At 31.0% G+C, this 243,793-nt stretch overlaps 1 protein-coding gene and 1 long non-coding RNA gene across 2 annotated transcripts; one reads left to right on the top strand and one right to left on the bottom strand.

The window, feature by feature from the left end:
- Positions 1–2,608: 2,608 nt before the first annotated feature.
- Positions 2,609–70,382, bottom strand: LOC142325437 (uncharacterized). Its single transcript, XM_075367211.1, has 10 exons — positions 69,426–70,382; positions 65,707–65,843; positions 52,365–52,653; positions 47,339–47,593; positions 40,257–40,526; positions 34,984–35,123; positions 26,561–26,753; positions 20,909–21,207; positions 18,339–18,538; positions 2,609–15,757 (listed from the first exon to the last, which is right to left on the bottom strand). The coding sequence occupies exons 1-10, from the start codon at positions 69,603–69,605 to the stop codon at positions 15,642–15,644; spliced, it is 2,079 nt and encodes a 692-aa protein (XP_075223326.1). The 5' UTR covers positions 69,606–70,382; the 3' UTR covers positions 2,609–15,641.
- A 181-nt stretch (positions 70,383–70,563) lies between these two features.
- LOC142318218 (uncharacterized) lies at positions 70,564–185,313 on the top strand. The gene is made up of 3 exons (XR_012754852.1): positions 70,564–70,836; positions 92,713–93,025; positions 185,238–185,313. It is a non-coding gene; the product is annotated as an uncharacterized LOC142318218 (long non-coding RNA).
- The last annotated feature ends 58,480 nt before the right edge of the window (positions 185,314–243,793 follow it).

The following is a 243,793-nucleotide window of genomic DNA, read 5'->3' as shown; positions in this document are numbered from 1 at the left end:
ACGGGAGGTAGCCCTCCTGCCTAGGCCCCTGCAAGCAAGAGCAGTGAGTCGGGGTGTGTCCAAACACACCCCGATGGATGGCATAGGGTCCCCTATGTCATCATTGGTGATGGCATAGGGGACCCTCAAGGGTGGACTCAGGGCGCGATGCTATGGGTAAGCGCAATGCATGCCTGTAGCCAAGTAGGTGAGGACCGGGAAGGGCAGCCTCCCCGCTGAGGGGCTTTTTGGCCGTCCTGAACAAGTGGTCAGATTGCTCTTATGATGCTGGGAGGACCCCAACGGGTTACGTTCTATGGGACTGTTTATCGGGGTGAGTCAACTGCCATGGCATCCTGGGGTGACTGATATGCTAGGTTCTGGTCACCCCGAGGGTGCTTAAATAAATAAATAAATGAGACAGGTAGAAGGAGATAATTGTATTGTAAAGACATATATTTTCCATTTATGTTCTTTGGGATATTATCTCAAATTTTAAGATTGGGGTCCTTTACACCTCATAAGTGTTGTTTGTTTATTTTTGTGGTTTACTGTTTTTGTCTACTCTGTCCTATTAAATAAAAATGTAAGGCCCCTTTATACCCTTACATATGACGACCCTGATGGTGATAGGTACTATGCTCTTTTTAAGAATGTGATGAGGGGGTAATGACCTTAGCAGTCGATGCCCGTAAAACAAAAAAATTAAAATAATAATAATATAGAGAATACAACTTTAGGAAGGTATAAGATGGAGAATTTACATAATTGTAAATTAATATAAATAAATAGGGGTATTAAACCTCTTTCTTTTTCTGTTTAGCCTTTGGAACCACTGGAAGGTACCACTTCAGAGGATGATATGTATGAATGTAAATGAAGTGTAGTCTTATACAGTCTCAGGTCAACTGTTCCTGAGATTTATGGTTAATTGAAACCCAACTACCAAAGAAAACCGGTATTCAAAATCTAGTATTCAAATCCACATAAAAGCCTTTACAAGTATTTGAACCATGGAACTTTCAACTTTGAAATTAGCTGATTTGCAATGACAAGTTAACCACTAGACCAGCCGGTGGGCTAAAACCATTCACCTTAGACAGGCTTAAGTGTAAAAAAAATTTCATATTCAATGTACAATAAATATTAAGCTATCTACTATAATTATCTAATTATAAAAAAAAAATCAAAAAAGATTCTTGACATTCAGAAAATTATTTTACAGCTTTGGAAATCAGGAATCTAGCATCGTAACTGAATGAATAGGTAAACAATAAAAATATATTAACCTAGATTATTTATATTACTCTGAAAAAAATTTAAACTGTCATTAACTAAGAGTTCTTTTTAAAGGACAGAGGATAAGTAGTTAATTAATCCTTTTAATTTATGGGCAGATTTTTGGCTTTTTTAACAATTTCTATTCAATGTACTTCAATTCAATTTTGGAATTGGAAAACTATCAGTCCAAAATTGCTCAAACTGGATAAGATCAGTTAAAAATAAATTAGTTATTAGCTGAGTAATAGTGAATAATTCTACAATCTTTTTTGTAGGTATAAAATCAAGATTAAAAAGTAATAAAAAAGGGTAATTTTTTACTTTTATTTCTTTAATGGCTTTAGTTTGACAATAGTCATAGATATCCACCTTATATAAAAGAGGCAACAGTCACAATTGCATTTTCCAAAAATAATGAAGTTAGATTATATAGTTGGTCTGTGGTGAATGAATGAAGGTGCCACTTGTTGATGTGAATATCACCAGGATTTCAATGGGCTTTGCAAGCTGATTGTAACTGTACATTTGGCCCAATGAAGAACTCTTATGTGACAATTTCCCAAGTAATCCTGGTTCAGGAAATGTGTTATTTTTAAGAATAGCTATGTGATTTTTTTGGAGTGACTTGTGACTCATGACAGGTCGTCTATGAACAATTAAAATTATTGGCACTTAACAAATGGTACATACATATATTTTGAAAAATAATTTCTCAACTTATTTTTGCAAATAGATTCAGTTATGTGAAGTATTTAAAATTACTATCCCTTTAAAAGAATAGTTGGCTAATCTGGTTTGAAACTAAACAAGAAACAAAAGAAGTAAATCGATAAACAAGTATTTTTTAAGGTGAATCAGAAACTAAATAAATGAAAGTAAATGTGTATATTTAATTAAATACAAATAAATCTAAATATCATATAAAAGTATAAAACATAATAAATAAAATTCATTTATTTTATATAAATTAAAATGAGTATCAAATATAACATTACGTTAAAAATGTACATTTTCAAATAATTTATGATTGTAAAAAAGACAGATTACATTATAAGGCACTGATTTAAATAATAATATAAAACTACTGCACCATTTAAATTATCATTATAAACATTTGATTTAATTTTGGATTGATTTTTTTTTTTTATAAGGGCAACTTATTTTCCTTCTTCAGTGTTACATCTTAAATAAAATAAATTACATTATCACATACAGTCAGAAAAACAATGTTCTGTATTACATAATGATAAAAAATTTATAAAAATAATATTATTTGAAAAGAAAGACAAATCATGTTTTAATGAACTTACTTTAAATTTTTATTGTTATAATTTACTTTTATCTAGGAGAAATTATCACTAATGAAATTAGTGTACAATTAACATATGTAGAGTACACACACTATATATATATATATATATATATATATATATGTGTGTGTGTGTATGTGTGTGAACTACAAGTTATATTAATGTAGATATGTTTAGAATGTGGACAAATTAAATTTACTTTAAATAGGTATTATTATTTAAAATATATATTAATAATAAACCTGTAATAGCTTTAACTTTATTAATAGACAGTGACAAAGTAATAACATGATATTACACCATAAAAAGTTTGTAACTAGGTAATAGGTGACTGCACTAAAGTAAATTAGTAGCATTTTCCACAACCAAATATTTTTGGAATTAACAGTATTGTTTATTTAAACTTAGGGTTGAACCATTTCTGTCAAATTAAATATCAGCAGATTGGATTTTTTTAACTTGAGCTTTTTTCTGTATCAGCAAAAAAATTAAATTACACAACAAGATCTTTTCTTTCTCTTAAAAAATGATTATATTATACACAATAGCACAGAATGATTTTATCACAAATGAATAAATTTACATATTTAATCAATTAAATTAGCTTTAAAAACTTAGCCAAGATGAGATTTATCAGTTAATCTAAGCCCATGTTGTGTTTTTTAATGTGCTTCAAAAAGGAGGAGGTTCTCAGTTGGACCTATAGTTTTTTTTGTGTTCAAGCTTTATTCTTTACAAAAAGAACAATTTTGAGTTAAAATTTAAAATTCCCCTAATATTTTATAAACGAAGTTCCTCAGTTGGTCTCATTGTGTTTTTTTATTTATAATTTAGATTCAGCTTTAAAAAAAACTTTTAAATAAAAAAAGTTTTTTTATTTATTTAATGATTAAGACTTTTTTCTAAGCCAATAAATCACTTTAAATAAATTTACTTGAACAATATATAAAACAATCAAAATTACATTAAAACGAAAAATTTTAATAGCAATGGGTTTTATTATAGTCCAGACATTCTTGAACATAACAATTATCCATTTCAAATTTTAATAAAGCAAAAGCAATGTTAATAGCATAAACATATATTTTCTCTAGAACTAATGGAAATTACAAGAATATGATGGAAAAGTTGGGAATTAAATAAGATTGATGATTTAAAAATTCTGGTTTTTATAAATTTCAAAACAGACATTCATTACAAGTTAAGCTAAGGTAAAAAAGAACTTTAACTTAAAGTTTTACAGAGTAAACTTGAATAAAAATAGTTCAATTCTTTAACTTCAACTTTTAGATGTCAATGCCAAATTATAAAAATAACCAACAATTTACTAACTCTTACTGTAGATTTCTGCAGATAAGACGACCTTCAGATAAGAGGAGGTATAAATTTTCATCATAGTTTTATAGTTTTAGCATATAACCCCAAGTTTTATAGTTTTAGCATAAGATAATCCCAAGTTTTATAGTTTTAGCATAAGATAATCCCAACCTATCAACAGCCTATGAATTTAGATTGGCGTTAATCATCTGGATAATAATACTGTATAGCGTAAACGGAATTACATCCTTTTTGCTGTGATTTGGGCATTTGGGTAATGACCTTTTCACAAAAGCATCATATGGGCTATTCTATTTTGTGGACATACCCTACTCTGTACTAGTAAATAATTATGATTTGTCCATTTTTTCCTCAGTAGCTCAATAAACATAACTTTTAATATTTATTTTGTTTTAGTATTGTTTTACTATTACAATGTATTATCATATAGCGTATTTAAATAATATGATAGATTTTTCGATAAGTTGTAATAACTTCAAGATCAGCCGCAGTCTGTGATTGCAGGCATAAAGAAAAAGCCTCCTTTAACATTGTAGTTTTGTTGTGTGTTCAAACAATTTATACTATCAGTGTAACATTTATAAAGTGTGGGCCTAATCATAGAACAAATGAAATGAAGTAAATATGAAGCAAGCTTCAAGTTAAAAGTCATAAAACAGACTAAAGAATTGAACAACTGTGCTGCAGTAATGGCTTTTGATATAACAGAGAAGATGGTAAAGACGGGAGAAAGAATGAAAATGCTATTAAAAAAATGCTGATGAAAGTGATCAAATTCTTCAAAAAGTGTGGGATTTTTAATGCTATGGATGGCATTGAGAATGATTTGTTATGGGATATTGATGACGAAGCGGAAATCGACTCACTAGGTACAAAATGGAACCCATATGACAAGCTTCTCAACAATGAAAGTGAGGATCTACTTGAGGAGCTATTTACCTTAGATGATGAATAAGAGGATTTTGCAGGATTTTAAATACATAGGTGAGTGATTTGTTTTATTTTATAATGGTTTCAATTTATATAAATTTCAATCTAATTTTTTTTTATATTTGTTCTATAACAACCCTGGATTTTGGGGGCATTTTTTTATGATTCAACTATCATCTTATCTGCAAAAATATATGGTAATTTGATGCTTACTAAAAAGTCTAAATTTTAACAAAGAAAATAAGTATTATTTTTTATTACTAAGTTATTTTTGTTTACTTTCAGTTTCATTAATTCTGTAAGAATCTAATTTTATTATGCATTTTTTAGTTTTTAAAATAATCTTTAAATCATCTATGTAGTCAATGTAAGTTTTCATACCAAAACAATCTTACAATAAAGTTTCCGGAAAAAACATGTAACGAGACCAACAGAACTTCCTCTATAAAATACAGGGTCTGGCAGAAATAAATCCCTGATTTCTCACAGCTGCTGGTGTAGTGCTAATAGTACAGGGCTTTGTGTTGGTATACCATTTTGTAGTGGATATCTTGTGATTTCAGTTACAACCATGGCATGGTGTGGTGACCATCATGCTCCCGTTACTGCTGAGCATTGTGCTTTCATACTGAAATGTGTTTTAAAAATGGTGATTCTGTTTTCAACACGCAACGATTATTTTGTTCACACTTTTGACTAAGGTCAACATGCCATGATGGTACCTGATAAGAAGACAATTCAGTTACCGGTGTCCAATTTTAGAGCTACTGGTTAAGCTTTGAAGAAGAAACGACCAGGTAAGCCACAAAGCATTCAAACACCTGAAAATATTGAAGCACTGAGACAAGCAGTTACACAATCTCCACATTGCTCAGCTCTTAAACATGCTGCTCCATTATAAATCTCTGATCAGACTGTAAGGAAAATTTTACATGCCGACTTACAGTTTCATCCTTACAAAATGATAATCGTGCAGCAGCTAAATGAACATGACTGGATTAGCAGTAACTTGATTGTGCTGTCAAGTGATGAAGCCCGTCTTCATCAGGTTGTATTAACAAAAAAAAACTTTTGCTATTGGGCAGAAAATAATCCCCCTAAAACATCATGAGCGTCCTCTGTACTCTGAGAATGTTACAGTTTGGTGCATGATTACTGAATTTGGAATAATAGAGCCATAATGTTTCGAGGAAGAAAGGCAATCAGTTCAGTAATTTCTGAACATTATGCAAAAATGTTATGCGACTTCTTGCTACCAAGACATAATGAACTCAGAAATCAGCTGAAAATTTATGGTTTCAACAAGATGAAACCACTGCTCACACAGCAAGACAATTAATGAATTTCCTCATAGAAATGTTTCCCAAACATCTTATTTCACAATAAGGAGACATCCTATGGCCAACATATCACCCGATCTTGCAGCATGTGATTTTTCTTCTGGGAACATCTAAAAGCTGAAAATTTTAAACAGAAGCCAAGAACCCTAGGTCATTTAAAAGCTGCTATCCATCAACAAATTACTGCAATACCATTGGAAATGACAAGAAAGTAATGCGGAATTCCTGGAAGAGGTTAAGATCTGTATAGATAGTGGAGTCAGCATATTAGCAACATAACTTTTAAAAATTAATAAAAGGTATGTGAAAATAAATGGCAAACACTATTCTTTCAGAATATATTTAACATTTTTATAATTTTATTTAAATGTCCATTTTATTTACATTTCAAATCGAGGAGTTATTTCTACTGGATCCTGTACAAGGGAAATTTTCTATATTAACTCAAAATGGTTCTTCATATAAAGAGTAAAGCTTGAACACAAAAAATCTATACTTCTAACTGAAAACCTCCTTCTTTTTGAAGCATGTTAAAAAACACATTACAATATGGAATACACTGCAACTGCTACAATATTTCAGATTACACTATCATTTCAAGTAATTAGTAAGTCAGCTATAGTAATCTTACGAACCTTTGTCAAATATAGGATGTATAAAATTTTACAAGTAATCTGAAAAACTAATTGCATAAACTGAATTTACCAAATTCCAGAGAAGTTTAAAAAATGTCTTAATCGATTAATTCTTTTAGGTTTAGGAACAGAGAAATAGTACATGAACAACTAAGTTTGAAGCTTGACTCATGGTCAAGTAGTGTACTTGATTGTGATGAAAAATTAGTTTTTTTACTAACATAAATAACCAAATAATTTCTATTATCACGCAAAATATCTAGTCTCTGTAATTTCTAATCTAGAGTAAAAAATTAGACACTATATTATGCAGTTCTTAACCAAAATAAAAGATTTAAGTGATTCTTTTGTTAAAAGGGGATTCACATATTTATATACATAAGATATCATTTTTGTAGATGGTTGTGATAAAAGAAATACTGAATATACAAGTATAAAGGCACTTATCAGTGATAAGAAAAAAAAACTATTTATAAAGTAAAATAAATAAACAGGCACTAGGAAAGTTTGTAATATGATGGAATATATACAACAGAATCATAGGTGGTTACAAGTTAGTGAGTGTTTAGACAGGTCCCAAACTGCCCTGTAGCTGCTTTAGTCACTGCATCAGCATCATTTGCTTTTTAACTGTGTTAGTGAAAACAGGTAGTGAAGTCATCATGGTCAAAAACTGAATACCAGGCAATTTTGCATGTGGATTAAGTGTTGATCAGCATTTAGAGGACGTGACTCCTGTGATTTCTCTCTTCTTGAAGAGAGGATTATCCTCATCTTATAACAAAATTTAGATGGAAAACTGAGAGTTTGAAAGAGGAAAGTTTGGCCTTGAGGATGCTACAAGGTCAGGTCAATCGTCTTTTGTTTGTAGTCGAGGGAAACATTGTTGCAGTATGAAAAATGCTTGAGACAGACAGGCTTATGACCTACAATCAAATAGAGGCGTCCTTGGAAATTAATGCATCAGTAGTTTGTGCTGTTTGGTGAGGTCACCTTTACGTTAGAAAGTTTTGTATCTTTTGGATGATGAAACTTGGTTGTACTATTATGATGTTCATCCAGATCGGAACAAAGTGTGGGTGTTTGAAAATGAGGAGACACCATGTTTATTTGAAAATCCAGATCAGTGAAGAAGAGAATGGTGGCCGGATTTTTTAGTGTGACAGCAGTTTAAGTGCAAGTTGTACTGGAATCTCAGAAGACAGTTACAGGGAAGTGGTATACTGAGGAATACCTACTTAGAGTTATCAAAGCTCTCAAGAAGCTGCGCCCAAACCGTCCTTGCACCCAAGGATGGACACATGGTTTCTTCTCCATGATACTGCTCCAAAATTTGCTCTGAGTATTTGACCAGCTCTGGAATAAAACTATTACAGCATCCTCCCTATAGTCCTGACCTTGCTCCATGTGACTTTGCACTGTTCCTCCAGGTGAAGAATAAACTGAAAGGGAGGCATTTTATGAGTAACGATGACCTTCTAAGAGGTTGGAATGATGATTGTGCCTAACTAGATCTTTGATGAAAGATGGCAGTGTTTCTTTGTAGACTAGTTTTGATGGATAGAGGAGTGTGTAACATGTGGTGGAGATTATTTTGAAAAATTGTAAAAAAATAAAGTCGTATTGGAAAACTTTCTTAGTGCCCTTTGTAAAGAAATAGAGAGTTGAGTCTCATGAAGTATTACATCATGAATAGAACAAATACTGAAAGTTTAATGGGGATAAAATCAATAATATTAGACAAATTTATAAGTAATAACAATTTTAAATATATATATATAACGCATTTTAAACTACAAGAGATTAATCATATTAGTAAATTAATAAAAGTTAATAAGATAAAATTGGAATGATAATTACAATTCTACGACTGTCTAAATTTAACAAATAATTAATTATACTAAGTGATAGGTACCACAAAATAATTTTTGCAAATTAACTAGGCTTACTAAACTAGTATCACAAGAGATCACAACTGACTCTTTGAGTAATGTTCACAATGATATAAATGATAATTTTAGGAAATGCAAATAGAATTATTAAAAATGTTATTTATGTAAAAAATTTACAAATTATTCACAATTTTACATAAAATATTTCTAAAATAATTAACTTAACCAATTAAAATTATGAAATTTCAAATAATTCACAATGTTTTAAATATTTGAATAAAAAAAAAATTATTAACATTATACAATACAATTAAATAATTAACTGCCTAATGAGTAACAATTAGAAAATAAATAATTTTTATTCAAAATAATACATACTATAACCAATAATGTAATATTAATATTACAGAATACAGTGAAATTCCTGTTGGATGGCCCTCTTATTCAGCATCACTCTACCTTCATGTTTTTGGTGTTTCTGGATATTGTTAGAAGATGACAGCACTGACCAACAAATGATATGGGAGGTGTTAAAAAAGAAAGAGAGATAAATACAGGAGTTATAAAAATGATTAAAGCTATGTCAGAAAGGAGTGAATGTAGCACAAATACTGAGTTAGGAAGATCGGAGTGGTTTAGGCTAGAGTGGAGTTTGACAAGGTAGTGTAACATCACCCTTGCTCTTTATAACTGCGTTAGATGCAATCATGAAAAAGATGAAACATGTTATATTTCATATTCAAGAAAAAGAAACGAAGGGAAAAAATTAAATCAACAACTAGACTAAGATAACAGTTGTAATGTTTGTTACTGTTATCAGAATTACTCATTTATGGATTAGGTTACGTAAGTACTTGTATTTTAATGTACATTTAATGAAATATTTTTCAGTTTAAAATGGGTAAACATTTATTCTAATCAAGTGAAAAAAACGACCACAATCTACCCTGAACATTTTTTCCAGCAATATCTTTTCATTTCTTTGATCTCTTCATTATTAGTTATGTAGTGTAGGTCTGATCAATAGGTTCTCCAAGCTGAGAATGTAGAATCAGAGTAACGAATGTATCCTTGTTAATGGTAAGGAGGCTGCCTATGAACCAATTTGTGAATTGCTTCCTGTTCAATGGCTACAAAATAAGCCTAAAAGGTAATTCCCGGTCTTCTAATAAGCCTCCTGCCCAATAACCAATAGGCTATTTATAATACTTGTAAATATGACGCAATGTATTAAATCATCTACAATGTAATACCCAAACTGTACAGTTAAGACTGGGTTTTCAGTTCTTAATATCAAACTCATTTTTAAACTGTAATTCAAATCATATGATGTCCAGAGGTCATTTCACAATTTTTTGGCACAAGTCATATGACAACCTCAGGTCGCAATACTGCAGTGCTCCATATACATGCATATATTTGTTTGCAGCTCATAGATGGCATTGTAATGTACTCTGAAGTGAAGTGCTGACTATGATTTCATAAATCCTCCTTTTTAGCCTTGCTCACCCTTCTTATTGAAATAAAATAATCTCTTTGTTAATAACCTCAGTAGCCATCATGGCAGAGAAAAGGTTTTGTGGTGATGATGGGGAAGAATTGACAGTGTTTAGAAAGCGTTCTAAACAGTGATAATGAATGTAGAGATTTTTCTGATGATGAATCAAAGTCTGAAGAAAGTTGTAGTGATAGTTCTAGTGAATCTAGCGATGAAATTAGTGAGGAAAGCAATGATAATGATGATGCACCAGGCCTTTCTAAGCGTGTGAACTGCAACGCAGAAAAAACAAAGTGATTGGAATTGGACAAAAACTCAAAATAACCCCATTATATATTCTTTTACCGAACATAAGGCATTTGTAAAGATATAATGAATTAGTATGAGTCACATCCACCTTCAGAACTTCAAATTTTTTCAGAATATAAGGAACCTTTGATAAAATTTGTGACGAAAATAACGCATACTCCACGAAGCAACTGAACAATCCCATTAGGAAAAAGTTGAAAGATAAGACTGCAGGCAAAAATATGGGTCCATTTTCCAGTTTATATTTCCTCTACAGAAAAGAAAAAAGTGACAAAACGGTGTGTTGTATGCAATGCTAGAGGAAAAAGAAGTGAAATTATATGGCAGTGCAAAGAGTGTGGTGTTGCTCTTCATATAGAAGAATGTTTTGAGATGTTCAACACTCAACAAACATACTAAGGCATCATTAGTGGTGAGTTTATTGTTTCAGTAATGTCCATGCAAATTTTCAGTGAAAAATCTTTATTGATTGATTTTATGGGATTTTCTATATATTACTGTATTTCCCAATATACTGCCAGGGAATTTAAATAAGATATCTGTCAGCTGTGTAGAGATTTAAATATGACATTATTGGGTTAAATTATTAATCATAGTCAGCTCTTATTATAATAATAGGTTTATTTATTAAAAAATGTTATGCTAACATCACTTCATCATGTAAAACAGCATGATCTAAGGCAATATTATTGTTACTAGGATTTATCTGCCAGGACAATTTGTTACTTAATTTAATTTGTGAAAATAACATACAACCTATAACCTACTGTATAGTTGTGTACCTACAGATCAGTCACCAGCTGATCTTAGTTTTGGCAGTCCAGTGATGGCTGTTAGACATATAAGATAGCAGAAAATGAGAACCTTGCGACAGACTAAAGAGAGATCCAGGAAAGATAGCTAACTGAAACTGTAGTCGCAAAAAGTGAATATAATGTATGCATTGTCAACAACTAACAAGAATAAATTTTTCAGATGCAGACGTCTATAAAAAATTATTGCTAAAATCTGAGAACATAACCTAATTGGCCATACTTTTACTAGGAAGGATAAGAGATCTTTTTGCATAATACTAAAGAATTTAGATTGTTCAATTCCTGTGGAAATAATTAAGGATGAAATTGAGTCACGGCCATAAAATTTGTAGTATTGTTAATGCATGCTATTGAATAACAAAACAACCATTACCAACAATTTTCATTAGTTTAGAGTCCCAAGGAAATAATCAATTTACAATACATAGCCAACTGTGGTGTTAAATTTGACACTCCTAGATCTTCTGGGATTGAACAGTGGATGCACTGTCATATATGGACATATTAAATATTGTATGTGGCTACACAATAAAGAATCCCAGTTATTTGAAGTGCGCAGATGCCCATAAGACTGTAGAATGTCCCGAAAAGGAGAGGAATACACCAGCAAATTGTGCTCTATGTCATTTGAGCCATCCTACAAAGGACATCTTACAAAGGATGTAGAGTTTACAAAGAGTTTCTTAAAAGGAAATATAAACAAAGGATACATTCCACTGCACAATATAACCTTCCTTGTGAGTCACAGATCAAACTGAATATATCTGTTGATTCAAATATTAATAAGGTCCCTTCATTGAGTCAAGCAAGTTTTAAAAATTCTGAGATCCATTTCGGTAATTTTGTCTTATGCAGCTGCAGGACACAAAAATTATAACATCTTTGAAAATTATGAAAAATTAAACAAACTCTCAACAAGTATTGAACTTGTTCAACAAATTAGCAATGTCATAGGCATGCTAACCAAAGTAATAGCTAAACTCTGTTAATGGCAAAAGTTTTGCAAATAGCAACTTGAAATATCAAGATCTTGTAAGTTGGTAAAACTGCAACAACAATTGGAAACTATAATCATTTCTAACTTATTATATGTAATTTTAATTTGAGAAACCCACTCTACAGACCCCGATTATTTTAGACTTCAGGGTTATTCTGTGTTCAGGACCAATCATCCAAATAGCAGAGCCCATGGGAGAACTGCAGTTTTTGTAAAAAATATAAGACATCATCATTTACTGACATACAGCACTGATCACACACAAGTGACTTCTGTTTGACATTTAGGATTGGCATAGGCCTCTCAAGTTATCCACAATTTACTGTCCTCATCACACCATTCCAGATGATTTATTTTCTCAATTTTTTAAAATGCTTGATTTTCAATTTACTGTAAGAGGGAACTGTAATAATAAGCACTTGCACTGTAGTTATTAACTGATAACAGCTCTAGGGAAAGAATTGTGTAAAAGGATGCATCTAAATGCAATTTCTGCGATGGAAATGACACATTAGCCAACAGCTACAAGAAAAATTCTGGACTTATTGGATTTATTTTTCAGAAGTGTTTTCTTTTTACACCAATGTTAAAAGCAACTATGATTCTGTATCTGATCTTTCAGCTGTTCTCTTAACAGTTAGCGCGATGTTGACAAACAAAAGAAAATCGTCAGACCTTCACACAACTGCCTGGGAATCATATCAAGGCTAAACAGCAAATGAACTGAATATATATATTTTTCTTAGATGACCCTATGATTACGATGGTGCAACCTGCTGTTTAACATCTGTCTTGAAGGAAGTGGCATGGTGTTCAACATCTGAGGAAAGATGTAAGGGAAGGAAGGCATGATGAACTACTCAAGGAAAGATTTTTTTTATATATTTTTTTTAAACTCTCCCAAGACGACCAGCCCACGCTAAAAAGCTTAACACAGTCGCCTCAGGGTTTCATGGCAGCGCAGTCTGCCCTCCCTAGCTCGTCCGAACTCGGACATCCCATCGGGGTTTCTCCTGCCTCCTCGAAAACATACTAATCACCTCTTCCGGTGATCAGAATTTTTCTACGCAGGAGAGCACCCTTCCAGTCCCTATTGTACCTGATCAAGACACACAAAGATGCTCAAGGAAAGTTATGAATATAATACTTCCTAAAAGATGGCTTAGGAGGATTTGAAAGTGTTATACAAATCCTGCAGACAAAATAGCTTTAAACAGAACTGCTTGTAGGTGGAAGAACTGTTACAGATAATTAAAAATGAAATGTTCAAAAGTTATCTTGAAAATCTTTCTCCTTCAAGTAAGGACAATTATTCACTGTGGAAAGTTACAAAAATATTTTAAAGGCCATCACCACTTTTATTTCCACCTTTGAGGGCCCCACATGGAGTGTGGGATAGAAATGATGATCAAAAGGCTGATTTATTTGCCGAACATCTAAGTAATGTCTTTCAACCACACAACATAAGAGGGGATAATGAAGAAAAGATACTTGAATATTTAGATCGCTCAAATCTGATGTCTTTGCCTATAAAACCCGCTTCATCACTAGAAAGTTTACATTAAATCAAAAACCTAAATTTTTATTTACGTTAGGCAACAGGTTTTGATTTTGTTACATCTAAAAGCTAATTATGTTACCATTTAGGCAATCTTGTATGTACCTAAAAAGTGACCTGGTGGTGAATTTTTCCAGGTTGAACATAATCAAGCGTTATCTTGAGTTTTTGACATCCAATCTGGTGTTCCCAAGGCTCAGTTCTAAGACTGATTTTATACTCAATCCACACAGCTGATCATCTTCCTCTTCTGTAGTTGATACTGTTGCCTCCTTTGCTGATGACATGGCAATCTTGGCAGCCAATGATGACCCAACACTAGCTTCAGATAAATTACAATCTGAATTGAATGAAATCAATAGATGGTTAGATAAGTGCAAAATTAAAGTTAATTAGTGAAGTCTAGTCATGTAACATTTACAATGAGGAAGGAAAACTGTCCACCAGACCACCTGCATAACATTTCTATTCCCTATACTGATACATAAAGTATCTAGAGATTTATATCTTCATCATTGTTTGACATGGAAACATCATATAAAGAAAAACAAACAACTGAACATTAAATTGAAACAAATGTATTGGTTATTAGAAAGAGGGTCTCATCGTTATCAAACAAGCTGCTATTTTACAAAAAAAATTCTAAAGCTGGTATGGACCTACGGTATCCACCTCTGGCGGACCAGAAGTAAAAGCAATGTTGGAATTATCCAGCGTTTCAGAATAAAATATTTAAGAGTATAGCATTAGCACCATGGTTTGTTAACAACGGTGAGGTCCATGAACATCTGTGGGATGCCTTACATTCATGAAGAAATTCAACGCTTTAGTTCAAGAAATAAACTATGACTGAACAGCCAAGAAAATTCTTGCTGTGAATTTTCTGAATAATGACTTATCTCCACATCTTGGATTTAGGGGACAATGTGTAATCCCTATTGTAATAGTTTCTTTCCATAATTATTAATGTCTATGCTTTCATAACTATTGTTTTAATAGTTTTATTATTTGTTTATATTATGTTATGTTATTTTTACAGAGTACTACGTTTCATGTTTTCTCACTGTAAAATATATTTTACATGCTTGTCAACATATCTTTAGATACAGAAATCTATTTCTGAGAAAATTCGCTGAAACTATGTCAATCAAAGCCATTCTGTTATCATCTAATTTATTTATAGTTTTTCTGTTCTGTACAAGACTGATTGTAAATAAAACTTTGCACAAAAAAAATTATTAACTGAAATTTACTCTTCCGAGTAAATTTTATATAATTATAGCTTATCAATATCAATAAGTAAAGTCTAAATAAATCCAAGTTTTTGGTATCCAAATTGATTAAACTATCAATTACTTCTATCTGTCCTAACTATCACTGATATGTAAAATCTCTTGTGATTAAAGAAGCCTGATAAGTTCTAAAAATGTTTCACTTTATATAATAAAATTTACTCTAAGTCCTTTTAAAATGATAATCCCCGTCAAGCAACCATTTCTTATGATGGAGAGTTATACACAGATCACGTTAACAAGAGAAATTTCACTGCATTTTTTTTTACAATGTGAAGACTAAGTCATGTAACTTTATTTATCCAATAAGTATACACTAATATTAATAATATAAAAAATTATGTTATCTTTACTGAATATAATATTAATGACTTCTATTATATTGTTATAGCTAAATAGTGTATATTAGATAATAAATTATAAAAATAGTAATAATTATTACACAACCTAATGAAAATGACAATCAGTCACAATTTTGTCTCATGTTTTACTCTATACAAAGGCTGAGCCATTCTGAGGGGTCTTGGTTGTGAAGCAGTATGAGATGATTCTGATTCATTGTCATCTGCTGAATCAACATCACCTGAAAATAATAATATTTAGTTGAATCAGTGATTTTTTTGACTAATGTAAGTATTGCACTCAAATTATCATATATTCTACTTAAGCTAACAGGATTTATAATTTTATTTTTTTAGATTATACTGATTGTATAACAGCCTATAGTCTTGATTACAGCTCATCTATATTTGGTGTATTTATAACTACAATAGATCTTGTTTATAAAATTAACTAATTTAACTAAATGAAATGAATGGTAACACAAGCATTTAAAATCTTAGTAGAAATAACTCAATACAATGAAGTGAATTTCAAATAAAAAATAAAATTAATAATAACGATATGAAACAAAAATAGTATTAATAAATAATTAGGAATTTTTTGAGATAAACAATTTTAAATAAGAAATGAAAATGTAAACAGAAAAATCCATGTTTTAAAAATTAAATTTTGATTTAAGAATTGACTTTATATTAAAAAATAATTTTCAAGAATAGGGTTTCAAGCTCTTCTCTTATATCCTGTTAATGACAATGAGTTATGCTAATTGGTAAAAAAAATCTTCAACTTTCTAAATATTAGAAATATTTGTGATGCACCTAAAGCCTTTTCTCAATACGAAGTCTCAATATCAGAAATCACACAATTTTCTTTTCCCTCATCTGCTTTCAAAATCAAAGAATTTTATTTATTGTTTCACAAAAAAAATGACATAAAATAGTAAAGATCAACTGTATTGTGAGATATTCTCATAATTGGGGTTTCTGCTCATTTTTAATAAACTGCTGGTAGTCATGAAAAGATATACAACTCAGAACTTTCTTTTTATTTCAGTATATTCATTATGCATTGCCCAAATACCATTTGAATACCAAAAGACAAACTATTTAAATTTTCAAGTCAAGTATATACAGTAAACAGACAAAATGCAAGTATGGTCACTGATACTCTGTTGTTCTTCATATAAGCGTTGAAGGCCTTAATTTATAATTAAAGGCCATATAATAATTAATAATAATAATAATTTAAATAATAACAATAATTTAAGGACTAACCTTATTTATGTGAATAAGATCAGAACCATTACCGTTCAGCAAATTAAAATTTGCTGAAGTTTTATTTCTCACTGATCACTAAGCAATTAAAAACCCTACAATACTTTAAGCATACTGACTGTAAACTGGAAAAAAGGTAGAATGCTATTGTTGCAGAACAGAAATTCTGATAATAAGAACTTTCTCATCTACATATATGACAGTGGAGTGTAACATGACTAAGAACAAGAAGGAAGTAAATGTAAAAAAAAAAAATAAAAATAAACACTTTTAATAAATAAATATAAGGAAACTTTTATCATTTGTATGGAGCATGTAGTGGCATACTGAACATATGAGAATAAATAAGTTATAAACTCTTGTTTATAATTTTAATAATGCTTGTTTTAATAACATTAAAAAGTAAAACAGGAAAATAAAATTATTTCTATAAAAATCACAACATTTTTTGGTCCTATAAGTTCAAGTTAAAAAAATGACTGTAATCTGAAACAGGACTAATTTTAGTGTTCCTTAAACTTTCCAGATTTATCACATGGAAAAAGTGAATTGTAAGGGAGACAAAAATTGGTTTTTAATTTAAACTAAATTTAAACACAGATTTAAAAGAATTAAAATTTTTGCTCAAAAAAGTAGGTTATAGTTAACTTTGTATGTTTTGCAGTTCCAAGTACTTAGGTTAGAATAAAGTTGTGCACTTGAAAATAACAATTTTTCAAACCTTAAGTCTCCATCCAGTTACAGAAAATTAGTCCAAAAAGTTTATGGAATACTGAAATTGAATCTCTTTTCATGGTCAAATAAATTAAAAGCTATAAATAAAGAAATAACTTTTTAAGTAGGAAACAGAAGAGAAACATATTCTTTTTTGTTGGGATAGTTTTTACTGTAAAAAAAAATATACTCTTAGAAATCAATGGTGATTTAACAGTTCTAGGATTTTGTAAAATTCAGGTGGCTTATTTTCCAATCCCATCCAAAAATTTTTATTAAAAGAATTTTTCTTGTATACTTTACCAACTTACTTCCTACTCAATCCTGAATAATAATTCAATGTATAATTCATTTGGTAAAATCTTACACATCAGTGTCAATTCACTTGTATTGTAATCATTTTTATCCTCTGGGCAATATTAAAAGATTGTTTGGAAACACACAAATTAATAACTGCAACTTGAAAGAGGAGAAAACAACCTTAAGGGATTGTTGCCCTTATATTATCATATAATTACCAGACATAATTAGTTACCATAAATATATAACCCATATATTACCAGACAATTAGATATTTTTCTCAAATTTCTTTTTTTGGATGTTAGCATTCAATTTAACTTCAAACACGTCAAAGGTGTTCAAACTAAAATAGAAATTTGTTGAATAAAATACATTTTTTATATAAATCTTTTTCCAAATTCATGAGGAATGGCAATCTTAGTAAATTTACTGACTTACCTTGTTTTTTAGTATATGAATAAACAAATAATTCTAATAAATACAGTATCTTAATTATTTCATACTATTAGAAAAAAAAATTAAATTAACATTTACCATCACTGGAGTTAGTAGATGCTATGAAATGCTCTGATCGAATTGCTTTACGTGGCCTAGTTCGTCTGTAGTACTTAAACTCTCTTGGCAATGTGTATGATCTTGGTAAGGAAACTTGAGAATCTAAGTCAGATGGTACACGATATGATTTATACATTAAAAGCAACATTTGTTGATGTCGACTTGTTTCATCACACAGCCTACAAAGTATAACAAAATTTATTTATTTCAATGAAAAAAATTCCTAAAATAATATAAAAGTAAGAAAAGAAACTAAAATGATTTTTTTTTAAAGATAAAAAAATTATTGAAAAATTCTGTTTAAATGAACAATTAGCAATAACCTACAGTATCTACATGACTATCATATCCTTTATCCAAGGATCTGTCAATAGCAGAAACAAAAACCACTCTATACAGCTATCTCATCCAACTGAGTACTTTAAACATATTTTCATTAATTTGTGTTCAAAAATGGCTTCTAAGGAGGATTGTAACCTTTCATGCATTAGTAAAGTGACTATGTAATTTCAGTGTTATGTGTAAAATGTTTGAAAAATGATATCTGAAAATGGTTTTTAAAGTTTATGATAAACTAGATATATTTAATATTGTGATTTATTTTAATAGAGAAAATTCTAGATTTTTCTAACTGGTTTATACAACAGAAAGACCAGATCATGGGATACAAAATTCAATGACGAAATCATAAATGAACTGCATAAACATGAAAATGAAAAAAATGAAAGAAAATCACAAAAAATTTGGAAAAATAAATTTAAAAGAATAAATCACAAAAATATCTGTAACTTATGTGATGATTTTCAAGTACTGTGTTCAATAAAATGGACCAGAAGCAATTACAAACATAAAAAAATTTATAAAACAGAAAGGAACATTTATCAGGGATAAACTAAACACATTTAAAAAAAGGTTAAACTTGTTTCATATGAAATTAGAACAGAAAATTGAAAAGAAAAACATATATTAAATTTTATTAATATTAATGTTTTAAAAAACCAAAAATATTCCAGTGTGTGATATCATTAAAAAAAGAACTGCAAAAATCTGAATAAGAAAACTGCAGAAACTAAACACTGACCCCTTTAAAAAAAAATTCTCCCGGTGAGGGAGAAGAACACCTGCCTTGTGACATGTCTGGTTGCCACACCACCTCCTACATTCCAAGCCATTATTGGCTTAATTGGAGGACATTCTCCAGCCCTCAAACTGATCATATCCACAGTCATCAGCTAGTCTTGGTGAGATGCCACTGATGTGAATGCCTTGAAAGACATTTCCATTAGTAAATTCCACCTGTCCTAGCGTTCTCCGAAGGCATCGGACACCTGATAATGTCATTGACATTTATGATGCAATTGCTGAGTTAGATAATCGCAACACAGAGGTAGGTTTTTGCTGGATCCCTAGCCACGAAGGGATTCTAGGTTACAAAAGAGCAGATTATGCTGCCAAAGAAGCGTGTATTCAACCTCCTTTCACCACCCGAGTTACTACATTTGATTTTATCAATTGTATCAAACAATCACTGAGAGCAAGGTGGCAAAGTGACTGGGCAACTACTGTCGATAATAACATAAAGGACATAGTCCACAGTGTCACTGACCCTACAGCCCGGGCACAAGCCCAAATTAGTCAAACCAAAACTAGACAAACTATCCCTAAATGCACCATGTCCCAAAAGGAACTGAGTTGAATACCAATTGAGAGAAACCCACCTAATTGCTAGGTTATAACATCACCCACCTAATTCTTTTCCTAAAAAAAAAAAAAAACATTGCAATAATGTTAGCAATTTAAGCCCTTCGAAAACAGATGTTATTAAGAAAATTTTCCACTCATCTACAGAATTGAGTGTCACATGCAAGTGTCCAATTGGACTGCAAACCATTCAATAAATCACATTTGGAGAGTGAGTTGATAATATCCAATGTATTCAATGCCTTAATTGCATATAAAATAAAAATTAACAAATAATTATGCAATTTGACAAGTTATGTATAAAACTAGTTATAATTGCAAGGATCAGAAGTAAATTTCCGACTACTGACACTATAGCAAAGCCAAAAGATGTTTATGGCTGTTGGGACTAAACTAACAAGTATTACATCAATAATTTTGTATTTTGTCAAATTCCTGTTATGTTATAAGAGGATTCATATAGCTCTGATCACAAGTACTCAAAAGAACATAGCTACAGAGGCATACTGGTTTGCAGAGAATCTTGAACAAAACCAATGTGAAGTATCTCAATATCTACTATTATATAGAACATACATCACCTGATAACACCAATGTTCCCGACCAAAAAAAAATCTGAGAAATGTATAACATAAACCAGATGTTTGGTGAGGGTTTGATAAAGGGTTACACAAAGACAACAACAAAAGTAGGTGTCCTGGCAGTTCTAAAGTAAGGGCTCTTGTAAGTCAATCAATAAGCTTTTTTTTTAGGGCTTAATTGAAACATTTATTAATAAAAAAAACTTATGAGCTGAAATCTAATTATACAAAACAACAATTTTAATTAATAAATTTAGCATTAAATACCTGTAAACAGAGTCATGATCAGATGGAGTCTGCCACTCAGGCAAGTAGTGTGGTGCCAGAAGTATCTCTGGTGTATTAGGACGTGGTGTTGGCTGTGGTTGTGGAGGTTGTTTACCTCTTGGTGGAGGTGGAGGTGGTGGCACAGCACTGGCAGGACTAGGGTGTAATTTACCCTGTTTTATTTCCTCTTCGATGACACGTAATTCAGCTAATTGTTTCTGCTTTTTCTCTTGTAATTTTTGTTGAATATTAACTCTAGAACCTACACTGCTACTACCTTCATTTTCACTTGATCCACCCTAAAAAAAAAAAAATTCATATGTAGCTTCTAAATTTAAATTTCTGTGTAATGAATACTTATTAATGAATTCAATTTGTAACATGGAAGAATGTTACAATTTCTTTTTCTTTTGTTACGAAATTCCTCAGTATTATTGTAAATGGATAGCAGAAAATAGCTTACTAAATGTGTGAACAACTACTTAGATGCAAACAGATTCTGAAATACATAAAATAAATAAATCTTTAGACTATTTTTTTGTATTCCTATAGTACAATATTACAACTACATACTGTAAGCAGAAAGATTTCAGAATGTTGGGTCAAACTTTTGATAGTTTATCACTCAATTAAATATCATTGTTACCAAAATACTAATATTTGATGAGCTAATATTTGTACATCAACTTTCCTTAAACTCATGTATCCCTGTTTTAGAATTAAAAAAATGTTTGAGAAATTTCTCAATGAATATCTAAATGCATGTTTTTTAACCACTTCTTGATCAAAGTAAAAGAGATGTTTAATGATGTAAACTGTTAGTGTTACTGTCCTGTCTGGAAAGATTTCACAACAAATTTACTTTAAATTATGAAAATAATATATAAAATTAAAAAAAATTAAAAATAGTTTTATTACATTAAGTATACTTTCACTGACAGGGTAAAGTAAGGCTGTGGTAACTTAGTCGACTGTATGTGTATCGCGTGAATCAGTTTTGTGTTCTTGTATTTTTTTTGTTTGTTATTTTTTTTTTGTTTTCGCTTTTGTTGCAGTTATCGCAAAATACATTTTTTAATTTTTATGAAATTTTGTAATAAGACTATTATGTAACATTTTTTTATAAAATTTTCCATTTCATGTGGCAGCTAGTAAAGCTGTTGGAAGAAGAGGTTGTTAGCTTTCACTCACCTCACTTTAAAGCAATATACAAAGAGCATGCTATATCCGCCATGCTGTATCTCTGGATATATATGCTGTATATTTATTCTTCTTTTATACTGTAATTTTAAACATTTGAAACTTAAAAAAAAAATAACATTAGTTAATGATGTATTGTAAGTAACCCCTGGATAATCATCAGTCAGTGAAGTCTAGTATTCCTGGAAACAGTGCTTACAATATTACGGAAGCAGTAAGTTTACTTATGACACTAGCTTACTAGCTAAACTTTCCATAATCGGTGACAACTGATGATTCCATTCTGTACTTATTTTAATTTTTACTTGTTTTATTTCAACTGAAAATGATTCTATTTCCAAAATAGAACTCATTTTCAAAGACTGTTCAATTAATTAATCCCATAAATGATGAAACATATTGACAGACATTTCCTTCTTCATTGACTTCCTGATAAGAATGAAGTCATATTGAACAATACCCTGCGAATAAAAAAAAAAAACTTTTAATATAACTTTTCTTTTGCTTTGTCAAAATGAAATTCCTGTGGCTGTGATAATGATGTTGATTCCACTCTTAAAACTGTCATTTTCTCTACGAATCATACAAAAAACACCTTGTCTCATCTCCTGCTATGACATTACTCAGAAAATTTTTATTTTGATCAGCCACACTGATGAGGTCTCCTACCAGTGGCTTTCTTCATTTGTCAAAGTAGAGGCACACAATGTGAACATCATCTTCAATACTAACCATGACTACTAACAACATATTTAGATAATACTAACATGAACATCACTAAAACACTTATGGCAATCATAAATAACTGTTTTCTTCACTGCTGATTTATCCAAATGCTTGTTCAACCAGTGTGACTGTCTCTGAAGATGATTTTTTAAAGAAAAACACAAACTTTGATATATGTGTGCTCTTCAATTACTGACTCCTCTATAAATCATGAGACCTTGCCATTGGTGAGGGGGCTTGAGTGCTCAGGGATACAGAGTAGCTGGACCGAAGGTGCAACCATATCGGAGAGGTATCTGTTGAGAGCCAGACTAAGGAATGATTCCTGAAAGAGGGCAGCAGCTCTTTCAGTAGTTGTTAGGGGCGTGAGTCAGAATGACTTAAACGGCCATATCAACATCACTCAGTCCTCTGAGTACTGCGCAGCTGAAAGCAATGGAAAACTATAGCTGCTTTTTTCCAAGAAAATGTGACTCTCTACATTTTCATATAGTAATGATGGAGGCACCTTCCTTGGTAAAATATTCCAGAGGTAAACTAGTCCCCCGTTCGGATCTCCGGGTGGGAACTACTAAGGAAGGAGTCACCAGAAAATTAAAAAATAACATTCATCTACGAGTCAGAGCGTGGAATGTTAGAAGTTTAAAAAAGGTTGGTAAGCTAGAAAATATAAAAAGGGAAATGGATAGGATAAATGTGGATGTAGTAGGAATTAGTGAGGTTCGGTGGGAAGAGGAAGGCGACTTTTGGTCAGGTGATTTTAGAATAATTAACTCAGCTTCAAATAATGGGCAGGCAGGAGCAGGTTTCATAATGAACAAGAAGATAGGGAAGAGAGTAGAGTATTTCAAAACGCATAGCGATAGATCATTGTAATAAAGATAAAATCAAAACCTAAACCAACAACAATTTTTAACGTCTATATGCCTACAAGCGCCCATGATGATGATGAGGTAGAGTGTGTATATGAAGAGATTGATGAAGCAATTAAACACGTAAAAGGAGATGAAAATTTAATAATAGTTGGAGATTGGAATGCAAGCATTGGAAAAGGCAAGGAAGGAAATATAGTGGGTGAATACGGGCTGGGCAAAAGAAATGAAAGAGGGGACCGAATTATAGAGTTTTGCACGAAGTATAATTTAGTAATTGCCAACACCCACTTTAAAAATCATAATAGAAGAATATACACTTGGAAAAAGCCAGGCGATACTGCAAGGTATCAGATAGATTATATCATGGTTAAGCAAAGATTTAGAAATCAACTCGTGGACTGCAAAACTTACCCTGGAGCAGACATTGATAGCGACCATAATTTGGTGATAATGAAATGTAGATTGGGGTTTAAAAACCTGAAGAAAAGTTGTCAGATGAATCGGTGGAATTTAGAGAAGCTTGAGGAAGAGGAGGTAAAGAAGATTTTTGAGGAGGACATCGCAAGAGGTCTGAGCAAAAAAGATAAGGTAGAAAATGTAGAAGAAGAATGGGAGAATGTTAAAAAGGAAATTCTTAAATCAGCAGAAGCAAACTTAGGTGGAATAAAGAGAACTGGTAGAAAACCTTGGATTTCAGACGATATATTGCAGCTGATGGATGAACGTAGAAAATATAAGAATGCTAGTGATGAAGAAAGTAAAAGGAACTATCGGCAATTAAGAAATGCTATAAACAGGAAGTGCAAACTGGCGAAAGAAGAGTGGATTAAAGAAAAGTGTTCAGAAGTGGAAACAGAAATGAACAGTGGTAAAATAGACGGAGCATTCAGGAAAGTTAAGGAAAATTTTGGGGTACATAAATTAAAATCTAATAATGTGTTAAACAAAGATGGTACACCAATATATAATACGAAAGGTAAAGTCGATAGATGGGTGGAATATATTGAAGAGTTATATGGAGGAAATGAATTAGAAAATGGTGTTATAGAGGAAGAAGAGGAAGTTGAGGAGAATGAAATGCGAGAAACAATATTGAGATCAGAATTTAAGAGAGGATTAAAAGATTTAAATGGCAGAAAGGTTCCTGGAATAGACGGAATACCTGTAGAATTACTGCGCAGTGCAGGTGAGGAACCGATTGATAGATTATACAAACTGGTGTGTAATATTTATGAAAAAGGGGAATTTCTGTCAGACTTCAAAAAAAGTATTATAGTCATGATACCAAAGAAAGCAGGGGCAGATAAATGTGAAGAATACAGAACAATTAGTTTAACTAGTCATGCATCAAAAATCTTAACTAGAATTTTATACAGAAGAATTGAGAGGAGAGTGGAAGAAGTGTTAGGAGAAGACCAATTTGGTTTCAGGAAAAGTATAGGGACAAGGGAAGCAATTTTAGGCCTCAGATTAATAGTAGAAGGAAGATTAAAGAAAAACAAACCAACATACTTGGCGTTTATAGACCTAGAAAAGGCATTCGATAACGTAGACTGGAATAAAATGTTCAGCATTTTAAAAAAGTTAGGGTTCTAATACAGAGATAGAAGAACAATTGCTAACATGTACAGGAACCAAACAGCAACAGTAATAATTGAAGAACATAAGAAAGAAGCCGTAATAAGAAAGGAAGTCCGACAAGGATGTTCCCTATCTCCGTTACCTTTTAATCTTTACATGGAACTAGCAGTTAATGATGTTAAAGAACAATTTAGATTCGGAATAACAGTACAAGGTGAAAAGATAAAGATGCTACGATTTGCTAGTAATACGATTTATAGTAATTCTAGCCGAGAGTAAAAAAGATTTAGAAGAAACAATGAACGGCATAGATGAAGTCCTACGCAAGAACTATCGCATGAAAATAAACAAGAACAAAACAAAAGTAATGAAATGTAGTAGAAATAAAAAAAAAGACCAACGGATTTAAAAAAAAAAGGAGAAAAAAGATTATGGAGGTAGAAGAATTTTGTTATTTGGGAAGTAGAATTACTAAAGATGGACGAAGCAGGAGCGATATAAAATGCCAAATAGCACAAGTGAAATGAGCCTTCAGTAAGAAATATAATTTGTTTATATCAAAAATTAATTTAAATGTCTGGAAAAGATTTTTGAAAGTATATGTTTGGAGTGTCGCTTTATATGGAAGTGAAACTTGGACAATCGGAGTATCTGAGAATACTATCTGAGATAGAATAGTATCTGAGATTAGAAGCTTTTGAAATGTGGTGCTATAGGAGAATGTTAAAAATCAGATGGGTGGATAAAGTGACAAATGAAGAGGTATTGCGGCAAATAGATGAAGAAAGAAGCATTTGGATAGTTAAAAGAAGAGACAGACTTATAGGCCACATACTAAGGCATCCTGGAATAGTCGCTTTAATATTGGAAGGGCAGGTAGAAGGAAAAAATTGTGTAGGCAGGCCACGTTTAGAATATGTAAAACAAATTGTTAGGGATGTAGGATGTAGAGGGTATACTGAAATGAAACGACTAGCACTAGATAGGGAATCTTGGAGAGCTGCATCAAACCAGTCAAATGGCTGAAGATAAAAAAAAAAAAACAATTACTGACATTTTCACTGCGACATAACATGAGACAGTTTTAGTACTGTTATAAGCAAAATGAGATAAATGTGATGCAGCTACTTTGTGATATCATGAGTGCATCAACATAAAAAACAAAGATTTCCTTATTACAATTACTATTATTTTAAACTGTATAAGACAATTAATTCTACGTAGGAACGTTACAAATTTACCTAATATAAACAGAAGTTCAATACTTTACCTGATGATTATGTCGTGAAGGTAAAGGTCGACACCAAAATGGAATTGGATTTTCACCCACAGAGGGCGGTGGTACAAAAGAAGTAGGTTTTTTCTTTTTTCTTTTTGTCATTGCTGCTGTATAAGGATTTGTAAACCTGCAATTGAATACTCCAGGTATTCCACCATGATGGTGGCCTCCAACACATGGATACCTACAAAAATCAAGTATCACACACAATATAAATCAAGTGACTAATCTAAATGTAAATTGCATCTTTACAATATGATGATTTTGTATATAATAAACAATTCTTTATTACATGAATCACAACAGATTAATTAAAAAAGTGCATCATTCCATAAAATGATTCCATAATTTTCAATTAAACTGGTTGTGATAAGAGTACATTTCTTTTATTAGGCCATCATGTTAAAGAAAAAATCAAAATGACTATTTTTGACAAGCAAAATTGAGTCCTTTTTTTTTTAATTTTCAAAACCATTACAAATATCAGTTTTCATGTAATCACTATTAGCTAAACCACAGTTTTTTGGTATAAAATGAATTACCTTTACATTTTTTGTTATATTAAAAAAAAACTGACCTGCAATTTTACCAGAAAATCAAATTTCTGACTAACTTCAAAAATTTGTGAGTATGAAGAAGTTACATATATATATATATATTTAAAAAAATATGTATATTCATTAACTAAATTTTTATAATTACATAAAGGGATGTGGTTAAATAAATTACAATTGAAGAATGTTAAAACACCACATTTATAGTAGAAAAAAAAAAATTTTACACGTTTAGGCTGTATTTTTTGCCACATCCAAAGTGGAATGAAAGCAAAAATTTTACAATTTTACAAAATATATTCCTAGTAGAAGTGTTTACACTGTTTAAGACTCATATTGAGTTTATTTGTAAGACTTTTATAGAATTCTGAATAACATAAAAAATGAAAATCTCAAACGTCAATTTTAAACAACTCAATGATTTATTTTGAATATTTATTCTACTTTTTATATCTGTAATTATTATATAATTTCAAAGATTGGAGAAGAATGTAATGTAAGGTGCAAATTATTTTGAAACATTGTAAAAGTTGCATGTATTGCAATCATATTATTTGGCAAACATAAAGTTAATCTTTTCAGTAACAAAAAAAAGAATACATGCTTAGAATATGTAACTGATATAATAAACTAGTAAATTTTCCAGATTTTACATGTTGAACAGAGTACACATGCTGAATATATTCCACCAGTAGAACATCTGAAGTATTTAGGTTTAGTATGCACAATTTTAAGTCTGTGCAAAGAATTCAATACTTAAGAATTCTTGCAGAGGCTTCAGAAACACATTTTGTATAAGTAGTTAGATATCATTCACTAGATCTAAGTTGATGGACCAAGCTCTAATTCAAAAATTAGGCTGTACATAAGAAATTATTTAAAATGATGAATAGCAAACAATACTGGAAGACTCAATTTTGTTTGTCTTTTTATATGAAACTTAACACAAGGATCATACACAATGCATGGCTGCCATCTGCATTCAGGTTCTTCAGCAATTTTAGAATTGCTTGATATGAACAAAATTATTTTATGAATGATGAAATGACATCTAATGATAAATTTTGACTGATAAATATGACTTGGCTATGAACTAAACCATGAATTGATAAATATGACAATGAACTATTTGTGACCAATTTTCAAACTTCAAAACAAAATTTACAGGAAAGATAGATTCAGTCTATATAAATTTTTAAGAGATTTAAAATTCCAAATATTATAGATAGAAGCCAGTTACTGGTGATCTCTCTGAAAATTATTCTGCAGCATGGATTTCAATCATTTCACTGGGTGAATTGCTGGATCCTTTCAATATTAGTTATGTATTTAAAAAATGAGAAGAATGAAGCAACAACCAACAGTTTTTGAGAGTTAGTAATTATTTAGACCATAGTACATCATTTTACTGATTCCAAACAGAATTTATTTTAGACATAAAAAAGTTTGATCATAACAGGAAATATATTATTTTTTATACAGATTGGTTAAAATAAGTCGCAAAAATTTTTTGAATTTGAGTTATTATGGAGAAAACTTTGAAATACCTGCTAAATGAAACATTTTTACTGCTGCATGGAAAAGTGCCATGTGACGAGATTAGAAGTAGTGTCAAATAGTCAAAAAAGTAATTCTCCCAAACCCATTTTAAAATTAAATTTTAATTCTTAATTTTTTTTTTGGTTAGTTTTTTCTGGGGAAAAAATGCTTCTGCATTATCATCGCCCAGACATGATTTATTTGTTGTAATAAAAAAGGATAAATCGTTTAATACATATCAATTAAAAAATTTTAATTTCCAACTGCTATATAGCAATTGGCATTAATAGCTGAAAAACACTACAGTAATTTAAATATTTGAGTATAAATGGATGGCCCTAAAAAACCATAACATAAGATAAAAATATTTCGTTATTGGCTAGAATAGTTTGCATGTTAGCCCCTATGTTAAACTTGCAATGCAAATTCGCAACAGATACATTCCACAAGGTTGTGGTGCACTGTATTGTTTGTGGTGAGCACAAACTGGTGAATCTTTTTGAGTCTCAGATATTCATGACTGAGGAGTGAGCCTAGTGTGCCCTACTCACAAACAGCAGACAACAATCTTCTCCTGACGGTTATTTCTGCATGAGGAGCTCCACGGTGAAACAGTGTTCCTAACAATAGCATCCTACTCAGTTTGCCACTCACCATGAACTACCCTATTCTGGAAACAGATAAGATCATTAGAAGCAACACAACTGGTAAAGGGAGGATAAAAACAAGCCTCTTTTGCCGCACTGTCTGCACGCTCATTGCCTGAAATTCCTATAAGACTGAACTTAGCACTATAACAGTGAACATAAGTTCACTGTTATATTATGTCAAGTTATTTTCAAAATAACACACTGAATCTCACAAACAACAAGGTATCTGGAATATATGTCACTAATTGACTGTAATGCACTCATGGAATCTGAGCAAACAAGAAGATGTGGAAATTTTGAGTTAACCATATGTAAAGTCTTATTAATTACATACAGTCCTGCAAAAAAAAAATACTGGTGCTGCTGAGAAGGCCAAACATGTATGTTCTGTTGCCAACCACAAAACCACAACCAACAAAATTAACGTTTCTAGAGCCTTCTGTATAATCAGCCACCTGTAACATCAGGATTTGTGTTATTCATAATACTATAAAATTCCTTTTGCAAGATAACTGATCTTTTTATTATAATGACAAAGATCAAAGCAGTAATTAATGAGAGAAGGCTGCCAAAGATGTGTATAATTAGTGTAATGAAAATATTACTAGAATAATATTCAAATTTGTATAAACTACAAACATTGTTCAAACAGAAATTATTTTATAAGGTAAAAATAAAAAAAATCTAAAATCACAAGAAAATATACTTTTTATCCTCAAAAAAGAAAATTAATGCCATGTATGGGCATTATTTCAACAAGAGATAAATTTTCGGATGTAATGTTTGAAAAATTACTTAAAGTGATACGAAAATGAATGATTTTAAGTTTTCTGTTTACGATAATAAATGCAACAGCAAAAATAATTTTTCATTCATTTGTCATTTGTAGATCCTAATGTCCAAACAATTCATTCCAGTTGCAATAGTTGTTAAGGTCTGAGTGACACTTTATAATAAATCATATTTATGTGATTAAAGATAACTGTGACAGAAATTACTTTTTCATACATTCTTTTCATCATGGTGTCAAGCACTTCTATATCTAATTGTAAAAAATTATAAGAGAATAAAACTTGAAAATATACTGAGGAAAATTCTCCCAGTGGGACTGAGTTCAGCAACTGGACAGATCCAATTTACTGGATCAGTATAAAATTAGTTCTGAACCAAACTTTGTTGTCTTCACTGCTACAGAAAAGATATTTTTATTTAAAACAGTTTGGGTTTTATTTAAAAACTGTTTAATGTATTCTAATTATAGGTATTTTAATGTATTTACTAGATATTCTAATATGGTTAATAGCAATAAATTCAGTTTTTTTAAATCATTTTCAAAATAGTGCACTATCAACTGGTTTTTAATTAAAATGTATATAACCAAGTGTGTTACAAGAACTAAATAGATTTTTATAACATCCATAAATATAAACATAACATCAAGATTATTTTATTGAAAAGTGTTCTGCATTGAAAACACTTTTATTTATGAATTAACAGTAAGTAACAAGCACTGATTTGAAAGTCTGACTGGTGGTATTTTTTTACAATTTCTATATTCTGTTAAATCATGCAAATTAAAAACACAACATGAGATTTTACAGCAGTGCAAACATTTCAGATAGGAATGCATTTCGTTAAATTTTTTAATCTGTGTTCGTTCACTTTATTTTAATATGTAGCTCATTAAATTAAGATGAAATGTGTAAAATAGTTTTTTTAAATAACTTTTTTTAACAATAAAGAAGGATTTATAACTCTCTAACTACATGCCATTTATTTAATTACAGTATTTCATTTTGTGGATACAATTCCTTCAAATATTATAAACTCGTAAAATCTCGTAATCTCGTAAAATTTGATTTTGTGATAAAATTACAATTCTTACACTTAATAAAACGAAAAATATAAAGTTAATACTTCATTCTAAACCTCAAATTATACTTAAGTTTGCAGTTATTATCTGAAATGAGATCAGAAATGATTTGGAGAATATACCAATGACTGCAGAACTCAATTTTGCTCCGTGAAGATGACAATTTTAAATTTTTCTTGAACATGGTGGCCTAATGAAAAATATTAAAACATTTTTTAAAGGCTATTAAAGATATATTTAAAACATATATAACAGTAACCAATCGGTATCATGTGATATTCCATAATATAATTGGAACCTAACATAAAACAAATACATGCCTTAAGTGACTGTTACAACACAGATGAAAGTAAAATAAAAACAAACAAAAATTTGAACTTGAAAATATGAACATATTTTGAAGATTACCAAAAAAATAATAAATAATATGAACTTAAAAAATATTGATAAAATACACAGGAGACAGCTATTTGAATATAAAATTGTGAGTAAACAAAAAAATGGTACAAAATTAAATGATTAATAAGGATAATGATTAATATGAGGACAAAATAAAACCTTTTTTTCACACAAGGAACAAAATATATGATGCTAACAAAACTTTTCATGCTGAATTCAAATATATAAATACATTTTCTCAATCACCCACTGTTTTTTTTTTTTTTTTGTAATATATAGATAAACTTTGAAAGAATGTAAGAATTTACATGCATGCAGGGCAGCAATATTAATTTTTTTACATAAAATGTGATCGCTGTTTTCCATAACTGAGAATTGCTGGTGGAAGCATTCCCCATGCTTACTGCTAAAGGTGCTGAGACTACAGGGGAAAGAAATCCAGGTGTGATTCCAAGAAACATATTTTTAGGAATATATTACACCCAACATGTTTGTATGACTGTAATAGTTCACCTACAATGTCACAGTAGTTGGAAGATTAAGAGTTACAAAAAGGTTTTACACAAAACTTTTAAATTACTCCCATGCATACTTTTTGACTTGGGTTAACAGTTCTTTGAATTGTCCATCTCTAATTAATGTTCTTATTTGGTCATTATTTGGGCAAAATTCCTTCCTTGATTTTAGCATCACTAACAAGAAGAAATTTCTCTTTTAAATAATTAAATCTGGCACCACTTTTATCCCTTGCCTTAAGAAAGTATTTTGAGAATTTCTAATTTTATATAGTGATGGTGGATTCATTTCTGAGTTAACTAGTGGGGGATGTAAAATATTTTTTTTTGTAGAGACATAAGTTGTTCACACTTTCATCATTCCTTCCTGATGTAATAACTTGTCTTGTACCTGCTTCCCATCACACAAAAAGGAACAAAATCTAGTGCAGCCAATCTGTAAACCCTTTAATAATATAATAACTTTTGAACTGTGATATATTCAATGGTACTTGGACTGACTTTTCCTAACAGGATTTTTATATTGTCACATGTTTCTTTCAGGTTAGGTGCATAAACTAATGGCACAGAAGGAGATTTGTTGCCATTGCATAAAAGGACAGACTAACTAGTTTTTGAAGAAACAATGAATAGTCCCCATTCTAGAGTTATGTTCATGATGAAATGCTTCTATGTCAGCACAAATATTTTTACAGTACAGTGAATTATTATTTTTTTCGCAATATTAATTTTGAAACTCTTTCCAACAATTATGAAAGAAATAGATTTTAGTGTCAGAAGAAAATTTAGCCTTTCAGCCAAGATCTCAAAAGCTCAATTTGTTTCTTTGACAAATTCAAATCCTGAACAAGATAAATTAACCTTGATGTTTAACATTTAATTTACCTTGAGTTATAAGATGAGGTTCAAGGAAAGAAGATTCTACTTCAAAAGTAGGTTCACCTTGCTCCTCACATTGAACTTCAGAGGCTATTTCATATTCTGAATCACCTTTAACAGTTGGATATGTTGGAGAATGCAGTAGAGGTAAGTTCTCACCATGCGGCATTGACCTTACAGCAGACAATAAATTCGGGTACTTCCCTATGTGTTTGGATTTACTACTTATTCCTTTTATCTGGGAAATACAGAAATAACAGTCTGACAAACGATCTTGTGGTTCATGCCACACTATAGCAAAACTCATGTGCCAATTACTCCTAGCCCAGGTGTCAGACATTTTTACACAAGTTGAATAACACAGCAGATATAAGGGGCTCAGTTTTTATCTTGATCGCAACTTTTTAGCCAAAATATAGTTCATAACATTTTTTAACAAATGGAGTCAAACTTTGTTTTCATTCTTTAAATGTAAAACCCCCACATACATAAGTTACCTGGATCATTTATGCAATTCCAAGGCATATTTATTCATTACTAACACAACACACTTGACACAGCAAACATTTAAACAATACTGATGTGTTAATTGAATGACAGAAGACTGTGCTGACATGTCAGAACCTACAGTACACATGAATCATCATGCATATATAGTCTGCATGTTATTTGTACCACATGCTTTATTAGAAATCATTTTTTTGACTTGATTACACCACATAAGCTTGAAGCTTGTGTGTAAGATATGGAAATGGAATTCTGTAGCGTATGAAAAATGCCATGCCTGACCAGGATTTGAACCCAGGACCTCCGGATGAAAGCCAGAGATGCTGCTACTCCGCCATGATTTAAAACATTTTTTTAAGTGCATAAGTTATCCCTAGAAAATATGTAAAATTCGGCAAAAATAATGCTTCAAAAATGTTATCATAAAACCTATGGGTGATGGAAAAATTCCAACTAAATTTTTTAATTCAGCATAAAACGTTACATCATAATAAATATACACAAACATAATGAACACAATAACATTTTTATGGGATAAAAACTTTGTTTATTAATAAAATTTTAAATTGGATCACTGCAGAAACATAAAAAAAAAAATATTTTTTAGACACAATAAATCATAAATCTCTAACAATGAGGATCTTGTTAAATTTTCATTTAACAATTTATAAAAAATGAGTTTCTTTTCAGAAACTCATTTTTTATAAATTGAAGGAACTGTAAGAAAAGAAATTAATATAACAGATAAATATGAAAAATTATTCATTATAAAAATGAAATAATATAACCACATGAACTAAAATTTGAAAATGACAATTGGCTTAGAAAAATATGAAACTACAAAAGATCTCAAGTCAAAAAGAAATTAAAATTAAAATTAAAAATAAATAATATTTAAATATTTACCAAATACTAAATTTTAGGAATTCAAAATAACTTAAATGAAAGTTTCTCTAAGTGGAAATCCAAACTGAAGAGTAGATTTACATTTAGGTGTTTAAAATTCATGAAATAGATTTTATTTCATAAATTTGGATTTGTGATAATAAATTAAAATTTGGTTGGATTAATAGGAAATAATATTTAACAGGCAAAAATTAAATGTAATGTAGTGTTAATCAGAATTAACATTAAAAGATTACTCATAATTGAATATAATATAATAATCTTGTTTATCAGAACTTACAACTAAGAATAAAATTTATTCATGTTCCACAGATAATAAAAGAATCCCTGGCTAGAAATGAATGTTAATATAAAATTTGTGAATTTGAGTTTTATGCAGAGATACAATATTTTGTCTACATTAAATGAAAGGTTCATCAACTTTTTATTCTGAATTTCTTAAAGTTTAGTCCAAAACCATATGTTAAACAAGTATTCTTTAGTCTTTAAAATTTAGCAGTTTAATAAAATGAATGGGCAATTTACTAACATCAACAATCAAGGTGATTTATAACTAAAGTTTGATTTATAACTAGTATTATACGTAACTTACCTATATTTAACTGACTGCTGAACAGATGGCTCCTCTCCATTGTGCTGTGTTAGTAATCTAGAATCATTACTGTTCGACACACTTATTAACGTGCCATTATTCTTACTAGTACCACTGAAACTATGCCGCCTAACTAAATCCTGAAAATAAAGGTAAGAAAATGAGAATTTATCAATAACTAAAAAACATCAATGAATAAATAAGTAAAAAAATACTTTCAAATTAAATTTAAAAAAATCTAAAAAAGATATTTATAGAAGTTGCGCATTTTTTAATGAAATCTCTATGTATTAATATTACAAGTATGTTAAGACTTCTTTAAATTTGTAAATGGAAGTATGTCATGGAAATTTTATAAAATATGAAAACTGTTTTCTATTAATTGCAGGGAATAATTGATTGTTAAATAATAAACAAAATATAATTTACAACCATCAGATGTTACCTTACTTTTTAATATTTCAATCAATGTGATAATTCTCAATGGGATCTAAACTTTTAATAGTAATTTTTTTTGTCAGCATAACATAATTATGATGTGATTAAAAACCCTATTAGATTTATTCTTAACATATTGATACCTTATTATTTATTTAAATTTGATCATATATAAAAAAATTATGGCAAAAGTCTTGAAATGAGTGATTCTAGATAAAAAGCCAGTTTTCATTTCTTCTCAAATAAAATTAAATAACTCAATATGACCTCAACTGGAATAATTTTATAAATGTCATCATATAATAAATTATAATAATTTAATAATACCGAAAATATTAAAATAAAATAAAATATTATTGAAATCATGGAAATATTATAATATTAATATTGAAAAATAATTTGCATTATACATTTTCATTCAATGAACAGACACTGATTATTATTAAATAAATGGTTTTTTTTTCAATTAAAGTTTACACAAATAAATTATCGTACCAGATAATAAGACATTCATAAAAGATTATATAGTAGCTGTTCAAAATGGCAAACCTCATTTAAAATACTGTACATCCATCCAAACATTTATCATTGACTGCTGAACTCTTTCCAAGATGCCAAGTGTCTGATGAATCCTCTCAATCCCATTTAGAATTCTTGTGTGCAATTCTTCTGTGGTATCCATTGGGGTGTTGCATAAAAAGGTCTTTAAATGGTGCCATAGGAAAGTCAAAAGGATTATTATCAGGAGATCTTACAGGCAAAGCTACTGGCTCTCCTCAACCAATTCTGTTAGTCAACCTTCTCGACCAAAATCTGTTTGGATATGTTAATTTAGATGATCTCAAACTTGTAATCTATAATGAGTCGGAGCCCCACCCAGTATGAAACACATTTTGTTGCATGTGTTTTGTGGTAAATCATTGAGTAAGATCAAGAAATGTAAATAATTTTTTCATCATTGGCCATTTCAGGTAAAAAACAGGCAAATAAATGATCATCCATAATACCAGCCCATACGTTTTAAAGAAAACTGATATTGGTGACAGTTCTCAGAAATGACATGAGAATCTTCAATTGACCATGTATGTGTTTTGTGAATCTTAAGAATGGCCGATCTTGTAAATCTGGCTTTATTAGTAAAGAAAATATCATTAAAAAAATTTGGATTAGTAAATTTTTGAATAAGCCATTGACATAGCCAAAAAAAGAAAGTATAATTTCGAGGTAAAGAAGCTTATTCTTGCTAATACTGATAAGCATGGAGTTGCTACTCATAAAAACCTTTCACACTGTTGCATTACTATCACTGAACTCCAAGGCCAGCTCTTTAGTACTTTTTTCGGCATGGTTACATATTTCATCTAACACCTCCTTCATAAATTTGGGTGTATATATTGAACATGATCATCCTGACTTACCACATTTTTCAGGTTTTAAGCTTCCTGTGTCTCTAAACCATCTATGAATAGATGAAAACTTTGTATGAGAAGGAAATACACAATGGGGAAACTATTACTTATATAATCGTCTCGCCTCAAGAATGTTACATGTGAGATCGTACATTATTACCAAGAGGTGGATCAAGAAATATGTTACAACTTTGCCACGTTCTTGAACTGAAAGGGATATATTAATGTCTTTTAGTGGCAACACTGGTTGTGTTGTTTTCATGTTCCCCCAGCAGCAATTCTGTATGACATTCAGGATGTGTGTAGTGTCGTTGCCAATATGGTGTATCCTCTAGAGGTTTTGTACAGCATAGTAGTACCATAATAGTCTACAGCATAGTAGTCTGATTTTTGTGGGCAAAAAATTACAATTGTGAAATTCATCCAACAAATTGTTGAGGTATATGGTGAGAATGCAATGTAACGCCCCATAATCATAAAATGGTGCCAGATGTTCAGAAACGTTAGAACAGATGTGACTGCCAAACTGTGTGCTGGACGTCCTGCAACTGCAAACACGATGGGTAACACGAAATGAAATGTCTTGAATAACCGGCGTATTAAAATGAGAGAGACTGCAAGTAAACATAACATCAGTTATGATTCTGTGTTTGCGATTATTCATGATAGTTTGGTTAACGTAAGATGTGTGCACGATGGGTGCTACATCTGCTGACCAACAACCACAAAAATCAACGTTTTGTGTCTGCTCTTTCTTTTCTTCAATGTTATTCCAAAACTGTTCCACAGTTTGGAATAACATTACACTCCTGAGACTAAACGAGCATCACATGAATGGAGACACAAAAATTTGCCATTGCCAAAAAAATGAAAACATCCCACATGTTCAAAAGGTTATGCTGACAGTCTTTTTCGATTATGAGTTGTTTACAATGAATTTATGCCCCGATGAACAACAACCAATGCCGAATTTTACTGTGAGACTTTAAAAAAATTACATAAAGCCATTAAAGATCAAAGACCTGGAAAATTGAGTGATGGGGTTGTTTTTCTTTACGACAATGTTACTCCTCATTCAACTCATGTGACAAAGGAGTTACTGCAAAAATTCAAGTGGAAAGTGTGGTCTTATCCGTCTTATAGTCCTGATCTAGCACCCTGCGACTACCACCTCTTTGGTCCCCTCAAGTGAGACCTGGGAGGTAAGCATTTCACTAATGATGATAGCTCATCATCTTCCTTCAGCTCGAAGGAAGCAGTCATTAAATGGTTGAAGAAAATTGGACAAAATTTTTATAAGAGTAGAATTGAAAAACCAGTATTTAGAAAAAATTGGTGAATATGTTGAAAAATCAATAAAAATATGTAGTTTTTTGTTCAACAGAAAAAAAAATTGTCATAAATATGTGTGTGTTTCATAGAGGGGATGTAACTTACTTTCTGATCGTCCTTCATAAATTCATATCACCATTTCTAAGTTAGAATATATGTGTGTGTGTGTGTGTATGTGTGTATATATTTATGACTTAATATTTACTTTCACTATATTTAATATCCTACCTACTTATAATATCTAATCTACTTTTAATATTTAATTTTTACTTAATATTTTTTTTGGAAAAAATTGACATAAATAAACCAGCAGTTGCAAAGATATTAACAAAACATTTATATGGCCATAATTTTGAAAAGAATTAAGAAATTATGCTCATTATTTTTATACATGTAAACCTCTAGGTACCCTAGCAGTATACACAATTTTATCTCTATACAATTAATAACCATTCCTGAGAAATAAATTTTTATGTTAAAAAAACAACAAAATGGCAGATAACCAATAAACTAAGCATTTCTGGACATATATTGATAATATAATTTTTTCTTTATTTCAATCTGGGGGACTATCCCCTGAATTCTAGAAACTGTTTTTATAAACACCCTATTTATATATACAGAATGTATCACTAAGTACTTCCAGGATTTTCGTAACCTATTGTACTCAAATGTAAATAATGGAAAAAACTCATATAAACAAATGTTCTAAAATGCTTCAGCAGCGAATTACAGCTAGTGAAAAATTTCACTCGGATTTCAGCAACCCCAGTGAAATGAGGCCATACTGAAATTTTTAGGGTTAATTAAGGGGCAAAAGTAGTGATATTTTTATGGTTTTTCACCTGAAAAATAGAATAAAATAGTTCCCAGAAGTGTGTCTGCAGTACTCTTTGTTAAATCTGGGTTGAAAACCACTAAAATGGGGTAAAAAATTCTGTTTTTTATGTTTGATGTACAGTAACTTTATTAAATGGGTAATAAACAAATAAAACTTTCAAACAAAACTTGCAGAGAATTTAATTCTTAAAAAAATGGCGTAAAGTAAGTTAAATAAAATAAAATAACTTAGAAGAATTAGAATTTTATTTAGAAATGTTATAAGTTTATAATAAATGTTCTAGAATGAGCCCGCCATTTTCAACACATTTCTTGCCACCGCTGGTATCTACTGTCTAGTAATCAAAGCCTTGTTAAAGCAACTAACTTTTAATAGGATTTGGACCTCAGAACCTTTAACTTTGAAAATCAGCTGTTTAACATGATTTGAGATGAGTTAACCACTAGACCAGCCCAATGGGCTAATAATGAATATAAGTTTTGAAGAATGTAACTTACCTTTGTTTAATTGTTGATCAGCTCTTGACATTGCCAACTTATGAAATAAGAATTACATTCTTAAAAATTGCTAATTAATTAAAATTTTAATGTTTTAAAAAATGTAACTTAATTATTATTTAATTAATTTTAAATTCAAGTAAGTTTAATTAATGTAATGACATTTATGGTCACAATTTTGGTTTAAATACTCAGAATTAAATTTTTTTAATACTGTTTTGCTTGTCTCGACCTTTAAAATAAGGTTCACAAGCTGTATAAAAACAATTAACTTTTACTAGGATTTAAACCTCAGAACCTGTGAGTTTGAAGATCAGATGTTAAACATGATTTGTGACAATGAATTCACTAGACGATTTAAAATACACATACATTTCATCTAAAATTTTTGAACTGCTCCAATTTTACTTTGTACTATGTACAATTTCTTTAATTTAAGTACATGAAAGACTAATTTTATTTCTATTAGTAAATAAGATCCCTTCTTTAACTTAAGCATTTGTATTACTGAATTAAAACTCCATAATACAAACACTAATATTTATAGATAAAGAAATTCTCTGAATAATCTCTAGATAAAGATTGACAAACAATCAGAAACAAAACATAAATAAATAAAGTGAAGATTTATAATCAAAGAATGATCCAAAACCTTTTATAAGGCTATGATATAAGAAAATCTTTCATTAAAAACAAGCAACTTAAAAGTACTTAAAGGATCATAAATCATAAACAGATAAAGGCAAAAACACTTACTTTATTATTACTATTTGTATCTTTTCGACCATTAGGATGAAGTCTAGCAGTACTATTGTTGCTGCTTAATCTCCCACCTGCTTCATAATTTAATCTACGAACATGAAAATATCTATAGTACAATGCTTGAAACACCATACCAGCTGCAAAGAGTGCACCGACAAGCAATGGCAATGACTCACTGTACCAAGGTGGGTTACGCGACACTCCGATACGCCATGCAACTATTAATAATGCATTTTCTAGCCCCATCACAACATAAAATGTTAACTGAAAAAAAAAAAAAAAACATAATTAATGATAACTAAGAAAAATTATTTAAATCCATTAAATATTATATGATATTAAAGTTTCCTTACAATCCATTATAAACTAATGTTTTTGTTGCATTAAAATCCCTCGTCAAGTAGAGGCAATGTCATTTTGTTTAAAAAAAGAAAGTAATAAAATAATTTATTGCTTTATATTATCTGTTACTGTCTTTATGACTATAATGTGTATAAAACACTTGAGGCACAAGAGATGCCAGTCAAATTTGCTTCTTTGAAAGTAATGATATTTAACTAGACAGCCAATCTCTGTGGTGAACAGAGTAAAGTGGACGTCACTTGCAAGGTTGAATATTACTTATAAGTGACAACATTGGTAAGCTTGGTGTGACGATCATATTATGTTGATGTGCAACACCATTACTGACTCACTGAAGGAAATGGGAAACCATCCTTCATTTCTCTATTAAACCAGGCATGAAGTGCTGGTTATACTTGAATGGTTATGACATTTGCAAGAATGACTAATGATTCATGTCAGGAGGTTGCTTAAACATTATGATTATGACACGCACACAAACTCGTTCAGCATTTTAAAAAAATTAGGGTTCAAATACAGAGATAGAAGAACGATTGCTAACATTTACAGGAACCGAAAAGCAACAATAATAATTGAAGAACATAAGAAAAAAGTCGTAATAAGAAAGGGAGTCCGACAAGAGTGCTCCCTATTCCCGTTACTTTTTAATCTTTACATAGAACTAGCAGTTAATGATGTTAAAGAACAATTTAGATCCAGAGTAACAGTACAAGGTGAGAAGATAAAGATGCTACGATTTGCTAATGATATAGTAATTCCAGCTGAGAGTAAAAAGGATTTAGAAAGAACAATGAATGGCATGGATGAAGTCCTACGCACGACATGAAAATAAATAAGAACAAAACAAAAGTAATGAAATGTAGTAGAAATAACAAAGATGGACCACTGAATATGAAAGTAGGAAGAGAAAAGTTTATGGAGGTAGAAGAATTTTGTTATTTGGAAAGTAGATGGATGAAGCAGGAACGATATAAAATGCCGAACAGCACAGGCGAAACAAGCCTTCAGTGAGAAATATAATTTGTTTATATCAAAAATTAATTTAAACGTCAGGAAAAGATTTTTAAAGTATATGTTTGGAGCGTCGCTTTATATGGAAGTGAAACTTGGACAATCGGACTACTTGATAAGAAAAGATTAGAAGCTTTTGAAATGTGGTGCTATAGAATTTTAAAAATCAGATGGGTGGATAAAGTGACAAATGAACAGGTGTTGGGGCAAATCGATGAAGAAAGAAGCATTTGGAAAAATATAGTTAAAAGAAGAGACAGACTTATAGGCCACATATTAAGGCATCCTGGAATACTCGCTGTAATATTGGAGAGGCAGGTAGAAGGAAAAAATTATGCAGACAAGCAACATTTGGAATATGTAAAACAAATTGTTAGGGATGTAGGATGTAGGGGGTATATCGAAATGAAATGACTAGCACTAGATAGGGAATCCTGGAGAGCTGCATCAATCCAGTCAAATGATTGAAGATAAAAAAAAAATAGTAATAAATGTTATTGAAGGTGATTTTTCTATAAATTTCATTCAGAAGGAAAGAACTATTATTATAAAATAATATGAAATTAATTAAAATAATAAGCTGACAATAGTAGTCATATATAAATTAATAATTTAATTTATATTTCCATATGTATAACTGAAACTCAGTTTCATATAAAAATGCTGCAATGCACCACTGGTTTTTTCAATTCCACTCTTATAAAAATTTCATCCAATTTCCTTCAATCATTTAAGAACCACTTCCGTCAGTTCATCATCATTAGTGAAACACTCCCTTCCCAGGTCTCGCTTGAGAGAACGAAATAGGCAGTAGTCGCAGGATGCTAGATCAGGTCTGTAAGGTGAATGAGACTACACTTCTCAACTGAATTTTTGCTGTAACACCTTGTGTCACATGAGTTGAATTAGAAGTAGCATTGTTGTGAAGAAAAACGACCCCCATCGCTCAATCTTTTGAGTCTTTGATCTTTAATGGTTTTACGCAATTCTTTTAAAGTTTCACAGTAAGATTCTGCATTGATTGCTGTTCCTCAGGGCATAAATTCATTGTAAACAACTCTCTCAGAATCAATATAGACTGTCAGCATAACCTTTTGAACATGTGAGGATGTTTTCATTTTTTTTTGGCAATTGCAAATTTTTATGTCTCCATTCATGTGATGCTCATTTAGTCTAAGAAGTTTAATGAAATACCCAGCTCTCATCCCCTGTGATGATTTGTTTCAAAAACTGTGGACTAGTCCTGGAATAATGTTGAAGAAAAGAGCAGATGCAAAACGTTGATGTTTGTGGTTGTCGGTCAACAGATGTGGCACCCATCGTGCATACATCTTGCAGTAACCAAGCTGATTGTGAATAATTGCAACACACTACCATAATTTATGTTAAGTTCACTTCCAATTTCTCTAATTTTAATGCGCCGGTTACTCAAGATCATTTCATTTGCAGGTTCCACATTACCCGTCATGTTTGCAGTTGAAGGATGCCCAGCATGCAGTTCTTCAGTCACATTTGTTCTTCCGTTTCTCAACATTTGGTGCCATTTTGTGATCATGGGGCATGACATTGCATTCTCACCATATAGCTCAACAATATGCCAATGAATTTCACAATAATTGTAATTTTTTTCCCATAAAAATCAGACGACTGAACATCTAGAGGACATGCCATCTTGACAATGACACTACACATGTACTGAATGTCATACAGAATTGCTGCTGCGGGAGTGTGAAGACAAACACAACCAGTGCTGCCACCACAAGACATTAATATATCCCTTTCAGTTCAAGAACACAACCAGGGTGTAACTTATTTTTTGATTCACCTCTCGTACATCCTAGCAGTAAAAGAATAACAGCACTCATACTGTCAACTGCAAACACCACACTTAGTACTGACCATAATTGTGATACTAGTACTAAAATGTTTTCATACTTGAAAACACAATATTAGCAAAATTCACCAGTTACATAAACCAGATAATTGTCAAAAAACCAAATATCAGTCAGCATCAGAGATATAATATTACGAGAAAGGGCTGTAATGAAAATGTTACATAGTTTTGTAATTACATATAGTTTATATAGTATACAACTATAATCCATTTAGAAAAATGGGGCATATGAGGCTTGATAAAAAAATACAGGGAATTTTTTAATTTTCTGGGCTAAGCAAGTCTAACTGTCATTTTTTTTTGTTGTGATGGTACACTTATCCATAATGTATATTTGGATTGGTAGCCATATTGGATGCTTAGTTTATTGTTGGCTTTCAAAAAGGCTTCACAAGTTTTACATGGTTGGTGATTTTTACTTATGGAAAAAATGGAACGAAGAATTTGCATTAAATTTTACTTTAAGAATGGAATAAAGTACAGCACCACATTGAATGTTGCTTTTAGCAATTCTTCTATAAATAAAACAAGTGTTTACAAGTAGTAGAAACGTTTCCAAGAGGGCAACGAAGTTGAAAATTACATATGATCTGGATGTTCTAGCACATCAACAATCTCTGACAACATCAAAACTGTGAAGAAAATGATTATGGACAATCACCAAATCACTATCAAGGAGGTTGTTGATGAAGTTGGCATATCATTTTGCACAAGCCAAGCAATTTTTTCAAACGTTTTGAACATGAAATATGTGGCAGCAAAATTTGTTCCAAAATTTTTGAATTTCAACCAAAAGCAGTGGTGAATGAACATTGCCTAAGTTGCTGAATGAAGTGAACGATCCAGAACTGTTCAAATGGGTTGGAGATGAAACATGGATGTGTAAGTATTACAAAAATAAAGCCCAATCATCCCAATGGAAGCTTCCTGAAGAGCCAAGACTTAAAAAAACTTGTCAAGTTTGATAGAATATGAAGGATCTGATCGCCACTGTGCTCTTCAGTTACAACGGCTTAGTTTATCATGGGTTCTTTCCACAGGTCGTATGGTCAATAAAGAGTACTACCTGGAAGTTCTATGCCATTTTTGTGAAGTAATCCGAAGAAAATGCCTGGATTTGTGGAGAAACAATTCATGAAAATTACACCACAATAATGCATCTGCTCACACTTCACTGCTTGTTCGTGAATTTTTGGTCAAAATCAACATCGTTTTTATGCCTCAGCCTCTGTATTTGCTGGACACAGCCTCCTGCGACTTCTTCCTATTCCCCAAGCTAATAAGAAACATGAAAGGACAAAGTTTTGCCAACATTGGAGAGATAGAGACAGAATTGTTAAAGGAGCTTAACACCACACCAAAAATTGTGTTCCAGAGAAGCTTTAAAAATTGGAAAAAATGCTGGCACAAATGTATTATATTTAAAGGGGAATACTTTGAAGGTGAAAAAATCAATATTGATAAATAAATATACATTTTTGAGAAAAAGTGAAATTCCATGTATTTTTTTTATCAAACCTTGTAAGTTCACTTATCCTCTACCCAAGTTGTTTTTTCTGCACAAAATGTTTATTGACTCAAACTAAAGAAGTTTTCAAGAATAATCTTTGCCATGCCAGTAAAAGTATAGACAAGTGATAATATGAAATTCAAGCATAACTGCTTATTTTGAAAACATATAAACTGTAAAACACTTTTTTTTGTTAATAGTTTGAACAATTTTCCAGATAACATTTTGTTACAAAAGCACATAACAGAATTCCAAAAATATTATTTTTCACATTTCATTTTTTTTTTCTAGAAAAATGTCAACATTTAATTTTCAATATCTCTGCATAACAATGTTAAATTTTCTATTTCTTGGAAAAATAAGTAAGCAATAAAAGGGTAAAATAATAAACTACACTCAGACTGTGAAGTTATGATACATTTAACATTTAAAAATTAGTAATAGTAGTAATGATTGTTGTAAAACTTGGCTTAAATCATAGTAATAACAAAGTTGTAATAACAAAAAAACATTGTAATAACGTTTTTTTCTTTACTATTATTAAATGTTAATTAGTATGTTGGTCTAATAAATCTTGATAATCATCATGGAAGGAACACCTGAAATAGGCAATTCTTATTATTATTTAATTCAGTATCATTATTTACATATTATTCATTTAATATGTACACATATATACAGATATTAATAGTTATATTTTTGTGGTAAGAAAAATTCAAGTAAAAACACCTTAGTTGCAATATTACTTCATGATTTCTGTACTTGTAACTCTAGCATGCAATTAAGACTATGAGTGCAGCTTATAAAACAAAAATGTTCCATCAAATGGCATAATATAGCCACTTTAAACATAGTAGCAAATGTAAAGCATGCAGTATACAAAGCTGTACAGCAGTAGGTTAATTGGTTTTTTGTAATATAAGTAATATAGTTTTAATTTTTGTAAAGTAAATGTTTTATATACTGCTCTTTGACAGACAAAAATGGTTACTCTCTTATTTTAAGTGTTATTCTAGATTTGAACAAATAGCACATCAATCAGAATGAGGATTTTTACTGGTCCAACAAACTCTGACATTATGGGTTGCTCTAGATATAAAAAAGGTACAAGCAAGAAAAACATCAGTTTACACTTAACTGAAGTCTACAAATGGCAAACTGGGTATATTTTGGTTTGTAATTCATTGGTACTGCACTTGCGAAAAACTGTTAACAAGGGAAATCTACTGTCAATATATTAATTACTTTATTACATCAAAAATCAAATTATACTATATCTTATAATTAATGTTTTATAAAATTAGCAATGACAATTTTTTTTATTACAGGATGAATTGCTAAATTAACTAAGTTATTTTGGTGCTTTAGTATTGTTTCTTTGTTGTTATGTTACAGATTTTATAATTTCTAGGAAAAATCTGTGCTTGATATAAATAACAAAGATCTAGTAGAAAGTTGAGAAAAGATAATTAATATTTTCTTAACTTAAGTTGTTCTGCTGTAAGGTAAATTAAAAAAAAAAGTCAAATGATACCATACTGTTGCTGTAGATTATTACTCACAGCCAAATGAGCATTTTTGCATTGAGAAAAATTGATTTTTTGGTTTCAAATCCAAAATCATTTATTGTCTTTTAATCATAAGGTTCATGCGTTCTAGTGAAAAAAATATTATAAACTATGTTTATTAAAGGCAATTCATGAGAATAATTCATAAAAGACAGAAAAAAAATAATAAAATAAACATATATATAAATACATTAACATTTTAATTTTTTTATGATCAATTAATAACAAAAGACAGAGTAATTACAGATAAGTGAAAATAATATGTTGCAAATGAATGTCATTTAAACTATAAAGAAAAGAGATAATAATGAGACAATAATGAAGAAATATTCTGGGAAAATAATTTTCTCCTAGAATATTAGGAAAGTGTAAAATAATAGTAAGATTAGATTTTGCTGTTGAATTAATTAACACTTATTTTTACATTTGACATTTTCAACATCTTCTCATCTGTAATGCTGATTCTTGCAAAAAAGTTATACTTTTAGTGTATTTAGAATTAATTTAAATACAAGATTTAAGATTTTAGTTCAGATATCTAACAAAAATGTTTATGCGTAGCAGGCTAAATGAAGACATAGTGGATAACACACAAAAACCAGAATAAAATTAACATTTGATCAGTTTATCTAGATCTTAACAAATGTTTTGGACAGTTTAGGTAATTCTTGTAGACATAAGGCTGGAAATGCAAATAAAGATCATAAAACAAAAATAACTAGTGACTTACCATTTTTTGTCGATGATTGACTTCTTGGAGATTAATGTACGCAAAAACATATACAAATGCAATTAGAGCTGAGAATGCAGCTTTTCGTCTTCGTGATATTCTCTCACCATGAAAAACATTTTTAGGAGAGACAAGCCAAAGGAACATGGACACCCAGTGAAGAAATATAACAAGGAAGAGCCATCGGCCATAAAGTGTAGCGTATACTGTCAGTGAGATCACTCGGCAACAGACAGTACCAAGTCTCCAGAAGAACTATTAACACAAAGAAAAATAATATAGTTAAGTGTCAACATGCAATGCTACAAAATAAATTGCAATGTTAATTACAATCAGTTTAACAGATTACAGCCTGGCAAGATACAGATCTGCTGATTACTATCAGCAGATCAGAAAAAAGTAGCATGTCTAAGAAAAAAGAAAACTACACTTTCCATGAATATAAAATATTGGGTAACAATTTTTTTTTTAAGTGAAACAAACCGAACAATCTATTAACAATGAAACTACAAAATGGGTAAATGAGAACACTGTTGTGCGTGTAATGTGAGTTAATATGTATGTCATATAATGTAATATCCAGTAATACGAGGACAAAGGATGTGAAAGAGAAAAACATTATAATATAATGTTAAATATATATATATATATATATTATATATTATAACTATAATAATGCTAGTAAATTATATCAACAGAAAATAATGCTGTACAAGTGCGTGCATGTGTGTACAGGATACTTCTGTACTAACTGAGAAACAAGGCTATCTCTTGAAGGAAAATAAACTTATAACTTCTTACTGAAAATATATTTTAGAAGAAATTACTCATTGGCAAAAGTTGAAGCCCTTAAAACATAAGGAAAGTGTCATAACTATAAAAGTTATAGGGGGGCTGATATAAAACACTCATCATTTCCAAAAATAATATCTCATGATAAGCTTGTTAGGTGACAAGTCTAAAAAGTGAGGAGTGGTTTTCTATTGCTTTCTCTACTGAGAAAATTATTTTTAATTCTTTAGATATAGTACATTATAACAAGTATTAGATAATTCGAGTTGTAACAACGTTTCAATCGATATTATTTATCTTATTATGAGATTTCAAATGTAGAGAAAAAAAATATAGAGGCATATCATCTAATATAAACAAATACCAAATTAAAATAAATAAAAAGTTAAATTTTACAAAATTTAAATAATTACAAACATACTGAAGAAAATAAAACTTTTTCACTAAAATTAAAAAAATTACATAAAAGCAATATAATATATCTGGGAACTTTTCTGAATGTTATAGTGCATCAGGGATCCAAAATGTATTCAAAACTCAATCAAATTCAACAAAATTGAAGGAATGAGAAACAACCAAGATAAAGTTTTGTGGCGGTAGCATATAGCAAGGCTCCAAATGGCTTGCAGAACTCTAGACATGGCAGCAAACAAGTTCATCTCATTAGAATAAAATGTGAATTCCATAATTTTTTACTAGTGTATTTTTTACATTTACTTAGTGGATGGTGAAATAATAGGTGAAAAAGTGCCACATTCTCATTAATGTAATGCAGTCTTACTAAGAGAAAAATAAGAGATAAAAAATAAAATTTTAAAAAGAAGTTAAATACATATACCGTTTCAAAATAAATATCAGTTATGTAACTTTTATTAAATTTTACTTACACTGATAAATTAAACATGAAATGAAAGAACAATTTAAACAGTTTTCCCTATAAGTGTTCAATGTCCTAAAAGTGTTCAAATATTCCTATAAGCGTTTGACCATTTGTCAAACGGCACACATCCAGCCAATATCAATAGCAGAGTTCATTCCATACGTTAATCAGCAAGTCTGCTTCAATTCTATGTCTCAAGTTGGGTAGGTTAGCTGGTAACAGTGGCATATACACTTGATTTTTTATATATCCTACAAAAAATCAGATTAATGATTTTTTGAACATCTATTAAATTACATATATACACATTTTTTGCTGCACTTTATTTAAACTTATTTCATTTAAAAATGAGATAAAATCTTTCAATTCTTTAATAAAGTGGATAGTTACACAATTGCTGAAATATTAGTTTTTATTAACTTCAAATATTTACACAATTATTAATTCAACAATCTTACATGAAATATTAGGATAGAGTAAAAGTCCCTTTATTACTCGTATTACTAGATCAGTATTAGTCGTGTATTTGTGAGTTGCTGTTTAAAAAAGGTTTTAGATTTCTGGTGTGTCATAAAAACAAAAGATAATAATAGTTAAATTATTCTGTTTAATGAAGTTATACTGCTGGTTATAAATGTTAATTTTGACCTAACAGTGTAAAATATTCACTTTTTATTGTTGGATTATTTGTTGAATAATCAAAAATTAAAAAAAAAAACATACAGGAAAAAGAAAGATAACATGAAGAAATATGTCTCAAAAAACAACAAGAAGATGAATGAATATAAATGGGAAGAAAATGTTAAGAACAAGGGAAGAATAAAAAGATTAAGAGGATGATGAATATAAAGAGAGAGAAAATTTGAAAACTAGAGAACGTGTACATAAATGAAGATCAGAAGAATTATATCAAACCAAAGAGCGATTAAATGATTGATAACAAATAAACAAAATGATGATCAACTTTGACTTAGGGAGAATATATTGTCCAACAATATCAGAGGAGTAATGAAATAAAAGATAAGAATTTTTTGAAATTTATTAAAGATCGGGCCCAGTGTATATGTTGTTCTTGTGAGGGTCTATTTTTCAGTCACTATGTAGTTAACTTTAATGTAGATAAAATTAAACAAGAAAATCCAAAAATAATACGATTCTAAATTATAATTTTCAATTAATATTAAATAATCAGATGTTTCACCAAATTTATTACCTATTAAATATGTAATGCCTATTAAATTACATTTACACTTACAAAAGTACATAAGATTTTATTTCACTAATCATTTTTTTAATTTTTTATTATTATCATAGAATTATTATTTATTGTAAAACTTTTTTTACAATCACAGGTTATTAATTATTATTAAATCAATATATTTAAATTTTAAAAAAAGTTAAAAAATAAACAAAAAATAAAGTTAAAAAAAACAAAAGGAGATGAAGTCTGATTTGAGCCAATGTGACTTCCCTTTAAGATCAAAATATTTCATTAATTAAAATTTTAGTTTTAATTTTGATTGCAATCAAAAAGGGAGGTACCAAACTAGATATAACAACAGCGTTAAATCCAAAATTTCAACATCCTACGGCTAATCGTTTTTGAGTGGTGCGAGATACATATCCACATAGTACATACATACATACTTACATAGACATCACAACGGAACTAGTCAAAATAGATTCACTGATTCAATGTTTCATAATCACAATACTTCCTTTACTTTGTACAAGGAAGTAAAAATGAATAGTTATACAGAGCTAAAAAGAGTAAATGCTATTATGTAAGAATATGAAATATTAAAATAACTTATGCAAACGCCTCCTAAAAAAAAAACAATTTATAATACTTGTGACAATCATTAATTTTTTGGTTTAATGGTTTACAAAAAATAATCAATTTAATCTGAGTACTGTCATAACAAATAAGTGGAATGTTTCTAAGATCTCTTTACAAGTGCTTTTTTGATAGATGAAACATTACTGCTCGATCAGATAGAATTCCCATTAATGATAATGATAGTATTTGTGTTGCCTACAAGTGAAATTTCTGGATGTTTTATTATATTTATTTATTATGTCAAGTTCTTGTGCGATGTTCAAATTAATTTCATTTGTAACAAATTCAAGCCATAATGTTTTGCTCTAAAGCGGCTACATAAAATTCTACACTTGTCATCTCTTGGGGGGGCTCTACAAAAAATCAGAACAAATTTTTAAGACACAAAAATGGTCTGTCAGATCACTATCTGACACCCATAAGCATGAATTACATTGACCTATATTTAGAAAATTAAATAGGAGGGGTACCAAAAAAAAAAACCAAGAATATTTTCTGTATGCAAATGGTGCTGCTCTCTCCCACTAAGTACGATTACCAGACACCGCTCTCCTCAGTTGGCCAGGTAGCGTTCATGAGAAACCATTGCAGCAGACAGAGTGGTGATTGTTTTCTTAAGCTCCTCCCAACGCTCTTGGGAATTTTTAAGGAGCAATGCACTAACATCAAATTCTGTTTCCTGTTAAAGAAAATAACAGTAGAAGCTTTCAGATGACCAGAGGAAGAACCATCATAGAGTGTGCTAGGAATTGAAAGAACAGGCACAAACTGACATGATTTTTGTCAGAAGTCATAACAGGGGATGAAACTTGACGTTATAGCTACAACTGTGAAATAAAATAGCATTAGACCATTATAAAAGTCTACCCATGAATGTAAATAACGGTTATAAGATTTTCTTTTATGGAAACAATACTAATTACTGATGAATTTTCAAATATTACATACGAAGTAAAAAAAAAAAAAAAAAGAATAAAAATTTATTGAAATCCCATTCAATGAGTGCATAAATATGTATTCAAAATAATTTTCAATAGCGGTTTCTCATTTGTGAATCATTTTGAATTTTTTAAATATTTAGTATACTTACCTTAACATTATTATCTCATGTGTTTATCATTTAAATGATAAACTTATTATTTCATTTAAATAATTATATGGATTTTAAACGCATCTATTTTTATCTTACAGACTGTCTTAATATTTATAATTTATCTTATACTTATGTGATCTATAAAATCCATTTCTATATTCTGATCAGAATAAAGATTATTTATTTTGATAAAATTAGGTATATTGTTATTTTTTAACATAAGTAAAGGACATCAAATAGAATGAAGAACATTTTTAAAAAATCTTATGCTGTCTGTTAACTCACCATTTACTGAATTTCACCATTAATGATTATAGAGTACAAACAATTATATACAAGAAAAAATTAATAATCTTCAATATATATATATATATATAAATGCTGTTTAAAATTTTTACATATAATATTATGAAACTGTTACCTGGAATATAACACCAAGCCAAGTAAGCACAAGTCTATGCACATTCTGCATGCGAACATTCTTGCTAAATGAAGCTAAGGCCCAACAAACACTATAAAGAGACAGAAGCATAGAGACTAGGTTTAAATCAGTGAACTGACGTGTAGCAGTATCATGCCAAAGTAAATACAACTGAACCAAGAGCATTGGTGCAGCCTCTATAAATGCATGAAGTAGCCTCAACATACACAAATCTCGAACCTCATATTTAACAAATCTCAAGTCAACAGGTATAAACAACTTGAAATATCTGCGAACATTCAAATAATAAAAAAATTAAATTAATATAAAAATTATTTCTACTGTAATACAAAAATATTCCAAACTATTATAAACTGGAAGCACTAAAATGACTAGTTAGTTACTTTCATAATTCAGAATCAATGAACTATACAAAGCCCATTTCACACAGACTGAACATTCTGCTTACACACATCTATCTGATCCACATCAATGCATTATGAAACAGGAAGGTCATGTTAGAATTGCAGATTATAGAATTACATGTAGCTGATAAATTCAGTTAGTTAATTTAATATACTCATCTGTAATCAATCAGCGTCCAATAAATAGTGAAATTTACAATTAAAATAAATATAATATTCTAAAAATATTTTGGAATATGGCCCAGCATCTAGGCCATGGAGGATTTATTTCTTGGTGATGTGGTAACACTATCACAATTATTAACCGATGCTAATTCATTTTTTTTCTTTTTTTTTAACATCAGATTCACTGTTACACATTCTTCAGAGGATGAGATGAATGATTTGTACCATGTGTGAAAATGCCATGCTGACTGGAATTCGAACCTGGACCTCTGGATGAAAGGCCGAGACGCTAATGCATAATGATAAAAATGTAAACTAGCAAACACAAGAAATAATGGATGGTTACTGCTCATGTTTCTTGCAAATTATGTAGAGAAAGGAGATGAGTTTCTTGACTTCATAGTGAGAAGATACTCATAAACTGAAACAAAAATCATTACAATGAAGACTTTATTGCAATAACATCTTTCCAGAATCAACAAATTCAAGGCACTGACTTCAACCAAAAAATTATGGCTTCATTAATTTGGGTTATGGCATAAGTTGAAGATTTATTATATATATTTTAATACTATTCTAAGGCCATTAGTATCTTTACTTTCCCAACTCATCCTGGCTACCACAAAAAAATTTTGTAGTAGTTTAAAAATACTAATTCCACTAAAGCCAGTCCCAAGTCTGTGTTAAAAAAGAGGGTGAGTGGCTGTTTTTTTGAGACTTGGGAAGATGCACTGTTTTCAAGTAGGTGCACTCCTTAATAATTAATAAATGCTCAAACTTAAGATTCTACCTCTATGTACCCAGCAACTCATAATGCAGTACGGGAAGGATGAGGGTAAATTTCCAGCTCCTTAAAACTAGAACCTCTCCGATAAGAAAAACCCTGGCCCTCTTTTGGGGGGTTGATGCATTGGGCCAACAACCCACCATCAGAAAAGATCTCATTGTTAAAAAATACTTAGTGGCCTCAGAAATTGGGCTATATAAACAAGGTACAAAAATATGGAATTAAAATTTATGATTTGGATCTTGGAATATCAGAATGTCAAATTCTCCAAAACCAGATCACTATTCTACAGCAGAAATGTTGGAATTGTAGACTGGATGTGGTGGGACTACAGGAGATCAGGTGGGAGGGAGGAAGAGGGCATACATAAGGAACATTCTTCATAATGAAACAGGTTCAAGAAGAGGAGAGTTTAGAACAGGAATAGCAGTTAAAACAGCTTAACTAAGAATATTAACAAATGTTTGTCAATTAATGAAAGATTATACTACACCATGATAGAAGGCAGTGTTCATTCAAACTCCATAGGGGAAGACACCTGCCTTGTGATGCTTTCAGTCGTCACACCAACCACCCCGGTTCCTAGCCCTGATGGGCTTTAACGAGAGTCGTCTTTCACCCTATAACTTTTTACATCTCATAGCAATAAGCCAGGCCTCATTGGGATGCCACCAGTGTAAATGCCTCAGTAAACATTTGCATCGCTGATTCATAACTCAGCCTTTGCCTTCACTGCAGGCCTCTTCTGGACTTCTTGAATGTCCTACATCGTTTCCCTCTGAACTAGCTAACCAAGTTCGTGGAAGCACAAACCCCATCCTACACTTTACAGAGCCAATTTGTGTGTAAATGTCTGATAATAATCGAGGCAATTGAATAAATAACATACCACCAAAAATGTTATACATAACAAAATTTATTCCTAGTTCCCTTAGTGAACTCAACTTTCAGTTCATACCCCTGGCTTGGTGTCATTTATGGATGTCGGTCTGGTCTACCAGGGAGAGGCAGACAGTCCTCCTACTCCCACTCAGCTCCATTGCAGAGTCCAGCGTGAAATTTACTTTCACTTACAATCATCATCGAGATGTCACTACACCTCACGGCTGCATGAGAATCCATGCACTCAGCAGTGCAGTCGCCATCCTGCCGACAGTGATGCTTGCTCATTCAAAACTGCCCTCATCAAAATGTCACAACACCTCATCACTGTATGGTTACTCACACCGTAACTGTATGGTGACTCGCACTGCAGTCGTCATTCCACTACAGTTCGGACGAAGTCCAAATCAGTCAAACCAAACCTAGCCAAACTATTCCTAGAAGCACCATGTCCTAAAAGGAATTGAGTTATGTACTGACTGGGGGAGACCAACCTAACAGCTCACAGCACCCTAACATTTGGAAACATACCATGCATGTATCAACCAGTAGAATCGTTCCACCTAACTTGCCAAGAGTCAAAACCTTGGTCTTCAATTTCTCACATATGCCCAGAAGTAAGAAGGCTCCCCTTTTTAGAAAAATACTGCTTGCTATGTTCCATAACTAAAATGTCAATGGGTTTTATGCCGGTGATCACACAGACTGCCTCTCTTGAGGCAGTTCTGTAGCCTCCGGCAATCACTAACAACAGAAGACGACGCTGGGCTCACAATATAATGTCCCTATAACATTGGAATTGTAAGGGGAGTGTTCAGGAATATATAAATATTATTTCAACACATGCCCCAACTGAAGACAGGGAGAAGGATGATAAGGACATTTTCTATGAGATGCTGGGCAAGCCTACAGTGAGATACCAAATTATGATATGACGATGGTTATAGGTGAGGCAAACATAAAAATAGGTAGAAACCAGACTAGTGAAGAAAGTGGGAAGTACAACCTCTGCATGAGAACACAAACAACCATGGCCTAAGGTTGATGATTTATAATAGATAATTTGATAATACTCTGAAGCCGTTAGTAATTTTACTTTCTCAACTCATCCTGGCTACCATAAACAAAATTTTGAAGTATTTGAAAATAATAAATCCACCAAAGCCAGTCCCAAGCTCATGTAGAAAAAGGAGAGTGAGTGGCTGGTTTTTTTGAGACTTGGAGGACACACTGTTTTCGAGTAGGTGCACTCTGTAATGATCAAACCTAAAAGAGGGTGGGGGACTATTGGAGTAGTCCCCCACCTCTCTTGGGTTTTGTGAAGGGAATTATTATGTCGATAATAAGCACTATCTTCATCTTCAAGTATTCATTTAGAGATCTGGAAGGCCCCTGAGGAGAGTTATGTAAATCAAATTGATCATGTATTAGTGGTCATGCATGTGGAATAGAGGGTATAGAAGTAATAAGATGGGTGGAGGTGGGTAGTGACCATTACCTGGTATTGATTAAAGTGAGACAGAGAATAAGCACGTAACTTTACTAAAAGAAATGGGACAAAAGAGTGCAATGCAGATATTAAACTACTGGGAAGTGAGGAGAGGAGGAGGGATTATCAACTACAGCTAAAAAACAACTTACAAACACTGAATGATTGACAGGTGGAAATGGATGTGAAGAGACATCGGAAAAGTTCAGTGGGTGGTATATTGGAAGTTGCTGATGCCATTTAAAAATAGATGGAAGTCAGAAACAGAACAAGTTGTGGTTCAATGAGAAATGTGGGGAAGCTGTTAAGAAAAGGAAGGAATTCAAGCAGATAATGCAGGCAAGTAACGGGTCTGGAAGATGAAAAGGAATATAAAAGGATTTGTAGAGAGACAAAGTAGAGAGAAGTATAAATTTATAAATGAACAACTAGTTAAGGCAGTAAAGGACAGGAGCAAGAACAACTGTTGTGACTTTTATAGAGCTATAAGATTCTTTAGAAAAGGTTATTTACCATATGTAGGGATGATGGTGAACAAGAGGGGTGAGCTGGTGACTAAGGAGGAGGAGGGACTCAACTTATGGAGAAACTACTTCCAGGACCTGTCAATAATCCTGTGTAAGAAGAAGAAGAAGGAGAAGAAGAAGAGAGAAAGAGGGAGAGTGTAGAAAAGTGATATTTAAGGGACTCAACCTGTGGTATATGAACTAATGAGAAAAGATGTAGTGAATACCTTAAAAGGGTCCAATATAACAAAGCACCAGGAACTGATAACATAAGGGCAGAGTTACTAAAATATGGTGGTAAGACATGTACAGATGCTATATATACATATATAGGATGATTATCAAGGAATGAAGGGAGGGGAAAGTACCCCAAGAGTAGAGAGAGTCCGTAATATGCCCAATATACAAGAAAGGAAGTAAGTCAGAATGCAGAAATTACAAAGGGAAATCACTCCTATGCAATACATACAAGGTCTTCTCTAAACTGCTGTTGCTGAAAATGCTTCCTTACACCTAGGAAAACATCATGTGGGTTTCTGTGCAAACAGGTCTACAGTGGATCAGATATTCTTGCTCAGATTTAGAAGATCTGGGAACAATATAAAAAGGTCTGCTGTGCATCTGTGGATTTCATGGAAGCATACAACAATGTAGATAGGGGGAAGTTTTTTGAGATTATGGAGGAAACAGAAATACTGGATGAGTTAGTTAAACTTGTCTGAGAATTCAATGTGCAAAGTAAGGGTGGATGGGAAGGAAACAAGCTGTTTTGAGGTAAGAACTGGAGTAGTCAAGCAAGGAGATTGTATTTCCCCCACTCTCTTTAATCTGGCAATGGAAAAGACAATGAAGAAGTTTGCAGCAATGAGTAGAAGAGTGTGCATTGGTGCAACAGTGAGAATTCTGGCACATGCAAATGATCTGGTGATGGTGGGAGAGGATAAAGAGGAGAATGTTAAGTTGGTTGGAATCCTGGTGGGGAGGCACAAAATATTGGACTGCGCTTAATTTGGAGAAGATGAAGTATATAATGATGGCAAGGGAATGCGTTTAATCCGGAGAAGATGAAGTATATGAAGAAGCAAGGGGAGAGAGAGGTACTAATGGTTTTGTTACGATTGGGTACAGGACAATAAAGAAGATAGAACTTTCAAATATTTGGGAAGTATAGTGAATTGGAATAATAACTTTAAGGAGGAAATACGAGTGCGTATTAAGAGTGCTGAAATATGTTTTATGCATTGGATAAAGTCTAGAGCTCTAGTTTCCTACCCAGGACTAATAAACTTAGGGTGTACAAAATAATTTTCCATCAGTTTTAGTGTATGGGGCAGAGACGTGGACTGAAGAAGAAAATGCAGAAGAAACTGATATCTTCAAAAATAGTCCTAAGGAAGATCTATGGAGGAATGCAAGAATGTGGTAACATCAGGAGAAGAATGAATTTAGAGATAAGGAATCTGTATAGTGAAGCAGATGTTGTGGTGGTCATATAGGCAGAAGGATACAATAGGTTGAACATGTACTTCAACATAGAGGAGATATCATTAGGGAAGTTTATGAAGAGAAAGTCTACGTTACACGCCCTTTGAGAAGACCTAAATTTGGGTGGAGAGATGGAATTCGAAGAGATGTTAGATTGTTGAGTGCAGATATTAATATGGCTGATGACAGACAAGGACTGAGGAAGCTCAAAGGATGAGGCAATGAACTGACTTTGGTTTAAATGGTTAACTAGGTAAGTTAAGATAGGACTAGGTAGTTAAGATACGTTTCTTTTACTTCCATATGAGTCTGGGTCTCTGTGGTTATAAAAGGTAAACCACTCCTCAGATACCTCATTTATTGATAAGAAAATGCAAAATGAAAGCTGGTAGCATACAAGAGTTTGGCAGTTGGGATGCGAGGGACAGCATTTTTAGCTGTAAACACTCACCTAGAAGAAGAAAAAGAAAAATGATTCCTAGATTACCTGCTGTTGAGATCTTTATAAGTACTTCTAAATAAAGACTATGAAAAGTTGGTTGGAGCGCATTTCAATCAATAAAAAAGCAAATGGTTACTGCAATAATGGGGAAGAAACTTCTACAATAGGCTAAAACCTATAAAGAGTATGCAGCAGAACAATGGAAAAAGTTCTCTTTTCTGATGAATCACATTTTGATGTCCAGGGAAATTAAGTAAAGTTTGTATGCAAAAGCCCAAATCAGATTACATCATCTTCTCACATTCTCTGCAAATACCAAAACATCCTCCAAAGAAAATGTTTTGGAGCTGTATGACCTTACATGGATCAAGACCAATGATTCCAGTACAAGGAAGGATAAATTCTGATAAATCCACTCTTACAAAAATTCTTTCCAGCCAACACAGGATTTTCCAGCAAGATACCTTGCCATACATCTAAAAACAAATGTACAATCTTTTTCACTGAAAATGGTGTAGATGTTCTTCCATGCCCTAGCAACTCATCAGATTTAAACCCAAACAAGGAATCTGTGGCCAATTTTTAAACAGAAGCATATGATTTCATGAAAGTGAGTTGAAAAAATTTGAAACGATAATCTCTCATGAAACAGTGCAAGAGGTATAAAAATGAATTCAACATATATAAGTAATATCTCAGTAGTTATGGCTGAATCATTCTCTCACACCTATGTGCAAGTGCAATTATTGCTTTATGTATATAATAAAGTACTGTAAGCTATCACTTGTCTGGTTCCAGAACATGCCAATGACAAGCAATTAAAATTTTTGTTGAATCTTTGTTTGATGTTTAATAATTATAACATTATTTGTAATGTTTACAAAATTATTCAGTTCAGTGAAAGTATTTCAATCTATGTTATGGTGTCAGTCTATGGTACAATACAGTTTTATACTTCAATTTTATAACAGTTTTATTCCGTGTTATTTTCATTAATTATAATTTACCCTGTGTTTCTGTGCTAATTGGGTTTTAAAAATGAGTGATTTTTGAAACATAAACTAGGAAAATTCCCTTAAGTAGCTTCGAAAAAATAACCCTGAAACTGTAGTCAGAGACACTGCTTGGAAAACAAGTAGTGCACCAGTCGTTGGTGAAAGAACAATTCTTAATATAAAAAAGAAATATAAAATTGATGGTAAACATGTTAGCCCTAAAAAGACTTAAAAGCGTATGAAAATTAATGAAAAGTAGGACGATTTTACTAAAATCGCTATCAGAAAAAAGTTCATTTGTTTTATTTTAAAAACAAGCTTCCCAACTTGAGTAAAATATTAAATTAATACTGATTCTGAACTAACAAATTTTTCTATAAGTGCATAACACCGTACTTTAAAATTAATGAATTTTCATTTCATGTCCAGAAAAAATAATTCTTTATTGATTGAAAACAAACTTATTATTTCATGAGGAAGGGAATATTAAAGAGGTATTAGGCGATTTCGTGAAGAGAATAAGATAATTTATTATCTGGATAAATCTTGGGATAATGTGGGACATTTACAGGAAAATTCCAAGGGGTGTCCCTCCAACTCTAACAGGCCTCCCTGCCTACCGGCTGTAAGTTTGGCATGACAGGTCGGCCTGCTGGTTCCAGATCTTTTCTTTCTCACCCTTTGTCTCAAACCCTCTGTGATGGAACTGAGCCCCAGGAACCACCATCAGGAGACGGGACTATCTTTTGGGGTCGATTTCCAAGGAAAAAATCCGTACTGCGACGGGGAGAGGCCCCCGTCGCCTGCAATTCCCTCCACAGGCGATCTGCCAGCATACGTTCAAATATTTTCGCCAACGATGATGAGACAAATAGGTCGATAAAACACACACTACCCACCCGTCACGGGTTTCGGAATGAGCAATAATGTGACTTGTTTCCAGCGGCGAGGAAACCTTCCTTCAGCTATCACACGATTAAAAGCTTCCAAAAGTAGGTGTGGGTGGGACCTACCTAATTTCAGCAGGAGGATCCCCGGAACGCCATCCGGTCCAAGGCTTTTTTACTATTTACCTTCTGCAGCGCCCATTTGAGCTCCTCCTCCGAAAACCCCAAGCCAACGGTAATCACAACCGATTCACTGTCGTCATCCTCTTCCTCATACAGAACTTGAATAGCTCCCTCAGTAAGTGCTTTAGAGAGAAGGGGGAGGGGTGTTCCAAACAGTTTCGTCATGATTCAATACGCCCTCCCCCATGAATCGTCATTCAGCTCCAGAACACTTCGTCACCATGCTTCCCTTTTTGAGTGCTTAATCTTGCCAGAAAGAAAACAATCGTTTAACCGACCTATATCCTTCCGTACACACACTCGGGCCGATTCCGTCTTGCCCGTTTTAGGCGTCTCCTAGCTGCTTTAGCGGTCACACAAAGGCTGTCAATTTCACGTGTCCACCAATAGACCTTTTTAAGACCAGTTTTCCACGGATCGCAACTTGTCACTTTCTTTAGAGAGTATTGATAATAAATCTCGTCGGTCCCCTGTGCTGATCTTACTCTATTCAACACTGCAGTCATAAAAGCCCCAATCTGTTGTTCCGATGGGGACTACCTTCCCCCACGCCAAGAACGTCTCCCCGCTGGAGATATACAAAACGAGATTGCTTTCTGATCACTCAAGACCTCCCGATCCATTACCTGCCAAGTCTCTCTCCGTATCAAACTGCTGGACACTGCCGTGATAGCCAACGCCGAGACCGAGCCCCTCCCGATGAACGTGTGGGACCCGAGGATGTTCAAGGGAATCAGGTCGCATGATCCCAATAACGCAGCCAAATGATAATCCCGACTAATTGAGAGCAAGCAGCCCAGTTCGTAGTTCTCACCGTTCAAAACACCAGACAACACTACTGGCCTATCAGCCCTACGAAGGAAAGTCTCTAAATCCGACAGGAAGTCTTGATAGGCATCACTACCACAATTCGGAGATATATATAACACGATAGTAATATACAAGCTGTCAAAGTCACCGCAACCGAATGATTGCGGTGACTTCTCTCGTTACGGATATGATCGCAAACTGGTTGGAGGAATTCCGTATTGCAACTCACTCTTCTCATCTATATACCAGCCATTCGCCTCAACTGCCTAAACATTGGGTTCTGATAACAAGATGAAGTCCACACCAAGTTTCAAAGTCTCCCGTGGGAGTCTCTCCTCCGTCCACAATTCAATTGTAAACACTTCATTTTGGGTGATGAGGACAGCGCCGGCCTCCGCTCCGATGTCCAGTCGTGTTACAGAACAGATAAATGTCGCCTTCGAACAATCCTTCGCCCGGTGGCCATGCCCACCACAATTAAAACACAAACTCCGACGATTCGGACCATCACATCTCTCCGCCTTGTGTCCCGAGGCCCAGCATTAGTAGCTCTTGGAAGTCTTGCCTTGTAATTCGATTTTGCAGGAATGCCACCCTACTTTAATCCATCCCTGGCCCATCAGACTCTCAGCTCCACTCTGCGACAAAAGAACCGTCGCCCGTTTTGTTTCTCCGAAGGCGGGACATAGGAACACCACCCGCACCGGAGCACTCTCCCCTAGGGTTAGTTTCACTGCCTCCTCAACTTCATCAGACATTATATCTACAGCCAAATCTTTCACGATACAGGCAACCAACCGGCCGCCGAAAGGTATCTCACTCACTACGGCCCCTGTGAGTTCTTTTCCCAGCTTCTTAACTACATCCTCTTTCTTCGTGCCACTCTCTCGGATTCTTATCTCCAACCTGCCAGTTCTCCCTTTCCGAAGTGAAAGTATATAATCAGCTAAATCTGAACCCAAGCTGATCTTCATTTGACGCAAGAAATCAGCGTACGTGGTCCCATCCTTCCGTACTGCCACAATCGAGATGGTGGACCTCCTTCCTTCGACCCCTTCCAATTAGAAACAGGGGGAATTTCTTTATACGGTCTCCGTCTTTCCGAGACCAAAATTCGATGATCTTACTCAGGGTTTCCCCAAATTCACCAGGGGCACAAAATCTAAGGTCCTCACTAGTATCCTTAGTACTCTGTCCAACACCATTTTGACTTCTTCAAACATCACCTCTGATTCAACGTTCACAAGCTCCACAAAGACAGCGCTGTTTGTCACACCCTCTTCACCTGGGTGGAAAATCTCAACATTTCTAACATCTCAAAATACGACACCCCCGGTGGCGTCCATTTAGGCGCTGCCCAATCATTGGTGATGCTTTTCGGACAAGATCCGTGAAGGCCGACCGACCCCAATGGCCTCTCGGAACCCAGTACACAGCGATTCCCGTTCCTTCTTCTGACAGCGATGGACCATCCTTAATTTTTACACACTTGTAGTACGCCTGCTTCCAGGGTCATTTCAGAATCCGGCGCAACCTTCCTCACTCCCTTCCACTAGTGCTTTCATTGTTTCTTGCTCCCAATACTCTGCAGTCGGGAAGCATCCTCTTCTAGCACTCCACAAACGTCTGTATGAATCGAGGCCACAACCATAGGTCGATGATCGGCGGAAGAGAGGGTCTCCTTCTCCGGCGTCTTCTTAATCAAGCTGATCACCCTCTAAACGTGTTCTTGCAAGACAGTCGCCAGGTTCTTCCGAGTCACAAAGTTGTAGTAATTCCCTCACTACCCCTGTGGGAATCAGCACAATCAGTCAGCCGCAACTGCCTAGACGGGGCTTCTCTACACACACCTCTCCTCCGTTTGTTCGTACGGCCATCCTTGTCCGTTCGTCTACCAGTCTTTGAAGGCGTGCTCTCCTCTCCGAAGTCCCGATTCTCCGAACCTGCGGGGGTCATTACCACACGTTTAAGGGAAGACTCCTGGAAGTCAATCCGCATTCGATTCTCTGACTTGCCGCCGTCTGATGTAACCACGGCCTCAGGCTTCTTCTTGGTCACCCTCCACTTAGATGGACGCGGGGAGGACAACTGCTCCTTCGAGGGCTAAATCTCTTCCGAAGCTTGTTGTATCTGGCGCAGTAGTACCGTAGCCGTTTCCACAATTGGGGTGGCGGTGTTTTTTTAAGTGGACCGACAACCACTGTAGAAGTTAAATTAATTTGATCATCTGCCATATCTGATCCCAACGACCAAAGACCACACCAGCAGAGCGCACGCGTACCGGTGTGGAGGCTTTATACAATTAGGAACGCCCTAGTTTTCCCGGAGGACATCGTTATCGACTAACTCCGCAGACCCACACACTCCTCGGCACGATTACTTACACCTTGAGTTTCGGTCGTGAATCGGCAGGTGTCATGCCGCCACCACCATGTGTATAGATGCAGAAGTGAAGAAACTTGCTGATATTCGTAGTATCGTAGCGGTGTATTCAGTGGAATGGTCTTGGAGAAGCAGGTGTAGGATGTAGAAGTCTCTTCCAAGAAGATGTGTTGTGAGGTGTTCAAGTGTGTGGTGTCCGTGTGAAGTTAGAAGGGACTGCAGGGGCTCCAGCCATGGGGATGCCACTCCCCAGAGCCTCAAAGACCAAGACCAGCCCCCTGTGCAGGGGCCTCTGTGAAATTAAACCGTACTAAACTTCTTGGGGTACAAATCAAGGGGCAAATTTTGGTGCTTCTTTATGGTTTTCAATCTAATAAACTGAATAAAAGTAACTACTTTATTCAGTTTCGTAGATTCTGAGACTTCAGACCTTTATCTCATTTAGGTTTTAAGAAAAATGGGGTAAAAAATGAAAATGTTTTGTCAGAAAATTACACTTTTTTAGGTTTGGAATAAAATAACTTTGTTAATTTACCAATAATCAAAGAAAAATCTGTAAATAACATCTTTAAAAAATAAAAATCATACTTTTTTAAATATATTTTTTATCCATTTTTTTCAGTTACTGATAAGTTTTCTATTTGTTTTCATTTACATTATGTTGTTTAAACAATGATGAAAATTGTCCTGTTTAAAATCACATCACCTTTTCCAATCCAGTTTGTGTTTTTTTTCGAATTAAAGTTGAACTTTTGAAATTTGTGTTTAATTTTCCTGTAGGCTGTTAATTTGTACCCCAAGAATTTTAGTACGGCTTAATTTCACAGAGTGACCAGAAGCACAGCTAAATGTTTTGTGGGCCCAAACTTACATACAAATCATTTTCTGATCTATGTTTATATGAACTTTTTTCTTAATTTTGGCTACAAAATCATCTCCCGAGAGATAGCCCTGCAATTTGGAACCACTTGTACATCATTTTAACACAAATTTCTCAATTTTTTTTTATTACAAGTAATTTTTATGTTAAAGGTGAAGAAAAGTGTTTTTTCTCTCAGGTGGATTGTGCTAAATTAAATTAGAATCATCATACTGTATATTTTGGTTTGCTGCAAACTTTCATGCGACAAATTTAAGTTGAATCAATGTCTAAATGTTGTCAAGAGGTTATAAAGAAGAAATGAGGAGGTCATATCAACTATTACAATATAAGCCTCACTTTTTTTTAATAAATTGTGCAGTAAGAGGAATTTGTTGTTTCTTTTTGAGTATTCCAACTAATTTTGAATATAAATATACAAAAAAAAAAAAAAAAACATTAAAAGGCAATGAAAACAAATATAAGGTACTAAATATACAACAGCACAAGATATTTCCACTTTAAGTGATAATGTAATTGAACATTGTAAAAATGCACAGAGAAGCTTATGTAATTGTGTTATAATCTGCCATATCATGTGATGAGTCTAGTCAAAACAAAATATTATAAAGCGATATATTATACATTATCAGGATCAATCAAAGAATCAGTGAAAACATGAAAAACAAAAAATAAAGTTTATTAAATGTACTGAATAAAAAATGGTAGGGTTATAAACTATAAACTGTTTTCTTTATAAAATTAACAAAAAAAGAGCAAGGAAATTTAATCTCATTTTTAAAAGTCAGTTAAATAAGCAATTTGGTTAAGCAGACTTCAATGATTAGCTTTCTTTTGTCTTATTACTTATCATTAAGCTGTAATTTGGGGTAACTTCTGTAACATACAATACATTAACTTCAATTGAAAGAATTTTTGGTTGCCTCAAAATCTTTTTATTAATTTGAAGAACTGGCACAATAAAATAAATATAAACCTAGCAGTCAGTTACGTATTTAGTTAATGTGTAATACAATAAATTTACCTCCACAAGACGCCAAACTGTATGAAGTGAAGAATTATTACAGACCACTTAGCAAATTTTTTCACAGTAGAAATTGGCTTTTCTTTATTTCGTACATGAGCTTCAAATGCATGAAGATACCATCTTAATGAAACCACCTATAAGAAATAAAGTATCACACTTTAATATATACTGAAGATGAACTGTAGCTACAGGCAAGACAATAATAAAATAACTGACCCTTGTAAAACTTAAATATCAATGGTAGAATAATATAGATAGTTGGACAATTGCATGGGATACCAATCTTGGAGGTGACTATAATTAATAAGGCATACAAAACCTAATTTACACACTTCAAAATTTTTAAGAGATAAAAAGTGCTTATTATAAACAATAAAATGTTTTCTACAGTGTGTAAGTACCAACATAATAATATAATACATAAACCACTTCATGAATGCAAAACATATTACATTTTAAACTACAAAAAATGAAAACAAAAAATATAAAACCTGTTTTCTTATCATTACTAAATAAACATATTTTTTTTAAAAATAAATAATAAAGAACATAAAAGAAAAAATCTGATGTGGATACTACATGACTCCCTTATATGCCTATTAAATTGCATATACACATTTTTTTAAAATGAAAAGTACATAAAATTTTATTTTATTAATAACTTCTCATTTTTTTATCGTATTTTATTTTTACAATCAGAGGTTAATAACTATTAATAAATCAATATATTTAAATGAAGTTCATCAGTATGAGATGAAGTCCGATTCAAACAGATGTGTCTTCCCCTTTTAATATCCAAATATTTCATCAATTAAAGTTTTATTTGCCTGTAACTCTGGAACCAATTGAAAATAAGTACCACTTATAATGTATCGTTGAAACGCTCTCAATGAGGGGCTTATTACTGGAGTTAAGAAAAGGTCCCAAATCCAGATTGTTTTTGGATTTTTAGCTTTTTTTGGACACTTTTGGTTCAGTAGACTGCAATCAAAAAGGGAGGTGCACAACTAGATGTTACAATAGTCCTAAATCCAAAATCTCAACATCTTACGGCTAATCGTTTATGAGTTATGCGAGATACGTGCGTGCGTACAGACGTCACGCCGAACTAGTGAAAACAGATTCAGGGATGGTCAAAATGGATATTTCCGTAGAAATCTGAAAACCGAAATTTTTCGCGTGTATTATTCCTTTACTTCGTACAAGGAAGTAAAAACACATGAATGAAAAAACGTAAAATACTAACAATGTTGATTTTAATAATCCACAGGTCTACATTTGCGGGGTTATTATAAATCAACAATTTAAAGAATATTTTTCAGACTTTACAAATGAAATAGACTGATTTCACTTCTCATAATCATTAACTATCAGTGTAGAAATAAAAAAAATATTTTTATTTAAAGTGTAAATTTATAAATATTTGACAACACCAAAATTAAAAAATCTGATGTGGTCCACCACATCTCTGCATTGTACACCTATTAAATTACATACACATTTATTTTTACAATCACATGTTAATAATTATTAATAAATCAATATATTTAAATTAAAAAAAAAAAGAAAAATGGAAATTGAGTCGGATTCGAACCGATGTGCCTTCCTTCCCCTTGTACGATCCAAATATTTCATCAATTAAAATTTTATCTAACTCTGAAACCAATGAAAATAAGTACCACTTATGATATATCGTTAAAAAACTATTAATGAGGGCTTATTACTGCAGTTAAGAAAAAGTCCAAAATTCAAACTTTTCTGGATTTTGGGCTTTTTTTTGTCCAGTCGATTGCAATCAAAAGGGGAGGTGCACGCAACAGTTCTAAATCCAAAACTTAAACATTCTACTGCTTGAGTTATGCGGGATACGTACGTACAGACGTCACGTCGAAACTAGTCAAATTGGATTCAGGGATGGTCAAAATTGATTATTTCCATTGAAATCTGAAAATCGAAATTATTCGTGATCACTATACTTCCTGCTCTCCGTACATGGAAGTAAAAATAATAAAAATGATTTCAAAAGCATACATTAAAATGTAGTACTTTTTTAATTCTTTAAATTTTAAATGAAGTACCAGATTAAAAGCAAGCTGCCGACAATTTACTACTAAGTCTTAGTTTGCTGCTGAGCTTCAATGTAGAGTATTTATCGATATAATATATAAGAAGTTCACCAAACAATATGATGAGAAGATTAACCAGAAAGGTGGAAGAAAAACATGTTAAAGGAAAAAATTGTTTAATTAAAAAGAAAACAATAAAAAACCCTCAACCTATTTATTCCATGATGACTTGAATGCATATAATTTAGGTATAACTTGCAGTTCTGCAAACAGTGTTATGAAACTGAATTAATAAAATGAAAATTAAAAAACCTAAAATGGAACTGTTGATTGTAGCTCATCGTGGAAGGTTTAGCCAGTACAAAACAAGTTTTGATTTTACTACATTACTGATATTGCAAACTGTTTCCAGGAACATTAGACTTTATTGACTGATGACTGCTCAGAAGGTACTTTCATTACATCCTCAAGTTTTTTATATATATATATTTTTTTTAATTTATTTTTTATTTATACAATGTATTTATATCAAAAAGTTTTTTTGAAGTTTTTACATTCAATAAATATACTGGGTTAATATTTGCAGTAGTTTTTTTTAATATTTATACTTAGTACAAACAGCATTTATCCTATGGTAAATAAGGACAAGTCTGTATCCCTCCCAACAATTATACTAGCACAAAATTAATTGCCAACATTTTGAAACAGTAAACTTAATGAGAAATCATTAAATATAAGATTTCATCAAACAGCAAGGAACTTTACTGCAGCATTTCATAAAAAATAATAAAATGTATTTGGCTGATACTTGTTCACAAACAAATAAAAAACCAAGTTAAGACAGAGCCTTTCTTTACATGGTCAATTAAGAAGATAAGTAGTACCAAAAACACTGTTAGAAGTTATGAGTAGATCATGTTAAACCAAACCAAGTTGGAAAGTTTAGTTAGATTTTTATAATAATAATTGGAATAAAACTTCAACCTATACCTCAATTTCTTTCTTGTGTATAAAGTTAGAGAATAAATTACACAGAACTAAGAGATAAAAACACTTAAAGGGATGTTACTAATTTTAAATAATTTAGAAGAACCAGGGCAACAAGCAATGTGATACTGCTATTTGCAAATGATCTTTTTATCATTTATTCAGCAATCTGTATGGTTTGCAATTCCATTGGTGTTTAGTTTATTATAGTTACCTGCTAATACATAAGTTACCCACTTACTACCAGTCTCATATTTAGGTATATTGAATTTAGTCAGCAAGGGTGAAATTACAAATGATGAATTTGTATACTGCATTCCTCAAAATTATCAAAATGAAATAAAAAATGGGTAATTTCATCAAAAAATACATTAAATACATAAAGGGGAATTGGGAACTCATAGACAAAAACTGGCATGGGATATGCTAACTATTATACATTAAAACCGCATAAAAATGACTTAGGTTTGACAAAGGTTTAAACATTACAAATTATAATCTTATCAATTAAACCCAACTTAAAATATTGTCAATGCCATAAAAAATAAATACCAATGTATTTCAACAGATTACAACCGTAATAATTGAGTCAATACACCAAGTTCTGAAATCACACTTTAATTAAACACGTAACAAAAAATTAACAAATATTTATTTACTTACTTGGCTGACAAGAAGTGAAAGAGACACAAAGGAAAGTGTTACTGATGCCCATACATGGCTACCTCTTTCATATAATGCATATGCCATGACAACATCAAAAACAATATCACAGAAATATGAAGCAAGAGATATTATATTGAACAGAACGTCACACAAAGGGAGGAACTCGTACTGGGCCATCCTTCAGCCCAGCCTCCCTCCACTTTCATCTTGCAATTTATTTCAACATTAGTCTTAACTGGTCCATATAGTGGCCACTTTTATTTTATCATATCATACCACATAAAAAAACTGGCATTTGCCATTGTGCACTCACTCAAGTAAGAAATGTCCAAATTATTTTATATATATTCGATTATAAATTAAATCCATACTTAGAAAAGCAACTTAAATCTTATTTCTTCCTCACACAATAGCTTAGGGCTGAAACAACTTTTTTCACATATACAAATTTAATAAATAGTTAGTATGCCAATAATAAAGAACACTTCGGTATACATTACTAATTATTACATTTACTTATAAAATTCTTAACTCTTCAAAGCTTCGGCAACCCTTTGACGATACATCTAAAGAAACAGATATCAAAAAGAAACTAGGTTAAGTAGTTCTTCCTCTTCAGGTAATATGTACAACAAAACAAGTCCCATAAAAAAAAAATAGTACACCGTAAAATTGTTTTGTACAGTTCAAGAGATGACCGTATAACACTTACTTCAAATTTGGTGAAATAAAATTTGTATTACAAATTTTATAACTACCATGAAAACAAAATAATTTAAGGTATGCGAAATATTTACAAGAAACAAACTGCATTCAACGCAAATCAAGTATAAAAAAGCAATCTCCGCAAATATTTTCTGGAAATTATCACAGGTTTAAGTCAACACATTTCAAAATACCTAAAGTATAGCTAACTATTGTTCACGAATGCTAAAACTACACGGCACCCACCAAACAACAAACGATGCTGCCATACTGTTAAGTTGAAAATTCTTTTCGATAGAGAGCAGCACTAAAGGTTTTGTTACAGTTGTTACAACAGGACCTCACTGAATTCAAAATTCCATCGTCCGCGAATACTGAACGCTAATTTACGCATTATTGATTGGAGAGTTAAATGTTATAGTATCTGTTAAAATATTAAGTGTAAAGAAAAATTTTTTTTCCAGTGTGCTTTATTTAACTTCTCTGATTCAAGAGTTGCTTAAAATGTCATAAATAATTTATGTAGGATTTTTTTTAAATTATTTATTTGTGTCACAAAGTGAGTTGACTGCAATGTAAAGAAATAGAGTGTGTTCGTGACTGGAAATTACCACACAGGATTTTTAAATTTCTCATCCTGCAACAGAGTAGAACTTTGATAAAACACAAACACTCAGGGCTGTTTAATCTTTAATCAAAACAGGTAGTTTAATAGATAGTTTAATCTTTGCCCAAAACAGGATGTTGGGACACAATGTACTGGACCATACCAGCCTAGTAACATAATAATAGGTAAAATTACAATAAAACTACTATCTTCCAAGGAAATTAATTAATTATGGAAAACCCAACCTTAAAATAAGTTTTACAGTCATTTTGCTAAACAATTTAACTAGACCTTGATGAATATTTTCTTAGACAATCTCTTAGTAGAGTAATCAATTTTACCTGACTGGTATGGTATGTCCACAAATCATCTTCAAACTATGGGCCTTTCTTTGAGAATTGCCTTTATGCAGATGTTACTATTAGCCCAACAAAATTAATAAGCATTCTTTACTCCTGGAATGGGCAGTCCCGTAATACAAAATAAGTATAATTTTTGGGGTATCCTCTTTTTCAAGTACAGTTTCTGATTAAATAGGCCAGGGAATTAGGAACCTTACTTAAGACATAGAACTATTTAAGTAAATCAGATTATTAAGGTTAAGTAAATCAGATAGATGTTTTTGTAAAACTTCAACTTTTTGTGAACTATTGCAGAGGCAGATGAATCCAGAAAATAGTTTCTTATCTTTGGTTAATAAACATATTTGATACACCACAATATTAATGTTTTTTACATTAATATTGTGTACCACAGTGTGTATGAATTTTTAAGATCTTTACTATGATTACACTGATAAACATAATTTTTGTTTCCTAACATGTGATACATGACTTTAATCTGTTGAATTTTTCTACCATTTTTGAAAAATTGTTATATTTTAATTAAAGGATTTTTTCAATTTTCAAGTATAGTTAGCATTTTAAATTACTATATTGTATTTTGTTAGCTCATTTTTTATTGTGTAACTTTGTTAACATAATTTGTATGCTATAAATAAACAATACTAGAAAAAGAATTAAATCATATCATAGTCTCATATTATGACATCATATCTAATACTTAAGAGTGAGCCTTCATGGACAAGGTTAATCATGTCTGTGCAGATCAAAACATGTAGCTGAAAATGCAGCTGTGTTGTTTGTATTAAGCACTGGATTTAGGATTTAATTAATTTTGTTCAGTCTTATTGCTGTCTTAAGTTTGTTAACAGTGCAGTGTCACAATGCCTCGAAATTGTGTAAATGATGTGGTATATATGTGGAGAGTTTAGTGTAAAATCAAATAGCAAAAACATTATACTTTTAATTAAAAAAGCGTATCATTTTTACTTTCAGTATAAAATTGGTGATCAGGATAAGATGTGGGCTCCTCATATAGTATGCACTAATTGTTCTGCATATTTAAGAGGATAGCTGAAAGGTACACGGAAGGCTTTGCCATTTGGTGTACCTATGGTTTGGCGTGAACCAAAGGATCATGTAACCAATTGTTACTTTTATTTAACAAGTGTGCGGAATTTCTAAAAAATCTAAACGTACTGTAAAATATCCTTCATTGCAGTCTGCAATCACGCCTATACCTCACAGTGAAACTATTCTAGTTCCTGAGCCAACTGTGAATATATGTTTTGAAAGCAACGATGAAGGATCAGGCAGTACTGAAGAAGAAAACAATGATTTTGACTTTGAATTATCTATCTTCCAATAATCTTATCAATAGTCTTATATCACAAGGTGAATTAAATGACTTGGTTAGGGATTTAAATTTATCAAAACATCAAACTGAACTGTTATGATCAAGACTACAAGATTGGAATTTACTTCAAAAAATAAAAAAATGTCAGGCTTTCAAAGCCGACAAAAAGAACTCTCTCAGTACTTTATTGATGAAAATAATTTGGTTTATTGCACAAATATTGATGAACTTATGTTGCACTTAAGGGCAAGTTCGTAAACCTGAGGACTGGCACCTTTTCATAGATTCGTCCAAGTATAGTTTAAAAGTGGTTCTACACAAAGTGGTTTAAAGTGGTTCTACTACATTACAATAATAAATATTTTTCGATACCAGTTGCTTATGGTATTAATTTGAAAGATACATTCGATGTGATGAAAGACATTCTTGAAAAAATAAATTATAAAAACATAGTTGAAACATATGTGGTGATTTGAAAGTTATAGCTATTTTGTTAGGCATGCAGTTAGGCTATACTAAGTACATGTGTGACAGCCGAGCTAGGGATAAACATTATGTTACCAAAGAGTGGAAGGAACGAAACAACGAAATTATTTATGAGCCCTTTGTTAAACCCAAAAAAATATTTTTACTCCCTCTCTATATCAAGCTAGGACTAATGAAAAAATTTTGTAAAAGCAATGAAGAGGGATATTCCTGGATTTTTGTACATCAGGCAGAAATTTCTGAATGTAAGTGAAGGAAAAATTAAAGAAGGGATATTAACTGGTCCTCAAATAAGAGAGTTGGTCAAAGATGATATACTTAACTCATTGTTAAATAATGTAAAAATTGCAGCTTGAGCTTCATTTAAAGACGTTTGCAAAACTTTTCTTGTTGAACAAAAATCCGACACTTACTGCAATGTGGTTAATCAACTTCTTACTTCATACAGAGCTATGGGATGTAATATGTCTTTGAAAATACATTTCCTCCACCCGCTCCTGGACTTTTTCCCAGACAACCTTGGAGATGTAAGTGAAGATCACGTGAATGTTTCCACCAAGACATTTTGGTGATGGAAATCCGCTATAAATGGAAATGGAATACTAACATGCTAGTAGATGTTTTTTTACTGTTTGACATTAATTCAGGATGTGCCTGAGGCTATTTATTTATAAAAGAAAAGCATCAGTTAAATCATTCTAACTTAGGTATGGCCATGCAAAATTTTAAATTTTGCAGATTTTAACTATATTTTCCCTTAATTTTTTTTGAAGCGTTTTTAATCTCTGCGTGTTTAATACATTTAGATCACCATTCAGGTTTAATGAAAAACAGTTCAGTTATTAAAGGATTCTAATCGGTGCATAGTTTAAATAGAAAAAAAATTTGAAATAGAAAATAGATAAAATAATGTAAATACTGCAGAAATATGGTAATATTTTAGCTTAAATTCTAACTTGGATTGCATGTGTGCCTTTCAAATTTCATACAGATCTGTTGATGTTTTTTGGTGTAATGCCCAAAGAAACACAGATTCAATTTTAGTTTTATACTTAGGCTTCTTTGTTTCTCAATGTAAATATATATATATATATAAAATTATTAGTTATCATTTTACTTTTTAACAGATAATTTAAGACAGAGTAATTTTATTTTTTTTGTCTTCAGTCATTTGACTGGTTTGATGCAGCTCTCCAAGATTCCCTATCTAGTGCTAGTCGTTTCATTTCAGTATACCCTCTACATCCTACATCCCTAACAATTTGTTTTACATATTCCAAACGTGGCCTGCCTACACAATTTTTCCCTTCTACCTGTCCTTCCAAAATTAAAGTGACTATTCCAGGATGCCTTAGTATGTGGCCTATAAGTCTGTCTCTTCTTTTAACTATATTTTTCCAAATGCTTCTTTCTTCATCTATTTGCCGCAATACCTCCTCATTTGTCACTTTATCCACCCATCTGATTTTTAACATTCTCCTATAGCACCACATTTCAAAAGCTTCTAACCTTTTCTTCTCAGATAGTCCGATTGTCCAAGTTTCACTTCCATATAAAGCGACACTCCAAACATACACTTTCAAAAATCTTTTCCTGACATTTAAATTAATTTTTGATGTAAACAACTTATATTTCTTACTGAAGGCTCGTTTAGCTTGTGCTATTCGGCATTTTATATCGCTCCTGCTTCGTCCATCTTTAGTAATTCTACTTCCCAAATAACAAAATTCTTCTACCTCCATAATCTTTTCTCCTCCTATTTTCACATTCAGTGGTCCATCTTTGTTATTTCTACTAAATTTCATTACTTTTGTTTTGTTCTTATTTATTTTCATGCGATAGTTCTTGCGTAGGACTTCATCTATGCCGTTCATTGTTTCTTCTAAATCCTTTTTATTCTCGGCTAGAATTACTATATCATCAGCAAATCTTGGCATCTTTATCTTTTCATCTTTATCTTGTACTGTTACTCCGAATCTAAATTGTTCTTTAACATCATTAACTGCTAGTTCTATGTAAAGATTAAAAAGTAACGGTGACAGGGAACACCCTTGTCGGACTCCCTTTCTTATTACGGCTTCTTTCTTATGTTCTTCAATTGCTACTGTTGCTGTTTGGTTCCTGTACATGTTAGCAATTGTTCTTCTATCTCTGTATTTGAACCCTAATTTTTTTAAAATGCTGAACATTTTATTCCAGTCTACGTTATCGAATGCCTTTTCTAGGTCTATAAACGCCAAGTATGTTGGTTTGTTTTTCTTTAATCTTCCTTCTACTATTAATCTGAGGCCTAAAATTGCTTCCCTTGTCCCTATACTTTTCCTGAAACCAAATTGGTCTTCTCCTAACACTTCCTCCACTCTCCTCTCAATTCTTCTGTATAGAATTCTAGTTAAGATTTTTGATGCATGACTAATTGTTCTGTATTCTTCACATTTATCTGCCCCTGCTTTCTTTGGTATCATTACTACAACACTTTTTTTGAAGTCTGATGGAAATTCCCCTTTTTCATAAATATTACACACCAGTTTGTATAATCTATCAATCGCTTCCTCACCTGCACTGCGCAGTAATTCTACAGGTATTCCGTCTATTCCAGGAGCCTTTCTGCCATATAAATCTTTTAATGCTCTCTTAAATTCAGATCTCAGTATTGTTTCTCCCATTTCATCCTCCTCAACTTCCTCTTCTTCCTCTATAAAACCATTTTCTAATTCATTTCCTCCGTATAACTCTTCAATATATTCCACCCATCTATCGACTTTACCTTTCGTATTATATATAGGTGTACCATCTTTGTTTAACACATTATTAGATTTTAATTTATGTACCCCAAAATTTTCCTTAACTTTCCTGTATGCTCCGTCTATTTTACCAATGTTCATTTCTCTTTCCACTTCTGAACACTTTTCTTTAATCCACTCTTCTTTCGCCAGTTTGCACTTCCTGTTTATAGCATTTCTTAATTGCCAATAGTTCCTTTTACTTTCTTCATCACTAGCATTCTTATATTTTCTAAGTTCATCCATCAGCTGCAATATATCGTCTGAAACCCAAGGTTTTCTACCAGTTCTCTTTATTCCGCCTAAGTTTGCTTCTGCTGATTTAAGAATTTCCTTTTTAACATTCTCCCATTCTTCTTCTACATTTTCTACCTTATCTTTTTTGCTCAGACCTCTTGCGATGTCCTCCTCAAAAATCTTCTTTACCTCCTCTTCCTCAAGCTTCTCTAAATTCCACCAATTCATCTGACAACTTTTCTTCAGGGTTTTAAACCCCAATCTACATTTCATTATCACCAAATTATGGTCGCTATCAATGTCTGCTCCAGGGTAAGTTTTGCAGTCCACGAGTTGATTTCTAAATCTTTGCTTAACCATGATATAATCTATCTGATACCTTGCAGTATCGCCTGGCTTTTTCCAAGTGTATATTCTTCTATTATGATTTTTAAATTGGGTGTTGGCAATTACTAAATTATACTTCGTGCAAAACTCTATAAGTCGGTCCCCTCTTTCATTCCTTTTGCCCAGCCCGTATTCACCCACTATATTTCCTTCCTTGCCTTTTCCAATGCTTGCATTCCAATCTCCAACTATTATTAAATTTTCATCTCCTTTTACGTGTTTAATTGCTTCATCAATCTCTTCGTATACACATTCTACCTCATCATCATCATGGGCGCTTGTAGGCATATAGACGTTAACAATCGTTGTCGGTTTAGGTTTTGATTTTATCCTTATTACAATGACTCTATCGCTATGCGTCTTGAAATACTCCACTCTCCTCCCTATCTTCTTGTTCATCACGAAACCTACTCCTGCCTGCCCATTATTTGACGCTGAGTTAATTACTCTAAAGTCACCCGACCAAAAGTCGCCTTCCTCTTCCCACCGAACCTCACTAATTCCTACTATATCCACGTTTACCCTGTCCATTTCCCTTTTTAAATTCTCTAGCCTACCAACCTTTTTTAAGCTTGTAACATTCCACGCTGCGACTCGTAGAATGTTATTTTTTACTTTTCTGGTGACCCCTTCCTTAGTAGTCCCCACCCGGAGATCCGAACGGGGGACTATTTTACCTCCGGAATATTTTACCAAGGAAGGCGCCTCCATTATTGCTTTTGAAAATGCAGAGAGCCACATTTTCTTGGAAAAAAAAAACAGCTGTAGTTTTCCATTGCTTTCAACTGCGCAGTACTCAGGGGATTGAGTGATGTTGATATGGCCGTTTACGTCATTGTGACTCACGCCCCTAACAACTACTGAAAGAGCTGCTGCCCTCTTTCAGGAATCATTCCTTAGTCTGGCTCTCAACAGATACCTCTCCGATATGGTTGCACCTTCGGTCCAGCTACTCTGTATCCCTGAGCACTCAAGCCCCCTCACCAACGGCAAGGTCTCATGATTCATAGAGAAGGACAGAGCAATTATGTTAATAAAAAATTATTTTTTAATAACGTTGAGATCTTGTATTACATTAGTACTAATTTATATACATATAATTATCAGCAAAAATTCCTATGGTCACACTAAAATAATAAATTTAACATAAACTTAACAATTTATATACAATGTTTTATAAATACATGGATTCATCATCAATTATAAAATACTATATTATGTAATGCATTTCAATCATTAAAAGTAAATTAAAATTTGTAGCTGCCATGATCAAGTATCTGAAGCATTGGTAATGATCTCGATCATCAAATCATGCCATGATTAATTCATTATTTTTTTAATAATTATTTATTGCAACACATTGAACAAGTACAATAACATTTTAAAACAATTATATAAAAGTGATTCAGTGAAACTGGTAATTTCAGAAACTGGACTGAGCTTTTCATATTCATTTTGGTGTTTATTGTAACCACCCAGTTCCATCTGCTCAGTCAAGTTCTGGATCCCCAGATTTGAAAAAATTGGCTTGATGTATAAGAAAAGTGGGCTTTTTATAAATACCATTGTTTTTGTAAGGTAATATTATCCAAAGTAATGAATTCACCAAACCAATAAAAATTTAAGTAACACATTTTTATCTTAATGATACAATCTTATTTTATGTTGCAAAATGCATTTTTGAATGTACCTCCATCATTAGTTCACCAATTTACTATTTAATAAAATAATAATATTTCATTACGGTAAGAATAAAATCTTCTAAAAGTTTTTAGTACTTGAATCAGTGGTTTCCAAAATGTGCACCTTGGTACCATGGGGAGCCCCAATTTCCGAACAGTTGCACTGCAAAATATAACACATTTTATAATTTTATTTTAATTTTTAATTCATTGTCGTAGACGTGACATCTAGTGGAGCTGGTGAAACTACTTACTGTTTGCGGAAGCCTCTTGGTTACAAGATGATGAAAATCTCTCAACTGTTTTAGCAGTTTCGTGAATTCTCTGGTACTTAGGGTTCATCTATAAATAAATGTTGGTTTTGCATGATTTTTGTGTAGAATTAATTTTAGGATATTGTGTTGACCAAATATTATTCTAATCAAGTCAAAGGGAAGTTTTTGAAATATATTTTTTTCTTGCATGTATTTTTAAAAATGAACCGATTTTTAACAGCAAAAAATGTGAGGATAAACTGAAGAGGGTACATTGTCAACCAGTGGCAAGAGCATGAAGAAATGTAAATATCCAAAACATGATGACGACTATTTAAAATTTGGTTTTATGTTGACAGAAGTCAATGGTGAAGAAAGGCCACAATATTCCTTGTGTCCAAAAGTTTTGGCATCAGAGTGCATCCTACGAAGTAAGTTGAAATTCCATTTAGAAAACACTCATCCCAGTTAGTAAATCTTGTGACTACTTTAGTAGGAAATTAAAAGAGTTAAATAAAGAAAAGGATAATTTTTATAAACATGCATCAATGCTAAACAATATTTTGTAGCGTCTTACTAGGTAACACATAGAATCGTAACATGTAAGAAGCCCTGTACAACCACAGAACTCATTCTACCAGGTGCTGTAGATACAGTAAATATTATGGTTGTGAGTCTGCTGGGAAGCTATATTTAAAAGTGCTTTTGTCTAAAAACATCATCAATACAGAATTTAGTTCATAACAGAGGACCTCAATGATCAATTACTTGAAAAATTAAAAGGAAAGGAATTTGTCTTGCAACTGGATGAGGCCACAGATAATAATGATGGTGCTCACATGATCTGTTATATTGGTTTACAAATGGCAATAACATTGCAGTAGAAGACCTTCTCTTCTGTAAAAGTATCTCTGCTAGTGCAAAAACTGAAGACATTTTTGAGATCCTTGGTACTTTTATATCCAAAAATAGTTTGGAGTGAACTAACTGCAAAATTTCACTCCTTTGAAAATAATTTTAAAAAGGTTCTCCCGGAGAATGGTATACATGCCTGCAAACAGAAATATGGTGGGACTGATAGCTGTTGAATAATAAATGTGGTAACTTTTCAAATGATCACTTTGTGTAAATTAAATAAACTACAGTGACTTCACTAAATAATGTATTTGATTGGATAGACACATTAAACCATGAATACATAGAAAGTATCCATGGATTAATAGATAGAAGATACATAGAAGGTATTGTGTACTTTGCAGACAACAGAGTTAACCCTTTCAAAATCATCAATTAAAACAGAACATAAATGCAAAAGTATTAAGTACAACAAACAAATTTTATATATAGCATATAAAAAATGTCAACCTTAAAAGGTGCACAGTGTTTCCCTGCACGGGGAGATTCAAAGCATTCAGCTTTCAAAAATTCGCATAAATATGCTAGTTTTACCAAAAAAAATCTGCCCTCACCTTTTTTTTTTCTTTTTTTCCCTCCCCTTCCTGGTACCACTCAAAGAGAGCATTATGTCTGGTAAAGGGGAATGTCATGCCGTTAGGCATCTAAATGCAGAGTTCCCACTGCCTCACTGCACAGAGGCGACCCCCATATGCTCGGCGGGCTCCGTAAGTGCTCAGCCACAGACCTATTCACCCTGGCACCCTTCGACATCTCATTCTCTGGCTGGACTCTCCATAAATATGTAGCTTATCCATCAGCTTCTTGACGTAGCTCTCAACTGCTTTCCATTATTTTATTCCTTTTAGCATTATGCTTTGTATCTCCGCTGGACGGAACATATCTTCCAAGACTAACATACTTAACATCTCCCTGTGTTCTTCTTCAAAGAGCAGGCATGAGAAATGCATGTGGTCAGGAGTCTCTTCCTTATCGCAGTCAGAGCAGTGTCCATGTAGTCCAGGCCATATTTATACAGATACACCCTGAAACCTCCATTACCTGCTAGGAACTGTGTTAAACTGAATCGCAGCGAGCCATGGGTCCTCCTACACCAACTCTCATGTCGCTTGTAAGGCAATGGGTCCACCGACTTTTAGTGGCTTGGTCCCACCGTTCCTGCCAATCCCCATTAATTCTGTTATCTGGGATGTTAAGCGCTTCTTGTCTCTTAGTGGCAGGGGCCTTTGCTCCCAGAGCCTCTTCTTCTGCAAAATAACCAAATCTAATCGACATTAGGCATTGCACCCGCCAGGACTTCAGCTGCCTACTTAGAGACTATTCTGTATGCTGTATGGTTTGCAGACAATATCGTCTATGAACCGAATCTAGTCTTCCAAGATATTTTGCAAATCTTGTTACATCAGCTCAAAGCTCCACCCGTATAGCATTGTAGTATACATCATTATTGCTAATAATCTCCTCCGATGTATAGTCGGTCCACCGGTATTAGGTAGGAGGCCAGCTATTAATATCGTAGTCCTTTCGGCTCTATTAGCTGCCTCTACTGCTTGTGTACTAAATCTTAACCTGGTATCTATCCATATGCCGAGGTGCTTTATTGCCAGCCTCGACACTGTACTCCTCTCCTCTAATCTTAGATTCTTAGAACGATCTTGAGGATTTGTCTTTTCTTAGCTGCGGAGATCACTACCACCTCTGTCTTATCTGGATCCCACCTCCACCATCCAATCTTTTATTATCGTGTATGCTTCTTTATTTTGTCAGTGACTTCTTTGTATTTGCCTTGACGACCAAAGCGAAGTTGCCAGCATAATCAAACATCGTTACATCCTGTGGAAGAGCATCTCATAAAACGCTATCGTAACTCAGGTTCCAGAGAGTCAGTCTGAGTACCAAAAGTACTCAGTCTGCCTCCAAAAGTTCAGTTAAAGTGAAAGGCTCTCCTGTTCACTCCTCTCATCAGTCCTAAACTCCTCTCCTTCAGGAAAGAGTCCTTCTGTTATATTGATAATCTCACGGACAATAAACTAACCCAAAGTGGTTATACTATCCCAAATGGTTTTTCTCATCTATCGTGCGAAGTGGTGGGCGGATTTTAATTTTCTTTTCACCAAAATTCATTATTTTTTTTCGGATTGTCAAATAATGTAATTAAATGTTACCACTGCCATTTAAGATTTTTGAGTTGGAGTAGGGTACGAAGAGGGTGGGTTTCATCGCTTTAAAAATAATTTTAAAAAGGTTCCCCCGAGGATGGAATATATGCCTGCAGACAAAAATATGATGGGTCTGATAGCTGTTGTGATGATAGCTATGATCACCTGGTATATTCCTAGTCTCTGAGTTTATAAATATATGTTTGTTAGTTCTTGTATGATCAAGAACTACCATTTACAATTGCATGTTACAATTACTTTTTTATGGTTTTAAAGTGATATATTAATTTTCTTTCCTGAAAATATTAATATTTTTTTAATGAATTGTTAGAGAGCTAAAATTAAGTGTTTCTATAATTGTGTGTGTGTGTGTGTGTGTGTGTGTGTGTGTGTGTGTGTGTGTGTGTGTGTGTGTGTGTGTGTGTGTGTGTCCGTCATGTTGAGTATCAGTGCCATGGGAGTAGTAATAGTAGTAGCAGTAGATGTTTTATTGTATTAAGTTCTTTGTGATAGTTTCTGCTGATGGATGTTTGTACTAGGTAAAGGAACATTAATGAAAAATCTGCAAGTTTGTGTTAGTGGATGATTTTACGTATTGTGGATGGTGTTGATGAGTTTTCTATATACTTTTAAGGTATGTTTGTCTGTTCTGATTCACTGAGGTCAAAGAAATTAGTGTTTTGTTCACATTTTGGTATGTAGTAAGTAAAGATGTAATTTGTTGATCATTACAAACTTGAGATAATATGTCTTAAGAATATAGAATGTCAAATAAGATAAAAATATAATTGCATTGATACTGAATTCTTATTTATTGTTTTTTAGAATTAATGCTATTACTTTAAATAGTTTATAATTATTAACTAACTGTACTAGATTAAAACTACTTCAACATACATTAAACAATTTTATGGTTCCATCCAGCCAAACTTTTTATAGTTCAATCTGTCTCTGAGAGGGAAAGGAAACTAGTTTTTATGAATTCTTGCCCTAGTGCACTTTTCTAGTATTTCCTAGAGTTTGAGTAGCAGATTTTATGATGGAAGAAGTCAAACAAGCATTTAGACCACCATACACAAACATAAAAATATTAATTAATTAATTAATTTTAAAATGTACGCATGATTTGTATAAAAACTTGTTATTATGCCTATGTGAATATACGACTGATTAGATGAAAAAAAAAAAAAAAAAAAACAGAAATTGTCACAGTTACTAACCTGATTAAAAACAGCTACGCTCAAAGTATATTGGAAGACCTTTTGCCTTATCTAATGTTTTTTTCATGTACTCCAACATTAAGTTTTTATAAGTATCAAATTAGCACAGCTAAAGGAAATAAAATGCAGTTTGATTATAAAAAAAAAATTTAATATAAACGTTGCATTTCATGACTGCGTATTTTTTACAAATACTAATCTTAACAAATTCTCCACATAACTGCCTCCAACAATGAGGCATTTGTTATAACGATTCACAAATTTTAAAACCAACTTAAACTCTTTTGTCGATCACCTATTTAACCACTACTTAACAGATTCCCTCATTTTGTCGTCGCAAATCGTTTGCTAACCAAAATTTCCTTCAACTTTTAAATTGGCAGAAGTTGCTCAGAGCTAAGACCAGAGTGTGGTTAGTAACCTAATTTTTAAAGCAAAAGATTTGTTATAACTACAGATTGTGAAAGTGAGTGCGATGGTCTAACATCCTTTGTCAGCCGTTCCCATAGCAGATTTTGAATTGCCTGGCGCAATTTCAAGAACGTTTTACATTAGGTTTGTGTAGTTATCGTAGATTTTTGTGGCATAAAGTGGATCAATCCGAACCGAAACCGAATCCAAAAGTTCTTGATCATCAACTAGCACGCTGAAACATTTTGATTTCGTTTGATGGTTTTTTTTGTGATTATGGATGATTCTAATCAAGTCGGCTTTTTATTTCCTAACACCCATGTTTCATTCAAGTAACGATCGATTCGAAAAATTCATATGTTTTCCATAGAAAGTAAAAAATAATGTGTAATTTTAAAGTATAAGTTAATATAACATAATCCTTTGTTAACATGCACGGTACAGGATGTCCACAAATATTTTTTTATCTCAAATCTTGATGGATGATTTTAATAAAAACTGCTCATGTAAATTGCACTTCCAAATCCGAGATCTTAGCATGAATATTATTTTTGATTTTACTACCATCGCACTCAGTGGCAGCTCGTAGCTAAAATTAGTGGGGGTGCTTCTCCAGAAAATTTTTTCTGGGCCTTTTCAAGGCCATAGTTAAAGTTTTCTGTTGAATAAAAGAACCGAAAAAAATGAATCAAATAGAATAGGTTTTTAAGCACAATATGCTTAAAAATCGTATTCGGTTTAACCGAATAAATAATAAAATGTCAATACAGATGATATTTTTTAGTAGATCATAACTTTAAAAAATGTCCGCTTAAAAACACTATAGTCCAAAGGTGCTTAATTAAAATTTCTCCGTATACAGAAACAAATGCATAATTAGTTTTTACTAAATATATTTTCTTTCGCCCTTCCAGAGTGTTTTTGGACAGATTCCATCAAAGAGCCCGCCCTTGCTTTCTTACTACTCATTACTGAAAAAACAACTAGACCGCTTTCATATTTCTTCCATCGACTAAACTAGAAAAGGAAACGAACAAGGAAGGTTCCATACACACGCGGAGTAAAAAAAAACTACCTTCCACCAGCATGCCACGGTCGGCACTGCGGGATCGACAGTGCTGTCTCTCCCTCGAAGCCTCGCGTGCAGATTGACAGTGCTCTCTCTCCCTACCAGCCTCGCGTGCAGCTTCCTGTGTGTGCATGTACACAATAGCCAAACGCCACGCCGCTGAAACTATGAAGCGCACAGTTCCATACAAATATTTTTGTATATTTTTCATAAACTGGGTGATGGCTACTGATATTAAGCTTAAGGATTATATATTGTACAAGTATAAAGAAAGAATTAAAGAAAAAGGACTCATTATATTGAATGTTATCGATAATATCAAGTGGAAATAAGGGTGCTGCAGTTCCACAGTGCCTATACGTGAGCCGCCACTGAACGTTCTTCAAATCGTTGGTGATAATCGAGAATATTTAATAATTTTAAATAAAAAAATCTATCATCAAGGGAATTTGTTAATTGCCGATAGAATTATCAGTAATTAGATTTAATTTTTAACTATATTTCAATAGTAATTCTTAACAATTATTGAAATTTATTTTAATATGTTTTGTTAATACCGCATAATTACTAAATGATATATCTGTATTTCTTTTACAAAAATTTTTTCGTTCATAACAATCTTATAAAACCCTGTAATATGAATTATTGTAAACAATTTTTTAAACTATTTTATTTTATACTCCATTGGATATTTCAAGTGAGGAATCCATTTTTTAAGATTTCAAAAATTATTGATAATCAGTTTGAAAAGAATGGCACAAGCCGTTTGTCATTTTATTATTTTCAAATTGTTATGTACAAGTTTCTCTTACTTAATTCACACGTATCGACTGACATTTACATCATAATAATCTTTGTAGCGTTTCTGGATTTATAGTTGCAATTTAACTGATAAAAAAGTAATATGCCTAAAATAAAGTATAATTTAACTTAATAAAAATTAATATATATATATATATATATATATATATATATATATATTTATTTATTTATATTATTGTTAAGTAGGAAATTATAAAGTACTTAATCTTTATTATTTATTTTTTGGAGGAAGAAGCCGAACAGTAATTTTAGCATTTAAACAGATCCATTTAACAGATTTAAACAGAACATTGTTGTTCTCGTTCATTTGAAACATAAAAAATGGATAGGATGTTTGCAATAAGGAAGTTCTTAATGTTCTTTTTCCGAATGGCAGTAAGTGTACCTAACAAATCGGAACATATAAGCACAACCTCTTCGCAGAAATGTTCAGAGTAGCGAAGAGCTTGCTGTATGGCAATAAGTTCTACCGTATAAAGACTTGCAATATCTGGAAGTTTTCAAAAATGGGCTTCTCCATTTACATATATGGAACATCCAACACCGTGTTCGGTTTTAGAACCGTCAGTATAAATTTCAATGTATTTTTTCATAAGACAGATCCAGTATCGTGTTTACCGCTTGTGAAAGCCATAACGGTATTTCTCTTGTAGAAATTGTAAATGTCTCTGGTAAAGCAATTTCATATTTTCTTATCAATTCGTGACACCTTATTCCGGCTGGTCTGGAATAGGTAGTACAATGTTCATATAATACGGCCAAAGGATGATTGTTGAAAGTTTTAGTATTTATATGGGTATTGTATTTATATGGGTATTACAACCCATATATTTTCCGTATACAATATTTGCCAATAGGATCTCTCTTCTATAATGTAGTGGCATTATTCCGGCTTCCGACATTAGACTAGTCGCCGGACTTGTACTGAATGCGCCTATGGCATATCTTATTCCGTTGTTATGTGTTACGTTTAACTTTCGTAAATGCGACTTTTTAGCGGATGAATACACAATACATCTGTAGTCGAGTTTCGATTGTACCAATGTTTTACACAGCTCAGTACTATTTCTTTACCTGAGCCCCAATTGATGTTGGATAAAGATTTAATTATGTTTAGGGCTTTTTTGCATCTATCATTCAAGTCCTGTATACGTAATCCGCATATAAGGGATTTATATAATAATAGATCTGAAAGTCGCACATTATACTTGTATTCTATTGGATGGTCGGCGAGGTCAAAACAGGACTTCAGTGAGGAATTCTCTTTTTGCAGAAGTGTACATAGCATGTTTTCTCTGGTGAAAATTTGAAAACATTATTCCTCGCAACTTCGTTGAGAGAACTTCGTTGAAAGCACTTTGCAATTTGTACTTCACCGTAGCTGTTGTGTTAAAACCATATACAATTGCCAGATCATCGACGTAGACACTTTTGCTGATTTCTTTTGGAATGGAATGGCTAATATCACTTTATTAATGGCGATCGTGAACAAGGTAGCGCTTAATGGCGAGTCTTGTGGTATGCCATTTTCCAATCTTTTTTCTGTTGAATATTTGTTGTAGACGCGTATTTGGAAAGTACGTTCATTACAACTCGAGGTTGTGCCACACGGTACATTAAATACCTCTAAAGGAGTAGTTTGCAGAGATTTGCTTAACTGCACTGAAGATGAAATTGTAGATGGGCTTTCTGGTCAAGGAGTTATTGCATGTCGATGGCTGAACACTCGACGAAACGGAGAAGTCTTACCCTCGGCATCGCATGTGCTAATGTTCAATAAACCTACATGTCCGGAGAAAATAAATGCAGCATTTCATAGGGTAAATGGGTGCCCGCTCATTCTAACCCCATTGCGGTGCTTCGGATATCAAAAATTCGGACAAAGCAGCGAGGTGCACGAGGAAACAGATTTATAGTGTGGTAACCCGTTGCACCCGGATGATCCCACCGGTATGGGCTAACTCTAATGGACAACATAGTGCAAAATCAAGAAACTTTCCAAAATACAAGGTGGAAATTGGGATACAGGAGGTGAAGACCGTTCAGAAGATCAGTTATTTTGAAGTTAAAAAATTCCTGCATTGCAGAACGGCAAAGGCCACGTCTTATGCACAGGTTGCTGCTGCCCCTGTTGCCAACTTCAAACCAAAGGACGTGGAACTACCGCCAGTATTAGCGGTCTTAGCGGAAAGAATTATTGACAAGAAATTGAAGAGTCGTACAAGTAGGGACAGCATTCCAAAGTCGTTAATAATAAAAGGAGACGTGACAAAACAAAAGTGCCCTACTCCTCCGAAGAATGAGCCTTCAGCCAGCTCAAAGGCGAAGGAGATTAAGACAAAAAAGCAGAAGAAAATTGTAACTAAAGTTCACTGAAAAATCGCAACTTCGAGACCTGCAAAAGCAGGAATCTTCATTTTGGAAAAGGAAGATTTAGGAAAACTACAATGGAGCCTCCGAAATCACGGAAGCCTTTAGCTGAGAGGGCGAGACACTCAGCAGCTCCACACGTTCTTGCGGTGAGTACATACAACCTGAACTGTAATGTACTTATGATTGTGCCGTCATAGCCGGCGTCATCCGATGCCGTCATCCATCGAGACTTACGGCGGAGGAACTGAAGACCCCATCTCTTAGGCCTCAGATACCATGGATATCGACATCAAGGCCTTTAGGAAGATTGGAAAAAATAAGCAAAGAAAGATTGTCGAAAAGGAAACCGAGGCGTAGAATTTTAGAAGAGATTGATTTTATGACTTTGAAGAATTTATTTTAATATAGATTGTGATTTTTTAATTTTGCATACCATGAAAGTTTTAAGATGTTTGACATCTTGTATTGTAAGTTATGTGTGATAAGTGACAAGGGCCCTTTATATCCTTGTCATTACGTATTTAACACAATTTTGATTTATATTAGAGTTTTTTAATATTTTGTATGGTGATTTGGACAGTGATTACTTGATGTAAATTTGATTTTTTAACAACATTTCGTAAGAAATGGTTTTTGATTTTAAGTGGCAAGGACCATTTACACCCTTATCATTTTGTATTTTAGATGATCTCTATTGACAAGACTAGTGTTATGGCTATGTCGCTCGTGTTTTTTATCGGGAGGGAAAGGTATGTATTTTCTCTTTTTTTTGATGTGGAACGGGCTAATGACCATAGCAATCGATGGCCTAAGAACTCAAAAAAACGTTCGGGGCGGGGAACGATATGGAACTTCAGTGCCTTCACTTATGCCGGTCAATGGGGTAATGGTTTAGCTCAGGAGCTTTCATGTAGAGTACGGGATTAGCGGTTTCGAGGTGGTTGTGATTATGCTTTTCGGTTTCGCTGTTTTTGGCGGAGGCGGAAAGCATGACTGTTATCTGTTTTTGCCGATGCTGGGCGGAACGCGGACGGGAAGTGCTCATCCTTCTTCCCGGCTGTGGGGCTGGACTGAGGGTGAGCTGATGTGAGCTTAGCTCTGCCGAAATCTTGCGTTGCTGTGTGCGAGTCAGTTACCTCGGTCCTTGGCAGGGATTATCCCATGGGTAAGAGAATTGGGGCCCTTACTACTGCATCCGAGCCCTGAGATGTCAGTATAGTGGGTCAGGCAATACCTGACTTCCCAGCCCGGATTAAATCTGTGGGAGGCAGTTGTCTGGGGGAATCCAGGCGGGATCAATGATCCGGGACGTGCCCAAACTTCTTTCTGTCCGCACCTTGTGACATCATGAGTAACGAAAAGTAACAGATGGAAACTTCAACTTCCACAATTTCTGTGACAGAGATTCTGAATACAAACCCTCGTCCTGAACAGCCGTTGCCCTCGCAAGCGAAGAGAAGATCGTTGAGTTTAGCGAAGAAGTGAAGATTGATCAAATTAAGTTTCGACCTAAGAATCCACCGGGTTGGTCTAATGGTGAACGCGTCTTCCCAAATCAGCTGATTTGGAAGTCGAGAATTCCAGCTTTCAAGTCCTAGTCAAGGCAGTTATTTTTATACGGATTTGAATACTAGATCGTGGATACCGGTGTTCTTTGGTAATTGGGTTTCAATTAATCACACATTTCAGGAATGGTCGAACTAAGACTGTACAAGACTACACTTCATTAACACTCATACATATCATCCTCATTCATCCTCTGAAGTAATACCTGAACGATAATTGCCGGAGTGTTTAGACTCCGGTAATTATCGAAAAAAGGAAGTTTTGACCTAAGAGCGGTAGATTGATTCCAAAATATTTGATGATCAAGAAAAAAGAAGGGTATTTCTCGAAGATTAGCCCTTTCATGATAGCTCGAGTCGTCACGGAAACTGCAGGTAGGCCCGTTAAGGAAACAGGGAATACTGGTATTGGACTCTTTGTAGAAACAGTTAACAATTCACAGTCGATACAGTTACTTAAAGCCACGAAGATTGAAGATCTGGGCTTTAAGGTTACACCACACGGGACGGTAAACACCTCAAAAGGAGTGGTCGTGAGCAGAGATTTGCTAAACTGCACTAAGGATGAAATCGTCGAAAAACTTCACAAACAAAGAGACATAGCGTGCGATTGAACACAGGACCCAATGGAGAAGTTGTACCCTCCGCGTCGCATGTCCTGATGTTCATTAAACCCAAATATCCAGAGATGATAAAAGCTGGTTTTCATCGAGTAGATGTTTGTCCATTCATCCCAAGAAACCTGTCAAAAGCCGCTATAGAAGGTAGCAGATGTTATTAAAACAAAAATTTCTTCTCCGCCAAGGATCGAGCCTTCAACCAGTTCTAAGGTGAAACAAAATGAATCGAAAGCCCAGAGAAAATCTAAATCAAATACATCTCAAATCAAAGTTCAGATCGAGAAAATCTCCATTCAAGGATCTGAGAAGCCCGAAGTAGAGGTGCTAGAGGAAAAGGATTTTGAGACCCAACCACGGAGCCTCCGAAAGAGCGGAGACCTTTAAATGGGTGACAAACATTTCAGCCGCTACGACACTTTAATGGGGAGTGCATCGAGTCTTGACTCTGATGCATTGCTGACCGCACTATCGGAGCCAGTATCATCTGATACCGGCAGCAAACATCCTTCGTAACTTACTGCGGAGGATCAAGAGAATCTACCTCCGAGACCTCAGACACTTTGGAATTCTACATAGAGACCTTCAGAATGTGAAAAAGGATGGCCTAAGGGTAAACCTAAACAAACAAATTTTAAAGTGAAATAGTTTTTAATAACGTTTGTTGGCTTTTATGAAAGGATGACTGTTTAATATTTGTATGGCATTGCAGTTTTTGGATAGTTTTGACAACAGTTCGTTAGAAATGGATTGTGTGTTTTTAAGTACAAGGGTCCTTTACACCCTTGTCATGTTGTGTTTCTTTGTGGATAATGCTCCATGACAAGTCTATTTCTAGATGTTCTGTTTAGACAAGATTAGTTTTTTAAGTAGCTAGTGTTTTTTTGTTTTTTACGGAAGTATATAAGTTCTTTTTACGTTTTATTTTTGTCTGGGAGTAAGGAGTAATGACAACAGTAGTCGATGCCCGAAACTTCAGAAAAAAAATTAAATTAAAAATAATAACAGAGAACAGAGATTTTTTTTTATTCTATCAAAAAAATAAAGTGATCATTAAATTTCTTCGTTTCTCAGTTTAATATTTTTAAAAATGCTGATACCGTTACGTTAGAACCAGGTTGTTTTAACTTCATTGTTTTTAAAAAAAAACCTATATCCACATCCAAACTCCAAATCCTTTATTTCTTTAAGGCTGCGTTGGATATCGTTAAAAAAAATATATATATGAACAAGAAAAGTTAAAGAAATTTGACTTTTATTAAAAATAAAAAAGATCGAAACTTGTCATAAAAATTCTTTGTTATAATTTTAAACATAAATAATAATTATTTCAGTATTGAGAAATATCCAGAACCAAAATTAATTATTAAAAGTAAATAAATAGAAAATGAATAACAACTTAGTATTACAATAATAGTTCAAAAAGTCCTCTTTTCCATTTACACAATATTTCGCTTTATTTAAAATTCCTCGAGTGGCTCTTAACGTATTAATGTATTTATATGAATTCCTTCCATTTTAATTTTGCTTGTAGAACATGAACTTCTTTCTTTTTCCTGTTTAGCCTCCGGCAATTACCTTTCAGGTAATACTTCAGAGGATGATATGTATGAGTGTAGTCTTGTACAGTCTCAGTTCGACCATTCCTGAAACGTGTGGTTAATTGAAACCCAACCACCAAAGAACACCGGTATCCACGATCTAGTATTCAAATCCGTGTAAGAATAACTGCCTTTACTAGGACTTGAACGCTCAAACTCTCGACTTTCAAATCTAAGTTGGGAAGACGCGTTCACCACTAGACCAACCCGGTAGTTGTAGAACATGACCTGTTCTTTCCGTTTTTTCATGAGACACCTGTATAAACTTGCAATAAATCAAATTTTTTAGTTTTTAACAATAAACCTACAATTAAAACAACACAATAAAATCGAATTTTCCATTGTGAGTTTCTGAGCATAGTTTTCCCCTTTTAAAATATCGTCTATAATTTATATCAAATAATCACGATTGCAGTAATTCTATCATTGTTTTCTTCAAATAATACACCGTTTCGTGTAGCGTATCGATTAAGTCTTCCTCACTTTACTTTCAATTCATTCCCCCAACGTCAGCTGTATGAGAAAAATAATTTGACGAAGAATAATCCACTTATCTCGATTCAATAAGCGATGTTCGGCATCGTTCCATCCTTCTCTTTGACGATGCATCAGCATCAGGTACCGTTCTATTTCGACAACACGATTAGAATACTAACCGAGTCGTTTACGATTTCCAAAATTTATTGGTAAGGATCGAGATTAGCAGTAATATCCTGTCTTGGTGTTCTCACATTGCTCTCCGATTGCTGATTGTGGTATTCAGCTCTCTCTTCTCTTTCTTTCATTCTTTGCCTTTTCTTTGGCTCTACGTTCTCTTTCCTCAGCTAGTCATCTTTCTTCTTTTTCTTTACGATGTTCATCGTCCGCATGGTTTTTTACGGTGAACACTAAAGATTTCAATTCGTTTATCGATCCTAATATTCGTTATCGTATTTAATTCGATAGTCTTATTCGTCCATATTATTTATTGTATTCGCAATACTTTACAGTACTATTTCGAAAGTAAAAATTCTCTTTACCTACTGAGAGAATTAATTACTGAATTTACTTACTGGGAGATTAATGATGCAAATGCACACGCATTTGCATCATTAATCTCTCGTAATCCATCGCACCCCATTCGTAATATTTCTTAAGAGGGGGGGGGGGGGAGGGGGGTCTCTCTCCAGGAATTTCATCATCACCGATTTAGTAATTCTTTTTTAATACGACTTTTTTATTGTGTATTAAAAAAATATTGTCTTTAAGATTATTTTATTATTCACTCCAAATCTTCATTTATATTAATTTTGTCTAAACCTTAGATCGCATTGTAATATCAGCGTTACAAACGGCTAAACATTTACACGATAACATTTTAGATGGAGATAGAATCATATATGAATAGTCTCCGACGAAATGGATTACTGATGCACCATAGCGGAATAACAGCGTCGAGTGGTGCGCATAAACTCGTAATAACAGACAAACACGATGGACTATTTTATTCTACTATAGTGTCACATCAATATGACGTCATATTTAAATTCAGTCATGTACAAGTGCCCATAAAATGGTCACCATGCTCAAAGTGTCAATTTAATTTTTTTAAATTTACATTTTATTTTTATTATTTTCACGTTCAGTAATTAAATGTTAATTTAATGTAACGTAATGTTTTGCTGAACTAACTACAACTTTTTTTTCTTTTCAGGTTCAGTGACACTGGTAATTCTTTGATCGTTGATAAAGTAGAATCGGTCGAAGATTCATCCAAAGATGAAGATTGTGTTGAGGTACCCGACCGGTCTGCAGAAGTAACCGAAGAATTTGGTTTTGAGAAGAGCAACCCAACAATATTGAAAACTTGACGCGAGATTATGGCTGGAAGATTAATGTTAAAAGAGCTTCATGAAAATATTTGTGAGGAAAGCATCTAGACAAAATGGAAGTTCGTATGTCAGTGAAAAATCGGTTAGGCAGATGGGAAGATAAATACTTCTTTTTAAAGATCATGAGAATTGCAGGTATAAATGTATTTAAAATATTAATAGTGAAGCTAAGAATAAAAGTTTTACCCAATTTTGGCTTTCTGGTTACTATATTGTGATGATCGAGAGTATATAAGAAAATCCGGAAATTAAACTTCTGGAACGAATTAAAACTCTCAAACCTTCTCTGAAACGCAAAATTTTATGCAGTGACTTGTACGTTCGTATCTATAGAGTTTTCTGAAACAGTTATTCAGACCGAGGAGTTTACAGAGAAAAAACCTACCCGTAAAATACCGATATCACGTGTGAAACTAACCAAGGAACGAGATTGAATAATTGTTTCCTAATTTGAAGTTAGTTTTCCCTTCTAAGAGTATTACGACTGTAATTAGTTTTAATTCATTTATGTGCAGACGCAAGCGTTTTGTACCTAGTAATAACGGTCTTCAAGAAATCATACTTTTCAGATTTTCTAGCATAGAGACTTTAATTTCGCTACAAATTGTTCGAAGCAACCTACTAGTTTTTATTATAAACCTAACAGCTTACTTTGCAAAACGTCTGTATTTGTATATTATTATTATTTTTGCTATTTTTCGATATTTCAGTCATTAATATACTTATATTACCTTATACATTATGAATGAATACTGTCACTTTCTCTTCTGTTCATCAATAAGTCGCCAATAATTCACCCACTGTCCACAAAAAAATGCCCGTAACGTATTCTTCACTTGTTACCAAACGCTTACTGTTATCGCTGTCATCGCAACTGTGTCGAACTCGGGCTTGCGAAACTAGTCACTTTTATCGCTTGTTAACACGACTGCGCCGAACACGGACTCGCCGAACTACTGACTCTCTCCGCTGATCCCTGGCAGTATTTATAATCCCTGGCTTGCAGAACCAGTACCCGCCTGATCCCTTTAAATGTTGAAGCGTAATAATTTTCATCGTCCACGCCCTTACGTTTTTTTCTATAAATCCTTATTCCGATCGGGTTCCCCTTCTGGTCGAACAGGAGCTTTTAGAGGTGCCATTGTCTGTATTACAAAGAACAGATTGTTAAACTAACCCTTTACTTTAAGAAAACTCATTCCCTTTTAGTTCCTTCTAGATTGTTATTTTTATTAATATTCTCTTTCTTTTTTTTAAATGGAAGAAATCCGTTATATTAGTCCTGTTACAATATTTTTGTGACTAATTATCTTTGAGATTATGTAAAATATGGTTTGATTAGTTCTATTGTAGATAGTTGTGTATGTTAACGTTTAATCATATTTACGTAGTGACAAATACTTCTTTTATTATTATTATTATTATTATTATTATTATTATTATTATTATTATTATTATTGTTAAGCCACTTACACTGTAATAAATTAATAAATTATCATAATCATTCAAAAGGTTGGTTGTACGATTAAACTAATGCGGTTTAAAATACTATGTACTGTAGAGTGTGTTTTACGGCTACAATATTCCTCTTTAATTACTACCGTCAATGTTGTTTTAGGTTTAATAATTATCGTGTAATAGATAAACGTCGATTTTAATGAGTAACTCAACTACTTTCTTCTTTTTTTTTTTGATAAGATCTATGGAAAATTAGTCCTAACATTTTACCTCGATCGTTGCTTTTTATGGGATTTCGTTTTTTCTTCATTAAAAGTCTACTGTTAGCCGGTTCAATACACCGTCGGTGGAGGTGTTGAAAATGTTGTACGAATAAACTTTGTAATGGAGCGATGTAATAATTGAAATTGTTTTCTGATCATTCGAGAGTGCTTTTGACAAGAAGTAAACCTGAATGAAATAAAAAATCTCCTATTAAATCTGAGTTTGATAAAATTTAACTGTATTTATTGTTGTGTAGGTACTTTATTTTCGCATATAATTTTAGCTTCCACTGCCGATTAACACTGGTCAACATAAAATTTGGAACTGAAAAGGAAGTAAGTGTTCTATATAGTATTTTATATGCTGAATCTTAATATGTATTCCGAAGCAAACCGATGCGTAACGTTCTTAAATTACAACCCCTTAAATTTAATCCACCGGGTTGGTCTATTGGTGAACGCGTCTTCCCAAATCAGCTGATTTGAAATTCGATAGTTCCAGCGTTCAAGTTCTAGTAAAGTCAGTTATTTTTACACGGATTTGAATACTAGAACCGGTGTTCTTTGGTGGTTGGGTTTCAATTAACCACACATCTCAGGAATGGTCGAACTTAGACCACACAAGACTACACTTAATTTACGCTCATACATATCATCCTCATTCATTCTCTGAAGTATTATCTGAAAGGTAATTACCGGAGGCTAAACAGGAAAAAGAAAGAAGTAAATAAATGGCTGAAATTCATGTTGTCATATATTGCATCTTCATCATAATTTTTAAACCCAATCGTAGTTTTATTTTTTGAATTATTCCACAAAATTTTTATTTTTTTAATATATTTAAATATTTCATAGTTTATTTTATAATATATGTTAGTATTATTTAAATGCCATTTTAAGGTGTTGTATTTGTAATAAAGCGTGAAAAGGAGCAAAAAAGGTTTTATTAGTTGTTAAATATTATACTTCGTATTTAAATACAATATACTCATATAACGGGTAATAATTTAAACTATCATCCATTTAAAAAAAAAAATTTCTCATAAAAAAAGTAAGTTTAATTAATTAATTTGATTAAAAATATTATTATTAAATAAATGCAAATTGAAATTCTCGTAAAGCAACAAAAAAGTTCGTATTTATTTTTTTTTTTAGGAATTCATTCTAAAACGTAATAAATTTTTTTTAATAACATGGGAATTTTGAGTTTTATTTAATTATATTTTACAAAATTCTATAAGTTTTAATATAAGAATATTTTCATAGAAGGCTTTAATTTTAAAGTAATTTGTGAAAATAGAACTTTATTTTAAAATTAGGTTTTCCAAACGGGAAGAAAAAGAAAGTAGCTTAAATCCTTGTGTCATTCAGTTTTGTTTCTGTGTGGTTTTAATCGAACAAAGACTGAATCAAAGCAAAGGTGAATAAGCTTTTAAAAAGTTACCTTGATATTATTTTAAATAAAACACCTATTTTTGGAAGGTTCCGAAAAAACATAATTTTCTTCCTTTTCCGTCCTAAAAAGTCTAACGTCTTCAATCGTAAACTGGATTTGTTGATTCCTGAAAGAGTAATTAAAAATTAACTTCTATGCCATTTTTCATCGCTTCACTATTTTTTTCCTATTTATTTTCAATTTTAACTGGACTAAAAATCTTCTGGATTCAAATATTTAAAAAGCTTATTAGCCTGTTTAACAAAACAATTTTATTTCCTAGCAAACGTTTATTAAAATTTATTAAGAATTTTATCTAGAATTATTGCATTTTTATTCAATGGTCGTACATCTGTTTTAACTGATCATTTTTTAAGTCTGTAATTTTCTACTTTTTCATTTTATCTACTATATGTTCTTTCTTTGGGTATGATATGGCTTGTTTGTAACCTAGAAACGTTTTTGATTTTCACATCATCAAAAATCATCGGCCTATTTATTTATTGTTTAAATCATCGGTAAATTTAACCACTGGTAATCAAATCCCCCTTTTTAGCAATGAAAAACTCCACGGAAAAAAAATTAATAGTCTTTAAATAAGATGCTTGTATAATGTAAAGGATATAGTTTCTTAAAAATGTGGTTTTCACTTATAAAGAGTGACAATGAAGTAACTGTAATTATATTATTTCCTACAATTAATTACAGTTGTTCCTTTCATGAACATTATAATTTGAATAATATGGGCTTAATAATTTAGCCTCCTGATTTTTTAAATTTTGTTGCCGTAATTTGAGAATCCTATGAAAATCCATTAGTAGGTATTTTTCATTATAACGCACTGTTATGCTTCTTTATTTCTCACATGCAGTGTACACGACTTAAATATATCATATTTTAGCTAATGAGAAAATTAAGTAATACTTCAAAGTTATTAAATACTATTTAAATGACACTGTTTAGTTTAAATTTGAATGCAGATTTAAAATAAACCTTAAAAAATTAACTAAATTTACTCTGAGATATGATCTCATCGTTTAATACAATAATAACAAAATAATTAATGTTTTAAATAATTTAGTCTGGTTTTTATTCAATAAATATCAGTTTGTACTTTTAGTCGGTTTATCATTTTTAATAAAATCATTAAATAATTTTATTAAATTCCTCCTAATCCAGGTCTTAACGCAAGGTTGTATGTTTTAATAAAGCGTTAGCCTATTTTTATATTTTAAAATATATTTTCAAAGCGGCTCACTATAAATATTTTTAAATTATGTTACTTCAAAATATTTCTCCGTGTTTATGAAAATGTTTTATGATTATATATTTTTCTGACTTTATAGTCGGTTTGAGGAAAATCATTCGGTAGAGGTTTTATGTTGATGTCAAGGACTTTTTAAAGAAAGAAGAGAAAGCCCTGGGAGGATGAGTTCACAAGGAAAATTTATTTAAAAGTTCAAAAATTTTAGATTAAATTTATTAGTAGATTCTTCTATAAATAAGGGATGGGATCGGCAGTTCAGAAATTGGAATGAAAATATCACTTTTAAAGTTTATGTCCTATGCGATTCCTGTGTAAGTTTGCTGTTATTTTCGTTTTATGTAATCGGTGTTTCTATCCGGTTGTTATAAATTAATTCCAAAAAAATTTACGCATTGAAATAATTAAATTAGGACGATAAATAATTTTGGCATATAAATAGGAAAATTCTTCCCGTTAAAAAAATGCTATAATTCAACTAGTAAAATCTTTCTTGGAAGTTTTAACCGACTGGAAAATTTATTAAAGTTCGACCTGTAACCTACCGAACAAACCGACTGTGAATACAAGGACACCGGTATTACGACGTCATGCCCTCTTTAATCCTGTACATTATCGTCCTTCAAATAATGATGGTGCTTAAAGCTGTAATGGGGGATAGGTGTAAAATGGGCGTGATTCCGAAGACCAATCACAGAGTGAGTTGTGTACACTCGTTTTACAAGTAACAACAGCTTCAAATCCACCCATTGAATCTGTGGTCCAATCGAGCTAAAAAGTACTCTTCGGACAACGGGGAGTTATGTATGACCTCCTTCCAGTTCCCCTACCATGAATGTTTATCCTATCCGACAAGTAGCGATATCTGCCGCAGGACTAAGAACTAATATTCTTTGGTCGTCTTAATAAAATTTATTCTTTCTTTAGTATCTGTTAGTTTTTTGCTATCGCGTAACAAAAAGTTATATTCTGTAGCCTGAACTTATCGTTAGAAACTTAATTCATTTCATTTACGTGTGTATCATTAATGGAACTATTTTTACTAACTAAATTAAACTTACTAACAGAATATCAATTAGCTTGTTTTCCGAGCATTTACGAATTAATTTATAATAAATAAGTCATGTTGTGTCCACATCAGATTTTTAATTTCGTTATATAAATCCTATGTAATTTTCAAATTCCTATGGTAACATTTCGCACGCATCGATTATTTTCATTGTGGTTACTCGAAAGTCCATGTTTCGTTGCCACATATAACTATACTACTTAGTACTTTTTTCCTCAATTTTTTCTTAATTTCTAGATTACGCTTGGCTGCCCTGAACCTCTTTGATATTTTTCTTCCTTTGTATGGAATAGTTCTCAAAGTATGTCCTGTATCATTTTCCTGCTTAAATACAATTAATTTTTAACAAGATGTTCGTAAGTCAAGTGATTTTGTAATTTAAGACTTCTAAAATCTGATAGGGCATGACTAATCTAAACAAGAAATATTGTTTAATAATCTTTATAATACAGTATCAAAAGAGTACAATGCTTAAACTGAATCTTCCAAAATCTGAGATATAATAAAAATAATATTTTTTAAAATAAAATATTAAAAGAAATAAGAAGAGGTGTCATAGAAATAAGACATTACGAGATATGTATTTGACAGCTCGTCATTTTTTAGACTTAAGTAAAAATTTTTAATGTACGAAACATACATATTTTAGATGCTAGAGAAACGGAAGAGGATCTAAATAATTCTTTTATCATCAATCATTCTATTGGTTTGATGAATTTCTCCATTGCCTCCCATTCTAGGAGAATTTTTTAACATTAAAGTATGTTTAGCATTCTACATTTCCGATCAATTAATCCGTAATGTATTTTAATTTTTGGTTTTCTTTAGCATTTTTTGTTTTTTATATTTCTTTCCTTATTATATTATTTTACTCCAGTTGTCTTAATGCTCCACCGGTTCTTTTATAATAAAAGTTTGTTTGAGGGCGCTTTTTTATTTCCTTGTAGAAAGTAAATGAAGTATTGTGATGGGGGAAAAATTTACGTTTTCAGATTTCAATGGAAATAACCATTTTAACGATCCCTGAATCCATCTTGACTAGTTTCGGCGTGACGTCTGTACGTACGTATGTGCGTATGTATCTCGCATAATTCAAAAACGAATAACCATAAGGTGTCGAAATTTTGGATTTAGGACTGTTCTAACATTTAGTTGAATACCTCACCTCTTGATTGCAATCGACTGAACTAAAAGGGTTCAAAAAAGCCCAAAATCCAAAAAAAATGTATTTTGGACTTTTCTTAATTGCAGTAATCAGCCTTCATTGAGAGTTTTTCAACGATTTATCATAAGTGGAATTTATTTTCATTGGTTCCAGAATTATAACCAAATAAAATTTAATTAGTAAAATATTTGGATCAAGGGAAGGCACATGAGTTCAAATCAGACTTCATCTCTTTTTTTTTTGTTAACTTTCTTTTTTAATTTAAATATATTGATTTATTAATAATTATTAACCTCTGATTGTAAAAACGTTTTACGATAAATAATAATTCAATAATAACCATAAAAGATATGTATGAAAAATATCAGATGTTATAAATGAAATAAAATTTTATGTACTTTTCATTAAAAAAAAACAAAATGTATATATGTAATTTAATAGGCGTACAAGGAATTCATATGATGTCCACGTCAGATTTTTTTACAGTTTCTTTAAAACAGTTTAATTTTGACGTTAGTCGTTAGAAATGTAAATCGATATATCGATAATAGTGGTTCTTTAATTTTAGAGATCTGTGTTTAGTGTTTTACATTCTTTAGTTAAGATCTCACTGAAAACTTCAGTAGATATTTAAGAAAGATTTTTCTAAGAAAAAAAAATTATATACAGTTTCATAATTTTTATGTAAATAGATTCTTTAATATATTTTAAATAAAAGTATTGAAAATTTCTTTTTTGTCATCGGTCTGATTTTAAATCTATCCAGGGAACTATGTTTTAAATTAGTTCACATGTACGTAACTCCAATTATTTTGTCTTTATTTTGAGATTAAGACTTTTAACTCCTAACAAGTTATTGGCCCGATTACATACAGTGCTGCAGTTCGATCTGTTAAGTGTCAAGTTGATCGTTTTTAAGAGAGAATTCTATAAACTGAATCCGGACAACCAAAAATACCGTCATCGGTCTGATTTTAAATCTATCCAGGGAACTCTGTTTTAAATTAGTTCACATGTACGTAACTCCAATAATTTTGTCTTTATTTTGAGATTAGGACTTTTAACTCATAACAAGTTATTGGCCCGATTACATACAGTGCTGCAGTTCGATCTATCAAGTCTCAAGTTGATCGTTTTTAAGAGAGAATTCTATAAACTGAATCCGGACAACCAAGAAATACCGATATTACGGGAATTTAAATCTCTTTAATAGTAAGTGCACTTTTAACCGGACTTAAACTAGCTTCTGCTAATGTTACAGTTATTTGAATGATTTATAAAAAATTATCCGATGGGTAACAATGATTATGTTCGTGGTAGTAAAGCTACAAGTTGCTCGTGTAAAAGTTTCCAGAAAAAGGAACAGAGGGAAAAATAACCGTTAGGAATATGTTAACGGTAGCCCCTCATACGACTTCTGAGTTCTGAATTATGCTGCAATTATATGCCATATAATTATATTGATTAGTAATTTGTATTAATATATAATTGTATTACTCTAACGGGATAACCTGAACAATTATACTTTGACTTTTATCATATTACGTGATTTCTGATTTAAGAACGTATCTAAAATTGTTAATTTTCATACATCTTACATTATCTTTGGTCAGTTTTAACAACAGATTTTCTGTTTTTAATTAACAATAGTTTTGTATAACATTTTGTGGTAGCTCCTAAATTTCTCTGCCGGGATTTTGTTCCCTTAGTACTCTTTTCGTTTGTTTTCCAGAATTTGAAAAAAAATTTTCTACTCAAAAAAGAGATTACGAAAAGAACATTTTTACAGTATTATAAATGATTGTAAAGGTTGACTAGGTTAAGAATCGAAATATTAAGTTTTTTAATAAAGGTTATATTTGGGCAGAGAATACTATAAATGATGTTCTTAATGGACTCAGAGCCCGGATATGATACCATTTAATTCAAATTTCTGCTGATTTATACAGTTCATAACAATGATTATTGTTACCATCGGCCTATATTATTATCAGTATCATTGTGGCCTATAGTATTATATGAATATTTTATCTCAATAACTACTTGTTAAATCCGACAGTTTGATTTAAATTCTATTCGCTAAAACTTTATTGTATTCCAATTCTAAAAAATCAGTGTTACTAAATTAAGAACTGGCTATTTCGCCGACTTTCGGCATTAGCTTAGTAATTAAAATTTAATCTTTCGCCTAAAGATAAAGTTGAAAACTATATCTTCTAAGTATTTTTTATGTATTGTTTATTTATATGTTTATCTTCTAATCCGAAGAAATATATAGTAATAAAAATAGGGGATGGATTTGTTAAAACGGTTAATAGTTATAAGTATCCGAATAAATCCAACAAATTGTTAAGCTACTTTGTTCTACGGTATCAAGAAATATGGTTTAATCGCTTGCAGCGTTTTTAGTTATTCAAACAAAAAATTACTTTTTAAATATTTAACTCCTACCGCTGTGAAATAAAGACTAAATAAACCGAATGGTTTGAGTTATGAAGGAGAGGAAGATAAAGGTGTTGGCGATATCCTTCTACTTGCTTCGATTTTTCATGATACGGTAAAAAAAAAATCCTAGAAGGGATCACCGTCGGAAGAAGAAAAATAAATTACACAAAGCTTAACGTAATATTTTAGCAGATAAAACAGAAGATATTTAACAGATGATTTCAAAATTATAAGGATTAAAGTAGAATATAGCATGAAAATGAAAGTAAAATAAAAATAATTAGATTAGGTGATTATAAGAACTGGAGTGTGGGTACTATAATAAAGACAGTTTTAAGTACTAAAAAAACAGGATAGCACTTTAAGGATTATGTAAACAAAAGTTACGAAAGTGAAAAAAAATAAAAACCACAAGAGCATCTTTAAAAGAATGAAGCTTGTAATAAAAAGAAACGTCTTTATTATTTGTTTAGATGCGGAGTTAGATATAAAAAAGCTTCTTGTGCTTCTTATGAAAGAGCAAGACAGGAAAAAAAAGCAAAAAGAAAGACTAAAGGAGTTTGAAGTGAAGGTAAGAAGGAGATCAAAGAAAACTAAGTGAACTAACAGGGTTAAAAATGAAATAACGAGAATAGAATCTTAATTAGAAGAAATCAGAATAGGAAAGCCGACTTGTCGGGACATATCACGATAGAAGAAGTAAGAATGAAATTAAAGCAACGCCAGAACGATTCTTCAATTAATTTGCTTCTTTTTTTCTTCGTACAAGAAGTACGAAAAGTTTTCTCTTCTTTAAAAGAAAATATTGTAAATTTTAGACATCTGCGTAAATGGAGATGAGAACTACCAAATACTTAATATTTGGTGAATCTAGAAGCGAACGGAAGAGTATAGACTGCTATAAGGGTAGAGAACTCTCCTAACTAATAACTCCTCATTTAATGAAAAATGATAAAGTATATAGGTTACATACATACATATATATATATATTGATAGGTTTAACAATAAAGTTTTATAAATCTCATGATACTATTTTTCAGGAGTGGAAACTTTTGAAAGATATTTACCAAGTTTTTGGTGATGTTATTTTAGGTATTTCTTACGAAGGTAGACTTGTTTTTCGCTGAAAAATAAACAAGAGTACATTTTTTCTTTAAATCTAACCGACTAAGCCATATCGTCCTCTTAATTTTCTCCCCAAACCCTGATAGAATACTTTCGTTTAACTCTTCTATGCAATTTATTATTTCGAATTTCACGGATTGTAGGTTAAATAGCAGTGATCTAGATTAGATACCGATACCTGTGAATTCACGCGTAAATATCAGAATTTTCAATTCCTGTTACCAAAGGTTCAAATCCTATTAAAGATTAGTCGCTTTTATATGGATTTGAATAAAAAACGTTGAATACCTGTGTGTTTGGGGTTCAGTTAATTACACGTCTCAGGAATGGTCGGTTTGAGTTTGTACAAGACTACACCTTATTTATATATCATCCTCCATCTCATTGGACTGTGGGGGGTTTGCTTATTGTTCATTAGTTGAACAGGTTTCAATGTACAAATTAGGAAAAAAAATATCAAAATTTTAATACAGACATTGTAGAAATTAGAGCTCACAAAACTTTAAAATGTCAGAGAATTAAATATCTTAGACGGTACTTTCCTCCATTATGTAATTACTATAAAATCGAAAAGTAAAACGACGATATAAATTTAAAAGATTTAATGAAGTTTGATTGTAAAATGTTTGTTATACTAAAACATTTCAATCTATCGTAAGTTTAATTTGTTAGTATGAAAAAACAATAAGAAAAAAGATGGCAACTTTTCCCTGCAATTTATAAATATAAATTTTTTAATTGACTAAATTATAACTACATTCTCGTTGATAGGCTCACACAAAACCAATACACCAAGTATGTTTTTAATTTTTAACGTAAATAATATACGCAATCACTTCAGGAAAGATGCTGGTCCATTTAGAAACAAAAAAATGGTTATCACTCGAATCGTTACAAAAATCAAGATAAACCAAAATTCCTTTTGGTTTCTGTATTGAAAGAAACAAATTATGAAATCTGACGTTTAATCTCGATTTAAATTTTTCTTACGATTTTAACAGCTAGATTATAAAATTGTTAATCAAGATTATTTGTTCTTTTGGACAGATATAATTTGTAACGACTTAATTTTCATATTTACTATATATGTTTCCCGAGGTATAGTCCTAAGTATTTAAAATATAGAACGGAAATGACGCAAGAAATAAGTATTTTAATGATGTTTTTACCTAAATTTGCATTATCATTGTAGATTTAAACGTATTTTATCCTCAAGGACGTAAATAAAATATTCTTTTAAAAAATACTCATTATGGTAATACATATATATTTGTGTGTAAATGTATGATTCGTAGAATGCTACATGAATGTGAAATATTACCGACAGGTAAAGGAGATTCTGTTGCAACGTAACAATTTTTATAGACCGGATTGTAGGAATATCTGTTCACACGAATTGTAATCTCTACTACTTTATGATATCCTCTCTATTTTCTTTTCCTTCACTTTTAATTAATTTCTGCAAAACTACTTAAAGATGCAACTAAGCTTTTTGTATACTGTTTAATTTAACATACAATCCATTATATTAATCACCTACATAACAATTTCATCAAATTAATATTTTATTAACTTTAACTAGAACTGGAAAATCACTTTAATTACATTCAACAAAGTATAAGCCGCTATAGAATTATGTAGTATGCTGTTAGAATATCTTTAAATCCGTATTTGTACGAAATGTAGAATTTTCGAATCGGATTTATCAAAACAAATCTCTTTGTTTTTACTTGTACTTCGTACAAGGAAGTATTGTAATCGCGAAAAATTTCGGTTTTCAGATTTTAACGGAAATATCCATTTTGACTATCCCTGAATCCATTTTGAGTAGTTTCGGCGTGACGTCTGTACGCATGTACGTATCTCGCATAACTCATATACGATTAGTCATAGAATGTTGAAATTTTGGATTTAGGACTGTTATAGCATCTAGTTGTGCACCTCCCCTTTTGACTGCAATCGACTTGACCAAAAATACCCAAAAACGCCCAAAATCCATAAAGATTTGGATTTTGTACTTTTTCTTAACTGTAGTATAAGCCCTATTGAGAGCTTTTCAGTAATATAAGTGGTACTTGTTTTCACTAGTTCCAGAGTTACAGCCAAATAAAATTTTAATAAATGAAATATTTGGATCTTACAAAGGGGAAATCTGACTTCATTTCTTTTTTTTTTAATTTAAATATATTGATTATTAATAATTATTAACGTCTGATTGTAAAAATTTTTCTTGCAATAAATAATAATTCAATAATAACAATAAAAAAAAAGAAGAAGTTATTAGTGAAATAAAATTTTATGTACTTTTCATTTAAGAAAAAAAAAGCGTATATGTAATTTAATGGGCGTACAAGGTCACACATCAGAATTTTTAATCATTAATTATTCTGGTGTCTAAATTATGAAATAAATAAAAGGAATAATAACGTAATGTATCTTATTTTTAAATCTGTCTCACATGATTCTTTCGTTTGATGACGCTTTTCATGATCGAATTCCCATCATCAGGTAAATGGTATAATTTACGTTTCGAATACGTCAGTATTTATAACTACATAAAAAAAGCTATTCAATCATTTAAATAATAAATCGCTCTAAATATGTATCGATTGCCCAAATATTCGGGTAGCGATCACGGATTAACTTTTCCCAATAATTCTGCCGAATATATATATTTATTTTTATAGTGTAGTAAGTAATCAGTAAACTAACAGATTTTTTTATTTGCTTTTAAATATCTATGTAATATAACAATGAATGAATTAGTTTCTTCACCTGATTATTGAGAGTTTTTCAAGAAATGGCATAATAAGGCAAAATTGTATGATGGTTAAATTTGAAAATAAATTACTTCACTATTCTTTTTATAAAGTCATTAAATAATAATAGCATTAAACTCATTATGATTTTACATTCTCAGCTACTAAACAATTTGTTACTTTTCATGGCCGAATACGTCAATTTTTAATGTTTATAATAAAGAAATTTATTTCTTTTTATTGGAAATAACTTTTCGAGTTACATAGCTTGAATATACATGATACTCGTATAATCAGTTATAAATTCAACGTATAACTTACATAATTAATAAGTTATTACTTAATTATAATATGTTATAATTCAATCTACGTTCATTTAATCTCAATGCATAAAAGCAGCAAAGTGAAAAATTCAAAAATATGTATGCTTATTATAAAAAAAACACAAAAAACGAATTTGTTAAAATCAAGTAGTTACTTTTAAAACTTTCCATTTAAAACTAAATTAAAAAGCTCGCTTTTTACTATTAAAATAAGGCTTATTTCAAAATAAGTAAAAATAATTCGAGTGTGTGTGTGTGTGTGTGTGATTGTGTGTGTGGGTGTGCGTGTGTATATATATAAACAAATTACTACTAAATCTAATTAATTTAAATTGTTTTAATTAAGACTATTTATCAACTAATTTTTGATTACACGTAGGCGTAATCATATTGCTAAATTTTTAACAAATACATAGTAGTTTACATACGCAGTGTGTTCTGTTTTTTGCATTGTTTTAATTTTATTATCTTATTTTTTTAAAATACTAAACAAAGAGAGTAGCGATGCGTGTTGTTTAATTTTTTATTACTTATCGGTAGTTTCTATCTCGGATCAACATAAATGTAAATTGATCGATCTGTAATGAGAAATATACATTTTGACCATCCCTGGATCCATTTTGACTAGTTTCGGCGTGACGTCTGTTCGTGCGAAAGTGCGTATGTATCTTGCATAACTCAAAAACGATTAGCCGTAGGATGTTGAAATGTTGGATTTTGAACTGTTGTAACATATAGTTGTGCACCTTCCCTTTTGATTGCAATCGACAGAACCAAAAGTATTCAAAAAAGCCCAAAATTAAAAAAAAAAATTGGACTTTTTATTAACTGCAGTAATAAGCTCTCCTTGAACGCTTTACAACGATATATCATAAGTGTTACTTATTTTCATTTGTTCCAGAATTATAGCCAAATAACATTTTAATTAATAAAATATTTGGATCTTAGGGGAAGGCAAATCGGCTGGAATCAGAAATCTCCTTTTTGTTAACTTTTTTTTTTAAATTTAAATATATTGATCTATTAATAATGAATCATTATGAGAGATTAACCTCTCACTGCAAACAATTTTTACGATAAATAATAATTTAATAACAAAAAAAAGGTTTTTAATGAAATAAAATTTTATGTACTTTTCATTAAAAAAAAAGTAAATGTAATTAAATAGGCATACAAGGAAGACATGTGTTGTCCACATCAGACTTTTAATGTTTAATAAACAAATTTATGTTTATCGAAAATAAGTTTTCGAATTGCGTAACTAGAATATACATGATACTCGTATTGTAATTTATAAACTGAAATTCACGGTGATACTTTCTTTTTGTCATTACAACCTGAAAAAACTACTGTTGAAATTCTGTTCTCTATTCATCGCTAGTGAACTCTAACGTAACGAAAACGAGTACCTTATGAAAATATTAAACCTAATATTATCAGAATTTTTGAAACTACACAATAAACCACCTGTTTTTGCAAAATATTTCAAAAATGGTATTACATAAAGCATCCGAATGAATACTCTTAAAATATTTACTAAAATAAAACAAGTAAGATCTTTCCATCCGTCAGTTATTATACTCCCACATTTTTATTAATTTGCATAATCCGATTATTTTACTAAAGGACAATCATTTTTCTCTCTTTACTACGCGCAAGCAGAATCTATACTTTAAAAACAAGAATATTATTATTAACAGAATAAAATAATATATTTTTCCGAAGACTATCTCCACCACCTAAATATAATTCAACTTACTATCTCTTGTACTGTTCATGTCGTACTCTAACGACAAAATCTAACGAGTTTGTTTTTTATATCGAACTTGATTTCCTTTTACGAATTACTTATTTTATTTTTAATGTTATTCATTAATTAGTAACTTTTTCGTTCCTTATTATTTACGTCAAAAGGTCAGCTAACTCGTTTGTTCATGTTTTCATTTTTATAAGTTTGATTCCCCCATCACACTGCTTAGAATTACGAACCCATTAAAGATTAATTTTCTATAGTTTTTTCCTTTCTGATACTACCAGTCATCAGCGTCGATGAAAAAAATAAAATTATGTTACATTCGCATTACTCTTATTTGCACCTTGGCGGTACAGTGTTATTAAAGGCCCTGGTTTCCAAATTTGGTTTCAAAATAATGTCTTTTTTCAGGGGTGAGGAAGTTTACCTCCCAGCTGAGAGGACAAGGAGAATTGTGATGTGAGTTTTTCTTAGTCTTTACACTAGTTGGTATATTAGTTTCTCAAAAAGACTTATTTGCCATTTTTAGTGAGCATCGCCTATCTGCCGACCAGCGACATGACTGTTGATACGTGGCCTGCTATAAACGGGATGTTTATATTATAATATTGTAATATTAAAAATAGAATTTAATCATTCTGAATGTACCGGTACTGAATGTAATCATTTTCAATCTCACGGATTAACTTAGAAGAATTTGACCATTTCTATTCCAAACAGAATGTAAATGTCCGTTTATTATAAATGTAAATGGACTTTTACAGAGTAAAAAATAAAACTAATACCTAATTTTAAGATATTTTAATCTTAAAATAAAATATGTTATCAATAATTATTAAAAAAATCGTTTAAAATCTTTATATTGATTACAGGTTTTTTTTTTGTCCAGTAGACAAGTGGCCTGTTATCGTTAACATATCGATATATATTTTTCCTTTTCATTTGTTTAATGATTTTACATCAGTCATCTCATCAAACCCTCATCGAAATTGAATCTAGTATCAGCTAATGAAAAATCAGCATGCTGACGACTTCACTGCTTAAATGTTCCCATATGTAATGAGATCTTTAAATTATTTGAAGGATATGCATGTGCGAATTTTAAGCGTGTTATTAAATGTGAATATATTCTTTGCTTTATTATCATGAAAATCCTAAAATTATTTTTTAGATTAAAGAATTTTACTTACGTAATAGTCTCGTGTAGAAATTATATACATACTCAACGCATATACAAATATATAACAATCAGTAAAACTAGTAATATAAAAACCCTGCCCACAAGTCTCTATTTATTTGTTTCACATTTAGCGTAAACGTAATAGAATATTTTGAGATTTAAAAATTCTTTATTAATAAAACATAATTATGCAATCCAGATAAAAATTCAATATATAATATTTATTGAAATGAAATCACGATAGTGTTGTAATAACTTGTAACATTTAATCTTTTCTCACGCAATCAAGTAATTTATTATTTTTAATAATATGCACCAGATGACATTTTCGCTTAGATATTTACTTCAGATAAAATCAGCGAAATAGTTTTCCCGAGTAGTTGTTTGCAAACAGTTAATCTTTATTCATTGATATGATCTGTCATTACTGTTATTATGTTTAAGATAGAATCCTACTTATTAGATTTCCTTTTAAATTAATCGTTAAATGTTATTTTTTACTTTGTATCAATGCATTTCTACTTATAAATTTACGGCTGAGCGAAAATCGTTCAATAAATCTACACGTAATAAATTAAAAGTAGCCTTTCACAAAGGTTTGACATATCATCTGTATACAAAACAGTCGAACCCCAAAATAAACTATTGTTCTTAAGTTTTTTAACAATATTTAAATGAATTATTAAATTATTTTACATACTAGGAGTTCAATAGGAGTTGCACATATTCGTTAGTTTGATAAAAAAAAAAACATTGATGAAGAAACTCTGCAATAAGAGCTCTCCACGAAATATAACTAAAAGATCTTTTAGTACCATAAATGTGTACCTTTTGTACTATTTACCATAAATGTGTACCTTTTGTACTATTTACCATAAATGTGTACCTTTTGTACTATTCCATTTATATATGCCTTTAGGTATATATGTACCTTTCCATTTATTTAGAAAGTGCCTAATTACTTTATAAAAATATCACTTCTAAACGTCATTTAGAATAATAAGTACAAAAAACTTGTATATTATTTACAAATGCAAATTTTAAACATGTTATTAGAGGTGAATATATTTTTTGCATTACTACATTAGATATTACCTAAGTCTATGAGACTAGACTTTCTGTATCTAAACGAGGACCCAGTCCTAGAAGGTCGCTACCTCAGTGAGTTCTAGAAAGAAAGGAATAATAAATAACAAAAGGGACGGGATGAGGAAGAAGACAATCAACTAAAGGTAGAAATAATCCTGATCGGACTATATAGAGATAGTTTTATCGTCTTGCCCAGGGCATGTTAATAAATACTGCGCAGGTTTTAAAAAAAAAAATCAATTTTTGAGCGCTCGACTTAGCGTAGATGTATCGTATTGTCTGTACTTCCAAATTTTTTTCAACTCAACATTGAACACATTCTTGGACTAGAAATCCATTTCCAAGGTTACAATCCGCCTCAAAACTATTTTTCAGTATCTAAACTTCAGTTATTAGAATTTACAATATATCTTGTTCGTTAAGTTTTATCTATGGTTTTAAGCGTCGTCTGTTTGGAAAAAAAGAAAGAAATGATTACACGGAAAAATTAAATACATAGCAAAACTAAAATAAAAAGAATTAATATTAAAATTTTGTGAAAGAATATCGACTATGATTTCATCAACAGGAAACTAAAAACGAGATAAATAAATATAATTATAATGAACAATAGATTATTGATTATAGAGAACAGAAATTAAATATCCAGGGAGCACAATTAAAATGCATAAAATTTCTGCAAGTAATTTACTGCAATCTCTTCAGATTCAGCGATGTTGTGTGTGGGTGAAATTTAATTTATAGATTTAAAATCTTACGCAAAACACAATAACTAAAAAAATAAAGCGAGCAAGAAACTATAAATGTTACAGTTTAAAAGGTAAAGATCAATAGTAATTGAATTTCTACTTGAATGTCAAAGAAATAACGTGTACGTATATTATTAGCCTGATTTCAATGTTCCTTCTTTATATGGGCGTACTTGACTACAGTCGGCTTAGGCTTACCGTTCTTAGCTACCACAAAAAGACCAGACATTGACCTCTTTTGATTTAAAAAAAAAAAGATTTATTAAATATATTTTTTCTGGTGTAATATCTTTTCAAATGAATTGAAAAATACTAATTTGATCGCTCTACGAGAAATTGTATAATTCAGTACCCATTTATTCCAAACGTTCAGTTTTCTTGTTATTGAAGCTAGAAGAAATGAAAACAGCTGTTAATGGCCTATTCATAAGCATTACTGTCCTTTTTATGAATACTCATTATAATTTAAAGTGGACGTTATAGATATGAGTATTATATATTATATTTTGTTGTCAAAACAAGCTCATCGCATTTTTCCACTTCTGAAACAGGAGATTGAAAAACAGGTGTTGCTTGTTTGTTACCTACCGTGATCATATGATGGTCCTCTCTTTTTCTGTTTAGCTTTCGGACCCACCGTAAAGTATTACTTCAGAGGATGAATGAGGATGATATGTATGAAAAATAAGATATGTAAATAAGGTGTAGTTTTGTACAATCTCAGGTCGGCCATTCCTGAGACGTGTGGTTAATTGAAACCAAACTACCAAAGAACACCGGTATCCACGATCTTGTATTCAAATCCGTATAAAAGCAACTGCCTTTACTACGATTGGAACCTTAGAACTCTAGACTTCGAAATCAGCTGAATTGTGATGAGTTCACCACTAGCCTAACCCGATGGGTTAACCGTACGGTGGTAGCTGACCTTAAATGATAAAGAAATAACTACCATTTACGGCATAGCGATTTCTTATAATAAAAAGCATCCCATGCCGTGCTTACAAGGAAAATTAAAAAGTAAAGTCTTTTTCGGTCACCTTTTCCACTGACATAAATTTCATGCAGCGTACCAGAAAGGAGTGCCATTTCAGCACATTTAAATGTGCTGAAATGGCACTCCCACTGATCACATCGAATTCTTTCGGTTATATTGTCACCGAAGGAAATCGATATATAATAAACATCATTAATTTCAAAGAAGTTCACTGTGATTAGAACCCCTTGAACCTCAGACGCTTTACATGTTTTGCTACAATGAAAAAATATTGTGACGGAGTGTGATCCGACTAATTATTTACCTGTTTTGTGAAAAAAATTCGTCTTTCGGAAAAAATTCACTTAAGATCATTTGTTTATTTATTTTCTATGCCGGATATTTCAGTTTTCTTTAATACTTATCTAAATGCTTCATACCGTTAGTGTAAGATGGTGAGATTTTTTTGCGATTTTCCAAGTAGAAAAAGTGTGGTTTTTAACCGTTTGTATATATATTTATTTCTTTTAGATAATTATAATGAATTTTGTCAGTCAATTATTATTTTAGTTTTTCATTCTTTACAAAATTCTTGTAAATAGGTAAAAATCATTAACTTAAGTATAAAAACTAAATGTTGAGGATTTTAAATATTTCAGATTTTTTATTAAACGATTTCAAAATAACTTTAGGGCAGAACGCAAAGTAATAACAAATAAAGATGGATTTATCTTAAACGGTTGAACAGAAAAGCGGGAAAAAATCTTAAACGATTTCTGATTATAATGAAGTTACAGCTCCATTTTGGATGGTTTAAGTGCTCCAGCAAAAGGAATAGTCGGTGGCTTATTTTATCAGCCTACCGATTATTCAAGCTCAAGCTTACCAAGCAGAGAGAATTTTGGGAAAAATGAATTCAAACTATCAAATGACTGAATTAAATAATTCAAAAAATCATCACGCCATATATGAAACCGAGTGCGTGTGGCCAATAACATAGACGTTATAGCAGTAGCATAATAGAAGGGAAACTGTTGTAGTTGAGGGTATTTTTTAGATTATTACGGGTCAAAATCGTTGCTGACGGTGGTAGTAATAAATGAATTTGGAAATTTAATAGGTTTTTGTACTTTTTACTGTATTTATTTTTTCACGTTAATTTTAAAGGCGATTAAATTAAAAAACAAAATACTCTTAATTCAATTTTAATAGTAATATCTCTAGTATTTTCACTGAACTATAGTGACATTTCATTTTTATAATCCTACCCATACGAAAAGCTTCTTTTAAAATAGAAATCTGTCAAAGTTAAGTTTTTTTTAAATATTTCACTGAATTCCGTTTTAGAAAGGATTTACTATACACTTTTTCTCTCGTTAAAAAATAATGAACGATGGACTACGAAAGTAATTAAGGGTGGAAAATTTGGAGTTTTAAAACTTACTTTACGAAATAACTATTTTGCAATCTACTTTTATCTAATGCCGGATAACTAAACAATATGCATGTAGATGCTGGATACCTAATTTTACTGAAAATGATGTTCATTCTTTTATACTCGTAATATTTCTCTTGAGAAAATAAATAAAACAAAATCGTCTTCAAAGAAAGCAATAAAAAATATATGTAATTATAAAAATATTCAACGCTTTAAATTTCGAATTTTGAGGTCTGTACCGAATGGAAACGAACAACCAAAAACATTCCTTAATTTGGCTTCAACAATTAAAATATCGGAATGTAAAGAAGAATCGAATATGTTTTTACTTGTATATTTAGTCGATGTGTATATCGTTTTATTTCATTAAACGTATTTCAGCTTTATTTAAAATTCGACTAGGCTTATTAAAAAAAACAAAAAAACGGCAACTCATATGGAAAAAAGGCCTTTACAAGTAACACAAGATCCAAAAAACTAAAAAAATAAAAGTCAGAAAAGAATGAAGAGAAACAAGTCTGTCACTGACCATTAGCTAAATCTGTAATATTAAATTATTTATCAATATTTTACCTCAGATTTTGTAATTAATTTTCTTGAAGTTCTGTGTGAAAATATTATGTACATAAAAGAAAAGATTTCTAACTCCATATATCATTAAACTGTAAATATCAGGCCTATATATATACATATAAATAACAAAGTTCAAGCCTTATTTACACACGAAAGCGGGCGCGTACGTGGTGAAATTGGAAATTTCCTTATTTAAAAAGAAAAACTATCATTTTAATTTTATTATGGCGTATCTTTTTATTATCTTTATTTCGTGAAATTTCTTTAAAGTATTGCTTTTCATTTCAAAATAATTTAAACAATGATAAAATCTATGTTTGCTGTATACGCATAAGTAAAACAAAATTCTATATTTACGTGTTATATATTTACATACTACATAATAAATAAGCCAAAACTTGATTAAAATGTCTTTCACAATTAACCTTCCGGAACTTTGTTAGAGATCCTGGCCGATACCGAGTGTTGCCTATTCGATCTCAGGTTTGATTCTTGATAACTTGAAATCGTTATTTGTTATACCTTTTATTGCATCCTTACAATGTATTGTATACACATTTACAGGGTTTTATGAATTATAAAAATAAATAAATAATGACGATTATTTTAAGCATTATTTTTGTACCGTTAAATAAAAGCATATAAACACACTAATGCTACATTATTCAAGTAGTTATTCGGACGTGTGTTTTATTTGAATGTCGTACAAGGTAAAAGAAAAAAGAATAAGTATACTTCTGTTAAATTTATACCTCTACATTTTTTAATTTCTTTGATAATATGTGCACTTCTGTAGTGCATTCATTAGTAATAACTATTCGATGAACTTACAAAATTTTACTTAAATTCATTGCGATTAACATGATGATTTAATCCGTACGAAAACGAACGAGTTGTTCAGCGAGCAAATAAAATCGACTTCTTATCTGCACTGCTTTGGCGATTGTTGGAGGAACCGGATTTTTTTTTAACAGACAAAGAACAAGAATCCTAATTCATTCATCTGTTTTGTTTCATACATCGTTCCTTGCTCAGCAATGCGGTTCTTTTTTATCTTATTTATCCTTTTTTTTAATTCGTAAAACCGAAATTTAATATCGGGGAGATAAAAAATAATTGATTTTTTTTTCATTCAAATTAAGATAAAGAACTGAATTATTCAACGTCTACTGTTTCTTTAAATATTTCTTGTGTTATGTCTGTAGAATAAATCTGTTAACGAATCATTTGAGTGATCGATGGTGTGACGACTTCCTATAGTAAATTATTTAACTTATTTATAATCTATTTTGTACACCTAATAGTAAAATATTAGTAGAATTTGGTTAAGCAAATAATTATAGCTATACAAATACAAATATTTACAGTAAATCTTTAGAAAACAAATAGATTTATAAATTCCATATAATAATAAATTTCAGAAATTATATAATCACGAATTAAAATTTAATTTACAATAGGTATAATACTGGCACGATGCATCGATTCTGCTATTTTATTGCCGCCTTCGTTGGCGGAGCATCTCCACCACTACGGAATCCCGGACATTCATTTGGACGGTCCCGGGTTTGAATCCTAATCATGAAAGGCATAATAGAAAATTCATCGAACGTATTTAAGAATTTCTTTTATTACTTTTTTTTTACGATCATAACCTTCTTTGAGTTTACTTTTCTGGATATTTATATTAATTTCGACTCGATTTATTTCCGTTTGTCAAGAAGGTCTCTTTACTGTTATTCCTTATTGTTCTTTCCTCTTGTTTGTGTTCATATATTCGCTAAATTTCTATTATTTACGTCTCTATTTTATTATGTTTTTTTTTTAAGTTTTCTAAACTATTTTTTTTTATTTATCTTCAGTGTGGAATTATTTTCTCTCGATTTTCAAAAGATTTTGGTCGTTCATCTATAAAAAATTCATAAAATTTAATATCAAATCGATATCTTCAAAGAAAATAGAAGTTACGACTGAGTATTTAATGAATAAATAGACTTGTGTAGCTTTTTTTTTCGGGGGTTTTAAAAATGATGTAATTTTTTTTTTGATCCCATTACTTTTTTTATTTGCGGTATAACCGATTCTGTGGTATTTTGTAAAATTTCAAAGTTTTGCGATGTAACTTAATTACATAGAAGTTTATTAAAATAAATTTTGCAGAAAATAAAAAAAAAACTATAGCGTTGCTAGCTTCGTTTAAACCATCTAGTACGACACCGTTTGCATTTTATTTTCTCTCTTTCTTTTTATTTGTGATAGACAGCAACAAAGTGACAGCGCTGAGGATAAACGTACACGACAACAGGGAGAGACATGTGACAAAAAGAACAAACCACGGCATGGCACGCAAGGATCGGAACGGCCGTAGACTATCCGAACGGCTCGATCGGTGACAGCAGCGGTCAGTAATTGATGTGTACAAATGATTTGGAAGAACCCGAATGCTGTGTTTTGCATTATATTAGCATTTCAAATTTTCTGCTTACCGACTACCATTACTATCAATCGTCTGCTCGTACGTCAGTTTGTAACATAAAACAACTTGCAATTCAACTTAATATTGTTTATGTTCCTATGAAAAAATTTACTGTAGAATTTAATTAAAATAAGTCGCTCCGAGTTGTCTATTATTTGACATTAATCAAGATTAAAAAAAATTCTTTTCGATAAAAAAGTCATTTAAATAAATTATCGAGTTGAACTTTTTTCTCTTCTGTTTTCACAGAAAAGAATATTTCAAACGCTGTTTTTAGAATTTGTAATTTTAAAAGTTATAATTTCCGTTTGCTTGGCAAAAGTGTTTTTTACTGTGACAAAGTATTTATAGAGAGAATTACTTTAGTTTAATACTAATCAATATTTTTTTTAAATTAAAAGTTTCCTATTTAAGTATATTTTTAGTAGTGAAAATATCTTTTTCGAGATTTATCCGGTAATCCGCAAATTTTTTACCTATTGAAAAAAAATCAAGGGGTAATTCAAACTAATTCTGTGCTGCAAAATATTTACAGTAAAATATTTTTTAACCAAAATTCTAGTTAACTTTTATTTTAAATAAAAAATTCTAGCTTAAAATAAAATAGCGAAAAATATTTATAAATTATAACATAGGTATTTTTTCGAGCGAGGAATATATATTTTTATTTGAAATATTTAACTCGACTCTTTACACTTGGCTATTATTTTGAAACTTTCTATTTTTACATGACTGCCCAAAAAGTAATGTATTTAGGGTATATGTATATAAGTATGTTTATTCCACCGTAGCTGCTCAACGGCTGAACCGATTTAGATTATGATCCCGCGCTGGAATCCTTACGTTACCGGGAGTGTCATAGGTTATATAAATAAATATATAACATACTAGCGTACCCCGTCGCGTATATTTTTATCTTATCGTATCTTTTTTTGTAGCTTCACTCGCAATGCTTTTGTAATGTAAATAATATAAGGTATTTATTACAATCCCAAATCTAGCATCCCCATCGCGTCTTCGCCCGTGCTCTTAAGGTTACTTGCGCTTCCCGTCACGATCAGAGAGTCATGGCTCGCTTCGCTTTCCTTTCTCGTTTTCTCTCGTTTTCCTTTCCTTCTCCCATTTCTCTTTCCCTTACTTCCCCTTGCCCTTTCACTTCCCCCATTTCCCTTTTTCCCTTCCTCTTTTCTTTTTCTCTTTTCCCTTCCCATTCCCTTTTTCCGTTTTTCCTTTTCCCCGTTTTCCCCTTTTTTTATTTTTACCATTTCCCTCCTCTTCCCTTTTTACCCTCTTCCCTTTTACCTTTTTAGATTTTTCCCTTTTTCCCTTTCTCTCTTCTTACCCCGGTTTTCGATTCCAGTTGGTTTTCGATGAATTTCGGTATAGGTTCATTTTGCCGCTAAGCTGAAACCATGGAAAAATTCTTTGTTATTCCTAATTTAAAAACAAAGCCTTTTCCGGACACATGTTTATTTCGAACTTTTTTCACTATTTTAAACAGAGAAATACAGCTGTAAAATTTAACGGGATTGTTCTGGAGCCCTCAGACACTCATTCTGTCGCTCTGCGCGCGCACACGATGTATTAATATTACTTCTTTGACAGATGTAATGAATTACTTCATTTCCATGCTTAACCTACGCTTTTAATCTCAACCAATTTTTTGGCATCTGACATCTTCAATTATTGGCTTTACATATTCTAATGTTTTAATTCCATTTTAATTTAATTATTTATTTATTTTAAATTTAATTTAATATTATTTTATTTAATTTTAATTAAATTTATTTAATCCCCTTCCCCCATTTCCGTTTCCTCTTTCCTCTTTTCTTTTTTTTCTTTTCCCTTTCCATTTCCTTTTCCGGTTTCCCCCTTTTTTCTTTTGTTCCATTTTCCCTTTCTCCCTTCTTCTCCGCGTGTAAATAGGTCCAGTAGTTTTATAGTCTATAGCGGACACACATACCGGAAACACCGCAATGGAATCGTAAAATATTTAGTATAGCGTATGTTGCTTTTACGTCCATCAGATAGCGCTGTAAACACGAAATATAGTTTTTTATCGATTTGAACCCCTTTCGAAAAATCCTTTCTTAGTGCACGCTTACTTAAAGATACGAAGGTACCCTGAAAATGTCAAGTGTCTATCTGTAATAGTTTTGATTGTACGATGATTATGAGTATGTGAATCAGTCAGGACATTCTCTTTTATATAAGAGATATATTATGTTAAAAAAAAATTATATGATTTTTTGACGGGCAGTTCGATCGTTTAAGCATGTTTTTTCTTCTTGCTCTTATTTGTTGGTGTCGTTTCTTCTTACTTATTCTTTATAAATATTTAAGAAAAAGTCATATGAATTTTTTCTCAGAAGCTTTTAATTTGTTTAAATATATTGTTACTTCCTTGTACGAGTAAAGGAAGTATTGTGATCGCGAAATTTTCAGTTTTTAGATTTCAGCGGATATTAGCCGCAGAATGTTGAAATTTTTAATTCAGGACTGTTGTAACGTCTAGTAGTGCATCTCCCCATTTTATTGCAATCGGCTAGACCAAAAGTGTCCAAAAAAGCATAAAATCCAAAAAAATTGGATTTTGAGCTTTTTCGTAAATGCAGTAATAAGCCCTCATCGAGAGCTTTTCAACGATATATCATAAGTGGTACATATTTTCATCGGTTCCAGAGTTATAGCCAAATTATATTTTAATTATTGAAATATCTGAATCTTACAAGGGGAAGGTACATCGCTTCGAATCAGACTTCATATACATACATTTTTTTTAAATTTAGATATATTGATTTATTAATAAGTATTAACCTCTGATTATAAAAAAAAAATTAAAATAATTAATTCAATAATAACAATAAAAAAAAATCTGAAAAGAATTCAGAAGTTGTTAGTGAAATAAAATTTTATGTACTTTTCATTTTAATTCAAAAATTTTTACAGAGGTTAATAATTATTAATACATCAATATATTTAAATTAAAAAAAAGTTAAAGAATATATGTATATTAAGTTGGATTCAAACCGATGTGTCCACGGTAACGGTTCCGATACGTTCTCACTTACACCACATTAACTACTTGAGCGAGTTAAACAAAATGAATACATAAACTAATATAAAATGCTGATACGGATACCACAAAAATTGATACAATATGGTGTCAACCGGAATTCATTTATGTAACTGTCCACTTTTTTAAGGAATTGGAGGATCGTATCTCACTTTCAAATGAAATAAGTTTAAATGAAGGGCAGCAAAAAATGTGTACATGTAATTTATTAGGCGTAGAAGAATCTAATGTGGTATCCATATTAGATTTTTCATGTTGTAGAAAAGCAGGTATTTAATGTTTAATGATTATGTTCTCACCTGGTCTTACATCAATAAGAAAATTTTGTCTTTCGATGAAAAATTTTAAACCCAGTCTATTATCTGAATAGTATTTATCCTATCATCTGAATAGTATTTATCCTACATTAAAGAGCACGATTGCCATAGAATATATAAATATATATAATTTTTTTTAAACTTTGAAAAAAAAATACATAAATACTACATACAAAATTGTCACCCGCACGCTCTTTAATTATTCAGAGCGATGTTTTTTTTTGGCAGTCGTGTTTTTAATTTTTAATATCTATTATCTCTTGTTAAAATCAAATACGACACCGGATTCGATTTTAATGTCGATCACTCGATTGTGACGGTTGATGCAAGAAATCGTTTAAGATCCAAAGCCCCAAACTGCAATCAGAGGAAAAAAGGTACTTTCAAAAATACGGTAAGCTGGATCCGTCTTGTCTTCACAGTCTTTATCTAATTGAGTCTAAATCGTAAAAACATTTTATATCCTTTTAATACTTTAATTTCAAGCGATAGAATAATTATAAATTTCTGTCCCGATAGTATACCGGCAGATAGGATACTACTTGATAGAAGTCCTATTACATAGGATACTGTCCTATTATACTACTTAGAGGATGTATAATTAGTTGTAATAATAAATTGATTTTAATGTTATATCTGACAATGAGCTATTCATCTACTTCTTGAGTTCAAAAACCATCAGATATTTTCTTTAAATTTGATTCCGTTTGTGCATTCAGGTAATAAATGTGTTTATGAAAATATTTATAGATCCATTTTAAGAGTTGGTTTTCATCCTGATTAAATACAGTTTAAAATATACTTCACTTCAGTCAATAGACATTATCGACACATATTCAGCTTGCGGAAACGTCAAGCTAAATAAAAAAATAATTATTTTTTAAATGTCTTCGCTTAAAACTTTATTTTACTTCGGTTTTGTTTGTACTAACCTTTCAAAACAGAATTAATACCTGTTCAAACTTAGATCATTGATTTGATTTGCTAGTGATCTTAATTTACGTGTTCATATTCGTTTTACTAGATACGACTTTTAATTTATAATTCTAAAAATTATATCACCAAACATTGAGACTATCTCTTGGTTGTTACAAGAAATAAGTTGGCTAGCAAATACAAATAATCCAAGGTTTTGACTATCGTACTGCGCTGGAAAAACTCCTTTAAATTAATTTTTTTTTCAATTTTTACTCTCCTAGTACACAGTAGAAGAGATGGATGGGTTAAAAATCACATATTTACTAATACGAATGCATATAGGAGAAACAAATAAATCCTTTAAAACTAGATTACTGGAAAAGATTATAGAAATTACAAAAATAATAAGTTAGGTTTAACTAATATGGCAGACCATCTAATAAACAATAAACACTCTGTTTCTGATATTAACACAAATTTAGAAATATTAGAAATTAATAAAGATGACATAAAATTAAACAGATTAGAAAAATATTCCATATATAAATACGAACACATTTTCAATCTGATAAACTATCAAACAATTTCACGGAGACAGTCTTATAAAAACTGCAACAGGTAGCAGCACTTGTGTAAATTAATACGTAATTTTAATTAGTTCAGTATTTTTATTTCCAAATTTTTATTATGCAATAATTATTTCCTGATGTGTCATCTGAAGGCCTACACTGATTAAATGTCCAAGTAATTGCTAGTATAAAATGTAAAATAATCGCTGTAAATTTTATAATGAGCGTGATATATTTATATGTTTTTCTGTTATTAAGTGAAAGGTTGTTTCAGTAAGGAGATGAAGATGGCAGTACTTGAAAAGAGTGAAGCGAGATAAGAAGTAAAGAGAGGAAGGCAGACTTCTACTGCCTTCTGGTCGGTTAGAGTAAGCTGCATTAAGTATTCTCGAGCTATATATCCTCTTTCCAGTTGGCAGGGTCTGCTCCGAAAGACTGCAACGAAAGAAGACGCACTGGAGAACTTCGCTTCTGAATATTGAATCGGCGGTAATTTACGTTCAGAAAACCGTTTGTTAAAAGTCTTCTCTCTTTCTTTCTCGAACACAAACACATTCACACAAACACATACAAATATAAACACGCATTTAGAAGAAGGAGGAGTAGCTACTCTCGGTCGGAAAGAGAGGGAGTAGATTTTTGGTTTTGTTGTGGAGATGGCGATGTGGATAGTCTGAAATATGCCGTGCACCAAGAAGCGCAGTAAATAACCGCTGAACACCGTCACAGAGAAGCTTTCGACCTTCCTTGTGTAGACCGCAGCCGCCACTCGCCGCTGCCGCACACCAGTGAGTCACATCGCAAACCGCAGTAAACACACACATTCATGTATACGCAAATACATAAACTGATATACTCGTGAATCTTGCCTTCGCTGATACGTGCACTGCCACAATGCTTTAGAACAGTTTATGGCACTAGAGTGTAGGCCTACTTCGTAATTTATTAACTCATATTTGAACTCTTATAATTTTAACTCGACGTTTATAAGAAAATGCAAATTTATTGCGACAAAAAATAAATACTGACAAGCGAAAAGTTCAGTAACAGTAATATATTTAACAAGTAACAATAATATTCCGTTACTCATTAAAATAAAAAAGTTCCCTCGAAGTATCTTATATGCGAGTTTGTGATCGATCATATTAATAACTTACTTTACTTTTGCGGAATAATTTTTTGAGATAAAATTATACTTACGATTTTTGAAAGCCTGAATAAATTTGAAGATTTTTTCTGGAATCTCAGAAGGTTTCTGCCTTTAAGTGTAAGGAAGTGGTCGCTGCAAAAGGACAACAAAATTAGAAAATTCTTATTCAACCTCTTCATCAATTTGAATATTTTTGTCGATATCTACCTTTACCATTAATTTATTGTAATTATTAGTTACAAAAAATTCAATGATAATTTAATTATTTAAAAGTGGTATTAAGTATCTTTTTCTTTGTAGTATCAAGATTTTTTGTAAATATCTTAAAAATGCATCGCTGTAACGTCTAAATGCTGTGATGTCAATTCAGTATCATTATGAAAATTGCATAATCCTTAAATGAAAGAAAATTGTGAATTTATTTACCGGAACTGACTGATAATAAAAGAAAGAAAGACACAACAGTGGTGTAAAAATTCATAAATTTATTAATTTTATGTATGATTTATTAAGTTATGAATTATACTTGAGGGTTTAACTGGAGGTAGAATCTAAATCCGTTAATCTTATCGTATTAAATTTAACTGGCATTTCTGAATTGGTTTTCTTTAGCCATAAATATTTTACACCTCACTGTTTCATCAACAGAATATTAATAAACTAAAGATTGTTTAGTATACACCTTATTTTGACAAACTGTAACTAATTCTACATTATTTATGTATATTCTGTATTACGAGTATATCATATTCGTAGAAATTTTATAATTATTCGTGTTTACCAAATTTACATTTTCATATTTTTTTAAGCGGTATAAATTTCTTAAAGTTTAAAAATGCTTAATTAGTTAACTTATTTTCAATGTGCATCACAGTTATCCATAGCATAAAGAACTTACAACCAGAAGCTCTCGTCGACTAAATTTCCTTTTTTTCCTTACCTTTGTATATTAAATTTTAATTATTAATTCATTTTTTTATTAAGTATTTATAAATATCTTTTGTAATATAAGATGTTTACCTCCAACAGTATATTCGTCTTTCGGTCAAAAAATTTAGGATTCTAATCTCGATCAGGTTTGGAATTTGTCATAATCTAAGCAAAATACATAGTTTCTCAGTTCACTCTCTTACTTAATACACTACAAAATTCCATTTCCTTATCATATGCTTCAGGCTTATACAACGATATCAAGATCTCCAAAAAAAAAGCATTTCCTTTGAGTAGTTTAATGCATATTTCTTCGGTTCACTATTCTTTGTTAGTCATCTTAACAATACATATATATGCTACAGACAAAATCTAATAAAAAAAATGATTAGTGTCTATATATTAAGGATTTTCTTTGTTGTTTTTCTTGACAGGCCTCTCAGATATTGCCCTTATTTAAGAAAGAGGAATATTTTAACGATATTCAATCATTTTTAGAATTTTCTTTAAATCTCTCTATTCTTTCATCCGCGTCTGCATTTACCTAAAAAAAAATAATAATTTTAAATAAACTTTAGATATACATTTAGCTTAAATTAAATACTCGTCTTTCGGTCGAAAAATTTAGGATTCGAATCTCGATCAGGTTTGGAATGATGTTAAAAATCTTCCTCTGGAAGATTTCCCATTAACCCCTTTACTGGGGTTCATGATAAAACTTGTTTGATGACAAACAAGTCTTCTAACCTTTTCCTCTCTCTCTTTTCATTTTAGGGAAACGTTTCGTGAACGAAGTATAAATTCGTAAAATGTTCAACGACTCTAACAAATTTTATCTTTTAACTTTTCATCAGAACCTCTACCCCTATTTTACGGTAAACATATAGTTTACGACCTATTTGGTTCTTCCCGATCCAGTAATAAGATACCCTTAAAATAAAAGGAAGGAAAAACCGTCAGAGCAGGTGGATAAATAGTCCGACATTAAATATCTTCTTCCCACTTTCTACGTTTACTTCAGCTCTTTCTATCTTTAATTTATTTGCATGTGTGAAGAGTTCTTTCCTTTAAATAGTTTTTTAAAGAAACTTTAAGTTCGTTTGAAGAAATTTAAAGACGATCAAATATCTTTTATTAATTAGACCTTTTTTTTAAATATTGTGATTTGTTCGCCCTGTCGTGTACGGAAATGTTTTTTCTTTCTTTTAATTTTAGAAGATTTCTCTAGATAACAAAGTATATTTATAATAAAAATATCGATTTATTTGATTTTGATCTACAAATTTTTTGCGGAAAATTATTTTGATGCGAGTATGCAATGAGCTGAACATCATACCGGTTACCGGAGCTGAACACCCGGTTACGGTTGTCTACAAATGCTACATTATGTACACATATATATTATACTCGTACATATGTATTATACCAGAGTGCTGTTATTAAATTTACTTAAATCCCAAGACGATCAGGTTTCAACCTTAGGTCCCAGGTTGAGATTCCAGTAAGGCATGCCATTTTTCATACGCTAAAAATATTAATTTTCATATTGCCTTCTTATATATTATATTGCCTGCTATTACAAGCTTAACTTTGTAAGCTTATCTGGTGAATTAATTAACCAGTAAAAAAAAAGGTTTATTTATTCACTAGCACAGCTATCTCTATACATATAATCTATAATATATATATGTGTGCATATATGTATATTATAGATTAAATGAACAATTGAAAGTTTGATAAAACATTAAAAAATTTATTACGGAACTTCACAAAATTTAACCATTCGCTTTTCCCTTTTTCCACATTTTCCTATTTCTTTTTTTCCCTTTTTAAATTTTCCCTATTTCCTTTTCTACTCTTTCCCCTTTCCCTTTTTTTAATCCTGTTAGGTGATTATCTCTGAAATGGACACAGCGAAAGAAAGTATTAATGAACGAGGTTTAAAGAAGGTCCATTTACTAAATAATCAGAAATAGGGAATGACCGACAGTAGCAAACTCTCGCGATTAATATTTTGAAGCGAGGACTTTATTTGTTATGAGTTCTATTGGTGGAAGATGAAATTTCAACTTTCTGTTTACGATCGGTAAATTACGACTAACTAGCTGTAAGATGTTCCTCTAATTTTTCGTTAATAAGAGGATGGAACCGAATCCAATACTCTACTAAAATCATAAGAGGCAGAAAAGTATTTTTCTTTCTTATCTATGTTATTTAGAATATTTTCTAAAATTTGGAAAACATCTTTGTTATTAGAAAATTTTTATCTAAAATTATATTGTGGATTTGTCGAAGTGTCTTCCAAGAAAATTTAAAAAAGTAGTTCGCATTTCACAATTTTGTTGATTAATTTAAAAATATTGAGTAAAATGAAATCGGACTATAATTTTTTAAATCCAATATAAAAGGATAAAAATTAAGTCTTAAGTTAAGTGAGAAATATTACATCGGTAAAACATTCGTTAATTTAATTTAGTAGGGAGGAAGACGGAAAGCGGTATTCATTAATTTTGACCGAATCATTATTTAAATTAATCAAAGTACGCTATTGAAATAACTCCATTCAAATTCAACATTTGAATAATTCAAACACTCGAAATGACCACGACACTGGTTCGCGCAGAGAGTTGGGTTTTGTTTTCAAGTTTACGATAATCTAAAAATTGTAATCTTCTGAGGTTAATTATCAAATTTTTCATAATAATGATTTTTTTACACCAGAAGGTGTGAAAATGCGTATAAATTATTCATTTTGGTTTCTTCTGCTTTCAAAGGGGAAAAAATTAAAATATAAAGTTCAATGAATGCGTAATGAAATCTTTTTTTCTTTTCTGAATCAAAACCGACATGGATTATAAATCGTTCGAACTCAGTTAAAATTTTACATCATAATTATATTTTAGTCCTTGTTAAGTTATCGTTATCTCAAAATTCCTGTTCAAAAATTCAGTTTTATTGTTATTCGTTATTTGAACACGAAAAGTAACGTCACAATAATATAAAATAAACTGTTGATGTATTTGAATCAGATTGTAAAAAATTTACATTATGATTATATTATGGTTTTTTTCTTTAAGCACCGAGTTGAAAACCCTTCGATTTTACTTAATTCCCCGCGTATGAAGTTAAAGACTTATGAGTTATATTTTCAAGTACAGAAAATGTACAGGAACTGACATTTATTTATTTTTTTTAAATTCTGTAATCTAGTATTTAATTATGTATATAATTTATTTTTTTAAGTCGTGGAATAGCTTACATCGGTTTGCAAACTCTTCCTCGAGAAATTTCAGTTTTTCTTATTTAGATAAATAGACGTATTATTTCATAACCGGTTAAATTGACTTTATTTGATTTGTCGGAACAAAAGATAATATCAATAATTTCTACATTTATAGTGTCCGCGTCTATAAAATGTTTTCTTAGATTTCTTTCATTAACGTATTTTTTCAACTTTTAAACTAAAATGTACTTGCAGTACCTAAAAGTGAAGAAAAAAATAAGCAAACATATTACACTACAAAAATATTAATAACCTATAGCTAAGTATTCTTCACATTTTATTACAGTTTTATAGAGAGTTTTTCTAGCGAAATCATAATGTCATAAACGCATACCTATGAACTAAAAAATATTTCCTAAACAATTTACAGTGGTTGTAAAGTGTTGGCATTACTGATAGCTGTCTGTTATTTTTAAGTTAGACAGAAGCGGTTCAAGTATTCAGTTTACGATCATTGTACAGTTAAGAACGGAGAAGCGAAGAGATGTCTGAATAATGCTTGACTTCTTGTTGCAGTTTACTGCTTGAAAATTGTACTTAACCACCTCTAGTAGCATTAGCAACATTCCATAGCTTTACTACTATGAAAGAAGTTATAAAAGTTCAGTGATAAAAACATGAAAAATAAATGTGAAATATGAAATTACATATACCTGTCCACAAGAGTACACACTTGTGCGCGCTCGCGCGGTCACAGTGTGAGGAAGTGGGTGGGAGTGACCCTTACACATATTGGAAGTGAGAGAGAAAGGAGCGACAGTACGAGTAAAAAGTAAGAAAAGATACAGTAAAATGAACAGTAGTAAGACACAAAATCGATATTTATTAGATAAAAATACCGATTTATAATCTGCAGAAATTAGTGAGGTATGTAATCGAAACCAAACACATAAAAACTAAAAATTAACTGTTATTAAAGAAGCCACCTCGATAAAAGCCACTGTTATAAAAGAAAAACAATTTTTGAAACAAAATTAAAATCAATTTATTTTAGAAAAAATGAAACAAAGTAATATGAATTTGATATTACCGGAAAATAAATTTGTTCTAACATTTTATTATTATGACAAAAACTGCACGGTTATTTTCGTAATTTTCTGCGAAATACTAAAATATAATACTGTTTTAAAATTTTCTTCTTAGAAACTTCATAATGCAATAAGTGAAGTGTTCGGTAAAAAGTTGAAAATACGTAATATAGGTAAATATTATTATTTAGTAATTAATTATTGTAGCGTAATTATAGCTTGAACTCGTTTTGATAATTAAAATATCTTTTCGAAAAATAAAAAAATCAGAAAACTTCTGTCGATAAAAAATGATTAATTAATAAGTAATAAATAATTATGTCAAGTAAAAAGTAACAAATATTCCCCCATTCCAAACAGTTTTAGCTCGTGCTCGACAGTAGTCTATTTATGTTGTTTCACTGCACTTCTACACATATTTGATCAAAATACACGTTTCCAGTCTTTTAAATCTCTTACAGACGTTTTTTTACGAACCATTTTTTTTTTTAGCTCTTCCTCATTTTAAACTAATATTCTTAAAATAATTTAAAGTTAATATTCTAATGTTCTTCTAATTTTTTAAAAGATATATTAAAAAAATAGTAATAAAAACACTATTGTAAAATAATAATAATAAAAGCTACTTCCAAATTCTGGCAAAAACAGTATTACAGTTCAATTCATTAAATTTCCATTTTTTGAAGTTAGCTCCAAAGTAAGTTTATTAAGTCTTTGGTAGATGTTTATTTTTGATTTGACAGTTGTTACGTTTTTTAAAGGCGTTTGGCACTTACTAAGAATAATTTTTTTTGTATGAATATGTATTCATACATAATTATGTACGAATTATTTTTATTTTGCTGTGGCAACTGTACTTTTCTTCTTAATTGGTGGACTAAACTGTTAATGCAATTCGATCGCGTTTTCCAGTTTCATGAACATTATTTTTAATACGGATACTGTTCATTAATCGGTTATTACGGTAACTAAAAATATAACTTTTAGCAAAGTTTAAAAGTCACGATAGCATTATAACAAAGAAATCGTTTTGAATACCAAAATTCATAAACTAAGGATTTAATTCTTGCAGGAGGCTAAAGAGGAAAAAATACAAAAAAACAAAAAAATTACATAAATATATTTGATTACATATAAAAAATTATTTTTTAAAAAAGCTTTTATTTAACTAATATTAATATTAGCATTATAAAAAAAGGAAATAAATTAGAAAACCCCTCTAAAAAGTAAAAAATAAGACTTAAATCAAATTGAGAATTTTAACCAAAAAAATATGTATATGTTAACAAATATAAAAATGCACTGAAAAGTAAAAAATAAATTATATAAATATCTAATAAATAACCAATAAATAAAAAATAAATAAATGTAATAATTATTAAATTTTAAAATTAAAATTAATGAAAATATTTAGTTAAATAAAAGCGTGGCGCAATTTTTATAATTTATTTAAAACAACACAAAATTTATTTTTCAACAATTAATCTTCATTTTCATTTTCAATAATGACGCGAGGAGGCGGAAAGATCTGCTGGAACCTCTCCAGTTGAGACTGACTAGCTACAAGTAACAATCTGAGAAAATGCACCCACTCGCTTTCTTTGTACGTGTTCTCACATAGTTGAAGTTCATCGAATTCTGCTTGTAATCTAAGCCAAACTGAACGCACTCTTTTCGTTAAAAGTTTCATTTTAATTAATTATGAATTTTTATTTAATGAATTCATAATTACGATTACAATTATAATAATGATAATAATTAATAATTTTTCAGATTACCGTCAAAATGTAATAGCTTTGTGCAAGATTTCTAAATTTAATTTTTTTATTTTTAATCTTATTAACCCTTAAAGGTCATTTCGGTGCAAATTTGAACCATCAAAGAATTAAAACTTTAGTTATTACAGATAAATAAAGTATATACATATACTAAACAACCTCATTAAACAAAAAATATTTTTTAAATACAGCAAATGTTTATAAATACTTAATCGCAAACATTGTTATATAAACTGCGCCACGCTTTTATTTAACTAAATATTTTCATTACTTTTAATTTTAAAATTTAATAATTATTACATTTATATTGGTTATTTATTTTTTTACTTTTCAGTGCATTTTTATATTTGTTAATTTATTATATTTTTTTGTTTAAAATTCTCAATTTGATTTAATTCTTTTTTTTTACATTTTAGAGGGTTTTTCGAATTTGTTTCTTTTTTTTTATTAATGTTAATATTAATATTAGTTAAATAAAAGCTTTTTAAAAAATAATTTTTTATATGTAATCAAATATACTTTTGTTTTTTTGTATTTTTTTAAGACTAGAAAAAAAGTAAAAATATTTATTTTTACACATCGAAATTACATACGTGTACCAAATTTCAATCATTTTCATACTATACTTCATGAGAAATGAAAATTTTAACTAAATGCATGAATTTAGCGTTGGGGTAGTGCATGGTGGCGTGGGGGTGGGTCATATGAAATTCCGACACCGTAGTGCTGTATTGTCATCGAAGTTACATACGTGTACCAAATTTCATTGATTTTCATACGATAGATCAAAAGATATAGCAGTTGCAAGATTTGATTATTCCTAAAGCGAGTTAAATAAAAGCTTTTAAAAAGGAAGATTGGTATACGTTAAAGAGAATAGATTTTCTAGTTTTCTATTTTCATGTAAACTACCTTAAAGCTAACTTTTAACGGTCTAGGAATCTATACAGATTTGTGGACTAACAAATAACTATTTGAATGGAATAAGTGTTTTATTTAATTTTAGCTTCTTTTGATGTTAAAATACAACGATGTAATAGAATATTAAAATAAACAAGCATATAAATCGACTGTTGCCAAAGCTAAAAATGAAGTAAAAGTAAAGTGAATCACTCGTTCTGTAAAAAATATATTTCTTGGTGTACGGAAAGTTTAAATGACCTGCATTATTTTATTGGTAAGAAAGTTATTTTGTCTTTGTTAATACATTTTCCTTCAATTATTTACGTAAAATATTCTTTATCGACGTTGTTTAGTTCTTCACTTGACCGGGACGATTCATTGTTTTCCATTTCTTCTGCGTCGATCTTTTTATCTTCGATTTATTTTTTACATTCCTAATGTGTTCTAGTTTTTGTATTCACTTTTGTTTAACTTTATTCCTTACTAATTTCATTAACTCTATTCGTTATGCGCCATAATTGTAAAGGTTGTAGAACACTTGACATCAGCAGAAAGTCTTCTGAAAATAACTTAGCCGTTATCAAAAATAATAAAATTCCACGCTAAACTTATTAGGAAAGTGAGAAGAAACGGTTTCTTGATGTTTTCTACATCGAGGCTAATATGCGACAGTATTATCGCATGTCAGCACGCCGCTAACTTACAGATGATACTCAACACTATCTTTACTCTGATAATCTCAGAGATTCGCTGCGTAGGGAAAAATCAATTCTGACTGGAGTCCCCTTGCACCTCAGCTGATTTACTTTTTTACAGCCAAAGGAACAGATCGTGTTGATGACAAGTCACTGTTTTGTAACGGATGTTGGATTGCTTAGGATACATTCTGCCAACGTTGGATTCTTCTTCTAGTACGCGATGTACTTTTACTAAATCTAACTGTTCGTCTACATCTTAACATTTTTCATAATGCTTAAGTATAGTTTAGTATGATCGTTTTTTGATGTGCGTTTATTCTTTTAATAAATCATAGTTATGAAATCAAATTAGTTTGAAAAATCTACAGTGTTAGCATTCTAAACATATGTTACCGATACAGGACTGCCGATGGGAAATTAAATTCTTACTTTAGGAAAATATTTTTGATCAATAAAGGACTAAAGTATACTGATTTGTATATTTAACAATTTAACGATAACGATAAATCTTAAAAAAACTAGAATTAGTATATAAATATTGATTTAGTATTTATTATATCAAATCAATACTTTTACTTCAGATTTTTCTAGGTTTGAAGAAGAGCATTCGGTGAATGTATTTATTTTTTTTTCATAGAAGATTCGGACGGCTGGGAATAACAATCGCTTTCCAAATCGTTGTTTATAAATACTTCGATATTAAAGTCACTGGAAGAATACTTCTATTTGTTGAGCGCAGAATGAATCGTTATTCAGGAGATTGGGAGTCTCGTCTGTCAGATTTAAGATATCATCAGATTTAAAATTTGACTGCTCTGTTCAAACTAAGATATCATCCGTATGTTATTTCGACAGTAAGCCTAAGAGCGTGAAGAGGGGGTACGAGAGTCAAAAAATTACAAACCAGGCTTAGGAGCCTCTATATTGCGTAACCAACCTATAAATGGAAACCGCACAAAAATTCCGGCCGCGAAAGTGACCGTTTCCGCAATTAAATTTTGTTAAAACTATAAAAAGCTAGACATCACTCCACACCGTCCCACGAAGAGATCACAATTTCATTTAATCAGCATATGCGACTCCCTCCGGAGAACGGGGCGCATTTCTCTCTCCAAATAACTAGAGCTCCGGTAGGCGCACTCCTGCTAGCCCATAGGTGCTGGTACCGAGGTTACTTCAGCGGATGGACTGAAGGGGAATCAGGCCGAGATTACTAGGCTTAAAAGCTTAGTCTATCACGGTCAGAACCAGTAAATAAAATACACCAAGGCCATACGGATAGGAACGCAAATTACCAAATCCGTCCATAAATAAAACTTAAAATTTACAACCGCCATTAAATAACCGATGAAATCCGCCCGATAATAGAAAGATACAACAGCAAGGGACATTGTCCAAGCTCTGCGATCTGTAGGGAGAAATATTGAAACTCCTGCCATTCTTGCGTTCGTACCGACAGTAAGCCTTTCATAAGGAACTATCAAGAGAAGGCAAATCGCTGTAAAACAAATGAAAAATTGCTAACATCAAATTGAAATAATAGGTCACAAATGAAACGATTAGCAGGGAACTTAACTACTTTAGCAGATACAAGGTAACCGCAGCGAGAAAATCATGTCGGAGAACTCTTGTTCTAAAGTGTATCTGTAAAGCGAGCATGCTACAGATAAAATGTACCGTGATTTCGATATACCTACCGATCGCTCCTTTGAATCAGAAATTCCATTCGTATCGGTTAAGAAAGCAATAAATAAGCAATATTGACTAAAAAATTTCTTACTGAAATTAACACGATAATAAATTAATACAATACCGGATAAGAATACGTATTATTATAAACATATAATGCAATGTGTTTTTTCATACAGTTGTTCGTCGTGAGATCTCATACTATTCGCTAGAGTACTGTAAAATGAATAAAGAACCCATCTCGATGTTTACACCCCTTGATGTATTAATTCATTGAAACAGACCGAGATATGCCAGTCCTTTTCTATTTTAAACGATTTAATTCTAAGGAAAACCATTCAAAAGTTTGAATAAGAGTATTGAGGTTGTTCTATCAAGAACAAATGATTAGTATAAAATATAATGCTGTAATCATTGTAGATTCATCGGACAGGGCCATCTATAAAAGATGTTTGAGGGTTTAACTCGTTCGATTTTTTTTAAGAAATTTGATATACGTCCTTTACCGATCGATGGAGAAAAGTTTGAAAAAATTACTAACGTTCAAGTGTGTTAACGAGTTTTTTTTTTTACTTCTTAATTGTTCAATTTTACCAGTATAAAGCTGATTTTACAGATTAAAATAATAACTGCCAGCACTATTGTGATGGTGAAATATCCTTTGGAAATGATATATTTGGAAATCTTCGAAGGTCAGGAACGTGGCTAATTGTTTTTTTGTCAATTTATATCTTAGCACATTTAAAACTTTAAACAAGATAATAAACAGACTCATTATTATTATTAATATCATTTTTTAAATAAATATTTTAAATAATAATATTTGATTACCTATTGTTACGTCTCATCACAAACCAGCCAAAGAATTCATCGAACATCCTAAGAAGAATTGTTTACTACTAATTTCTTAAACTGTTATACCCTACATAAAATCATTAAAAAGTTATACTTTCTATACTGTACTCCGCCGACCTTCGTAATCGTCTTAATCCTTCATTCGAAAGGCCCCTGGTTTGAATCCCGGTCAGATGGTCATTTATCATAAGCTATAGAATTTTATTTCTATATTCCCACGCACAAACCTCAAGGTTATATGGTGAATTAATCATCAAACCGATCGACAACCGACATAACAACTGCTAGACGTAAATAATTATTATACATTAAGTTGTTGATCATATCTAAATCATCGGTATTTAATGGTAATACACTGAAATAAACTAAAACCTAATGATATTGATAAGGCATTTTCTAAATTGAAAAGAGTATATAAGGATATCTATAGAAAAAATATTATTCGATAGATCAGTGCTAGAACTGATACAACCTTCCTTAAGAATAATAAGTATATTGTGCCAAGCCCTCCAAATAAATAAATGAAAGTGAAAAATGAAGTGCTTTACCATCGCCTTCTTTCTTCATCGATTCAAATACACAGTTACCCTCCAAATAGAACATCAAGCCCTCCGAAATGTGTATTATATTCAATTCTGGAAGTGGCACCCTCATGCCGTTCATTACAGAGTCTAGCAGTGCAATAGATATCATTAATAACAGATAGCTACTCTAATTTTTGCCACTACTACATCAAGTATGCGTCGCAGCCGTAAGAAAAATCGGGACAGATTATGTTAGGCATTAGAACAATGAGTTCCTTTCGGTAATGAAAAAATTCACTATACAGGTATACACTTCTTCAACTCGCAGAGAGTAAAGCAAAATTACAGTAAGTTTAATTTTTGTTAGTGTAGTCGGTTGATACGCAGTTGTTCCTTTTTTGCTTGCATTTGGGTATGTGTAAGTGTTGGGTGAGAGGGTTGTAGGTATTTAGGATGATGAGGAGAATGAACCCTTACGCAGTATTAATCAATTTTCTACCTTCAATCAGTCGGATATGTGTATTCTGTCCCATTTTGATGCTGCAGTAGTTTAGTTCTGTCACTCGCGTCTAAAATATCCCTTCCAACCTACGCAAAAATTATGCTTGCAAAGCTTAGATTTACAATACTTATGACTCTTTGTATTTTTTTTTATTCCGGAGAGTATAAGAGTCAGACCCTAATACTTTATTAAATCATTGGATGTCATAAACGGCCACCGGATGGTTTTTTTTTTTACCAGGATAATGTTTTTAACAATTTTTCTGTAAGTAGTTATAGTATTAGATGATTGAGACTAATTTAGCAAGAAATAAATTGTGAGAAAACTTTTATAATAAAATCCTTTAACTCTTACAAAAGGAAGTGTAGCTAGTTTGTTTTAACCCATTTATTTTTTAAAAATTTCACTCATACAGATTTTTTAAAACGTTTTTGTTTTAACCCATTTATTTACTTAAAATCTCATTCATACAGATTTTTTAAAACTTGAGACTATTAACACTCATTTAAATAAACAAATATAAAAGAAAAGGAAATACAACGTTATTATTATTATTATTATTACTGCTACTACTACTACTACTACAACTGACTTACTAAAATACCAAAAATCACGTCTTTCACAATATTGAATGAATAAACGTTTTCTATGACATTTTACTTCATAATAATTATATACTGAAAATATTCACTAGAATCTATTTGATATTTTTAATTTTTCCTTCATCGAGTAGCAATATATATATGTATATCCTATATATATACATATGTATAAATATGTATATAAATAAATAATGTAAATATAAAAGCAACTGCCTTGATCCTTATCAAGGCAATTGCTTTTATAAGGATTTTAATGCTAGCTGTGTGTTATATCTTGGTGGTTGGGTTTCAATTAACCACATGTCTCAGTAGTGGTCTGAGACGTGACGTACCTGAGTCTGTTCCAGATTACATGTTTACCGGTACATTTACACATACATTGCACTTAATCTGCAGCTACGTCAGGTCTGACAAGCTGGTAGCGGTTAATTGCATTTGCTTGTCTACATACACACATACCCAGAGCCCGCAACAACTGGAAAACTGACTGGAGAAAATAACATATATATGTATAAACTACTATAAGAGGAAATGTGCATAAAAATTCACCCGTACGTGCATTTATTGATGAGCGCAGAAAACATTTCTGAGTAACCCAGAACAACTTTATGTTTTGAAAAGAATAAAATCTTCGTAATTATCAGTTTTTTAATGAACCCTTGATGATAACTTACGACTCATATTGATGTATAAAGGGTTTACGCATTATCTTATAAATTAATTGAAAAAAAAAACATTAAATTTAAGCTTAAACTATTTATATACAAATTTCAAATAAAAAAGGTTCTTTAAAATAAAAAAAATATAGAGTTCAATTTAAAAAAAATTGATTCCTTCATAAAATTATAAAAAACTGTTAATGGATTACCAATTTTAATTTGGTGCTAACAACAACAATTCGAAATTTAAAGAAGAATTAAAACAATTTATTTATTTGTGTTTTCTGAGGGCGTTTATAATTGAAGTAATTTTTTATTATCTTTTAAAAGCTATTTTATTATTTTTTTGTCATTTAATGTATGGATACTCTTATAAATTGGTGTAGTTTATAAGAGTAATTTTATATTACTCTTATAATAAATTCTGCTTGTATGAAAAATTATTTTCCCAAAAAACGCTGAACGTGAAAAGTGCGTAAAAAGTTCAAGAAAATAAGGAAAGCGTTCAAAAAACGTAAAGAGACTGCTATGTAGATAAAGTTAGTTGCTCTGGAATGAGGGAATATGTATTAATTCTTTATTTAACAATAATTAACAACTATTTATGTCAGTTTTCTACCTATTGTATAGTTTTTTGTGGTTGAAATTTTTATGTAGTAAACTGTTGAAATAAAAGTAAGCCTGGTGTCATTCTCATATTTTAATTATTTTTTTTGTGAAAACTCCAGAAAAATGACTGAATATATAATAAATATTTCTGCCTTATAGAGTTTCTTAACTCAAGTTCGACAATAGTTTCTTTATGTTGTTACTTGAACTATTTTTATCATAACGTAGGTTTCTCTCTTTTGAATTTCTTGCAAAACGGTGTTTTTTCAAGAGTGGCGATTTTGTAAGTCCGTGTATAACATATATTTTTTTTAAATATTAAAATAAACTACATAAAGCCCAGTCAGAAGTAAAACAATTTTTTTTTTCAATTTCTTACTTTTTTAATTCGGCGTAAAATTAATTATTGTCTAGAAAACATGTCTTATGTAGTATGTCTTTATATGTTTTTTATCAATTATTAATTTTTTTATAATCATCCTTCTGCTAGTAAATTCTTCTCAAACCAACAATTTCTGTTTACTTTTAGTAAAATATTTCTAAAATAAACTTTTAAAATTTGTTCTGCAATTCATACGAATTGTAAAAGTTAAATTCCTTTGTTTTAAAGATAAACCTGTTACATATTACTTTACTCATAAGAGAAATTAATATTTCAGCGTATCGCTGAATCGCTATTTAGGTTATAAATTTACGTAATTTAGTTTTTTTTTTTTAAATTAAAGACTAGACATTTTAACGAAATATGTAATGTTCTTATGACTACGGTAACGGAAAGTTTTTTATTTTTTAATTTAATTTTTCATTATTAAGTTGTATTTTATATGAAATTTTTTTATTATGTTTAACTTGTATGAGGAGACTCAGTCGATAGTCACGTTGTATGCGTTTTATTCAGCAACCTTAGTTTAAGTTCAACTAGGATAGGCTCGGATACACTGAACAGAAAACAGTTTAAGATCTTAACCAAACAAGGGCCATCCAAGCATAAAATAATTACAACAGCACGACCCGCGACCCCAATATACTAATCAGCATTCAATCGACTGTCTAGTAAAAGTTGAGGAGGAACGATTATGTACTGTTTATACATAACCGTTCTAGAATTAGTTTAATTACTGCTGTACTTAAAACTTATTAACATTTCAAAGAGTTACTAATAAATATTATTACTTTTTAAACGAACTCGAATTTATAAATAACATATTTTTTTAAATATGCTATTTTCAAAGTATGTATATCCGTAAATAAGTAACTAAAGGATATGTTTTGGCTAAACAGGCGGAATTATTTTTTGCCTAATTTATATTAAAACATTTTAAATCTACTAATTCTGTCATTATTAAAAATAAAACAATTAAATAAAACCCAGTATTTATTTCTATTAATTACAAATATTTATAAGAAACAGCGCATTATTCATACCTTTCTACAGTAATTTTTTATGTCTGGAGACTTTTATGCTACTATTTCTTACCGGAAGTCCACATTTTACACTTTAGACAATAAAGGTGTTAATTTAAATAGTCGGATATGAGGTGCTGGACCAACAGATTTTTACTCGTCATATAAATTTTAGGTAATAAGAAATTGTAAAATATTTTGGAAAACTCTTTCAAATCTTTGTTTAATGAATTAAATTCTTGGAGATTTAAACAACAACAAAAAAAAAATAATAATTTATAATAAAAATTGGAATATTCTTCAGAAACTGTTTGCTAGACTTTGGTTTAGAAAACCCATAGTAAAGCTATAAAATTAGTAAATGGTGAATTCCACTTTACTTGTGAGTGAATTCCAAAGAATTGACCCAAAATTCTATAACTGTTCTTAAGAAAAATAAGAATACTTTATTTGAAATTCAAGAGTGAAGAAGTTCCACCACCTTTCACTGAATCGTGCTTTTCTCTGTTACACATAATTATCTAAACGCACTGAAATTCAGGTAATACTCATTTCTACGAATAATATATTCATCCTTTTCATTAAAAAAAATGAATGTATATCATTATTTTCAGAGAGAGCAAATTTGATTAATGTAATACCCCAAGCGTTTTACATGCACCGCAGCTTTAGACCGGGACAGACGGTTTAAAGCAACAATAGATACAAGCATACAATGCTTAGATACAAGCATACCTTCTTTCATTTTATTAATTATTATATTATTTAATCAATAATTTTCTTTTTATTAATTAATTTAATAAATATTTATTTATTAACTAAAAAAGAAAACATTAAATAAAGTTTTCTTACATGCAATTCTCAAATAAATATACTTGTTGTTTTTTTTAAATCGTTATTTAAATACGTTATTTTAATCATGTACTAACGTACAATATTTTATAATGTAGTAAATTAGTCAGTTTTCCTAATAATTAATCAACATTAAACGAAGAGAATTAGCTATAGTATGTAATTCCTTATTATTTATCAACGAAAGTCAATAATGGCATATTTAAAAGAGATATTCGATTAACTAACGGATAGTCACTGAAGCGAATATAAATTTTTTTTATATTACTGTTCAGGCTGTTATTACCTTTGAAATAATTGAACAAGTTATCTTGTGGATGCCAGCTAGATGAAAAAGGATGAAAGTTGTGGTATTCTTATTTATATGTAAAAAAGGAAAAGAATTCGCATCAGTAGTTACCAGAGGATTATTTCCAAGACCTAAATTCGAGAAATTGGTGATGTGATGGGCTCTAACTATACAAAACACATTACAATCGCGGTTGTAGGCGGCATATGCCCGGTAGCATAGAGCACACAGGTCGCTGCTTACTCTTTTGATTTTTGCATTCATTAGAAAGAAGACTTTCAGCACCCTTGACGAACTGAGAAAGAAGATAGCAATATGTTCAGGAACGATTAAATTTCTGGCGAAGTGTCTAATAAATCGTTTTTCTTTTTATCGGCTTGACATCTTCGAAATCGGCAGTTATTTGCGGTTGTCTTTATAATTTTTTTCAATATTAGACCTCTTTTCAAACTTCTGAAAAATGTCGAAAGCGCAGTATTTTGTCTTTATATTGTATTTACAAAATTTCCAAGTCAAAATTCAGATTGATTTTTTATTTTTTTACCGAAGTAGAACAGTGAAAGTTACCCGGATGACAATCAAGTGGGTCTTTCTTTTCGGATAATTGAACGTGTGAAAACAAACATTTGATAATTTAAGAAGTCTACAAGTTTTCTTTACGTGTCATTCACCAGGATAAACCTTTACTGCGTCGACCGATTATGCATGTCTTAATTCTTTGCATTTGGACTACTTTAATCGATGCTTTTATGATGCTTTATTTTAGTGGCATATGTAGAAGGAGGATGTTTTTGTTAGTCATATATATAGATGGATCATGTCGAGGAAAAAAGTTGAATCGATTAGATGTAGATACGGAGCTGATCAATTCTGATTAACAAGATATCGCGTACATTACCTGATTATTACTGAGCCGAACACTTTCATGCCTAAATTGTAGATCAACAGAAGTAAATAAATATGCAGTAGTTGTTACAACTTGCAGAATCAGTGCTTTATTTCGCTTTAATAAATAATTTTCGAAGACATTTAAATAAAAACTAAATAGTAGTTCCCATTTCCAAAAATACATAAATAGAATAACAACAGGCTAATATAAAATAAAGCAGAAGATTAAGAATCTAGTATACCTAGAATAAAATAGCTTCCTTAAAAGTAGCATATTGTATTCATTCAATACTCTTTTCTCTATATATAAATACATACTAAAAATTTAATGACAAAAAGTTTCTAAATCTAGAAATACTTAATCGGTAAATAAATGCGTTATTAGTGTAGTACTAACGAAAGAAGTTTGTGAAAAATATTTCTTTTCTTTCTACATCATTCGACTTATTAACAAATTTTTAAAATTTTAAGCATAAAAAGATAAACATTTTGTTGTTATGTATGCCAATTTTACAATATGGTACAACATTTTTTAAGGCGCTTTTTAAACAGTAGAGATAAGCCTACATGGTGTTATTCTGAAGAAATAACATGTGTTTATAGTTAATCTTAGTACTGAGCTTTGAAGTAGTGAAAGTACGTCAAGAAACGGTCTCTAAAGAAAATAATTTTTTTTCAATTACGTTGTTTAAATTATTTTAATTAGGATATAAAAATTTAATAATTAATACCTTAAAAACGAATTATTACTGTCTATTTCTACATTTTTGTTTTATTTTATTTTTAGTGCTACTTTTATTTTATTGATCACTTTGTGGCTACTTAAATTTTTTTTCTAATGATCTTTTCAGAATTATTACACAACCCGTTTATAATCAACAGAGTACATTTTTTTTTGCATCTTATCATGAAGTTTAACGGTAAATACTGGTAAATGGATATTTCTTAAAAACTCGTTTAGAAAACTATTTTTTTTGTACAAAATTACAATTTTTGGGTTAAAAAGATTAATTTTCATATTTCTGTAAATACCTATAAAAAATTAATTTTTTCTATATCCATTCATTTTTACCATTGCCTAGTGATTTCTATTCGTAAACAATACGCAGGTACTTACAATTGAATGTAATAGGTTGAAATCATTGCTCCCAGTTACTATACTAATTTATAATATTAAACTATAAGTTATATAACACGTAGGCTACTTAAAAAACATCTTCGGTCAAATTTTGTTTTAAATATTATTATTTTAAATATAATAAATGGAGCAATTTTTTTTTTTTTAATAATCGGATTACTTTTTTGTTGGTTTATTTTTTGGTAGAATCCTTCTACCAAATTCGATTCAAATACTAAATCTGGTTTTGAATATTTTACACAAAATCTCCTCGTATGATTATTTTAATTACATTTAAAATCATAAGCCATGTAATGAAGTATGTAGTATATAAATTACATACTAAAAAAAATGTGTTAAGTAATAAAGAAGTCATGTAAAGAAGTTTGTAAAATATCGTTAAAAATCGGCTATTTCAAGAATAATTATCCAATACATATAAATAGTAAATGGAAATTATCTGGTTAAACGTTTTCTTTAGTTAAAAATATAACACTTTTTTCATTTTATATGTAATTTAATTAATTTTTTTTTTGTCTTCAGTCATTTGACTGGTTTGATGCAGGCTCTCCAAGATTCCCTTTCTAGTGCTAGTCGTTTCATTTCAGTATACCCTCTACATCCTACATCCCTAACAATTTGTTTTACATATTCCAAACGTGGCCTGCCTACACAATTTTTTCCTTCTACCTGTCCTTCCAATATTAAAGCGACTATTCCAGGATGCCTTAGTATGTGGCCTATAAGTCTGTCTCTTCTTTTAACTATATTTTTCCAAATGCTTCTTTCTTCATCTATTTGCCGCAATACCTCTTCATTTGTCACTTTATCCACCCATCTGATTTTTAACATTCTCCTATAGCACCACATTCTCCCATTAAATTAAAGTACAATAATTAGTGAGGCAAATTTTTTATTCTTATTGACAAAAAATTTATGTACAATACATTTTATTAATAAATTAAGTTTTTTGTACTCAGTAATCAAATTCATCTATTTTTATTAACCGACTTCAAAAAAGGAGATTTCATATTCGACCCGTATATTTTGTTTTTATGTTTGTTCGCGCATAACTTTTTTCCTATAATCATATTGAAATAAATCTTGAAATCGACGCAGCTGCTTTTCGCGGTAGTATCATGATATTGAAAAATATTTTTAGATAAAAATCGGTCTGAAAATTGACAAAAAATATTTTTTCGCCGTTTGGTGGGTAGGTAGGGGCAATGGGAATCCTGATATTCTGTAAGTATGCGTATGTTATAACCTAATGCGACGCATTAGGTTATAACATAAGGCGCGTTTAACCTAATTATGATAACATAACCTTAGGTTATGTTATCTGCAGGAAGGTAATGTGAGTTTCTGCGCAAAATATGTAACACCGTTAATTAGATCATAAAAAATCGAGATACCACGTCTTAAATATTTCAGACCCAATATACATTAATTATAACATACAGCATCGGTAGAGACAGTGGGAATCTTATCATTTTATAGACGTGCACCACATTACATGGTCTTGATGTCGGTTCCATTTTTTTAAAAATAATTATTTCAATTCCTTTTACCTGTAAAGGAACTGTTTCTTTTATTATTAATTTTGATTCCAAAAAGTAATAATAATGCACTTTGTAAATAATTTATTTCAGACGATGAAAAATAATAATAAAAAACTAAAATATTCTTAATACAGTACGAATATTTTCATTTAGTCGAAAGTAATATCTTCATTTTTAATTTCAATTGACGCTGTTATTGCGTTACTGTTGTTTTGTATGTTTATTTAGTTATATCGTCACAAACTTTCTTCAAATAGTAGCTTCTGCAGTGCTTTGGACAAATTTTCTTATAAATGTTAGTCGGAAATATGTTGCTTTCTCATTTTATTAATGAAAAATAAATTAATAATAAAAAAACTAGAGCTATGTGAATATACACATACCCTGGAAAATTACCCTCTGAAGTTGTGATACCGCTGCATACAGTAAGTGATCGTGGTCGGTAAACTAATAACGTTATTACTTTGTCACTTCTTTTTAACTTAGAAACTTAAACATCAGCGGTGCTAAATTTATATACGAAAATAAATATTGAGTACTTATGATCATGTAAAAAATTGTTATCGAATTAATTATTTTGATCGTTTCTTCGTTTTGTCATATGTAAATTAATTTCGCAAAATGTAAGAATTTAAAAAGTTGGCAAATTTGAATTTTTTTATTTTATTTTTATTTGTAGTCCCATCCACAAGTAAATTCATTAGCAATGTCAATGTAATGTAACTGTACCGGTAAATGTGTAGTTTTGAACAGACTCAGGCCGACCATTCCTGAGACACGTAGTTATTTGAAACCCGACCACCAAAGAGTACCGATGTCCACGATCTAGTATTCAACCCGTATAAAAACAATTACCTTTATCAGGATTTGAACCTGAGAACTTTCGACTTCGAAATCAGCTGATTTAAGACGATGTGTTTGCCATTAGACAACCCAGTGGACTAATTTATATTAAATATAGATTAATTTATATTTATATAATAAATTTATGAAATAAATATAAATTAATTTATATTTATTCAGCATTTTCAAAGATTATTCTGTGCCAAATTTCCGCTATTATTATTAATATTATTTTTTTGTATGTATTTTGAAGGTAATAATGTTTAAGATAAATATCCTCTACTACTTTAAACGACTGCTTAAATATGTCACATCTCTTTTAAAATATTTCAAACAGTAAATATTCTTGAAAATAAATTTTTGTAAAGTAATTTTCTATATTTAATACATGTTTTATTTTGTTTTCATTTTTTTCTTTGAAAACTTATAAATATAATCAGTCATTTTAATTTGCTTTGTAATATACATTTTTTTAGTCGTTCTACAGGTTAGTTTAGGTGTAGCCGATATGATATTATCAACAATATAGTATAGCACTGTGTTCTCTATGTTCCGACACGCCCCGTCTGCACTAACCTCAGTCTTCGGCCTGAGCTCGAGCCCGAGATCGGCCGGTGCCAACCCGGCAGCCCACGCTTCTCTCTAAACTAATACTCTTAATATCGTTTCACTTTTTTTCTGTCTCGCTCGCTCGATGGCCTCTATCTCCAAATTGTATCATGATCTTTTTCCTTTATTACCGCACTAGTACTCCGCCCTCACCTCTTTCACCGGCCCTCTCTATCTCAGATTTTCTGATCTTCCATTTTTTAAAAATAAATGAAAATTGTTGTATGCACATACACACGATATAATTTAATCGTTTCTGTTGTAAGGCGTAGACGTAAAAAACCATTACCGTCAGAATTGATGAGCGTTAGTCGCTTCCCCGGATCTGATTAAATGTTATTTTCAATTACAAGAAATCATAACCCCGATCGAATCCCCTCTAGTGTCCTTAATCTAATTTTAGTTAGTTTTGTTGTAGTAGAGGCTAACCGTATTTTTATTTTAGCTTCTTTAAAGATAATTTTGAGTCCCACGTACGTCTTAAAATTGTAGAATTTGTAAAATAGTAGGAGTAATGCGATTCTACAAGTTTTAGCTGTGAACAATGAAGATTGTTCACAGCTAAAACAGAGGATAGGGTGCGAGGATTCTGCTTCAAAGCAGATAACCGTATCGTGATGATCAATACAATTTTTTATATTTTTAAATAAAAAATCAGTTTTTCGGGATGTTAATCTAATAATGTAAAGTAATATCCATAATTAAATACCTAAAACAAATCTCTATTGAAAAATGCACTCCACTAATTTTGAAATTTAAAATAACTTGCTGTATTTTCATTTTAAATAATAAAAATAATTATAATAATTTAGAAAAAAAATTATCTGTTTTATAAAATTATTAACATTTTTTGCTTAGTTCATGAAATCATCATCTGAGAAGCTAATCTAAAAACTTAATTAGATGGAGAATATATTTTTAAACAAAAATTAAAAGGAAATCAGTCACAACAAAAAATGTTAAGATTTGTGGACGTTGCTAAGAGAGAAACAGAGAACCTTACACAGTAAAGGATTGTAGACATTACATAAAGAACGGTTTTTATAGTTAATTTAATAATGAAAAATTTAATTATACAGTATTTTTAAACGATGAATTTTCAGCATACTTACAAAAAATTTAAAGACTGTTCTAATCTTATTACCTAAATCTATATCTTTACTGAAATTTATTTCCTGAAATCCTGAGTTACACATCATTTTACATGTAATTTATTAAAATAAATTCGAATTTTACCACAATTATTGAAAAATTGAATATTTGATGCCAAAATATATACTCCTAAAGCAAACAAATACTCCTAAATAGGTAGAAGGGAAAGTTTTGCTTTTTTTTATGAATATTAATGTATTATTTAGTTAAGGCTGAATGTACACCAACATTGAGGAACTAAGAATCAGACGTGTGTAGCCTTGCACAGTTTAACCTTTCTACTTATTTCAACTGCTCTTGCTTTTCACTAAAATTAAGGAGGAAAATTTTTATTGTACTAAGTTCCGGTGTGATAACGTGTGGTTTAATTTTGTGGTAGCCTACAGTAAAGTTTATAGTTTAATACGTTATAACTTCTTATAATTTTATCTTGTCAGATTAATTCCCGGTATAATTCTTATTGTTTTGATATCATTATCTGTTTTTTCCGTTTTCCATATAATAAAATTTATAATCCTTGCTAGCTTTATCGAAGTCCTTCTGTCTAGATTCTTTGTAAGAATTTGTTCTAGGACTACTGGTTGTGGTACAAAGCTTTTTTGGAATTATGAAATACGTTTAAAATTACCGTTTCACTTATTCGAAAACAGCAGGAATAGGTAAGTAAACCTGAATCGTCACAATTATTAACTTGAAATCGTATAAGAACATTTTAGAATTAAAATTCTTACGCGATAAAAAATTCATCGATTTCTACGATCTGAAGAATAAAAGGCTTCACCGAAAAGGTTTTCAACTTTTTTGTAAGAGTTTCATCCTACGTAAAACGTTGTAAATTAAAATTACCATCTGCAAGAGTTCTAGAAAGCGACAAGTGTTTGAATACACAATGTATTTACACACTACGTGTAAATGCGGTTGTGTGTGTGTCCTAGAACGATAAAGAGTGGAGGTGCTAGTGGAGTAAAGTGCAGTTTCAGTAGCTTCAGTTACCGGTGACGGTCTTATCTCGGCCGGCGGTGCGTTTGTGTTTGCATTTGCGCTTGTCGACATCAGAACAGAAGAGTATGTGTGCACCCCGACCGCCGCCTCGTTCTTTCCTCCGCCGGAGTTGCCATGGAAACCAAAGGATGACTGTAAGGCCAGAGACTGGACGACAGGACGCTTTATGCTAATTGACAACGTGGGCTTCAATTAATGCAGTGCTCCCGCCTCGAGGGAGAAACCGGTATTACCTTTTACGGCGGTTTATACTCTTTGTCGGCAAACAGAACCGGGGAATTTATCCGCTTGTCACACTCTGCAACTGCCACTGAGACTGCCACCGTACGATGGAGTTCCTTCGACGATACACCACAACGGCAACACATCTCAGCCGCTTCCGATCCTCCTCCTGCATCTGTCTATTTCGATCTCCAACTACTATCATCCCCACTACAGGAAAAAACAAACGTCTTCGCATTACGGTTAATATTATCGCTACAACGCCCCGTGACAGTACATAGATAAATAAATACGGGCATAAATAACTTCAATAAAAATACTTGGCCAACACTCGGTTAGGACTTGATTTAATAAATTACAACCGGCATCGATAATAAATCACACCTGAATAATATACGAATAGAAACAGATACTTTATAATAGATAAAAACTAATAAAAGTATTATGACGGTTGGAAAATGAATAATTTATAAAAAGTATAGCAATAAAAAAAAATTACAGAAATTAGGAGGCTGTCAAAGTATTTTTTCTAAATTAGTAATGAATAACGCTGAGTAATTGCATATGTCGATTACAAAATGTATTTTTTTTTTATATATATAATTCTATTTCTTTGGCGAATAAAAACTTTGTCTCAGCTTTTTGTTTGAGAATCTCTTACCAGAATTACTTATCAATTACATAGTAAAATTCAATGGAAAATTTTATTGAACTTTTGTGTACTTTTATACGTATACTCAATGCTTTAAATAAATTTAAAACCGTAAACCTTTTAATAGAATACTGGTAATGAGTAAATGAAAGACATGTATCTGAAGAAGAATATCCAGCTCTAGGACAGCAGCATTAAGATAATTATATCTTAATTTAATTACATTAACATTGCATATTACTATTTTTATCAATAACTTTTGGAAAATCTTTGCTCCAACGTCGGTTTAGTCGTCTTACAACATTATTGGGGTGTAAAAGATGGGACAAACGTCTATTTAATAAGCAGGTGAGATCATTTCGCTTGAACTTTCGGTATTTAAAGTAAATCTCATTAATGGGTGTTATGCATAGAACATCAGTCTAGTTTTTTTTGAAACGTGTGTCGATGCATTTATCCGTACTGTTGTTCCTTAAGTCATTGATGTACGCAATAATTGAAGGTGCTGCAAAACCGAGTATTTGACTAGCAAAATGTATTCGTATGTTGTTATTGATTTTGAGCTTACAGGTAGATTAGAACATCCGGATAGAAGTCGATATAACTGTTTAAACATGTTTTCATGGTTGCACCTTTAATAGAAACTTATTTTTTTCATACAAGTCCTTTGTCGAAATGTATCCCTCGAGCACAGAATTGCATTGAGGTAAACTAATTTTTAAATAGTAATTGACTTAATTATACGTTCATCTGGTGGTTTATTGTGATCAAAAAGTTAATTAACCGAACTACTTTATTTTTTAAATAAATCATCGGAGTATTTAATAGATGAATTCGTAAATTGAGACTAGATAGCTGAATAAAATTTACACCTAACCTTTTCAGCCTCCTAATGTCCTCACTTTTGTCAAGCAAATTTAAAGCTAAGTGATTAAAAAAAAAGAAATAAAAGTGATTAACATGCTTCTCCAACCTGGACACATATCTCGAAACTAGACGTTCAACTTCTTCTCGAACGTGTGGAATGCCTATGTAATCCTGGATCTTAGTATTGCTCGCAAACCACGGCGCTCGGGTTATGTTCTGTAATATTTTATTTTGGAACCGCTAAATGATCTCCCTATTGCTGTTACTGGTTGTGCTCCAGAGTTCAATTTCGTAAGTCCATACCGGCTTCAAGAAATTCTTGTAAAGCAGAATATTGTAGGATAAAGAAAGTTGAGATCCCTTACTCGATATCCAGTACATCTTTTACAACTTAATGTCAAGCAATTTCCTTTTTTTCCTTACATTATCTCTCTTAGTTAAACTGCGATCAAGGTAAAAGCCTAGGTACTTATCTTTCTGGCAAAAATATTCTGACACTGTTTAAATGAACTTCAGGGCAATATTTTCTTCTCAGTCACGTAACCGGACGTGACTGGACTTTGTCGTATTTACCTTTATTCTTCATTTACGTAGCCAAACGCTGATGATATCCAGTGCAGATTGTAATTTCTCTGAGGCTATATCTTTTTTTAAAGAGGTGGAGGAACCTCATTTACGGGTGCCTAGGCAGTTTTGGGCTCGCTGACAGGTTCCGCAAGATGTTATTAAATGCGTATGTGTTCCTGCGCACTACCGACTAAACCTCCACCCCTTGCTACCCATCTTTCCTGGTACAGCTGGTGTGCATTACTTCTGGAAGGGGGAAAAACGCCCTCACACATCACAGTCAACAGACACCAACCTTACACACCAACAAGGTACCTCACATCAGACTAAAATCACACCACACACTCCATGACAATCATCATCACTCCAGAATACGTACCTCACGCCGCACGCTCCGCACATCACATCACGTCAATCAGTCAATTCTAATCACGTAAGTAAACACCTCACAGGAAATTGAACATTATAGCATAGTTACCTCACGGGTCACCATCGGACGCGGTAGCGGAATGAAAACGGCCTTATCGCACCCAAGCAACCCCTACTCGTACGGGGAACCCCCTATGCTCTTAGCCGTCCGCCTGTCCGCCTCTGCATCCTCCGATGACCCCTTCTTAGACAACGAGTTTCCTCGATAGTGATAATTTCGTCATTACCGCTCTATATTAGGACTATCGTCAACCGCCAAGATTGCCGAGTCATCACATATGACGCAACTGTAACCTATTGCTATTAAGAATGTTCCCAACACAAACATTTCCCCATTCTATATGAAAAGTTTACGTATTATAAACTACACCCTTTAAAAAATAGTAGTTTGAATTTATGTTCAGAAGTTGCAATTTTTATCTGTATTTGTTTGAATTTTGTTAATATTGAGGTAGTTGTCTATACTTGCTTAATAATTGCTGCTATTATTACCAGTTTATCGGTAAAAAAAGGATTTTCGGGATTTTATATTTAGTCAAACTACTAGCCTTTTAATGTTTTTTTTTTTTTTTTGTTGTAATGGATGAACTGAAAACACTGAAATTTATGAATGGCCTGATCCTGAACTCGTACGTTCTTTTATCCCACACCATCCAGGATACACCTAAATATGTGCTAATGGTAAAAATAATTTTATGATTGTACGAATAATCTTTTTTTAAAGCTGGTTTTTTTAATTGAAAATTATATTACATACATAAGTTTACTGATAAAATCCTTTTTTCCCCAGTTATGCAGATTTCTTTTTATATGATTATTTATAACGTTTACTCAGTGAGAATCAACCACATTAAAAATTGTTTTCTTATAAAAAAGTATTTTTATATTTTCAGTAACCTGTATCACACCAGGTAGTAGCTTAATCGACAATGATATTTCAAGCTTATTAAAGATAAAATAATTTTAATTTTTTTTAGCTTTTCAATAATTTTTCCAATCATCTTCCCTGTGATCATCAGTAAAATTAGTTTTTGTCCGTTCAAAAGAATAAAGATATTCGTATAATTTCTTTACCTCATACCCTTATTTCCAGATTTTAATGATAGGGCTAGAGGAATTTTAAAGAAATATGGTTTCATACCTTAGAATAAGAAATAAATTTGTCCTATTCTTATGTCGATTTTTCATACGAACAGGAAATATTAAACATAATTCTAAATTGAGAATTTAAACGCTTGTACAGTTTCAATTACAAATATAATTAGAAGTTTATCGTCCTCTAATTTTTCAGTTTTATATTAAATATTTTTCGGGAATATATCTTCTTAAAACATCATTTGTAAATATAAAGTTAACAAAAGGTTTATCCATTTGAATTAAGAATTTTAAGAATTTAAAGTAGTATTTTAAGGATTTTGGCTATAGAAAACTTACTATTTTTGGACCGATTGGAAAATTTCATTTGATCCTTTTGTTTCACCCATTTGAGTCAATTGTAATCGATCTGCCGATTTTAACTTTCTTGGTTACCAAAAAGGGTCTTTTCTTGCTTTAGATTTTATTTTATTAGACTTTAGTTTTATTTGAAGTTAGATTAAAATTCCATAACACCACGCACACAATATAGTGCAAACACTTAAAAAGTTAATAGAATGAATTGACAAATACTCTTTTTTTTCAGTTATTGTATTAGTAGTATTGAAATGTGTAAGCTTACTGAACAATTCTATAATCATAGAATTTAAAAGAAAAGCCCTCAAGATCCATTTCAAACACATACAAAACCATAATAAATGCACATTTTGATTATTATCATTTGATAAAGAGGGAATTAGTAAAAATTAATGTAAATATAAAAAGAAAATTTAAAAGAATTTGAAAAAAGGGGTACGAAAAACAAAAAAAACTCTTCTTTATTAAAAAAACTAAAAACATTATTTCTGCCTTTTTTATTGTAAAAATGTAAAAATATCAAAAAAATAAATAAAGTACAATATCGCTAAAGAAAATCCAAGCCGATGGTGAGAAATTAGCTTAAACGTATTCTAAACAACTTAAATATCCCTCTCGAACTGGTCCTAGAAGGGGTTGGGCAAACATAGTGGGAAATTTTAACGGTGTACACTGTATTTAAAGAAACATTTCACTTTCGATTTAGTTGTACCACCTGAAGCGATTTTACATAATTTTTACTAACATTTGCATGCTCTTAGCTTTACCAATTCAGTATCGCTTTATTGTATTTCTTTTTTTACTCAAATTTTTATCTTTTTCGATTTCATTTCTTTTCGTATAGCTCATTGTAATTCTATATTTATTTATTAATTATTTTTTTTTTGTTTTGCTTAAAAAATAACAATCGATTCCAAGTTTGTATAATAATAATTACAGAGTTTCGGTAAGAGTGCTATTATTTTTAATAACTGAAACCCCTGTATGTTAAAGGTAAATCTTTAAGCCAAATTTTGCAAAACATTTCAGATGAAACTGTACATAAAAAAAATATATAATTAACAGTCATAAATAAATGTGTGAAGCTCTGGCATTAAACCATAAAAAATATATTTCCAGTTTTAAACTAATTACTTCATTGTAAGTTATTTTATATCGAAGTTCCTAAGAACACTTAAGATTACAAGTAAAATCGACTTTTAAAAGCAAAAGAAAGAATGTAGAATATCAGCAACCAATCCATATAATATAACCTCGATCGATATCCACCATCTAGTATTTAAATCCTAATAAAAGCAACTAACCTTTATTAGGATTAAACCTGAGAACTCTCGACTTCGAAATCAGCTGATTTACGACAACGAGTTATCAGTAGACCGATCCAGTGGGTTTCATTTGGACTTATGTAAATTAAATGATTTTGTTATCTTTGTTTCAATCTTTATATTTATTTATATAAATAGATATCTAAATGGGGTTTAATATATATTTATACAGTTCATGTATTTTGAACGTAGAAATTTGTATGCTATTGCGATTTCAATGCTTTCCTGAACGCCAAATTTTCTTTAATGAATTTGAACTGATGAAAAATAAATATATTGAGGATTAGAGATGTGTAAGCTAGATACATTGTTATAATTTTGTATCGTCTATGAGTTTTATTTAAATGAGTACAGTAACAAAATATTATTATTTAACTAAATATATTACAGAATTTTTTCTGTTCGTGCGTCCCCTTGTGAGAACAAGGTACCCACATTCCTTGTTGAAGGTAAGTTTTATCTCAGTTTGATTTCTATCAATCGGTTAAATCACATCTTACCCGGTTACAGATCATCAAGAAATTTCCTCATGAAAAAAATTTTTAAAAGTTGTTAAAAGCAGCTAAAATGGTCGAGAGTAATTTACAGTTTTAGTTTTGTTTGAAAGGAATTCAATTTTTATCTGTTAATAAATGATAGTAACCGAGCTCATTTAGACGATAAAATCAAAGCTCTGTACTCATGAAATAAATCTAATTAATTTTTTTTTATGCAGGAAATAACAACAGAGGAAAACAAAGATAGGAATTTATAAAAGAGATGATTGAAAATATGTTATAGGTTACAATATACAAATAGGTTCGACTGATATAACTCCAAAAAATACTGGGTTTGAATTCCAGTAAGATTTATAATTTTTTGCACGCTACAAATATTCTTTCATCACCTTGATAAATAATATATTGATTGTAATCGGATATGAGACTGCAATAAATAGAATAGTAAATACAATGAAGATTTTTTTGTTTATTACCTTCTTCATATTTTTTTTTTTCTAATTCATTTAATCTAGTATTTGCGTTAAGTAGTTAACAAAACACAATAACAAAAAAATATATACAAGAGAAACATTATTAAATTTAACGCAAAGTTGTATCTGTAATTCATCGTCAAATTACAAGCATATAATGTATATTCAGTATAAAAAAAGCTATAAGAAATTTGGTTCACTGATAAATTTAAAAGTATCAGTCCGTTTAAATACACAGAATATAAATATACGACGTCGTTGATTTGAAATGGAATAATAACCATAACAATTGTTGTTTAGTTGTGTTTTGTGGGAACAAATATAAATCAAGATTTTAGAGGTGGTCTATGTATCCCAGGTGGTCCCCGATCAAGAGGCGTGGGTGTGTGGGTCTATCTAGGCACACCACTATGACACACCCCTAACTACCCTACGGTATGATTATCATTACCATTATTATTATTACTATTATTATTGTTATTATTATTATTATTGATTTCATCCCTCACAGTTCGACACACCCTTAAAAGACACCTCTAAATTTAGTACTTGAAAGTAAATATACGTTGCATTTCGAGTTAATTCACTGTCATCATACAGACTTACAACATATTAAATATTATTATAGTAACTTAAAAAAATTAACAATTTTTAATATAAAAATAATAGTGGTACATTTATCGGGTATTGCCTTAAATATGCATCCCCATATGTTTACTTTAGCATTCGCATGACGTAAACATGATTTATTTTCAAATAGATTAACCGCATTTTTCTTAATTCTTTATTTAGCTACCCGACCTTTAAATATATGAGAATATTTGAATCTATAGTTTAGAGTAAATAATGTATTTAAAGTGTTTTCAGGAAACTTTTATACATTCTTTGCAAATTTTATATCCTAAGTGGTCATATACATGTAAGTAATTAAAAACTTTAATTCTGAAATAAAATCCTCTTTATGAATAATCCGAACTTTTTTGCAAAATTCAGTGCGGCGAGCAGAGTACCACAGTCATTTTTCGCGACGTGTGGTCCTTCTCGTTACGTTGGACGTTAAAAACGCTTTCAACTCCGCACGGTGGAGCGATATGATTTGGGCCCTGGAGCATTCGTTCCATGTGCCTCAATACCTCCTCAGAATGGTGGATGCATACCTGAGGAACCGCGGTCTCATTTACGAGTCCGCGGCAGGCTGGTGTAGGACTACGATCACGTCAGGGGCAGCGCAGGGGTCGATTCTCGGTCCCGACCTTTGGAACGCCGTCTACGATGGCTTGCTAGGCTGGAGATGCCTGAAGAATCTGTCTTGGTTAGGTACGCTGCCGACGTTGCGCTACTTGTCGCAGACCGCGACGTGGAGCGCGCCCAACTGAGGCTCAGTCGAGCCATGCACAGAATCGGTGCCTGGCTGGACGACCATGGATTGTCTCTAGCCCTCAGCAAAACGGAGATCGTAGTTCTCACGAAGAAACGTATCGATACTCTTCTCTCCCTGCGGGTCGGGGTAGAGGTTGTCGAGACCAAGCCGGCCGCAAAGTATCTCGGTATGATGATTGACCGCAAACTTAGCTTTGCTGAGCAGCTTCGTAGAGCCGTCGACAAAGCTGCGAGAGCCGTAACTGCTCTCAGCCGGCTTATGGCGAATTTCGGCGGACCGAAGGCCAGCAGACGGCGATTGCTGATGTCCACTGTGCATTTCATCCTGTTATACGGGTCGGAAGTTTGGGCCCAGGCATTAAGAGTTGCAAGAAAGCGGAAGCGGCTCGCGCAGGTGCAACGCACCGCAGCCTTGCCGAGTCGCTTCCGCGTATCGGACGGTCTCTGAGCCTGCAGTACTTGTGGTTGCCGGCGTCATACCCATTGCTACTTTAGCAAGGGAGCGCCAGGTGATCTACAGGTGGCGACGGGCAGGCAAAGACCGATTGGCCCGATCGTGACCATTGGAAACGAGGAACGCACTCGCACGTTCCTCGCACGGCAAGAGACCTGGGACCACGAGACCAGAAAACGATGGACCGCAAGGCTTATCCTTCTGGTCAGACCGTGGACGGAGCGATGGCATGGAGAGATGGAGTACTACATGACCTAATTTTTAACGGGTCACGGGTACTTCCACGCTTACCTCCGTGTCATAGGAAAAGCGCCGTCCCCCGACTGCATGTATTGCCCTGGTACGGGACGACGCTGAGCATACCTTTTTCAAATGTGCTCGGTGGGTGGCAGATCGAGCGACACTAGAGGCCGATCTCGGAGCACTTAGTCCCCACAACGTGGTTGGGATGATGCTCCGTTACCTGAGCAGCTGGGAAAGTGTAGCCCGATTCGTCTGCAACATTCTCAGGGCCAAAAAGGTTGACCTGGATAGTCCTGAAAATTAGATAGCACCTAATCATGCTAGTGTAGAAGGACTCAACCGGAAGTAATGTGTTAAACGGTTCCGGGTCGAGTCCTGGTAGAAAGAGGGGTGGTTTTAGTTGGTGGTCTGCTGATAGTGATTGGATAATACCATCAGCGAGAACCCGACACTCCGTGCGTAAATGCATTTCCACTTCCCTCCGCAAAAAAAAAAAAAAAAAAATTATTATTATTATTATATCATGTTACGATATATCTATTTTATAATGTTCGGATATAACACATTCAAAAACACCATAGTAAAATCTTCTATAACGTATTTTTTTCACAGGCTTAGGCTACAATTTTTTTTAACAACTCTTAACTTCTACTTCATTTTGTGTAATAAAAATACTTTTGCCAGTGCCACCTGCCATTCACACTTAGGCTACACAATAATCATATATTTTACTCAACGGTTATTTCAGCATTCACAGTACAATGTCAAAACGACTTTAATTTTTCATTAATTAATTAATACATCTTCTGCAGTTGGAGTGTAGTTTCTATATATGCTGGAGAGTGCTAATCCACTCAATCGTGTATTTACAGTAGAATTACGCAAATATGTTTTTAGACGGCGTAATATTGAGAAACATCGTTCATTTGTACATGTGTGGACACTGGGAGTGCAGCCAGTATTTCTAACAAAGTGAATATATTTGGTATTATGTTGGGATTGCACACAGTAACCCATCTATGGCTGTTATGGGCTCCCTACTCAAGATTCGTAGGTAAAAGGCACTGAAAGCCTTTTAATATTTCGTTGTGTTTCAAGAAACGCGAATCTAGTTGAGAAATGAAGGTATCTAGAAATGGAATAAAAGTAGAAACACGGAAGTAAAGTTCTGGCGCCATTGATGATAAGTCCAAGTTTACACGAGTTTATGTTCGCGTTGTCATGCGAGGGATTTGAATACAGGATCACAACCTATTTAAGATTTTAGATGCACAAATGAAAATTTAAAAAAATTCATCAACATTTTTGCGTATACATTTCGTTTCACTAATATCTTCAGCAAGATCTAGAAGATAATGCTTCCAAGACATCAATAACTGAATTCTGCAGGAATTTACATAACGGGAGACAAAGAAAACCATCTCTGGATACAAACAGTGATATCACAAATTGACAGTTAGTCAAAGCACGTAAAAGTGAATTTGCTTGTAAGTACGAGTCTTTGTCATTCAATTCTGATATGCTTTGGAGGGTTACAATAATAGGGTCATACAATTTCACCACCGCGGTCACGGAATTATACCTTTCCAACCAACGTGTTGCGTAAAGTTGAACGAGTTTTTTACGGCGTGAAGTTGTAGTTTCCATTTCACTTATCGCCGATTTTAAAACGTGTTGCCTTTTAGGGGTATTAAGAAATTCGTACAGACTCTATATTGTACCCATACAGTTTCTAATGGTAGTTACTTCACAAGCACTGGATACAGCTAAGTTGAGGCTGTGTGCTGAGCAGTGGACATATAAAGCTGACGGAATTATTTCCCTTACATGCTTGGACTCCGTTTATTTTCCTGGCATGGAAATAGCACCGCCATACCCTTGATCACGAATCTTATGTATGTTTACATTTAACGAACCCTTCACAGTGAAATTTTCTCTATCAGCATAACAAACACATAATGATAATTGTTCTAAGTCTAACTTGTCTGACATCTCATCGGCGAGAATAAAGAAGCAACTGGAGGCATTAAGTTCTTTCACGAGAATTCGAACAATCAGATCGGTGCACACTTCAATTATTTCATTCTGTATTCTAGGACTGGTGTACTGCGCATTTCCAACAATACACGTCAATATATTTTTTAATACAGTATCAGTCTTACTTCGAAAGAGAAGAAGCGCCTTGAATTTGCCATCATTTTCTTTTGGTTCTTGGTCGACCTCGACCTCTATTCTTCCCGAGTCCCTGTAGCCTCGCAGAGCGATACATTGTTTCCCGCAAAACAAAATACTCTCAATAATAGAAATAAGTTTTTCTTGTTCTTCAGTTTCTTTTGAGTTGTTGCCGTATCTATTAGCACATCTATAGACCTTTTCTTCCCGCATGAAATTTCAATCAAACTACCGGCTACCTCCAAACTTTCTTCGTGATAAAGAAACTTCTCATGTTCTGAAAATCGCTCGACGGCAACCTTCCAGTTGTCAAATTTCTCGCTACAAAGTTGACCTAAGGGTTGCTTATAGTGATCATTCTTAACCTTTGATAATTTACGTAATAAATCGGTGTATAACATACATCATATTCATAAGAACCGCTGAGACAAAAGATTAAAAACAGATTAATGTACGGTATTCTGGTGAGAAACAATGATTCAATAATATAAACTCCTTCTAAGCGGTGGACTGTTTTTAATAAAGCATTTCCTTTATTTTACGTCACTCCTTTATATTAAACATTAGCTGATTTCTTTTTCCGAATATTCCAAAAATTTGTAACTGCAGAATCGGAAACAGTAAGGAGAAAAAAAACTTCCTGTAATTCATAATAAAGAAGTATTTTACAACATAAAAATTGTTATAATTAAATTATTTTTAATAATAATGCAGCGTTTCTCATCCTGGGGATTACGACCCCAACGGGGATTGCGGTGATATGAAACGGGGGGGGGGGGGGTCACAAAATTAGCCTACAACTTTACCCATAAACAGTAATGAAATTATTTTATGAGAGAAAAAACCGTTTATTATATACATTTTACTTACATTTTATAAGTACAGATGTAAAAAAATAAATTAATGAGATGAGTGGGTTTGTTTTTCATCTCAGTTTCTCCATACGTGGATCTATGTTAGAATCACTCAAAGCAAATTGTGTTCACTCAAAAGCAAATTTTGCGTAGCGCAACCGTAGACGAAAAATCCTTTTCACAGAAGTAAGACGTGGCGAAAGGGATTAATATTTTCATTGTTTCTGTAACTGAATTTCCATATTCACTTCGACGAGCATGCCAAAACATACCAAAATATTTATGTGTGAATTGTAATTGTAACGTTTTATCGGCAGACATTCCGATGAGTTGGTCGTGAATCTCAATTGGTAACTTAGCAGCTGCAACAACGTTTTCACAAAATGAATTCAGTACCCATCTCATTGAGAAATCAATTTTATCTTCCGGGAAGTAGTCCGCCAACTGAATTTTTAGCCACGCAAATGCATCTTATGCTATTCAAACTGTGGTGAATAATATCGTCTTCTTCACACAAATTTTTCTCAATTTGAACGGAAGTGAGTGTAAAATACCAAAATTTTTGCTTTGAAGGCGAATAATCTAGATATAAAGCTTCTTAATGAAAGCATGAACTTTGTCTGTTATTAATAAAATGTTTATATCAAGTCCTTGTAAATTCACAATCAAATCGTTTAAATGCAAAAATACATTAGCTAAGTGAGCCAACAGCAACATATACACATTATTCTGCAAAAAATTTGAGAATGGCATTTCTTTATCTTGGAAAAATATTATTAACTCATCTCGCAATTCCAGTAACCAAGTTAACATTTTCCACCATAACCTTTTGAATTCCGTATGGAAAAGAAGAAATTTTTTCTTTTTGCCCATGTCATTGCAAACAGTCTATTTTGTAACGTCGACTTTTAATAAAAGTAACCATTTTTTCAGCTTTACAAAGAAGTGTTTGAGATTTTCCGGCATATATTTTGTGGCAAGAGCATGTCTGTGAAGGAAGCAGTGCACCCTTTCCGCTCTTGGTATAAAATCATCTTTCAGTTTTTTTAGAAATTCACTGTTCTTTCCTGTTATCGCACCATCACTACATTCCGCAGTACATTTTGTCCAATCTATGTTATAGTTTTTAGTAGCACCGTAAGAAACATCAAAAAGAAATTGTCCTGTTGCATGACCAGGTAATGATTTGCAATATAACATATTTTATTTGATTTACTTGTCCCTATCGCTTTCATATCTCACAAAATATAAGAACTGAGAAATTTTTGCTACATCTTTTGATTCATTAGATTGAAAACCAAAAAATTCACTTGAATTTACGTACTTGAATTATCTGATCGCGAACATCGGCATCCATGTCATCGTTTTGCCTTTATAGGGTGTCGTTAGAAAGAGGAATTTTTTCACGCCTATTAAAACAATGACCATATCAATTGCAGCAAGCAATATGACGTTTTCTGCGATTGTATAGGGTTTAGACATCTTAGCTGCTCTTAATACTACAGGATGGCGCACGAAATGATCCAACGTTTGTTTATGCAATAATTGTTTAGGTTAATAATTATTAATGTGTTTTATGTTGACAAAAGTGACAGAGTTCATGAATATTACTTTCTTCTCGTTCCGAGTGCGCTGTTTGTGTATCATTTCAAGATGGCTGACAAAGGAAGACAGACTGTTGAACAACGCGTAAAGAAGGTGTAGTTTTTTAATGAAAAGAAAAGTATGCTCCTTACACAAAGACGGTTTCGTGCACATTTTCAAACTGGGTGGTTTAAAAAAAAATACGTAGATTTTACGAAAAATTTAAAAGTGATGTTTCAGTAATTGAGAATAAGCGCGAACGGTCTGCCAATGTTCGTTCTCCACTGAATGTCGAAGCTTTCAGAGCAGCGTTGCTGAGGAAACCGGCCAAGTCAACAAGAAACAGTACAACTTGGGAAACCCACTGGGTTGGCTTTAGTGGTGAACGCATCTTCCCAAATCAGCTGATTTGGAAGTCGAGAGTTCCAGCGTTCAAGTCCTAGTAAAACCAGTTATTTTGGCTTTGAATACTAGATCGTGGATACCGGTGTTCTTTGGTGGTTGGGTTTCAATTAACCACACATCTCAGGAATGATCGAACTGAGAATGTACAAGACTACACTTCTTTTAAACTTATACATATCATCTTCATTCATCCTCTGAAGAATTATCTAAACGGTTGTTACCGGATGCTAAACAGGAAAAAGAAAGTACAACTTGGGATTTCTAGGCGATCTGTGCGGCGAATTTAAAAAAAATTATTTTCATTTGTATCCGTACAAAATAACCGTGTTGCCTAAATTAACGGTTGACAAAAAAAAACAAAGAATGGCATTTGCTGAATGGCTGTGAACCAAGACGTATTGTTTAACAATGTTTGATTTTCAGATGAGGCACATTTTCACCTAGTCGGGTTGTTAATAAACAAAATGTGCGTTTTCTCGCTTCAAAAAATCCACACGTGCTTCATGAAAAGGTGCATCACGCTCCAAGAATTACGATATGGGCCGCTATCGCAAGTCATGGGGTAATAGGGCCAATCTCTTTTGTACAGATAGTGAACAGTGAACGTTATTTAAACATGCTCCGTAATAATTTTGTTCTTCAGCTTCCTGCAAAAGGGCTTCAATTAGAAAACGAGTGGTTCATGCAGGATGAAGCCAGATTGCACACTGCTTTAGATTTTCTGCATGAAACTTTGAACTCAAATGTCATTTCAAACCGATTTCTTAATCGTTTTGCGTGTGGACAGAACTGGCCCCCGAGTAGTCCTGATTTGAATCCGTATGATTATTTTCTTTCGTGATTTCTAAAGGAAAATATCTTCCCTAAACATTCTCGTACACTGATGGAGCTGTGAGTGATCATTGAAGCGTGCAACGAGATAACCGAGGATACGTGTCGTCAAGTTATTAACATAAGAGTTCGTAGTAAAGAAGTTGCTAAACGTGACGTGATGGCGGTCATATTGAACATGTGATAAGCAGAAAATAATCTCCTGGAATATAGTAAACACGTTGCATTTTATTTCCTGTATTGCAATTCAAATAAACATTTTTAAAAAATCCAAATGTCGGATCATTTCTTGCGCCACTCTGTACGAGATAAGATGCTTCAAGTATACTTTTATCTGTATGACTTGATTCACAAATAGAAGTTTGTTGATTTTTAAAGTATGTAATTTTTTTCCAAAAATTGCAAGGATTTACTTTTATGATCCGGATGTTTAGTTTCCAAGTGTCGAATTTTGATTGATCGGAGAGGACCTTTTCTTCTTTCTTTTTCCTGTTTAGCCTCCGGTAACTACCGTTTAGATAATTCTTCAGAGGATGAATGAGGATGATATGTATGAGTGTAAATGAAGTGTAGTCTTGTACATTCTCATTCGACCGTACCTGAGATGTGTGGTTAATTGAAACCCAACCACCAAAGAACACCGGTATCCACGATCTAGTATTCAAATCCATGTAAAAATATCTGGCTTTACTAGGACTTGAACGCTGTAACTCTCGACTTCCAAACCAGCTGATTTGGGAAGACGCGTTAACCACTAGACCAACCCGGTGGGTTAAATCGGAGAGGACCTAAAAGCAAACAACGCACTGTGGCTTTCCATCCAATGAGGTAATACCTTAATTTAAATAATTTCCATTGTATAATCTTGTCCTTTTATCAATCGATTCACTGGACGTAGATGGCTCACTTCGTTTTTTCATAGATTTATCCATTTTGCACAAGTATTTAATTGAAAAAAAAGTAACACTGTTCGACCGCATACTAAAAAGGTGAAACCTCAATTATTATTATTATTTTCAATGTAATTACGCTTTCAAAAACGTAAATAAATGCGCCAGACGCTTTGCATTCGAAACTACTGACGTTCTGCAATCCCTTACGCCTCTTTTACACAGCTGAGAGTACGACGTGTTCAAAAGTATCATATGCATGTTCGAACATGACGCTCTAACAGCGAATATTATGTAATCAGATCTAATTACAAGGAGCACGTATACATCAACTTGGCACCTCTGAATGCTCATGTTTGTACACTACGTGCATGCATGTTCACACCCGTCGCTATCAACGCAGCTAAATAAATAGTTTTAATTAGATTTCACTGTGTTGGGGTTGGGGAATCGCGAAATATTCATTATATATTTTTTTCCTTTTTTGGGGTCGTGGGGTTAAAAAGGTTGAGAATTACTACTGACCTAACGAGTTCAAATTTTGATAATTTCAGTATTTTTAAATAACTTGCTTAAATATAAAACTTTAATATTTCAAATGTGTGGAAAACTGTGAAGATGATGTTACAGAAAAATCTTTTATCTTTATTTAGCTTAATTCATATTCCGAATGGATTCTTATTTGAGTGCGTTATACGTTTACATTCAAGTTACTAGCAGTGAAAGAAAAATTAACCGTAAAAATAAAAAAGGTAGAAAAAAGTGGTAAGGGTAAGAATATTGTAATGGGAAATGGACACACCAGGACACAATGGAAACACCTGGTAAGTTGGGAAATGTTAATTCGTATGGAAAATTAGCGACTCAAAAATTATGAAAAGTTAAAACGTTTCTGCTAACAATGTTTTACATCTTTTTCTTAATCTAAGAGCATAACCAGCTGATCTCTATGGCTGAGTGAGTAGCGTGTCGGCATTTCGTTCGGAGGTCCCGGGTTCGAATCGCGGTCAGGCATGGCGTATTTTCATACGCTACTAATTTCAACCGGACTAATGGCTGTTGGTGCCCGCTCTTTCATTAAAAAAGAAGTTTTTATTTTTTTATTCTAGTCCTGTAAACGCTGTAACTTTAGAGTTAAAAAAAGTAAGAGATGAATAAGATAAAATACTAAAAATTACAAATTGCGATTAAAATAATTATTACAATTACACGTAATGAAATGACAACTGAAGTAAAACGTATAATGTTTAACTATTATGTTGTTTTAAAGTCACGATACTGTTGAGGGTACTTGTTATATTAATTAACTGAAGAGAGAGGAGTAGTACCGACATTCTCGATGTTAGCAAAAGGATAGAAGAAATGAAACTAAGGGAGGGCATACAAATTACTCGGCCGCTGATAATGAGGGTCGAGACCCGCTCGTTGGCTATCCCACTTCAGATCAAAATCAAGAAGAATTTATCCTCTTCTTCTGGATGACGGAAAGATGATCGTCACAGCGGTGTAAAAAGGAAAAAAAGAGCGAGTGAGAGAATATTATGAGAAAAAAATAAAAAAGTATTAACTGAAGCACACGACAACGAAATATTATTCGAATTTCTTGGTTATCGATGCGATTTAGTCGACCTATAATCTTTTCGTATACAATCCGCTTGTAAGATTTAATGATCCGTATGAAGTGAAATAAAGTTATCAAAAGATAAATAAAAATAATAATTAAATGAAAGAAATCTTAGTAAATTATGAATAAAATCGTTTATAACCGGTCGGTTTGTAATTCAAAACTCTTTGAAAAGTTTTGACCGCCATACTGAAATTTCAAAAAATGAATTAGGGCCGTGTATACTGGTTTAAAAATAGACTAGAAGCAACAAGGAATATACTTGTTTTATCATAAGAGAATATTTTATGTAACTGTACTTGTATATTTTTGTTGGTCGTGGAAAAAATGTTCGTCTAATTCTAAATTAAAAAGAGTAAATTAGATACTTCTTTTATTCTTCGTTCTTCCCGTAACGAGTTTGGGGTTTGCTTCGCCTGTATCGCTACAATACTGCGGTGAATTTACTGTCTGATTATCGACCTGACGTTAACCTTGTTACGTGAAAGGGATTTTTATTTTAGAATTTCTATCTATCCTATGATTTCGGGTTAATCATATATACGTGTAAATGTTAATAAAAATTTATTATTAATCGCTGTATTAATGTGTAAAGATTTTGATGCTCTAAATGAATGGACGTATATGTATTAAAAACTAGTTAAATGTCGATTATAGTAGTCGGTTCTGGGTCGGTGCACCGATAAACGGTTTAAAACCGATTGTGAATGGATCAATTAAAACGGCATAAGTTTTTTCTTCTCTTATTTATTTATTTTCATTTGTTTATTATTATTTTTTTGCGGCAAGCGGGTTTTAATGGTAAGAAGTTTATCTTCATTGAAGAAAAAATAAATACTCGTATCTCCCAGAGCGTCACCGATAAACCCTGATATCCTGAAAAATAAGTTTTGAAGACGATCTAAAATATGTAGGATTTAGAATTTTTTTAATTTTATCGATATGTTTTTCATTTATCGTCTATTTTGGGACGACGATATCGAATAACTGAAATATTTTTACGGCACGATAAACTATTGTTTTTCTCTGCTTCAGATTAATCATCGTGTTGCATGCTAATAATACATCATGTTTGCTACTTCTTTTTTATTCTATTTTATTTACTAATTAAAGACAAAAAAAGCTTATTTTTTTATCTGGGCACGGTTTTTTTTTCATATGATTTTATAAAAACCGTATCGTACGGCATATCGTATTTGGCTCGTGAATTGGAAACAAAACCCGAGTGCTGAATTTGTTACTTTAATAGTGAGTTTATAACACCGTTTATTTTTAAACCGTTTATTCTTGTAGAACTATTTCAAGTAAAAGTTGGCTTGCATCATTTTAAACTAGATCTAAACGCATGATTGAATAAAAATTTCGTTTTTAGGGTTCAGCCAATGACGCAGGCTCAAGGTTTTTTCAGCAAGAACCTGGAGAAGCGGATAATCTCCATATGTGTCGTTCACATCGTCTTCATTTCTAATAATGTTTAGAAAAGTGACGTGGTGAAAATTCCATCTATCGCAAGACTAAGTAGCGAATTGATTATACGTTCATAGCATGTTGCCTACCCCTTAATACCACTGAATTGTATGAAGTCGGTTTTTATTTATTTTGCCTTTTTCTACATACACTTTTTTTTTTCTACATACACTGAGCTGAGGTTTTGTTACTATTTAACCTTTAATTACGTTATTTTTTGGTTTCAGTACTAATAAATTATAAGACAGACTTATTCTGGATTACGATGTGAAGCGATAAATTAAATAACATCTTTACTATAAAAAATATACATAATTAAGCCATAAAGGGATCTACATATGTTTAAAACATAGGTGTAATTATAATTCCATTTTATTTTGTTAGGGCATACGATTCAAATAACCAAACACCTTTTTCTTTTATTTTTTTTTCTGTTTTAGCCTCCGGAACCACCGTAAGGTATTACTTCAGAGGATGATTGTGGATGTTATGTATGAATGTAAATAAAGTGTAGTCTTGTACAGTCTCAGGTCGACCTTTCCTGAAATGTGTGGTTAATTGAAGCCCAATCACCAAAGAACACCGGTAATCACGATCTAGTCTTCTAGTTATAACCAAACACTTGCTTTCCAATTTTCTAACTCGCCCAATTTTATGTTTACCGATGAAATTAGAAGAAATGTTAAATAGCTTATCAGTTTGTAAAAAACGCACTATCCTTTATTAAAATATTTAAAATTATTTGTAATACTCGGCCAACTTTAAATAAAAGTAATTTAAATTTTGGAAGATTTTTAACTTTTCCTACACGTTTCCAAGATACTGAGATTGTTTTAAACTTCATTCGCCGTTACCAACTCCTATTCAAAGAACCTTTATTGACTTGCTACATTTTTTGATCCAATTATACGGTATTTTCTGGTGAAGTTAAGTATACTTCTTTAACGTCGCTGTTTACATATATCATCTAGGAACTAATAAATAACAATCGAATATTTATAACATTATATTTTGAATAGTTTTTTTTTTTAATTTAAAATTAATTATTTTTATGGGGTCATAATAATCTTTTTAAAATACAAATGTCGGCTTAAGCTACTTAATAAATAAAAATGAATGTGCAACGATAAAATAAATGTTAATATACAGTTAAGCAAGTTGTATCCCACCAGTGGAATATAAATCATCAATAAACTGAACTGTTTTGCTCTTACTCCTTTTCTTAACCCTTCAATACTTTCGCATAGATTTCTGCTTCATTAGAACATTCAACAGTACATTGAGATATGACTTAAATATTAAAATTATAATTAAATACAAACATAATTGTATAAATCTATTTATAAATTTAAATCGGCTAAAAAAATTAAAATATTAAAAAGAATCGTGTTCTGATGGCAGCAATAAACATAGTTTTTTGAACATGAAAGTTTTGCTGTGTACATGATGTACTTTTGGTTTCCAAATAAAAACTTTGACTAGAGATGGACAATTAAAGAACTTTTAAGCCAACTCGAAAAGCTAGCGTGGAAGTCCTTTAAAAATGTTTTGCAAAACGTTTTAGGAAATCATAAATCTCCCAACTACCAAGATATTATGGTGAATTATCAGTCATACAAAAATATGGCGTGTAATATGTACCAAAAAAAAAATTTTTTTTGGATCCACACCGTGATTTCTTTTCGGACAATCTCGGCGCTGTCAGTGAATCGTTCCCTGGGACGATTCCACCACAAATATTAGTCATGAAAAAAAGGTACTATTGAGATTGGCATGCTAAAATGCTCGCAGATTATTGTCGAACGCTAAGTAGGGATGTTCCAAGGAAAACAGTAACTACCATATTGCAGGCAAATTGATTAGCGGTTCCATGCATGTAAATACTTACATTTTTTCAAAGTTTACTTACGCATCACAAAAAAAAAAATGATGAGTGATGGAAAAAATAAACTTACTTATTTGAAACCGTGGGAAGTTATATTATGATTATATATTTTGTACCTTTGTACCTTGCGCCAAAAAAAAGAGTTTGTTTGTTGCTCAGTGTGATGAAAAGATATCACTACAGAAGTAATATTATCACGGAGGAAGGAGTAAAACAGTAAGTGCGAAAAATTAATTTTATAAATAAAATAAATGTGGGGAAATCTAAAAAAAGGTCGAAATTAAAATAAATAATGTTTTCTACCAAGTTGTTATACATTTTATAAATTAAAAACTGAAATTCACCACCAGTGAACAAATTAAAAAAAAAAACAATGTTAATAATTTTCTTTCAGAAAGAGTGTGAATGTTTGATTTTGCTAAAACTTCAGTCAGAACTTGGAAAACTTCATGGTGCACGTTTTGTTTTAATTAGCACAAATAAATATAAAGCTTAATTTAACTTATACGTAGATTTATTTCATTGTGTTCTATTTTATAATTTCTGTATCGAATATTTATTTGTTTATTACTACGTAATTTAATAAAAAATTGCGATCTCATCGCATAGAACAATGTCCTTAGAGTGAACTTTTTTACTATCGGTATAATGAATTATCGTATTGTAGTATCAGTAAATTTACCGAGTTTACAGAGTTTATCGAGTCAGTAGACTATTTATTTTGTGAAATTTGATCTTTTCTTCTATCAATATCTATCCCTTTTAAAACAAATAATTCATCACTGATAAACATAATTTACCGTATATGGACTAGCCAGCATTCAAAAGTACATCTAATCTACATCGCATTATTATAATCTATTCTAAAACGGTGTGAGTAAATTATTTACTAACATATAACCTTATACACATCCATCTTCGGTATGAAGTAGGTCTTTGGAATAAAAAGATTTTTACAATCCCATTTTTACACCGGAATGATTCTGTTAATTTGTTCAAAGAAATATATTTATATAAATAAACGATAATTATACATCGGTGATTATTAAATACGTTATCATAATAATTTTTAATAACCGTAATCGACTCCATAACTCCTTATATAGAAGAAATTTTAGCATTGTTAATAGAAGGATAGAAAAATGAAAAAGAAAAAGGAGAGGAGCTCCAGTGGCCTATTATCACACAAAGAATTTAAAGAACAATAAAAAAGTTTATTACCGGTTATTTATTCTTATAACGTATTTTTAAAGGGTACAGGAAGAGTTATAAACATTTGTTTCATCTTATGAAAAATGTATAATTTGAATACACGAGTCATATATAATTTCACAATTCAAACCTTAATTATCTACTAGTTCATTTTTATGTCATTTACTTAAAAGGAAAACCGTATTATAATTAAATGTACGCGAAATTCATTCTCTCGTTAGAAAAATAAAATGTTTTATTTAATGCTTATATTATTTTCATTTTATTTTGTAGTTAAAGTAAGCTTTTATTAAAAATTTCGTGCAAATAAATATACAGCATAAAAATAAAAGTAAATATATATTCTGTTCATTCAGAAAGAATTAGATAACTAAATCTTTGTTGTTTTTATTCCAATGAAAGTTACGTGAATGTATTATCTAAGAAACGTAAATAAGGAAACAAGAATAGAGAAAAGACTCATTTAACATTTTAGTGGTAAATAAAATTTGTTTAATTTATTGTAAATAAATAATCAGTTCTATAGATTTTATATTAATTGTGATGTCTTATATACATCTAATATGATTTATCACCCTATCAAACAAAACGAAACAAAATTAAAATTAAATTCAAACTTATAAGAGCTAACAACCGATAGAAAATCAGTTAGCTAAGATAAGACCAAGAAAGTACTTCTTTTTTTAATTTGAACAGCTAAGGTAAACTTATTAAATAGTTAAGTTTAATAATTATTATTAAATATTTTTTAAATGGATAAATATTTATTTAAAAAATTTACTGACTAAGAAATTAGATGTTTAATAAATATTCACAAAATCTATTTTCCACTCGCACATGAAAGTATGCATATTTGCTTTAATGTTTGATCACTTGTGTTGGCACGCGCGCGTGCTCCCCTTTTACATCATACAAACATATACAAGAAATCAAATTTAAAAAAATGTCTAACCAGCTATTTCCGGATTTAACATTAATATATTCGTAGCAGATCAGTATGAAAATATGTGATTTATTCCTTTACAAAGAAAATACAAAAATGATTCTCTTTTTAAATATTGGAAATATATTTATTGCTAGAAAATCTTTTTTGAAGTTTAATGCAGTTTCTTCTTCCGTGGTATTGGAGATCTGCAAATCTAACAGGAAAACCAGCTGGGTTGGTCTAGTGGTGAACGCGTCTTCGCAAATCAGCTGATTTGGAAGTCGAGTCCCAGCGTTCAAGTCCTAGTAAAAGCAGTTATTTTTATGCGGATTTGAATACTAGATCGTGAATACGGACCGGTGATCCATGGTGGTTGGGTTTCAATTGTCCACACATCTCGGAAATGGTCGACCTGAGATTGTACAAGACCACATTTCACTTACACTCTTACTTATCATCCTCATTCATCTTCTGAAGTAATACCTGACGGTAATTCCTGGAGGCTAAACAGGAAAAAGGAAGGAAGTCTAATAGGAAGCTTATTTTTGTTATTAAAATTCATTTAATTAACTATACTACTTGTTGATTAATATAGTAATTATCTATCTATAATATACTTATATTATCTTTTAATAATATAATAGAGTTTTTATTATTATACTAGTGAATGTTGGTTTTTAATTTTTATTTTTTATAGATTAAACATACATTTTGAGTTTTCCTTCCTTTTCCTATATTGATAAATTTCATAAGAAAAGTTACTTATGAAACAATTTATGGTACTTCTTAAACCTTTTATAAATTCTTATTAATTATTTATGAAGCCAGAAGTGGAAGGATATTCCTTTTGCAATATTAGTTGGAATTTAATTTAATTTATAATAATTAATTAATTATATTATTACACTTTTAACTTTTTACGATTTTTATTAAACATAACTTATTTTTTCAGAAATTAATGCGAGCGTTGCTTGAGATTATTGATACAGGATTTTTAAAAATCGTTCTTCTATTTTTGAAGAAAAAAATCCTCCGGAATATAATATTATACGACTTCAGATCCTAGAATATTAGATGCAAACACGCTAGTTAAATATTAACATATGAGATGAAGCAAATTAAATTTACATTTTACTAAGGATAATATTACAAGTTTTATTCCTTTTTTTAAAACAATTTTTCTGTAGGCTGTAAAAGGCGATGTCAGCGAGTAGTTGACGCATTATTATTGCAACCCGTGAGTGTTGAATAAACAGAACATTAACTGTGCGGTGTTCGGTGATCAATGTAAATTGATCAAAAATGATTGATCGGTGTTGTATAATTTAGCCGAGTATACGAGGCAGGTTATATCCCATTCATTAAGGATTTATTTATATTATAGTTTCTGATTATAGGGGGTAAAACAGATTCTGGTGGAGATTCCAGCATTATGAGAGGATTTTAGGGCAGTCCTGCGCTGGGTCATAGGTCAGATAAAACTAATAGAATATTAAATTGTTTGGGCAACATATAATCATATAGATAAGATCATCTTGAGAGAAACGCCTCCTCAACATGACGTCACGAATATATAACCGGTCTGACTTCCGCTTCGTGGCGCACCGGTCAACACACCTAGCAAGAAAATTCTAAGTACCGGGTTCGATAAGTTATATCGGTTATAAAAAAAATCAATACGAAATTATTATTATTATTAACGAGATGTAAACAAATGAGTTCCAACATATTAAGAATTCAAGGAGTGATTGTCACCTACATGACTATTTTTTATCATAAGCAGCATAATAACCTTTGTGTTAAAACATTTTCACCGACCTCGACCGTTATAAAAATTTATTTCATCAGCGTACACTCGCTTATACCTGTTTGTAAAGCGAGTGAATATAATAAGAAAGGTAGCATATTACTACCTGAAATATGGAAACGAGATGGTAGGTGTTAATCCTAAGACAAAGCTTAGGATTTATAAGCTTTTATCTCATAAAAATGACTGATTGTTGCTCTTAATTTGCCTGGTGTAATGCGTACACACGCAAGACAATAACAAATCTCCCTTACTGTATTTTTTTAAGATCTCAGTCTGTTTGAGATTTTCAACGCTGTTAACTATGAATAATGTTTGCAATAAATCCTGAGTGAATTTGAACTTTTCAACACGTGTTAATAAAACCGCTAATCTGGACAATGATCTATTTTTAATCTAGACAAATAGTTTTCGTTCTGCCTCTCTGTCTGCCACTCTCCAATTAGCATAAAAGATTGCCACTTTAAAATAACGATAAAAATAAAATCACATAAAAATAAAAATGTTTATTATTAATAAACGTAAATGAAGAACCTTTATCTAAATTTAACAAAAGTTGTAAAATTTCTAATGTAATTAAAGATGCAACTTAACAGAATTTACCATTAAATTCTGAAATAAATAAATAAAAAATCCTTAAATCATTCTACATAAGAGAAATTATTAAAAAAAAAATTCTTTATAAGAAAAAAATTCTCATAAAATAATATAATTTTTATCAAATTTATTAGGCTATGTCAAATTTTAAGTGGATGTTTTTCATAAATGTATGTTTATCTTAAATTTTTTTTTAAAATTATTATATTTTTTCAAGAAGAAATTCGTTGATACATCAGCCGTAATTAAGTTCAAAAACATGTACAAGCAGACGAAATGCCGAAACATCTAGTAAAAACTGCTTCTCGCTTCGCTCTGTCAATAAGCATGTACTAGCATTAAGATGAGTTTTAATAAACGTAAAAATCCAGTCGTAACAAAATAAAAATATTTTTGTAAGATCCAGTCGTTACAAAATAAAAATACTTTCAAGTTTATCCGTTTACGTTTAAAAAGTTATCAGATATATTTCACTTTGTAAGTTAAGATTAAATGGGGATATAATATGGTAGAATGAATTAATTAAATCATTAGAAATTTTTTAATAAGTGAAATCTAGCGCAGACCGGTAAACTTAAAGGTAAGTTACGTGAGAATTGACCTTTGGTTAGTTTATACTTGTGTCGTATTTGATCTTTTACCCTAATTCACATTAACCATATTAAATAAATAGAAGTATCGCTGATACATAGTTTACTATATCTAATATTTTTCAATCGAATAATAATAACAGATAAGTTCTGTAGAAAATATCTCAAATGAAAACATTTTATAAATTCTGATAATAAATATTACGTTCCCAATAGAGTGTAGGTCTTTGGTTATACTGAGAAAATTGTGCAACTGTTCGTCTCAGCCTTGCAATAACAGAAAAAACAAACTGTGCTCGTAATTTTGTTTAATATTTTTAATTTTTTGTTAACACGTATTATATCATTACATCGAACAACAAAAAAGAAAATTTTAAATACTTTCTGTGGGTTTCAATAATAACAGAATCTGCATACAAACATTATATTTTATGATTGTCAGTGATAAATAACAATGATGCTTTTCCTTGAATTTAATTAGCTTCTACAATAATTATGCGATTTAATTGCAATATAATAAATAAGAAAATGGAATACAAAACTAAGTAGTATCGGGTTTAACTTATTTTGGCTGAATATAAATACAGTTTTTTTTTTTTTTAATTCTGATTAACTGATTATTGTATTATCGGTGTAAATAAAAATTTTTTAAATAAATTTTTTCACCTTTCTGCGAAAATACTAGACTTAGTTACAAATAACTGGAAGGACTAACAGTCGGTTTGAACATTAAGTCATGTTTAATTTTCATATTTTATACATAAATGAAAATATATATATATATATATATATAAAATTGTTATTATTATACTTTATCAGTTTATTATTGACGATATGATTTCATATTATTGTTTAGCACATAACATATGAATCAATATAAAACAAAAGGAAGGGTTGAATGAAATAATTCACTGATCCACTAGTATCGTTTATTACATATAGCTATAAAAAGATTGTTATTAAAAACTCTTTGATTAAATTTTCAGTCGACCTCATCGGTTGATTACATTTTATCAGTATCTGTAATTTTTTACAAAACTTTTCACGTATCTATGAAATTTTAACGAGTCAAGAGAGGTAAATTAAACGGAAAAAATTGAGGTAAAAATTCTTCATGTAAATCAATAGAACTTATTTTAAATAAGCTTTAATCGATAGCAAACATTTTGAAATTATTATTTTTCCCTGGATTCACAAGTTTTTTTTTAAAAATAAAATTAAAGATTAATTTTTGCTTCCTTGTACAAAGTAAAGGAAGTACTGTGATCAGGAAAAACTTCGGTTTTCAGATTTCAACAGAAATATCCATTTTTACCATCCCTGAATCCATTTTGACTAGTTTTGGTATGATGTCTGTACGTATGTATCTCGCATAACTCAAAAACGATTAGCCGTAGGATGTTTAAATTTTGTATTTAGGACTGTTGTAACATCTAGTTACAAAATCCAAAACATCTGGACTTTTTCGTAACTGCACTAATTATTCCTCATTGAGAGCTTTTCAACGATATGTCATAAGTGGTACTTATTTTCATTGGTTTCAGAGTTATAGCCAAATAAAATTTTAATAAATGAAATATTTTGATCTCAAAAGGGAAAGGCACATCGGTTCAAATTCGACTTCATTTCGTTTACTTTTTTTCATTTAAATATATTGATTTATTAATAATTATAATTATTAACCTGTGATTGTAAAAAAAAATTACGATAAATAATAATTTCAATAATAACAATAATATATATATATAAATTAGAAGTTATTGGTGAAATAAAATTTTATGTACTTTTAAAAATGTGTAAATGTAATTTAATAGGAGTACAAGGAAGTAATGTATGTGGTGTCCACATCAGATTTTTAATTATGTAAATAATCGAGAACAAAGAGGAATTTGACAGATGGCCGGTGAAAAACGGCCGATCGGCTACACTCATATAACTCATTTTACTGAAATAAACTTTTAACTTAATAACTTTTACCCCGCCGGGTAAGACTTGTGGTTAAACTCGTCATCACAAAATCAGTTGATTTCCGAAGTCGAGATATCAAATATTCGAGTCCTTGTAAAGACAATTGTTTTTATATGGATTTCAATGCTAGACTGTATATACCGGTATTCTTTAGTGGGTAGGTTTCAAGTAACCACATGTCTCAGGAGAGTAAGATCTGAGTCTGTTCCAGACTACATATTTACCGATACATTTACATTTTCATTACGCTACATCTGCAGCTACATCAAGCCTGGCAAGCCGGTAGCAGTAATTGCATTGGCTACACAAACACACTCAGACCAGGTAGTAGCTGGAAAACTGGTTGGAGAAAACAGACAGCCATTTTTAAGACATATAAAACAGAGATTTAAGACAGACTTTTTTTTTAATAACCCACCAGGTTGGTCTAGTGGTGAACGCGTCTTCCCAAATCAGCTGATTTGGAAGTCGAGAGTTCCAGCGTTCAAGTCCTAGTAAAGGCAGTCACTTTTATACGGATTTGAATACTAAATCGTGGATACCGGTGTTCCTTGGTGGTTGGGTTTCAATTAACCACATGTCTCAGGAATGGTCGAACTGAGACTGTACAAGACTACACTTCATTTACACTCAATACATATCATCCTCTGAAGTAATATCTGAACGACAATTCCCGGAGGCTAAACAGGAAAAAGAAAGAGAGCCATTTTACAAATTACTCTACATAGTTTTGTTTGACTGAATCTTACGGCTAACTTTTTAACTTCAGTTTTTACCACATCTAACAAAGAAGAATAATACAGCTGGGGAAACGAAACTCTGAAAAAAAATCGGCAAATTTTAATTCGTATCTCGGTGTGGTATTTTTCAAAATATAAAACTTAAATACTGTATAAAACATTCCCAGATCTTTAAATGGTTTATTACCAAAAATAGTAATTTTATTTCATATTTATAGCGTTAAAAAGTATATATATATCACATTTTAAAAATATGAATAAAATTTAACAATTAAAATGAGATTTAAATGAAATAACACGCTCGACTGCATCTTTTTACTGTATAAAAATACTTATTTCTAGTTTTAAGTTTTATTAGCTACACAGGAAGTGTAGCTTGTGACACAATCATTAAAAATATTTCAAAATGCCACCTTTGGAGAAATAAGGAAAAAGCGAAACATGATAAGAAAAAGCGAAAATATTACTTAAATACCTCATAATAACAATAATGTAAATATTAACCTTATCGACTAGAAGTTACAGTAACAAGAAAGCCGATATATTAACTTCATACAAATATTTATGCCGCATACCACCGTTACACAAATCAACGTGAGGGATTATTGCAAACAACAAACCCGACTTATTAATACCTCGACTAACATTTTTTACTACATTTAAAAAAAAAATATTTGTTACTTATAACATCTGAGGCAACTCATAAATCAGTTCGATAGATGTGGACAGTTTTTTTTTTTTTGTAATGACGGGCATCGACTGCATTGGGCAGTTTGCCCTATGAAAATGAACATTTTTAGCGTATGAAAAACGGCATGTTGACCGGGATTCGAAACCAGAACTCGGGATGAAGGGCTGAGACGCTACCACTCCACCACGGAATTCGGCAAAAGTTTTATTAATATAGATGATAAGGTATTCTTATGTAAATTATTACTTATTTATTTACTGCAATCTACATCTAGTAATGATTTCACTGTTTTTAGGTTTTTACAGAATGAATGCAAATTAGCACTGGAGAGAAAACCGAATTAATTCCTTAAACAGTTTGTATATGCTTAAACAAATTAATGCATCCCTGACTACAGTTTGTTGTCGGTTAGAGCACTGAGTTCATTTTTTAAAACTGTAAATTTACATTTGTTGTTATGAAGAATCTAACGGCCGTGAAAAGACTTTTTATTACCATTCTTTTTGTTTTTAAAAAAGAGCGATATGATTGTGCACTAACATCGTATCACGAGGTGTAAAATCCTATACAAATTATCAGCTATTATTAAATACTTAGAAATTGCCAATATATTTTTAAGTTTTTAATCGACACATACTCAGAATAATTTCAATTAATATTTTGACCCTAGGGAAGAAAAAGCACGTTTGTCAATGGGGCTGTTGGTACCGGAGGATGGTGATCTATCTTTCACAAACCTTAATTTTGAAAATATCACTGAATTTTCTTTAAACAAATTGTATATCGTGTCCTTGCTTACCAAGTAATTAGCGGCAAAAAATTTGCACTAAATAAAATCGCACTTTTAAACATTTTCTCGGTCGAAATGTGTCATGAAGAAGAAACTCAAACGAAAATGTTTGTATAAGCTATGATGGGATAATTTTAAACTTCTATAAGTTTGGAAGTATTTGGTAAATTTGGCTGAGATTTAGCGGACCACCTGTCGTAAGTAATTAGTAATTAGACCTGAAAAGTTTGTACTAAAAACAAATTAAAAAATAAACAACAATTTACAAAGCGATTACTAAGAGCTGCTCAGCGAACTACACGTGACATATGTGCGGTTCCGATAAGCTTAATTTTATAAAATTCGGCCAATTTTTATGTAAAGGAACTCAAAACGTTGTTTAGTAATCAAGTAATTTTTTTTTAAAAAGATTTCTTTGAAAAAATTCAAATTATTCCTCACAATTTAACGATCGTAAATTTGTAAATAAATACCTTATCTTGACGTAAAAATATATTTCTAGTCGCATTTATTTTCTATTATTAATCTTTAATTTGATTATTTAATATATCTATATTTAATCTTTACTGACGAAGCACAGTGAGTAGTAGTGAATGAATCACTTTTCCGACTATGTACATTAAAAAAATAAAACAAAACAGAAGTCGACGTATTAGATAAGACCTGGTATGAATTCAGAAATCTCTAAAGTAATTATTGTATTACAAGTCCTTTTTTACATTCTACTTTCGTAAATTAAACAAACACAGTTATTTCGACATAACAGATCATCATCGTCATCATCTCTTTGATACGATCTTAATAGCCCACTCTACCGAATAGTCTGTTTCGATTCAAAATTTGCACCGATCAGTGGAGCAGACTTCCCTCTACAGCCTTATACTACGTGTACCGGACATCGAGTTATAATACTCCGTGTAATTGCCAAGATAATATAAGATATCGTTCTATGACCTACAGGTCAGCAATCAAAATATATTCAGGAAATGTACCGACTAGCCGACCAAGTACAGTTTAATTTAAAACGTACAGAACGTATAATATACATATATTTACAAATGCGTACTAAGTATGCGTGTTTATATACGCGCATACACACGTGAGAAAGATGTTAGTATATGTATGCGTGAGACGAGCTAGTAGTCTATGCAATCTGTACAGTATAAGCACGCTACATATATTACAAAACTGTGGACATGCACGGTTGACTGCAGGATGAGACTCGACTATCACTTATAGCATTAAAAAACCTCGACTTATTTCTCAATTACAGTGCTATTACAAACTAATATATGTACTAGGAATCATCGATTGTTCAGCGATACAGAATAAAATTGAATTAAATGTTTATAGACCGAGTTTGTCTATTTATATCCATTCAGAATACTATTACTATCGATAATGTTAAAAAAAAGTTTACTGTAGCAATATTAATAAAATTCACGTTGTAAAAATTAAAAAAAACAGAGTGCTCTTCAAAACAAGGCATTATCAGTAAAAAGCGGTATCAGTTGAAATTTTATTTCAAAATATGATCTACTAAAGTCAGTATCAGCTAAACTTTATAATGAGATTTCTTGGAACCGTCGTGATGAGGCGCACATTTTCTACTGGATTGATTCTAAAAGAACTTTTGAAGAAGATAATGAACAAAAAAAATTTGGGGGAATTCTATTCTCTAATTTAAGTGATTAAAGATCAACTTTGTGTGTTTACAGTTATTATACTCGTTCATAAGGGCGATGTAACTCTAGACTATATATGAAAGTGGAGAGGGCTACAAATTATGATTACGTGAGTGAGATTGGAAGAAGCCTAATATAAAGGCTACACCAGAGGTGAGTAAACATACTGATTGAAATGTCTGCTGATGCATTTGCATCAGTGGCATACTGACAAAAGTAAAACTGATGACTATTATAGGTAATCAGATTAGAGAGTATAAAAGACAACTTGCAGTAAAGCCCATCTGGGTTAGGAACGGAGGGAGTGGTGTGGAGACCAGGATCATTACAAAGCGGGTATTTTCTCCTGTAGGGTTCAGGATGTTTGTTATGTACTCTTTAGATAATTAATTTTATTTTATTTTTAATGATAATTACTACTTTTTTAAATGAAGGAAGAGATGATTGTTACTGGGTGTGAGATTCAGGCTGTAAGAGAGTGGTCAAAAAGTTCCCATCCATATCGATAAATCTTCTCTACAATGCAAGCAGCAGTGTATGAGCGTGCATTATCGTGAATGACAATTCCTGACAACAGCATTCCATATTATCAGTTCTAAACTGCACGACTTAGTTTTGAAAGTCATTCACAAATACCCTTGCTGTGGTTGTTGTTCCCAGCTCCATGAAATCCACCAGTAGCACACCTTTTTTTGTCCAAGAAAATAGTTACATGATCTTCAAGTTGACTGGGTTTTTAAACTTTTTTGACTTTGGAGAACTTACCACTGCATAGATTTTTGTTTGAACTCGACACTGATATGAAATTCATGTTTCATCAACATTTATGATACGGGTGAAAAACTGTCTCTGACTCTCTTGAAGTGGTCCAAAAATAGATGTGAAGATGCTTTCCTTTGATTTTCATATATCAGTCAAAATTTTCAGGACCCATCTTGCACACGTTTATAGTAGCCCAATTTAACGCTAATGGTAGCTCAAATTTAACAAATTGTAGCAAATGTACTCAAATGGTAGCTCCAATTTAACCTCTAAACAATACTTTATGTTATAAAGTGCACGGTTTCACTTCTCAAAGGGAATAAAGAACATCACCATGGATTTCAATAATAATTTATTTAAAATCTAAGATTTATTCTAAAAATAAAAAGCTAAGTGTTGGGTTTAATAGTCTAGCACCTATTCTGGCAAAGACATTGAGATCGTAAAGTAAATTTTAGTGAAAAGAAAGAGTGTACGAGATCTTCTCTTTCATTTGTTTTGTGTTAAGTACTCTCTAATACTTTATCTATACTTTAGTTCATTAATCTCCCTTAAACAAAAATAAAAATAAAAAAAATAGCGTAACATATAATTACACACATTTGAAAATCAATACTTCAAAAATTCAAATTCAAAATATAAGTTAAAAATGGCGTATAAAATGTCCCCTTACACCTTGTAAGGTAATTAGAATTCCCAACTGAAGATATTCTTATTAAATTCAGTGGATTTTGATCTTCTATTTAAAAAAAAAAGAAAATAATATAGAAAACGCAAAGGAAATATGTTTTATCCTTTGAAAGTTTCAGCGATGAACTTTTTGTAAGTTTGATCTTCCATTATTTCTTATAGATAAAAATTTCATTTCGAGAAATCTTACATTAAAATGGGGATTGTTTAAGTCAGACTCCCTCATTACTCCCATTACCATAGATTATTGGTTTATTAATAATTTATAGAATTATATGAATAGATAAAAACTGAAGTATAAATTTTATACGTTCTGCGAACATTTTAGCCTTTGATTGCGTCACCCCGTTCTCATAGTAAAATGGTGAATGACGTAATAAATTAATAAAAATTCTCTCTACAGCAAAATACATTTGTTATTATAAGAAAAGTTACATTAAAATTTGTTATTTTCATTCCAGATTTTAAATTATAAAAAAAAAATACAGTATATAATTATTTTTACTACTTATAAATATAGTTCACTTTTAAATCCATTGTGCAAAACAATTTCAACATCAAGATTACAGTTATAATATGCCGATAATAGTTTTTAATACGAATTAATTACTTTGTTAAATTAAATGTTATATTTATTAAATAACTTACATAATACGGTGGAATATTAAATTCGAAATCCCTCCTCATAAACCCTTCGTATTCTTACTGCCGCTATCAACAAAACAAACCAGGTCGAATTAGGGTCGAACGTTCTATACATACATAAATACATACAAAAAGAAACACACATACACTGCACACATACACACACTACACTACACACGCGCGCACGCATCCACATATATTTATTCACAGGAAATGACGTAGTCGAGAAGGAAGCGAATGAATTTGTTATTTAAAACAGTATAAACCTTAGTGCACAACCTATAAAATATAACTACATTACATAGCGAGTAGTAAGTTACTGCAGGCCACCTGCTCTTTTTCCATTCTGAACTTAAGCTTCCTTAGTGAAAGATATGTATGTGAGAGCATACTAATTTATGAAAAAAAAAAAATTAAATATGCACTAGTCTTTTTAAACAAAAGAAAACTTTCTACGTAATATTAAATATGAAATTTATTTTTAATTTAAAATCGAAGTTAAAAAATTAGAGTTCATGAAAACTCATAATATAAAATAGAGGTTTTGATTTCAGTATTTTATCGAAAATTATTTTTTTTATTTTTTTGTAATCTTATTTAGTAATAGTCTTTGCCTTCATGGATTTATCTGATTTACTATTTTTATGTTTCTTGTTAATCTGATTTAAACCCTCCGCAAATCCTCGATAGTATTGTTCGGTACAATGAAATAGGTAACAGAAAATTACCTGCTAACAGTATTACTTTTAATCTGAAGTCATCTTCCATAATAATATTTTAGTTTGATACCGCAATTATAATAATATATTTTATTTTACATAAAATATCTTTTACATTTCACTTTTTAGTTTAGAAGTATCTTAAATGTAAATAATAATTATTTGTTTAATGTTATGTATTAGAGTTTCCATTGAATGTTTCCACCAGATACAATACCAATGCGACTAAAAAGAGAGAATCATACCATGAAAGAGGCTTTTCAGATACGCTTCTCTGTCCAGAAGGGTAATTACTTCTTTGGTGATAGACGATATTTGGGTAGGCCTACGCCTGTGGTCTTCGGACATACGCATGTTGTATTGTTATATCATTAAACATGGTTAATAACCGTAGCACCCGATGCCATTACAACCAAAAAATAATAACATATTAATTATGTTATATTAAACTCTATTTATGTGTTAAATTAAAACGTAAATAAATAACACAATATTAGAGATAACGACATAGAATTTTGTGTTTAAAAGGCCCACTTGTTTAAATAATTCAGGTTTATTATTAATTATTTATTTTATTTTTGCGTAATTATTTTATAAGTTGGCTTATGAAAAAGCAACTAAAAAATCAAAACATTATTTGATAAAAATAGAATTGTTAGGAATTCGGAATGCGGTAAGATCTATTGTGGAGTAAGATCGGTTATACTACATGAAAAGATCGTGCACATGATTCATTTTGAAGAATTTATATAAATGAAATTAGTTTAAATTTGACATTAATGAAATATTAAAATAACAAATTAATTATTAATTAGTGATAAAACTAATGAATGGTTTCAACAATGTAATGGTTTTCAATGTGTTTCTTCAGCAATGCAAAGTTTTAGATTGGAATTCTGCAAACATCTCACGAGGCCAGATACGAAAATAGCCAGCGATGTTTCACTGGCTAATTTAATCGGTTAAATATAATTTGGCTTGAGATAGACGGTCATAGTTGCCTCCCATAAATAGCAGGTTTAATTATACTACAAAAGCAAGTTTTCCTACTAATTTTAAAGTATAAGCAGGAAATGTGGAATATAGATTTGTAGAAATTTGTAACCGATATACTGCTTAAAAGTAATTACTTTTAGCGGATAAAATTTAATAAAAAAGATCTGATATAAAAGATATAAATCGTCAGATTTTTGGTTGACCAAGGATACCACATTGCATATATAGTATCGCAATGCACCGTTATTGGCACGCTTCTGATATTAATTGGGCATGCTGTTTCACGATAGCGTATTCTGTTTATGAAGACAGAAGGTATAATACCAAAAGCGCTAATTAGGCGAGCGACGTAATTATTTTTAACGGACTCGATGATTTATTTAAATGAAATTTATGATTAGTTTTATTAACAAATCAGTAACAATCATTTTTTTTATATATATAACTACGGATAAATAGGTTGTAGAATGAACTATTACCCGTACACAATTTTTTTATAAACAAAAAGAAAGTTTCTGCTGTTTCTTTTGGTTTGAAAAATATATTTTACTTAACGTCTTACAATGATTTTGATTTTAGTTTTTTCATTCTTTGTATTAGTTATTAATAATAATTACGTGTTGTAATGCTGATATCATTTATTAATGAATTAGTTACTACCGAACATATTTTAGTACATTGGCTGATGAATTGCATTAATCGGATAATTAATCAGCGTGCCAGTCAATTAAGTTTTGTAATGATTCTGTACGTATAAACCGATTTATCTTCCATTGGAAAAAACACTCGTATTTACCAATTAATTTTCTGTACATCCAGTACTCCTAGAACTAGTTGTTCAGCTTTAATCAGAATCCAATTAGCTTGTACTTTTTTTTGGACTGGATCTGTATGTTTTTTTATATCTGATATCAAAGTATATCAAAGATGTTAAATGTATTATATTCACAGATACGACACAATAATTCGTTTCATTTGTAATTATTTAATTTTTATACGTTATTACTATTGTATCTTACCATTTTTATCTATTGTTTCGGTTTTTTTCAACAAATTATATTTCTTATAAAATCATTATAAGCTTGAGAACTCAATATTACCGTGTAGTACGAGTATGCTTTATTAATCCACTCCATAGAGAGTAATGTAAGCATTCATTAGATTTTTATTGTTATTTAACATTATCATCGATTAATTATCTCGATCTTTGAAGTTAATTTATATATATAATTTATTTATTTAGCTAATTAACATAGTTATTGCATTTAAACAATGTAGTTACTCTTTCAGGCAAAAACAGAAAATAAGTTTATCACATAGTACATGGAGTTAAACTACAGTTGTTCTTTTTTTTCCTGATCTAGTGTTCATTTTGTTCTCCTTCAGTGAAGTCTACTTGTGATGTCAATTTTTTTTTTTAAATAAAGCATCCTAGTTTTGTAGCTCTAATCTGTTAAGTTTCATTAGTTTAATTAATGACTCCATTGTAATAAAAAAACAAACCTTATTAAAATATAAAACCAAAGCAGATTGTTACATAAATACTTGTATAACAAACTGAAAATAAAATCTCAAATATATACTGTTACGCTCATAACATCTGTTCAATATGTGGCTAAGCTGGATTGCACGCACGCTCTGAATGTTAATAGATCAAATACAGCAATGAGCCCGACCAGCATAAGTTGACGTGGCAAAACATAACTTAACTTTCCTAAGCTTAGCATAAACCAACACATTTAAATGTACAGTTTCTTTTTTTCACTTTGCAGAGCAATTTTGTTTTCTTTAATTCATTTTGACTTTTTCTACAGGAAAAATATGTTAAATAGGTTAAAAAAAATTCCTTAAAAAAGCAGAAATATTACTGTTTAAAATAAAAAAAGATTGCCGAGTATATTCTCAGCATACAATATTTTTTCAATATGAAACTTTTTTATATTATATTAATAAATAAGCGGATTTACACAGCTGGTAGTTTTTAATGCCTTCTTCTAACCGCAGAAGGGTTAAATGTTTCCCTTTAAAAAATGTAGGATTTATAATAATAATAATTTTTTTTTCATTTACAGTAACTACGGGAAGGAGGGGCTCCACCTTCCCGTAGGAAGCTGGAGCCTAGATGCCTAAGGGGCTCTGAATATCTTTAACTCGCATACATCATTGGATTTTTACTTGTCTTTGAAAAATAAGTTTTCCTCTTTTAATCTGAAAATCAGAAAGTTCGAATGTCATAGAATTTCAGTTTATATTAGTGAAGAAAATTAAGTAACCTGTGTGATTAATGGAATTCAAACTTTTAATACCGTAAGATTTTCACTGGCTTCTAGAATCACTTCAGACCATAAGAACAAATTGTGTAACTCAATACTATTAATTAAAGAGAGATAAAGGTAACGAACCTCTTTAACATGGATTTGAATTTCATTTTGTTATTTGTTCTTGAAGGTAGAAATCATTCTGAAAAAGAATGGTATTTACTGTCACAGTATTTTTATTTAGTTATTTGTAGTTAATAGGTGCTTGGGAACTAGAATAGAAAAGAAGTCTGGAAATTCATTGATATTACTGTTTTATTTGTTATGTACCCTTCAAAATCGGATGTTTTCGAAAAATCAGTTTGAAATTGCAATATTTCATTTTTTGTTGTTGTCGGTATTACGAGATTAAGATTCTTAGGGGACAAGTTAGCATGAACTGCATGATGCTAGTGAATTTATACAGGATAAATGAAATAAAAGACCTCTTCGAAAAGAACGGAAAGAGACGAAAGAACTTAGAGATCTTTAAATCAACTTTCTGAAATAAAAAACCTTTTCGAAAAGAACGGCTAGAATATTCTAATTTTTTATAACCGAAGAAATAACTGAGGGCCTCAGGAGAGGTCTTGAAACTTGAAACTTTATATTGCCGTATATGTTTTACCTTTCATTGATAAAAGTTTTGGATACTTTGATAATAAAAGGATTGAAGGGCTTGAAATGTACAGGGCCTGATTTTTATCGATGCCGTTAAGATTTTAATGTCTCTATGAAGCAAAGTACTTTAAAAAGCACCGTTCAAATTTCAACATTTCATTCTTTTGTTGTAGCTAGTTGGTTTAACTGCAGACAGACAAGAGACTCTAATGCGGAAAGACATTACCGTATTCATTTTTAACTTTCCTTAATAGAGCTCAGGGTTTAAAAAAGAGCCATTTGATAATAATTTGATATTTAATTATCGTATAAATGGGATTAAAGCGTCTTAGAAAGAAGTAGTGAAAGGCAGCTCAAGCCATTTCAATATCATTTATTTTCTTATTTACCCTGAATAAGATCCGTAAAAGAGAGTTTAGATATAACAGTATATATTTTACGTATATCAACGGACTAAATAGTATGTGAAGACGTAGATTTGTAGCTTTTGGACATTGCTAACTTTCTGTTTTTTTCCTGAGGCTTAGAATGCATTTTGCAGAAAATTATTTTGAATATAACGGGATTTATTTTTTATATAATAAGGAGGTATTGGGGCGAGAAAGGCTGGGTGAATCGTAGATACTATTAAGTTTCATGCTTATTTCTAAAAGTACGTACGCTATTGAAAAAAAATCCGACTCGAATATAATATTTTAACCTTTTAAATTTATAGCTAAAAACTTATCTATGTACCTATAAGTTTCTTCTTTCCGTTTGACCTTGTAGTTAGAACATGTTTTGATAAAATGGTTCAAATAGAGCAATAATTTAATTTTTCCCCTATGATAATAATGGAAAGGGTTCTAAGGGGGTTGAGGAATTTCAGATCCTTGCCAAATCTGGTAATGATATACTCTTGGGCCATAAGAATGAGATCCTAAGTTCTGGGGATGCATGTGTAACGGTTTTCTCGTGGTAAGTTATAATTTTTTTATTTGTTACTTTCAGGAATGCTAGGTTTCACCCGGGTTGTAGTCATGTGCTGCCATCACTTGCTCGCACTTCATAGAAGCAGGAAGTAGTACTCACATTAAACATGTATAATAAAATAAAATTCATATTATTAATTGCTTTATTTTAACTCACAATGTTTTTTTTTCTGTTTTTTTTTCATGTTAGTCCTCAAATCTTGCATCCTAAATTTAACATACTTCCTGACATTGCCTAGTGATGAAATTTTGCACAGTTACTAAGGTGGGGGTGACAATACAATATTCCACCATTTCTTTTTTGCAAACATCCTCCCGTACGGTGGAGGGGGTAAATCTGTAAAATGTGTATAAGCGACAAAAAAAGTTTTGTTAATTTACAATTGTACTCCAATAATCAAAAACTTCACTCTTTCGTTACTTTGTATAGTAAATGTTTCATTGAAAATTTGTTTGATATTTTATAAATATATTAGAAATTTCAATATATGATGTTATCTTTTGAAATCCAAATTAACCTACTAATTAAACTCGTGCAATGTATGATAATAATTTGATTAAAAAGTATAAAGCAAGTTTTTAAAAATTCTTTAAAATTTTTGCAATATTATTTTATTATTGCAGGAGGGATCATTTAAAAATTGTTAAACAGGAATGGCTTCCCATAAATATTTCTTTAAAAAAGAATATATATCAACTTGCTTTAAAATTAAATTTCCGTTCAATTTATGCTGAAATTGGTTCCATTGTCATGTAATTAGAAAGAGGTAAATCGATAGAAATTCGTCAAAATTAGATACAAACGGGCTTGTAAGCACTGGCTGTACTTGGTTTTTAAAAAACGACTGTACGAATAGTGTGCATAAAGAGGAATACAAACACAAAATTAAAATTTTTTATATATTCTAGCAGACCTGTCGCAGCTTCTCCCGCGCTATTTGGTTTCTAGCATTTCCCGTTGCGGTGAGGGGATGTTTAGCCGGTCAGGGCTCGCTTCACTCGCTCTTCCCGTCTGGCCAGGGGCTCTGTCCCTTGGAGCCACCTGTGTTCATTAAACTCATGTTTGTAAGAATAATGTTTGTTCCTGTTTGTTCAATTTATAAAAACTATCGGTGTATTGTAATTTCTTCACAGCAACAGTTCGGTCCGTAAAGGCCTTAACTTTAAGAGATCTAAGAATGCGGGTTTCAAAAGTTAGTCTCCATCTTAAAAATATTCATTATAATGGTCACTCGTACGAAGTGTAAAAATGTGTTTTGCCCTGTTCTTAGCGTTACCCGACAAACACCGCTAGGAGGTGACAGTACTTCGTTTTTCATTTTTAAAAAAGAAATTTATTTACTTTTATTTTATGATTTTAGTCAAGTAACCGGAGGCAAGTACAGCCAACCGCATCAAACGTACAGTAACAGTGGCTGCGTGGTTGATCTGCCGCGCCGTACACTGTTGCACCCCTTAAAAAATCGAAATTAAAAAACCTGAAAATGGTTTTTAGTTATTTATATGGAGAGTTTTTGCGCCCCGATCTAGTGAATATCTCGTTTAGTACAGTCGGAGTTAGGGGAAATGTGCAATTATTGTTAAAATTTTGTTTACCTTTCTTTACCTTTTTCAAAGTCGAATTTCGAAAAATATAGAAGTTTTAGAGGTTTTTAGATATTTACATGTAGATTACACACACCAAAAATCAAGTTGCTGTTTTCATTTGTAACCAAGAAATAAAAAATAAAAAATAATAAATTTTATTGTTACTCAATTTTAACCCTTTAAACTCGGAATTTCAAAAAAATGCTTTCTTAGTGCACTTAAACCGTAAGAAGAATATGTATACAAACTTTCGTCAATTTATTTTCAATAAATTTTGCTGGGCACAGATGAATCAGTAAGTCAGGACATATTCTTTTATATATATATATATATATATATATATATATATATATAGACACTAGCGGACCCGACAGACGTTGTCCGCTAGTGCGACAGACATTGCCCGACAGACAATGCCATGTGACATGGCATTGTTCTGTAATAAATGCACAACACATAAATATAAGTAGCTTATATTTATATACAAATAAATATTAAGTAAAAATTAATGTGGAGGAAATTTCATTAATATGAAATTTCATTTAATATGAAATTAAGTATGACTATTATCAGTTTGTGATTGTTGTATTATTGTAATGGGTTTATTGATTAATTATGTGTAGTATGGTTAATATTTATTTTCACTAAATATTGAGATGTCTGAGGAAAATTGAATTAAAAAATCGAAACGTCGAAAATTAATAATTAGTGTAATTAATAAATTTTGGTACTTAGGTATTAACGCCACCGCAGCTACAGCTTTATTTTAAAAACAAAGTAGTCAATCGGATTTCGGTGGAAAATGGGCCAATATAGAGTTTAACATAGATTCAAAACAGTCTCTTTATTAATTTTAATAAATGGTTATTTATATTTATTTATTTTATAAATATAATTTAACGTAGGTTAAGTTTGGTTAAATTGGGCGAAATCCGATTGACTACTTTTTTTAAATAACGCTGTAGCTGCGGTGGCGTTAATACGTAAGTGCCTAAATTTTCATCCACGTTACTTCTAATTTTCACTTAAAATCATTTTAAAAAAGTACCTCTTGCATTTTTTATTTAATTTAATAATTTTTAAGTTTCATAACCATGTGATAGCTTAATTAATCAATTAATAAAAAATTAAAGCACTGTAAAAAAAGCAACGTAGTTAAAATTTTAGTAGAAATTTTTATCATTCTTTATTTTAACATCTATTTTACCTAATTTTAGATAATTGTAAATTAAAAACAATTTTAGAAAATTTTTTATAAAATTAATCTGCTACAAAAATTATAACTTCTATTTTTTTAAATATACTTTAAACTATAATTATTATACGTAAATTATATTTTAATTTTATAAATGTTATAATTTATTTTACAAACTGACATTTTTATTTTCAAAGAGCCGTTCAATACTTCATAAGTTGCATACAATCAAAGAACTGACAATTTAAATTTGTAGGTTAAGTTGATTGTTATTGAATGCACGAGTATACATCATTAAAATTCATGAAAAATCATGTAAAATACCCACTTCAATATTGCATCTTACAAATTTGCACAATCTATATTTTTTAATTAGACTTTAAAACGTTATTTAAATAAATAATAATATAATACTCTCAATAAGCACGCAATTCTAGCAGACTCGGCAATGCTTCGCTATTGCTAGATTTGAGTATACATACAGATTAAATGAACACAATTGAAAGTTTCATAAAACCTTAAAAACAATGAACATTAGGGACTTCACAAAATTTAACCTTTCACTTTATAAAAGTCAGAATGTAAATAAATCCAATTGTCAGAACAGCACTACCTATCGGATTTAAGTCAAACTACTCTCTAAACACAGTAAACCGTTAAAAATACGAATTTTAATGTAATAACAACATTAAGCTACGACGCAAGTAACTGATAAGCAAAAAAGCAACAAAATAAAATAATATTCTAGAATCTGATCGCACCACCAACTACCAGTTCTGACTGATATGCCAAAAATTAAAAAACGCGATCGCAGCGCTGCCTACCGGATTTAATTCTGAACCTTAACCATCGCAAGATCAACAACAACACATAAATAAATAAATAAATTTATAAAAACATTTTCCAGTGGACCAAATTGTGAATCAAAACCATTCTCGAATGCCCTTGAACACACACAAAAACTTTCATCAAAATCGGTCCAGCCGTTTAGGAGGAGTTCAGTGACATACACACTCACACAAGAAATATATATATAAAGATTTCAGTAAAGATTTTTCTTGGATATTAAATTTACGCTAATTGCAATATTCATCAAAATTTCATAATTGAAGAGTTCTGATGGAAGCCAAGATGGGCTCAGATGTCATCAAAACAAGTAAATTTTTATGCACCTTCAAAAATAGAAGTTTTGAATGAAAATGGTTAGATGACAGAAATTTTCTATTTTATTTAAACGAACCCAGTAAACAATTCGTTTCAGTTTTAAACAATTAAGCGTTATGGCAAGGAATTCTTTTGACAACATTGATATTTTATGCTGTCATTTAAAAAATTATGAAAGTTGAAAATTATGTTTATTTCACATAATCTCTTTTTATTTACAAAGGAGTTTAAGGAAATTAAAAGTACCTGTGGGAGGGCATCACGACTCAAACTTCAACATCATTCAGTATTTTACTGACCCCCTCAAGAAATATGACACTTTAGTTAAAGATAGAATTGTATATCCCAATTTTTCAATTTTGAATTAAAGAGAACTACACGAATTGAAGGGCAAGAATAAATGAACCTCTAGGACAAAATATTTTTATTTATTTTTTTTTCAGAAGATGGCAACATTTTAAAAGAAACGGTTCCAATATTCAAATTTCTGTTAATTGAAGAGGCTAGGGGTCACGAACGATTAAGAGATAAAGAAGGGGCAAACCCTTTACTTCTTAATATTATAAAATATCTTTTATTATAATATTAATATTTTTTCTTTGAATATTATAACATTTTTTCTGAAGGTTAAATAATTTTAAAAAAACTGTTCTGATTTCCAAATATGTCACATTTTAAATGTTGAGGGTTCTAGGGAACATGTGCCCTTTAGGGGGGGGGGGCAAGAAAGCGTGAGACTCTTCATCTCCTGTATGATTATTAATCTTTTTTGGAGACGGAAGATGTGGTGAAAAAGAGTCTGATTACTTCAATACTCTAATTTTTTTTTAATCTAGAAAGCTGAAGGGAATAGAAATTTTGGGAACAAGTAGGCCTGAAATTTCCACATATAGGTATTTACATTTTATCTAAACGTTGGAGCATTTTGAAAAATATAATATTTAATATCTCAGTATTTCAATTTTTATGCGAGTACACTGAAGTAGGGGATTGTGTTAAGGGTTACAAGAGTTTAGAACCCTTTCAATTTTAATAATAGAATATTTTTGGTGCCGCAGAATCAGATTCCAAAGTAGAGGGGGGATATTCTCACGATTAGATTTTATTTTTATCATTTCACTGCTTCTTTAGATACCACTAAAAAAAAAAAAAATGTTTCTTTATTTAATAGAACAGATAGGTAATCAAAATACGAGTACCATGAAGCGATTTCAAAGGGAGAATTTTAAAAGGGGGAAAAGGGAATAAGGGATATCTTTTTTGCTCCTTATCCTTCTTACGAGTCTCAGGAAAGTGTAAGGTTTTTAACGGTAGGGAAGTTTTTAAGTCGGTTAATTAGTGACCGATGTACCAAAGTGATTGTTTCCCGCACTTCTGACGATAAGAATTTATGAAAGTTTTACTCGTATTTGAAATGTACAGAATGAGGAAAGGACGTTTGGGAATTTGGGAACTTATTCTAGAGGTTGAAATAAGGAAAACGATTCATTCAAACACTTTGTCATCAAGTTCGCTTTGTTACTAGTGAAAACGTTTGCCCGGTTAAATGAAATAATACTGACATTTTTAAGATATTAAAAGGTAAACTTGATGGTTTCTTGTGGCTTTTGGCCTGGAAAATCGAATATAATAGGTCTCAGACTGTACCTGCCGTAGTTTTCATGAATTCCAACAGAAAATAGAAAAATTGTGACGAAAAACAGGTTTTTATAGATTTAAAGTGTAATAACTTTGTTAAATGACTTATAAATGCGTAAAGTTTCTTATCAAAACTTGTAGAAAATTTAATTCTGAGAAAATTAATTTAATAAATTCTTTGAAAACAAAACCAGAAAATTTTATTATTAAAAATAAAACTTAACAGAAAAATGTTAGGAATCTTTATAAATTAAAACGGGTGGTTTTAGTACAATAAATTTAGACTTTAGAAAAATTCAGTCGGCATCACTGCTTCGAAATGCTTCAAATTGTTTCAAAATGCTTCGAAATTAATTTGAATACTACTATTAATTGATGTCATAAATTGTGGTTACATATTAATAATAAGGTGGTTCACAAAAACATCACATGATTTTCAAAAATAATTAAACATTTAATGTGGGGTGTGCGGGATTTTGCTTTGAGTGTGCAGACGTCTCAATGAAATTTTTCCGAATCGCCGGATCAGACGTGGGTCAGAGGAATATCCGGTTCCATTGTCTTATTCAGTAATATATATATATATATATATATATATATATATATATATATATATATATATATATATATATATAACTCTGCTATTTGGTAAAAATAGAGGGATTTGATAAAATTGTTAACTTTTTAGTGAGTCAGCCTATCAAATTAATCCATTTATTAATATTTAATAAAATATATGAATAAACTTTAAAAACTAATTTGAAAATGAAATAACATGCCAAACAGATTAATATGCTACACACTTGTATACTAGTACTGCTATATTATATGCTAGATATTAAATCTAAAATTAAATATATTTAAAATTGTTATTTTTCCATCCATAATGATTAAAGGTAAAAATGAAAAGTATTGTGTTAACGTAAATTTTTTTTTACGTTATTTACTTCAATAACACATTACAATTAACCGCAAATATATACGTAATAGAAAAAAAAAACTTTAACAGACGTTATGAATGTTATTTCTTTGGGATATATTAAATATGCATATTTATGCTATGAGCTCGAAAGAGAAAAATATAGCTGCGGCCGACTAATATTTATAAGATCAAAATTTGAAACATTACTGTGACAAAAAACTGGCTTTTGTTCTTTCAGAACATTTTATTCTTTACAAAAAAAAAAATTACAAATACAAACACATTAAAAGATTATAAAAGGTCATTAAATGTCATCATCTGTCTGAATAAATTTCTTGTTTTAACAGAAAAAAAATTATGTAATACGGTATTTTTGAAGATTTTTTTTTAAACCTAAACAAATATATGGAAAGTATATTTATATAATATATATATATACAACTCTGGTATATTAACAATTTTTTCATTTAAATAAATAGAAGTTACACCATCAAAATATCTATTACGCGTACATTCGTTTTGATTAACTTAAGTGAGATTAAATTTATACGAATCATGACTGTTCATACTACCTAAGTATTTTAATTTTTCTGTAGTATAATGTAAAAAGAGGAATTTCTTCTAAGTTTGACGTAAGTTTTTTTATTAATTTCTTAAATTTAGCGTAATTTTTAGTTTTGACAGCCCTTTCATATATCTACTACTTTCATACTTTTCTACTTCTATTGTTGTTATTGATCCTTCAGGCACAAATTGTAATATCTTAGTATAAAAAATTACTAATTTCTAATATTACTTAAAAAACGGTAATGGAAAATAGGAATTGAAAAATTAATTTTACCGGGTAAGTAAAATAAACAAAGTGTATTCTGAATGTAGCAGAATAAATAAACAAAATCAGAAAGGTGACGGATAAATATTGTTAAGTGATATCCTTGAAAGGACTATAAAAATATTACGAGATATTGAGATTAGAATTACAACGGTTAAATAAATTTAAAAAAATATGAAAAAAGTGTTTAATCAGAAGAGATGACCAACCTACCCGGATCCCTAAATATATTGACAGCATTGAAAATAATAATCGGTGTGCTTGCTAAAAAGCTTGAAAAATATATTACTTGCAACACCCTATAAAATAGATCTCAGAACATAGATGATTTTCGTCAGTATTACAGATCAATATAATTATATAAATTTTTGAAATATTAGAATTCTAAAGAAATTTTTATTAATCTATTCTTTAGAATAGGCTTAAATAAAGCCGCAATTAAACAGACTTTGTATTACATCTTATAACGGTTATTTTGGTAGTGGCAATAACGGTGAAGGTAGATTATGTAGAACACGGATCGCTTTTTTTTATTCAAGAAACGCTTCGATAGTTCAAATTAAATATTTAGTTGGCCGCTCAAGTTTTATCATCGAGCAACCGGTAGGTTCTGTTGAGCAAATGGTGGAGTAAAGATAAGATAAATTTATGAAGATGACGTCGGAATATTTTTAATGTATTTATAAGTCAAAAGGAAACCGAGTAAGAAGATAACAAACAGAAAACAAAAGAACGTCACCGGTCAACCGGTCACTGTTAGAGCTTCGGTACTATTGCAACAGGATGGCTCTACTAGACGGTGTATATTTACTAGCTCATTTATGTGATGCAAACGTTCCATTTCCTCTGTGTAATTTTTCAACTAGACGCAGCATCCTCTTTGAAATCATTTTGTACCAAAAGCAATATCAGTAAAGAGGAACAATTTAATAGGATATACTAATCTTATGTTACTGTGTTTCATAACAGACAGAAGGTAACCAAGAGTGACTGCATTAAAAATTTAATCACCGCTGTGTAATTTACGATTCCATCGGAAAATATTCGCTAACAAACATTATTTATAAGAAAAATTTTGAAGGATATAAGTAAAACATCTTTTTTGCAATTTAATAAAGTTATAAGTACATAAACTGATCGTTTCAGAAAATAAAATAAAATACTATGTAATGATTATTAAAATTATAAATAAATTTAAATTTTGTTTTTATCATTGTTTCAACTTATTACTCTAATTAAAGTTACGTGAACCATTATTAAGTTCAATTTCAGTTTAACAATCACTAAGACGATGCCGTTAATTTAATCCTAATTATTAGAGTATATTGCAAATAAGTGCTTTCAAATTTATTTTAATACTACTAACTCTCAACAGGATTGTATTAGTAATAAATATCCAATCCCGTTTATGCTTGAGTACGTTTAAACAATAACTTTAATCTTATCCAGGATGACCTTCACCTATCACAAAAAAAATTCCCAATGATTCATTACTCAAGTGCTGTAATTACGGGTGATTGGGGTAAATTGGTGATATAATTCTTTCAACTGATTATAACATAGCCAAAATATAATATATATATATATATATATATATATATATATATATTAATACTCCTTTTTATAGAAACTGAAAGCTAAGTTTTCTCAATCTCGCTTCTGGTACTAAAATGGTAAAATAACTGTCCTACCACTTTTAATATTATTGAACACTCAATTTTAAAATTACGGTGACGGAATTTTCAGAAAAATAACTACAATAATTAAAATATGAATTTGTGTGTAAACTATAAATTGATCTGGGAGCAGTAATCCCACGGCTTTAATGTTACGTTTAAGGTATGACTGACTACACAGGATTTCTGTTTCAATTTTCAATGATTATTTGAGCAGTATTTTAATAATATTACTAAACTATATGAAGGTCGAAGAGTAAAGAAAACATACTATATCATTTAAGTTGTGAATTTATTTTTTTTAATAATTTAGCCGATAATTATTATTAAATCGGCATGTTTGAATATATTTTTCTTCAAATAATTTATGCTATTCAAAAGTATTTTTTTCGTTTCGAAGTAAACTACAAAGAATTTAAAACCGTTTATAATTTATTCATAAAAACAACAAATCAAATAGCACAAACTATTTTTACTGATTTATTTATCCCGTTTTTTTTTTAATTAAAAAAAGTCTTACCGTTTTAAATCAAACGATTTCAGGTGAATGTTACGCCTTCCTTGTTAAGTAGGTTATTCTTAGTTTTACAAGAAATAATAACATATGTCAACGTATTCTGAGCGAACCGCTAGAAGTAATAATAAAAGTACAGACTTATACTCGTTCCATCTCAATTATTTTATAAAAAAAAAATTATTTGAATATAGACTTTAGAAAACAAATATCGCATTCTAAAATAATGTAACTTTATTTTAGTGCGTTTCTTACCGCTCAATCCGATTAAAGTTGTAGCCATTTGTTTTTTTTTCTTTATTAATTACGCTTCTACAATTATTCCTAAGAAGCGTTTTATTATGGAACTTCTTCAAAACATAAAAAATGAGCTTTTATAATCGATTTTGGTTAGTTCCGATCGTACAAAAATTGGACGATGACAGAAAAAGATACTTTTAATTATGATTTATAACGAAATCTTAAACGTTGCATAGTTACTCGATAATTAAAAAGGGAAATGTCAAAGAAAAATTAAAAATTAGAATAAATACAACTGAGTCGCTATAGAATTGAGTACGATAATTTTTTTATTATTTATTTACAATTTAAAACTTACATGATCATCCGTCAGACCTAAGTCTGTCGACAGATATACTAAAGAATTATTATTACATTATTAAGTGGTTAATGCAATAACCAATTTTATGTAACAACTAAAGATATTATTAGTTTTTCTAATAGTTACAATAGTTATAATGGTAGTACAATTATAAAAAATTAATTTAACAAAATTAAAGTATATATTTAAAAACTAATGAACAAATTATTTCTTTAATATTTGTTATGTATTAGATTTAGTAACTAAAACTATATTCAAGAAACAAAACTATACCTAATTTAACAACTAATTACACTTACATGTTTAATTATAGTATCGTCTAAGTTATGCTTAGAGGTTAACCCCATCAAAGAGTTAAGTAGTTTCCAGTTACCCTTAATATCATTCTTTTGAAAATTTTTAAATTTATCATTAAAATACTTCTCCTTCGCTTTTCGTATTTCAGTATTAATTTTATTTCTATATAATACGTAATGTTTTCGATTTTCCAGGTTAGCTGGTGCTTTTTTCCATTTTTTGAACAGTCTGTCTCTATACTTTATTTTATTTAGAATGTCATCCGTCATCCATGGCTTTTTTCTATTTTGAATTTTAATCCTATCAGTATTTCTGCGAACTAAAGAACTGTTATACACAGAATTAATTATATCAACGAATTTCACTGATATAATTATAAAGTTAAGTAATTTTATCAAGAGTAAAATTAATTATAGTTTACTCTGTAATAATTTGTTAATTAAAATTGTTATTTCTTAATAAAAGTTTTTACGTAGATTTCATAAAAGCTACCTATTGTAATGGGTACCATGATTCGACTTCCGAAAAATTTCGACATATCTTCGCGTTTCACATCCCTCAGACCCCAAAACCGCCAGTTCAAAAGTAAATTGATATATATATATATAAATGCATATATATTATAATTGTAATTATATATATAAATATCACTTTCTTGTGGACACGATAACTGCCGCAATTATCGCCAATCACTTTCAAATTGATACTTAAAATATAACGACCCAAAATCACGGTCGAGTTCGTTAATGTGTAAAATCAGACCATGGGACTGGAAATGCGTGGAGAGCTTCTTCGAAAAAACAAAATTACGCTATAACTTTCTTATCAAGTAGAATATTGAATTAGTTTAAATTTCCTACTGTTCTTTGGATAAGGGCCTAAAACTTATTTGAGTAAAAGTTTTTGTTATCACCGACCGTTGACCCAGGGGATGAAAAAATGTGGTTTTGAAAACAAAAATCATACCTCTCTTAATAGGCACATTATCCAATCGGTTTAAAGTGGTCGTTAGTCCTTCAAACATTACCTAAAACTTTTTTCTGAAACAATTTTTGATATGACCATCCCTTAAGGCAAGGGATGACCAAAATGTAGCTGGAATTGTAAGAAGATGGGGCTTGTCTTATGCTAAACATCGTGTGAAACCTTTTTCACATGCAACCGTTGTCGCATTGAGTAAATTTCAAGTTTTTTTTAACTCTAAGGTGGAAATCTTTTTTATCCCCTACTTAGCACCGGTGAAATCTACCTCCGCCTTTCGGCGTGCCGAAAGGGATTGTTTTTATTTTGTCATTTTATACCAATTGTTGAATAAAATTTTGTAATTTGAAAGTTATAATTCACTTGGTACTGGCTTTATTGTTATTCACGAATCACGTTGTGCGTAAAAATATTTTTGAATCTGATAAATAATTTTCGAATTAATCGCGTTCAGGCCGTCAGAAGTAGCTAGGTTTTAGCCAATGCCTTGGGCCTTTTACATTACGTACTGCTCATGTTTAAACTAATTCGTCAAGTTTAAACATGTCTGGTTACTTAGTACAACGTTGTACAATATTACTAGGCATTGGTGTCGCTGCATGTAATCAGTTTGTTCCTAGTTATTGTGCTGTGAATAACTATTAATTATTAGTCAAGGTTAGTGAGCGAAGCGAACGTAAGTTAAGTTTGATTAGATTATATTTATAATTTCTATGCAAATACCCACTGATTTGGAAGAATTCGGGTCCAAAAAACCATTGTAGGGGAGAAACGGAAAAGATCCAGCGTTCTGACATTTTTACATTGTCGCTAAATCTTTTTTTCTGATAATATCACCACATAAACCTGAAAACTTGTAAGTGGGATATGGAAATGGAATTGTATAGCGTATAAAAAATGTCATGCCAGACTGGGATTCGAACCCGAGATCTCCTCATAAAAGGTCGAGGTACTACCACTCCGCCACGGAGATCGGAAATAAATAATATATTTATAATAATAATGTTATGTTTTTAAAGATATTAGTGGATTTAATCATTTAAACGATATTTTAAAGGGTATAGTTTAAAGGTTTATTTTCTTTACGTGGACGACATCTAAAAATGAAATTAATTTACCTGTCAGATGAAATTCTAAAGAAAAATTGGATCTGAATCATAAATAATCAAATAAAAGTAATTATTTAAAAGAACGTGAACAAATAGTAAAAATTTATTCTACATTTATTATTTTTTTAAAAGAGTTTAGTGGAAAAGTATTTCGTTTTATAAACTTTTCCTCAAGAAAATGCAAAATAATAAAAGTAAACGATTAATTTTTACGACTACGATAAAAATTATTTTCATAATAATTATGATTATAATAATTATTATTATAGCAGTTATTATTATTATATTATTTGTGACAACTGGAAGGCGACGGTGACAAGCAACCCGTGTAATTATTACTGCTATACAGCATGCTTTCATCTACAGCGCGATACATGACTGTTACGACATCATTCTCTTTTCTTCCAGTCGCTCGCTTTTTCTCTGTCTTTCGCTACATTTCTCTCTCTTTTGTTTCCATTTGTCCTCTTACATTCTCCCCCTGATCCAGTTCCCACAAACTTTCCATTTCCTCTCATTATGCGGAAAGTTAGTTAGTTTGTGAGGGCTTCTCCGCTCTTCTGACTAACATAATACTCGCTCTCAAATCATAAGAAAAAAAATCTTTCACGAGTTTCACCGATTTATGTAGTTTCTAGTAACAGAACAAAAATTTTTATTATAAAATATTCTTAATTCATTTAAGCGGTTAGAATTATTGTATTGTAGAAATCTAATCTTGATGCTTCATTCGAATAACTACACAATCAAATGAAAATTTGTAAGTTTAATCCATCTTTATTGATAGGATTATAGGTTGATCTAAATTAATTTAAAATTATACTCGGTAACAAAAGTTAAGGTAAATTATTAATTTATTTTTCAAATTGCCAATGTTTTGTTAAATAAAACAATAATTCTAAAAAAGTGAATTTTTAATTTTAATAAAAGAAACGTTTAAGCAGAACAGTGTTAATAATATAAACTTAAAAAGTAAGAAATAATTAAACGTAAGTTAAAGATAACGTTTTATTGATTTGTTAAGAATTAACCGCAATATAGATAGGGCTAGGATTTATGTGTCATTTACTTTATTATGTTGTAATTATATTATGTATTGTTCCCCTAAATGAGCGCTGGCAGCTAATATTACAAATTGTTTACCGCAAAAAAGTATAATTAGTTTGTTGTGTACGCCCTCTCCCGGTCTTCATTATGACATATAAAGTAGAGGGAATAATTTGATTAGCTTTTTTATGAAATTAACGATGTTCATTATAAACATCTGTGATGAAAACATCGAAAGTGTCAGTTGTAGGACTGAATATAATCTAAATTCCGGTAGGAGAACTCTGTTGATATGCAATACTGCATTCTGTTTAATAAAGAAAACAACGGGAAACTGCTTCATATGCCCTTTTAAATCCGATAGGGTGCTGGTTATTCATGGAAACTGCTAATCGGTTCTTTGAAGGGACGAGTACTTCGTGTCAAAGAACCTACAGCGTTTCGATAATCGTATTTTTAGATTAAATTAGAATGTTTTTAAAATATTTATCTATCTATATACTTATTTAAGGTTCTTTAACAATAAATTAAATTCGTTAGACTAAAGATCAAATATTATCTTAAATTTTAGTGAAATTTTTCACTAAAAATAAATATTTACATTAAATATTTAAATGTAATTAAAAATAACAGAATGATAAAACAATAAAACTACTTTTTTAGTATTAATTTTTAGATTTTTTCTTTTTAATTTTCACAAAGGTGTTGCTTCTTACTTTTACGGTTTTGTTTCCTCTGTACAAAATCGACGACGGAATACTGGTTATTTTAACTTCGGAATTCTATGAATATGTTCATGAAATATGGTCATGAAATTCATACAAAAGGAAGCCACACAAAATTACACCGATTAGCAAACCCCAAATCCTTAATAGACAAGATATCGCTTTAGAAAAAAAACTAATAGAACTTTTTTTTAATAATAATAATAATAATAATAATAATAATATTATATAGGTCTAACTATAAAAAAAAGTTATTTCACATAAGAACTATTATCTCTATTTTTTCTAAATTAAAGATAGTAATTTATTTACCGACTTCTTTTGAACTCAAAATACTGAAAGAAGTAAACAAAATCAATACATTCATTATCACCGTATCACTTTATTAAGCAAATATAACCTAATAATATACGATCACTTAAATAAACATTTAAAATGCGTGTTGCATTATTACTTTTCACTTATTTCTATTTGTATTTCGGAGAGAGAAACGCCCACAACAGAGGTCAGCTTCACTCGTATCCCGACTACTCGCACAATTACTGGCCTAACAGCCGTAACTGTAGTCGTCTTTTTTACTTGAAATATATTTATTGTCCTTGCAGTTTAAAGCTACCTAGAGCAGGGTCTAGTAGATTCCTAGGCACGTAACCGAATAAGAACCTGATATCTACTGCTATAAGACTGGAAGAATAAAATTTTCTAGGGGCGTAGATATGATTTTCAACTATTAGCTGCAGCAATAGAATCGAAATATTATACCCGTAATTTCTTCAAAACTGCAATTATTTCCGATAATCTTTTTTATCCGTAGACTAGAAAAATAAATTTTGCCGCAAATATCAGATTAAATAATATACAGAGTGTATCACGAAGTTGTCTCGGAATTTTCGTAACATATTTTACTCGTAAAAATAATGGAAAAAGTCATATAAATATCTGTTCTAAAATGCTTCGTTTACGAGTTAACGGCTAGTGAAAAAATTTCGCTTGAATTTTCAGCTACCCCGGTGAAATGAGGTCGTATTGAAATTTTTAGAACATTAATTAAGAAGCATACATAGTAATATCTTATGATTTTTGATCTGAAAAATCGAATAAAATAGATCCCAGAACTGGATCCCAAAACCCAGTATTTGCAGTAGGTTTTGAGAAATGAAGGATGAAAACCAATCGATTGGGATAAAAAATCCTGTTTTTGTGTTTGACGTTCAATAATTTTTTTTTTAATGGGTAGTAAACACATAAAACCTTTAAAAAAACTTGTGTAGAATTTAATTCTGAAGAAAATGATGAAGATAAATAAAATAAAATAAAGAAAAATTAGAAAAATTTGAATTTTATCTAGAAACAGCACATTACTACTATTGTCAGAAAAGTTCTTATTTAATGTAAACAGAAACCAAATTACTTTATGGTTATGTAAAAAAATTTAAAAAAACAAAATTTACTGTTAAAAATTAAAAAAAAACTTGAAATTACACAACCGTAAAATAAAAATAAATAAGTAAAAATTACTTATATAATATTTTTTTTATTAATAACAAAAATTGAATAAATTATTTGAAAAATTATTATTTCAAATTTGGCAATAAAATAACAATAGCTGATGAACAATGTACAATACTGTATTAATGTTTAAATTATTCTGTAACGTACGTTAATTATATCGAGAACTGTGAACTGTGCTGTCGCTAGCGAAGGTTTTCTCTGAAATTTAGTTTTAATGTGATCGGTTTGTCATTGAAGTAATGTCGTACTAATTTGCACCAGAGGAATACGCTGATAAGCTATTTATTTTGGGTATGGGTAATGGTAATCTCACAGCTGCTGCTGTAGAATATGAAATACGTTTTCGCAGAATTCCAGATCCCAAAACAATTAGCGCGATTTTTCGCAATCTTCGAGAAAAAGGTTCACTACCTATTCGTACTAGCTATAAACGGGACGAGGGTTTCTGCATTCGATGGTTTGTAGGACACAAAACAAAAGAAATTTTATCGTTATCATAAACAGCCAGTTCCGCTTTGCTTGGAGTTCTGCACCTGGTGGAATACAAATTGCCAACTCTAGAAGTAGATTTTGTTTACCGACGAGACAAATTTCACTCGATATGGCGTCATCAACTTACGCAATGAGCATACATAGGAAGAAATAAATTCTCATGAAACTGTGGAAGGCAATTTTCAACACCGATTTAGCATCAATGTACGGTGCGTCATTCTTTACAATCAGCTGTTTAAACCATTCATATTACCTGGCCCGTTAAATTGCACTTTCTTCAAGAAGAATTGCTGTAGCTGCTTGAAGATGTTACTCTAACGCTGAGACGCAAAGATACTTCCAATAAGATGGCGCGCCTCCTCATTTCTGTTGTGCCGTTTCCATTCACTTAAATCATAATTTCCGTGAAAAATGGATCGGTCGTGGAGATCCACATTCTCACCAAGATGGCTTGATCTAACACTTTTCTGATTTTTGCATCTGTTGACGGATGAAAAGTATTGTATACTTAACAATAATACATTCTTGCGAGGAATTAATTGTCCGCATTATGGATGCGGCTGAGCGACTTACGGACAACCCTGAATAACTAAAAAGAGCAACAAAAGCAATACAAAAATCTTTTGAAATGGCGAGCTCATTTTTTAACATTTCTTATAAATTGATAAGTATAATGCACTTTGGTCTAGTGAACTCTTCTAAATAAAATTCGAATTTCTCTAACTTTTCATCGTTTTACACCAACTTATCTTACACCATTTTCTTCAGAATTAAATTCTCTACAAGTTTTGTTTATATATTTATGTGTTTATAGCCTATTTAACAAAGTTATTGTTTGTTAAACAAAAAAAATAGAGTTTTTTACCCTAATTTATTGGTTTTCACCCTAGAATTCTCATTAATTACTGTCTGTAGGGTTCTGGGACCTATTTACTCGATTTTTCAGGTCAAAACCCATAAGAAATTGCTAATTACGTCTCTTAATTAACGTCCTAAAAATTTCAGTACGATCTCATCTCACCAGGTTGGCTGAAATCCGAGCGAAATCTTTCACTAGCCGTAACTCGCAAACAAAGCATTTTAGGACATGTATATATGAATTTTTTTCCACTATTTTTCAAGAATAGAATAGGATATGAAAGTCTTGGAAGAACTTCGTGATAAACTCTATATACATACATAAAGATTGAAAATACAGGAAAAAATCTTTTTATTTAATATCTACAGCATGTAACTAGTGGGTGAAATACCCATCTTAGGGTACATCTATCGCTTTACCCCGAGCATCCTTACCGTTTCAAGCTTGGCTTGCCGTAATTACAATCGTTTATTCTTTTTGAAACACTTTTTATTCTTTGAAATCTTAAGCGACATCGGTCGGTTATAGATAAAACCCTAGGCCTGTAACCGGGTATACTATGAAATTCGTTAAAATAGAGGATTCAGCAACGGTATCAAAGGGATTTCCAAATTGTTTGCGCAGTAATTAAAACCAAAACAATGCGGAAAATTACAATTACATTTATCGTTATTTTCTTATTAAATACTCCATACAATAGGTTTAAAAAAATTGTTTCAAGATGATCGCAGATTCTAATTTCAAGATTTGTTTAATGAATCCAGCGAAAATTTGTAATGCGCCCCATTATTTTAAGATCTTACTATTAATTGATATTAACCATAGTTAATAAATTCAGCGGCAGACTTACGCCCTGTGAAAACATTGAATATCACGCCTATTATCTTATGTGCATTTATAACAGTTTAAATTTTTGTAGTTGTTTAAACGATGTAATTTTAACGAGGATTGAGAACAAATAAAATGTATAAGCGTATTCTTATGAAAGAAATGGCTGTTATGATGTCTGATGATGCAATTAAATGAGACGTCTCGTTACTTTCTTTTGTAAAATAAAGAATCAAGATTTTGATTGTACAGTACTGAGAATTCTTGTCTTATTATTCAGTATTTTAAATCTATTTTCATTTCATTCAGAGTGAAGATAATTAAAAATCCAAAATTCGTTTAAAAATTTGAGCCGATAATAACGAAACAAATATTAATACATGTAATATAATCAATAAGGAAAAAATGAAATTGAATTAAGAGAATACTTTTTTATGAAAACTATATGATACTTAAAAAAGCGGCTACTTTAAAAAACGAATGCTCTTTTTTCTCTTGGTTTACAAAACTTGTTAATTCACTTATTTCGATTAACTCACTAAATAATTAACCTGGTGTTTAATCTACACAAAAGACTATTTATGAATAAAAAAGTACTTAAAATTGTAAAATACTAGTTTGTAATCGTGTTTTCTTATATATTATATTTTACTGTGTCAAACTATCCATTGTTCATCTTTTAGGCAATTTAGCGTGTTTCATTTATTTATTTATGCGTGTGTTTATGCGTGACAGCGCACAAGATATGTATATAGTGAGAGATACAGAAATAAATGATTAAGAGAAAACCTTCAAGAGGGAAAATAAACAAAAGCGAGTATGAAGTAGTACATAGGAAAGTCAACAACTTGTGATAAGTGATAAGAAGCGGCTGTTGGTGCGATAAGAAGGGCGTGACGTCATCTCAATAGAATCAGAGCATGCGCAACGATTTACAAGAGTCGTCCTCTTGATTATCTGTCGTTAACTCGAGACAATTTAATACGGATGCGTCAGTTTAGCATAGAAAGCACGCCTGTTCCTCGCTCTGCACTTGAAACTGTCACCGCATCACATATCTCGGTTTTGTCTATTATGACTTTCCCTTCTGCACGTACCATACCGTGACGTGGCCATTCATGAAAATAAGAGAAAAGAACAAATTATAAATAGAAAATATATTAATGTAGGTCGCTAAAAAATTAATGTCAATAATTTAATATTGTTTCGTGAGGTAATTTAGAAAAAAATAACTTGAATTTTGATGGTTAGTATCAAATAAATCGAACTATTTCTAATGTTAGCTTATATTTCTTTGAAAACTTCTTTTTTAATTTCATTCCTATTCATTTTTACAGTGTTTAAAAAAACAACGATCCATTTCTGTTTCATATAAAATTAACTTTCATATGAAAGCCGAAAAAGACATATTTAAAAAAATTAAGTTCTTTTACTTGATATAAATTGTTTTATTTTTTTAAATATAACTTTAAGAATTTATAGAAATTTTGTAATAAGTATCTGTAATGTTGTAATATATCCGTAATAAGTTTATAAATTAACAAATGAAGCTAACTACAAGATTTTCAATCGAATAAAGTTAGAATAATACATTACCATACCACCAGGGTTATCTGGTTTCCCAAAGTAGGGGATAACTTTCCGTCAAATCTTTCTGTTGGAATTTAACTGAAGTTTCATCATGGTCTTAATAGTATTTATAACACCTTTAACTTCTTTAACTAAGTTTCGTTAAAGTCGGATACGTAATACCGACGATACAAAATATGTCTGACAAGAACAAAGAGATACAGATTGACTGAGAGGTCATTCATTAAACCAATGTATATTCTTTAAGGAATGCAGCAATTCGGGATTATATTAAAGTGTAATTTTTTATGCATGCATATATATGTTAAAGCAAAAAGAATTTCAATATTTTCATGAAATAGATACTAGCATAAATCATCGTTCATTTAAATGTTATTAGGTATACAATAGAACCCACCGAGTTGGTCTAGTGGTGAACTCATCGCAAATCAGCTGATTTCGAAGTCGAGAGTTCTATGGTTCAAATCCTAATAAAAGCCAGTAACTTTTATACGGATCTGAATAATAGATCGTGGATACCGGTTTTCTTTGGTAGTTATCTAAAATTGATAACAATTGTGACACTCTTACAAAACGGACGTAAAATTTAACTTATGACTAACATTTACAAAATTTTCATTTCATGACGATCAGTTGTTATGTCTCTAATTTTATCATGTGAATTTTATATTTTTTATAATTTTAATTCTAAATTATCATTAATTTCTCCTCAAGATAGCAGAATAGCCAAAAACTTTTGAGGAATTCAAATAATATTTTGGTAAGCTGTTTTAATATTATTTATAATAAGAATATTTATAACCAGTCAAAGGTTTCAGTTACAATTGCTACCGAATAACAAGAGATCTAAGTGCAAATCAAGGAATATGAAAATCATATGGCCTTTCTCTTACGCTATTTAAAATTTAAATAAACCACGGTATCAGACTACAGAGATAGCAAACTTCCTTCAGTAATTAAGACTAAAACCAGTTACATTCTTACAGTCCTTTCATAGATGATAATATTGATAATGTGGTAATCATCCAGACATCGGAAATAGACAAGCAAATGTTGTCTTTTGTAGAGGTTTGAAGTTCTTAACGAATATAACAAGAAGATAAATACAAAAAAAAAAAAAACAGCGTTTACTTATTTATTTTTAGCAAGTAGGTGGTTCGAACAACTATTCCTTGATAATAAAATCTTGTCTTAGGTTCGATTTTAAATATTAAGGTTATGAAATCAACTGCGATCAGGACAAGGAAATAATAAAGATGTACAATAAATTTCAATCGTTTTGCGGATTCATAAATAGGATTTTCAAGTAGAAAGAGTTACAGAACAAAGATGTTTGGGAAAGCTAAATGCAAGGTGCAGAAGTAAAATTTCTAACATTATTTAGAAATACATTACGATAGACCAAGTCCGGAGAAATTATTCTTTAAGGAATAACGATGATCTACGATTAAATATTGAAGTATGGAAAGATATAGATTCGGAACGTCTAGATAATACCTCGAATAAATTAGATTGCTTCGTCGTAGATTAGAGAATAGAAGTTTGCAAAGGCTTAGAAAGAATTCGCTCGATGAAGTTGGGATAGGCAGAACGTCTAAATCTCATTCATATAATTAGAAAAGAAGGGGAATAATTGTTTTTGTTAATTATTTTCATAAAAAATTTATTCTCTAGATTTATACGCTCAATTGTCCTTTGCAGCACTTATTCCTTCTTATCAGATTAACAATAGTTAAGCAAGTCTACGGACTTGCTAGAAAATTTTCTGTTAAACAGTATCCGTCTTGATCTATCAATTTTAGTGTTTTGTGACTTTTTATATTGCGGAATACAAACAGGTAAGATGTTCTGGTTAACTGATATTTGCAAATAATTCGTTTAATAGTTTTAATATTTTTACTCAAACAATTATGCTCGAATTTTAATTACATGTTTCAGTACTATAAGAAAAAAGAGTTGTGCCATAATTAAATAAAACGTTCTAATAGAAATAACCAAATTTAAATTTAGTTCATTCCTTTAATGAATAGAAGTTAATGAAGAAATTCTAAGTTATTAGTCAAGAATAAATTTTTGCCAAACTCTTTTTATTTGGTTTTATTTCTGTTTTGACATATTTAACTTTATTCTGACTCGAAGGATTTTGTTGAATATTGCTGTCTAATACGATTCAATAAACATTAGTTCGAAAATAAATACTCAGTCAAAGAAAAACTTTATTTATGAAATTTCTTATGAGACTATAAAAGAAAAATGTAAAGATTTGAATAGATTTTTTATCTGATCTCAAACATATAAGATTATTACATATTTTTATATAAATGAACGTTTGTTTGTTTGTTTGTCCTGTATTCATTCCTATACCATTTATCCGACTGCGATGAAACTTTGGTGTGTTGTTGTTCGCACGCCCGCGAAGGTTACTGAATTAGTTTGGACTCGCTAGGTGGCGCTGGGGTCGAGATATTTCGAAAAGTTGTATTTATGGTCCGATTTGGGCTCGTATTCAGAATATGTGTTACATGGAAAGAAATACCTCAGCAAAAAATGGACCCGCTAGATGACGCTGGAGTTAAGATATTTGGAAAATTGCATTTCAGACTTTCTTCTTCATATATAAAGAAGATTGTCCGTGCAGACAAGATACATATTACAAAAATTTACATTTTTTAAATTCGTCCGGAAGATCGCAAGCAAAAGAGTACCTAAGCAAAAAGAAAAAACCTGAAGATCTTGCAGGATAGACGGGAATGTGAGTGAAGCAAGCTCTGACCGGCTGAGCAATCCCTGACCGCGTCGGGAAACGCAAGTAACCACACAGCACGGGCGAAGCCGCGGTATTTTACTATAAGAATTTCACAATGTTAGTTTTATTGCAGATTAATCCTAAACGATTAGATTGATCATCATAAACAATTCTAAACTTGTTTTCTTTTCTTTATTATAGAGGTAACACTAGATGTATGAATAAAAATTGTAAATAAGTTAATAACTGGATGTCAACGAAAGGCCTTCAGTTTTATTTATCAGATGTCTGACGCGGCCGATGCATTCTTTCTACTTTCAATATAAATATATATACTCACACAAAATATTATTTAAAGTAACAGATAATCAATTTGTTTTAAAAAGCAAAGAGATGAAATAAATTAACTAATTGCGGTAACGATTACCGCAGTTAGTTAATACTACTAAACCTACGAGTATATCAGTTTTATATCACTTTTTTTTTAGCGATCTGGCTAATACTTTCTTTTTTTGTTTAATTCATTAAAAGTGATAAATAAAAGTTTATTTATTAATAAGATATACAAAGTAATTATGCTAAATAGATTTTATTGTAATTAAATGTAATAAGTTCTAGCCTTACTCATATAATGCAGCTCTCTGTAAGTAATTTTTTCGTTAGCTTATTGTACTACTTGTCGGGGTAGTGCGATAATTAAACACTTGTATTTTGGTGCAAAAGGTCGAAAGATCGAAAATGTTACACATCATTAAGTCAAATTTCCTTCGATCTATTACACTCACCGATGTTTTTGGGTTCTTTGAATTTTACGTAGACTAACGAAACGCTTAAATATTAAGTCTGACTGTAGACGCAATAAAACTTTTAGTTTCATAAATGTTACATCTTTAATAACACTATTTTTTATAAAAAAATATATTTTAGGTAAATTTTCTTCATAATATATCGGATGATTAGTGTTTTCTTCATCAGAAATAAAAGTTAGTCAATCCTTCGTTAATTTGTAGAACCAGTCTACTTTTCGATTTAGTATGATATAAAAAGACTGACCAGTGTTAAATGTATTTTGTGCCAAATATAAGAAGTAATGGCTGATACTTATCCCGATTAGAACACAACAAAAACATATTACCAACTAATAATTGTAATGATCGGTGTAATGACCTCCACCACTTTTAAACTTTCATAAAAAGAAAAAAACAGCTCCTTAAGTTACGGCTATGCATTTATACTAAATATTGGAGTATTCATTTGTATATTTTTACGTATTCGATATTAAAAACATTAAATATCCTTAATAATACACATTAAGAATATTAGCATATATTTGCATAATGATTATGCAAATTCTGTAGTTCAATTTTTGTCTTGGCCCTGGTGTGTATAAATAAGCTATAACATTGTTGTAATTCTCTTGTTGTTCAATCGCAATTGTAAAATGAAAGTAGCCTGTAATAAAAAACAAAGTAGGTTTAAAAAAAGTGAGGTAACCTTAGTTTCAATAAGGAACCCTTCTTTCCTTGTCAGATTAGTTGATAAGCATATGCAAAATGCGATAAACATAAAAAAAGATAAAAACCATTTAACCGCATTTTGTCTTGTTAATCAATGAGTCAAAGGTAACTAAAATATAAAGGAAAAAATGTACCCCTTCCGTCTCACATAGTTATAATAGAAGTAGCATTAAAATAATAAATTTAATAAGTATTAAATCGTATGAAAATTTTCCAATATCGAGATTTTTAGTCAGGTTCATTTAAGTGTACATAATTTCTGCTCAAAATAAATATAAAGTATTTAAGTTTAATTTACTAAGCGTTTGGCACCGTTGGTATTAATGAAATTGTATAAAATTAGTTTACACCTACCAACAACTTAAAAAGTGTAAATCCTAGTACTTTCGGAGTTGTTACTACATCTTCAGGGATTTTCTAAAAGATGTAAATTTAAATTCAAATCAATAATTGTTTTTAAATTATCGATTTTATATTATCTATACGATAGTCACAAACATCTTACAAACATGACGTTACTGTCTTATTGACTTACGAATTAATTTTATTCTTGACGACCGACTATTATGAACATAACAGTTTAATTTAAAAACGATTATTGATTTGAATTTAAATTAACATCTTTTAGAAAATTCCTGAAGATGGAGTAACAGCTGCTAAAGTACTAGGATTTACACTTTTTAAATTGTTGGTAAGTGGACATTCAAGTTTGCCTAATAGTGTATTATTTTTATTATTGTTATTATTATTTGTGATTATAATCTTTGAAAAAAACTGTAAGACCAATTATTGGATAATAGTTGGATACAAAATTAAATTATACAACCATCAAAACAAAAAACTATGTGGAAAAATTTAAATCGATTGCAATATTAAACTAAGAACTTACTAACTTTAAAGCGTTTGAAATTCAATTCTGCTACATCTAAATAACTGTCTTAACGGCTTAATGATGATCAGGGTAACTATGTTATCATCAAAACTTTATAATCTTTTGTTTTCTATGCCCTTTTATAGTCTGTTAGTTTGAAAAAAGGAATTTTCGATCTCAAAAAACGTTGAGATATTTAAAAAAAAATTGTTCAAAATATTTTAGGGAAGGCAGTAAATTAAAATGAAACTTATTCAGAGTCCTATAATTTCATAATAATCTATGAACACACGTAGTTTTACCATCTAAAATCTGAAAAGGAGCACTACGTAATAAAAAAATTATGTGAACATTAGAAAATCGAAGCTTTCTCAGAATTAAAAATAAGATAACCTTAAATTTATAATTAATTGCATATGTGCACTCGTATAATAAACAAACATTATTCATATATACAAAAACGTTTCTTTATTCCTTCTATTACGGACAATTTTAAAAAACTTCCACGTGTGCTGAGTGCTGAGTGTGTTGATATCAACAAATTGTTCTAGATTACTCACTATACAAGTCACTGAAAAAGATATAGATGATCCTAATAAAAACAAGCATTTCATGTCACGCTTACTAGGAAAGCGGCTTTCCGTCGCCTTCAATCGGACAATCAGTGTGTATTTTATCATATCGACTGCATAACAGTGCCGTTCCTCAGAATTGATGTCCAATCCTAAAAGTAACACCTTTAATCTATTCATCACAAGGACTAGATGATTAACAAGTATCACTGCTATTAAAGAAAGCAACTCTAACTACAGTCGTTTGTTATTTTAAATAATTTACGTTATCATTATCTGTGATTGATTTACATCAATCACAGACATTAGGTTGATCGGGACTAGACACTATAAAGCAATAAATTAATATATCTTTTTTTGTGATAAAATATGTAATAAATACTATTTTTGTAAAGAGGTAATAAGTAAGCCAAAAATTGATGATGTTTTGTAGAATCTTAGCAATTTTTGTACTTAATTTAAGTTTTTTAATTTTTTTTGCTGCGGTTTTATTTAATGTTCATTTACAGATGGGAGTTATTAGAATTGAATTTATTTTTGAGTTGGAAACCATTCCATAATAGATAAAAAAGGATTGTTAAAATTATAAGCTTTGTTAAGTTCTATCTATTTATAAACATCATTTTGTTTGTTTTCTTTTCAATATTTGTTTATAAGATTTTTTCTTAATTTTATTGTTTCGTAAGCTAAAGTATAAAATATTTAGATTTTGAGTTGTTTTATTTTCACTTCCTTGTACGAAGTAAAGGAAGTATTGTGATCGCGAAAAATTTCGGTTTTCAGATTTCAACGGAAATATACATTTTGACCATCCCTGAATCCATTTTAACTAGTTTCGCAGTGACATCTGTGTGTATGTATGTATGTACGTATGTAGCTCGCATAACTCAAAAACTATTCGCCGTAGGATGTTGAAATTCTGGATGTAGGACTGTTGGAACATCTGGTTGTGCACCTCCCCTTTTGATTGCAGTCGACTGAACTAAAAGGGTCCAAAAAAGCCCAAAATCAAAATAAAATTGGATTTTGGATTTTTCTTAACTGCAATAATCAGCCTTCATTGAGAGTTTTTCAATGATATATCATAAGTGGAACTTATTTTCAGTGGTACCAAAATTATAACCAAATAAAATTTAATTAGTAAAATATTTGGATCAAGGGAAGGCACGTGGGTTCGAATCAGACTACAGCTCCTTTTTCTTTTTTTGTTAACTTTCTTTTTAATTTAAATATATTGATTTAAATAATTATTAACCTCTGATTGTAAAAAAGTTTTACGATAAATAATATTTCAATAATAACCATAAAATACATATATGAAAACATATCAGAAGTTATAAATGAAATAAAATTTTATGTACTTTTCATTTAAAAAAAATATGTTTATGTAATTTAACAGACGTACTAGGAAGTCATGTAGTGCGTACCTCAGATTTTTTTATTTGTTTATTTATATTTCAGTTTTATTTTATCTATCTATTTTGCATTTCCATAAATAGGTGTCGCGAAAGTCTGGAAACGGCTTAATTAAAGAAAACATAGTGTGCCTACGCTACCAGAATAAGTGTAGTTGATTACTGTATAAAATAAACTACTCTGAGTTGCGTTTGAAATTATTGTCGGACATCTTGGATCCGACATATTGAATTCAACTTTATTTTGTAAATGGCATGATGGTCATACGTGTATTACACATGATTTCAATATAGATTTGAACGAGAAAAACATTAGAGAAAACCCCGCACCGTTTTTTGATATTGACCGTTAGTGTTCAGAATGGGGTAAAACGGCCGTCCACAACTACTCAAGATAAATATTTTCGTTAGAAAGAAGGGTAATTGCATATCATGAAACATTGAAATTTGACGCAGGAAACTATTCTGCAAACCGTTTTCCAAAATCTCTTTTCGTAACTTAAATATTCGAAATCTATCATTACGATATTAGATAACGAAATTTATAACAAAACTAGAAACAGCTGATTGAATCATCGTTACCGAATATCGTAATGATAAACTTCGAATAATTAAGTAACGAGAAGAGATTTTGGAAAACGGTTTGCGTAATCGTTTCCAGCATGAAATGCAATGTTACATGATGTGAATTACTCTCTATATAAAACGATGAATAGCCTAACGTAACCTAATTATCAGGAAATTGTGTTTAATTACCGCAATTATTTTATTATACCTAATCAATTTTTATTTGCTTAAATACATCTGAAGAACCATTCAAAAATGGTTTCATTCGTCAGTACGGCGTTTTCAAGTTACAAAAAATAAATTATTTTTACCGTTTGTATTTTTTTAGGATTTTCCTTTAAATGAACTCGGATTTTCGCTCTGGACACAATTATAACATTGGATTTTAATTTTATAGCTAAAGTATTCGAGTTTTACACATACATACATACATACATACACACACACATACACACACACACACACACACACACACACACACACACACACACACACACACACACACACATACACATATATATATATATGTGTGTGTAATTAATTCAGCAATTGGAATTCAGAACTAAATATATAAATGTTTCAATGCTAATAGTCTTGTTCAATAAAACTCCCTAAACACAAAAATTGTTTTTATATACAAATTACAGTTTTTAAGGGCCAGATGTGACGGAGAGAACATTAATACAATATTTTGTAAAATGTTAATATTACCGTTATAATACTGGCTACCGGTTGTTTTTTTTTTTCATTTACTTTACAAATGGATTGTTTTGTATTTATACTTCATCTTCTTTCTTTTCCTCGCCTGGACGATTACAGAACAATGAAACACAATCTACCAACAGTTTCCTTCTTCATCTCCTCCTTCCCTTCTTATTTCTGTTTTTCTTACTCATCAATCTCTTTAGAGGATATCATCTCACCGATCTGACCGTCTCCGGTGTTGTGTTCGACCCAAATATTCAGCATTATTTCACCACCGTTTCCAACCATCATAACATAAACAAACTTAACATTATATAAAACAGGATTTATCCTCTACTCTGATCAACAGAGATTATCGTTCTCTCACTCTATCTTTCTCTCTTTTTCCCGTTCTTTCTTACAAATTAAATCTTTTCAATAAATATTACTCTTTGTTGCGTACTCATACTCTTTGTAAACTGATTTACCGAAAAATTCACCTCAACTATAGCATTTGATTTTATTATTATAATTCAAAATTACGACTTTATAACTGACTTCACCCATTCTAGATAGATAAAATTTAAAATGAAAACTACGTGAAGTGGTTTGTTCTATGTCGTGGTTTGTTAAATATAAAAACGAATTTTAAGTCATTTTATGTCTATAAAATGTTTTAGACATATTAAAGATAAATTTAAGCAACTTTATTACCTTACGGTCTTTGTACAAAAAATGAAAAATTTTTGAGAATTGTAAAACTGAACAAATTTCTCAAATTAAAAAAAAAAATAGCTTTGGGTGAATCAGAATTTTAATCGGGTACTTCTTCAATCATTATGCTTAACCGTATAGATTTCAAACTAATTTTTTTTGTTCCTTTTTATATTGCCCTTTCAAAAGATTTTTGTAATAACTTTAGATGAAGTAATCTTCATTTTTATCCGATAATTTGAAGCGAATTGAATCAGAAGAATTTTTTTCACCAAAAAAAAAAAAGAAATGGTAAGCGTACCATTCGCTTATGACAGATGTACTTAACAGACCCACCGGGTTGGTCTAGTGGTGAACGCGTCTTCCCAAATCAGCTGATTTGGAAGCCGAGAGTTCCAGCGTTCAAGTCCTAGTAAAGCCAGTTATTTTTACACGGATTTGAACACTAGATCATGGATATCGATGTTCTTTGGTGGTTGGGTTTCAATTAATCACACATCTCAGGAATAGTCGAACTGAGAATGTACAAGACTACACTTCATTTACACTCATACATATCATCCTCATTCATCCTCTGAAGTATTATCTAAACGGTAGTTACCGGAGGCTAAACAGGAAAAAAGAGAGATGTACTTAACAAAATCTGATTTACTTATCATTATTTAATAAATTCTGAACTAGAATTAACAAATTTAGAAGTAAACGGATTTTATTTTAAATACCAAATGAAAAATTTGAAGTCGCTTTTTATAGGAGATAGTAACTTCAATATCATATGTACTGATACAGGGTTCTTGTTTTGATTCAGTTGATCACCTCCTGAACGTTACTATTGATTGAAACTTAATTATCAAAAAATAACTAAAATATTCTAATCAAATCAGAATCAACCGAGCTTTTACTTTATAACTTCTTTCCTACCGTTTCATAAAATATTTAGTAGCTTGTTACGAATAAGTCGCTTTTCGTGGAATGTTAAGTTAAAAGTTTTTCGTACGTTTTAACTCATACGATCGATTTACTTATGTATTTTTTCTGTTCAAGGTTTTTCTGTGGTTTTCCTTCATAGGCTAAGGCAAATAAAGAAGCAGTTCTTTTCGTTATCCGTGGAAAACACCAAGCTTATCATTCTTAATATAATTTATACAATCCGATCAGCATAGTCTTCAATCGGTTGAAGCATACAAAAAAATACATGCTGTTTTTAAATGAACCTTAACATGTACATTAAGTTATTGGGATATTTGTACATACAAATTAAATTATATACGAACGTAAAATTATTAATAGTTTAACAAAAGAAATATAAAAAAAATATTCACGAACGGCAACATTTAACTGAAAAGAAATACAAATGAATAGAATAAAATAAAATTTCACTGCCCCATAAAAGTTGATATACTACGCATAAAGAACCAATAGACCCCCGACTGCAATAAATAACACTCTTAATAGTTTAAACTCTAATTTTAATTAGTTTTTATATTGTATGTTATCCATAAGAAATTGATAAATTTAGAATGATTTAAAAAGCATAGTATATTACAGTTCATTTCAGGGAAACCATTAGAAAAAAATCATAAATTAACTGATCCATTAAAAATAATATCTAAAAAAGCGAAAGAATAAAAGGAATTTCCAAATACTTTTGTTTTTTTTTTAAGTACAAAAAGGTTGACAAAATTTCTGAAAAAATTAAATAATTGTCATTTAAAATTTTAAAAGGTGTATTTTTTAAAGAAAAACTATTCACATTATAATTTTAAAGTTAGTGTGCAGTAATATGCTGCTAAAAGTTTATATAATTGATATTTTATAGGATATGAAAGGTTTCGCGTCGAACCGTGGAACTTGAAAGGAGAGAGACGTTCCGCTCTACTAGGAGTGTAGATTTTTCATATTCATACACTTGGTGAGTTTTGAGCCATCAGATACAAAAGCTTTTATTCAGAGAAATTATAGTAGAAAATTAAAATTGGAGATCTTAAGTAAATTTTAGAGCTCTTTCAAATAGACAATAAATATTAGCAGAAGAAAAAAATAATAATTTGATTTTTTATATCTAGTAATAAGCAATCAATTATTCAAGCTGTTTATTTGCCCTTTCAAGCAAATAGATGTTTATTAATTATTCAATTTTTAGAACTTTCCCCCTTTTTTTTGTTGCTTTCATTCTTTAAAAAGTAAGATAAAAGAATTTTGTTCTAAATTTTACTTTTTTTATAACATAAAATTCTAAATTTTTTGTAATAAAAATCTAACCATATTTTTCCCGATTTCAAAAAAGGTTTCGATTCGTTTGTATTTATGTTTATAGGTTAAAGGCTTAATCACGACCAAATGCGCCGATTGCAATATTTCGTTTTTTATCAATTAGTAGTGGAAATCTTCCGTGAAAAGATTTCTTTCAAATAATATTATCAGATATTTGAAACGACAATTTTATGTCGTCGATTTGACGATTTGAAGTTATTTTATTCTCATCAGTTTATCTATGTAATAGAATTTTGATGTACAACCTGATATTTATGTACCTCATTCTGAAATACAAAACATATTCGGGAGAAGTCAAAAGAATTATTTTGAAAACATGAGATAAAAAATAGTAAAAGATGTTATCTCACGCTTAGTAGTAATTATTATTTACCGTCGTTACTATGCCGTAGTTATTCTGAATTTTATTACGACTGAATTTTCCAATTTGACGTTTTGTGAACAACTTTAATTCATAAATGAGGCATTCTTTTATATATAAATAAACATGTTTTAAATATAAATAAACTAAAAATGTTGAAATAAAACTTTTAAAGTCAAAAATTGTTCTATACAATTTTTCGAATTTCGATTTTCTGAAGTCGGTGCCAAATTAAAAGTTAAAAGAGTTGTTAATAAAGTGCTGCTTTAAAATTCTTTGTTTTGTTTTTTCTAGTTTAATTTCAATTTTAGAACGTATCGGTTAGTTGTTTTTGGTTAAAAATCTGTTTATTAATAAATAATTGCCTTAAATAGAATTTTAATTATCGTTAGCTTATTTAAAAGTTTAATTTTTATATGTTGTATACAGTTTTATGTTTTCCTTTATTAGTAAAAAATGAAAAATTTAAAAAACAAGTTAACACGAAAAATCCGTAACATTTCGCACGTTTCCTTAAAGATCTTTCATGAACTATTACGAGCATAAGTAACCATAATTATTATCTGTATTTAATAAAGAAATTTTTTTAAATACTATTTTGATTTTCTTTTAGGCTTATAATTTTCAATAAATAATCTCTAATTATAAGTAAAAATATAAAGAACAACAAGGAGCGGATAAGATCTGTAGCGAGAAAGATGTCTGAAAAAATTTTATATCGGTTTTATGCTGTATCATGAAAAAATGGGAAGGTTGATTGGTATATTAACTTTGTTTTTTATTAAAAGCATATCATCAGATTTACTCATTGCTCCACAGATTACATTTTCCGAATTTTATTTATTTCTTATTTATTTACTTTTCTTAACTTGTATCAACAGTTGATTCATGTTAATTATGTTAGTCACGTTAAGCTCATTCATGTTAATAATTATATGAGAACATTAAAATATGTATCTAAGGAAAATCTTGCCTGTTTAGGGCATATAGTATGAATTTTGAACCTACACTACTTGCTATCTTACAATATACGATCATACCGGCATCGTTTCGGTTAGTAAATCAATAAAATGCGTAAAATAAATTAAAGCCAGCAAATATGTGGAAAAGAGTTCGTTAGGTTTACTGCTGTATGTGTTTTACTACGAATTAACGTAGTGGTAACGATAACAAAAATATATACGACTACAATCATAGGCCATGAAGATAAAAAACAGAAGAGAATTTATGTAGAAACGTGCACTATCATTTGAATGCAATTATTTTAGCAAAACCGATTAAAATAAGGTGATAGGATACGTAGCTTACGCTAGACATCAGTCTAGTGTAGTGTTTTAACGGTCTTCATTCACCCGCTATTTTCATCTCACTTGCTTTATGTTTTTTTTTTTTTACCTATTATTATTTCTTGTCAATAATCCACAACGTGGATTACAGATGTACATTTACTGCTGCATTCTGCAGTTCAATATAATAATATTTGGCCTTATTGTAGCGTGGAAAATAAAATTAAACCTTGTAAAATGTAAATATTTATGATTTAAAGGTTGGAAAAATGTGTTTTGATAAACACTGGGGAGTTTTGGAAATACATACAGTTACTGAGAAAAGAAAAATACAGTAAACTAAAGAAAATACGAATTAAAACCTTTAAATACTGAAATATAAATGCAAATTAATCTTCACAAATCGTAATTTATTTTTTATTTTTAAATATGAAGACTTTTTTACGTTTTATTTTATTTTATTTTTTTTAAATTTGTATCTTATACATTATTACATGACTGTCCGTAAAGGAGTGTAATGTATTTAGGGTGTATGTATGTTTGTTCCTCCGTAGCAGTTCAACGGCTCAACCGATTTAAATGTATGACCATGCGTTTAATCTTTACGTTACCGGGAATGTCATAAGATCTCTCTCACTCTCTCTCTCTCTCTCTCTCTCTCTCTCTCTCTCTCTATCTGTCTATCTATACATAGATATATATATATTTATGTTTAAATAAATTTAAAAAAATAAATTATACTGTATATATCTTGACCCCCGTAGCGGAAGACACCCCCCTTGTGAAGATTTCGGTCGCCACACCACTATCTCCGTTCCTAGTCCTGATGGACTTTACCCCTCTAAACCTGATAATAAATCACAGTCATCAGTTTGGCCTCTATCAGGATAACACCGATGTAAATTCCTCGGCAGACATTTCCATCAGTGTATTTACATCTAATTTGTATCTCTTAATATCGCCATCGTAAGGGCTCTTCCAACCACGACACCCTATATAACTTAAAACCCTCAAGCGGAAGCGCGATCACCTCGCCTTCCTCTAAAACCGAAGGTTTCACTCAAAAACTGTTCTTAAATCCAACCTCAATTAGGCTATGCACTCACATCATTACTCGATTAAGTCATTTAAACACCAAAATATTACCCTCATACCAACAAAACTAGATCTTGATCACAACGACAATTTTGTCCTACGATTCAATTTACTCAAAGTCCTCTTGATCTGCTTAAAATCAAGAAACAAATTCACAAATTTAATGAATCTAATGAAAATATATCCTATTTCTCTCTGTTCTGATCCACTTTCGGAAGCGAGTATTTGTATACTATATGGAAATCAGTCACCCGCACTCTAATTATCCTATGTTAAAGAGCAATGTTTCTTTTGACAGTCATGTTTTTTTTAATTTTTAATAACTATCTCTTGCGATCATTCGTTCTGTTGCATTGCTCATTGAAAATCTTATACCACAGTCACTCGTTTCTACCCAATTTTTTCCAAAATGTTTTGACGGTAATTATAATGGCATTGTATTCTGTTGACTTTATTGGCATTCCCACTTTATTGCTGGTTTTATATTTGTAATTTTTTCATCATATTTAATAACACTTTTCTTGAAGTCTTATCATTTTTTTTTGTAAAAATACCTCTCGACCATTATAGATCAACCAGTCTTATTTTTTTATTAATCTTTTAGGGGAAGAAGATTTAAAATGCCAATTTTCAGATTGATTGATGCATATTCCCACACGCTTCTTCAAGTCTCTCGCTTCAAAGGTTTTTAATTCAATTAATGTTACTTTTCCCTAAAAAAATTTAGGTACGTCTGAGGATGCATAATTGTTGAGTTTTCGTAGTTTCTTCTCATTCCTATAAAATTTTTATCGGGTAATAGGAATGAAAGTTCAGCGATCTGAAATATTTAATCAATATCTATGAAGTTTGCTATCCTTTTTTTTCAAAAACACATTTTCTATTACGATAGAATTTTTAAGTTATCCTTCATACACACATACGCAAAAAACAAATAACCTTATCTTCAAGTAATTTGACAGATCACAAATGGATGGGGTGTGGAAGACGGCTGTTGAACACAAGAGTTTAGTAAAAGCTTCAGTTTCATTAAATTTTTAACTAAACTCATGTTAGCAATGGGAAGATTTGATTGGTTGGAGTGGAAAAAATGAATAATGAAAGTAACATCAAGCAAAGCTAAGCAGATTTGTTAAGAACGAGTGTAAACTCATAGATTTATAAAGGGGCTATTATTTTTTCATACTGGAAAGACATTTTAGGAAAATTTAATGAAGTTCAATACGTTGATAACGGATCTACAAAAATGTAACTATTTATTGGAAAGTGGACAACATGTGTTTTGTAACAATAATATGCCTCAATTAATAGAAACAGAAATGATATTAACGTTTCGTAAAGGTAATGTAAAAACCATCTGTTAAACGTTAACTACGATTCTTCTAACACCTCTGATAGTTTCCTACACTCTACATTCTACTTTTGAAGCACTTTACACATTGTTCAATGCGTAATACTCTTTCAACGCATCCATACAGTTTAATTTAATTTTCTTTAATTTTTTTTTGGATATTGTTTTATTTATAATAAAATAAAACAATATCATACACCTATAGAACATAATCGCGTTTAAGTATGGAGAGTTAAGTTCAGATTGCGTTGTATAGTACTTTAAAAAGGAATAGAAGGCATTGCAAAAAATGAAGAAACAGTCACAAAACGGCTCTATTGGTAGATCGCGTTAAAATACACAAATATCGGTCACCCAGAAAGGTTCCTCCAATCTTTTTCTAAATGTTCCGATGAAAGTATAGCAAAGGTTCTGAAGGATTACGAGCAAAACCTCTCGTTAAACTAACGAAAAAGAAAATATTTAAGATAAGAAAACAGGGTGGATGGCGATAAAAAAAGGATCTACTCACGAAAACCGCGAAACTAGCCAAACACCAACTAAGTATCCCAGACATATTCCAGGCTTTGGTAATCCATATTCTCCCACAATCTTAAGTAAAACCGGTTAACCAGAAATTTAGGGGCTAGCATTGAAACATGTTACTATATATATTCGAATGAACTTACAAACATCGCAATTTTTACAATAATTTAACAATATTATGTCAAAAATATTATTAACGATATTATGTCTATTGCACCTTTTTATCACAAACACAGGTCACATCTCAACTCCGTAGTGGAAAACACCCACCTTGTGACGTTACCGATCGCCACACCACTTCTTCCGTTCCGAGCCCTGAGAGGCTTTACCGGAGGTCGTCTTTAGACCCTTTAACTGATTACATCTTAGTTATCAGCCAGACCTCGGTCGGGATGCCACCGATGTAAATATCTCAGCAGACATTTACAGTAGTAAAATAAAAATCAAACTTACCTTCACGTAGGCCTCAAATGGACATCTTCACATCCAATCTCACATGGTATTCTGTTGGTCCACGTAAAATCAACAGGGCAGGACATGCAGAAACATGCCCTGCCAACAAACTGCTCTTCCAAGAGGTACTAAAGATCCATCTGAGCGGAGCCTCAGACTTCCTTATTGAAAACCTTTGCCCATTCCCAGAATTTTGAGGAGTTGTCCAATATAACAATATAAACTATTAGGCCAGATTTCCATTGAAGGAATATCATTCGAAGGAATATCATCAAATACGGATGACACACATAATTCTTTATTATTAAAAACAGAAAATATTCAAATTCATATGCAAAGGGATTCATTTATTTAATGGTCTATTTTTTAATGGAAAGGACTTAATTTTTATCTTTGCCAATCAAAGTTGGTGATGTTTGTTAAAAAATGGTTATTATTATATTTTTAAATAGACTACATTCTTGTTGAGGTAATTTTTTAAGACTCAGCATTACTGAATCAATTAGCCCATTTCTGTAATCTAAATATCTTTTCAGACTAGTCACACCTCCTCAAAAATTATACCATAAGAAGAATACAAGAAAAATGGAGATAGCTAGCTAGTGTTTGTTATAAAGACAGTTAGAATACAATTTATTATATTAAAATATCAAGTTAATTTTTTTTTCTAGAATTTCAGTGAAGCGTTTCATTTTCAAACATTACCTTAGGTAATCCCAAAGAATTTAATTTTGTAGGATACCTACTGATCAAAATTTTCAGGTTAAAAATATTAGTACCAGAATTGTTCCTAACATGAAAATTCAGAAAAAATGAAAAGTTCAGAAATATACGTCGGCGATTCACTGGTTATTAATTTCAGAATATTAGTGATTTGTTTTTTGGGACGTTTTTCTTCGACTTTTCTTTAATAATATTGCAATATTATCATCAGCTCTTGACGAAAAACAATTTTTTTTCTAATTTTTTGAGTTAATTTTGTTAAATCTTTGGCAGTTTTAAAATTTATTAAAAATTTTCACGGTATGACACATGTCTGTTTTTTATATAAGAAAACTGAAGATGTATACTAACATTCATTTGAACAATAGGCATCGATGAATGCAAAAGAAGTTATATTAACAAATGAAAATGTTACTTATCTATTAACGCTTCAAATTTTAGCCCGGTGAAACATCAGTTATTAGATTAGATGTTGTTTTTATGCGGTCGCGATCTACTTGCTTGTTTTTTAAATGTTAAACCGGTTAATAGGAGCGAATCGAAATAGCAACCAACAATCACCGGTCGTAAAAGCAACATCTACCATCGTACCATCGTACTAGTGTGTTAACTACTACGAATAAGAGAGGGTCACAGGGTGAGGGAGACGGAGAGAGAGCACAGAACAGTACAGGAACCGGAAGTGATGGAGTAAGGCCGGAAGTTGGTCTTTCTGACCGGAATAATTAACCCCTGGCCGATGGGAGCTGTGATAAAGAAGGTAGAGGCCTACAGTACTGTAGTAGTGGATGTGTTCTATAAAATATACGACTTTACAGGTACAGTACAGAAAATAACAATTTAACTGTACTACCCTGTGTTTTGAATTACGTATTCAAGTCCAGTGCAGCTTGAATTCACATCTAAAATACCTGAGTATTCCTTTTATATTAAAAATAAATTACTTGCAGTATGTTCATTTTACAAATGATCGTGAAACATTTTTTCATGCGTTGTTAAAAAATAAACTATTAATATTAAGAAATTCTTATCATGAACTTTAGGTACAATTTTCCGTCTAAAAAGTCGTAAGAGTAAATTATCTTTGATTTTAACAATACGATTTTACCGCTAAGAATTTAATAGAAAATCGAATTACAGTTAAGCAATGAAACAAAAGATATTAAATCCAAACGTTCATGTTGTGCCCTTATTTTACCCGGAAAATACAATTAATATTTTCTTGTATTTATCGCTTAAATAAGCGGTACTTCATTGGTACCGAAATGGGTTGTCTACATATTTGTGTCCTTGCATAATATAAGTTTAAATAAAAATTAATGTAATTTATGAGGACATAGATTTTAAACTATACATAGTATATAGTAAATATATAAATATATACACATATATACGAGTATACATACGTAATCGTAAATTAATAAATACATAAAGAAATATAAATATATATTAACAATCTACAAAAACGTTTTTAAACCGCCAATTTTCTTTGCACATGTATTCTTTGCAACATATCTTATATACTAATATCAACCTTAGCTATCACATCCTCAAGGATAAATATCAGAGCATATAACAAAAATTAAAGAAAGGGTGATTGATATAAGTGTAATATAATAATTAATCGCTGTTATATTAAACGAATGTTTGGAGTGATTAATAACAAAAAAATATTGAATAACAACCTTTAGTACGCGATACGTACTTCCAACAGAAAAGGATCATTTACTTTTAAATAATCTGCACCGGTCTATTTTATGGTTGGGACATATGCAGAACCCTCGAGGTACAAAGGCATTGATCAGAGTTAATAAGAGGCCTAACAACATTACTTTTAAATACGTCTATTTTCTGTGATGAGCAGGGTGTAGATATGACACGTACGGCTGAATATCACTTGTATATTTTATGAGGCACCGGAAACTACTTTACTCCTCACTCATATTAGATTCTGGAATCAGATGCTCATTATCTGTGACTTGCCGTTTTTGGAGGTGATCGGTATCTCATACCAGGTAGCCTACAGTAGTTCGGTCATAACATCTGATGAAAGTTAATAACCTGCAGTCGCTACATAGTGACTGATGATTGTAGTAAAGCGATGAAAATCTAAAAAATGCAGTCAGTGGTAATTATTTTTCTATCCGGTTAATCTAACACTCGCTATCCTAATCTCACAAAATACCTGTAACCAGAACGTAAGTCCTTTTTTCTATTAATCATAGCGCTTTAGTCTTTGACGCTATTTACATGAAAAGAATTGCAAGAGAGTTTTTTCTTAAAAACCGATTCAAAATAAACACCGTAGGAAGTTGAATGCCGATCCAAATTTAATACCCATCCTTTATCTACTGAATGTTAATTTAAAATCCACCTGTCTAAAACTATTTCAGGGATTACGCAAAATATTTTTGTATGTTTAAATTGAAGTATATTTTAATATACATCAAATTTTAAGATTAATTAATAAATCAAAATTGACGCTATCTTTTTATCTTTTGAGCTTTTATTATAAAAATACGAACGCTAGTGTTCACCTTACTTTTTTTTTTTGGTTGCATTGTTCGTAAACTTATTTCTTTGTACAGATTACAAATTTGAAATTACGTGATTTTTAATCATAATCATTTTCTTAGTATAAAGATTAACGAAAAAGTACCATTTATCTGTTACCTAGTAGAAGATTAAGAAAAAAGATACAGATTGATTGATTTAAAATTTCGTTTCGTTTGTACTCTATTTAAGTAAAAGGAACAAAGTTTCTGCCAAATTCTACTAAAACTTCCTGTTTTAATGAAAATCTTTTTCTCAATGATCTTAGAATTCAAATTCACAGTAGTTTAATACTCGTTCAAAGGTTGTCGCATTTAAAAATGTCGAACCGCAGATACTCGTAAGTAAATTCTACTACCCTCAGATGAAAATTTGAATAATCAAATATCATGAATTAGAGATTAAAAGAAATATATATTTATAAATGTTATTTCTAAAAATTATTTCAAAAATTTCAGTACATTTTTGTATTATTATCTTAAAGTAATCGCATTATATGAATAAAAGATTATACTTATCGTTATAAATTAATAATGTGAATTTCTACCGCCTTCATTTCAATTTATTTTACTGCTATGGTTATCGTTTATTTCAATATTAAGTAAAATGTTCCAATAAAAATCTGAAGACATAAGAACATTTCGAAAATGGTCATTATAAAGACCATGTACGACTCGTATTTACCTTTATTTCTCAAGACTGTAAGTAATAAAGGCAAATAGTTTTAATTTTCCCGGTAGTTAATTTTAACGGCACTAAAATTCTTTTTCGTATTTCTCCTTGAATCTTTTTTGGACTCGTGTATTTAGTAGATTCTAACAGGACCTTCATGTGTGAGAGATTATTCTCTAAAACAAGTAATAAAGAAACTACAATTAAGTCCTTTTACCTTTTAATCGCAAAACGAAGTTCCAAAAATCAGTATTTATATGTTCTCTTAAAAAACGGACGCTGCAGTAGGTTGTGTGAAGGAGATCCTGTCTGATAGGAGAACTATGGCACCATAAAAATTTTATTGTTAAACTTTTTTGAGATTTACGATAAACTGTCTTCTCGACGCTCTAGTAATGAAGGTACTCATGTCGCTAAATGCTATTCTTTAGTTGCATTGAGTCAAGAACTCACGGTGCCACTCGTAAAAGTAAAGAAGGAACTTGTAGCCTAGTTAGTTAGGCATGTGCCTAACTATCCATTTATAGACGATTTACTGGTGGTATTTCCGACAATATGCTACAATGCTCGAAAGGATACGAACTATTCCACAAATATTTATCGCTGTCACTACCTCTACCCATCGATAATAGCGGTAAGGGTAGAAAGGTGATCAAATTTACTTAAATGGTAGCTTCCTAATTTTCTCTTACCAGGATTTCTTTTCATTTCATTCGGTAGCTCCGGTAGGCGAGGTGTCAATTCATTACCCACAACTTTTCGTAAGAAAAAGAAAACTTTGAATTTTCTTTTTCCAAAATTCAAATTTATTCTAATAATAATTTTACAAATAGATATACAAATTTCCATTCTCTGGAAAATCGAGAGCAACATAAAAGTTCCAGTGCCAAAGGTAATAATTCATAAATGAGTCTTGAAATGTAGCCTAATCAAAATATAATTAATCTAAAGTTTGCCACATCAAGTCTTGTTCATATTGTTAATCATTAAGTATAAGGCAATGTGCGGTTCGATTCACAACAGCAGTACAAAACCTTGATCAAATTGTAAATTTTGAACACTCTATTTTAATTGTATTCGTTCTATGTTAATTTTATTCATTCTTATTTAGAAAACAATACATTAATGTCCTGAATACTGGCAATCAATTTCTTCACGTCTTTAATGAAGATATTTTTTTTAACAGTTATACGATTTATATTATCGTCTAACGTACAATAAATTTTAGGCCTGAAATAGATAAATGATTTTCGAAAACGTTCTTTAAATACAGCCGGAATTTGTATATTTTTTGCATCCATACTTCTGTTGTACAAATTACTTATTTTATGATCTTTACAACTGTTGATAAATATTGTTAATACTTTGTATGTAAATGTATAGATTTTTACGGGTAAAACATTCATTTTTTTGAAAACCTTAAGAGATGGGTTGAAACTGCTTTTGAAATCCGTAATTTTAATAATTCTTTATTGTGTTATTTCCACACTTGTTAAGGGAGATTTATAAGTGCCTGCCCAACATTCGATTCCAAATTCAAGTTTAGATTTAATAAATGGATTATATATAAAAAAACAATGTTTTTCGTTTTTCTTTTCTTCATCATAGCGGATAAGCGGCTTTACATCTCTTTTAATATTATATTTCCAGCATCTATTAAAATTATTTTGGATAGACGTATCTAAATCTAAAACATCTAAGTTGTTTTAAAACTAAATAATGTAGATGCAATCATTTGTAAAAAAACTGATATTCGTGAAAATTATATCATATAAATACCAAACTCTTCCTTTTACAGATGAGAATTATTAATTCAATTCAACAGTTAATAGTTAAAAATTTGTGTCTCCTCCATCTTTCCTTCATATTGCTTTTTATACACTATTTTTATTAATTTTATAGAAACAACTATCTTATTAAAATAAAAAATGCGGATCAAATACTAATAATAAAATAGAAAGTTGTAAATTACATAATAAAATTGGTATAAAGATAATTTCGTAAATTCTATTATATTATAAAGATTTCTTGTCAATAGGTACGATGACGTAAAAAAAAGTTAACTATACTCTCTATTTCCACTTCATTATACTAACTTTGCAAATTTATGAAAAGATGCTTTATGGAAGATGTTTCAGGCCACTGTAAATTTCGCCTACCTCTTCCTATTGTCGCTGTTGAACCTAAACAAAAAATAACTAACACTTCATCATAACTAAACTAATCATCATCCGCCATGGATTAGCCTCATTGGCCTGTTCCGGCATCATCGCTTTCTTGGGCGTCCTATATCTCTTCTTCTCATCGGTTTGTATCTCCATACTTGAGAAGGAAGTCTACAAAGCAGTATACGCATCAAACGATCGCTCCATGTTTTACGATATTCCTTTAATGTACCTAACAACATAGTTAGCTGCCTTCACACATCACACTTAGCTGTCTTCTTATCTCCTCATTCCTTATTCGATCTACTCTAGTACATCCTTCAATCGCTCTCAAAAATCTCATCTCAGCAGCCTGAACTCATCCTAACTTCGCAAAACCCACACTTCACTACCATAAGTAAGAATAGGCACGGCCATTATTTTCTACAATATTAACTGAGCCCCCCGTCTGGCCTGTTTTCCTAACGTTCTGTGTATTAAACCGGAGACTCTCCGAAATCGGCTCAGCTTCTAATCGACATCTGTATTTCTGTCGTATGATTGATCATAACCAAGATAATTAAAAACTTGTACAGTTCCGAGATCTGCCCTTCCAAGATTATTTTTGAGTGTACCGGCCATTTACCTTTAAACGCTATAATCTTTGATTTTGCAGGCGAGATTTTCATATTCAATTGCTTACTTGTTTAATTTAGGATATAAATTAAAAGTACTACTAATACTTTGTTTATTAAATTAGGAGTTTATTATGCGAGGCTGATTCTATTATTTCTCAATTTAGTTTTTAATGCTAATCATATATTTTAAATGTGGAACAAAATGGTATCCTAATTAGCGTCTCACTGAAACCCAAACTCATATTTATAACAAATGGAATTTCACATAAATAACGCAATACAATAATGGTGATGAGAAAATTTCATCATTAATCTTACCGTTTCACAATTTTTATGATTTTATTTCAACTAATTTTATTTATCATTTATGCTTATTATTTTTAAAAATCCTTCATTGGTAATAGTAAGTTCTTTGAAAGTTATTCAAGCCAGAAGTTTCTTACACTATCAATTGCACCATAATTAAAGAAAAAATTGTTTTCATTATAAATTTATAAAATTATAATTATTTTCTTTTTTACTATTTCCGTATCTTCTATTGTAGCATAACAACTAGTGATTTTACATTAAAAACATTTACACTTGTTTCAAAATGATGAAAACAGGATACTTAATACCCAATGCTAACCCAGTTGTGTGAACCTTACAATTTTATTTTCATTTAAAATTTTATTTTTCCTCTTCGCAGTAGAAATTTTAAGATTACAAAAAATGTTTTGAAAATATATGCGCTAGTAAAATTACTTTTTGAAAACGTTGAGTGAGGATTCAAGTAATAGATCTTTGTTTAAACATTACAAACGTATGAAGAAATATGCAGTTACGAGGGATATTCAGTAAATAACGAGACAAATTGAATTAGAGTAAAAACAATTTATTCAATGACAATGAAACACACTACTTTTCAAGATAGTCTCACAACATTTAGACACTTGTACCACCGTTCTGCGAGCTTTCTGATTGTCGCAGCGTAAAAGTCTTTCTCTTGCTGTTTGAATCATTCGTTTACCGCTTTTTTGACCGCTTCGTTGTCGTCGAACTTCTTGCCGCGTAAAAAGTATTTGGGTGAGCCGAACAAATGAAAATCGGACGGGACGAGGTCTCGTCATTACCTTCCGGTTCTTTGAGCTCAGAATAAATTCGAATCCGGGTGTCTATGGGATTGAGTCAACTGTCTTGGAACCCATCTCCAACATATTTTACGATAATTCAGCACGTCATGAGTGATTGAATGCGCGGTTCCAACACTAATATTACATAAACTAGCAATTTGGGAAATTCTGGCTCTCCTGTCTTCATATTTTTCTATTTTATTTTTATTACTTTTATTATTATATTATTATTACTAATAATAATTATATTATTATATACTATTTTTTTTATTTCTATTTTTCATATTCGTGCTGCTAATTTCAAAGAATAAATGATAAAAAATAAAACCGTTTGTCAGTTTCATAATTTTTTTTTACGATTCAGGATGTTTGTTCTCATTATCATTTATAACAGTAAAACAATAATCTGTAATTGAAATAGATAAATGGTAAAACTGTTTCTTAAATTTAGGAGATTTTTGCCAATTCAATTTCATTTTCTACTTTTTTGTTGTTTCCTATCTTCCAGTACTCTTTCATTTTTCGCTATGCGTTTTTACCTTTCTTCGGACCACTTTGTCCCAGTTCTCTTATCTTTCCTAGCTTCGAATCTTATTTGTCGTACTTTCCTACGAAACACATCTTTTTCTGTTATTTCATCCTCTTTTACGTTGTTTCTTTCTAGAACCGTTTTGATTTCTTAGTTCCAGCTTGTTTTAACTTCTTTTTACAAAGATACTTGAAAGTATGTTTCATTAACCTGTTGTAATTCATTTTATATAAATTTAAAAAAAAATCAATCTTCTTTTTCTTATTGTTTCCGAAATTTTTTCTACTTTTTTATATACTTCACCGTCTTTACGTCTTATATCCCAGCCTTCATTAGCTTTAAGTGAACTCAATATTTTCCTTATTATTCTTCTCTCTAACAATGCTAATTTATTGTATAATTAAGTGATAGGCATTCACACGCATATAAACATTCTGTTTTAATTACAGTATTATAATGCGTTATTTTTGGATTTTTTGATAAGCATTTTTTGTTTAGATTTTCTTAGTTAGACTATATGCTTTTTTTATTCTATAAGTCCTGTCATCTATGGCAAATCCATTTCTGGGATTGTCTCTCTTAGATTTTTTAAATTTTTTAACCTTTTCTTTATGACCGATATTTGTTAACAAAAATCTTGGTGCACTTTTAACGTTGGACATGTATTTACTTTTTTCTACAGAAATTCTTAAACTTGTCTTACTAGCTATTTCTTCTAAAAGATTAATTTGTGTTGCCGCCTGTGTTGGATTTTCGGAAAGTATGGCATATGCTAGGCAGTTTACTTCATTAGATTTATTCTTCTTCCCCAAATTTTATTGTAAAATTTTGTATTCTTTTAGTTTCTCATTCCATATGCTGACTATTTTTTCCGACACACAATTAAAGAGAAGTGGTGTTAAACCAACACTCTTTCTAACGCCTGTTTTCACTTCAAAGGGTTTAACATTTTCTCCCATGAATTTAACTTTTGAGGTTGTGTTTGTGAGAATTTCACGTATTAGGTTAGCTAATTTTGCTTTAATACCAAATTCTCGAATTTTTTTGTCTAAAGTTTCTCTATTAACATAGTCAAACGCTTTTTTTAAAATCGGAAATTATTTATTATTATTAAAGTTGGTGTTCAGTTTATGACATTATCTATACTAATCAATAAACTCCTGAAAGTGGATAAAACCGAATGCATCATTTTTACTGAACTTATAAAATGTACTATTTATTTTTATTTATTCTTTTTTAAAATGTACTATTTATAAAATGCACTGAGTGAGAATTTTCGCACTATTTCTGCTGTAAAAGAAATTTTGTACAAATGTAATTACCAAAGGTAACTGATTGAATTTTTTTATCTTTCAAAGTAGCACAAAATTACGTTTTTTATTGTTTTTTCCCATCGTTTGTTTATAGTCGCATCAATGATAACAGTCATTTTTTTTTTGCTTATCATTAAAATAAGAAAGTGGCACTTTTATTACGTGAATTTGTTCACTGTGATTTCTCGTGTTACGTTATAGGTGAGTTTACATTCCAAAATACACTTGATGATGGTTAAAGTTACTGTATTATAACTTATTGCGATTATTTTATTTTAAAATTATGTTGTCTTATAGCAGGTTTTAATACTGCGTTACTGTTAATTTAACCGGATGACTTAACTGAACCGGTAATATAGTTAAAGTAACTATAATTTGAACCATATAACATCATAGAACAACTAATCACTCGCTCAAATAATGGATTAGAATATTACTAAATATTTAAATTTATTATTACTACCTTTCTGTTAAGTGATGAAAATTATATTTATTTCGTTAAACAAGTAGTCTTATCTCTTTTTATCTTTAAATGCGTGTCATATCGATTTATACGTGATTTACTTATTGATTTCAAGATTTGGCATTGAAATATTCTCTCTCAGTCTTTTTCTTCAAATCGGTAAGAATAACGGCTTTTTATATTACGGTGTTGTATTTTTACGCATGAATTTAAGTTGGTATTAGGTAAAGAAAGTATATTGCGTGAATAAAACTAAATTTAAATAAAATAAATTATATTAGTATTCGTACTAATTAAATTAGTATTATATAATTCGAAAAAAATTGATCAGGTTCGATTCATTCATGTAGAACTTAAATATTATTAACTACAGATTATTATTTAACATATTAATAAGAAAGTAATTATTAATTTAAAAAAGAGATAGTCATAATATAACAAATATATATTAATTAAAAAATATATACTCTAAGTGAAAATATATTAACATTATTATTGTTGGCTACAATAATTTTATCAGTTATAAAATTATATTTAATTTAAATACATACACGTTTTTAGTACCTCTTGATTCAAGATTTCTTCCTTCTAATTTATAGGCTAGATTTTTTTGCTCGATATGCAACAGAAAATTGTGTCAACTTTTGCTATGTTCTATTGTGAATAAGACAATAGATCAGCTATTGTGCTGAGTGTGTCTTCTTGGAAAATAATCCAATCACTTCAACACGTGAACATTTTATAAAATACTTAATATATTAATATTATCGTAACCTATAATATTTTAATCGATTTATAATTTTACTTAATGATAATATTAATACTTTGAAGAATCGCAATAAAGTTAAATCCATATAAATAATGAAACAATCTGAGCGACCTAAATCGAGATTAAACCGCTTAAAATAGCAATCATTAAAGAAAAAGAAATCAGAATTAATTATTGGTAGACAGATTATGTGAGATTAGAATCTTTCTTCATGATCTTTTTCTAACGCCTGGGTCGAGCGATGGGTCGTAGACCGCCGTTTAGTCTCGGTATACCGGGTATTAGGAATTGCTGTGGGTTTTAAATACGTTGTTAAATCCTAGGACGTTCCGCAACTATACGCAACTGTATCCGAACAACTGAGAAAACCAGTAAGAAATTAACTGTCGTCGTCATCAAGTTCCGAGCATCGAAGTCACGGTACTTAGTCAATAATTTAATAAATTCCAGAATTGGAAAAAATCGATTCCAGAGTGCAAGAAAAAGGTAGCAAGGCAATGTGAGTATTTATTTCTATCCTTATTTAATTGGATAAAAATATTTTTCTAAAATATGATTTTAAAATCATCCGAAAATTATTTATTTTAAAAATCAGTATATATTTTTCAATAAACGAAAACGTTTTTGATCGATTAAAGCGACTAAAGATGGTGTGTTATCGCTACGTTAAACATATCTATTATGTGTAAAACGTTTTCTGTACTTTTTCCATTACACGGGAATACGTCGCTTCGACTTTTTTTATAATTTTAATTAAAAGATCAATTCGTAATTGTACTGGAATTTAAGGAAGGTCGTATAAAGATTCCTTTTAATCGGATACTAGTAATCGAAGTAGAAAAAAAAATTCTGGTATGGACACTACATGACTTCCTTGTACGCTTATTAAATTACATATACACATTTTTTTTTAAATGAAAAGTATATAAAATTTTATGTAATTAAAAACTTCTGATATTTTTTCATATTTTTTTTTCTAATTATTATTGAATTATTATTTATCGTAAAACGTTTTTTTACAGTGGAAGGTTAATAGTTATTAATAAATCAATATATTTAGATTAAAAAAAAAGGTTAAAAAAAAGGAAATGAAGTCTGATTCGAACCGATGTGTCTTTCCCTTGATCCAAATATTTCATTAATTAAATTTTATTTGGCTATAATTCTGGAACCAATGAAAATAAGTACCACTTATGATATATAGTTGAAAACATCTCAATGAGGGCTTATTACTGCAGTTAAGAAAAAATCCAAGTCCAATTTTTTTGGATTTTGGGCTTTTATTGAACACTTTTAGTTCATTCGATTGCAATAAAAAGGGGAGGTGCAAAACTAGTTGTTGCAACAGTCCTAAATCCAAAATTTCAACATTTTATGGCTAATCGTTTTTGAGTTATGCGAAATAAATACGTACACATGCATACGTACGTAGAGAAGTCACGACGAAACTAGTCAAAATGGATTCAGGAATGGTCAGAATGGGTATTTCCGTTGAAATCTGAAAACCGGAATTTTTCGTGATTACATTACTTCTTTGTACTACAAAGCAATTAACAATGGATTTAATGAAGGGATGAAGTAGATTATCTTTTCATTTTATTCGCATAAGTTACGGAAGCCCAATAAATATAGCGATCTTTGTAAAGTAGTGGTAAGTTACTCTATTTAAGCCAAAAAATAGTATTAAACAGATGATGTAAATAAGAGAAATAAATCAAAATATCTTTAGTTCGGTTATAATAGTTATTACTCTTGAAGTACAAAATAGTTATATAAAATAACTTTTATTACTATAAATCAGTAACCGCATACCGATACTAAGGTTCCTTACATACTCGTATTTCCAATAATTTCAAACGGAATCATGTTTAAATAGTACAGAACGTTTGGAAAGTCACTGTACAGTATGCTTTAAAATTATATGGTGCATTCTGTTCATTCGGCGTTAGTTTAGCTTGATCGCCCGGTGGGTTGCATCCTGTGAGCATGCTTCAAAATTATGTGTGCATTTTGTTCTTTTGGTGTTAGGTTACGTTGATTGTCCAGTGGACGATGCTCAGTAATAAACCAAGACGTCATTTGTTGAGTTCTGATTGAACGAGCTTCGTTTCATTTCGTGTTGCTTCGTTTATGGAAATCAACAGTTGATTTCAACAGGAGGCCCGTTAGAGTAAAGCACACTCCCCTGGGCTGTGTAATACGTAACTGCAGGAACCAGCCCGGAGAAGAAGAAGAAAAAAATCAACAGTTGCAAGAAACGTAATGGTTCTTTCAGTTGAGGAACGCATTTTTCTCGTTGAACACGTCCTTCGTGGAGGTGACGAGTATACTGATTTAATGATTCTCAAACTTTTCGTAAAGCAGTTCGAAATCTTATCGAAATATTGGGCAACACGCTCTGTTGAAGACATTGATCCAATTGGAAGACCACCTAAACTAAACGAACAGATGTTGCTTGATATTTCGGTTGCTATGCCCGAAAGTCCATCAAAGTCAATGTGTAAGTTAGCACAGCAACAAGATATCGGACTTGCTACTGCACACAAAGCTGTACGAAAAAACCGAAACTTTTCCCCTACAAAGTAATGTACATTCAAGAAATGAAACCACCCCTATGCACACGATGCAACTGCCGCATGACTGTGCACCACATCTCGTGAACTGCATATGTTATGCGTCGTAAGTTTAATCTACCTAGAAACATCCGTGATGTGTTGTACAATAATAACAAAATTTTTGACCGGATGTTTCTGTTTTTGCATAGTACCAGGTTACTGCAAAAAAATTAATATTATCATATATATCTATGCCAGAAGAGTTGGTAATTTTTAACCTTTTTTTCAATTTTGTTTTTTTGGTTCTATGTCTTTAATTTTATTATCCGACAAGGGACCCTTTTGCACAACCCATTGGAATTAGGTAAGTTTTATATAGTTACTTTATTCGATAATTTTAACTTTTATATTTTAAAGACTACGTCTGCAGTGTGATTTTTGAGTTTTATTTTACTTTCTTGACTCTTGTTTTGATATACTGTATTTATTATATGATTAATATTAATTTTACACCTTGTTAGTTTTATTATTTTGGAGTTATTTTACCCTTTTATTAATAAAATTCCGGACGATGATAACGCCCAGGCGTTTTTCGCCCACAAACAAAGCAAAAAAAAAAAAATGAAACCTACAAATCATCCTAAAAGAATAAATTATGGTCGATGGTTTAAACGTTTTATTGACCAAATTTCCGTAGGTATCCTCGACATTACGTTTTTTTCATATGAAACGGTTTCATCTGGGAGAGTATATTAATTCACAAAATACACGATTGCAGTTGACAACTAAACCCCGGGAATTACACGAACAATCATTACACGGAACGTAAATTGGAATCTAGATCAGTGTGAGTAGAACGCCATTATTTGTCCAATATTTTTTTAAAAATACAGTTAATAGTGACTGTTATTGTGCTGTTTTAACAAAGTTCATTAGTCAGTCAACAGAAGTGAAAATCAATTACGGTTGGTTCCAAAAGAAGGCGCCACAGCGCACGCAGCTAGCCAAGAAGTCAATTTCTTTACGAATTGTCTTCGTAAATAGAGATAAACTGCTTAAAAAAACAATCATTAAAGAAAATTAAGTCAGAATTTATTATTGATAGACAGATTATCTGAGATTCAGCATCTTTCTTCATGATTTTTTCTTAACGGCTGGTTCGAGCGTGAAATGTCTTTTTTACGAAATGTCTTTGGTGAACGAATCATTTCGAGGGATTTGTGGCCTGCTCGCTCACCCGATCTGACTTGACCAGATTACTTTCAGTGGGCGGCAGCGAAACAAGGAGTGTATCACAACAGACCACGCATAAACATTGACAAACTAAAAATCACAATAACGGCATACATACGAAACATTCCAGTACATCACCTATTTAAAGTTTTGAAAACATATTGAAACATATGCAGTGCTGTATTGATATCGAAGGAGGTCATTTTCAACACTTTTTATTAACTATTCCATTTATTGTAATATCCATGTCTGTAAAATTATGACATAAAAATACAAAATAATAATTAAGAAAGTTTGGTCATTGTACTTCCCAGTGCAAAGCAACTTTTCTAACGAACTGTATATTAAATTATTATATAGAAAGGATAACAGATAACTCCAAAACTAATCTTATTAAAAAAATATATAATTAATGATTAATACAAAAGAAAATGGTAATTATAAATATAGAAGTAACCTACTTATGATGTATGAATAATAATTAAATTTACAATTTTTTAACAGTAAAGGTAAATAAAATAAAAAGTAAACTAGAAAGAGACAGAAAAAGAAATACAAAAGAAGAGGTATCAAAAATATAACATCGATCAGTATGAGTCTAAAGATATCTCCCCAAGCGTCATTAAATATTGAAAAACAGTCTATAAACATATTAGTAACAGTGGTCAACAATCATCTTGTTACATGCTGTCAATGGCCAATGTTGGATGAATCTTATTATTTTTGGCCGCTGATTCCGAATAGGAAGTAGAATTTCCCTGCTGGTCTCAGACGTTTTGTAACTGCCCTTGTACTCGTGCCTGAACAATGCAAGTACAATATATTATTTATTTATTGCAGCAGTTAAGTTGCTAAACAAATTATAATTTATTTGAGGTGATATTTGTTCCTCATATTTGCTACAATGTATAACACTGTTGATCGGTTGGTTGAATGGATCTTGTCACGTGACATTTCCCAATGGTTTCGAAAGATCGCTTCACGGACCGCTATTCTTGTTTAACAAAAATATCACAGATAACATCTAAGGCTAGACATACCGTTAAATATCCTAATATTCCCTCTGCTATAAGACCAGTGACTCACAGTTTCCAATTCCAGTACCACCAAAAATGTGGGAATACTGAACCACACTTAATTAATCAGTCAGAATTTAATGATCTCGTTTGTAATAAATTAAATAATAATCAAAATTTACCCAAGAATCAAGCTGAAATTCACTACTGAAAGATGGAATCTTTGACAACACAATATTAAAATAGGTGCTTTCCGTAACAAGCTGTGTGAATTTGAACGTTTCTTCTTCCAGTGCAAGAACTTGTTTACTGTAATGAGATGGAATCTTTACTAGAAATTTTGGGGCATTTGCACCATCCTGATGGATGGCGTCTTTTTATAGACTACTCAAAGTGTAGTTTGAAAGCAGTCCTTCTTCGTGTCGGAAATAATATCTCATCGATTCCTTTAGCTCGTGCAGCTCACCCATGAAGGAGCCGTATGAAAATACCAAACTCAAGGTTCGTATTTTCATACGGCTCAAACAAATTAATCGCGATAATTCAGTACGAAATCATATGATTTAGTATGAGAGACATTTGTAATGATCTGAAAGCTCAAATATAGAATTTTTACACTCTTTCTTGGTTTACAACTTTGAAACATTAAATTTTATTGCTTCTCGTGCGGCTGGGATAGTAAAGATAGAAGCAATCAGAATTTTAAAAAAGAACGGCCAAAGAGAGAAACATTGGTTGTAGGATAGAAGAACATTGTGAATCCAGTATTAGTAAAACCTGAAAAAGTTTACCTTCCCCTACAACACATTAATCTCAGTTTAATAAAAAAATTTCGTTAAAACAATGGATCGTGATAAGACTGGATTTCACTTTCTGAAAAATAAGTTCCCTAATATAATTGATGCTGAGATCCAGGAAGGTATATTGTTGGTTCGCAAATATGAAAACTAATGAATGATAATGAATTTGAAGACGGTATGACTGACTGTGAGGTTGCTGCGTGGAAATTTTTTAAAAACGTTGTAAACAACTTCCTTGGAAATCATAAGACATATAACTACAAAGAATTTATAATTGAGCTTCGTAAATATTATGAAATACTTAGATGTAATATGTTACTAAAAATCCACTTCTTAGATTCTCATCTGCATTTTTTCCCTACCAATCTTGGCGCTGTGAGTGACGAATATAGAGAACGCTTTCAACAGGAAATATCCACGATGGAAACACGTTACCAGTGGAATTGGAAACCACTGTCTGGCTGATTATTGCTAAAATCTCAACACTGATATATCTATAGCAAAGTACACTAGAAAATACAAAAGAAGCAATTTTAAGCATGTGAAAATTTCATATATAATATTGTTATTCTACCGTCACAATGGTTTTCATTTACAAAAAAAAAATGATAATTACAAAAACACCATATCTGATCGAAAAAACCACTTAAGGATTCCACCAGCATCAAAAATACTATAAAAGTTAGCTATTAACATTGTTGTAACTAAAAAAAAAAAAAAAAAAAAAAAATCGAAATTTTATTGAATTTTGTTTATTAAATACTTGTTCTAAAACAATATTAGTTATAGTGAGAAGTTGTTCTAAAAAACATATTGTGAAAGAAAATATCTGGTTAAGGTCTATTATAAGGAACATAAAAACTAGATTTAATAAAATAAAATATTTTGGAATGTGAATGTTGTTATTTAAAATACTGTACAAAAAATACAGCTAATCTGAGAATATTTAGGGTATCAGTTGAATGAGTTAAAGAATATAAAGCACTAAACTCGATTGAGTAAAGGCTTGTAAGAAATTTATTTTGTATTGCCCGTCATAAAATACACCTTGTTGAAAGGGTATTCGCATTGAAACCGCGAATCCTGATCTATTTCTAATTGTAGAATAGTGTTATTATAATACATCACTGATAATAGTAAAAGGCTTAAAAGTATGAAATAAGAAACCGAGTGATCTATTAGGATAACTTAAACCGTGAGATAAAAGGCTTTTAAATTATAAACTAAAAACCCACCGGGTTGGTCTAGTGGTTAACGCGTCTTCCCAAATCAGCTGATTTGGAAGTCGAGAGTTACAGCGTTCAAGTCCTAGTAAAGCCAGATATTTTTACATGGATTTGAATACTAGATCGTGGATACCGGTGTTCTTTGGTGGTTGGGTTTCAATTAACCACACATCTCAGGAATGGTCGAACTGAGAATGTACAAGACTACACTTCATTTACACTCATACATATGATCCTCATTCATCCTCTGAAGAATTATCTAAACGGTAGTTACCGGAGGCTAAAGAGGAAAAAGAAAGAAAGAAATTATAAACTAAAGATTATTGAACATACAAATTACAAGGCCTAAATGACTATTTAATGTTTTAATTTTACTAAAAGTGATGAATAACACCACCAGGTGAACAATATCTCTGGAGATTACAGAATAGGCTTAAATGTATACAGAGAGTATCACGAAGTTCTCACGGGACTTTCATAACTTATTCTACTCGTGAAAATGATGGAAAAAGTTCATATAACATATGACCTAAAATGCTTCGTTTGCGATTTATGGCTGGTGAAAGATTTCACTCGGATTTCAGCTAGCCAAAGAAAAAGGAGGTCGTACTGAAATGTTTAAAATAATGTTAAAAAATGTTTAATTAAGAGGCAAAATCACTGATTTGTTATGATTTTTGACCTGAAAAATCGAATAAAATAGGTCCCAGAACCATATCTGTAGTAATTATTGAGAAAGTTTGGTTGAAACCCAATAAATTGGAGTAATAATCCCTATTTTTTATGTTTGAGACTTACAATAACGTCAAAAAATAACGTACAAGCTCACTGGATGTACGCAATCAGTACAAATGGGCAGAAGTAAATCCACATGAAACGGTGGAAGGCAACTTACAAACCGAATTACCGTCAACGTATGCGGCCTTCTTCACAATCAGCTGTTTGGACCATTCATATTATCTGCCCGCTTAAATGCTGAGGTCTTATTTTTAGACCTCAACATTTAAGACCTCAGCATAGACCGCAGCTGCTTGAAGATGTTCCTCTAGCGCTTAGACGCAAAGTATACTTCTAGCACGATTGCGCGCCTCGCCACTTCTTTTATGCCGTTTCCACTCACTTAAATCATAATTTCTCTGAGAAATGGATCTATCGTGGAGGTCAACATTTATGGTCACCTAGATCGCCTGATCACTTTTAGATTTTTGCGGCTGGTGATTGCTGAAAAATATTGTATACAAAACAAAAAAAAAATCTCGTGAGGAATTAATTGTCCGCATTATGGCGGACAGCAATTATGCGTTGCTCAGCCGCATTATGGTGAGGCTGAGCAACTTACGGACAGCCCTGAAGAACTAAAAAGAGCAAGAAAAGCAGTACAGAAGAGTTCCAAGAAATGTGTTGAAATGGCGGGCTCATTTTTGAACATTTATTATAAACGGTACGTATAATGCACTTTGGTCTAGTCTACTGTTTCTAAATAAAATTCGAAATTCTCTTGCTTTTCTTTTTTATTTAATTTATCTTACACTATTTTGTTTATAATTAAATTCTCTATAAGTTTTGTTTGTATATTTTTTTGTTTATTACCCATTTAACAAAGTTATTGTACGTCAAACATAAAAAGCAGGGTTTTTTTACACCAATTTATTGGTTTTCATGCGAGATTTCTCAAAAACCACTGCAGGTGTAGTTTTGGGACCTCTTGTATCCAATCTTTAGGTCAAAAATCATAAGAAATCACTAATTCTGTCTCTTAATTAGGTTCTAATAATTTCAGTACGTCTATATTTCACCGAGATAGTTGAAATATCTCAGTAACTCGTAAACGAAGTATTTTAGGACATATGTTTACATGAATTTTTTCTAGTATTTTCACGAGTAGAATTAGTTATGAAAGTCTCGGGATAACTTTGTGATACACTCTGTATATTACTAAGTTATCATACTAATAGTCATTACTATTAAGATATGTTTAAATTTCTACACTTTCCTTTAAGAAAATGTATTCATATTAACTTAATACTTTCACATAAAAAGATTGGTTGGGAGAGTGTAATTAAACTCCAATTTTTCACAGACTGTTAATGAAAAAAAAATTAGAATATTTACTGAAAGCATTATTTATTAGTTAGATTACTTAAGTAACGATTCCTAAACAAAAAAACAAAAAAAGAATAACTCAGGAATGATGCTAAAATACGCGATAATAACAGACCAGAAAGTTCTTTCAGGGTAAATTTTAATTTGTTTAAGTAAAAAACTTTAATATGATTATACGATGAGCTAATGTTTCATTGTTTTGATGTCTTAATTTGTTGAAATGATTTGCTATTTTTAGGTTAAAATAACTTTATCACATGGTCTGTTAGTTACTTGATATTTAAATATTGTAATTGTATAAGTAAAATTGTATTATTTAATTCTCTTGAAATTTAAAGTGAATTTTTTTTAAATTTCACTTTAATGTAATCATTTAAACATATAAAGTAATTTCTTATAGTGAACAATTTAGGTAAAACGGGACAAATTTTTTCCTCTTCTTCTATATGTCGCTGTTGCCGATTGATCACCAGGAAGCTCAACATGAGGTTTTAAAGAGTCCCCAAAGCAAAATTTCCTGCAATAAATAGACGACGTCCACGTGTCTCATACGGAATCGTCCTTGACGACGAAAGGCCTGTTGCATATAATTAATTTTTACTTCCTTGTACGAAGTAAAGAAAGTTTTGCGATTGAAAAAATGTCGGTTTTCAGATTTCAACGGAAATATCCATTTTGACCATCCCTGAATCCATTTTGACTATTTTTGGCACGACCTTTGTACGTACGTATGTATATATCTCGCATAACTCAAAAACGATTAGCCGTAGGATGTTGAAATTTTGGATTTAGGATTGTTGTAATGTCTAGTTGTGCACCTCCCCTTTTCATTGTAATCGACTGGACCAAAAGTGTCCAAAAAAGCCCAAAATCCAAAAACTCTGGATTTTGGACTTTTTCTTAACTGGGTAAATAGCCCTAATTGAGAGCTTTTAATCGATATATCATAAGTGGTACTTATTTTCATTGGTTGCAGAGTTATAGCCAAATAAAATTTTAATTAATGAAATATTTGGATCTTAGAAGGGAAGGCACAACATAGGTTCGAATCAAACTTCATATTTTCTTTTTTTTAAATTTTCTTTTAATTTATTTGTTTAACTTTTTTTTAATTTAAATATATTGATTTAATTTATTAACCGGTGATTGTAAAATTTTTTTTACAATAAATAATTCAACAATAAAAAAAAAATAAAAAACATTCAGAAGTTTTTAGTGAAATAAAATTTCGTGAACATTTATAAATGTGTATATGTAATTTAATAAGCATTATTACATACGAGTATGTTTGTATGCAATAGATTTGGTGAAACATCTGATTATTTAACATTAATTGAAAATTATAACTTAGAATCGTATTATTTTTGGATTTCTAGTTTAATTTTATTTAATTATTCTGGAATATCTGTTTAATTTTATCTACGTTAAAGTTAACTACAGAGTGACTGAAAAATAGACCGTCACAAGAACAGCATATACACTGAGGCTTACATGCCTCAATTTATTAAAATAAATTGCAAAAAATTCTTATCTTTTAGTTCATTACTCCACTGATATTGTCGGACAATATTCTCTCTAATATTCTTCTTAATAATGTTCATCATTTCGTTTATTTGTTTTTTGTTGCCAATCATTTAATCGCTCTTTGGTTTGATATAATTCTTCTGATCTTAATTTGTGTAAAAGTTCTCTAGTTTTCAAATTTTCTCTCTCTTTATATTCATCATCCTCTCTTAATCATTTTATTCTTTCCTTGGTCTTAACATTTTCTTCCTCTTTGCTATTTATCATTTCTTAATATTTTTCTTTTTTCTTTTGTTTTAACATTTTCTTCCTCTTTATATTCATCATCTTCTTTTAATCTTTTTATTCTTTCTTTAGTTTTAACATTTTCTCCTCTTTATTTTTATCATCTTCTCTTAATGATTTTATTCTTTCTTTGTTTGCAACATTTTCTTCCTGTTTATATTTATCATCTTCTGTTAATTTTTTGATTCTTCCCTTGTTTTTAACATTTTCTTTCCTTTCATATTCATCTTCTTGTCGGTTTTTTGAGATATATTTCTTCATGTTATCTTTCTTTTTCCAGTATTATTTTATTTTTTTTCATTTTTTACTATTCACTAAATAATCTAATAACAAAAACAGATATTTTACACAGTAAGGTCGAAATTAACATTTGTAACCAGCATACAGTTGTTCACTAAACGGAATAGTTTAATTATTATTAAATTTTATTTATACGACACACCAGGAATCTAAAACGTTTGTTAATCATCAACTCACGAAGATAAGAATAATACTGATCTAGTAATACGAATAATAAAGGGACTTTTACTCTATCCTAATATTTCATGTAAGATTGTTGAATTAATAATTGTATAAATATTTGATATTAATAAAAACTAATATTTCAGCAATTGTGTAACTGTCCACTTTTTTAAAGAACTGGAGAACCGTATCTCACTTTCAAATGAAATACGTTTAAATGAAGTGCAGCAGAAAATGTGTATATGTAATTTTAATAGGCATAGAAGGAAGTCATGTGGTGTCCACATCAGATTTTTTTATAATAAATATTTATTCTTACAAATTTGCGTTTATGCTATAAATTTAAATAATTATTATAAATTAAAGTATTGAACATTCGGGTAAAAAAGTTTTTTTAATTTTTTTATTTGTTTATTTTAAGACAAAATGAATGTTTCTTACCCATGTTTAATCGC

The sequence above is a fragment of the Lycorma delicatula genome, chromosome 1 (assembly GCF_047948215.1).
Source record: "Lycorma delicatula isolate Av1 chromosome 1, ASM4794821v1, whole genome shotgun sequence".
In the NCBI taxonomy this organism is placed as follows: Eukaryota; Metazoa; Arthropoda; class Insecta; order Hemiptera; family Fulgoridae; genus Lycorma; species Lycorma delicatula.
This window is presented reverse-complemented; position numbering and strand designations above follow the sequence as displayed.

Excerpts from the sequence above, each read along its gene's own strand:
- LOC142325437 (XM_075367211.1), bottom strand. The coding sequence starts at position 69,605 with ATGGCCCAGTACGAGTTCCTCCCTTTGTGTGACGTTCTGTTCAATATA. Across the intron at positions 21,208-26,560 it reads CTTCACGACATAATCATCAG|GGTGGATCAAGTGAAAATGA; the intron begins GTAAAGTATTGA and ends TTTTTTTTTTAG. Across the intron at positions 18,539-20,908 it reads GATCATGACTCTGTTTACAG|GCTGTGTGATGAAACAAGTC; the intron begins GTATTTAATGCT and ends TATACTTTGTAG.